The 241,856-nt window shown below is 40.4% G+C and overlaps 4 protein-coding genes, 2 long non-coding RNA genes and 2 pseudogenes across 37 annotated transcripts; 3 read left to right on the top strand and 5 right to left on the bottom strand.

The window, feature by feature from the left end:
- Positions 1-10,672: 10,672 nt before the first annotated feature.
- PUS10 (pseudouridine synthase 10) lies at positions 10,673-98,194 on the bottom strand. 12 transcript variants are annotated; one of them, XM_063695868.1, is made up of 19 exons: positions 97,094-97,295; positions 93,009-93,106; positions 91,643-91,783; positions 88,635-88,889; positions 86,394-86,480; positions 51,389-51,423; positions 47,367-47,478; positions 45,279-45,340; positions 44,911-44,956; positions 42,665-42,729; positions 41,304-41,389; positions 40,236-40,361; positions 34,894-34,950; positions 33,958-34,034; positions 33,809-33,864; positions 32,857-32,974; positions 27,614-27,756; positions 21,876-21,975; positions 10,673-19,286 (listed from the first exon to the last, which is right to left on the bottom strand). In XM_063695868.1, the coding sequence occupies exons 3-19, from the start codon at positions 91,766-91,768 to the stop codon at positions 19,248-19,250; spliced, it is 1,590 nt and encodes a 529-aa protein (XP_063551938.1). In that variant the 5' UTR covers positions 91,769-91,783; positions 93,009-93,106; positions 97,094-97,295; the 3' UTR covers positions 10,673-19,247. The 12 variants fall into 12 exon arrangements, with proteins under 12 accessions (XP_063551938.1, XP_063551937.1, XP_063551940.1 ...); XM_063695867.1 differs by having other exon boundaries at positions 97,015-97,279; XM_063695870.1 differs by lacking the exon at positions 97,094-97,295 and adding an exon at positions 97,006-97,080.
- Positions 13,033-14,109, bottom strand: LOC101124783 (non-POU domain-containing octamer-binding protein-like; annotated as a pseudogene).
- Positions 14,920-15,324, bottom strand: LOC101152707 (small ribosomal subunit protein eS12-like; annotated as a pseudogene).
- Positions 97,370-131,785, top strand: PEX13 (peroxisomal biogenesis factor 13). Of its 4 annotated transcripts, XR_010129973.1 has the most exons (5): positions 97,370-97,707; positions 111,232-111,926; positions 125,516-125,641; positions 128,267-130,027; positions 130,543-131,785. XR_010129973.1 is itself a non-coding variant. In XM_004029283.5 (4 exons), exons 1-4 carry the CDS (start codon positions 97,616-97,618, stop codon positions 128,563-128,565), a joined length of 1,212 nt encoding a protein of 403 aa, XP_004029332.3. In that variant the 5' UTR covers positions 97,370-97,615; the 3' UTR covers positions 128,566-131,785. The 4 variants fall into 4 exon arrangements, 3 of the variants coding, with proteins under 3 accessions (XP_004029332.3, XP_063551942.1, XP_055233937.1); XM_004029283.5 differs by having other exon boundaries at positions 128,267-131,785; XM_063695872.1 differs by having other exon boundaries at positions 97,580-97,730; positions 128,267-131,785.
- A 12,165-nt stretch (positions 131,786-143,950) lies between these two features.
- SANBR (SANT and BTB domain regulator of CSR) lies at positions 143,951-216,776 on the top strand. 9 transcript variants are annotated; one of them, XM_031008270.3, is made up of 22 exons: positions 143,951-144,190; positions 147,016-147,152; positions 148,509-148,667; positions 149,752-149,938; positions 151,582-151,675; positions 155,032-155,270; positions 159,562-159,620; positions 161,258-161,418; positions 166,270-166,356; positions 166,469-166,579; positions 170,553-170,676; positions 175,789-175,941; positions 181,929-182,074; positions 184,621-184,720; positions 186,384-186,416; positions 187,264-187,363; positions 194,150-194,241; positions 195,534-195,562; positions 195,644-195,717; positions 196,205-196,293; positions 199,365-199,456; positions 200,306-202,462. In XM_031008270.3, exons 3-22 carry the CDS (start codon positions 148,518-148,520, stop codon positions 200,340-200,342), a joined length of 2,157 nt encoding a protein of 718 aa, XP_030864130.1. In that variant the 5' UTR covers positions 143,951-144,190; positions 147,016-147,152; positions 148,509-148,517; the 3' UTR covers positions 200,343-202,462. The 9 variants fall into 9 exon arrangements, 7 of the variants coding, with proteins under 7 accessions (XP_030864130.1, XP_063551932.1, XP_030864131.1 ...); XM_031008271.3 differs by lacking the exons at positions 199,365-199,456; positions 200,306-202,462 and adding exons at positions 212,299-212,438; positions 215,635-216,776 and having other exon boundaries at positions 143,991-144,190; XM_063695858.1 differs by lacking the exons at positions 199,365-199,456; positions 200,306-202,462 and adding an exon at positions 212,299-212,492 and having other exon boundaries at positions 143,991-144,190.
- Positions 202,564-238,694, bottom strand: LOC129531610 (uncharacterized). Of its 2 annotated transcripts, XR_008676893.2 has the most exons (3): positions 207,448-207,552; positions 205,510-205,546; positions 202,564-202,879 (listed from the first exon to the last, which is right to left on the bottom strand). It is a non-coding gene; the product is annotated as an uncharacterized lncRNA (long non-coding RNA). The 2 variants fall into 2 exon arrangements; XR_010129972.1 differs by lacking the exons at positions 202,564-202,879; positions 207,448-207,552 and adding an exon at positions 238,616-238,694 and having other exon boundaries at positions 205,198-205,546.
- Positions 219,659-223,195, bottom strand: LOC109025734 (uncharacterized). Its single transcript, XR_002004681.4, has 2 exons — positions 222,920-223,195; positions 219,659-222,094 (listed from the first exon to the last, which is right to left on the bottom strand). It is a non-coding gene; the product is annotated as an uncharacterized lncRNA (long non-coding RNA).
- C12H2orf74 (chromosome 12 C2orf74 homolog) lies at positions 223,225-241,338 on the top strand. 9 transcript variants are annotated; one of them, XM_063695864.1, is made up of 6 exons: positions 223,243-223,344; positions 235,917-236,038; positions 237,135-237,208; positions 239,443-239,556; positions 239,653-239,833; positions 240,956-241,338. In XM_063695864.1, exons 5-6 carry the CDS (start codon positions 239,660-239,662, stop codon positions 241,127-241,129), a joined length of 348 nt encoding a protein of 115 aa, XP_063551934.1. In that variant the 5' UTR covers positions 223,243-223,344; positions 235,917-236,038; positions 237,135-237,208; positions 239,443-239,556; positions 239,653-239,659; the 3' UTR covers positions 241,130-241,338. The 9 variants fall into 9 exon arrangements, with proteins under 9 accessions (XP_018876564.1, XP_004029333.1, XP_004029335.1 ...); XM_019021019.3 differs by lacking the exons at positions 235,917-236,038; positions 237,135-237,208 and adding an exon at positions 234,482-234,631 and having other exon boundaries at positions 223,225-223,344; XM_055377973.2 differs by lacking the exon at positions 235,917-236,038 and having other exon boundaries at positions 223,242-223,344.
- The last annotated feature ends 518 nt before the right edge of the window (positions 241,339-241,856 follow it).

The following is a 241,856-nucleotide window of genomic DNA, read 5'->3' as shown; positions in this document are numbered from 1 at the left end:
TCAAGTATGCACTTGCCTTGGACACTCTGTACTTGGTATTCCCTCTGCCTTGAATGTTGTTCTCCCAGAAAAATGCATAGTTCACTCTTACATCCTTCAGGTGTCACTCCACTGTTACCTGAGCAGGTCGTCCTTGAATATATACATCAGCATTCCCTTTCCCCCCTGCTTTATGTATGTCCATAGCACTCACCACGATCTGACTTTACTAAGTATTTATTCATTTACTGTTTGTTTTCCCATACCGAAATATAAACTTTCTAAGGACAGAAATTTTTTGCTTTATTGTTGAATCTCCAATTTGTAGAAAAATGCCTACCTTATATTAAACATTCAGTAAATGTTTATTGAACATTAAAAGTATTACTAATAGAACTTTGGTTTTTGAAAGAAATAATAACTTTAATTATAAGACGTATATGATTTTTGCAGTTTTACTTAGTGTGACATTGGGTTTATGAGAATCATGTACATTCGAGTCCAGGAATAATAATGGTCATCCAAATTGTTTGAAAGGAAAATAATCCCAGTGGCAAAATGATGGATAATCTTTTTTTTCCTTTTATGAAAAGAGATTTTATTGAAGGTAAAACATTAGAGGTTCATTGAGAATCTCTAAATCCATGTTTTGACATTGTCAAGCTCATTGCAACTTCCAGATTGAGTAACACTTATAACACATTTCCTTTTCAAAGTGCAAGATTTTTAAAAGAGACTTGTCACATATTCATTTGGCTGGTTTCAAATGGTGAGCTGAATGCTGGGTAATCTCTACTAGCTCCTTAATCAGATTTAAAATTCTCAGTGTTTCCTAGTTGTTTCTGCATACTTTATGTGAGTTATTATAGCTGTAACATTACACTTTATTTGCTGTTTGTGTTTCGTGACTTTTGGTAATTCTGGCATTTAGAAACCTTTCACTTTGCTTCAAAACGTAGTTATATTTTGGAGTTTTCATTTGATATATAATTATTTATTTTGCCCTTTTATTTCCCAAAGACATTGTAAGGGTTAATTAGATCATTATATTTTATTATTACAGATTAAAGTTGGGCAGTAATCTTAATTATGATGGAATTATCATTATGCTAAGTAATTAACTTTACCTAGTTTGTTTTACAACTAGAACCTGCCCTAAATGTTGAATATCTTCCTAGCAAGAAACAGTCTATCATTTTACTTACACGATGTCTAACCAAACCATAACTTTACATAAACTAGTCGTTTCGGTCAAATTGAAAAATGTGTGAATGCCATAAAAACAAAAATTCTCAGTTAAATGATACTGGGAAATAGGGAAGACAGCAAAGTGAGACTTGGGCTCAGGATGGTTCAGGAAGAAAAAAAAAAGAATTAAAGACCCCTGAGTACCATTAATATTCCTCAGAAATTATTATTTCAAAAGGAAATATTTCTGTATTATAAATTTTTCATGAGCAGCCATTATGAAATCTCACAAGAATCATAGAATTCAATAAAAAAGGTAGAAAGTAATTTTTTTATTTAAAAATATAAATTAAAATAAATTTTTAAAATCATAAGCACATAAATAGAACTTACCAGGGAGAAAGAAAAACCTGAAGGCACAATTTCTTTTCTGTTCAAAATGTGAACCCAGGATGTCTCCAGATGATGATGGATAGGTGGGGAGATTTTTTTTTTTTAATACAGAATCTCATAGTTTTGGATTAATTAGCACCAATCAGTTTAAACACTGACTGTTAGAATAGCTGCATGGGTTTTTTTCTTTAAACTAATTAAGCGTTGGCTACTTAGTATAAGTAAGTATAAGCCGAATTAAGGTTCTGCTACATCTGTGTTTAGAATATTTTTTTAAAACTAAGTAAGTGTTGGCTAGTTTTGCGGTGTAAGCAGAATTAAGGTTCTGCTACCTCTGTGTTTAGAATATTCCCAATCGATTTTTCATTTTTCAGGTGCTATTTTTTGACCCTATATAGACTTTAATTTAAAATGAATTTGGTAACGTTTCTCCTCTATCTCTACATATATTTATGCTTTTCACCTGCTCTTTTAACACCTGCTTTTAGTTTCTGAGGCACTTTTTCTGAACTCTACTTGTGCACTGGATCCCTCCTCCTTTCTCTGCCAGGCTGTGTTTACTTTATCCTTACATCACCACTTAGTGATTCCTTTCTTTGTATAAACATGGTAAATGTCTTCATTAGCCTAAAAGGAAAGACCAAATAAAACCTTTCCTACCACTTGGATGCGATTGCATCCTGACTTCTGAAATGCCTCCAGCCTCCATTTTCTCCCTTCCCAGTTATTCCTTAGCCCAGCCATCTCTATCTTTAGCTCCTACAATTTTCTTAGGATATTCTGGGAAAGATGAGCGGAGACTGCCCGCCTTGTCAAATCTAGTGTCTTTTTTTCAGTCCTCACACTGCTTGACCTATGTATAACCTCCTATACTTCCCTCTTTGGATACTCCTCTGGGTTTTCTGTGGTAGTCAAGATTCCTCCCTGAGATTTATTTCCCATGAGTCTTGACCCCTCCCCTCAGTTGGTGCTATTTCCCCCTACCCGCCCTCTGATGATCTTATCAGAGCCCACAGGCTACCTGAATGTCCTCATAAACTGGCTCGCTCTCTTCTTTACCTTCCATAATGGCATTACCATTTACCACGCCACCCAAGATACTTACTAGGAACCTCAAAGTATTGTATTCTTTTTCTCCATCACACTCATATTTAATCATCAAGTCCTTTTCAGCTTGTCTCCTCTTGAATATGTCCCTTAATTCCTGCTGCCTTCTTAGTAAAGGCCTTCATTCTTTTTTCCCTAGTAATAATCTTTTCCATATGTTCCAGTTAAAATACCATGTTCTCCCTATTCCTTATTACATAGTTAGCATTCCTTGAAAAAAAACAATTCTCTCAGGCCTCCATACCTTTAACATGTTACCCACTCTGCCTCTGCTCTTCTGGAACTAGAACACTCATCCTTGAAGGCTGGGCTTCTCTATGAAGGTTGGTCCTGCCTCCTTACTTGAGGTGAAGCTTTGTACATGCCTGTATTACGGACATCCTCTTATTTAAGTGTTTGTCTCTTTCGTCATTGGGACTCCAGCACCCAGTATAGTCCCTAGTATACTAGTTGGTGCCGAATAAATAGTAGCTATTATTAGAAAAGGAAGGGTGAAATTGACATGGGAATTACTAAAATGTATATGGAAATGATTTTTAAAGGGAAAGGTAATGATTTTCTGGCAGGAAAAGCAGCAATGACAAGATTACTTAAGTCTTGTGAAATAACACTTCTCTTCCTTGACCTGCTGCTTCCCTTTTTTACCACACACACACGCACACATACCACAGCCCTTTGAGACTGAAAGCAGCTCTATTGAGAATAGTAGTGTCAACTGTATTATGTAGAAATTCTAAAGTTTTTGGGATTATTTCATAGCCCTGACCTTGCTACTTCTCTCCACTTTATGTGGCAGGTTTAATCTCAGGTCTCCCTCATACACTTCTCAGCCTCAGCACGTAACCCTCACACAACACTCCAGTATTGATGCAGTCAATCTTGTATAACATTTTTTGAATGTCCAATGTGCAAAGCACCATGTTGGAAATTATACAGAGGTGAATAAGACAAAAACTCTTGCTCTCAAAGATGTCAGTCTTTTTCTTTGCAAGGATAACACATGTAGAGTAAAATGCATAAAGGGGACTAATTTTAAATGTACAGCTTAATTAATTTTTATGTATGTTAACACCCATGTCACCACCATGTTTAGGACATTTCCAGCACCCCTGAAATTTCCTTCATGCCCCTTCCCAGTCTGTACCTACACCTCTAAATCTATTTTCAATCTTAATGGCCTTTTAAATAACTGGGCTTCTCACAACCATAGTGAACAGAAACAGCTGGGTTGTCAACGTCTAACCTAATACTTCAGGAAAACTCGTGATAGTTTCCATGTTAAGAGAGACATGGAGCAGGGCATTGGGCATGGTGGATGGATCACGCCTGTAATCCCAGCACTTTGGGAGGCCGAGGTAGGGGGATTGCTTGAGCCCAGGAGTTCAAGACTAGCCTGGGTAATATAAGGAAAACCTGTCTCTGCAAAAAAAAAAAAAAAAAAGAGGATACAAACAAACGGAAGAACATTCCATGCTCATGGGTAGGAAGAATCAATATCGTGAAAATGGCCATACTGCCCAAGGTAATTTACAGATTCAATGCCATCCCCATCAAGCTACCAATGCCTTTCTTCACAGAATTGGAAAAAACTACTTTAAAGTTCATATGGAACCAAAAAAGAGCCCGCATCGCCAAGTCAATCCTAAGCCAAAAGAACAAAGCTGGAGGCATCACACTACCTGACTTCAAACTATACTACAAGGCTACAGTAACCAAAACAGCATGGTACTGGTACCAAAACAGAGATATAGATCAATGGAACAGAACAGAGCCCTCAGAAATAACGCCGCATATCTACAACTATCTGATCTTTGACAAACCTGAGAAAAACAAGCAATGGGGAAAGGATTCCCTATTTAATAAATGGTGCTGGGAAAACTGGCTAGCCATATGTAGAAAGCTGAAACTGGATCCCTTCCTTACACCTTATACAAAAATCAATTCAAGATGGATTGAAGACTTAAACGTTAGACCTAAAACCATAAAAACCCTAGAAGAAAACCTAGGCATTACCATTCAGGACATAGGCATGGGCAAGGACTTCATGTCTAAAACACCAAAAGCAATGGCAACAAAAGACAAAATTGACAAATGGGATCTAATTAAACTAAAGAGCTTCTGCACAGCAAAAGAAACTACCATCAGAGTGAACAGGCAACCTACAAAATGGGAGAAAATTTTCGCAACCTACTCATCTGACAAAGGGCTAATATCCAGAATCTACAATGAACTCAAACAAATTTACAAGAAAAAAACAAACAACCCCATCAAAAAGTGGGCGAAGGACATGAACAGACACTTCTCAAAAGAAGACATTTGTGCAGCCAAAAAACACATGAAAAAATGCTCATCATCACTGGCCATCAGAGAAATGCAAATTAAAACCACAATGAGATACCATCTCACACCAGTTAGAATGGCAATCATTAAAAAGTCAGGAAACAACAGGTGCTGGAGAGGATGTGGAGAAATAGGAACACTTTTACACTGTTGGTGGGACTGTAAACTAGTTCAACCATTGTGGAAGTCAGTGTGGTGATTCCTCAGGGATCTAGAACTGGAAATACCATTTGACCCAGCCATCCCATTACTGGGTGTATACCCAAAGGACTATAAATCATGCTGCTATAAAGACACATGCACACGTATGTTTATTGCGGCATTATTCACAATAGCAAAGACTAGGAACCAACCCAAATGTCCAACAATGATAGACTGGATTAAGAAAATGTGGCACATATACACCATGGAATACTATGCAGCCATAAAAAAGGATGAGTTCATGTCCTTTGTAGGGACATGGATGAAATTGGAAACCATCATTCTCAGTAAACTATCGCAAGAACAAAAAACCGAACACCACATATTCTCACTCATAGGTGGGAATTGAACAATGAGAACACATGGACACAGGAAGGGGATATCACACTGGGGACTGTTGTGGGGTTGGGGGAGGGGGGAGGGATAGCATTGGGAGATATACCTAATGCTAGATGACGAGTTAGTGGGTGCAGTGCACCAGCATGGCACATGTATACATATGTAACTAACCTGCACAATGTGCACATGTACCCTAAAACTTAAAGTATAATAAAAATAAAAATAAAAAAAGAAAAAGCCAGGCATGGTGACATGTGCCTGTGGTCCCAGCTATTAGGGAGGCTGAGGTGGGAGGATCCCTTGAGCCCAGGAGGTTGAGTCTGTAGTGAGCAGTGATTACGCCACTGCACTCCAGCCTGGGCAAGACCCTGTCTCAAAAAAAAAAAAAGGCTTAGAATTGGTGATCCAGGCCACCTAATGGCATCAAATAATTTGTTATATCTTTAATTTATTGAAGGATCACCACATGCTTTTAAATAGCATGGAGAAATGGAAAGAATAGGGACTTTTTACTCAGGTAATACCCAGCCTGCTACCTAACAGGTTGTGTTGTACTAAATAAAATGGTACATAAGAAGAAACACTGTAAATTATATAGTGCGAATCAAATATTGTTAATAAACCAATATCTGTATATCCTATGTCCCTGATTAATCTTTAATTTAGATACTCCTTCTAGTTATCTAATACACAGCAGAGTGAGAAAAATCATTATGGATTAGGTTCTTTAGTAAGAAACCTGAGATGGACTTCTCATTAGCATTAACTAGTTATTGCCCAGCTTTGGAGAGCCTTCTTTTGGCCTTGTTTTTCCAGAAACATTTCCTATTGATTAATGAAGGTAAGGCCAATTTTAATGACTTCAATTCTGAAATTTTGTGACTCTTAATTTATTTGTAAAAGTTGATTATGAATTGCGAGTGGTTTGACTTTTCCTAAAAATGAATCTCATAGCTAATGAAGTTGCCACTGAAAGGTTTCTCATCTGTTTTGTTTTCAGACGTTGACTATAAAAGGGGAAAAATTGGAATGCTTTTTGTATCATATGTAACAGAAAATGTAATGCCATTTATCATTTATTATAAGCCCAGAAATAGGTGACTAATCAGAGATAAATGTATGGGTTGTCTGTATCTAGTTTTATGCCTTTTTTTTGCCTAAGACGTAGTCAAATTAGTATTTTAACTAATACATCTTAGCAGAGTTTAGTTAAGCACAAAGTTAACAGTGGGTAAGATTGAATCTTGAAAGTAATCATGTCTGTAATGTTTTTCATGCATGCAAAAAGCACAGACAAAACCACTCATGCCCTATTAATAAACAACATACAGATCAAAGTTTTCAAAAGTAATCACTCTATTCTAAATGTCTGTGGCTTTAGGAAAATACCACCAGCTAGTACTTACCTATTTAAAGATGTAGAATTTATTATCCTCTAATATTCTTATCAGTTGTTTCCACAACTTTAGTTTACTATTGGACTTTCAAAAATTTAAAGAATTACAAGTAAAATTCATTAAACACTTGTGTGTGAATAGTAATACACAGTAATTAGTACAGAATGTTGCTTCTTCAACAAATTGAGTTTTCAGGGAAATCAGCAAGTAAATGAAATATAAATTTTGGTAAAAGTATCAAACATCTTGCCCATTTTTCCTCTTAAACTTTATTATCTAATCAAACATAGTTTTCCATAAGATGTAATAAAATATAGATAAGGTTGGAATATTTGAGGATCCATTTGTGGAACTGAATTTAATGAGACTTCATTGGTGATACACTCAATTTTTACTGGGTAATTAGCTAATAATGTTGGTCACTGTCTCACAGTTCAAGTAGCTTTAAGATGACGTGGCAAGGAAAACACAAAGCTTTTGGGTAACCAGCGTTCTTAAATGTATGGTTTTTGACCAGGTGAACCCTTTAGAAGGATTTCTGTTTTAAAAGTATGTACTTAAAATACCTTTGGCTGTGATGAATGTAGATCCCAGCAGAATACCAAAATCCTATTTTTTTTGACTGAGTATTTGTAGATGCTTAATGACTGAAATGAATTTGGAGGCACTGATGAAAGTGATTTTTTAAAGTTCTCAGGTACTGTTCAATTATTTAATGTTTAGTATCAAGATACAGTTGTTTTTAAAATGCCAAAATGCTGTTTATTATACAGAATATTTTATTACATTTGTAATATCTTTGTATACAGTGATTTTTTTCTTGATAATATAATAAATGGAAAAATTCTAAAACACTTGCTGAAATTTTGTTGCTATTTAACTTTTAAAATATCAGATTTTCTTCATATTTATAGCATCTTCCTAACAGGAAAAGGTAGTTTTAGTTGCTTAGAAACATTAGACATTTTTTATGGAATGCTGTTGCTGAATATGGTTGCATTTGTAACTGTCCTTTGAAATAATTTTGTAGAGTACTGAAGTGCCTTTTTACAAGATTTTTTTCCTTTTTCCTTTTTTGGCTTAACCAACAAAAATCTGTTTTCAGAGTCCTGGAGGCTGAAAGACCAAGATCAGGGGTACTAGGACGGTTTCTGCTGAGGCTCTCCTCCTAGCTTGCAGAGGGCTGCCTTCCCATCATCCTCACATGGTAGAGAGAGAGAAGGATGGAGATCTAGGGTGTCTCTTCTCTTTTTTGAGACAGAGTCTCACTCTGTCATCAAGGCTGGAGTGCAGTGGCACAATCACAACTCACTGCAACTTCTGCCTCCTGGGCTCAAGAGATCCTCCCGCCTCAGCCTCCCAAGTAGCTGGGACTACAGGCGCATGCCACCATGCCTGGCCAATTTTTGTATTTTTTGTAGAGACAGAGTTTCATCATGTTACCCAGGCTGGTCTCAAACTCTTGGGCTCAAGTGATTCACCCGCCTTGGCCTCCCAAAGTGCTGGGATTACAAGCGTGAGTCACCACAGCTGGCCTGGCCTCCTCTTTTCTTAAATCCTTTTTTTTTAATTGACAAAACTGTATATATTAATATTTATCTTGTTCAACATGATGTTTTGAAATATGCATACGTTGTGGAATGGCTAAACTGAGCTAATGAACATGTATTACTTCACTTAGTTATTTTGTAGTAAGAACACTTAAGATCTACTCTTAGCAACTTTGAAGAATATATTTGTTATTAACTATAGTCACCATGTTGTAAGTAGATCTCTTAAACTTATTCCTATCAAGCTGAAATTTTAAATCCTTTGACCAACATCTCCCCAACTCCGCAACCCCTATCCCACTCTCACCTCCGCAGTTCTAGTAACAACCATTCTACCCTACTTCTATGAGTTCAACTATTTTAGATTCCACATATAGGTGAGATCATGCAGTAGTTGTCTTTCTGTGCCTGACTTATTTCACTTAACATAATGTTCTTCAGGTTCATCCACGTTGTTTCAAATGACAGAATTTCCTTTCTTATGGGTGAATAATATTTCATTGTACATATATACCACATTTTCTTCATTTATCTATTGATTGATAGATGCATAGGTTGATGCCATATCTTGGCTATTATGAATAATGCTGCAGAGACCATGGGAGTCAGATATCTCTTCAACATACTGATTTTATTTCCTTGGGATACATATACCTAAATAGTAGGATTGCTGGATCATGTGGTAGTTCTATTTTAAATTTTGTTTTCTGTTTATATTCCCACCAACAGTGTGCCAGAGGTTCTCTTTACTCCGTATCCTTGCCAACACTTGTTGTCTTTCATCTTTTTTGGTAATAGCCATTCTAATAGTTTTGAGGCGGTGCCTCACTGTGGTTTTAAATTTGCATTTTCCTGGTAAGTGATGTTGAGCATTTGTATGTCTTAAACCTGTTGGCCATTTGTATGTCTTCTTTTGAGAAATGTCTACTCAGGTCCTTTCCCCATCTTTTAATCAGGCTGTTTTCTTGGTATTGAGTTGTTGGAGTTCGTTGTATATTTTGGATATTAACCCCTCATTAGATGTATGGCTTATAAATATTTTATTCCATTCCGTAAGTTGTATCTTCGCTCTGTTGATAGTTTCCTTTGCAGTGCAGAAGCTTTTGTTTGATATAGTCCCATTTGATTTGTCTATCTTTTTTTTGTTGTTGTTACCTGTGCTTTTAGGATCATATTCAAATAATTGCCCAGACCAGTGTCATGGAGCTTTTTCCTCTACGTTTTCTTCTAATAGTTTACAGTTTTGGGTCTTAGATTTAGGTCACTGTGAGCTGAGTTTTTAATATGGTGTGAGATAAGGGTCTAACTTCATTCTTCTGCATGTGGATATCCAGTTTTCCCAGCACAATTTATTAAAGGGACTGTCTTTTCCCATTAAGTTTCTTCACACGTTTGTAAAAAATCAGCTGGCTGTAAATATATGGATTTATTCCTGGGCTCTCTTTCCTATTCTTTTGGTTTAAGTGTCTGTTTTTATGCCAGTACAAAAATGTTTTGATTACTATGGCTTTGTAGTAATTTTGAAATCAGGTATTGTGATATCTCTAGCTTTGTTCTTTTTGCTCAAGATTGCTTTGGCTATTCAGGGTCTTTAGTGGTTCCATATGAATTTTAGGATTGTTTTTTCGATTTCTGTGGAAAATATCATTGGAATTTTGATAGGGATTGCACTGAATCTTTAGATCACTTTGGTTAGTATGGACATTTTAGCAATATTAAGTCTTCCAATCTATGAACGTGGGATATCTTTGCATTTATTTGTGACTTTAATTTCTTATATCAATGTTTTACAGTTTTCAGTGTAGAGATCTTTTACCTTCTTGGTTAAATTTATTCCTAAGTATTTTATTTTTTGTAACACTACTGCTTGTTGTATATTGATATGCCTGCAACTTTACTGAATTTGTTTATTAGTTCTAACAGTCTTTTTGGTGGATTATTTCAGCTTTTCTATATATAAAATCATCACTTGCAAACAGGGACAATCTCCTTCCTTTCCAATTTGGATGCCTTTTACTTCTTTCTCTTGCCTAATCGCTCTGGCTAGGACTTCCAGTTCCAGTACTATGTTAAACAGAAATGAAAGTGGAAGTCCTTGGATTATTCCTGATCTTAGAGGAAAAGCTTTCAGTTTTTCACTGTTGAGTATGGTGTTAGCTGTGGGTTTGTCACATATGGCCTTTACTTTTGAAGTACACTCCTTCTACTCCTAATTCATTGAGAGCTTTATCATGAAAGGATGTTAAATTTTGTCAAATGCTTGATCATGTGGTTTTTGTCCTTCATTCTGTTAATGTGGTGTATTATATTTATAGATTGGCATATGTTGAACCATCTGTGAATCCCTGACATAAATCTCACTTGGTCATGGTGATTAATCTTTTCAGTGTGCTGTTGAATTTGTTTATTAGTATTTTGTTGAAAATTTTTGCATCTTGACCAGGCACCGTGGCTCACGCTTGTAATCCCAGCACTTCAGGAGGTCAAGGCCTGAGGATGGTTTGACCCAGGAGTTCGAGACCAGCCTGGGCAACATAATGGGACCCTGCCTATATAAATATATATATATTTTTAATTAGCTGGGCATGATGGTGTGCACCTGAAGTCCCAGGGGTGGAAGGATCACCTGAGTCTGAAAGGTCAAGGTGCAGTGAGCCATGATTGTACCACTGCACTCCATCCTGGGTAACAGAGGGAGACCCTGTCTCAAAAAAAAAAAAAAAAGAAAAAAAGAAAAAAGAATTTTTGCATCTATGGTCATCAGAAATATTGGCCTGTAGCTTTCTTTTTGCTTTTTCTTTTCTTTCTTTTTTTTTTTTTTTCCATATCTGCCACAGTCTAATTGACAAGTTTTCTTCTTTAATAGTGTCTTTGTCTGGCTTTGGTGTCAGGGTAATGCTGGCCTTGTAAAATGAGTTTGGAAGCATTCCTTCCTCTTCAATTTTTTGGAAGCGTTTGAGAAGGGCTGGTATTAGTTTTTCTTCTTTTTTTGAGATGGGGGTCTTGCCCTGTTGCCCAGGCTGGAGTGCAGTGGCACTATCACGGCTCACTGCAGCCTTCACCGCCTGGGCTGAATTAATTCTGCCACCTTAGCCTCCCGAGTAGTTTGGACTGCCGACATGCATCACCACACCCAGCTAATTTTTTATTTTTTGTAGAGACAGGTTATCCCTATGTTGCCCAGGCTGGTCTCGAACTCCTGCACTTAAGCAATCCTCCCACCTAAACCTCCCAAAGTGCTGGGATTACAGATGTGAGCCACTGTGTCTGGCCGTAGTTCTTTAAATGTTCGATAGCATTCAGCAGTGAAGCCGTCTGGTTCTGGTCTTTTCTTTGATGAGGGAATTTTTTTTTTTTTTTTTTTTTTTTGAGACTGAGTCTCGCACTCTCACCAGGCTGGAGTGCAGTGGCGCGATCTCGGCTCACTGCAACCTCTGTCTTCTGGGTTCAAGTGATTCTGTTGCCTCAGCCTCCCGAGTAGCTGGGACTACAGGCACGTGCCACAATGCCCAGCTAATTTTTGTATTTTTAGTAGAGACGGGGTTTCAACATGTTGGCCAGGATGGTTTCGATCTCTTGACCTCGTGATCTGCCTGCCTCGGCCTCCCAATGTGCTGGGATTACTGATGTGATCTCCTTTTTTTTTTCAAGGCTTAACGTGTAATTTAACAAGTTGATGCTGCATTGCTGCTCCATTTCTCAGAAAAACTTTAAATTTGAAGTATCAGCAACAAATCAAACATAGTACATCAATTAAATATGCACAGCATAACTACTACCTAAGATAGGCAAGGCTAAGAGCTACTCTCAGACCTTCAGCATACAGCAACTCTGTTTCCAAGATTGTACTAGACCTATCAAGAAAAGTTGTGAACAGCAACATCATAGACACAAAACGGCCATTCCTGGTTGTCTTTATCCAAGAAAAAGTTTGAGGCAAGTTAACACAAGATTTTTTAAAAAGATATACTGAAATGAAAGTCTCTAAGAGAAAATGTCTTCCTTAGGACGTGAAGGGATAATATATTGGATATAAAAGAACTATACGTACATCGTTTGTGACCTCTGTGGACATTTGCCTGAATTCTCACCTGGGAGTGAATGGAGCAGTGGGGCAAAGGTCATTGGAGGAGGTTGTGTTTTGTGGTGTATATGGCAGTGTCTCTGGGGTTGGGGAGTGTATGGATAAGAAAGCAAATGAAACAGGATGGAGAAAAAAAGAACTATCAAGATTAATGGGTCTCTAACTGGATTCATTTCACTGTGGTTCCCCCAGGTCTTCAACAGTCACATTTGAGACCTCAGTAATGCACCACAGAGAACTGATCAGTTAAACAATATACCACACAGAACCGGTTTGTTAAATACCACTCCTCCCTTGCCCTCTTCCTCCAAAATACTCCCTACAGTAGTATAGGTAGGGTAGACCTAACTATTGGGAGGAATCTCTTAACATTTTTCTAGGGTAGAATTCTGGCTAGTTCAAAAAGGGCCCTTTTAAAGGTTTTGAGAAACTAGACACTGCAGCTTTATTAGTATCAGCAACATGTGTTTGGAGTAAATTCAGCTCCAGGAGTTGCACAATTCAATGCAGGAGGAGTTCCGCCAGTTGCCCCAATTCCTTCCGTTGCAGCAGCTTGGCCAAAGCATTGCGTTGTTGGTGGGGTCAATCTAGCATCATAGGTTCAGGTTCTGGAGGAGCTGGGCTGCCAGCTGGCATAGAAGCAGGGGGCATGGAGCCTCCGTTATGCCTATAGCACCTCCCATAGCCATCTGGCCCATCTGTATCTCCTGCTGTCTCATATCAGAGAAGGTTCCAGTGAATCTTTCCTGCCATTACCAGTGCATTGCTTCCTCCTAGTGCCTGCACTCCTCTCGCATGGGCTCCAGTTGCCGTCGTTTTTGCATCTCTTGGTTGTTCAGCTTTTCCATCCTCCACAGCTCTTCTTGACACCTCATCAAATCCTGCCTCATTAGCATGACCTGGCATTGATGAAGGCGAGCAACCTCCATCTCCATCTCCAGCTTCTCATGAGCCTCCTTGATATTGCAGTCCACTTCATCCTGCTGCTGCTTCTCCATCTCAGTGAGTACCCTCCAGTGCATGGCATACTTATATTCAAAAGCCATGCTGTGCACACTGGGGTGGCTGTTCTCACTCCTTGTGAAATTGCTGGTTCTTTACAACCAGCTTCTCTGGAAGTCCTTCTTTGTCACCTAATTAGCCTATGGGCTACACAGTAACAGAATGAGGAAACGTGGTTAACAGGAAGAAGCCCTCACTGCATCTGTCCTGAGCTTTCTGAGCAACTGGCTGTCCTGAGAACTCAACAATGCCTTTCCCTAAGGGCCTTCCTTGATCATCCACAATGACTACAGCCCTCTCCACCTGGCCAAAGAAAAGTCTTCTTCCAAAAGTTTGTTAGAAGGTTTCAGACTGTAAGGGATGCACTATGGCAGGCAGAGTGCACACAGCTGCATACTGTCCAGACCCACTTTGGCAATCTCCACTAGGGTTCGTGCTTCCAAGTGCATAAAGCCAAAGCCTTCATCCTTATGAAGACCTCACCTGCCTTCCCATATTTCTTTTTTGTTGTTGTTTTTAATTTTTTCATTTTTCCCTTTTGTTAATTTATTTAAACTCTCTGTGAAATTGCCTTCCCATATTTCTCACAGTTTCCTCATTTCCTCCTCAGTGATGTCAGAAGGAACACTGCCCACAAAGAAATATTTGGCCTCGTTTGGTGAAGGGCTTCTTTCCTGGTTTCCTTAAAATGCTTCAGGTCAATAGTCAAGCCTTCATTTTGGCTGCTGGCCTTTTTCCCATTTGCAGGTATTGGCAGCAGCCATGGCTGCTGCTGTTGCTGGTGATGCTAATAATGTTTCCCTAGAGTATGGTTTTGCTCCAAGTTAAAAGTTTTACTGCTTCTCTACCTACTGGCCTCTCCTCAGAGTAATGGTGACCCTTATTTGCTATTGGCCTGTTTACATTTTCTGTTTATGATTCATTCTTGGTAGGTTGTATGCATCTGGAAATCTGTCCACTTCTAGAGTAATCCGATTTGTTGGCATATAATTGTTCCTAATAGTCTCTTTTGATCCTTTGTATTTCTATGGTATCAAAAGATTTTTATTTTCTGCCTTCCTGACTTCTTTCCCGCCTGTCTCCCTCCCTTCCTGAATAATTCAGGACAAAAGCCATTTGCTTGTTCTGTACAAAGTGCAGGAAGATGTTACCACAGGGGGCAGTGGTAGTGGCCTAGTGTAGGGCTGCAGTGTGGAGCCTGAGGAGAATGTCTGAGGGCAGCAGGGAGGGGACTGTGAATTGAGGCAGCAATAGATTGGTTATTTTTGAGGAGGACTGAGCCAAATTTCTTTTTTCTTTCTTTTGTGTGTGTGTGTGTGTGTGCCAAAGATTTACTTGTTCATTTCTTGCATTTGAAGTACTCTTCAATGACATCCTTGGCCTGAGACTCCTTGCCATAGTTCTTAACTACTATACAACTTCAACCAACCACTTTACACGGTTTCCCCTCTCTGTCAGTTTTACAGAGGCCTACCGATTCCCCTAGTTTCTGGTCATCAACCTTAATTAGGTTGATTTGGTGTTCAGCACAAAGGGCCTCCACCAACTTGACATACATAGGCTCATCACAGTTGGATGCAAGCACACACAGCACACAAAGATGGGCTTGGCACTTGTCTGAGGCTTTGGCAGCTTTGCAAATTTCATATGCTAGGCCATCATGGATGAGGGCGGTCTTCAGCACCTCCTGTAAAACAGTATTAATGTCCATTACACCTCCAGCAGCACTGCCTTCCTCGGCCATGGCAGTGGGTTACGAGTGAAGCCGAATCTTGAATGCACCCGAGACTCCGCCTCTATACAACTCAGTGGCCGCAGGGAAAGAGCAGGAGCCAGATTTCTTATAGTCAGAGAAGAGAATTACAAATTTGGAAAGGGTGAAAACTAGAATAAGGTTGGAATTGGAAGTACTGGTATAAACTCCTACAGCTTTCAGTATGTGTAGATACAGAGATGTATAGGTGTGTGTGTATGAGTGGGGTGTGTGTGTGTGTGCATGCACATGCATTCATGTTTGTTCCCTAGCTCTGTTCCATGAGAGGGCTTGGGAACAGCAATGGCACCAAACAATGAGCATACCTACTGCCCAGATCTTGGTTTCTAAATACCATTTTCTGCTAAAAGAGACCAGATCTTAGAGAAAAAGCCCCTTGCAGAGTTAGTGCAGAGGAAATACAAAGATGAGCATGGAATGTCTTTTTGTATTAGAAAGTAAGAACATGCTCCAAGAATGATGGGGACATACCAAAGGACACAGAAGCCAGCTTGAAGGGGCCGCCACTGGCCAAACGAACAAATTACAACTTCTCAAATAAAATAAGCCACAAGTCCACATGATATAAATCAATGAATAAATTGGAGAGAAGGGAAAGCTCTACCTTTTAGGGTAATGCCAACGAACAAATTTCAACTTCTCAAATAAAATAAGCCACAAGTCCACATGATATAAATCAATGAATAAATTGGAGAGAAGGGAAAGCTCTACCTTTTAGGGTAATGCCAACCAACAAATGTAAAAGGAATGATGGAATTAGAAAATCTGTATTTGGCAATCATTGTGGTACTGATTGATTCAGGTGAACATCTTCAATGGATGCTAAAACTAGTGAGTGAAAGTTGGATGATCTCTCTACAAGATACTTACTAACTACAAGGGGAAAAAAGAATAACCATAAAAGTGGAGAAGCCTAGTGATAATACCTAATCAATTGACCAAAGCCCCAACCAGCAACTGGACAAATCAAAACTGTGTGACACCTGATAAGATGCAAGAAGACAATCTCTCTTTTGTGGTGTTCTTGCCAAAAAGGTACAATCTGAATCTAATAAAAAGGAAACATCAGGCAAACCCAAATTGAGGAACAGTCCACAAAATAACTGACCTGAAGTGTTCAAAAATGTTAAAGTAATTAAAGTCAAGAAAGACAAACTTTTAAGAGTGGTGGAGACTAAAGAGACGTAACAAAATGCAATGTGAGCACTTGACTATGAAGGACACTGATGGGACAACTGGCAACTTGAACGGGGTCTGTGGGTTAGATGGTAATATATCAGTGTTAATTTCCTGGTTTTGATCACTGTGTTGTGGTTAAGTAAAAGAATGTCCTTGTTTGTAGAAATTACACACTGAAGCCTTTAAGATCATGAGGCAGCACTGGCTCCATGGTTCAGGGAAAAAGGTTCTTTGTACTTTTCCTTTAACTTTTCCTGTAAGTTTGGAATTATTTCAAAATTTAAAAATTCAAAATAGAATCATAAAAGTAATATTTTTCATAATAAACAAGGGTAGCCTTTGTTAAAAAATCAGAAAAGCTGATATCAAAGTTCATTCTCTTATGTGGACTTAAAAATCAAAGAATAATTAGCTCCAAAAGAAAAGATTTGCCAAGTAAGATGTTTTTCTCTTACAAAATGGAAATTTAACTTCTAAATTTACTTCACATAACTTGCAAATGTAACCGGTTATCTTACTTGGACATTTTTCATTTTACCAACTTTATTTTCTCTTGACTTTTCCAGGTATTCAGAGTTGATGTTTTTCCTAAAATAAACCACAGACTATATTTGGGACAAAGATACTAAGAAGTACAAAGGGCTCTTTCTCTTAAGTGTTATGAAAAAGACTTTGAATTTAAATAAAGCTTACAAAGAAATCATAAAACTAATTTTAAAATGCTTTTATGTAGGCAAAAGGGAAACTATAGTACTCTCACTACTTAATATTTCTAGTTCTGCCTAAAACAAAGACATACATTAATTTTTAACAATCTTTGTCTCAAAATTCTAGGAATATTTGGAAGAAGTATTTAAAGCTAATGCTTACTCTTTGCGTGAAATTTTATATAATCTCAGGAATAGAAATTTAAGAAATAGAAGTCTTCTCATTTCAGTTTGCTAAGCACATTCTTCATTCTTACATATTACAGGTCCACTAGATTCAAAGGTAAGCCAAAAATACCATGCAAAAGACTGCCTCCTAAATTGTTTAAATCTCTTTTGTAGCAAAATTTTCCCAGAAACTGAGGAACATCCACACAGAAATTCTTACCTTTTTATCAAAAGTTTGTTATCCTTTTCTCATTTTCTGGGCCTTTCAATGCATTGGCATTGACAATAGTGAAAAAATTATTTGCTGTTATTTGCATATCAAACACATGGTTTCAACGTGGTATGAAACTATGTTGGTTCCAATGTGGCTGACTCCTTTGTGTCCATTAAAACCATTTTCCTCATATCTAAAGTGAATCTTGGTATCTGTGATTTATGTTTAATATAGAGATGGGAAACGGTGAGTAATCTAATACTAGTCAAGTCACATGTATTCTTAAAAAAAGCTCAAATAGTTGAATTAGGGTGATGGAAATTATACTCAAATCTGAAATTGTAATGAGGCTCCTTTCTGAAACTTAAATGACCCATTCATTTTTTTTAGGTTTAGCTTAATGTTTTTCCTCTTCATAATACCAACTGAGGTTTAACTTAATAACAAATGGTAACTATATAAGATTGTATTAAATAGTCTTGGGCTATTTTTTGGTAAGCTCTTTGATTTGGTAACTACATTCCAAAAGTTAATTATCAGTTACATGAGTTTAAATGGCATCCATAGCTGCCCCTTCACACAAACAGGTGCTGCCCCTTCACACAAACAGGTGCTCAGTAATAGGGCTTATTAGAAAGACCCTAGAAACCAAGAAACTTCAGTTCTAGTCGTCAATATAGAAGTAGCTAACAATTTTGGATAAGTCATTTAACTTCTAGTCTTTGGTTTCCATATTTATAAAATGGAGACAATATCCTATCTACTTTAATAAGGTATTATTAAAATGTTTATAATTGGATAATATATTGAAGCATTCTGAAATAATATTAGTTCGTCTTTGTTTAGCAATCTCAATTTTTCAAATTCTTAACCCTGGGATTGAAGTTATTAAAGGCACTTGTTTCTCCTTATTTAAAAGATTTATGAAAGGCTCCTACCATGGCATGCCTTGGCTCCTACGGTTTTACTTTCCCTCCACAGGAAACCTATATTGACAATTTTAGATTGTCAAAATTCTTTCTTAATGAAAGTATTAATGAGAATTATTTCATTATTCATAGTTTGGTTAAGATTTATGACAAATCACAGCCAAAAGAACGTCATTGGTAATAGCTTGTTTGAGGCTTCCTGGGAAAAATAATGATGTCAGATTTGCATTTGCAATCTTAGACTATTATAGGATATTATGCTGCATAAATCTAGATATAACTTTTATTCAGATAATTTTAAAAAATTAGAACATGATTTTAAAGGTGGCATATCTCTTGTGGAGGGAAATCTTGCTGAAATTACAGCTTCTTAGGTTAACAGAGAATGTGTCCTGTTTGTGCACCTCTCTAAATGAAAGAATTAAGGAGAATTATTTCATTATTCATAGTTTGGTTTGTGAGGGTGAAAGAGGGAATGAGAAAAATCCTAAGACATCCTCGGAACAATTTAACACAAAATATACACATATATAGATCCTGAGATGTTACAACAAATTAACAATTATATAGATCAACATGATCCAAATAGTTTTCAAGACACCGTTATGGTGGGTAAACAGCCATTTTACGGTATGTGCTCCATGGATGTCCACATCATGCCAGGAAAACCATACTCTTTGTCTCCAAATTTGACAGCTAGTCATCCAGAGCAGGTGGCCAGTCAACATCTACAGACTAGAAGGGAGAAAAGAAGTCATTAAAACAGATCTTACTGTTGTGGTAAGCATTTGCTGGTAATGCTGTATAAATTTAATAGTTTTAATATAGTGCAACAGAAGAAACTGCATTTGAAGAAAAGAGCTACTGAATACCATAAATTAACCCTCAAGTCTGTTCTAGGGATTCTTGGGCCTGAGGTCTTCTGAATTAATTGAGTAGCAGTATTTGGCTACTCAGTTGGTTATTAACTGTGCTTTTTGACTGATAAGAGAATACATTTAAATTTTTTAAATGGTATTTATGGGGCCAGGTGTGGTGGCTCACACCTTTAATCCCAGCACTTTGGGAGGCCGATCAATTATATAGATCAACATGATCAAGGTGGGCAGACCACTCAAGGTCAAGAGTTCAAGACCAGCCTGGCCAACATGGCAAAACCCCGTCTCCACTAAAAATGCAAAATTTAGCCAAGCATGGTGGCACACGCCTGTAGTCCTAGCTACTCGGGAAGCTGAGGCAGGAGAACAGCTTGAGCCCAGGAGGCAGAGGTTGCAGTGAGCCGAAATCACGCCACAGCACTCCAGCCTGGGCGGCAGAATGAGACCCTATCTCAGGAAAAAAAAAAAAAAAAAAAAAAGGGTATTTATGGGTAAAAGTAGCAAACAAATTCAAGTGACCACCAATTTTCCCTCAGAAGTCTCAGAAACTTTTATTCTTCTGATCATTTTTATTCTCTCATCTTGCATTTAACAAATATTCAAGTAGTCTATAAGCCTATAGTCTTGTTGTAACACAGCAACAAAATGTGAAATAAATGATTATGAAAGATGACCTGGAACTAGAAAAGGATTAAGGATCTTTGTGCTTCAGTTCTGTAGAATTTCTGTTTCTTTAAAATCCAGTTCATCTATCTCTACTTACCTTTATTTTGTTCTTCTAGGACAAAACCTTGATCTTTGAGTCAGAATGAAATTACAGTAAACAGACTATTTGTCTCCACATAAACACATACCAGGTCTATCAAAGGCTAGGGGATCTACTTTAAGAGAAAGTTAAAAAATAAAAAAATAAAAAAACCCACCGTATCTGTGGCTTTTACTGACATTTGAAGTTTAAAACATAAAATTATTTACTGAAAATTTTTTCATTAATCCATGAGTCACTTCACGTACTGGCTTCAAAAAAAATTTATTAGAAAAGCCTAAATAGCTATGTGTGTGTGTGTCTTTTACAAATCTCAAGAAGATATTTTTGTTCTGTTTCAGAATATAGCCATATACCAAACACCCAACTGTAAATTAATGAGTGTTTTCTCAAGCTGAAAATAAAACATGACTGATGACAATCGTGTGTGTGTGTGTGTGTGTGTGTGTGTGTGTGTGTGTGTGGAGGGGAGGCAAGTTGTAGTGCTTAAAAAGCTCCACAAGTGATTCCAGTGGGCAGTCAGTGTTGAGAAACACTGGCCTGTGAGTCTTTGACACTCCTAACTGTTCTGAGAATTAAGGTAAAAAAAGATTAATGCAAGCCTGGGCAACACGGTGAGACCCCATCTCAACAACAACAACAACAAAAAAAACGCCAGGCATAGTGGCTCATGCCTGTGGTCCCAGCTACTCGGGAGACTGAGGCAGGGGATCGCTTGAGCCCGAGAGGTCAGGGTTGCAGTGACCCGTGATCGCACCACTGCACTCCAGCCTGGGTGACAGTGCAAGACCCTGTCTCAAAACAAAAAAAAAAGATGAGTAGAGATTTTCTTTAACAGAAGGTTTTCTTCCTCCAAATGATAGTTTCACTGAAGAGGCTCCCTGCAACCTTGAGGGCACGATCACTGGCTGTACTGCAGGAGCTAATCTAATCCCAGAGCACTTGAGAGAATTGCTGGTAAGGAAATAATACTCCAGTGATCATTTGATTACCATAGATGTTTTCACATTGGGCAACTATGCCCACCTCTTTCTATAACTTTGATATTATTCCCAAGTACAAATCCCCAAGTCCTAAGATTCTGGGGAGAGGAGCGGGGGGAGGTACTCTATTCCTAGTCAGATTTTCATGAAGAAACACCACTCGTGACTCAACACCTATTGATACTCAAATGAAATATTTATGGAGACTTGCCCGACAGAACCATTCTTACAATTACTTTAGAATTTAACCTTGTTTCAATTCAGACTGTAAGAGCAGAGAACTTGGACCACATCACAGGGGTCCTTATAGAACTGCTTTTATGAAGAACCATTGGCTCACCTCACTTTCTACCCTTGTGAATCCATGTTTCTGAATACGCTGCTTTAGAGTCTTTATAAAACGCAACAGGTATGGAAATGACTATTTCCTTGCTTGGTTTAAGGGTTTAGATTTGATACTACATGTAAAGCACAGTTAATAAATTAGCTATATATTTTCAAGGAACATAAATGAGACCTCGTATTAAAAAAAAAATATCCGAAGACAGTCCCTCCCTTCAATACAATGTTACTGTGAGATTTTCACCATTCTCAAATACCTATGGAGGTGGGTGATACTAAAATGGCTTAATGCCAAAGAGCATAACTTTGGTTGAATTCAATTTGCCAATGTGCATTCCACAACAAAATGGTTTACCTCAACATCCAGCTCAAGAATGTCTGCAGTCACATTCATCAGGGACCCAATGTTTGGCTTGGTTCTCCCAAAGTCTCCATGTACAAACTCTTTAATGTAGCTGGGGTTTGTTTAAGGAAAAAATGAAGACAGCATGCTGTACCAACTATTTGGTAAGATTTGACAGGCAAAAATAATAATAAGAGCAGAAATGTTACAAAAGAAATGTTACTTCTGAGCTTGTGTGTCTTAAAAAATAAGCTTTGGCAATGTGGTCCCTAGTAGCCTGGCAGCCAATATCAGAGCCTGGGAAATGTGTTTACATCAAACTTACCAAAAATCATTACTTTCTTTTTTCTTTATAGCTCATCTCCAAGTGCCAAGGTTTGGATGTGGATTTTAAAAATTAACCATAGCTCAATGCTTTTATTAAAAAACAACTTTGCCACAATTTCTATGTTATTATCTTGTTAGTCCCATTTTTTAATAATGGCAACTGTCACCTGCCAGATGGTAGGTTTCCACAGAGCCACACAGAGAGTGATCTCAATGATGGCATTCCTTGTAACATGACCCAGAGGCAATAGGATGGAAGGAATAATGAGACTATTAGTTTAGTCTTAATGATGGCTCTTCGGAAGGATTACCAAAGACCTACCGTCTAGTTTGCTAACATGGTTAGCAAAAGAACTAAGTTAATTCTCTCTCTCTTTCTTAAAGGGGCAACTTTGTATTTCCCTCAAAATTGTATTTCAAATTTTGAAATCAATAACTAATTCTAGAATTTGTTTTTAAGATTAACATTCCTTACATAGGACTGTACTGCAGCTTTGACAATATTTATCTAAAAGATGTGTTTTTGCCAGAATTTGGTAAAAATGCAGCATTATGTTTTGTTCTACAAACCAGCATTTAGTAGAAAATAATTAATGGAACTTGAATAGAGAAATAAATTTGTTTCCAGATGATGAAAAATCTATATTATAATATGCTGATATTATGTCCTCACTTTCTGAACGTTTTACTCACTCTACCTTTGCCAAATGTTTTGACTAAAGCATAAGACATATAATTTTTTTTTTTTTTTTTTTTTTTTGAGGTAGTGATGGATAGTTAGCCAGTTGTTTATTCTGATCGTTTTCTTTTTTCCTTTTTTTTTTTTTGTGAGGCAGAGTCTCACTCTGTCGCTCAGGTTGGAGTGCAGTAGCGCGACCTTGGCTCACTGCAACCTCCGCCACCCAGGTTCAAGCGATTCTCTCATCTCAGCTTCCTGAGTAGCTGGGATTACAGGTGCGCGCCACACCACACCCAGCTAATTTTTGTATTTTTTTTTTTTTTTTTTTTTTTTTTTTTTTTATTGATCATTCTTGGGTGTTTCTCGCAGAGGGGGATTTGGTAGGGTTACAGGACAATAGTGGAGGGAAGGTCAGCAGATAAGCAAGTGAACAAAGTTCTCTGGTTTCCCTAGGCAGAGGACCCTGCGGCCTTCCACAGTGTTTGTGTCCCTGGGTACTTGAGATTAGGGAGTGGTGATGGCTCTTAACGAGCATGCTGCCTTCAAGCATCTGTTTAACAAAGCACATCTTGCACCGCCCTTAATCCATTCAACCCTGAGTGGATACAGCACATGTTTCAGAGAGCACAGGGTTGGGGGTAGGGTCACAGATCAACAGGATCCCAAGGCAGAAGAATTTTTTCTTAGTACAGAACAAAATGAAAAGTCTCCCATGTCTACCTCTTTCTACACAGACACGGCAACCATCCGATTTCTCAATCTTTTCCCCACCTTTCCCCCCTTTCCATTCCACAAAACCGCCATTGTCATCATGACCCGTTCTCAATGAGCTGTTGGGTACACCTCCAAGCCGGGGTGGTGGCCGGGCAGAGGGGCTCCTCACTTCCCAGTAGGGGCGGCCGGGCAGAGGTGCCCCTCACCTCCCGGACGGGGTGGCTGGCCAGGCAGGGGGCTGACCCCCCCCCACCTCCCTCCTGGTCGGGGCGGCTGGCCGGGCAGAGGGGCTCCTCACTTCCCAGTAGGGGCGGCCGGGCAGAGGCGCCCCTCACCTCCCGGATGGGGCGGCTGGTCAGGCGGGGGGCCGAACCCCCACCTCCCTCCCGGACAGGGCGGCAGGCTGGGCAGTGGGCTGACCCCCCCACCTCCCTCCCGGACGGGGCGGCTGGCCGGGCTGAGGGGCTCCTCACTTCCCAGTAGGGGCGGCCGGGCAGAGGCGCCCCTCACCTCCCGGACGGGGCGGCTTGCTTGGCGGGGGGCTGACCCCCCCACCTCCCTCCCGGACGGGGCGGCTGGCCGGGCGGGGGGGGGCTCCTCACTTCCCAGTAGGGGCGGCCGGGCAGAGGTGCCCCTCACCTCCCGGACGGGGCGGCTGGCCAGGCGGGGGGTTGACCCCCCCACCTCCCTTCCGGACGGGGTGGCTGGCCGGGCGGGGGGCTGACCCCCCCACCTCCCTCCCGGACAGAGCGGCTGGCCGGGCAGAGGGGCTCCTCACTTCCCAGTAGGGGCGGCCGGGCAGAGGCGCCCCTCACCTCTCGGACCGGGTGGCCGGCCAGGCGGGGGGCCGAACCCCCACCTCCCTCCTGGACAGGGCGGCAGGCTGGGCGGTGGGCTAACCCCCCCACCTCCCTTCCGGACGGGGCGGCTCGCCGGGCGGGGGGCTGGCCCCCCCACCTCCCTCCTGGACGGGTTGGCTGGCCGGGCGGGGGGCTGACCCCCCCACCTCCCTCCCGGACGGAGCGGCTGGCCGGGCAGAGGGGCTCCTCACTTCCCATTAGGGGTGGCCGGGCAGAGGCGCCCCTCACCTCCCGGACAGGGTGGCTGGCCGGGCGGGGGGCTGATCCCTCCACCTCCCTCCCGGACGGGGTGGCTGGCCGGGTGGGGGGCTGACCCCCCCACCTCCCTCCCGGACGAGGTGGCTGCCGGGCGGAGACGCTCCTCACTTCCCAGACGGGGTGGCTGCTGGGCGGAGGGGCTCCTCACTTCTCAGACGGGGCGGTTGCCAGGCAGAGGGTCTCCTCACTTCTCAGACGGGGCGGCCGGGCAGAGACGCTCCTCACATCCCGGACTGGGCAGCAGGGCAGAGGTGCTCCTCACATCTCAGACCATGGGCGGCCGGGCAGAGAGGCTCCTCACTTCCCAGATGTGATGGCGGCTGGGAAGAGGCGCTCCTTGTTTCCTAGATGGGATGGCGGCCGGGCAGAGACGCTCCTCACTTTCCAGACTGGGCAGCCAGGCAGAGGGGCTCCTCACATCCCGGACGATGGGCGGCCAGGCGGAGACGCTCCTCACTTCCCAGACGGGGTGGCGGCCGGGCAGAGGCTGCAATCTCGGCACTTTGGGAGGCCAAGGCAGGCGGCTGGGAGGTGGTTGTAGCGGGCCAAGATCACGCCACTGCACTCCAGCCTGGGCACCATTGAGCACTGAGTTAACCAGACTCTGTCTGCAATCCCGGCACCTCGGGAGGCCGAGGCTGGCTGATCACTCGCGGTTAGGAGCTGGAGACCAGCCCAGCCAACACAGCGAAACCCCGTCTCCACCAAAAAAATACGAAAACCAGTCAGGCGGGGCGGTGCGCGCCTGCAATCGCAGGCACTCGGCAGGCTGAGGCAGGAGAATCAGGCAGGGAGGTTGCAGTGAGCTGAGATGGCAGCAGTACCGTCCAGCTTCGGCTCGGCATCAGAGGGAGACCGTGGAAAGAGGGGAGACGGAGAGGGAGAGGGAGAGGGAGAGGGAGAGGGAGAGGGAGAGGGAGAGGGAGAGGTGCATAAGACATATAATTATCTAGTAACTGTGTTTTTTGGTAAACTCACAACTACCCAACAATTGTTATCCATTTTCTCTCATTTTCTTTAAAGAATCCCCTTCTGCATAGCAATGATGAGAAGAGAAAACCAAATAGCCCCAGAATAACCAGTTAAAACGTCCAGAGAGGTTCTTATTCCTAACCAGAGGGACAAGGTTTAAGTCAAATGAGCTAGCTCAGTGCAGTGATCAATGTAAATATATAAGGTATATATAAAGTAAATTTAGTAAGTGAAAAATTAATATACTTCTGTGTATAACCATGTGGCATCTAAAGCTTTAACACATAGTCTTTCTTGGCTAATACCTTAAGTACATGTACGTGGCTTGTCCTAAAAATGTTTTAATAGGATTGAAAATACATCAAATTCTACAAAAGACATTTCTCCTTGGCCCACCAGAACTAAAGGCCAGGATTAGGTAAGAAGACTTTTAAAAATATATACATGATTTGAAATTCCATCCATGATAGGCAAATATGCTCCAAACAACAAAGATACAAAGATCTGTCCACTGGAGTCTAAATTGATCATCCTTTGATCCAAATTACAAAATTTAGAAGATTTTAAGAGTAGATAACCTATATATACTTGGCTTAGCTGAGTAAATCCAGGTCCTGGGGTGGGGCAGGGGAAGAAGTGAATGCAGGCTAGTGGGGAAGGACAGGCAGACTAGTTACAGCAATATAGTAAGAATGGTATTTGGTGATTAAAACTTGCTTTTTTCCCATATATATATATCTAGTGTGTGTGTGTGTAATATATATATACACAAACACACACACATACAATAGTACGTTAGTTCTATACCAGTTAGAAGGTGTTTTGTCACTTCATGCTATTGGATCACAGAATAATATAAAACCAAGAAACAAACAAAAACTAGGAAGACCTTCAAAAAGTAAACTAAAGCTAAGCCTATTGGAGCTCCCTGATATATTTTAATCAGCGACTCAGTTCTGATACAAAAATCATACAAGTCAGGTTAGATTATGAACAAATTATCAGCCTTGGACTATAGATATTTTAACTCTGAATCTCAACCTTTCTGTAACACAGTCAAAGCTCTTTGCAGTCTGAAAATGGTGCTAACTAACTAATGATATGTCATCTGAATCGTTTTGTTTTTGTTTTTTTCACAAGGCACGTAGACAAAGATATTCTCTGTTGTACTAGGTCAGTGGCCAAGTAAAGATCCTGATGTAAAGTAGTGCTATTCCCATCTACTACCTGTGTTTAATCATCTGAGGCAAATACTTGAAATGTTGAAAAGACCCAATTATGGTCATAAATACGTGACTTGCAAAAAATGTCAAGACAGCAAATGAATCCATCAAAAGTATTTTCTGAGTACTATGTGCTCAGCATTGTGTAAGACACTACAATTATAGGAAACATAACTTTAAAGCTGACATTGAACTGACTGCTACCTCAGGGTTTAGAATCATTTTGAAAAACAAATTTAGGCCAGGCGCGTTGGCTCACGCCTGTAATCACAGCACTTCGGAAGGCCGAGGTGGGCGGATCACGAGGTCAGGAGATAGAGACCATCCTGGCTAACACGGTGAAACCCCGTCTTTACTAAAAATACAAAAAATTAGTCAGGCGTGGTGGCAAGCGCCTGTAGTCCCAGCTACTCGGGAGGCTGAGGCAGGAGAATGGCATGAACCCAGGAGGCGGAGCTTGCAGTGAGCCGAGATGGCGCCACCGCACTCCAGCCTGGGCGACAGACCAAGACTCTGCCTCAAAAAAAAAAAAAAAGAAAAAGAAAATTAAGTGGGAAAAAACCACATCCAACAAAGAAACAAACAAAAATATTCTTCTTCAGTATAATCCTTTCCCGAATCCCTCCCAGACCAAGCTGACCCTGTTTTCTAGGGGACCATGAACTTTTCCAACAGGGTTCTGGTTCGATGGCGGCAGTGCAGCAGGTGGAAGGATACGTGCCAGCCTGAGTTTTCAAGTGGAGGCGGAAGTGGTGCTCATCCACATACTGTGTCTCCATGGAGTGAATGACGCGAGCTCGCACAGCCAGGGGCCTTCGGTGAAGGACGCGCAAAGGTGTTTTCTGGTCGATCTTTAAGTCCTAGGGGAGAATATGACACACAGTCCCAGAGTCAGAGCTTTGCCACCCAGTGAATCCTGTCTTAGCCCTTCCCTCACCATCCATAGCTCACCACAGATGTTTCCTTGAGAGAACTAAAATGAATTGTGTCCCCTTAGGTTCAAACTCTGTGGGACTTCTCATAACCCAGTCTATCATTACTCATTTCACACCGCCATGCCCGGCTGATTTTTGTAGTTTTTTGATAGAGATGCGGTTTCACCATATCGGCCAGGCTAATCTCCAACTCCTGACCTCAGGTGATCTGCCCTCCTCAGCCTCCAAAGTGCTGGGATTACAGGTGTGCTCCACCGCGCCCCGTCGAGTTTGCGCGTTTTAGGGAGAACCACATACCTACTGTCAGGGGTGGGTTGTTTTGGTTTTTTTTTTGGTGAAGGAAAAGGGTTATACAAAAGGATATGTCTGGAAAAGTTATGAATACGTCTTGTTTAGGGTGACATTTCAATATAATAATAACAAATCGATGTGCATAATAAACCGGGACCTTTCAATGTTTGTTAGCCCAGCTTGCAACTAATAATACCGCATGTCTTTTTACATTTCAGATTTTTTAGGGACACAGGCTTGTTTTTCTCACAATTCGTTCAAGTTAGAGATTTTCTTTTATGTCACAAGATAAAAATTAAGAAATAGAGGTTAACGCTGTAAAAGGTCAACTAATTCCAAGTTTTAAAAATTGGGCGTAATCAGAAATTCAGATTCATAAGAACTGAATCCTCTGCATTTTCTTGTCGGAACAACTCTTCCTAATTGCCATGGTTCTTGAGTGCCGGAAGGCCTGCTAAGAAAGAAAGGTTTCTGTCTGGTCTCTCCTCTATCAAGTTCTCCACCAAGAAAAAAAGAGCAAGTTCTGACAAAGACCGCATTTGAAAGGGTGTGACTGCTTTTACCAAAGTGGTGAGTCAATGGCTCCTCCTAACTCTGTGGTTTTTATGATTCTTTGATTTTATTATAGAAACACTTTGTCCTGATGAGATAAGCTGTCTCCATAAGATCTGATTTTTCTCTGGTCAAAGAGACAAAAAAAAAAAATACATAAATAAAGGATAAGACTGAACTGTGAAGGAATCTATAAAGACATGGCTTCCACTTTAGAGAAACAGCGGGCCTTTAAATTAACAACTATCTATGGAGTCCTCTCCCCTGCTTCCTTTACCTTTAGAGTTATTCCCAGTACTTTGACCATGAGACAGTTGGTCAATGGAAATACCACGAGCCACATGTCTTTTTTGGTTTGTTTGTTTTTAGTTGACAAAAGGAAACCACTTCATTTATTCTAACATTGCACTCTGCTGCTCCCATACTGCTGAGCTTTCAGAAACACACAAACACACACATACGCTTGTTTTTGTTTTTTTTTTTTAGAAATAAGGTGCTCCTGAAGAGGGGATAAGTAGTAAATTTGAAATGACTTTTTCTCAGAATGGGGAATTTAGTCAGTTTTTATAATTTTTATGCCAACTGGAAAACTAAAAACATTATTTGAAATCAGCTAGTTGCATCAGTCTACTTAGGCTATGGACCATTAAAAAAGACCCTTTCACCACTTAGTCTGTACCTATGAAAATCATCTTTCAGCCCAGGCTGGAGTGCAATGGCGCAATGATGGCTCGCTGTGGCCTCGACCTCCCGGGCTCAAGCAATCCTCCTGCCTTGGCTTCCCAAAGTGTTGGGATTACAGGCGTGAGCCACTGCCCCTGGCCTCAGCATTGTTTCTGAATTATCTCTATGGCTACCCTCAAACTATGAACCTATTTTTTTAATGAGTTTATTTTTCCCATGGCATTCTCAATGACTTGTACGACCCATGTGAAAGGCATAAAGAAATTTAAAAATTCATTTTGCAATCTTAAAGATATCTGTCTATATTATAACTAACATCCAAAGAACCTTACATAGTATGGCCAAAAGCCAAAGGGTCTTAGCTATAGAATCACAGATCTAAGAACTGGAGAGGCCATTGGAGATGATCTAGTCCATCTCCTCATTTTATAAATGACTTTCTTTAAGCAGGTGAATGATTTGTGTGTTTTTACCAAAATATTCACACTATAAACATTATTCTGCACTTTGCTTTTTTTCTTATAAGTGCTCCTATGAGTCATAGATATAGACATACCTGTATCTTTTTTCCCAGCATTTTTAGGTACATATGTACATACTAACATGTAAATTAAATAGGGTCATATGCTGGGTTTTGTTTTTGCTTTTGTGTTGAGACAGAGTCTCACTCTGTCCCCCAGGCTGGAGTGCTGTGGCGCAATCTCAGCTCACTGCAACCTCTGACCTCTGGGTTCAAGCTATTCTCATGCCTCATCCTCCCAAGTAGCTGGGACTACAGGCATGCGCCACCACACCTGGCTAATTTTTTGTATTTTCAGTAGATATGGGGTTTCGCCATGTAGGCCAGGCTGGTCTCAAACTCCTGGCCTCAAGTGATCCACCCACCTCAGCCTCCTAAAGTGCTGGGATTACAGGTGTAAGCCACCATGCCCGGCCTGATTTTGTTTTTTTTAATAGCTGTATAATATCCCAGTTTACTCTACCATTTCCTTATTGAGGGACGCAGATTTTGTTCCCAGTCTTTTTGTTGTTGATTTTGCCACTTAAAGCCCTTAAACACCATGTACATATTCTTATGCACTGGAGTTTTATTTCTACAGGAAGTTCAGTATATTTTAAATTTTTGCAGTCATTACCATGTTGTTTTTGAAAAAGGCTGAAATACTACATTTCTACTGAGAACTCTCCTCCACTCCAACCCACTGATAGGTATTATTAGTCTAAGGGGAATAAAGTGATGTCTTATTGTTACATCAACCTTTTCAAATGATTCTTGGCCACTGTTCTTTTTGCAGCTAACTGGTTCATATCCTTTGTCTATTTTTATTTGTTGTGTTCATATTTTTCATGATAAGTATAAATCCTATTTATAGTATCTTTTTTTTTTTTTTGAGACGGAGTCTGGCTCTGTCTCCCAGGCTGGAGTGCAGTGGCGCAATCTCAGCTCACTGCAAGCTCCGCCTCCCAGGTTCACGCCATTCTCCTGCCTCAGCCTCCCGAGTAGCTGGGATTACAGGCGCCCGCCACCACGCCCGGCTAATTTTTTGTATTTTTAGTAGAGACGGGGTTTCACCATGTTAGCCAGGATGGTCTCGATCTCCTGACCTCGTGATCCGCCCGCCTCGGCCTCCCAAAGTGCTGGGATTACAGGCGTGAGCCACCGCGCCCGGCCCTATTTATAGTATCTTTTGCCATACAATTTGTTTCCTACACAATCCTCTGTATGTGTATACATATACATATATATGCGTTTGTGTGTGCTTAAATCAGCAGTCCCCAACCTTTTTGGCACCAGGGACCAGTTTCTGGGAAGACAATTTTTCCATGAACTGAGGAAAGAGGGGATGGTTTTGGGATGATTCAAGCTCATTACATTTATTGTGCACTTTATTTCTATCATTATTACATTGTAATATATAATGAAATAATTTTACAGCTCACCATAATGTAGATTCAGTGGGAGCCCTGAGCTTGTTTTCCTGCAACTAGAGGGTCCAATCTGGGGATGATGAGAGACCCAGTGACGGATCATCAGGCATTAGATTTTCATAAGGAGCATGCAACCTAGATCCCTCGCACGTGTCATTTCCAAGAGGGTTCGTGTTTTTATAAGAATCTAATGCCACCACTGATGGAACAGAAGACAGAGCTCAGGTGGTAATGTGAGTGATAGGGAGCAGCTGTAAATATAGATGAAGCTTTGCTGTCTCATCTGCTGCTCATTTTCTGCTATGTGGCTAGATTCCTAACAGGTCACCAACAGGGTTGGGAACCCCTGGCTTAAATCAAAACATATCATCCTCTATAGAGTCTATACTTTTATTTTTTTCCTTAGCACTTACCAGAAACCTTTTCCTGTGTCAATAAATATTTATCTACCACATAATTTTCAATGGCTGAATAGTAGTAGTCCATTATACAGATAAGCCATTAAACCAGTTCCTTCTAGTAGGTCATCTAGGTTGTTGCAAAATATTGCCTATTTAAACAATGTGGTAACTATATGCATCTCTGTGCCCATGTATGCTCATTCCTTGCATTTGAAAGTAAACTATTTTTGGCCAGGCATGGTGGCTCATGCCTGTAGTCCCAGCACTTTGGGAGGCTGGGGCAGGCGGATGACAAGGTCAGGAGTTCGAGACCAGCCAGGCCAACATGGCAAAACCCCATCTCTACTAAAAATACAAAAATTAACCAGGTGTGGTGGTGGGCGCCTATAATCTCAGCTACCCAGGAGGCTGAGGCAGGAGAATCGCTTGAACCCAGGAGGCGGAGGTTGCAGTGAGCTGAGATTGTGCCATTGCACTCCAGCCTGGGTGACAAGAGCAAGACTCTGTCTCAAAAAAAAAAAAAAAAGAAAAAGAAAGTAAACTATTTTTATAAGAAGAGGTGGGGGCAGATGGGAAGAAGTATGCACATGAACAGGCACTCTACCATGACATGCTCAGGTATAGGAAAATGTCACATGTGGCAAAATGCATGTGCTTTACATATATTGTCATGTGTTTTATTCATGTACTTAATCTCAGCATCAGTTCTATTAGATAAGTGCTATTTTATATTTATTTTTGACAAATGACCAAAGATAATAATAGCATTGCCAAGTGTTTCCTATGTGCCAGGTACTGTTCTAAGTGCTTTATCTAATTAAACTCATTTAATTATTTTAACTAATTTTATAGATGAAGAAATTGAAGCAGAAAGAGGTTAAGTAACTTGTCCAAAGTCACACAGCTCAGAAATGCAGATCCAGCATTTGCACCCAGGCAAACTGTCTTCAGAGTGGGGCTCTTCCCCACTGGCCACGCTGCCGCTCCAGGGGGTTAGATGAACTGTCCAGTCCTTCAGCTAGTCAGTGGCAGAACCAGGCTTGGAACCCAGGTCTTGTTGACCCCAAAGCCCATGCCCTGTGACTTGCTAGTAATAAATTAGAAGACAATGGGATCTTTGATAGGCAACAGAAAAATGAAATAAAAAGAATAAACACATTTAAACTACCTTTATGTCATTTAGGAATTCAATGTCTTTCTTCTGTATCGCTTTATTTGTCCAAATTAAGGCACTGTAGGTCTTTGTCTTTTCTTCTTCACCTTCTTTCATATGTCCTATTGCCTCTCTAAACAAAAACAATTTTTAAAAGTTTGTCCGAATAAATAAAATACAAAAAAACCTTGCCCTGAATTAGCCTTTCTTTAAAAACACTTCCAATGAGATATAATTTACATATAATTTCCCAGTTTTAACTGTACAATTCAATGATTTTTAGTATGTTTTCAGAGTTGTGCAGCTATTACCACAATCTAGTTTTAGAATACTTTCATCACCCTGAAAAAGAAACTTTGTACCCATTAGTGTCACTTCTCATTATTATTCTCCCCCAGCCCTAGACAACCATTAACTGACTTTGTATCTCTATAGATTTACCTATTCTGAACATTTCATATAATGAAATCATACAGTACGTGGTGCTTGGTGACTGGCTCCTTTCATTTCATAATGTTTTCAAGGCTCACCCAGCTTGCAGCATGTGTCAGTACTTCATTCCTTTTCATTACCAAATAATATTCCATTGTATGGATATATCACATTTTGTTCATTCATAGACACTTGGGTAGTTTTCTACTTCTTTGCTATTGTGAATAATGCTACTATGAATATTCATGTACAAGTCTTTGTGTGTATGTTTGTTTTCATTTCTCTTGCATATATAATATCTAGAAGTGGTTAAGATTTGCATTTCCCCAATGACTAATTATGTTGAGCATTTTTTCATATGTTAATTGGCTATTCCTATATCCTCCTTGGAGAAATGTCTACTTAATCATTTCCCCATTTGTAGTTGTGTTCTTAAGAGTTCTTCATATATTCTGGATGCAATTCCCTTATCAAGATATGTGACCTGCAACTAAAACGTCCCTTTTGAAATCATCTCCAATGAGCCTACTCTTACCTTGTGACAAGCTGCAAGTCACGTACTTGGATTTTGTTAGATGAGTTATTAATTTTCTGTAGTAGCAGAAAAAGAAAAACAATTAGCAAGTCTAGCTCAGTTACAGAATTGCAGAAACATGACGATTTCCATGTCATGAAGTGGTTTACCTGCTGAAGTTCCTTAATTTCTTGTGAAGTGAAATGTACTCTATGAGGATTCACCAGCTCAATTGCAAAGGGCCTTCCTGGCAGCACACACCCCGTCATGAAACAGAAACGTGTTGATGGAGTTAACATTTGGGCTAATGCAAGAGGGTTAGGAGGTGTGAAAAATGGGTTGAGCTCTAGAGGACTGAAAGTTTAGTGACATGACTACATCTGAGGGAGGGAAGAATGTGTGAGAAGAATCAAGTGGCTTTTTGCAGGGCTGCTAAACCCCAGCACAGGCAATATGTGAAAATGACTGCTTCCCCAAAGGCCCATGAACAAGCCTGTGTTAATTACAAAACACAGTTTAAATAACCACTAATTAACTTAGTTACACTAATGTAAAGTTGTCACATGCAGCAATGCCCTGTTGAAATCCATCCTTCTAGCCTGATCCACTAGTGAAATGGAAAAGCTTTGGTTCCATGAGAGGAAGGAACTATAAGCCTCAAACAGTTCAGGATTAAATGTCATCATCTTTCTGGTAATGCAATAGGGTAAAATGAGAGACATGAAGGTTAAGACAGCAGAATCACTTTTTAAATGAAGATGTACATTTTGAAAACTGTACTGGTCCCTCTGAAATGTTATTAAATGAAAAAATTAATAATCAAACTTTCGGGAAAAAAATCAAGCACCTCTTTGTTAATGCACATACAAGTCCCTTATAACCTATAGGTATGCAATCACGATGGCCTCTGAAGAAATGATTCCTGTTAAGGTGTATTTCATATAATTCATAAAGGGGCCTCCATAATCCGCAAAGCTTCCTCCCTTGGAGAAGCTCTGGGCCTTGCTCACTTTGTTTTTCACTGAGTGACTATGCTAAGCCTGCTGTCTAGAAAGGATGATAATCAGAAAGTTAGTTCTAATCAGGTGATGCTGTTGCAGTCTTACCATTTCCTAATGTTCTCACATCTACATCTTCTCTTCCAGAGGATGAAAAATTAAAACCTTTGAAAAGCAGATAAAGAAAAAAAAATTAGAGACATCATAGCTCTAAGATATTCATTCCCAACCTTTGCTAGAAACCCAATTGAAGGTCTTGAACAATCTATAGGAGAATCCCCAGGGAGAGTCATCATCCCACCTTTAATGTCAATCTCTACTAAAAATAGTAATGCTAATAGTAAACACCATTTATTGAGAGCTTATTATATGCCAGGCATTGGACTAAAAATTTTATATATAAAATTTCAATTTTATTTATTTATTTATTTATTTTTAGAAATGAGATCTTACTCTGTCACCCAGGCTGGAGTGCAGCAGCGTGATCATGGCCCACTGCAGCCTCAAACTCCTGGGCCCAATCAATCCTCTTGTCTCAGCCTCCCAAGTAGCTGGGATCACAAGTGCACACCAGCACACCTGGCTAATTTTTAAATTTTTGTAGAGATGAGGTCTTGCTTTGTTGCCCAGACTGGTCTTTAACTCCTGAATTCAAGCTATTCTCCTGCTTTGGCCTACCAAAGCACTGGGATTATAGGTGTGAGCCACTGCACCTAGACCATGTACTATTTAATCCTTATTATAACCTTATAAAGTAGGTATAAAATAAAAGAACACCAAGCTTCAGAAAAGTTAGGTAATGTTCCCAAGGTCACACAAGTAAATGGCAGAGCTAGGTGTTTCTGATGTTAAAATCCAACCTTAACTACCATCCCATGGGGAAGCCAAGGCAGAGTCCTGTTTGGAAGAAGAGCCCACCACCCCTCTGGCCATAAGCGTATGGTGAAAACTCTATAATCTTTCTTTCTTTCCTTAGAACAAAGCAAAAACATTCATTATTTAAGAATTAAACACCATGAAAGGAAAAGGAGGGAAAAAAAGGTTTGACTCTAAAAAGCAAATTCATTATATATGTCATCAAACCAAAGCTGGAACCATGATAAAACCAGTGTATGCTCTACGATAAGTTGATCATCACAGACTAAAAGCTGCAAATATTGGAAGGAGAAAATTTAAAAAAAAAAAAATGCAAGGGGCTTACACAACAACTTTTTTAGATATAGAACTAGGCCAGGCAGGATGTAGGAGTCTGTGAACCACTAAGTCTCAGAAAACTCTCCCTTCTGTGTTTACACTCCAGTGTGAAGTTACTAATAAATCCATAGCAATATCGGTATCTTCTAATCAGAGTCAACAGACTCAACCTGTAGTGCTAACAACAGATGGATGGCCATAGTTCAATGGTGAATTCAAAAAGGGCATCTGGGAAGCTGAAGACGCAGACTCCTTGGGGCTAGGATTTGTCTTACACCTGCCCACCCCTGTCTCCCAGTCAGCCCTGTCAGGAAAACAGGGTGTCCACAGTGACTGAACAAGAACCTGTGACTGGCAGGGGTGAAGGGAATGAACAGGCCTCAAAGAAATAAGTCTACTAGTTACTGAAGGAGCAGAAATCTTAAATTCATAAGTCAGCCATAAAACTTCCCACAAATTCCAGCCCATCAGTAAGAAAGAGGTGTAGAAAGCTAGGCCCTTGAGAAGGCCACAAAAGCATTTGATTCAGACTAAAGGAGAAGGCATATTTACTGATCTTTTAGAAAAATGTTTCAAACAGGCTGGGTGCGGTGGCTCACTCCTGTAATCCCAGCACTTTGGGAGGCTGAGGCGGGTGGATCACGAAGTCAGGAGATCGAGACCATCCTGGCTAACTTGGTGAAACCTGTCTCTACTAAAAATACAAAAAAATTAGCTGGGTGTGGTGGCGTGTGCCTGTAGTCCCAGCTACTTGGGAGGCTGAGGCAGGAGAATGGCGTGAACCTGGGAGGCTGAGCTTGCAGTGAGCCGAGATCACACCACTGCACTCCAGCCTGGGTGACAGAGCGAGACTCCGTCTCAAAAAAAAAAAAAAAAAAAAAAAGAAAAGAGAAAAAGAGAAAAATGTTTCAAACCTGAAAATTAAGGAAACATCCTTGGACTCCAGAGTGAGAGAAACCTGGGGGGTAAACCTGAAAACTTATTAGTGTGCAATTATAAATAGCAGCTGAGAAAAAAGGAAAAGAAGCCACTCCCTTAAGTATTAGAAAATACATGCTTAAAACTTGGTTGAGTTTTTTAAACTCCCATTATGCCTTGTCTCATCCCCCTAAGAAACAGTATCAAGGGCAAGAATGATCAGGAACTATAAGGGGTTCAGCTAATCTGCAGTGGTCCTCGTGTGCTGATGCCTGGAACACAATGCACAAGCCTTGGACAAAGGATGCTGCAAGACCCATGGCACACTTGCCCCCTGGCTGGCTCATAGCATTTATGATGGGTGGAGCTGGCTAGTGGGGGAACATGTAGTACCCCCAGCCCAGGCACTGTGGTGCCCAGAGCAACACTGGGGTAATACACCACTGGGATGGCTACCTGTCACGGCCTGTGTAAACATAACACAGTGCTGTACCTTTATCCCAGATAATCGGCAGAACGTAAAAGCAGCCCTGCAAGGGGTCTCACGGGAGATTAAGACAGTCATGGGCTTTACTTGAGATGGTGGGCATCCCTAGGCTCTAGCCTACGCTGTGCCCTAGTAGACCTAAGTAGCATAGCTGGGATCCTAGTGGTGATCTGTTGCTCTCTGTATTGTTGTTGTGAGTTATGGATTCAGGGCTCTGCCCTATGGCTGTGTGTCCCTGCCCAGAGGACACCCTCAGCCCAGGGGGTGGAGTATAAGGGAAATGGCTGCGTTTTAGTCAGGAGTAGACTGAGGCAGGCTTCCAGCACAGCATGACTCAGTAGGTTTGGTGCACAGGTGCACAACCCCACACATTATGTAACCATGCCACGTGAGGCACATTAGGTGATCACTCACATGAACTTGAGCTTGGCTCGGAGCCACTATTGTCTGTAAAAGGTATAACTACCCTGCTGATGCTGTACATATGTCTCGTGCCTGGGCTTTTGCCCAGGGAGAGAGAATAAAGCCATGTCCAAAACTCCCTAAGATTCCTTAAGTGTTCTTTCAGCTGCCCACCACTCATCCGCCCACTCCTCTCGGTCTTCAGCTTGGGCTGGAACCTGACACTTGGCGTGACAGGTGGCCCCAAAAAGAATCCAAATGAAACTTTTTGTGCTAACGCTTTATTTTCATCCCTTCATAACCTGCATAAGTCTTATGTGATAATCCATTTGTAAATACCAAATTAAGCGGGTAAAAGCTCATGGCAAAGCCCAGGGTCTTTACTGCTAAGATTTTGGAAAATATTAGGGTGCTGGGATACTCTTTTTTCCATTCAGTAAACAATTCTTAAAGACCCTTAAAGAAGGGCCACCTCTGTGATAGGCAACAAATTATAAGAGGGATGTGGTTTGAAGTGTTTCTCTTTCCTCCTTGCAAGTCAGGGAGCTGGAAGGGTCAGCCATGTCTCATCTAGACCATGTGTTTGTCATTATCAAAGCATGCTTATCTTAAGGTCTTTCAGAGAGAAGGATGGATTTCTAGCTGGTCTGTCAAAAAAAGGTTTTCTGGCTGAGTGTGGTGGTTCACGCCTGTAATCTCAGCACTTTGAGAGGCCAAGGCAGATGGATTGCTTGAGCTCGGGAGTTTGAGACTAGCCTTGGCAACATGGCAAAACTCCATCTCCACAAAAAATACAAAAAAATTAGCCAGGCATGGTGGCGCATGCCTGTAGTCCCAGCTACTTGGGAGGCTGAGGCAGGAGGATTGCTTAAGCCCAGGAGCTAAAGGCTGCAGTGAGCCGTGATCACACTACTTACTACACTAGAGCCTGGGAAACAAAGTAAGACTCTGTCTCAAAAAAAAAAAAGGTTTTCTAATTATACTAGGAGCCTCATTCCAAAGAGTAATATCATTCATGCCCTGCAGTTTTTCCTGACGTGTAACACAATTTCCTGCAATTGAAATCACAAGACATTATGCTGCCTTTGACCTGACAGGCCTGTTGAGACAAGGAAAACATAAACCTGATGGAACCTGACTCATCCCATGAACCTGGGCTTTAATACCTAAATTCAAAAACATTACAGCTGCCATTCAGTCTTTGTAAAATGGCTGCTGTTGATTTACTTTCTCTAGGCCTGAACTTTATTCCAGGACACTTTACAGGTTAAGAGAGAAGCCAAACACTTGCCAGTGATTACTCTTGAAGAAGCACTGGATGTGGAAGATGTGTTTTAATTTCCTCATATTCCTCCAAAGAGGCCAAGGCTGAGGTGTACCAAGGTCAGGGCTTAGGTGCATTCATTTAAAGTAGTTTCAGTTGTTTTGAATTTCCCCAGAAGAGAACAGTCATTTTTTAAATTTATTTTTTATTTTTTTAGGCAGAGTCTCACTCTTTCGCCCAGGCTGGAGTGCAGTAGTGCGATCTCAGCTCACTGCAACCTCTGCCTCCTGGGTTCAAGCGATTCGTGCCTCAGCCTTCCAAGTAGCTGGGGCTATAGGTGCGCACCACCATGCCCAGCTAATTTTTGTATTTTTAGTAGACACAGGGTCTCATCATGTTGCCCAGGCTGGTCTTGAATTCCTGGCTGCAAGTGATTCGCCTGCCTCAGCCTCCCAGAGTGCTGGGATTGCAGGTGCGCACCACTGCACCCGGCAGAGCAGTCATCTTGAGAGAGGACAGGCAGATATTCTCGAGTGCCTTGGCTGAAATCCAGCCCAGGCCAGCGGCACCCAGAACATGATGCCATAGGCACAGGAAGCCTATGGCCAATCACTTGATAGTGATTAACAAAATATAGAAATCTTTCCTGCCACCCCCAAGAAATCTATTCATGAATGTCAGTGTATTAAATATATGGCCAAGTGCAGTGGCTCATGCCCGTAATCCCAGCACTTTGGGAAGCCCAGGCAGGAGGATCACTTGAGCCCAGGAGTTCGAGACCAGCCTGGGCAACATAGTGAGACCCCCCAATCTCTAAAAATATGTTAAAAAATAACCGAGCATGGTGGTGCATACCTGTGGTCCCAGCTACTCAGGAGACTGAAATGGGAGGGTTGCTTGAGCCTGGGAGGTTGAGGCTGCACTCCAGCCTGGGTGACAGGCTCTCTCAAAAAAAAAAAAAAGAGAGAGAGAGAATAAAATATGAAGATTAGGTCAGGTGGGGTGGCTCATGCCTAGAATCCCAGGACTTTAGGAGGCCAAGGTGGGCAGATCGTTTGAGCCCAGGAAGTCAAGGCTGCCGTAAGCTGTGATCGTGCTACTGCAATCTAGCCTAGTTGACAAAGCAAGCCCCTATCTCAAAAAAAAAAAAAAAAGAAAGAAAAGTATGAAGATCGTAACACTCACTCTCTGCTTTAAATACTGCCAACAGATGATCTGAAATTAATTCTTCCACTGAAGATTCCAGCTTCCTTTCTCCATCAATTATCCAAGGAGTTTGTGGTAGATTCCTGGAGTATTTATTATATCTCCCTGAGAAAGAAATAATCAGATAGCCTGGATGGAATGGAGTAATTAACATAGTAGGATAAAAAGAGAAGCAACAACTATAAGGGCCAATATCCTAAGTGCTACGATATAAAACAAGGCCTATCCTTTACCTAACTAACAATCCAATTTGGAGACCTGGGACATATACATGTAGATAATTAAATAAAAAGGTTTAAAGTAACAATAAAATAGATGGGTAAATATATGATATGAATGGTACATCAAATGAGTTTGAAAGGAATGCTCAATATATTTAATTTGATTGGCTGACTAAACAAGTTATATAATATTATGAATGTACCAAGGATTAAAAAAAAAAAAAAACACAACCAAACTTGCTTTTACACCTGATGAGTAAAGCTACAGTAAGGCAGGTAGCTTTCATTGCCCTAGGATAGGATGTTATAGTCAAGGCTGAAGAGCAATTTCACTTCAGCTATTACTATAAAACAGTTGTAACTTTCAAACAAAAATTTGTCTGCCAGATTACCTTTTAGGAAAGTCAATGAACAATTTCTTTCCAGTGGAAGCCAAGTGTTTAGTCATTTTGGAGATAATAAGTTATTTTTTCAAGTTTGCTTTTATGTTATAAAATAGCCTCTGTCCTGCTGTTTTTCTCCAAACCAGTTTTGGGTCTCTGCATTTACCTATATTTCTACTTGGCCATCTCTGATGAGAACTATTAAAACCTAGGAAGTGTCATTTCCCTTTGGCATGGCATTTAAAATAACTGATCTCCTAAGTGATCCTTTAGAATGCCCACAAAACCTAAAATAAGTTTGGCTATTGATTCTACTTCTCAAGAGAGTAAACTTATTAGAATCTAATAACAGCAATAAGAATAAAATAGAACAGGAGTCAGCTGAGTTTTTAGAAAGGAGAGTACGTTCACAGTGTATGTATATTCTAGACTAAATATTTTACCAGCCACAAAAACAGCACCATGAGCACATTCAATTTCAAGAACAGCGCATACAGCCTTTGGTGAGTTTGGAGGACAAGGAAACTGCCTGCAAAACAAAATAAATTTTATAGCTATTTTCCAGACATAATATTGAATCACATAACTTAGATGAATCAGCATTGTCTGAGACATACACAGAGCCCAAGTCTCTCTCTAACTTTTAGTTTCGCAACAATACAGGTCTTGCAGGCCTGTGGAGTAACAATTTTAACATATGAGAGTGGCACTAAGTAAATAAGGGCTCTGCTGCTACCTTTCACCTTCGGGAGGACTTATCTTCCGAGGCAAAAACTGCAATTACTTTTGCACCAACCTAATACTTTCCAGTAGCCTCAAGATTTGAGGGAAAAATCCATACATAGGAAGTGGAAGCCCCTTCAGGCTCTTTAACCATTTTGCTGTCCATGGTCATGTGCAGTTTACTGCTGACTCTACCCCCCTTATCACATCATCGTTTGAAATGTATTGAAGGATCTTCTGGAAAGAAAACTTACAGTAATATTTTATTTAATAAAATGAATGTACCAAGAATTAAAATGTAAGGTTTATTGCATTTATTTTATTTTAGCATATTTTAACAAGTGAGGAAACTCATGAGCCTTCCTCTCCCTTTTCTGGAGATGAACGATACTAGGAAATACAGGACTAAGGATGTAATAGGCATAGCACTGGGCTAGAATGTCAGGACATCTGGCTCCAGGTCTACTCTATTACTAGCTTAGGCAAGTCAACTCCCTCTTTGGACACACTACCCTCTTCTAAAAGATCAAGAAGTTAGACTTGATTTGGCTGGGCACGGTGGCTCACACCTGTAATCCCAGCACTTTGGGAGGCCGAGGCGGGTGGATCACCTGAGGTCAGGAGTTCAAGACCAGCCTGGTCAACATGGCAAAACCCTGTCTCTACTAAAAATACAAAAAATTAGCCGGGCAGTGGTGGTGCATGCCTATAATCCCAGCTACTTGGGAGGCTGAGGCAGGAGAATCACTAGAACCCGAGAGGCAGAGGTTGCAGTGAGCCGAGACTGCTCCACTGCACTCCAGCCTGGGCAACAAAAGTGAAACTCCGTCTCAAAAAAATAAATAAATAAATAAGTATTTTTTTTAAAAAAGACGTTAGACTTGATATTAATTTGACAAACATTTACTGAACACCACATATGCCAGGTACTGCACCAGGGGTTGGAGAGATAACAATGACTAAGACACAATCCTGGCCCCTGAAATACATCATCTTGTTTCAGAGATAATCCAGCTTATCTCTAACATTCCCTTTATTCTAAAATTTCACGATGCTTCTTTGTTTCTAAACTTCTACTTACTTAAGGAAATCCTCTTCCTTTATCTTATTCAAGGCTTTCATAACTGCCATTCTAGTGAATACAGACTATATAGGATAAAATGAGAAGAAAAGACATTTTATTATCCAGACAAGAAAACATCAGACGTGAAACACAGAACATGGCTGGAGAAATTGTATCATTTCATTATATCATTTCATATACTTAACATGGAGAAATACTTAAGCATTTCAAGAAAATAAATAAAACTTAAGCATTCATGTCAGTTCTGCAACTGGCATACCTCTGTAACCCTTCTCTTCAATCTGGTCTTTGTCTATAATAACAGGCAGATCTAGCAGAACAGGTCTTCACCACACTGTCCCACTTCTCTCAAATTATGGTATAATTCAAATACAAAACATGATGACACTGTAGGAAGTGTGATTTAATTTTTTTTCCCTTGACTTCAACAGGAATTTAGATTGATTCAGCTACCTTTTCTTTCCTACGTCCCTTCAGAGGCCACAGTATGTAATTTAGGAGTTGGCTGCCAGGGTAAGGGATAAAGCAGAGCCAACCTGCCGGCCCTGGCATCTAGCAACTCGGTCTCACTCACCAGCCACAAAGTAAGCAAATCCACTGTACTGAACAGAAGGGCATCTACAACAAATGTTCCACTTGGATTTTTTAAGATAAGAAAAGCCAAACTGCACAGTAGACACACTAGAACTAATTAGTGCATATATACATGGCTTACCATGATAAATCATAATTAGTTCTTCTGTTAGGAGAAATCACATTTGACTGAAAAGGATTACAGTGTAGGCAGCTCAACAGTATATCACCAAAGGAATAATTTTTTCAAAACCATATTCTAGGGAACACTATGGCATTCTATAAGATACCATAGGGTTACAACTGAAAATTAAGTGCCTGTTTGATAAGATATGAAATCTTAGGCTTGAAAAAAATCTCAAAAAGTCATTCAATTTGCTCCCAGCCATGAGGCAAGAAAACTATACTTCAGACTCTACAACTCCCACTGGCCAATGGTGTGGTGTCTATGATGCTTTAACAAAAATCTCCTTATCCTATTACTTGATGCCTATTATTATATTTCCTTAAGGGTAAATAAAATAAAACTAGGTCTTCAATGTAGATACATCTTACAGGTTATTTGGGCAGAGCTTCCCAACTGGCGTAGCAAAGCAGTGGACTATGGTTGTGCCAAGATGTTGATCTCTTTAGTTCAGAAGGGTTGCTGGGTAGGGCTTCAGACAGTGGAAACCCCAGGCCTGTTGCTACCAATCTGAAGCAACTCCATCCTGTTAAGCTCAGGGTGCTGAACAAACATGGAATGTTTTAGATGTGCCATGATATAAGAAAAGTAGGGAGGTGCTGCTTTCGGCTTGGTCTGCATTTCTAATTATTTCTGCACAGGGCATTATGCAAATGTTACAAACTTCTTTCCCCCAGTTCTAAAAGGCCCAGCAATTAGTCAAAGCAAGAGGCAAAACCAACAGATGTACATTTGACAATGAGCTTATGTTCTTTTTAACAATCACAACAACAAAATGAATGTCAGTAAAACTGTAGGAATGCCTAAGTCTATGTACCAAACCACCTACAAAACTGATGCATGAAAGATGACCAATATCGCACCACATCATTCTATCCTGACATGATACGAGCTAAGAGTGTATGTTAACTAACTTGTCCGTTAACATGAAGATTAGCTAACATTAAGATGATAAAGAAGAGTTTGAATAAAAATGCCCTTTTCGCAAATGTAGCCAGAAAGAGGACATGTTAATTCAGGACTGTCCTAAATAAAACAACTTACTTTGAATTATATATTCTAAACATTGATTTCTGGAAAATGGACATTAGCTGAAAGTTTGGAATGCTACTGATACTTACCATTGATTATACTTACCATTGATTTTCTCAGATGATGTAATTTGAGGGATTAAAATCTAAACGTCGAATTTAATGAGTAATAGTAACATCACTGAAACACTGATTCTAAATTTAACATCGTCAGGGGAACAATCTAGACACTACACAAACATGAGGATGTTTGTGTGCTACAACTTCCTAGCCAGAGGTGAAGGTTGAAAAAGTTGAAAAACAAAAATTAATGTAGCAAATGGAAATATTTAAAAGCTGATTCTTAGTATAATAGAGTTGCCATGTTTCTGATGCATATCCTTTTTGTTGGAAATTTGAATATTCAGCTCAGACAAAACTCACTCAAGAGTTAAGAAGCGGGAACCTTTCCTTACCTGTTTGTTTTTGGCTGGCTTAAAACAATCTGGGCATATCGCAGCTCTAAAATAAAATTCAAGTTAATATAAAAGGTTAATGAGTTTATTTTGGGGTAGATATAATTCAAATATATTTCATACAAAATGGCTGCTAAACTCAGGACATCAGGAGCAGACAAAATGAGTCCCTGTATGAGCTATATCGGTTTGCCCAGGAACTATGTTCAAGGACACATTTTATTTTTTTGAGGGCACATTTTAAACCTACTAAGACATAACAAGTTCTTCTCTTTCTTATTAGGAAGAGAAGCAATACTATTTTCATGAAAACCAAACAGCATTAACAATTTTACACCATTGACATTGTTGTTTACGTGGCAACTTACAGGAAGTGGCAATCCTCAACTGTTTCTGGGTGAGCAAAGACCACACTCACTTCAAACAAGCTCTAAAAATTATAAAGACAGTTTAAAAATGAGCAAAAGGAAACTAACATCTAACAACTTATTAATGGAAATAGAAATTAATTCTCAAAGATTGGCTCAGAAAAGAATGACCAGAAAAACTGGAAATACTACTGCTCTCAAATCAACTTGTTATCAGGGCAGCTATAAAGGAAATAGTTTTGTTTTTTTTTTAACTTCTAAAACTCAGTCATTAGTGATCCTACCAAAAAAGTTTTAAAATAAATGTGTATACTTTTTGGACAAATGTGTAAATTAGGTATAAAGATGAATGAGAATTTACAGAATTGAAAATAAATAATAACAGAGAGAAATGAAGAATTATTCTGCCAATACTATGATTTGAATTATTAGCAAGGCAAAAAACATACTATTCAGATCCCTAAAAACCATATGAAGCTTCTTTTTAAAGTGCTCAAACGTCTTAATGGATTTGAGTTTTAAAACCAGATCTTAATTTTTTGTTTTATTACAAAAATTATACACATAAATTATAAAATGATCAAATACAAGACAGTTTTTCAATCCCAGCCACTGAAGCAGAACCATTAACAATTTGATGTTTCCTTCTAGGCATTTTTGTGAATATAAATGTATATGTATTATTTTTTAAGTCATGCTTTTGGAAAATTGCTTTAATATTATATCATGGAAATCTTTTCAACTCTAGGGACTGTCAGACATTTAAGCTGTAGAAAATTTTTCTGTAACAAAAAAAATGCTATAATGAACATCCTTGTACACCAAAAAAAGCATGATTTTATACTTTTACCTCCATGGAGAATATACAAAATTCCATATGGGGGAGGGGTCAGGGGGAGGAATAGCTAAAAATGCCATACTATGTTGCAATTTTGTCTTTATATTTACTGAGTTCATTGGATAGTTAGTAGACCTATTAGCTACTCTAGAATCACAATAATGAATAGCTTTTTTTTTTTTGCTCCTTATTCTAATCTATACAATAATTAAAATGAAGAACACATTCCTTTTATTCAGAGAAACTTCACTCAACCCACATCTTTTGTTTTCTATTTTCTGTTCTCACTGATACGACATGTAAAATTATTTGTGCTTCAAAACTGAAATTTGAGGTAAAAATATTTTGCATTAATGACTTCTCTAACTTCCAAAATACTTTCATTACCTCATTTCCTCTTCATGCTATCTGTGAAGTGGTTTTATTCTCTACTCTCTCAATACTCGGTTTACAGAACAGAGCATATTCTTACAGAAGGAAATATTACTGCATAATTCAGAATGGTTTTGAAAAACTGTTTAGCTTTAATAGATGGTTTTGTGATTTTATTTGAATAGGGGTGTATCTGATATTCAGGGAATTTCCTTCTAGCAAAATGATGAAGCAATGAGGCCATAATATTAAAATCTAATTTAAGATGACCTTCCTGTTTTCACACCTGGAAGCCTGTTGAGTCTTCCCTGAAAGTCAACCCATTTCAGAGACTGAGTTAAGGTCTGCTCTGGAAAAGGGAAATGTTCTGTTTTCAAAGGCAGTTACTGCCTAAAAGTAAACAGGGGGATTTGAGATACCAACAAGGTAGGATTGAGCCCATACTCATTGTAGTTGAATAGGTTCTGTCCATGCATTTGAAAACAAGATTAGCCACAGATAAACCAAAATTAAATAGTCCAGAGGTGACTCTATATTTGCTTGCAGTTATTTATATGTTGCTTTGCATCAAGTCTGTTCCTCCAATTGAACTATAAATACATTAAAGGCAAAGATTCATTTCTAGCCTTTTAAGGTCAATTAGGGCACCTGGTACCTTCATAAGTATCTTAGATCATAAAGAAGTCTTAGGGGAAAAAAAAAAAGAAATGCTTTGACTTCAATTTAAGACTATCAGAATTTAACATTTTAAAAGCTTAAAAAATCCTTCACTGGATTATTTAAAAAGAAGTTTTTTTGGCTAACCAAAACCCTGCCATATAATTAAGTAAAACTAGTAATATCAGAGAATAAAATTAACAATGCTGTTGACCCAATACCTTTCCATCAATGGGAACACCCAGTTCCTCTGAAAACAGGGGGTGAGTTATCCATTTGTAGGCTTCTTTTAGCTGAACTATATCATCTCTTCCCAGCGACAGACTCTGCTTTCTGAATAACATAAAAATTAATTCACTGACATGAAAAACTTTACTTTTTCTATTAAAGGCAAGAATTTATGCAATTATTTTTAAAATATTGATTGAGTGCCTAGTATGTACCAGGCACTATTCTACACATTAAATAGAAAGCAGAGAACAAAGCAGACAAAAATTCCTCACCTCATGGACCTTATACTCTAGTGGAATCATGGAATTACTTTTTTTAATGGCATATAACACAATTTTTAAAGCTTCAAAGTCAAAAGCACACTATGGGTTTTTCTGAGCTAGAATTGCCAGATTCCAGGATTTATACATCAGAAGACAGAAAGATGGGATAGAGATGATTGTTTACTGCTCACAAACTATAAAACTGTGTATTACAATAATCACATCCACATTTTAATGCTTGCTTTTCCCCTCTTGTTGAAAATGGGGCTTACTTTTGGGAAATCAACAAAGAAGTTGTACTTTTTAAAAAACTTTACTGCTGAAGAAGAAATATTAAATCCTAAAGTATCAATGTTCTGAAATGCTCATCAATGTATTATCAGATAAATAGCTGAATAAAAATTTGACATTCCCCCAAAATATACTCATGAGACAATAAATAGGTTTTGGGAAGTCCCTTTTATAAATTATAGCTTTAGTTTGTAACCTAAAATTGTGATAGAAAGGAACTTGAGATAAAAGAGATGAAAAACATGGCGTGGTATTATTAAAACTCCTCTACTCTGCTGAGAACACTGGGATATTACTAACAAACTAACAAGCCCACGTCATTCAAATAATTAAAACTTCAAACCAGCCTTATGGCGATTTATAGGGCTGCTTTTAATAAAAGAGATGTAAGGGCCAACTTATGCATCATCCCTTTTAATGCCCAATTTTCACTGATAGAAATTACTCCTTATAGGCAACATCCATTGTAATTTAAGACCAAAAGACACTACTAACCACAGGTTAAAAACAAAAATTAATTAAGCTAATGGCTGAATTTAGTTGATCAGAAAAAAAAAAGAATATGCAGATCACTATTCCTCTAAAAATGCAAAATAAGAAATAGTTGATCCAAAAAAAATAAAAAAAAGAAAGAAGTAGTTGATCTACCCATCCTGTATCCAGCTGAGAATATAACTTGTTACAGGGAGAGCTTTCATTTGCTTTGGGATTGTGATTTAACAATGAAATACCCAGATAAACTCTACATCTGACAAATAATCAAATTATTTCTCTACATCCAAGAACTTATTCAAATACTAACTGTGTGAGCTTCATAAACTGTTCCTAATTCTCTGAATATTAGAAAGATTTTAGGTATTTTAAAAGACTATCCTGATATTGTGTCAACAGTTCAACTATTTAATATTTGCACAAAATAGCATCACAGTTGAAAGTAAATAATATATGAAAATACATTTTAAAGAATAAACGTTGAAACAGAAAACACAAGAATGGAAACAATTTTTAAAATTGTTTAGATTCTGGAAAGTCCAAAGGGTTGTTTAAAAAGTGAATCCCAAAAATGAGTTAAAACATTATTTAAGAAAACCAGTGTTTTAAATCCTTTGCAGTCTTTGAAATATATTTAGTGCATTTGAGTCCAGTTTAAAAACTTCAACCATAGGTATTTTTTCCCTCCAGATTATAGAGCCAGAGGAAAAGGTTAACAGACAGCTTGGAAACCTCATCCTTATATATAAAGCAAATATAATACTTAAAATGCCAGATTTCCAATCCTGAAAGTTAAATGCAGCTAATAAGTTTCCTAATACAATTTGGGCTAAATATCTTCACAGAGGTCCCTAGCATATACCTGATTGTCCTTTAGAGGGACTAGTACTCATTAAAGTAAATTCAGTCCCCATTTCATACTTAGTAACTGCACTTCTCTTTCTCTTCTCTGTCAGATAAGTACTTATGAGGGTGTCAGCTGCAATCACTTTTGCTGTAGATACAACACAACAACCATTCTAAAGAAAAGATGAACCAGAATATGCAAGGCAATTAATTTTTTTTGTAAGTTCCCTAAATCAATTCTTTAACAGCAATTCCTCCACAATCTTTTCAACCCAGAATGAACTAGGGACACTGAGGGAAAAAAACCAATGACCTGTGTTTTTTTCTGTTCCATTATCCCTATATCAATCAGAATCTTTTGGAAGAACTAAACTTAGTTTAAAATCCTTTGATAAGAAATAAAAAGCCGGGAGCAGTGGCTCATGCCTGTAATCCCAGCACTTTGGGAGGCCGAGGCATGTGGATCACCTGAGGTCAGGAGTTAAGAGACCAGCGTGGCCAACATGGTGAAACCCTGTGTCTACTAAAAATACAAAAAAATTAACCAGGCATGGTGGTGCATGCCTGTAATCCCAAGCTAGTTGGGAGGCTGAGGCAGGAGAATCACTTGAACCTGGGAGGCAGAGGTTGCAATTAGCCGAGATTGCACCACTGCCTGGGCAACAGGGGTGAAACTACGTTTTAAAAAAAAAAAAAAAACCCCGAAATAAAAACAGTAACTCATTAGCAACATAGATATAAATTGAAAACATTTAGAAAAAAGCATGCTCTGACTATGCTAGCAAATTTCTAAAAACATAGGATCAAGTTTTATTACACCAGAATCTAAACCATTTGAGACTAATTTAATAAAATCTAACGAAACCCCCAAACCTTATGTAGTTATTTCCCTTTGAAAATGCAGATATATAACACAAAACAAACAAAAAAGCCAAATTAATTATTTTTCTATAAGTCACTTAACCAAGTATGAGATTCTAAAACAGAAATTTATGCTTCTTCCTGGATTTTTCTCTCCAGAGTACATAGGTACTGCCAACAGTCATATGGCCCTTTTTTTACTGGTATGTTTTAGTTTCAAATGCCAAAATATTCTGGAGAATTAAAAAAAATTTTTAAATTCAGTTGGGAATCAAATCCTGATTTGAAGGAGGCGATTTAGAGACTTTATCAAACTTACTATGAATATTCATATGTTTTGTTGCAGAAATATTAATATGTTTGATTACGTAGTACCACCCCAGAGCCTGGGGGTGGGGGGGAAGGAAATGATATACATGATCTCTAACATCATATCACATTTTAAAAATCCAAAAATTTTATATTTCAAAACACTTTTGGCCTCCAACTGTTTCAGATAAAGGATTGTGAATCTATGTTTTCTATGTCTTACCTATGTGTAAACTCACTGTTGTTCCACCAGTTATTTACTTTTTATCTTTTATGACATAGTTTTATAGTTTAGTTTCTAAGACCAATATAAAATTTATTTTTAGGCTGCGTGCTGTGGCTCGTGCCTGTAATCCCACCACTTTGGGAGGCCAAGGCGGGTGAATCACCTGAGGTCAGGAGTTCAAGACCAGCCTGGACAACATGGTGAAACCCCATCTCTACTAAAAATTCAAAAATTAGCCAGGCATGGTGGCAGGCTCCTGTAATCCCAGTTACTTGGGAGGCTGAGGCAGGAGAATCGCTTGAACCAGCGAGGTGGAGGTTGCAGTGAGCTGAGATCACACCACTGCACTCCAGCCTGGGTGACAGAGCAAGACTCCACCTCAAAAAAAAAAAATAATAATAATAAATGAAATTTATTTTTAAAAAATAACTGCCCAAACTACATTACATAAGTGCCTAATGCATATAAAACATGTATTTACATTCATATTAAAACACACAAAAAATGAATCTGCTTTAATAAACTACTAATATGCTATGCAAATAAACTAATGAAACAAGATTGATACCCTAAATGTATACAATAAAAATTGGTTCTTTGTGCTAATTTCTCTAGTAGCTAGTGAATGCACTATAAAAATAGAGATTGTAGTAGTAAAAGTGCTTTAAGAACCAGGTAGCTTGTATTTGAATGGTAGTAAAAATTCCCTACCTAAATTACTTACCCCATTTCCTGTTTTACCAGCAACCATGCAGCATGCTGTAGGCAATTTAGTCACACCCAGAAAGAGAAAAGGGGGAAACATGTTCAGTGAAATTAAGTCTCAATATCATTACTGAAGTGCTTAACTATTTGCTAATCAAACTCCCCTTTTTAGGTGACGAGTTAGTATTCAAAAATTTACCAGTGACCTCAGTCTCATTTAAAATCAGAAATGAGGTAAGATTTTATTTTGCAATGCTGGTTTACTGTGGCCTAGGAATTCAGCCGGGGTATCCCCCTCCTCCTTACAGATTTCTATTTCTCATTAATGAGGTATGAGTGTTTCTTTTTCTTTCTTTCTTCTCTTTTTTTTTTTTTTTGAGACGGAGTCTCGCTCTGTCACCCAAGCTGGAGTGTACTGGCAGGATCTCAGCTCACTGCAACCTCTGCTTCCTAGGTTCAAGATATTCTTCTGCCTCAGTCTTCTGAGTAGCTGGTATTACAAGTGCCTGCCACCACACTCGGCTAACTTGTGTTTTTAGTAGAGACGGGTTTTCACCATGTTGGCCAGGCTCGTCTCGAACTCCTGACATCAAGTGATCCGCCCACCTCGGCCTCCCAAAGTGCTGGGATTACAGGCGTGAGCCACCGCGCCCAGCCCGCATTTAATCTGGCCCGGCGCGCTGGCTCACGCCTGTAATCCCAGCACTTTGGGAGGCCGAGGTGGGCGGATCACGACGTCAGGAGATCGAGACCATCCTGGCTAACACGGTGAAACCCCGTCTCTACTGAAAAAAAAAGTACAAAAAAATTAGCCGGGCGTGGAGGCAGGCGCCCGTAGTCCCAGCTACTTGAGAGGCTGAGGCAGGAGAATGGCGTGAACCCGGGAGGCGGAGCTTGCAGTGAGCCGAGATCGCGCCACTGCACTCCAGCCTGGGCGACAGAGCGAGACTCCGTTTCAAGAAAAAAAAAAAGAAAAAAAAGAAATGTATGCTAAATGCTTTGCATAGTAAGTGACTGACACTGAGATTTCTGTTTCCTGTTAGCCTCCCACAGCTTTCACCTTAAAGAAAGGTAACGATATGTCCCCCACAGCACACAGCATTTTGTAAACATGACGGAAACATTGTATAAGTCAATAAAATACCACATGTAGTCTGCTTCTACGTGTCACAAAAAAAGGCCAACGATTATCATTCACATCCACTTCAAGACACGGCTTAATTTATGGATATGCTGTGGTTCATATGTAGGCCTGTCCTTCTAAACTAACAGGACTTCCTTCGGATGACCAGTAGGGTACTCTATGGACTCCTAAAGACTGATGATCACTTGGAAAGATTAGCTGCATTAATTCTTTCAGACGTGAGCCAAGTAGAATAAATTAACCGCTAACTGGGCACAACCTGTTCCCAGTGATGGCAGTGTGGACCGTCCGGAGTAGCCGCTGCCATCAAGCCTGCTGCAACCGGGAGGTGTGGGCGGTGGCGGCAGGAGGGGTTGTGGGAGCAGCAGTGGCGGCGGTGGGACCCCTGTGCTCCACATCCCCGAGGCAGCCAACTGTGCCACCTCTGCTCTCGCATGGCCGGCCAGGACCTGTTCTCAGGCCCAAAGCCTCCGTCCCGGCCTCAACCTCGCTCCCCGTCACCATCTCAGGGGTCCACAAGCACCCGGCCAAAGGCACAGCCGGGACTCGTGGGGCCAGCCCTGACAGTGTCGGGTTAATTTGCACGGGGTTGGCTGGGGCGGCCTCTGCTGCGGGGAAAACGCAAAGAGGCAGGCAGTCCCTGGAGTCTCACCCAACTTGCAGCTGTGGACCTAAGCATCTCTGCACTTTCAGGGACCCGAGAAGGCCCCCCCGTTGTCCCCACAGGCCTGGAGGTGTCTGCTCCCGCTGCCTGACCTCTCCCTGCTCCCAGTGCCTGCACCAATCTCGGAGACGGGTTGGAGCCGAGCCTGCGCACTGTCGCAGCCCAGCCAGGTGTGCGCACACTCATGGCAGTGCTGACACGCCAGCCCCATGCTGCCTCAGCCCCCTGTAGACTTTGGGCACCAACAAGTACGGGAGGGAGGCCAAGGAGGGGCTGAGGGCAGTTTGGTGCTGGCCTGCAGGCGCCCCTTGGCAAGAACAGCCAGGGCGCCATGAACAGCAGCAGGAGGCAGAGAGGTTCCTGGGCAGAAAGCGGCAGGTCCACAGTGAAGCCCCACCTTCAAGCCAGGGAGGGCCTGAAGCCTGGGGGCTGGGCTGCCAGTCCCCGGGACAGCAGTAGGAACTTGTGGTCCTTCTTCCAGGCCCACCCATGGCTGCCCATGGACCAACTGGCACACACTTCTTCCCCTCTGAGGCCCATATAAAGCCCTGGACTCAGCCAGACCCAAAGAGATGAGGGGACAACCAGCAGCAGAGAGGAGCTATCCACCCCAGAGTCTCTCTGCTGAGAGCTGAAGAAACGATAGGACGACCTGCCTGCAGAGAGGAGCTTTCCTCTCTGCTCAGAGCTGAAGAAATGACAGACGACCTGCCTGCAGAGAAGAGCTACCCTCTCTGCTGCGAGTTGAAGAATGACAGGACGACCTGCCTGCACAGAGGAGCTACTCTCTCTGCTGAGAGCTGAACACTTATCGGGACACCCTGGCTATGCAGAGGAGCTACCCTACCCACTGTGGGTCTTCTCTGAACTGTTCTACCACTTGATAAAGCTCCTTTTTTTTTTTTTTTTTTTGGAGATGGAGTCTCGCTCTGTCACCAGGCTGGAGTGCAGTGGTGCGATACCAGCTCACTGCAACCTCCGCCTCCCGAGTTCAAGTGTTTCTCCTGCTTCAGCCTCTCAAGTAGCTGGGACTACAGGCGAGTGCCACCACGCCCATAAAGCTCCTTTTCATCTTGCTCATCCTCCACTTGTTTGCATACCTCATTCTTCCTGGACGCAAGACAAGAACTCAGGACCTCACAAATGGTGGAGCTAAAAGAGCTGTAAAACAAACAGGGCTGAAACACGCCCCTTGCTCACCACGGGGGACGAGAAGGAGAGAAGAGAGAGGAAGAGAAGAGCTGTGGCCGGGAACCCAGACCTAGGAGCTCCCTGAGCCAGGGCTGTGACACCCTCTTTAGGGCTCTGCGGTTTCTAGCGTCTCCAAATTTCCAGGTGCCACCATATTCCCCGGGGTCAGCTGTGGAAGCTGTTTATGGTATTTCTGGTCCAGCCTCAGCTTCACAGGGAGCCATGACTGCGCGTGGAGCTGCCTGCCCCACTGCAGCCAGCGTGCCTGCTGTGTGCGGTGGCTGGACCCCATGCTCACTCACACAACTCTCGCTGCTCCACGCCTGGCTTGCCCTTGGCAGGCATCAGACCCAGGCGTAGCCTGCCAGGCCAAGTGGACAGAACGAGCCTAGCGGGCTAGAGAAAAACTCGGGCAAAGACGCCACTGTCCACAGAGGTTTCCAGCTGGCGAAGCAACACCCCAAGGATCCCGTAACACCAGTGCCTAAATGTCTCACCAGTACCTTCTGATTTGTTAGTTTACTCTGCTAGCTCAACCTAATACATTTATAGTAGTAGTATTACAAGACCCCTTCCTTTTTTCGTTTCATTTATTCGAGCCTTATTTCAAAATGCATGGGCATAGTACCATGGTTTTGTTTGTTTGTTTGTTTTTTTGAGACGGAGCCTCACTCTGTCGCCCAGGCTGGAGTGCTATGGCGTGATCTTGGGTCACTGCAACCTCTACCTCCTGGGTTCAAGCAATCTTCCTGCCTCTGCCTCCCGAGTAGCTGGGACTACAGGTGCACGCCACCACGCCCAGCTAATTTTTGTATTTTTAGTAGAGACAGGGTTTCACCATGTTGGCCAGGATGGTCTCAGTATCTTGACCTCGTGATCCGCCCGCCTTGGCCTCCCAAAGTGCTAGGATTATAGGCATGAGCCACTGCACCCAGACAGTATCATAGTATTATAACACACAAATTACTATGAGTCAGAAAACCTAACTTTAGGTTTTACTTAATTTCTGGGACTCAATTTTCTAATATGTAAAATGAGAGAATTACTAAGATGATTGTAATTTAAACTTTTCTGGATGCCTAAAGAAATCATTTATAGGCACTGTTATTAAACTGTTTTGTAATAGACGACTGAGACCTATGGGACTTAGGGAGCATTCAAAAAAAAAAAAAAAAAAAAGAATAATGGTCTCCTAAAACTGAAACCTTGTAGTTAATTTTGTCCCGCCCTTCCTTCAGCCTCATTCTTTTTCTTTTTTTTTTTTTCTTTTATTTTGAGACAGAGTCTCACTCTGTCACCCAGGCTGGAGTGCTGTAGCACGATCTCGGCTCACTGCACCCTCCTCCTCCCCGTTTCAAACGATTCTCCTGCCTCAGCCTCCTGAGTACCTGGGAGTACAGGCACCCGCCACCACATCCAGCTAATTTTTATATTTTTAGTAGAGACCAGGTTTCATCATGTTGGCCAGGCTGGTCTGAAACTCCTGACCTTAAGTGATCTGCCTACCTCGGCCTCTCAAAGTGCTGGGATTACAGGCATGAGCCACCTCTCCTGGCCCAGCCTCCTTCTTTAAGAGATCAATAAACACATGTCCTTATATATACAAAAATATTAATACTTCCCTTGCAGGACTATTGTGATGATTTAATGTGTTTGTAAAGACCCAAGTCATATTCCTGGCAAATACTGAATAAATGGTAATTAATACTGTTGTTGAACTGAAACCTTATCTGTACTTTACAAATAATAAAATTCAGATTTATACCTTAAAAGATTTACAGGACTTGATCTCATTCCGTCATATTTCCAAACTGCTTTGCTATAGCTAGTTCTGAAACCTCCCTCTTCAATGAAATCTGAGCTATAGAGAGCTATCTGTCTCTTCTTTAAGGAACCTCAGACTCTTCCGTCTTTTCTTAGTGACCTTTGTGTCTCTTCTTTTGAAGCAAACTCTGTTCTCTACAAGTCACTTCCAGGTGATGTCATCAAGTCTGCAATGTATCCCACCATCCTCTAATTATAAAGTAGGGCGGAACTGGAGGTTGCCAAGGGAAACCAGGTAACCATGTGTAACACATGAAATTAAATCAAATGTCTTTAGTATCTGAGACTTGTTAAAGGGTTTTTCCTTCCAAAGCCTCTGCAGGCTCCCTGCTCCAGCATGCCAGCAGATTGGACAGAACTAACCACACAGCAGGGGCTTAAAGGCTGAATCTCAAATAAGTCAGTATTGCTGGATTATTCAATTGTTACCACAAGCTAATAATGCCCTGGACCTGCTTCTGGCAAGGAAAAAGAAGTATATTTCTCCCTTTCAAATCACCAAGATAATTTTGATAAATGTTCTGTCCCTTAGTGAATAGAAAAAAATCTATTCTCTAGAGTAAACAAATAAATTTTTCCTCCCCAACAGAACCAAATGGCATTAAAGTTATCAGGTTTAATCAAATTTGATACCAGAGGCAGTATGTCACCTCTGGAAAATTAAGAAAACACAATTTAATCCTGGACTATGTTTAACTTTATTGGAGAATGTTAGGCAAGTCCTAAATGGGGCAGTTGAATAAGTGCTTGCTAAAGTGCTTGTGTACTCTGCTAACACTAACACACACACCATAGACCAGAAGGTCTATGCCCGGGAATGGTGTTTGAGCTTTCTGAGTTAGAGGTTCATCTAGTACCAAATAATGAGAGTGGGTGACAGTAGGAACAGGGATTGAAGTTGATTCAAGCAGAGGTGATGGAGAAAGGATAGAGACAGAGAGAGGTGTTAAAAATGGTGCGTTGCAAAACTACAATTCAGTAAAGTTGGACACTTTGGGGTATGTTATGTGTGTTCATAAGTGAGGTTAGGCGTTCAGCGATTAAAGATGAAACTGGAAAGTTCAGAAGGTTTTGATTGCCAAGCTAGGTCATGAACCCAAAGAATGAAACCATAACATGAGATGTGATTCATTTATGTATAGGCCAAGACTCACGGCAGCACAAAGAAACATTTGATCTTTGAATCTTCATCAAGTTGCAATATAACCATCATTTTCGTACTATTGTTTTTCTTGTGTGTTAGTTTAAGAGGAAAATATGTCTTGTGCTAAAATATTTCTTTATCATACATGGGAAAGTATAGTGTGAGAAAGTCATATTTTCCAGAAAAATGAGAGAATGTGTCCAGCCCACTTTTCTCATTTTTGTTGTCTATCTGGCTCTTATAGACATCTGAGTCTGTAATTCCTGATGGAGGGAAACAAACACTAGATCAAAAGGCAGGCTCTGCTTCTCTTATGTGATCACTAGCAAGGTGGCTTCTCTCTCTGGGTTTCTCAAACCATAAGAGGAAGGTATTCAATTTATTAAGGGGGTACTGCCTATGTGGTGAGATTGCAATTGAGAATGCAGAGATAAAAAAACAGTCTCTGCCCATGAGCAAACCCATGAACTAAGACAAAATGATAATAAACATTAAGCTATTAATAGTAACAGTAATGAAAATAATTAAAATACAGAGTGGTGGGGGCTGAGACAGAGATACACTTAGGAGGGGCATGTAAAGGATCCTTGGCTCAGTCTTGCAGGAGAAGTGACACCTAATCTGAGCTTCAAAGGATCAGCTACTTACAATTCACAGGGCAGGCCGGCTTGGTGGCTCACGCCTATAATCCCAGCACTTTGGGAGGCTGAGGAGGGTGGATCACCTGAGGCCAGGAGTTCAAGACTACCCTGGCCAACATGGTGAAACCCCATCTCTACTAAAAATACAAAAATTAGCCGGGTGTGGTGGTGCGCACCTGTAATCCCAGCTACTAGGGAGACTGAGGCAGGAGAATCGCTTGAACCTGGGAGGCGGAAGTTGCAGTGAGCTGAGATTGCACCACTGTACTCCAGCCTGGGCAACAGAGTGAGACTCCATCTTAAAAAACAAAACAAAACAAAAAGAATTCACAGAGTGAAAAACGTGGAAAGTATGTTCCAAACAGAGGAAACCCAAAGGTGCAAATGCCAGAGAGCACTGGGAAGGTTCTGGGGACTATGTCAGTGGTCCCTAAAGAACTGAGGATGTGTGGCTGGGAAATGCAAAGGAGGAAGCAGGACTTAGATCACAGAACTACTGGACCCCATACTAAGGGGTTTAGATATTCCCCTTAAGGCAATATGGTCCCACAGAAGGATTTTAAGGAATGAAGTAGCATGATCATATTTGTCTTCAGGAATGCCCACTCTGGTTGCATTGTGAATTAGAAGAAAAAGATGGGAATTAAAGAAAAGGAAGATTTATCATAAACTAAAGCAGTAATTCAAGCAAGAAATAATATATTACAGCAATGCTAGTGATGATAAAGTGTAGGCAACTTTAAGAACTATTGAGAACACATATTGGCAGGACTTGCTGATTGGCAGTGATGTTGAGGTTTCTAAATCACCACCAATGCCCTTCAAACTATATTCTTTTGAATCTTACACATCTCTTGGACTCATTTATAATAACAAAGATAAAATAAATACAGACTGAGAATAATGACAATAGAAAAATGACAATAGTTGTGTGGGCAGCTGGAGGCATTTAGCAGTACCCCCTGCTCCAAACTCTTCTCCCAACACATACACATACACACACACATACACATATGCATACATACCTACAAACATTTATGTAATTTTTTCTTGCACTGTAATAGCCATTTGGAAACTGGGCTCAATAAGGAGGTTAGTGACAAGAGAAATTCTTCTTCCTTCTCTCTATCCAGACCACTGCCTAAGATTTCCTCCTTCTCCTCCTCCCCATCCCCAGCATGCTAGTGCCTTAAACTTCTGCTCCATCAGGGCCTGTGCCTCACCGTGTGTCAGGGTTGTGGCAGCATGCTATAACCTTGAACATCTGCCTCTCCAGGGCCTGCCCCTCACCTTGTGTCTCAGGCGCGGTGGCAAAAAGAGGAAGGTAAGAGAGGAAGGGGGAATATTTTCCTATAACCACTGTTTGATCTACCACTTAGTTGACTCTTGCACCACCACCATCTCCTCATCCCCGCCACCTCCCCATCTCAAGACTTTCTTCTTTTCCCCAAAGCCTTGGATGTCTGACCTGTGATTAAATGAATGTAACAGACTGAATCTGGGTGTCTCCTCTGATAAATAAAACCTATGTTGGCCATGTTAAAAAACCCATCAAAATCCTCTTTTCTTTCCCTATACGGTTGAGAAAAAAGAAAATGAAGTGAGACATAAGAAGAGACCATTTAACTATAGGTTTTCTCTCTACTTTGGCAATAAGAACGTTTAGATAGCATTGAAAAGGGTGAAGATCTTCTTTTTGGACAAGTCAAGAGGGGAAAAGCAAGGACAGATCAGCAAAGATAGAATGAATCTGTGGGGCCAAATTAGGTTTTACAGCTCTATTACTCCAGTTCCTGGAATTGCTATTTTTATGTTGTGAGTTTTAAGGAAATTGTATTGCATCTTCCAACACTGTAGGTGCTGATGTTTGTTTAGAAATGAAGGATTTGATTGGAAATAACAAGAGGAAATTCTGCAAGTGGGGTGGGGTAGGAGTAGAAGCAGGGAGGGGGATCAGAAAAGACACAACAGTTACAATAAATGAAAGGCTCTGGGATAGATAAATGAAGACAGATATGGCTCAGTACTGTTCTTTAGTGTCATATGAAAATGAGAGAGAACACACATAGCAACTGAATTTCAGGTAACTCTAGAGTTAATAACTTCAGTGAAGCAAGGATCTCAAATATCTGTTGGCAGCCGGGTGTGGCTGAGAAGTGCAAATGTACTCCCTCTTTGAATTTGGTTTTAGAGAGCCAGCATCTTCTCTGAAACATTTATAGTGGCCAGGACTTTGTACAGTGAAGCCCCATTCTAAGGATACCTCTGAGCTCCTGCCTTGAGCACAATACAGGTTGCAAGAAATCCAGCACAACCATCAGAGGATAAGGCTGACCTGTGATGGCAGCTTCCCTGGAGGACCACCCATCTCCCACCAACTGTTCCTGCCTGTGGCTACGGAACTCTGTGCCTTTCATCCAAGACTATCATCAGAAATCCACTAGCTCACATACCTAAATCACTTATAGAAACTTGGCCTGTGGACAAAATCAGCCACAAGAAAGAACCAAAACACCAAGTAGGTCAGTGCTTCCATTCAAGTTGCAGTTCTGCTGACAAACACACATGAACACACAATAAATGTGTAAAAACAAAAATGCATGTAAAATGTAATTATACATATAGATGAAGATATATACACATGTACAGTAGACTATTCTATTCAAAGAAGATTTAAAGAATTATAGAAGATGAGTACAGGCACCTTCAAAAGAATTAAATTGTTATATGTAGATCAGTGGTTCTCTAACAGTCTGGTTAAAGGTCCCATTACATTCTTTTTTTTTATGAGACAGAGTCTCACTCTGTTGCCCAGGCTGGAGTGCAATGACACGATCTCGTCTCACTGCAACCTCCGCCTCCTGGGCTCAAGCGATTCTCCTGCCTCAGCCTCCCGAGTAGCTGGGACTACAGGCACGCGCCACCATGCCTGGCTAATTTTTGTATTTTTTTAGTAGAGATGGGGTTTCGCCATGTTGGCCAGGCTCGTCTCAAACTCCTGACCTCAGGTGATCCACCTGCCTTGGCCTCGCAAAGTGCTGGGATTACAGGTGTGAGCCACCACGCCAAGCCTACATTCTTAAGTTTTCGAGAACCTCAAGTAGCTTTTGTTTATGTTGGTTATAGCTATCAATATTTACCATATTAGCAATTAAAACCATAAATTAAATTATTTTTTTTTGAGACTGAGTCTTGCTCTGTCACCCAGGCTGGAGTGCAATGGCAAGATTTCGGCTCACTGCAACTTTTGCCTCCCAGGTTCAAGCGATTCTCCTGCCTCAGCCTCCCAAGTAGCTGGGATTACAGGTGCCCGCCACCACATCTGGCTAATTATTGTATTTTAGTGGAGATGGGGTTTCACCATGTTGGCCAGGCTAGTCTTGAACTCCTGTCCTCAGGTGATCTGCCTGCCTTGGCCTCCCAAAGTGCTGGGATTATTGGCGTGAGCCACCGTGCCTGGCCTAAAAAATATTTATTAATTCATTAAAAATTAATGACAAAGTAATAAATCCATTATGTGTTAACATAAATAACTTTTCTTGAAAAATATATTTTTCAAACAAAATAATTTAGTGAGAAAACTGATGCTGTGGTACATTTTTGCAAATCTCTTTAATATACATCTTAATAGGAGATACCTGGATTTTCATTCTGCCTCTACATTCAATTTGCTGTAATCACATAGCCTCTGGAAAACTCCACTGTATACTCTTAAAAGAATGAGAGTGAAAAAAGCAAATTATTATAAACTATAAAAATACTTTTGACCTCATGAACCCCTTGCAAGGACTTCTAGGGGTTGCTAGACCACACTTTGAAACAAACAATTTTGAAGGAAAGTAAAGTAACAAATTAATTATTTGGTAATTAAATAGCTAATATTTAATTAATCAAAATTTGACTCAAGAAGAGGGAAAAAACAGATTGACCAATAACTTTTCTTTTTCCATCTCAATTAAAAAAATAAAAATAATAAAAAAATAAAGAGGCCTCTAACTTCCTCCTAGTCACAATGCAGGCATTTGGTCCCAGGACTACAGGACTGCCTGACTCCAGCAGGAACTCCGTATACTTACTTCTCTCCTCTCTCCAGAAAATCTGTCTTTATCTTGATCCCTGGATTTATTTATTTATTTTATTTATATATTTATTTATTTTTTGGAGACAGAGTCTTGCTCTGTCACCCAGGCTGGAGTGCAGTGGCACGATCTTGGCTTACTGAAACTTCCACCTCCTGGGTTCATGCAATTCTTGTGTCTCAGCCTCCCGAGTAGCTGGGATTACAGGTGTGCACCACCACACCCAGCTAATTTTTGTATTTTTAGTAGAGGCAGGGTTTTGCAATGTTGGCCAGGCTGGTCTCAAACTCCTGACCTCAAATGATCCATCTGCCTCAGCCTCCCAAAGTGCTGGGATTACAGGCGTGAGCCACCATGCCTGGCCAGATAGAACAATAACTTTTAATAGAAGAAATTGAAAAAGTAATAAAGACCTACCTTTATAACCATCTAATATCATTTTATAAGTGAATTTAACAACATTTCAAGAAACAAAAACAGATAATTTCTTTGTTGTTAAAATTTTCGAAGCATAAGAAAACCTCACAGTTCATTCCAAAAGGTTTACATAATCTAATATAAAATCTAATTGCATGATTTAATACCTAAACCAAATATCTATGTATGTAAATATCCTAAATAAAATATTAAGTCGAATTTTTTTTTTTTGAGACAGGGTCTCTTTCTGACACCCAGGCTGGAGCTCAGTGGCGCAATCATGACTCACTGCAGCCTCTAACTCCTAGGCTCAAGTGATCCTCCACCTCAGCCAGCTGAACTGTATTCCCTTCAATTCAGCATTTCCAATTCTAAGAATTTATCAGACAAAAATATAGTCTCAAGTAGCTGGGACTACAGGCATGCACCACCATACCTAGCTAATTTTTTGTCTTGGTAGAGATGGGGGTCTCACTATGTTGACCATGCTGGTTTCAAAATCTTGGCCTTAAGCAATCCTCCTGCCTTGGTCTCCCAAAGTGCCAGGATTACAGGCATAAGCCACCATACCCAGCCCTTAAGTCTAATTGTTACTATAATCAGAATGAAAAATGCTTATTTCAAGAAAACAACACAAATTCAACACAAGGAAATTATTAGTTTACTTGACTACAAAATAGATAAAAGGAGAAAAATATAATTATTACAAATATCTATTTATTATTTTTAACACAACATACTATACTTGGAATAGAAGCAAATTTCATTAAATAAAGGATAGGCTGGGCGCGGTGGCTTACGCCTGTAATCCCAGCACTTTGGGAGGCTGAGGCAGGTGGATCACCTGAGGTCAGGAGTTTGAGACCAGCCTGACCAACATGGTGAAACCCCTCTCTACTAAAAAATACAAAAAAATTAGCTGAGCGTGGTAGCGCATGTAATCCCAGCTACTCAGGAAGCTGAGGCAGGAGAATCGCTTGAACCAGGGAGGCGGAGGTTGCAGTGAGCCGAGATCGCATCACTGCACTTCAGCCTTGGCAACAAGAGCAAAATTGCATCTCAAAAAAAAAAAAAAAATTAGATAAAGTGTACCTATCAGAATAGAGCTAAAAATATACTTAGTATTAAAATATACACATGATACACCTAAATATACTGTATATATTTTTAAAATAGTAAAAAAGAAATGACAAAACTATCATTATTTGCAAATAAGGTAACTGCATACCTAGATAATAACTGAAAAACCACTAGGATTAATAATAGAGACCTGCAAGTTAGTCAGTTCCAAGACAAACATTAAACACACACACCTACAAACATGCATACATTACTTTCCTAATAGCCAAATAAAAAAAATTATGGGAAAAAGAGATTCCACTCAAATTTCAACTAAAATCAAAAATAAAAAACATTTAAAAACACATAGGAATAAATAAATGTGTGAGGAAAAACTATAATAAAATTGAAAGATCAAAACAAATATTGAAAAAGTACAGATAAATTTGTTCCTAGATGAAAAGTTCCATAAAATTAGAAATTTATGTTTGTTAAATGACCACAAACAAAGGTAAATGACAAATGTCAGGCTGGGTGGGAGAAACAGAATTGATGAAAGATTAATAGTCACTATGTCCAAAGAGCACTTACTAATCAATTTTAAAAAGCCAAATAACCAGAAAATAGAAACCCAGATGGCTAGTAAACATATAAAAAGATGTAAAAGTTCACTTGAAAATCAAATAGTACAAGTGTGAACTAAAACAAGAAAACTTTTGCATATAGGTTAGAAAATACCGAAGAGTATAACTTCAGGTTTGAAAAAGACATGGGGTTGTAATACACTGCTGTAAACTGGTACCACCTTTTAGGAGGGCAATTTGGAAATACCTATCACAATTCTAAATCTGTATTCCCATCAATTCAGCAGTTCCAATTCTAAGAATTTATCAGACCAAAATATAGAAATACTAGACTCCATATACAAGTATGTTCATTGCAAATTCCATTTATAATAATAAAACCTGAAAACTGAAGGTGATCTGAATATTCTTCAACTGGATAAATGAATTAATTTAAGAAATTCTGATTTAACCATCTGTACGGGAAAGCTCATATATGCATATGTGAGCTCTGTAAGTTCTAACACAGTTGAAGGTTGTCAATGGTTGTTGCAAGGTAAAAAGTTTGCAGAACATGTATGTTTCACTAAAGCAAACAAACCCAAACTATGTGCAGTACATGCAGGTATACGTTAATATGTATATAGCAAAAGGTCTTAGAAAGAGATTACCAAAATGTTACTCCAGAAAATGGGAAGTAGAAAAGAGGAAGAGAAAGAGAGAGACTAATGTTAACTTTACATACTTCTGAGTTGTTTGGCACTTTCAGTAAGCATGTGCTGTTTTTATAATTTAAAAAAGAAAAAAATTAAATGTAATACTTGTGAATCCTTTTCAGAAATTTAAAGGTTATTTTAAAAACTCACAACCAATTATCTAAGTTATCTTTTGTATAACAGTAAGTTTGCTAAAATGAATTATATCTCAATTTATTATCAAATCAATTTACTAAAAAGAAATTAAAAGTAATATTAGATCACAAAATTTTAAAGTGTTACATAGTATATTTGCTTGGGTACTATTAGTTTGAGGAATCCTCATTTAAATATTATCTAATAGGTTGAGGTCTATTTTATTTTAAAATGCACTATATTTTTAGGATCCTTGCTGCTTCACTATCACCTCTCAGCAATGAAAAACAGAGGAACAGTACAAAACAGTTTCTATTTTTGGGCTGAGAATAAATTTTTACTTTTGAAAAATTTATAGGTTTTTTGAAATTTATTATTTCTATGAGGACTTTGTGCTAAAGATGAAATTTTTTTTCTCTCTTTTTTTTTTGAAACAGGATCTCACTGTGTTGCTCAAGCTGGAGTGCAGTGGCATGATCTTAGCTCACTACAACCTCTGATTCCTGGGTTCAAGCGATTCTAACACCTCAGCCTCCCGAGTAGCTGGAATTACAGGCATGTGCCACCACAGCCAGCTAATTTTTGTATTTTTAGTAGAGATGGGGTTTCGCCATGTTGGCCAGGTTAGTCTTGAACTCCCGGCCTCAAGCAATCCACCCACCTAGCTTCCTAAAGTTCTGGGACTACAGAGGTGTTAGCCACTGCACCCGGCCTTTTCTCTTTTTTATTCCTCAGTGTCTTATTTGGATGGGGCCGTATCTAATGGGTTTACTCTAGGTTGGGTCTGCAATCCTTCAGAAATATGCTCGTAAGATTAGAACACTTGTTATAGGAGAAACCAGACTTCACCAAAAAAAAAAAAAAAAGTTACTTCTACTTTTGCATCAGGGAAATCAAAGGAAAATGCATTAAAAGTACCTACTAATTCAGAATGTGTGATGTTTTTGAATGGGTTGGGGAGGATTTACCTTTCTTTAGCAAGTACTTCCTTCATTGATAGATCAATAACACAAACCAGATTTTCAGGGACAATGCTTTAAATGTTTTAAAAAAACAGTTTTAAAGTGCTCTCACATACATTTTTAAAGACCATATAATTAACATGCTAATTACAAATTTGGTTTTATCTATTCATTAAAAGATAACTCCAAGGATTCTTTCAAGCTGAAATTTAATGAATGGACTATGTTGACCTAGTTTAAGTTACCACATGCATTTGAATGTAATAAAACTACCTGTTTTAAAATTTTCTATATTTTATTTTCATTTCAAAGAGAACAGTTACCCATTTATTTGAAGGTAAACCTCATTCCCCATAAATGCAACAGCTAAATTTTAGAGGTATTATGATATAGAATGAATGCTTTGTAAACTGTGAAATGCACACAAGCCCCATATATCATAATTTTATTTTTAAAGAAACATCTTCCTAAATTTAGTGAATTTTGCACTTTTCTTAAAATTATATGAATTTTGTGAAAAATAGGTTTGGTTATATGTCAAGCTGTTCATATTTAAGTCTTTCTAAATTTATTAAAGCAATACACCAAAAACTTCAAACAAAATCTTTCCAATATAAACAGTTAACTCTTCAATCTGCTAGTTTAGTGTGCCTGCCATCTCCTTTTCTTTCCAGGGACTTGCCTAAGTAGTATCAGAACAGCATAGGAAGGAGGTCATAAAGAATCCCAAACAAAGCAAGGGATTCGGAAACAGAAAGAACTGGGTTCAAGCTCTCTCTCCTACTTAGCCAGCAAGTGATTTAGAGCAAGTTCTGTGCCCTTTGGGTGCTTCTTTCCCCATCTAGAAGACAGGAAAAATGAGGTTTCTTGTAAAATTGGAAGTTTAAATGAGATAGTTTATGAGAATGTTAATTGTTGTTTTTATAATACAGGTCTTCTGACTCTCTGTTCAGTAATTCGAAAAATAAATTAAGTTGCTTCTTAAAATCCATTAAATTAAAAAGGATCTCCTCAAGCTTTGATCTTTCCAAATTTTCTAGTTTTAGTCTAAAAGTTTAAAGTAGATGATATGATATTTATCAAAATTTGCCATGAATCTGAGAATGGAACAGTATCTGCAGTGGGTTAGTTTCTAGCTATGAATGCTTGTTAACAGGTGTGCAAGACGTAATGAATGACCAAGGCAGATTTAACCACACACCCAGTGACAAAATGCAATAAGACACTGGGGAAAGGAGAAAGGCAGGGGTCCCTGGACCTTAATTCCTGTCCAATTTAAATCCTGCCACTATCTTTATTAGGACGTCTTGATGTAATATTTGCAAGGAAGAGAGGAAGGGAGGGAGGAAGAAAGAGAAGGAGAAAAATATAGAAAGTGAGAGAGAGATAAAAAAAAGGAAGAAGAAAAAAGGAACCACAGATTCCTGAAAATAATTTGGTGACAACCTGTCTAAAGGCAAGGTCTAATGACAAAGCTTTGGTGTGTGGGAAATTTCAAGCAAATTTTTGGAGAATGCCAATGTGATGAGTTATTTATATATCACCACTAATTGTGTACAGTATGATATAAAAATAGAAGCTAAAATAGCTAAACAGGTCAGTGCAGTGGCTCGTGCCGCACTTTGGGAGGCTGAAGCGGGCAGATCACTTGAGGTCAGGAGTTCGAGACAAGCTTGGCCAACATCACGAAACCCCATCTCTACTAAAAACACAAAAATTAGCTGGGCATGCCTGTAATCTCTGCCGCTCATAAGGCTGAGGTAGGAGAAAAGCTTGAGCCCAGGAGGTGGAGGCACACTAAACTGGCAGTGAGCCGAGATCATGCGACTGCACTCCAGCCTGGGCGACACAGAGAGCCTCTGTCTCAAAAAAAAAAAAAAAAAATTAGCCAGGCATGGTGGCACACGCCTGTAGTCCCAGCTATTTGGGAGGCTGAGGCAGGAGAATCTCTTGAACCTGGGAGGAGGAGGGTGCAGTGAGCTGAGATCGTACCACTGCACTCCAGCCTGGGTGAGAGAGCAAGACTCCGTCTAAGATAAATAAATAAATAAATAAATTTAATTAAATAACTAAACAAACTTTAAAAGGCCTAGGCTCATGAGATGTCAAAAATGATTATTAAATACACTATGAGAATAACCAGTAATGAATTTTTTCTACCTTTCTCCTTAGCCAACTACTCCTCCATTACATAGCCTTAAAATCTGCAAACATTCTAAGGGTCACTGTTAGGTGTAAATTCTAATATTAATTGCCAAAAAGAATATAAACTACTATAAATAAAATTTTGACATGTTTTCTCCTCATAGTCCTCCCTGTAATTAGTTTGTAAAATAAAAACTAGATTGGTAGATTTCCATTAGGGTTGCTTTAGTGTAAGAAAGTATTTCTGACCTTACAGATGAAAAAAAAACAAGATAGTACACTTTGGTCTTAGTAATTTGCTTAATGCAGTAAATACAAATAATGTAACTATAATACAAATTAAAATTAGACAAATGCAAAAATTTTATCTTAAAAGTAAACAAATATAACTGGCCTTCTTGGTAAAAAGGGAAGATCAAATTTGAGGATACGGTTTTTGTTTGTTTGTTTTTTGAGATGGAGTCTTGCTCTGTAGCCCAGGCTGGAGTGCAACGGTGCAATCTCGGCTCACTGCAACCTCTGCCTCCTGGGTTCAGGCGATTCTCCTGCCTCAGCCTCCTGAATAGCTGGGATTACAAGTGTGCGCCACCATACCGGGTTAATTTTTTTTTTTTTTTTTTTTAGTAGAGACGGGGTTTTGCCAGGTTGGCCAGGCTGGTCTCAAACTCCTGACCTCAGGTGATCCACCTGCCTTGGCTTCCCAAAGTGCTGGGATTACAGGCATGAGCCCCACCACCTGGCCAGGCATGCGCTTTTGTTAAGCCCCTAAAACAGCAGTACAGAGGTTTGTTAAAACTGCATAAAATCCACTAGAATGGGCACAGTAGGAGTGCAGGGAATAGCAACAATTTGGAAGCTAGAAAGCAGATTGAACAGTGGTAAAGGACTTAGCAGACATCCAAAAAGTTGAATCCTAAATTGGCAGCAGAAGAAATGAATACTCCACAATAAAAACAGGAGTTAAGCAGCACCAAGGAATTCTGGAAATAAGCAGCACCAAGGAATTCTGGAAGTGGTGGTGGAAGGTAAAGAGTAGGAATAAAGAAAATTGACTGTTTGCAAAAGAGGCAGATTCTCAGATCCCCTACCCCACTCCATGCAGCCAGGTGAATGTTCCTCTCTAACCCTAGTAAAAGACCAGAGTTTTATTTCCTGGAGATGGTAAAATGAAGGTCTTTTGATTGAGTCTTTTGAGTCACACTTAAGGGCATTAATACTTCACTGAGTAAACACAGGCAGAAAAATGATGACATACACACATAACCCCAGGCCCCACCCGTTTTTGGACCTTGGCAGATTGCTAGATGGGAGACTGCATCTCTATAAAGAAATGTCACCTGCCCAAGAGCTAAATGAAGACAGATAGCTCAGTATTTGGTAAAGCTCACAGTGAATCTTCCCTCTTTATTCACATATCTAGCTTCCAACTGCTTATTCTTTTTTTTTTTCTGAGACAGAGTTTCACTCTTGTTGCCCAAGTGCAATCTCAGCTCACTGCAACCTCCTCCTCCTGAGCTCAAGCTATTCTCCTGCCTCAGCCTCCCAAGTAGCTGGGACTACAGGCACCCACCACCATGCCCGGCTAATTTTTAAAAATATATTTTTAGTAGAGATGGGCTTTCACCATGTTGGCCAGGCTGGTCTCGAACTCCTGACTTAAAGTGATCCATCCGCCTCGGCCTCCCAAAGTGCTAAGATTACAGGCATGAGCCACCACGCCCAGGCTCAACTGCTTCTTATTCTGTACTCTTCAATATGACCAACTCACCAACGATAAGCAGGCAACTTGACATAGAATGTACCAAAATAAACTGAAAAAAGTAACTTTAAGAAACTAGAGACAAAAAAATTACACAATAGCAACACATATTGATATTCTCAGAAAGATAAAATATTGTATTTAACAAGAATAGGATCCTATTTTTCTAAAACACCCATACACATACTCACACACACGCAAGGGAAAAAAAACCTAGAAAACAGAAAAGGTCTTGGAATTAAAAACATAGTATTACTATTTATGAAAAGCTAAACAAGATTGGAAAACAAAGTTGAGAAAATTTGTTAATAGTGGATCAACCCTCCTGAGGACAACTAGAAAAGCTGGACAACTAAAAAAAAATTGCATGAAGACATCAGAAAATTAACAAGGTAGTGAAGAGTTACAGGGCCAAAATTCAGAAGAAGGAAACCAAAGATGAGCCAGGCGTTTTGAGCAGCTTTTCCCCAAGGGGCATCTGTTGTCAGAAGAGAGAGAGGGAATCCTGATAAGCCCTATGTTTTGGCTGAAACCATGAAGGATGACACCCTAGAAGCAGGGGTAAATGGGGACAAGAACAGTCCTTAAAGGTGCTAAAGATCAACTTCAAATCACTGCAATCCCTGTAGCTGGATTAAGGTAATTGCAATCCCTGTGGCTGGATTAAGGTAATTCAGAATTGCTAATGCCCCTAGCTAGAACTCAGAAGAAAACAAAAATCCTCTCTGGAGGAGAACATTATTTTAGTTTCAAATTATATTTTTCATAATCAATGTCCAAATTTTCTTTTCTTTTCTTTTTTTTTGAGACAGGGTCTTACTCTGTTGTCCAGGCTGGAGTGCAGTGGCATAATCTCAGCTCACTGCAGCCTCCACCTCTGGGTTCAAGCAATCCTCCCACCTCAGCCTCCTGAGTAGCTGGGACTACAGGTGCACACCACCAAGCCCAGATAACTTTCTTCATTTTTTGTTGACATGAGGTCTTGTTATGCTGCCCAGGCTGGTCTTGAACTCCTGGGCTCAAATGATCCTGAGTTGGCCCCCTAAAGTGCTGAAATTACAGGTGTGAACAACCACGCCTGGCCTAACATTTTATTTTTTTGTAGAGACTGAGTCTCCCTATGTTGCCCAGGCTGGTCTCAAACTCCTGGGCTCAGGCAATCCTCCTGCCTCAGTCTCCTAAAATGCTGGGATTACGGGCATGAGTCCCTGCACCTGGCCTGACCTATACTTTAAAAAACAAAAACTAAACTAAAGGATATTCTTCATGCAGAAGAATATAATCCCAGATGACAGCTGAAATAAAGGGTAATACACAAGATGAATATGTAGGTAAATCTGTGAATATTGACCGATTGTATAGAATATTACTTGTATAAAATAATGTCACATGAGATTTAAATATGTGTCAAATTAAAACACACACAATGAAATGTAAATTAAGAGATACAAGGAATCCAAGTATTCCAAGGTCTTTGCATTCTCTGGGAAAGATAAAAGTATTTATTTTTATTTGAGAGAGAGAGTCTCACTCTGTCATCCAGGATGGAGTGCAATGGCTCAATCTTGGCTCACTGCAGCCTCAACTTCCTGGGCTCAAACAATCCTCCTATCTCAGCCTCTTGAATAGCTGGGACTACAGGCATGCACCACCATGTCCAGCTAATTTTTTATTTTTTGTAGAAATGGGAGTACCAATTTAATTAGTACTTTTAAGAGTAAAGGAGAAACTGTAAATGCATAACTTCTAAGATAATGATATGTGTGAGGGGATAGAATTTAAACAGAAAAATAATCCAAAAGAATTCTCATTATCCCTAATTCTGTTTAACAATGTACTAGAGATCTTAGCCAATGCAACAAAGCAAGAAAAAGAAATAAATATTAGGAAAATTGGAGGGGAAAAGTCATTGTGCACAGACTGTATGACCTCCAATTTAACGTGGTAGGGGACACCTCCCTGGGGCCAGACCAATAAAGCAGTAACTGAAATGTCAGTTGCTGCATGCCACCTAAGAAACAAGTTGCAGATTGAACGTTACTCATCAGAAGTACTTTTTTTTTTTTTTTTTTTTTGAGACAGGGTTTCGCTCTGTCACCCAGGCTGGAGTATAGTGGTGCGATCTCAGCCAACTGCAACCTCCACTTCCCGGGTTCAAGTGATTCTCCTGCCTCAGCTTCCAAGTAGCTGGTACTACAGGTGCCTGCCACCACACCCAGCTAATTTTTACATTACATTTTTAGTAGAGATGGGTTTTCGCCATGTTGACCAAGCTGGTCGTGAACTTCTAGCCTCAAGTGATTCCCCTGTCTTAGCCTCCCAAAGTGCTGGGATTATAGGCATAAGCCACTATACGCAGCCAGAAGTACCTTAATACATGTCTACATTTAAAAAAAAAATGTTTTGGAATACAAATTTAGCATTCATGACTAGCTACTGATTTACTCAATAGGGCATGAGTGCACATGCCCACTCCACAACAGGTCATGAATTTCTGTGATGCTTTCAGAATATGAAAGTCTCACTAAAATCACCAACTCACGATTTCTAATATGAATTTCTAGTGATAATACTAAAGGAATATCAGATAATCAATACACATCATAACACCCCAGCCTCACAGAAAATTTAAATCCTGGATTTGAACTAAATTCTAAATAGAAATCACTTCATATTATGCTTCTTAATATAAGACTAAAAGGGCTATTTGTGTTAATACCTTTGCATCTATTTTATTATTTCATTTCCTTTTATATGGCTCATGACCACATTTAAATAAAATTCATTTTATTTTTTCCCCACACAAGTTAGTTCCCCTCACATTATCTTTACTCAGCTACTGGCAATAACATTTTAACAACCAGTTTAGAGAGAAACTTAGATTCCACCAGAAAAAAGAATCAAAGGTTTTGATCATACTCGATACCGCAACATTTACTTACACAAGTAGCTTTCAAATTATAATTTAATGAATACGATATATGGCTCTTTAATTTGCCATGTATATAATTTTTAAACATAAAAAACTAGCCCTCTGCAAGTACGTGCTGAGCACTCTTGCCCTGGCTCTGGAGACTGCCATATATCCAGCTGATCTCTGACGCACTAATTGTGAAACCAAAAGCTACACGCAATAAAAAGGAAGTAGCCCTGTGAAATGGCAATCCAGTGCTCAACTAGGGTTTTTTACATCAGAGTTTTATAAATTATGAAAGTGTCCAGACCAGGCGCAGTGGCTCACACCTGTAATTGGAGGACTTTGGAAGGCTGAGGCAGGCAGACCACAAGGTCAGGAGATTGACACCATCCTGGCCAACATGGTGAAACCCCGTCGCTACTAAGAATACAAAAAAATTAGCCAGGTGTGGCAGCACATGGCTGCAGTCCCCGCTACTTGACAGGCTGAGGCAGGAGAATCACTTGAACCCGTGAGGTGGACGTTGCAGTGAGCCGAGATCATGCCACTGCACTCCAGCCTGGGAGACAGGGTGAGACTCTGTCTCAAAAAAAAAAAGAAAAAAAGAAAGGTCCAAATTGACTGGAAAATATGTATTACATTAAGAAAAACTGGATAACTTTGCATAATAAACATAATGGCAATGAGAAAGATGCTCAGTTTTTTTAAATTCCCAGCTAAACATTTCCACCTGGGGCCTTGAATGGTATCTAGTCTAGAAAACAGATTCCACTAGTATTGATCCTGTATTAATATCAGTGAGGAAAAATATATTCAGTTTTATTTAAAAGGGAAGATTTGTAAAAATAACTTTCAATATTTGGAGCAGTAAAACCTAATTTTAAAAAGGAGGAGCAGCTGTAGCACTGCAATTGATTGACACTTTTTTTTTTTGAGATGGAGTCTTGCTCTGTTGCCCAGTCTGGAGTGCAGTGGCGCGATCTCGGCTCACTGCAAGTTCCGCCTCCCATGTTCACGCCATTCTCCTTTCTCAGCCTCCCGAGTAGCTGGGACTACAGGCACCTGCCACCAAGCCTGGCAAATTTTTTGTATTTTTAGTAGAGATGGGGTTTCACCCTGTTAGCCAGGATGGTCTCGATCTCCTGACCTCGTGATCCACCTGCCTCGGCCTCCCAAAGTGCTGGGATTACAGGCGTGAGCCACCGCGCCCGGCCAGATCGACACTTCGTAACCGACAAACCTGGCCAAAGACTATTTTGCTGGTCCTTCCTTCTGCTTGGAGGGAAGAAAGTAGTAGTACTATTTCTTAAGAAAGAGGTTTCTGACAATGAGTTTGGATGTGTCTGACTTCAAGGTAGCACTTGCCACCTAGCCCCCTCTTCTTGGACATTTGGACATATCCATGACAAAGGATGTGGCTAAAAACTTCATTGGGACTTCCACCTCCAATTAAGGGACTTCACCATCATAATTCATCATCACACATACATGCATCAATCTTCCTCACAGCAAAAAAAAAAGGAAGTCAAAAATAGCTCCTCACAAAAATGACTTGAAATTCCTGAATTTTAAGATAGGTGCTGTAATAAAATATTTGACTCAAAACATCTTTGCACCTATTCCAGTCATCTGATAACAAAACCTGAACATAAATGTGATGAGAAAGTGCTAAAATTGTAATTTAAATTTTATTTCCAGAGTTATCATTTTAGAGAATCACAAAATAAACTGGTGGTTTACCATTACTCTTTTTAAATGATCACACTTGTTAAATAATTATGAGAGTTCTGGTTTCACATTTTTACCAAGAATCCTTTCCCTAACCTTGAAGATACTGGACCATTTGGAGAAAGAAAATACTAAAGTCAAAACCTAGGCTAAGTCCCACTTATAACACAGAAAGACAATAACCCTTTTGAAATCTGACCAAGGCCGGGTGCAGTGGCTCACGCCTATAATCCCAGCATTTTGGGAGGCCGAAGCGGGCGGATCACCTGAGGTCAGGAGTTTGAGACCAGCCTGGCCAACAAGGCAAAACCCTGTCTCTACTAAAAATACAAAAAATCAGCCAGGCAAGGTGACGAGCGTCTGTAGTCCCAGCTACTTGGGAGCCTGAGGCAGGAGAATCACTTGAACCCGGGAGGTGGAAATTGCAGTGAGCCAAGATCGCACCACTGCACTCCAGCCTGGGTGACAGAGTGAAACTCTGTCTCAAAAAAAAAGCGTAAACTTTGGAGTTTAATAGATCAGAGTTCAAATCCTAGCTCTGCTATTTATCAGCAATGTGACCTTCAGCTTCAATTTCATCATCTGTAAAATGGAGATGATAACACCACCTACTTTAAGGGGTTGTGATTATTAAATGAAAGAGCACATGCAACACACTCTGCCATGAAGATATTCAATAACTGTTGGTTGCTCGTTTTCCTAAGAAAGGGGTTTTATCTTGCTGCTCCTAAAAAATAACTACACATTATGGTAGTGTGGCTGTTTTACATATAAATGATTGCTTTATATACATATGCATACATACATGTATATTTGTTATTATTATGAATAATTTTTCAAAAACAATCATATCTTAATAAGCTAGAATTATTAGGTCTAAAACACAGTGGTGGTATCAGAAAAAAGGACAGTTCTACGCAACAAGAAAAACCTAGACCTGAAATAGGCAAGAGTCTGAATTAGAAGTTCCCCTTTTCAGCAACTTAACTAAGCCACACGGTCCTAAAAATTAATGGATGAAAAATAGTTTAATAAAGATCTCTACAGTTAGAAGGTAGCAATGTGCTAATATGTTCAATTTCACAGGGAAATCATTTTAAAGAAAAAGGATGTGTTTCATCTTGTATTCTTTTTTATTCTGTTACATTACCATTTCTTATTGTAAATTTTAAAGAGGCCAAATGTGACAATTCACAAGAATAAGACCATACACATTTTTAAAAGTAACTTCAATCTTTGAGGCTACCTCATGTTCTGAATGCACCTGATCTCCCTCAATTACCTACACTGCTAGATGAGCCACAGCAACTTCTTTTCTTCCTTGCTTCCTCCTCCATTATACTTAGCTGGGTTCAGGCCAAGGAAAAGGCAATGCCATAAAGAGATGCATCTTTAAGCATTTAAATATATGTCTGAATAACCTGCCAACTGCAATCCTGAATCCAATATACATTATAGTATTGTGGTGGTCTTTAGAATTAGGCTTGCTTCTAGTCCTGCTTGACTGTGGCTTCCTCCTCACAGGAATGTGATTTGTTCCTCCTTGCTGCATGCCACAGTGACCTCGGGGACTGGGTGCTTTATCTGTTGGGCTTCTTGTGCCAGCACCCCAATAACGAGTTATTAGATCTCTTCAATATCTGCTTTGACTCTTTGATAGTTGGACTTCTGATTGTACATGCCAACCAGGGCTTGGGTTCTATATAGACCTTGACTAATCACATGTCACTCACTCTTTCTCCCTTGGAACACATCCTAGTAGTGTATCACGTAACAGAGTCCTAAACCTGCACCCATGTCTAGTCTTATGTTCTCCTTAACACAGCAGCTCTGCCTGGATTCATCACTCTGGTGATCTTCTGACCTTTAGTGATGTTCATGAGTGTATGGCTTAATAAGGGGAGTAGTTAAGAAAAGGTAATACCCACGGAGCCAAGGTAGTCAGGTAAATAAAACATATGAAAATACACAAGATGTAGAGATGGTATGGTTTAAAAAAAAAAAACTTAAAAAGCAACAGCAGCATGAAGCAGGGAGGCATATCCAGATTCCAATAAACGGGACGCATGGGCAAATCACATACCCCTACGAGACTCGGAGCCTTGGTTTTCTCCTCTTTAAGTGAGCATGAGTGTGATGACTACTGAAGTGGTCTTAATCTGTGAAGCTGAAAAAAATTGCCCATAGCATATCTTCTTTCCAATCTACAGATACTACCCATTAACTGTCAGAGATTAAAAGGGGATGCCTTATACACAAAGGTTGGAAACTCCTGGACTCTCAATCGGACATTCCCAATAGGTATCAATGGGTTTACACTTGGGTGGTGGCCTGGATAAGACTCTGACAAATCACAACCATATACACATTGATGTTTTTCAATAAGTGGCATAAAAAGCTGGGGAGTCCTGTTCTAGCTGATCACCAAGGTCTCATATAGATATATGATTCCATGATTCTAATAACACAGAATTTCATACACCAATGTTACATTCACAGAAGCAAGTTCTTGGAGTTACCTTTGATAAGATAGAGTGGATTGCTGCATGAACACACTCATTTCCTGTGAATGGTTATAAAAATGGCAGCCTGTGTGCCTAAAACTAGCAAGGTTACTATACACTCGCCAACCCACTCATGAAAAGTCTATTGAAAGATCCTTAAGGGGTAGTCCCTAAAAGAACTAAGACTCAAAAGCATTTAACTTTTAAAAGGACTTAGTGGGGCCAGGCACGGTGGCTCACGCCTGTACTCCCAGCACTTTGAGAGGCCGAGGTGGGTGGATCACGAGGTCAGGAGATCGAGACCATCCTGGCTAACACAGTGAAACCCCGTCTGTACTAAAAATACAAAAAATTAGAAAGGCGGGGTGGCAGGCACCTGTAGTCCCAGCTACTCGGGAGGCTGAGGCAGGAGAATGGCGTGAACCCGGGAGGCGGGGCTTGCAGTGAGCTGAGATCGCATCACTGCACTCCAGCCTGGGTGACAGAGCAAGACTCCATCTCAAAAAAAAAAAAAAAAAAAGGACTTAGTGGAATGCTCTTTTCCCATAAATGGAAGTTTAGCCTAATATTAGCATATGTCTGGGACATTCATTCTATAATAGTTTTGTGTGGCATTATGCTGTAGAAGTTTAGAGGAATCAAACTTGCTTGGCATGGATAAGTGGACCATATAGGAACTGAAGGGAGTTCTAAACTAATCTAACCAAAAATAGGGCTATAAATTCTGAAAACTCCTTAGTAAGCTCAGAAAAGGCTTATTGAACGAAGTGGACCTTGGGTTGGTCTTACATGGTGGGTGAGAGAGAACACACACAGATTTAGGAAGAGTGCCTGTCATACAAAACAAAAATCGAGAAGCCATGCACAAATGGACAAAAAGCAGAAAATACACATGCTAAATCAGAAAGCGGAGTTAATGAACAAAGATGCCAGCTCATGCCTGCACACACAATATATATATAGTTCTCTATACTTAAAGTTGAGAATTTTGACACATTCTATTTATGAGCTAAACATAATTAGAAAAAATATAGTCCTTTAGAAAAAGAACATCAATCAATAACAGAAGGGAAATTACCAATTAAAAAAGATTCTAGGACTAACGGCCTGAGAGTTTAAGAGACCTCTGTAAACACATACAAAATTTTTAGTATGTGCATTTTTAGGACAAAGGAATTCACTGCTTTCTTCAGATTCTGAATGAGATCAATAATCCTAAATTAGTTATGAATACACAGATTTAAGTAAAAATCCAAAGCCATTTGAATACCCATTTTCCAGAATTTAAAAAGACAATTTCAGGCTGGGTGCAGTGGTTCATGCCTGTAATCCTAGCACTTTGGGAGCACAGGGCAGATGCATCACCTGTCAGGAGTTCAAGACCAGCCTGGCCAACATGGTGAAACCCCGTCTCTACTAAAAATACAAAAATTAGCCGGACATGGTGGCATGCACCTGTAGTCCCAGCTACTCAGGGAGGCTGAAGCAGGAGAATCGCTTGAACCTGGGAGGCAGAGGTTGCAGTGAGCCCAGATCACGCCACTGCACTCCAATCTGGGTGACAGAGTGAGACTTCATCTTAAAAAAAAAAAAAGAAGACAATTTCTTAAATAAAAAAATGCTGCTACAGAAATTGTACTGCTGTCTGTGGCCACACCACCCTGAATGTGCCTGATCTCACATGATCTCAAAAGCTAAGCAGGGTCAGGCCTGGTTAGCACTTGGATGGGTAGAAATGGTACTGCTTTTATTCTTAGCTAATTTTCTAGGGTCATGTATAATTTGTAGTACTTACTGCAAAGTATGCAGATATAAAGTATAATAAATGATAGGAAAAAAGTTTTGATTTGACAAAACTCCAACCATATCAAGTTGCAAATTGATAAGCAGGTGTTTCATCCAAAGTAACACTTAAAAGACAATATATACATTTAAAGTCAATGGACTAAGCAAACTGTTTCCCATACACTACCTATGAAAAGAGACCAATAAGCCAAACTGATAGCACAATATTGCCCTCTACTGGACTCAACTAGTAAAGATGAACCTAAAAACTAAAACTGAAAAGCATTTAGCTTTTAAAAGGACTTAATGGAATACTCTTTTCCCATAAATACAAATTTAGCCTAATATTAGCATATGTCTGGGACATTCATTCTATAGTTTTTGTGTGGCATTATGATGTAGAAGTTTAGAGGAATCAATCATGAATATAAAATAACCACTATAGGGCCGGGTGCAGTAGCCTGTAATACTAGCACTTTGGGAGGCCACACCAGGAGGATCACTTGAACCCAGGAGTTCGAGACCAGCCTTGGCAACATAGGGAAACCTCATTGCTACAAAAAAATAAAAAATAAGTTATCTGGGCATAGTGGCATGCACCTGTGGTCCCAGTTACTCAGGAAGGTGAGGCGGGAGGATCACTTGAGCCTAAGAGGTCAAGTGATGCAGTGAGCTGTGATCACATCACTGCACTCCGGCCTGGGTGACAGAGTGAGACCCCATCTCAAATAAATAAACACTATAATAAGTATTTTTCTTAAAATTATATAGAATCTTAGAGTTGAAAAGGCTTAAGATCTCTAGTCTAACCAACTATATAGTGCACACTTTCTTTCTATGTATCTTGGCCAAGTACATTGGCACTCTGTATCTGTGGATCTTGCATCTATGGATTCAATCAACCCTGGATAGAAAACATTTAGGGGGGAAAAAGGATCTGTACTGAACAGGTACAGGCTTTTTCCTGTGATTATTCCCCAAATAATGTAGCATAACAACTATTTACACAGCACCCACATTGTAGTATATAAGTAATCTTGAGATGATTTAAAGTATACAAGAGGATGTGTGTAAGTTATATGCAAATAGTATACCATTTTATATGAGAAACTTAAGCATCTGTGGATTTTGGTATCTGTGAGGGGTTCGGGGGTCCTAGAACCAACCCCCCACAGATATCAAGGGACAATTGTATTTTCCAGCCTTGGCTTAAACACCCTAAAGACATGAAATCTCTGGAAACAATCTATCCTGTTCTGGATAATTCTCAATTCTTAATAGCTCTTGATTCTATCCTTGCAGCAATCTAATTCCTCTTTTATAAGGAAGCCCCTCAAATGTTTAAGGAAAGCAAATTCATCCCACTGAATCATCTATTCTCAAAATTAAATAACCCAAGCTCCTTCAGCAGTGGCTCCTGTGACCAGGTTTCAGATGGCTCCACCATTCTGAATGCACTTAATCCTCTAAATGTGTATTCATTTTCTATTGCTTCTATAACAAATTATCACAAATTTAGTGGTTTAAAACACCAATTTATTATCTTTAGGTCCCAGGTCTGACACAGGTCTCACTGGCTTAAAATCAACGTGCCAGCAGGGCTGTGTTCCCTTCTGGAGGCTGTAAGTAGTAAATCTGTTTCCTTGCCTTTTCTAGCTTCAAAAGAACATCTGCATTCCTTGGCTCATGGCTCCCTTCCTCCATCTTCAGAATAAACGTTACATCTCTCTTACCATTATGTTATAATCACATCTCCCTCTTACCCTGACCTCTGTGGCCAACTTTCTTCCCCTTTGGAAAATTGCAACTGCCTTTATCTGTCTCCAGTCATTTGTAAAATCTGCTATTTTTAACCCATTTTCCTAGTGTTCCATTATTAGAACGCTAAGCTTGTGGGAGATATTTATATCCTACTGCTCTAGGTCATCGCCAAGGTCTGATTTTTCACCAAAAAAATTTGCAATCTCCAGCATAAATGGGTTAAAAGCCCTCAAAAATCAAGAATAGCTGCAAGTTCTTTCTGAAGCTATACTGAAATGTAATGCACCCAGGTCTAAACACCTGAACCCATCTTGAAAAGCTTCACAATGTGGAGCATTCGTTCTCCCTTACCAATGACCAGTCTATGTCTTTTCGGCAGGAAGATCATTTTCCTCGACATAAAGGACAGAAGCAAAACAGGATTTTTCAGAGCCCTGCTTTCTCTATATCATGCATCGGCAGTATACTATCAGTTCCAAATAGCAGATCTATCCATGCTTTTCATCTATTTCTTGCTCTAAACATAACTTTAAGTACACAAATCTTCCTTAGCAATTCTTGAAAGCTTCTATTCATTAGTAGCTTTAGTTTTCTGGTTGCTGTTCTTATAGACATAAGCCATAAGCCACCTCTTCTTTTATTTTTTTAAATGTAGTCTCCCCAGGCTGGAGTGCAGTGGCACAATCTTGGCTCACTGCAGCCTCCCCCTCCCGGGTTCAAATGATTCTCCTGCCTCAGCCTCCCAAATAGCTGGGACTACAGGTGCACACCACCACACCCGTCTAATTTTTGTATTTTTAGTAGAGACGGGATTTTACTATGTTGGCTAGGCTGGTCTCGAACTCCTGACCTCAGGTGATCCACCCACCTCAGCTCCCCAAAGTGCTGGGATTATAGGCATGAGCCAACACCCAGCCAAGCCATCCTCTTTCATTTGCATTAATTTGACTTCACCTTTCCTGTATTTCTTCTGAAACTGATCCCAGGTTGGCAAAAAATTTAACTGCTGAAGTTGGATGACAGGTACACAGGAGTTCATAGGCCAAACTAAAAAGTCAAATAAATATATCTAAATACAAGCCTTTGTGTAAAAACAGAGGCAGAGATAGAAAGAGATCCCTACTTCTTCATTCAGATGTATTTTCCCCCACCCTTTTTTTATTCATTGAGATAGTTTGATTTGAATTAAAATGTGAATTGCACTTTCTCTGATGCTCTCAATCCTTTTAATTTATCTTCCAGCACAGAATCCTATGCCATTTTTCTTTGCCTTTTCTTTGTAGTGTTTGAAATCCACTTATCAAAAGTTTAGGATATATTCTACTTATGCCTCTTCCTCCCATCCTTCAGGAGTACACATTTAAAAGGCTATCAATTTTTCATTTAGGACTAGATTAGTTCCCCCACCATCGTTTAGGAAAATGGTTCTCAAAGTTTTGTCATTGTAATAGCACAAGCATTACCTATGAGCTTGTTAGAAATGCAAATTCATGAGTCTCACCTGACCTACTGTATTAGCATCTCTGGGAATGGGACCTGGGAAACTCTCCAAGTGAGTCTCATGCATGTTAGAGAACCACTACTTTAGGAAAAGAAACAGTTCCAATCTAAAAGTTGTCAGATAACACACTTTTAGTTAAACATGATTTCCATCATGTGCCGAAACACTGGGAGTCCCTCACACTACTGTATTCATTAGCCTTTGTGACTATTTTGTATCTGTAATTAATCAACCCTTCCCTTGGCCAGATATTATACAGTATACTTCTACTACTCTATCTATCCTGTTTTGTTCTGTTTTTTGAGACAGGATCTTACTTTGTTCCAGGCTGGAGTGGGAGCGCAGTGGTGCAATCTCAGCTCACTGCAACCTCCGCCTCCTGGGCTACAGTGATCCTCCCACCTCAGTCTCCCCAGGAGCTGGGACCACAGGTATCACCATGAGATCACTCTCAGGATCTCAAATCTCAGTGCAGGTACATAATTTCTTGCCATATCACACTACTACATCTTTCCTCTTAACAAATCTGAGCCTTATAAGAAGGAATTATCCTTCCATTATTACATTCAAATGATAAGACCAAACCCAGAAAGTCACCATGACAGTCGTAAGGTATTTATTACTCTCTTATAATCTCAAATTTATTATTAAAATGTTGTATGCCATTATAGACTTTGGAGACTCTAAGCATTATGTCCCACAACTTTCCAATTGTTCTCTTGTGAAACCCTGAATACTGCCTTTATTTATTCTACTTACTATGTCTTACTGTAACACTGTTTCACCAGTTAATCTGCTTATGCTTCTCCTCTTTAGCAGTATTAAGTTTAAAGCTGTTCTGATTGATTAGCTAGTTCCTTCTAAGAAAACACATTTAGGAGATATACTCCATCCTGCTTCCATATTCTCCCGAACTCAGTGGAAAATGATTATTATACTAACTGTGAACAAAAATATAGACTTTTCTAAGCTTTTAAATTAATGCTTTTATAATGATGATAAATAAAAACTATTGGGGCCGGGAGCGGTGGCTCACACCTGTAATCCCAGAAGTTTGGGAGGCCAAGGCGGGCGGATCACTTGCGATCAGGAGTTTGAGACCAGCCTGACCAACATGGTGAAACCGCATCTCTACTAAAAATACAAAAATTAGCTGGATGTGGTGGCATATGCCTGTAATCCCAGCTACTCGTGAGGCTGAGGCAGGAAAATTGCTTGAACTCAGGAGGCGGAGGCTGCAGTGAGCAGAGACTGCGCCACTGCACTCCAGCCTGGCTGACAGAACAAGACCCTGTCTCAAAAAAAAAAAAAAAATTGCTGTCATCAGAAAGGGATTGGTAGAACCAGTAATATAGACGCGTTAATGCAAATTTTATTGCTTAATTTTTTTTTTTTTTTTTGAGACAGGGTCTCGCCCTGTCACCCAGGCTAGAGTACAGTGGTGTGATCATGGCTCACTGCAGCTTCAACCCCCCAGGCCCAAGCAATCCTCCCACCTTGGCCTCCAGGGTAGCTGAGACTACAGATACGCATCACCACACCCAGCTAATTTTTTAATTTTTTTGTAGAGACAGAGTCTCACTGTGTTGCCCAGGCTGGTCTTGAACTGACTCAAGAGATCCTCCCACCTCAGCCTCCCAAAGTGCTGGGATTACAGGCATGAGCTACTGCGACTGGCCATTTAATTTTTAAAAAAACTTTACTTGAGGCCACCCTTTGTTTCTTTTGTAAGCAGGAATATAATAAATACTACCATATTGATAAAGTATTGTTTGCTTTAAATAGATCTGTGATAATTACTCCTTAGAAGTGGAAAAAATCAAATCATTCAAATGGACTCAATTATATATTCTGGTGTGAATTACGAGATAATTGACATCAATCAATTTTATGGATAGTATATTGACGTTCATTCTACAAACAGACAAAGAAGTTCTAAGGTAGAGATATTTACAAGGTCTAAGTTGAAAGCCACAATGTAGAACATGGCACTAGAGAAATCACAGAATTTAATTTATATTCAAAATGCAGAATATTCTGAAGATATACGTAACTAGCTTAAACTGAGATGTGTAACAAATAAGTGGTTTAAAAAGCAATTTCTATCCAACCTGGCTTGCACAGCATATCTCAGCTCCAAAGAAGTAATAAAAGACGGCAATAAAAGAAAGTAACATATGGCCAAGCGTGGTGGCTCATGCCTGTAATTCCAGCACTTTGGGAGGCCAAGGTGGGCAGATCATGAGGTCAGAAGATAGATCAAGACCATCCCGGCTAACACGGTGAAACCCCATCTCTACTAAAAACTATAAAAAATTAGCCAGGCATGGTGGCGGGCACCTGTAGTCCCTGCTACTTGAAATGCTGAGGCAGGAGAATGGCATGAACCTGGGAGGCGGAGCTTGCAGTGAGCTGAGATCGTGCCACTGCACTCCAGCCTGGGTGACAGAGACAGACTCCTTCTCAAAAAAAAAAAAGAGAAAGTAACATAATAACAGAAAATCACGAAGTGAACCATAAACATAATTTTCTGAAGAAACCTGGGATGTGAAAAGAGTATACTGCATATAAAACTGTACTTTCTTGAATTTTTATTCTTAGGAAATGAATACGTTAAAATATATTAGTCATTACTACAAATAAAACAATAAAACAGCACACTAAACTATGGAAACATATTAATTCTTCAATAATCAGAACAGTCACATATTTCTGCTAAATAGTTTTCTGGCTAAAATTAGTTATAAAAAGTAGAGTTTAAGCAGAATAATTCTATTTTTAAAAACAGTATCTTCTGGCTGGGCACAGTGGCTCATGCCTGTAATCCCAGCACTTTGGGAGGCCGAGGTGGGCGGATCACCTGAGGTCGGGTGTCGGAGACCAGCCTGACCAACGTGGAAAACCCCCGTCTCTACTCAAAATACAAAAAAAAAAAATTAGCCGGGCGTGGTGACGCATGCCTGTAAGCCCAGCTACTTGGGAGGCTGAGGCAGGAGAATCGCTTGAACCCGGGAGGCAGAGGTTGCAGTGAGCCGAGATGGCGCCATTGTACTCCAGCCTGGGCAACAAGAACGAAACTCCGTCTCAAAACAAACAAACAAACAAACAAACAAACAAATCTTCTGTTTCTAATATGGAATATAAATAGCTTATAAATAGTAACATTAAGCTAATATTGTTAAAATCATCAAATAAGTGATAAAATGGATAATATGAATCTTAATGTAAAAATATAAACGTTGATTCACAGGCTCTGAGGGTTAGGGAAATATATAAACATAAGCTTTGAGAGGAAGGGTTTGGTGGTAAGATATATAACCACATTCAGAAAATATACTTCTTATTCCTATTTGTTTCTCAAAACTTTCACTAAAGTGACAGTCACTCAGCTTTTGGAAGTCTGTTTCTCTCTACCAAAATCGGACCAGAAGATGACACATCAGTGAGAAATGCTTTGATGATTGACTAGAAAATGACTCTTAAGTGTTTATAAGCCCAGTTATATCATCATCATCATCCCCTTTATTTTTCCATTTGCTCAGTTATCTTGTCAGCAACACAGATACTATATAAAATCATTCTACCCTTTTTCATTTCCTGGCTCTTCTGTATCATTCTATCCAGCTTCAACAATCTTCAGCTTATTTGGGGCTAATAAACATGCTCACCCAAAGAAAGTGAGGGTTTATGATGTAATGTTCTGGTGATACTGCAGGCTTCTTAGGGGAAAGACATCTCATAAATATAAACAAATATGCTTAGAACCCATGGTTGTAATTTGAGATTACAGAAGTTTCTCACTATGCTTCATTTAACAGTATTAGCAAAGCTTTATGTTTTCATGTCAGTTTTGACACATGAGAATATTACAGCAGTGACTTTTTTTTTCACTTAACAAAGAAAACAGTTTAAAAAAATGAGGCCATTTCTCTCCCTTTTATCACTGACTGGAAGATATGCCATCTTTTTATATTTTACTCCAGAGGGAAGAAGGCTCATTATAATTGAAATGACCCTATTCTAGGACTATTCTAAAATGCACATATCCACCTCAAAAGATCTCTGGAAACCTAGTCAAATCTCTTTCTCTGACCATCATGCCTCACATGGAGCTAATAATGAATGTCTGCAACTGATTGAGGGACTTTAAAAAAGATGGCAGTCCTAGGACAAACTAACTTGCTTTGTTAGGACACAACTAATTCCTTTTGTCATTCACTCACTCAACAAGTATTTATTAAGCAGCTATAAATTGCTTCAATCATTCAATAAGTAGACAAAATGTAAAAAATTTAATAGAGTAAGGAATATTTCTACATTCCCATTTTTTGAGAAATTCCTAGCATGCACTTCACATATAGTTTTATGCATGCAAATGACCTTACCTCTCTTACAGATAGTTGTGGTGGGAAGGAGACTGAAAACACCAAGCTGGTGAATTCAAACCCAGAGGCCTCAACCTTTTGGCACACCTGAAAAAGCATTACAATTATGTAAATTCCCAGGAATTGCTGAAAATATTACTTACCCTAATCTTAATAACATGAATTTCTGGTCCAGGAGATGACATGGCAAAACTTCCAAACTTTCACATTTGACAGTGGAACACTCACAAATATCTTGAGATTAAATATTGCCTAACTATGACCCTGAAGACTAATACCACAAGGAACCAAAACAGCCAGGAGTAACAGCTTTAGAATAAACTGTTAAGTGTCAAAATAGCTTTCTATTAGGTCACCCCTAACTTTCAAACAAAATAAACCCAAATACAGCACTCTTGACAGAAAAAACAAACAAAAGGCAATCCCACATTCAATCATTTACTTTCTACAAGGCTGTACCCCTAGTCTTTTCAGGACAATAATAAGGACGACTAGAAATGAACTTTTCTGTAACTTAGCTATGTTAAACAGCAAAATGAAAACAAACTGCTATATTTTCCTTCAATTAAATAGCACTTATGACTGAAATACATGAATACACATTTTATTGATTGTCAGATATGTCAATTAAAAAGTAATTTGAGAAGAGTAGGCTTTTGGTTTTTTTTAAAAAAACAGAAAATATTTTAATGATCCAATTGTGTGAAACAAGTTGAAATGAATGGCAGTGTTCCTTTCAATATAAAAATTTTTGGACCTGGGCATGGTGGCGTGCGCCTGTAGTCCCATCTACTTGGGAGGCTAAGGTGTGAGGATCACTTGAGCCCAGAGGTGGAGGATGCAATGAGCCAATATCATGCCACTGCACTCCAGCCTGGGTGACAGAGTGGGACCCTGTCTCAAAAAAGACAAAAACAGAAACCAGAAGGTCGGGCGTGGTGGTTCACGCCTATAATCCCAAAACTTTGGGAGGCCAAGTCAGGCGGATCACCTGAGGTCAGGAGTTCGAGACCAGACTGGCCAACATGGTGAAACCCCGTCTCTACTAAAAATACAAAAATTAGCTGGGCGTGGTGGCACGTGCCTGTAATCCCAGCTATTCAGGAGGCTGAGGCAAGAGAATCATTTGAACCTGGGAGGCAGAGGTTGTAGTGAGCTGAGATCGCACCACTGCATTCCAGCCTGGGTGACAAGAGCCAAATTCTGTCTCAAAAAAAAAAAAAAAAAAACAGAAAAAAAAAAAAAAGAATTTAGCCGGGCACGGTGGCTCACACCTGTAATCCCAGCACTTTGGGCCAAGGCGGGCGGATCACGAGGTCAAGAGATTAAGACCATCCTGGCTAACACGGTGAAACCCCGTCTCTACTGAAAATACAGAAAATTAGCTGGGCATGGTGGCGGGTGCCAGTAGTCCCAGCTACTCCGGAGGCTGAGGTAGGAGAATGGCACGAACCTGGAAGGCAGAGCTTCCAGTGAGCCAAGATTGCGCCACTGTGCTCCGGCCTGGGCAACAGAGCGAGACTCTGTCTCCAAAAAAAAAAGAATTCTTGGCCTTGGCCGGGTACAGTGACTCACACCTCTAATCCCAGTACTTTGGAGGCCAAGGCAGGAGGATGACTTGAGGCCAGGAGTTCAAGACCAGCACAGTAACATAGGGAGATCCTGCCTCTACAAAAAGATTAAAAAATTAGGGCTGGGCACAGTGGCTCATGTCTGTAATCCCAGCACTTTGGGAGGCCAAGGCAGGTGAATCATCTGAGATTGGGAGTTCGAGACCAACCTGAACAACATGGAGAAACCCTGACTCTACTAAAAATACAAAATTAGCCAGGCATGGTGGCACATGCCTGTAATCCCAGCTACTCTGGAGGCTGAGGCAGGACAATTGCTTGAATCTGGGAGGCGGAGGCTGCGATGAGCCGAGATCGCACCATTGCACTACAGCCTGGACAAGAAGAGCAAAACTCCGTCTCAAAAAAAAAGAAAAAAAATTAGGTGGGCATGGTGGTGCATGCCTGTAGTCCTAGCTACTCAGAAGGCTGATGTAGGAGGATTGCTTGAGCCCCAGGAGTTGGAGGCTGCAGTCACCGTGATTGTACCACTGCACTTCAGCCTAGGCAACAGAATGAGACCCAAAAAAGAATTGTCTTGTCTCGAAAAAAGGAAAGAAAAAAGAATTCTTGGTTTTAAGACTGAAAATCTCTACATAATTGCACCTATAATGAAAAACAGGTTATTTACCTTTTTAATGAAATCTTTCTCACAGAATTCTTGAAGAATTCCTAGGCATATATTACATACATTTAAATTTGAGTTCTTGGAAGCAGTGCTTCCAACTTGACTAACAGAGATCCTTCCCTCTCCATTTTGACTTAGATTATCAATACTATCTTCCAGTTCTTGCAGTCGAATTTTCTTGGGAGGTGGGTTCATAACTTCCAAAATTAATTCATCTTTTTCAGTTTCCAGAAATTTCTGTAGTTCATTGAGCAACTCCTGGAAAGTTAATGAAAGAAAAAGTAATGACCCACTGACAATGTCCTTAAGGCTTTCTAGGTAAGATGAAACAAGAAAATATGAGTGAAAATTAGGACATATCACAAATTTTACAATGTTGACATATCAATTCTGAAGCCATCCAGTTATTTTATTAGCCAGCATTGGCTTTTATGGAATTTAAAAGAGAATTACCTATCTCTATTATATATGTGTGAATACTTTTTCAAAAGAGTTCCATATATCAGTGAAGCAAAAGTCATAAATCTGAGGAGAAAGGCTCCAATATAAATTTATTAATTTGTAGTTCTGTTGTGAGAGTCATTCATTGCTAATTTCAGTAAAAACAAACTTTAGTTCTAATGATTAACATATAAAAAGTACAAACTGAATTTCCATCCTTGCTAGGTTATTTAATAACCTCACAATCACTAAAAGCTCACAAGTACAATATTTATTTAATATGAAATCTGATCATTAGGGTAGTCTAATAAGTAAAAATAATTTGGAGAAAATTTACTAAGAAAGGTACACAAATGCTGACAATGCTGAAAGTTAGCATATGATTACAAACCATTTCCATATATTAATTGAAAGCTATGCTCTACTATATTCTACTTTGCCTAATTTGTCTTGTATTAGAATTTAAAAACCTGCATTTCTTTGAAACCATTCTCATATTTCTCTCATTCAGATATTCCTCTCATCTAAATACTCAGAGGATTTTCCTCTGTTTTGTTTAGACATGTTTTATTATGCCATTGTTGAAAAAGTATATTTTTCAAATTCATTCAGATGACAATTTACTGACTCTAAAGGGAAAAAATCTTTCACTCAAACAAATTTAAATCCATTTTATTGAGAAACTAGCTCTCCTGCTTTAACACAGAAATATACATACATACATATACAGGTACATTTTGACTCACACAAATATGTTTGTTGTTACCTAAGATCTATAATATAGATATAGCGCATATACAGATGTGCATGTACATACATAGTTACACGAATAGAACAGATCAAAATTTACGAACATTTCCAAAAAGCTGTCCAAATATTCTTGTATATTTCCTTACATAAAATGAAACAAACAAAAGTTGGTAACACTCAGTCTCTTAATATAATATAAATTTAAAATCTAATAACATATAATAGATAATAGGTTACAGTGTGTCTGAAAAAAATGTGTAAGCAGGGTTACACAAAACCAGTCTTATTACTTTACAGTCATTGTAAAGTAATGTGTATAAATGAATATACACATATTTAAGTCATCATAGCACAAGTACCATTTCTGGTTTTTTGTTTTTGTTTTTTTAATTTTCAGACAGCGTCTCACACTGTCGCCCAGGCTAGAGTGCAGTGGCATGATCTCGGCTCACTGCAACCTCTGCACCCCCCACCCCTGGGTTCAAGCAATTCTCCTGCCTCAGCCTCCCAAGTAGCTGGGATCACAGGCGCCTGCCATGGCGCCCAGCTAATTTTTGTATTTTTAGTAGAGACAGGGTTTCATCATCTTGGCCAGGCTGGTCTTGAACCCCTGACCTCGTGATCCACCCGCCTCGGCCTCCCAAAGTGCTAGGATTACAGGCGTGAGCCACCGCACCCAGCCAATTTCTGGTTTTCAAAGTGTTTCCACGTACTTTGTTAGGTATTGTCCCTTAAAGTCCTGTGAGGTGGGTATTATCATCATTCCCATTTACAGAGGAGTAAACTGAAGCTGGAAAGTGGTGGAACTGGGATTCAAATCCATGTCTTCTAGTTCCAAATCCTAGGTTTTGAATTCAGTCAGACTGTTCATATCCTAGCTTGCTCACTTAATAGCTGTGTAACTTTGGGCAGGTTGCTTAACCTCTCTGTATCTCAGTTTCTTCATCTGAAAATAGAGACAATCATAGTATGTACTTACCTAATCAGTTATTATGAGAATTATATAAGACCTTGACATATAGTAATGATAATTGAATATTGTGTATTATATTGCCAAAATAATAGAAACAACTAATAACATTTTAAAAATAACTGATACTACTAACTCCTGGACAATTTTTTAAATTACAAGAAACTGTGTGTGTATATGCTGTATACATACTGTTTATAATGTATATATTTACATATGTATTACTACTATCTGCCTCTAAAAAGAATATCACTTTTAGAATCAAACATTTCATAAATATGTTACATATCTTATGCAAAAAAGTGTTATATTAAACCTCAAAGCTCTCTGTATATTACCATAAATGTCAAAGATCTCTGTATATTACTTTTGTCATTAATAACAGTAATAATGATGATAAGCATTTATTTCTAGAGGATTCCAAATACCTATTTATAAATACAACTGGTAATATAGAAAATGGGAAAAACAGAAAAAGGCAACCATACCCACAATGCTGCCACATAGTAGGACATGTAAGGAATATTAGCCCCTCCTGGGAGGAAGCAATATTTTGTGATATTCTGTTTAGATATCCTTTAGGAAACATCTATACAAGTGTTAAAACGCACCAGGGAGTTCCTCCACAAAGATCCCATTACACTAAATGTTAGAAAGCTAGATATAATCACTTAAGAAGGAACTTACATTTCTGAGACTATTCCAAAATTATGAATATCACTCATTTTATTATAGTTTTTAATTTAAAAAAGAGTTATGAATAGATACCTGCCCTCAAAAGTACAAGCATTCATTGTAAAATACAGAGAACCTTCTCTTAATTTGAAAAAAAAAAAAAAAAAGAAAATACCTTGTGTGGAAGTTTGTAAGGTGCATGAAAATCCACACCACAGAATCTGAAGATACATCTTGGACAAGTACCAGTATTGAGCAACAACCGGGCCACATGCTTGTTTTCCTCAGTCAGTGGGAACATACTGAATAATTATAACTAGAAAGAAAAGAAGTAAAACTAATGAGCAGCTTCTGCGTTTTACTGTCACAGACAAGTCATCATGTTTAGGGATAAAAACTAGCTTTCATTTGAAAAACACTATTGTGTACTCTCTAACCAAGCCCCTTTCATTACACACATATTATAAAATACAAACTTTAAGGAAGTTTATAAGATGGATCCGGTAAAGGTTTCTAATTGCTAAGGAATTTAGTGTAGCATTTTGGATTATGATAAAATACATCAATATAACTAAGTTGATCAAAAGAAATAAAAATAATCAAGAATGGTTGCTTCTGAGGAGGGTAATGAAAACAGAGGTACAGGGTGAAATTTTGCTTTTTGTTTTGTACCATTCAGTATTGCACAAAGTTAATTCATTAAACTTTTCCTGCAAGAAATTAAAAATGAGTTTGCTGGTAGTGGGGCTCAGAAAGCCATACCCCAAAATGAAGGCCTCAGCAGCAGCCTCAGAAGCAAAAGTTTTTCTCTGACCTTCTGCCCTCCTGTCTCTCTGTCTCATTCTTCCCCAGACTAGCCATAGAAAAACTACAGTCTCTCTTCCTCAAAGTGAGTCATAGAAACCAGAACCCCCTTTCCCCAAAGCCAGCTATAAAATCTAAAAATATTACTCAAATTTGGTCAGGCACAGTGACTCATGCCTGTAATCCCAGCATTTTGGGAGGCCGAGGGTGGATCACCTGGGGTCAGGAGTTTGAGACCAGCCTAGCTAATATGGTGAAACCTTGTCTCTACTAAAAATACAAAAAAAAAAAAGATTTGCCGGGCATGGTGGCAAGCAACTGTAATCCCGGCTACTTGGGAGGCTGAGGCAGGAGAATCACTTGAACCTGGGAGGTGGAGGTTGCAGTGAGCCAAGATCGCGCCATTGCACTCCAGACTGGGCAACAAAGGAGAAACTCCGTCTCAAAAAAAAAAAAAAAAAAAAAAAAAAAAAATATATATATATATATATATATACACACACACACACATATGCCTATTACTCAAATTTTCCCTCCACCTTTCTGAGTAAAAACTGACCATGAAAAACTAGGCAAGGTGCAGTGGCTCACATCTATAGTCTCACCACTTTGTGGTTGTGGGGCCGAAGTAGGAGGTTCGCTTGAGGCCAGGAGTTTGAGATCAGCCTGGGCAACAACCCACAAGACCCTGTCTCTACAAAAAAATTGAAAAATTAGCTGGGCATGGTGGTACACACCTGTATTCCCAGCTACTCAGAAGACCGAGGTGGGAGGATCGCTTGAGCCCAAGAGGTAGAGGTTGTAGTGAATCAAGATCATGCCACGGTACTCCAACCTGGGTGACAGAGCAAGACCTTGTCTTTAAAAAGAAACAGAAAAAAAAAAAAAAAAGACGAAGAAATGATCTAACCTCTCTTGTCTGACTGTAGGTCATAAGACTCCCCATTCCATGGCGGGTCCTGCCCTACACCCAGAAGGAAGGAATGCATGCTCTGAGAGGCCAGGAACCTAGACAGGCTTGCTGGGTTTCCCCACTGAGTTGATTACCCTTTTTGTTCAATCATATTTCTACGTGTCGTCCATACTTTGATGAACCTAAGCATAAAAATGGACAATTTCCCGTTATCATTATGTCTTCATTCTGAAGGCTCCTGTGTATACACATTACATAAACGTGTATGCCTTCTCTCCCATTAATCAATTTGCATCATGTCAGTGATTTTCAGAGAACCTCTAGGTGGCTAAGGGCCTTGGCATTCAGACTAGACAAAAAAATCTGATCAGTCTACCTTATATAATACTGGACTACCCTTAATGATAGCTTAGCGGCCAACTATTTAAAACAAATTGAGGTCGGGTGCAGTGGCTCACATCTGTAATCCCAGCACTTTGGGAGGCTGAGGTGGGCAGATCACTTGAGGTCAGGAGTTCGAGACCAGCCTGACCAACATGGTGAAACCTTGTCTCTACCAAAAATACAAAAATCAGTTGGGTGTGGTGGCTGGCGCCTGCACTCCAGCCTGGGCAACAGAGTGAGATGCTGTCTCAAAAATACAAACAAACAACAACAACAAAGTTGATCAGCAGGTCTAAAGACATCAACTTTACTTTGATTATATGACTAAATGGCAACCACCTGTTAACAAGATAAAAATCTGCCCCTTTCATGAGTAAAACCTCCAACAAAACACCAGGCGCAGTGGCTCACACCTGTAATCCCAGCACTTTGGGAAGCCTAGGCGGGCAGATCACCTGACAACAGGAGTTTGAGACCAGCCTGGCCAACACGGTAAAACCCCATCTCTACTAAAAATACAAAAAACTATTAGCCAGGTGTGTTGGCATGCGCCTATAATCCCAGCCACTCAGGAGGCTGAGACAAGAGAATCACTTGAACCCCAGGAGGCGGAGGTTGCAGTGAGCCGAGATCATGCCACTTCACTCCAGCCTGGGCAATAAGAGCGAAATTCCATCTCAAAGAAACAAGCAAACAAACAAAAAAACCTTCAACAGAAACAAATTAAGTACAAAATATTTGAGAGCAACTGTTTGCTTAAATTGCCAATTTTTGCAATTTAAATAAACTCACAAAAAAATACTATATAGAGAATGAAGGCAAATCTGTCTCCTGTTACCAGGAAGGAGGGGGTACTAAAAATTCAAACCTAATTTGTTCAGCAAAACAAGATCTTCTAATTAGTGAAACAGTTCATATTACCTTAAAATGATCAACTGCCCATATTTTAGAAAATAATTATTGCATGGCAATCTTATGGCATGCTATAACTGTGGTCATACAGATGAACGACAGTGGCATCTTTTAATTTGTGCAGTTTCATAATTCAAATGAACTTGCTTAAAATTTGTGGAAGGGTGAAGCTCCTCCCAACAGCTTAGTATAAAGACGTGATTCTTCTAGTCTGCGTTTTCCAAACCTCTAAAACTTCCTACTTACTTGCAAGTTGCTAAATGTTTGGGGCCACTTACCAAGATTCTTGCACAAAACAATGAGGAAGACAGGCATATAGTTACATAGAACTCTTCACCATAAAAATCAGTTCAGCAGCCAGGACTACTAAAAACAGATTGCTTCTGGCTGAATTCTAATTCAGGGGAATATGTGAGTCAGCAGGGGGAAGAAAATCAGGCTTGTATGGACACACCATACAAGCTGACAAGGTGACAACTTTGAAACACCAGAATTGAGAAACGCATAGTTAGGGTTGCCTAAGTAAATTTGGGCTCCAGGGTATTTTCAAGAAAGAAAACAGAATATGTGGAAAACAGCCTCTAAATAATGAAGATCTGGCCAGGCCCAGTGGCTCACACCTGTAATCCCAGCACTTTGGGAGGCCGAGGCAGGCGTTATCACTTGAGGTCTGGAGTTCAAGACCAGCCTGTCCAACATGGTAAAACTCCATCTCTACTAAAATACGAAAATTAGCCAGGTGTGGAGGTGAGCACCTGTAATCCCTGCTACTCGGGAGGTTGAGGCAGGAGAATCACTTGAACCCAGTAGGTGGAGGTTGCAGTAAGCCTAGCACTTTGGGAGGCTGAGGCAGGAGGATCATGAGGTCAGGAGATCGAGACCATCCTGGCTAACACGATGAAATCCCATCTCTACTAAAAATACAAAAAATTAGCCAGGCGTGGTGGCACACACCTGTAGTCCCAGCTACTCAGGAGCTGAGGCAGGAGAATCGCCTGAACCCAGGAGGCAGAGGTTGCAGAGAGCCAAGATCGTGCCACTGTACTCCAGTCTGGGCAACAGAGCGAGACTCCATCTCAATAAATAAATAAATAAGATCTGTGTGGTCAAGGTCAAGTCATTACTATTTACTAGTGATCTGGATCCCTTTTCCCAGCCCATTTAATCTACTTTGATGCAGAGAAGAGATCGGATGCTGTGAGGGGCTGAATATAAGCATTTACAGTGCATCTCTGACTACATACACAGAGAAACTGTTTCTGTTTCACCTGTTATTCTAAGTTATTTTTTCTCCATTAGTTAAGGTCAAGAATTTTACTTAATTCAGAAGTAACATTTAACTCAAAAAGAGACAGAAATACACCCTCTTCCAATAAATCAATAAGCACTTTAAAAGGACACTTAATGAAGATTTCCCTCGATACTTAAATAGCTATATTAAAATTTATTTTATTTTCCATGGCTAGAAGACAATGTTTATTTTTCCAATAAGTTCACAAGAACAAAGGTATCATGCAAAGTAAATAAATGACACATTACAATCTCCTGGCTCTGAGAAGTTCCCAAACCTGATTGATGAGAATTACAAAACTTCCAGTCCTGAGTAATTTGAAGAGGTCTAAAAATAGACCCCAAAAAAGACCTCTTTTGAATGTGTGTTAATAAACGAGCTATGAATTTACAAACCTCTCAACATCATTTTCACCTACCAACAATCTATCAACTTCTCAAGAATGTTAACATTAAAAGGAGAAAATACGTTACGTCTTAAATTTGGTTTTTTCATCGTGAGGTAATTAAATGCCAGGATTTCATAAGATATTAGAAATCGGTTGTCCATATTAGATTTATTATGTTTGAAAGCAAGCCCTGAGAAAGGCATTCCACGATGTAAGTTTTCCAGTGTTGGTTACCCTCAAGATGTTTGCTTTTCGTTTATGTGTTTGTTTTATAGAAATAACTCTGAACAAGTTGCTACAAAGCCGCCTTTCATGTGTCAGGCTCCCTAGGAGGACTGAATCCCTCCTCCCCAAATCAAGGATAACTAGCCCAGTCTCTGGCTTACTGGAGGAGAGGAAGGACTTTATTTTCACCTCTTGGACGATTACAAAAACCAGTCATCGAAAATGAGAAAAGGGGCAGGGTATAAGAAAAACTAGCGAAATGACCAGACTGAGTCTCATATCCTAAGATCTTTTAAAACTCATTTCCCTACCGAAGGGTGTCATCCGTAACGCGGCGTGGGGCTGGGGGTGTGGATTTACGGAGAAAGAGGTGATCACACTTCACTGGGCTTCTGAAACATTCAGCTCTGGAATCTACTGTGGACTCTTGAAAAGTTCATCCCGAGATCTAACCTCAAGCCTCAGTTTTCGCCAAGCAAGCCCTTCCCCCCTCGGTCAGGTGCAACAAACTTCCCACTCACCCCTCCTTTGCTAACAAAGCCGCTCCAGCAGGAGAGAAACGACCTCTCTCCCGCCACACCTCTTTTGCACCCAGTCTGCACTCCTTCACTTCTTACCTACCCGCCTCACCTTCTCCCCAGACGCCGGAGCCTGAGATTTAACCCCTTCCGGCCCTCGAAGGGAACAGGGAAGACTAAAGACAACGCACCTATTGCGTCTAGCAATTCTGTTCCCCGAGGAAACGTGGGCTTTAGAACAAAAGTACCAGCCCGCTCTCGCTAGGACTAAGTGAGCTTCTCCCTTCTTGTTTGTAGAGGAAATCCGAAAAACTGCCTGGTTTGCCACCTCACCCCACCTCCCCCACGAGCGAAGGAGTGCGTGCGGCTTTACTCCCAGCCAGACTGGTCCACTCCTAGAAAAGCCTCGGTGGGACTCCGACGTCTAGGGAGTTGTAGCCGCTACCAGAAATATCGATGAGCCTTTACCCTGAGGTTTAGAACGGGAGCTCTTTCTGGGGCAAATACAAAGAGCGTGTTTTTTCCTACAAATTAGTGGCATCCTCCCGCTGTATGGATTCAGCTGGCAAAGTAACTCAAGCCTTGTCCTGACTGCAAGTGTGGGCGGGGTGGACGGCTCGGTGTTCTGCCCGTTGTGCCTTACGCTCCAGGTGCTGGTCTACGCGGGCCTGGACAGTCGGGGTAGGAGCGGGAGCCGAGAGAAGGCGGAGGAGATGGCGTCCCAGCCGCCACCTCCCCCCAAACCCTGGGAGACCCGCCGAATTCCGGGAGCCGGACCGGGACCAGGCCCGGGCCCCACTTTCCAGTGAGTGTGGGATTCTTCAAGCTGTGAGTTTGGTGGGCCCGAGCGGGGACTTGGCAGGAGGCGGTTGTAGCGGTTGTTAGTGGAGGTATTCCCTTCCCCCCTTTAACCAATACCCAACCTTGGGGATAGGGGCCGAGGTGGAGCTGGGGCGCTTACCAGTGGGGACTTCAGTGTCTCACAGCTGTTTCTGACCCGGCAGCTCTAATCAGCAACGTTTTTTTCGGGAGCTCCTGGGCGTCTCTCTGGGTCTCTGTGCTTGAAAGAAAGGGGGGCGGCTTCCTACCTACCGCTTCTGTTTTCACTTTGACAGAATGGCTTCTCTATCTTTAAAGCGTAGACTTTGGTCTGTAGCAGTTGAGAGCGGCATTTGTCCAGCCACGGCACCGACAGGGAGCAAAGTCTCTCCTTAAAGGTGTTAACCTCTCGAGAAGTTGCTGAAAGCCCGAAAGGTTTTACGCAACTGGAACTCAAGCCCCGTACACTTTGCATTCTTTTCCAGCATAACTCAGCCAGTGTTTCGGATCGAGATTGGAGAAGCAACTTTAAAGCAGGAGTTCTAGATCTGAGGCCTATGGATGGCCTTTGTGTGCAAAATAGTGTATTTTTCTGAGGCCTGTAGTTTTTTTTGTTTGGTTTTTAATCAGTATCAGTTGGTTTCTAGGACTTTAAAAGGGCTAAAACATGTAGAGTTGGGAGTGTTTCGTGGCCTCGTGTGGCTTTTTTTTGGTAGTGCTGGACATCTTAATTCAGATAGGTGTGATTCAAATGTCAAATCACCTACTATTGTAGGTTTTCCTAAGCGTAAAAACCCCAACATATTGGAATGTATTTCTGCTGTATTCTGAAATCTTTTATTTAAACACTAAAATGCTTTAACACAGTAACGACTTAGTTTAATAAGGATATATACATAACAAGTAATAAGTTTGATTAGGCTGGTAAGCCACGGTGACATTATCTGCTACCTTTTTTTTGAGTGGGTTCTTTTTTCCCCATTTAGGCTGCTTGTTGAATGAGAGAGGTTTTATTTTTTGCATCTGTTAAAGTTCTTTTTATGTAAAATTAACCATTTTCCCACTTTATCGTGAAATATTTTAAACACAGAGACCAGTAGAGAGTAAGATAATACCTATATATTCACTACTCAACTTTAAACAATGTTAACATTTGCCAGACTTATGTCGAATTTTTCAAAATAAAAGACGGTTAAACTCTCCCATTCTTCTTTATAGTGGTGACTATTGTCCTTATTTGGTGTTTCGCATACCCAGTAATGTTTTTATATTTTAGTACTTATGTTTGTGCTATTTATATGCATTTTATATCTAAAACTTAACAATGTAACAATAATATATATTTTATATCTAATTACATGTTACTATGTATATATTATTTTTTGTATCTGTTTTTGTTTTTTCTGTTGCCCAATTTTCTATTGGCTTTATCTTTGCTTACCAATTTGTAAGAGTATTGTTAAGCCAATCCTTTTTTGTTACTACGTTTTGCTAATATTTTTCACTGTGTGGCTTCTCTTCTTTATGTTCAATTTTTTGTACAGATGTTTTTGATTTTAATACAGCCAAAATTGTCATATTTTATTGTTTATGCTTTTTGTCTTGGTTAAGAAATCCTGTCTACCTAGATCAGGACAGTTTTTCTGTATGTTTTCTTTTAAATCTTCTGGTTTTCTCATTTGCATTTAATCCACATGGAACTGACTTTGTATAAAAATCTAATTTTTTTTTTCCATATAGGTAACTAATTGTCGCAGCACCATTTATTGAGTAGTCTATTCTTAGTTTATAATGCCATCTATGTCATATCAAGGTTTCCTAAATATGTAGTTCTGTTTTGGGCACTTTCTGACTTTCTACTAGCACCACACTATCTTAATTACAGAATTTTATAAGTCTTGATATGTAGTATGTCAAGAGTTTCCACACATTGCTGTTCTTTGTAATTGCCCTCGTTACACTTAGTCCTTTATAAAAAGACTTACTGGGATTTTTATTGGAACTGAGCTGACTTTATGGATCAAGTAAGTTTTTATTCCATGAATATTGTATAAGCTACAATTGGTGAGAATTTATCTTTTTGCCTTAAATATCTTATAATTATCCACTTTGGGAGACTGGGCGGGCAGATCACGAGGTCAGGAGATCGAGACCATCCTGGCTAACTCGGTGAAACCCCGTCTCTTCTAAAAATACAAAAAAACATTAGCTGGGTGCGGTGGCGGGCGCCTGTAGTCCCAGCTAATCAGGAGTCTGAGGCAGGAGAATGGCGTGAACCCACGAGGCGGAGCTTGCAGTGAGCCAAGATCACGCCACTGCACTGCAGCCTGGGCAACAGAGGGATACTCCATCTCAAACAACAACAAAAAACTTATAATTACCTCCATGAAATTTTTTTCCATATTTTATTTTTTATTCCTAGATTATTTTTGCTGTAGTAGTTGCAAATGGGCTTTCTTTTTTCCTTTTACATTTTCCAGTTGGTTATTAACTGGTATGGCAGAATGCTATTGATTTTTTTTAATGTAAATATTATGTACAGCATAATCTCAAACTCTTAATTAGTTCTGATGGTTTGGTTGAAATTCTCTTTAGTTCTGTGTAGCCAGTTCTGTCATTTACAGATAAGCTAGCATCCTTGTATTGGTCCTGACTTCCACTGGAGTGCTTCTGAAGTTTTACTGTTAAATGTGAAGTTTGCTTTTTGTTTTTGATAGATATCTTGTCAAAATTCTCTCTCTCTACCTTGCTCAGATTTATTTTATTTTATTTTTATTTCATTTTTATTTTTGTTTGAGATGGAGTCTCACTGTGTCTCCCAGGCTGGAGTGCAGAGACGCAATCTTGGCTCATGGCAACCTCTACCTCCTGGGTTCAAGTGATTCTCCTGCCTCAGTCTCCCGGACAGTTGAGACTACAGGTGCATGCCACTCCGCCCAGCTAATTTTTGTATTTTTAGTAGAGATGGGGTTTCACTATGTTGGCCAGGCTGGTCTTGAACTCCTGACCTCAGGTGATCTGCCCACCTAGGCCTCCCAAAGTGCTGAGATTACAGATGTGAGCCACTACGCCCAGCCCTTACCTTGTTCAGATTTTTATCGTGAAGAAATATTAAATTTTATGAATGGCTTTTCTGCATCTGTTGAGACCATTGTATGTATTTTCGCTTTAGTATGAAAATGTGGGAATAGGAACAGCTCTGGTCTGCAGCTCCCAGCGTGATTGACGCACAGGACGGGTGATTTCTGCATTTCCAACTAAGGTACCTGGTTCATCTCACTGGGACTGGTTGAACACTGGGTGCACCCCATGGAGGGTGAGCCGAATGGAGGCAGGGCATCGCCTCACCCAGGAAGCACAAGGGATTGGGGGATTTCCCTTTCCTAACCAAGGGATGCCATGACAGACTATACCTGGAAAAATGGGACACTTCTGCCCAAATAGTGGGCTTTTTCTACAGTCTTAGCAGCCAGCAGACCAGGAGATTCTCTCCCATGCCTGGCTTGACGGGTCCTATGCCCATGGAGCCTTGCTCAGTGCTAGCACAGCAGTCTGAGATCAACCTGCGAGGCAGTAGCCTGGCAGGAGGAGGGGCATCCACCATTGCTGAGGCTTGAGTAGGTAAACAGAGCACCCAGGAAGCTTGAACTGGGAGGAGCCCACTGCAGCTCAGCAAGGCCTACTGCCTCTATAGACTTCAGCTCTGTGGGCAGGGCATAGCTGAACAAAAGGCAGCAGAAACTTCTGTGGACTTAAACGTCCCTGTCTGATAGCTCTGAAGAGAGCAGTGGTTCTCCCAGCACGGTGTTTGAGCTCTGAGAACGGACAGACGGCCTCCTCAAGTGGGTCCCTGACCCCCGTGTAGCCTGACTGGGAAACACCTCCCAGTAGGGGCTGACAGACACCTCAAACAGGCAGGTGTCCCTCTGGGACAAAGCTTCCAGAGGAAGGATCAGGCAGCAACATTTGCTGTTCTGTAGCCTCTGCTGGTGATACCCAGGCAAACAGGGTCTGCAGTGGACCTCCAGCAAACTCCAACAGACCTGCAGCTGAGGGACGTGACCATTAGAAGGAAAACTAGTAGACAGAAAGGAATAGCTTCAACATCAACAAAAAGGACATCCACACCAAAACCCCATTTGTAGGTTACCAACATCAAAGACCAAAGGTAGATAAAACCACAAAGATGGGGAGAAACCAGAGCAGAAAAGCTGAAAATTCTAAAAATCAGAGCACCTCATCTCCTCCCAAGGATCGCAGCTCCTTGCCAGCAACGGAACAAAGCTGGACAGAGAATGACTTTGACGAGTTGACAGAAGTAGGCTTCAGAAGGTCGGCAATAACAAACTTCTCCGAGCTAAAGGAGCATGTTCTAACCCATCGCAAAGAAGCTAAAAACCTTGAAAAAAGGTTAGATGAATGGCTTACTAGAATAAACAGTGTAGAGAAGACCTTCAATGACCTGATGGAGCTGAAAACCATGGCACAAGAACTTCGTGATGCACGCACAAGCTTCAATAGCTGATTCAATCAAGTGGAAGAAAGGATATCAGTAATTGAAGATCAAATTGATGAAATAAAGTGAGAAGACAAGATTAGAGAAAATGTTGTTTATTGTATCAGCCTTCTATTGTTGAACCATCTTTGCATTTCTCAATGAACTTTGATTAGTCTTGATTTTTTTCTGATATGCAATTCTAAATTCTATTCTAAGCCAGTTGGAGTGGTTCACATTTGTAATCCCAGCATTTTGGAAGGCCAGGGCAGGAGGATTGCTTGAGGCCGGAAGTTCAAGACTAGTCTGAGCAACATAGCAAGACTCTGTCTATAAAAAATTTTAAAATTGGCCAGGTGTAGTGGTGTGTGCCTGTAGTCCTAGCCACTAGGGAGGCTGAGGTGGGAGGATCCCTTTGAGTCCAGGAGTTCAAGGCTGCAGTGAGCTGTCATCATACCACTGCACTCCAGCCTGGGTGACATAGCAAGACCCTGTCTCCAAAAAGAAAAAGAATTCTATTCTAATATTGTGAGACTGTTGCATACATGTTCCTAGGTGAAATTGAATTTTTTTTTCTTTGTACTATTCTGGTTTTGTATCAAAGTTTTATAGCTAGATAGAGTTTTCTGTTGAGTCTAATTTCTTTTTTTTTTTTAGACAGTGTCTCACTCTGGCACCCGGGCTGGAGTGCAGTGGTGCAGTCATGGCTCACTGCAGCTTCTACATCCTGGGATTAAGTGGTCCTCCTGCCTCAGCCTCCTGAGTAGCTGGGACTACAGGTGCATGCCACCATGCCCAACTAATTTTTATATTTTTAGTAGAGATGGAGTTTTGCCTTGTTTCCCAGGCTGGTCTCGAACTCCTGGGCTCAAGCAATCCTCTCACCTCAGCCTCCCAAAATGCTGGGATTACAGGCGTGAGCCATCTCACCTGGCCTAATTCATTTCTTTATAGGCAGACTGCCTTCTCCTTAGTAGCCTTGATATGTTTGGTCCTCTAGCTTTATTATATTGTAACCAGGTAGGAACATACAGACACACACACACACACATATTTTTTTTTTCTTCCTGCTTAGTACCCACAGTATTCAGTCTGAGGATTCATTTCTTTTTTTAATTCAGGAAAATGCTCATCAATTATACCTTTAAATATTATTTTAAGTTTTGTTTGAACACTAGTCTTTACTGTCTCTTCTTCTGTTAAGCATTATATCGGGAATAGTGTCTGCTATAAGTAACAGTATCTGACTCACTGTGATTTGGACTATTAAGACATTTATTGTTTAGTTAGCAAGAAGTCTAGAGATCTGCCTTCTCAACATTGTCATCAAGGGACCTAAGTTTTTCCTGACTTCTTTTTTTTTTTTTTTTTGGTCAGCTCTCTTGACTTTTTGGCCATCTCTGTCTTTTGTTTTGTTTGTTTGTTTGTTTGTTTTGAAATAAGTTTCACTCTGTCACCAGGCTGGAGTGTGGTGACGCAATCACACCTCACTGCAGCTTCCACCTCCCAGGGCTCAAGCAGTCCTCCCACCTCAGCCTCCTGAGTGGCTGGGACCACAGGTAAGTGCCACAACGCCCAGCTAATTTTTGTATTTTTTGTAGAGATGGGTTTTTGCCATGTTGCCAAGGCCGATCTTAAATTCCTGGGCTCAAGTGATCTTCCCACCTAGGTCTCCCAAAGTGCTGGGATTACAGGCATGAGCCACCACTCCCTCACCATCTCTGTCTTATTCTTTGCTCCTTTAAAAAGAATCTTACCACACCCCCCATCTGGTTGCTTTCAATATTTTTTCTCTGTTTTAGTTTTCAGCAATTTGCTTTGTTAGGCCTCAGTGTGGTCTTCTTTGTATTATCCTGGGTGGAATTCACAGGGATACTTGAATCTGACTTTGATGCCTCTTATTAATTCCAGAAAACTTTAAGCCATTATTTCTTTAAATATGGTTTCTATCTATTGTCACTTTACTCCTTTAACTCAACTTGCATATATACCCCATATGTCACTATACTCCCTGTATCTTACTCTCTTTTCTGTATTTATCCTTCTGTTTCTTATGCTTCATTCTGGGTATTTTCTTCCCATCTCTTTCCTAGTTCACTGATATTTTTCTTTCACTGTGTCTAATCTGGTATTAAACCAGTCATTGAGGCCGGGTGCAGTGGCTCATGCCTGTAATCCCAGCACTTTGGGAGGCCGAGGCAGGTGGATCACGAGGTCAGGAGATCGAGACCATCCTGGCTAACATGGTGAAGCCCTGTCTCTACTGAAAATACAAAAAATTAGCTGGGCGTGGTGGTGGGCGCCTGTAGTCCCAGCTACTCAGGAGGCTGAGGCCGGAGAATGGTATGAACCCAGGAGGCTGAGCTTGCAGTGAGCCGAGATCACGCCACTGCAGTCCAGCCTGGGCAACAGAGTGAGACTCCATCTAAAAACAAAAACAACAACAACAAAAAAGCAGTCATTGAGTTCATAATTTCAGGTTTGGTTTGGTTTTGTTTTTAGTTGTAGAATCTTCATTTGGTCCTGCTTTATATTATAGTTCCTATTTTCTTCTGGAAAATCCCAATCTTGCCTTTTTTATTTGAATATATTCAACACAGTTGTTTAAAGTTTCTGCCTAATAAGTCTATAATAACTCTATTATCTAGATCCCCTTTGGAGCTCTTTGTATTATCTGAAATTTCTTTTTTTGTTTGTTTTGTTTTTGAGACAGTCTCACTCTGTTGCCCAGGCTGGAGTGCAGTGGAGTGATCTCGGCTCATTGCAACCTCTGCCACCCAGGTTCAAGCAATTCTCCTGCCTCAGCCTCCCCCGTAGCTGGGATTACAGGCACCTGCCACTGCACCCAGCTAATTTTTTATAGTTTTTAATAGAGACGGGGTTTCACCATCTTGGCCAGGCTGGTCTTGAACTCCTGACCTCATGACCCACCCATAATTTTGTTATGTAAGCCCTATCATTATTATTATAATCATCATCATTATTATTATTAAGACAGAGTCTTGCTCTGTTGCCCAGGCTGGAGTGCAGTGGTACAGTCTCGGCTCACTACAACCCCTGTCACCCAGGTTCGAGTGATTCTTGTGCTTCAGCCACCTGAGTAGCTGGGATTACAGGCATTCGCCACCACACCTGGCTAATTTTTGTATTTTTAGTAGAGACAGGGTTTCGCCATGCTGGACAGGCTGGTCTCGAACTCTTGGATTCAAGTGACCCACCTGCCTCGGCCTCCCAAAGTGCTGGGATTACAGGAGTGAGCCACCATGCCCAGCCATGCGCATTTATTTTTTAATGAGAGCTGCACATTGTATATAGACAGTTTAATGTGATTTGAGGCCTAAGGATATCTTTCTCTAAAGACTTTTCCTTTTGACCAGAATGTTAGGCCACTAACAATCTAGAATCACTTTAATCCAATAAAGGATTGAGCTGATTTAAAACTTGGTTTTCATTCCTGTCAGTCCATTTCCTGTTAACCTTTTCACCCTTTCTACTAGCATATTTCCCTTTTTAAGGTCCCAATCTGAAGTGTGAGGGTTCCCTATGGCCTTCCTCTTTAGGGTTCTGAACTCCAGTTTATGGCTCCTTAGCCCAGGGAATCTGTTAAAATCTTTGCCCAGCTTCTCATCCTGTCAACCATCTCTTCTGGAATTGGCCCTGGTTTCTAGAGAAACGCCTGAAAAGATCTGGCTCTCTGGGTTTTCTTTTCCTCCTTGATTTTGTCTCCAGAATTCTTCGGTGCCTCGTTCTCTAATGCTTTAAACAGAATTCCTTCCTATTTCCTTCCCTTCTAGTTCATTGGGAGGGTTAATCTAATTACCTCGACAACCATTACTTAAAATAGAATTCCCAAGTTCTGTATTTCTACTCTGCTCCTTAGTGTACAGCAGCTAATTTTCTTCTTGACTGGTAGTTGAAAAACGGTTCCAGTGGCTGTGGCCACCTTTTCTTTTTTTTTTTTTTTTTTTTTTTGAGACGGAGTCTCACTCTGTCGCCCAGGCTGGAGTGCAGTGGTGCTATCTCGGCTCACCTCAACCTCAGTCCGCTTCCCAGGTTCAAGCATTTCTCTGCCTCAGCCACCCGAGGAGCTGGCATTACAGGCGCCCACCACCACGCGTGGCTAATTTTTGTATTTTTAGTAGAGACAGTATTTCACCATCTTGGCCAGGCTGGTCTTGAACTCCTGACCTCGTGATCCACCCACCTCAGCCTCCCAAAGTGCTGGGATTGCAGACATGAGCCACCACGCCTGGCCTGTGGCCGCCTTTTCTAAGATTTCTAATGGAATTTTTAAAATATTTAAATGTTTTTATTTAATTTCAATTTTTATTTCACATATATTATTTCATTTCTCTCTCTGATAATTTTTAACATCTAAAATCATTCCTGAGCTGTTATATAAAATTAGTTTTTTTAAATTGGGTTTTATACTTGCTGATTTTGTTGGCTTTGTTTCTTAGTGTTTTTATTTCTTCATGTGTGTGGCATTTTTGAGATGGTCATTTTGAGTAGTAATTTTGGAGTTCTGTTTACTCTCCTTTCCCTCTTCCATGTTCCCCTCTCTCTATCTAATAGGTGTCCTGTTGCCTCTCCCTGTTCCCTCTACCTACCACTTAGGTAAGAATCAGGTGTAAAAACAGTGGGTCAGACTGGGCATGGTGGCTCACACCTGTAATCTTAGCTCTTTGGGAGGCCAAGGCAGGAGGATTGCTTGAGCCCAGGAGCTGGAAACCAGCCTCTCAAGATGTAGCGAGAACCCATTTCTACAAAAAATATCAAAAAAAAAAAAAAAAAAGGCAGGCATGGTGGTGCACGCCTGTAGTCCCAGCTACTTGGGAAGCTGAGGTGGGAGGGATCGCTTGAGCCTAGGAGTTTGAGGTTGCAGTGAGCCATGATTGCACCACTGAACTCCAGCTTGGGTGACAGAGTGAGACTCTGTCTCAAAAAAAAAAAAACCAAAAACACACACACAAACAGCGAGTTAGATTAAGGATATCACAGATCAAGTCGGTCAGTTGTTTCATTTCCTGGGCTGGAGGCCTTATCACAGTCCTCTCCCTCTCTTAGTTCTGTAACTTTCTCAAAATATTAAACTGTCATCAGCAAATTTTATAATCTCTTTGTAGGAGCCAAGGTGGCACATCCTCACTCCCGGCCTCAAGCATTGAACTGGTTCCATTTTAATGGAGCACTTTTCGTTTTTGTTACTTCATTGAAGCCTGCATCTTGGCTGTCACTGCCTGATTACAGAACCAGAATTGAGTAGGCCCGTAGCTTCAGCCCTCCTTACCATTTTACATTTCTGTTTAGTTTCTCTTCCATAAGTCTGTCTTGTGTTAAATCTAGATAATGTCTGTTTGTTTGTCTCTCTGTTTTCTCTATTATTGCTTATACTTTGGAGCAGAACTGTTTCATCAAAGCCTGAATGCACTGCACTATCTGGCCGTTCAGTGGCTCCTTTTAAGTTTTGTTCCATTTTTAAATATCAGATCCAATAAAAGAAAAAAAAATAGAGTTCTAGTAGCTTGTTTATAATATTACGATACAAGTCTAAATTAAAACTTTAGCCTGGATTAGAAAATTACCATTTTGCAGTTCCACATCTAATATTTGTTTCAGGCAAGGATGATGAATGGATGCTAAACTATCAAATGAACAGTTGCTGAGGAATAGAATATTTGTGGTACAAAACTGTCATCCCATAGATTATATACTAATTGCAAAGGGAAAGATACATTTTAATGGAAAGATCTAATAGTCACCTCCTTAACCAACTAATCAAATTTAGCTTCACAAATGCGCCTCCTAAAGTAATACTGTGTGAAGTAAACAATATCACTTATGAATTATTCTTGCCAAAAAATATTGAACCTGATTGCAATCAAACCGTTAAATGCAATCTTAATAGGAGGCGAAATAAGAGTACAAGTTAAACAATACTTGGGGGAAACACAAATCTGGGGGTAGGACATTTCTTTCTTTTTTTTTTTTTTTTTGAAACAGAGTCTCACTGTGTCACCCAGACTGGAGGGCAGTGGCATGATCTCAGCTCACTGCAACATCTGCCTCCGGGGTTCAAGCGATTCTCCTCCCTCAGCCTCCTGAGTAGCTGGGACTACAGGCACCCACCACCACGTCCGGCTAATTTTTGTATTTTTAGTAGAGATGGGGTTTCACCATGTTGGCCAGGCTGGTCTCGAACTCCTAACCTGAGGGGATCCGCCTGCCTCAGCCTCCCAAAGTGCTGGGATTACAGGCATGAGCCACCATGCCTGGGCTGGGGGTAGGACATTTCTAGAAAAAAACTGGGTTGACTCTTTAGAAGGTCAGGGATATTTGAAAAAATGGGATTGTTTTCGTTTAGAAAAGAAAGGAAACAAAACAACCAAATGCAGTGTGTGAGCCTTAATTGAATTTTTGTTCAAAAAAATTTTTTAAAGATATTTTTGACTCATGTAGCACAATAATTTAAAAAGCAGTGATAAAAAGGCTAAGCCAAGTGCAATGGCTCATGCCTGTAATCCCAGCACTTTGAGAGGCAGAAGTGGAAGGATTGCTTGAACCCAGGTATTTGAGACCAGCCTGGGCAACAAAGTGGGATGCTCATCTCTACCAAAAAGTTAGCCGGGAGTGGTGGTCTCACCTACATAGGAAGCTGAGGCAGAAGGATTACTTGAGCCGTGTTTGCACCTCTGCACTCCAACCTCAATGACAGAGGGAGACCCTGTCTCCAAAAAAAAAAAAAAAAAGAGGGCAAACTTAAAAGTGGGCAAAGTATCTGAATACATATTTTTCCAAATAAGATTGTAAAACGACCAATAAGCACATGAAAATATGCTCAACATCATTAGCCGTCAAGAAAATGCAAATTAAAAGTACAGTGAAATACCACCTCACGCCCACTAGGATAGCTATAATGAAAAATATAAGAGCAGATGTGGCCAAGGATGTGGAGAAATTGGAAACCCTCATACATTGGCGAGAATGTAAAATGGTACAGTTGCTTTGGAACACAATCTGGCAGTTCCTCAAAAGGCTAAATGTAGAGTTTCCATATAACCCAGCAAACACGTCCGTACAAAAACTTGTACATAAATGGTCATTGCAGCATTATTTATAATAGCCAAGAAGTAAAAACAGCCCCAATATACATCAACTGATGTGTGAATAAATATAATTTGGCAATAAAAATGAATGAAATACAGTTGGCCTTCCACATCTGATCAACCAACTGTGGATCAAAAATATTCAGAAAATAGGCCAGAAGTGTTGGCTAACACCTGTAATCCTGACATTTTGGGAGGCTGAGGTGGGACGATCACTTGAGGCCAGGAGTTGGAGGCTGTGGTGAGCTATGATCATGCCACAACACTCTAGCCTGGACAATAGAGTGAGACCCTGTCTCTTAAAAAAAGAAAAAAAGTATTCAGAAAAAAAAAATTGCATCTGTACTGAACATGTACAGACTTTATTCTTTGTCATTATTTCCTAAACACTACAGTATAAGTAATTACATACATTTACAGTGTATTAGATACTATAATCTAGAGATGATTTTAAGTATACAGGAGGATGTGCATAGGTTATATGCAAATGCTATACTATTTTATATTAAGGACTTGAGCATTCATGGATTTTGGTATCTGAAGGAGATTTTGAAACCACTCCCCCACAGATAACAAGGGCTGCCTGTGCTGATACATGCTATTAAATGGATAAACCCTGGAAACATTATGCTAAGTGAAAGAAGCCAGTCACAAAATACTACGTATTGTATGAGTCCATTTACCATAGATCCTCATTATTTGTGGATTCTGTATTTTCAAATTGGTCTGCTCACTAAAATTTATTTGTAATCTGAAAATCAATATTCCTGGCACTATCACAGTCATTTGAGGACAAACGTACATCAGGTAAAAATCTGAGTTGTCCCTCAGCTGACAACTGAGGGACAACTGAGAGACAAAAAAGCAACACTCTGGTTTCTTATTTCAGCTCTCATGCTGTAAACAGTTGTCCTTATCAAAGTCTGTTTAGTGCCAGGTTTTTTCACATTTTTTTATGGTGATTTTGCTGTCTAAAATGGCCCCCAAGCATAGTGCTGAAGTGATCTCTAGTGTTCCTAAGCACAGGAAGGCTATAGTGTGCCTTACAGAGAAAATACAGGTGTTAGATAAGCTTCATTCAGACATGGGCTATTGTGCTGTTGGCCATGAGTTGTTAATGAGTTAACAATATACCTGGAATAAAGTGACTTTAAACAGAAACATATAAAATAAGTATATGTATTTATTGGTTGATGAAAGAAGCAGTGATTTGGTACCTGCTGGTTCAGAGTTCACAGCAACTTTACAGGATATAACTATCTTAAATAACAAGAATTAACTATATATGAAATGTCCAGAATAGACAAACCGAGGGACAGAAGGTAGATTCATGGTTGCCAAAGATGGGTGGAGGGGTGGGCAGGAAATGGGGAATAGCTGCTAATGAATTTGGGGTTTCTTTTTTGAGGTGATGAAAATCTTCTGAATTAGACATGGTGATAGTTACACACCTCTGTGAGTGTACTAAAACCTATTAAATTTTAAACTTTAAAGTGATGCCTGAGCACAGTGGCTCACACCTGTAATCCCAGCACTTTAGGAAACCAAGACAGGTGGATCGTTTGAGCCCAGGAGTTTGAGACCAGCCTGGGCAACGTGGTGAAACCCCATCTCTACAAAAAATATAAAAAATTAGCCAGGTGTGGTGGCATGCACCTGTAGTCCCAACTGCTCAGGAGGCTGAGGTGGGAGGATCACTTGAGCCTGGGAGGTTGAGGCTACAGTGAGCGTTTGATTGTGCTACTACACTCCAGCTTGGGCAACAGAGTGAGACCCTGTCTCTAAATCAATTAATCAGTCTTCAGTAGAATTTGTCATAGCACCAGGTATATAGGAGATGTTTAATACTTACTTTGAATTGAATTTATTGTATGCTTAAATAACTGTTTTGAATCTTTTTTGGTTTTAGATCTGCTGATTTGGGTCCTACTTTAATGACAAGACCTGGACAACCAGCACTTACCAGAGTGCCCCCACCTATTCTTCCAAGGCCATCACAGCAGACAGGAAGTAGCAGTGTGAACACTTTTAGACCTGCTTACAGTTCATTTTCTTCTGGATATGGTGCCTATGGAAATTCATTTTATGGAGGCTATAGTCCTTATAGTTATGGATATAATGGGCTGGGCTACAACCGCCTCCGTGTAGATGATCTTCCACCCAGTAGATTTGTTCAGCAAGCTGAAGAAAGCAGCAGGGGTGCATTTCAGTCCATTGAAAGTATTGTGCATGCATTTGCCTCTGTCAGTATGATGATGGATGCTACCTTTTCAGCTGTCTATAACAGTTTCAGGGCTGTATTGGATGTAGCAAATCACTTTTCCCGATTGAAAATACACTTTACAAAAGTGTTTTCAGCTTTTGCATTAGTTAGGACTATACGGTATCTTTATAGACGGCTACAGCGGATGTTAGGTTTAAGAAGAGGCTCTGAGAATGAAGACCTCTGGGCAGAGAGTGAAGGAACTGTGGCATGCCTTGGTGCTGAGGACCGAGCCTCTACCTCAGCAAAATCTTGGCCAATATTCTTGTTCTTTGCTGTTATCCTTGGTGGTCCTTACCTCATTTGGAAACTATTGTCTACTCACAGTGATGAAGTAACAGGTAAGAGAACTGGAAGGGAACAGGTTCAGATACCATATAACAATCTCAAATTTCAAGAATAGATTTGTTAGTTTTCTTTATATTGATTTGTATTTACTGTTTCCAGTTATATTTTCAGTTAAGAGCTTCAAAACTGGCAGAGGAATATATAGCAAAAATAGGTTTGCTGATTAGTTTATTGTTCAGTTTAATAGTGCACATTACCTGTTTACAAGGTACTGAAATTGGTGCTGTGGAGGATACAAAGATACATAGGGCATAATTCTATCTTTCTAAAATTTATTGGAAGGGAGATGGTTTAAGACACATATACAGGTAATTGTAATGAGGCAGAAAGTGTGATAAGAAATATGACAATTGGGGAGAGACATAAGGTTTCTTGAACTTTTTTTAATATGTAAGACACTGTGCTAGGTATTTTGTGTGTTTTATCTCATTTTATTATTTCAACAATCCAAAGAGATAGGAATTATCCTCATTTTGCAAGTGATAAAACTGAGATCCAGAGAACTCACTTACCTAGGGTCACATCTTTAATAAGGCAGAACTATAAACAAAACCAGGACTGGTTGAAGGTTAAGCTATATTCTCTCAACTAGTAGAGAGTATTAGCTCACTTTAGAAAAGAGAAGCTAACATTTTTTACTGTGGTATCCAGGAAGAAATGGCATCTAAGTTAGATTTTTGAAAGCTAGGCAACCTTTCAAAAGTTAGATAAAGAAACAAAAACTATCAAGCTGATAGACCAGCTTGAACAAAAGTATATAGGCAGAAAATATGAGATTTATTTGGTAGTTGACCTATAGTATTGCATTGGATAGTAAGAAATAATGCTGAGAAATTAGGTTGAAAGCTAATAGTAGAAGCTCTTAATTGGCATTATGAGACTTAATCTTTACATAAGGAATGGATGGTTTTTTGGTAGTTTATGTTTGTTTTTGTTTTTAATCAGACTGTGACATACATGTAAACGAAAAAGTCAGTCTGAAGGGTTTAAGATAAATCAGTAGAAGTCAGCACGTTGTAATTAGATGGTAAAGTTCATAAAAGATTTGGGTTGTATTCACCTTTGTATTCCTACTGTCTAACCTGCTTGACACATAGAAGGTACTTAATAGATATTTATTAATTTGGGGGCATCAGTAATGATACTTTTGCGTTAGACTGTTTGAGAGATAATGAAGACCCAAAATAGAGTGTGTGAGAAGCAGGATTCATATAATAGATTCAGTGGATGTAGTTACTGACTAAATGAGGTATATAAAGGCAAAGTAGAAATCAAAATGCCCTAAACCTTTAAATTTGGGTTATTAGAAGGATAATGTTTTATTAACTCAATAAATATTTGTTGGGTGCCAACTACATACCAAAGAATTGTCAGAGCTAGGGATATAGCAATGAATAAAATATATTCTAAAAATCTCTGCCTTTGTGGCAGTCTAATAGGGAGAAACAGTAAATAAATAAGTAAAATATATAGTAAGCCAGAAAGTACTGGTAAGTGCTATAGGGGAAAAAACAAAACCGGGAAGAATATTGGGAGTGTCAGGAGGAGGAACAGGGGTTGCAGTGCTACATATAGTCAGGGAACACCTCCCTGAAGGAGTTAAGGGAATAAGTCCTACAGCTCTTTGAAGGAAGAGTGTTTTCAGTCATAGGGAACAGCAAAAATGTAGAGGTATGTAAGTGGCATATCATGGGAACGGGAAGGAGGCCAGTGTGATTGGAGCAAAGTGTTAGTGGCAGGAGATGAAGGGAGTAGATGGTATAAGTTGTAGACATGTGTAAGAACATTGGCCTTTATTCCAAAATGGGAAGCCACTGGAGATTTGTGAGCAAAGGAGTAATATGACCTGACTTAGGTGTTTTTTTTGTTTTGTTTTTTGTTTTGTTTTTTTCTTCGGGAGACAGAGTCTTGCTCTGTCACCCAGGCTGGAGTGCAGTGGCGCGATCTCAGCTCACTGCAACCTCCACCTCCTGGGTTAAAGCAATTCTCCTGCCTCAGCTTTCTGAGTAGCTGGGACTACAGGTGTAGGCCACCACACCCGGCTAATTTTTTGTATTTTAGTAGAGACGGGGTTTCACCGTGTTGCCCAGGCTGGTCTCAAACTCCTGAGCTCAGGCAGTCTGCCCACCTCAGCCTCCCAAAGTGCTAGGATTACAGGCATGAGCCACCATGCCCAGCCGACTTAGGTTTTAAAAAGAATACCTTTTTGCGGGCAGTCGCTTCCAAGATAGCCAAATAGGAACAGCTCCGGTCTGCAGCTCCCAGCAAGATCGACGCAGAAGGCGGGTGATATCTGCATCTCCAACTGAGGTACCTAGTTCATCTCATTGGGACTGGTTGGACAGTGGGTACAGCCCACAGAGGGTGAGCTGAAGCAGGGCAGGGCATCACTTCACCCAGGAAGCGCAAGGGGTCAGGGGATTTCCCTTTCCTAGCCAAGGGAAGCCATGAGTGACTGTACCTGGAGGAATGGTACACTCCTGCCCAAATACCGTGCTTTTCCTATGGTCCTCGCAACTGGCAGACCAGGAGATTCCCTCCTGTGCCTGGCTCGGCAGGTCCCATGCCCACGGAGCCTTGCTCACTACTAGTGCAGCAGTCTGAGATCAACCAGCAACGCTGCAGCTTGATGGGGCAGGGCCAGCATCTGCCATTGCTGAGGCTTGAGTAGCTCACAGTGTAAACAAAGCAGCCCAGAAGCTCGAACTGGGCGGAGCCCACCGCAGCTCAGCAAGGACTATTGCCTGTCTAGATTCCACCTCTGTGGGCAGGGCATAGCTGAACAAAAGGCAGCAGACAGCTTCTGCAGACTTAAACGTCCCTGTCTGACAGCTCTGAAGAGAGCAGTGGTTCTCTGAGCACAGTGTGCAAGCTCCAAGAATGCAGACTGCTTCCTCAAGCAGGTCCCTGACCCCTGTGTAGCCTGACTGGGAGACACCTCCCAGTAGGGGCCAACAGACACCTTCAACAGGCGGGTGCCCTTCTGGGACAAAGCTTGCAGAGGAAGGATCAGGCAGCAATATTTGCTGTTCTACAGCCTCTGCTGGTGATACCCAGGCAAACAGGGTCTGCAGTGGACCTCCAGCAAACTCCAACAGACCTGCAGCTGAGGGGCCTGACTGTTAGAAGGAAAACTAACAACAGAAAGGAATAGCATCAACATCAACAAAAAGGACATCCACACCAAAACCCCATTTGTAGGTCGCCAACATCAAAGACCAAAGGTAGATAAAACTACAAAGATGGGGAGAAACCAGAGCAGAAAACCTGAAAATTCCAAAAACCAGAGCGCCTCTTCTCCAAAGGATCGCAGCTGCTCGCCAGCAAGGGGACAAAACTGGATGGAGAATGAGTTTGACAAGTTGACAGAAGTAGGCTTCCAAAGGTTGGTAATAACAAACGTCTCCGAACTAAAGGAGCATGTTCTAACCCATCGCAAGGAAGCTAAAAACCTTGAAAAAAGGTTAGATGAATGGCTAACTAGAATAAAGAGTGTACAGAAGACCTTAAATGACCTGATGGAGCTAAAAGCCACAGCACAAGAACTTCATGATGCACACACAAGCTTCAATAGCTGATTCAATGGCCAGGCACGGTGGCACACGCCTGTAATCCCAGCACTTTGTGAGGCCAAGGCGGGCGGATCACCTGAGGTCGAGAGTTCGAGACCAGCCTGACCAACATGGAGAAACCCCATCTCTACTAAAAATACAAAATTAGCCGGGCGTGTTGGCACATGCCTGTAATCCCAGCTACTAGGGAGGCTGAGGCAGGAGAATCGCTTGAACCCAGGAGGCGGAGGTTGCAGGGAGCCAAGATCACACCATTGCACTCTAGCCTGGGCAACAAGAGCGAAACTCCATCTTAAAAAAAAAAAAAAAAAAAAAAAGCCGATTCAATCAAGTGGAAGAAAGGATATCAGTGATTGAAGATCAAATTAATGAAATAAAACAAGAATACAAGATTAGAGAAAAAAGAGTGAAAAGAAATGAACAAAGCCTCCAAGAAATACGGGACTATGTGAAAAGACCAAATCTACGTTTGACTGATGTACCGGAAAGTGATAGGGAGAATGAAACCAGGTTAGAAAACACTCTTCAGGATATTATCCAGGAGAACTTCCCTAACTAGCAAGGCAGGCCAACATTCAAATTCAGGAAATACAGAGAACACCACGAAGATACACCTCGAGAAGAGCAACCCCAAGACACGTAATTGTCAGATTCACCAAGGTTGAAATGAAGGAAAAAATGTTAAGAGCAGCCAGAGAGAAAGGCCGGATTACCCGCAAAGGGAAGCCCATCAGACTAACAGCAGCTCTCACCAGAAACCCTACAAGCCAGAAGACAGTGGGAGCCAATATTCAACATTCTTAAAAGAATTTTCAACCCAGAATCTCACATCCAGCCAAACTAAGCTTCATAAGCGAAGGAGAAATAAATTCCTTTACAGACAAGCAAATGCCGAGAGATTTTTTCACCGCCAGGCCTGCCTTACAAAAGCTCCTGAAGGAAGCACTAAACATGGAAAGGAACAACTGGTACCAGCCACTGCAAAAACATGCCAAATTGTAAAGACCGTCAACACTATGAAGAAACTGCATCAATTAATGGGCAAAATAACCAGTTAACATCATAATGAATGACAGGATCAGATTCACACATAACAATGTTAACCTTAAATGTCAATGGGCTAAATGCCCCAATTAAGAGACACAGACTGGCAAATTGGATAAAGAGTCAAGACCCATGGGTGTGCTGTATTCAGGAGACCCATCTCTTGTTCAAAGACACACATAGGCTCAAAATAAAGGGATGGAGGAAGATCTACCAAGCAAATGGAAAGCAAAAAAAAAAGCAGGAGTTGCAATCCTAGTCTCTGATAAAACAGACTTTAAACAAAGATCAAAAAAGACAAGGCCATTACATAATGGTAAAGGGATCAATTCAACAAGAAGAGCTAACTATCCTAAATATATATGCATCCAATACAGGAGCACCCAGATTCATAAAGTAAGTCCTTAGAGACTTACAAAGAGACTTAGGCTCGCACACAATCATAATGGGAGACTTTAACACCCCACTGTCAATATTAGATCAATGAGACAAAAGGTTAACAAGGATATCCAGGACTTGAACTCACCTCTGGACCAAGTGGACCTAATAGACATCTACAGAACTCTACACCCCAAATCAACAGAGTATACATTCTTCTCAGCACCACATCGCACATATTCTAAAATTGACCACACAATTGGAAGTAAAACACTCCTCAGCAAATGTAAAAGAACAGAAATCACAACAAACTGTCTCTCAGACCACAGTGCAATCAAACTAGAACTTAGGATTAATAAACACTCAAAACCACACAACTACATAGAGACTGAACAACCTGTTACTGAATGACTACTGGGTAAATAACGAAATGAAGGCAGAAATATGTTCTTTCAAACCAAGGAAAACAAAGAACATACCAGAATCTCTGGGACACATTTAAAGCAGTGTGTAAAGGAAAATTTATAGCACTAAATGCCCACAAGAAGCAGGAAAGGTCTAAAATCAACACCCTAACATCACAATGAAAAGAACTAGAGAAGCAAGAGCAAACAAATTCAAAAGCTAGCAGAAGGCAAGAAATAACTAAGATCAGAGCAAAACTGAAGGAGATAGAGACACAAAAAACCCTTCAAAAAATCAGTGAATCCAGGAGCTGGTTTTTTGAAAAGATCAACAAAATAGACTGCTAGCAAGACTAATAAAGAAAAGAGAGAAGAATCAAATAGATGCAATAAAAAATGATAAAAGGGGTATCACCACCCATCCCACAGAAATACAAACTACCATCAGAGAATTCTATAAACACCTCTACATAAGTAAACTAGAAAATCTAGAAGAAATGGATAAATTCCTGGACACATACACCCTCCCAAGACTAAACCAAGAAGAAGTTGAATCTCTGAATAGACCAATAACAGGTTCTGAAATTGAAGCAGTAATTAATAACCGACCAACGAAAAAAAGTCCAGGACCAGACAGATTCACAGCCAAATTCTGCCAGAGGTAGAAAGAGGAGCTGGCACCATTCCTTCTGAAACTATTCCAATTAATAGAAAAAGAGGGAATCCTCTCTAACTCATTTTATGAGGCCAGCATCATCCTGATACCAAAGCCTGGCAGAGAAACACACACACAAAAGAATTGTAGGCCAGTATCCCTGATGAACATCAATGTAAAAATCCTCAATAAAATATTGGCCAACCGAATCCAGCAACACATCAAAAACCTTATCCACCATGATCAAGTTGGCTTCATCCTTGAGATGCAAGGCTGGTTCAACATTCGCAAATCAATAAATGTAATCCATCACATAAACAGAACCAAAGACAAAAACCAAATGATTATCTCAATAGATGTAGAAAAGGCCTTCAACAAAATTCAACAGTCCTTCATGCTAAAAACTCTCAATAAACTAGGTATTGATGGAACGTATCTCAAAATAATAAAAGGTATTTATGATAAATCCACACCTAATATCATACTGAATGGGCAAAAACTGGAAGCATTCCCTTTGAAAACCAGCATAAGACAAGGATGCCCTCTGTCACCACTCCTATTCAACATGGTGTTAGAAGTTCTGGCTAGGGCAGTCAGGCAAGAGAAAGAAAGAAAGGGTATTCAATTAGGAAAAGAGGAACTCAAATTGTCTCCGTTTGCAGATGACATGGTTGTATATTTAGAAAACCCCATTGTGTCAGCCCAAAATCTCCTTAAGCTGATAAGCAACCTCAGCAAAGTGTCAGGATACAAAATCAGTGTGCAAAAATCACAAGCATTCCTATACACCAGTAATAGCCAAATCATGAGTGAACTCCCATTCACAGTTACTACAAAGAGAATAAAATACCTAGGAATCCAACTTACAAGGGATGTGAAGGACCTCTTCAAGGAGAACTACAAACCACTGCTCAATGAAATAAAAAATGACACAAACAAATGGAAGAACATTCCATGCCCATGGATAGGAAGAATCAATATCATGAAAATGGCAGTACTGCCCAAGGTAATTTATAGATGCAATGCTATCCCCATTAAGCTACCACTGACTTTCTTCACAGAATTGGAAAAAACTACTTTAAAGTTCATATGGAACCAAAAAAGAGCCCACATAACCAAGACAATCCTAAGCAAAAAGAACAAAGCTGGAGGCATCACACTACCTGACTTCAAACTATACTACAAGGCTACAGTAACCAAAACAGCATGGTGCTTGTACCAACACAGATATATAGACCAATGGAATAGAACAGAGGCCTCAGAAATAATACCACATCTACAACCATCTGATCTTTGACAAACCTGACAAAAACAAGAAATAGGGAAAGGATTCCCTATTTAATAAATGGTGCTGGAAAAACTGGCTAGCCATATGTAGAAAGCTGAAACTAGATTCCTTCCTTACACCATATACAAAAATTAACTCAAGATGGATTAAAAACTTAAATGTAAGACTTAACACCATAAAAACCCAAGAAGAAAGCCTAAGCAACACTTTCAGGACATAGGCATGGGCAAAGACTTCATGACTAAAACACCAAAAACAATGACAACAAAAGCCGGAATAGACAGATGGGATCTAATTAAACTAAAGAGCTTCTGCACAGCAAAAGAACCTATCATCAGAGTGAACAGGCAACCTACAGAATGGGAGAAAATGTTTGCAATCTACCCATCTGACAAAGGGCTAATGTCTAGAATCTACAAAGAACTTAAACAAATTTACAAGAAAAAAAACAACCCCATCAAAAAGTAGGCAAAAGATAAGAACAGATACTTCTCAAAAGAAGACATTTATGCAGCCAACAAACATATGAAAAAATGCTCATCATCACTGGTCATCAGAGAACTGCAAATCAAAACCACAATGAGATACCCTCTCATGCCAGTTAGAATGATCATTAAAAAGTCAGGAAACAACAGATGCTGGAGAGGATGTGGAGAAATGCTTTTACACTGTTGGTAGGAGTGTAAATTAGTTCAACCATTGTGGAAGACAGTGTGGCGATTCCTCAAGGATCTAGAACTAGAAATACCGTTTGACCCAGTGATCCCTTACTGGGTATATATCCAAAGGATTATAAATCGTGCTACTATAAAGACACATGCACACGTATGTTTATTGTGGCACTGTTCACAATAGCAAAGACTTGGAACCAACCCACATGTCCATCAATGATAGACTGGATTAAGAAAACGTGGCACATATACACCATGAAATACTATGCAGCCATAAAAAAAGATGAGTTCATGTCCTTTGCAGGGACATGGATGAAGCTGGAAACCATCATTCCCAGCAAACTATCACAAGGACAGAAAACCAAACACCGCATGTTCTCACTCATAGGTGGGAGTTGAACAATGAGAACACATGGATACAGGGCAGGGAGCATCACACACTGGGGCCTGTCGGGGTGGACGGGCTTGGAGATGGGTAGCATTAGGAGAAATACCTAATGTAAACGATGAGTTGATGGGTGCAGCAAACCAACATGACACATATATACCTCTGTAACAAACCGGTACATTGTGCACATATACCCTAGAACTTAAAGTATTAAATGTAAATATATATATATGTGTATATATATATACACAGATATATATTAAAGTATATATAGTATATATATAAGTATATATGTATATATATGTGTATATGTATAAAAAAGTATATATGTGTATATATATAAAAAAGGTATATATATATACACCTTTTTACTAAGAATGGTTTTTAGGTAGAGCTAGGGCAGAAGAGACCAATCAGGAGAGTCAAGCAGCCATTACCTTAATTCAAGTGAGAAATGGTGGCTTGGCTCAGCATGGCAGTGACATGGGTCCTGAGATAGAGTCAGATTGGGATTACTCACCCCTGTAATCCCAACACTGGGAGGATGAGGCCTGCAGATCGCTTAAGCCTGGCAAATCGCTTGAGCCCAGAAGTTTAAGGCCAGCCTGTGCAGCATAGGGAAAACCTGTCTCTACAACAGTTACAAAAATTATCCGGGTGTGGTGGTGCATGCCTATAGTCCCAGTTACTTGGGAGGCTGAGATGGGAGGGTGGTTTGAGCCTTGGAGGTTGAGCCTGAAGTGAGCTGAGATTGTACCACTGTACTCCAGTTTGGGTGACACAGCAAGACCCCGTCTCAAAATAAATAAATGGAAGAACTAATACAAGTGAATGATACTACTATCATACGTAGCAAGACAGAAAAGAAGACAGACTAAGATGGAAATCAGGAAGAACAGAAGTAGAACCATATTATTGCTACATTATGGAGGAAGAGTGGAAGGATGATGAATGATGTAAGGTTCTACAATAAGATCAAGAACTGAGAAAAGATTATTAGATCTGGCAACTGGAAGTCATCAAGCTCCAGCAAGTAGTTTTGGTAAAGTGGAGAAGACAGAAACTGTAGCAGAGGATAAAGGGTAAATAAAGTCAGAAGATGTGGAAAAAGAAAAGATTAGCAGTGAATGGAAGGAGGGAGGAAAAGAATGGCCAAATTGAGTGATCAAGTTGTTGTGGGAGATTGTCAGTTTTTTGTTTTGCTTTGTCTTTTCAGAAGTGAGGAGATCTGAGAATGTTTTTAGGCTAAAAGGAGTCAGTAGAGAAGGAGCAGTTATAAATAAGGGAAAGATAGGAGTTAAATGATGAAGAAGCTACTATAGGAAGTAAGAGAGGGTGTGATCTTACGGAACCTAGCAGGTAAAAAGGAAGGACGGTTTTTTATCTGAGTCAAAAGGAGAGGAAACCGGTAATGATACAAAGAGATTTTTGAGGAGAAGCAAAATTGGGGTCCTATTACTTTAGCTCTTAGAGCAGGGGTTGGCAAACCGTGGCCTGTGGGCCAAATCTGGCCTGCTCCTATTTTTGTACAGCTCACAAGCTAAAAATGGTTTTTATACTTTTCAGTTGTTGGAAAATTAAAAGAATGTTTTAAAAATTGAAATAATCTGTGATGTGAAAATTATATAGAATTCAAATTTCATTAATAAAGTTGTATTGGAGCACAGCCACACTTATTTCCATACATATTGTTATGGCTGCTTTTCCACTGTAACAGTGGAATTGAATAGTTTGCACAGAGACTGTATGTGAAATTCCGATGGCTTCACTTTTGCTCTGCCCACTACAAATTTCAGTAACTTAGTTATAACTTGATAGCATGATGAGTAATACATACATTGTTATACTACAGTGGGTTTTTTTTGAAATTATGAATTCATATATGACACACAAGAAAAAAGTGTACTTTGAGTGTCATATTTTCAAGGCACAGTATAGTATGAATTATTTCGTTATTGAATTAGATGGTAAAAAAACTATTTATTATACAGTGACACTATAGCTATGTTAAATGGCTATACTACACATCAACATTACCAGATTGAGCACTCATCACAGAAAATCAACAGTCAAAAAAATTAGAAAATTTAAAATGGAATTCTCATCACAGCAGAATTTCTGCATCAAATAAAAAATAAAATGAGGCTGCAACCAAAATAAGTTCCTGAGAGGTTCATATGTTACCCAAGCAAGGAAACCTGTTTACTCATGGTAATTGCAACAGCCAAAAAAAATATGTCCAGAGAAAGTAAACTTGTTTAAGATTATTAGCTTCTCAGTGAGAACAGTTCCTTGAAGAGTTGATGGCATTTTGAACAACATGGCCAACTTAAAATAAGACAAATGATTTGAATGTTTTTCCTTGGCTCATCATGACCCAATAGATATTAATACTTGCTAAATCTGTTGGCTAAATGTTGTCATCATGGGAGTGAGTTCATTATCTCGAGAGTGAGTTTGTTATACAAGCTAGTTTGGCCCTCTTACTCTCTCGCATGCACTCTCTTGCCATGTGATGCCTCCTGCCATGTTATGACACAACAAGAAGGCCCTTACTAAATGCCCCTTGATCTCGGATTTCCTAGCCCCCAGAACTGTGAGCAAATAAACTTTCATTGTTTACAAATTACCCAGTCTGTAGTATTCTGTTAAAGTAGCATAAAACAAAGACAGGCTGGGTTCGGTGGCTCATGCCTGTAATCCTGGCACTTTGGGAGGCCGAGGCGGGCGGATCATGAGGTCAGGAGATCAAGACCATCCTGGCTAACGTGGTGAAACCCTGTCTCTACTAAAAAAAAAAAAAAAAAAATTTCAAAAAAAAAGACTGTACTGCTTAGTTGTTTATTTGAGAAATCAGTGGTGAATTGGAAATGACTGAAGAATTAGCCTCTATGAATAGTCATGGTTCAACTACAGACAAGAACATTTTCAAAGAAGGTGAAAACACTGATTCTGTACAACCTGAATCTGCTAAGATGTGTTGCACCTGATAATGGTGAAAATTATAGGTGGAGCAGGAAAAGGCCTAGTTGGACAAAAGTTACAAAGCTTTTGAAAATACAGTTTTTTTGTTTATGGTTATTCATTGTATTATCAGCAGCCACATTGCAGAAAATATTTGAATTTATCATGTGTTATTGAACTAGTAGTGTCAAGGTAAAGTTTATTCACTCTTGTGACATAATCATTGTCAGTTTTGTGAATTTTTGTCAGATACAGAAGCTGAAGATCCCGACTTGCCCTACTGCATGGCAATTCAATGGCAGAACAAGGTTTAAGTTTTATTTTATTTTTTTTGAGATTGAGGCCAAGAATGAAATTTTTCTGAACAGAACTCCTTTTCAGCTATTGTTATTAAACCCATTCAGCTTTGGAAATCACCTTTTACTGCAGACTTAGTTAAATTCTGAGTTCTTTTTGGAGACAGGGTCTTGCTTTGTCAGCCAGGCTGGAGTGCAGTAGCATGATCATAGCTCACTGCAACCTCACACTCTTGGGCTCACATGATTCTCCCACCTCAGCTTCCCAAGTAGCTAGTACTAGAAGTACACACCACCACATCTGGCCAATTTATTTATTTATTGTGGAGACGAGATTCCACTGTGTTGCTCAGGCTGGTCTTGAACTCCTGGCCTCAAGCAATCCTGCCTTAGCCTCCCAAAGTGCTGAGTGAGATTACAGGCATGAACCACCATGTCCAGCCCAGACTTAGTTATATTCTTTGTCGTTGTTGTTTTCTTTTTGAGACAGGGCCTCGCTCAGTTGCCCAGGCTGGAGTGCAGTAGTGCAGTCTTGGCTCACTGCAACCTCTGCCTCCCAGGTTCAAGCGATTCAAGCTGAGACTATAGGCGCGTGCCATCACATCTGCCTAATTTTGTTTATTTTTTTGTAGAAACAAGGTTTCCCTATGTTGCCCAGGTTGGTCTTGAACTGCTGGACTCATGCAATTTCCCCTGTCTCAGCCTCTCAGAGTACTGGGATTATAGGCATGCGCCACCATGCCTGGCTAATTTTGTATTTTTAGTAGTAATGGAGTTTCTCCATGTTGGTCAGGCTGGTCTCAAACTCCCGACCTCAGGAGATCCACCCGCCTCGGCCTCCCAAAGTGCTGAGATTACAGGTGTGAACCACCACGCCTGGCCTATATTCTTAAGTAATTCAAACGGAAACCACAAAGCAGAACAGTGCTTATGTGCAAAACTTATGCTGGAGTAAAGTTTTGACAACACCTAATACAGTTTGACTCATAAGTAATGTCACACTGCTTTATATACCTCTCAGACTGTCAGAAGTTAACAAAAGCAGTATCTCCATTCCCACGCAAGTTGGCAGCAGATACATTTTCCAAGCTTAAGCTATTAATACAATGCCAGAGCATTTTTTGGACCTCCATGCAAGCACAAAGGAAATTTCCATATTTCAAAATCCATTTAACTATGCAATTGAGGAACTTCCACTTAATCTTCATTTGGAAGTGATTAATCTGCAATGTAATAACATGGTAAAAGGCAAATATCAAGAGAAGAATTTAACAGAATTATATTCTGGCCTATTACTCTCCCAACTAATAAATATGCTCAATTAAAACCACATACTCATAGACTCATATTAGGATTTGACATTACCTATCTGTATGAAAAGGCATTTTCAAAAATGCAGTACCTCAAATTTTATTACAAATTAGAATTAGCAAGTGAATATTTATAATTGATTTCCAATTAAGTGAAATATCCTTCCCCCAAAATATTTCATTCTTCTAAGTAGCTTCCAAATAGACCTGTATTACCAAAAAGAAACATGGTTATTATATTTTTAATCTTGTCAATAAATTTATGGAAATTTTGTTTCCTCTTTTTATAAAAGTAATTGCCCAATATCCTGTTTTGCCTCTTGGCCTTCATAGTCTAAAATATTAACTATCTGACCCTTTTCAGAAAAAATTTGCCAACCCCTGGCTCACGGTAAGAGAGCGGGAAGTTGGAGCTTAAAGAAAGGAAAAAGTTCATAATAGGTATCTTTAGTGGATCTATTGTTGATTTAACATAGTATTCATTATAGTTTTTACTTGGGAGGGGAGGACTTTTCTCTTTGCAAATTTATGCAGTTTGCAAGCCATAGCCAGTGAAATATCTGCATTTTTCTTTTGTAAATTTTATTAACCTAATTTTAATTTGGCCTATAGACAGCATCAACTGGGCAAGTGGTGAGGATGACCATGTAGTTGCCAGAGCAGAATATGATTTTGCTGCCGTATCTGAAGAAGAAATTTCTTTCCGGGCTGGTGATATGCTGAACTTAGCTCTCAAAGGTAATAAATTATGAATAAGTTGGAATTATCTGTAAATTTTGATATTCATAAATGCAGTATTAAAAACTACAACAAAGGATCTTGTTCATTGTTAGTTAACTTAGAGATAGTTACTAGAACTTCTTTTTCATGTCAATTTAGAGCTTCCAAATCTGGAGGAGTCAGGAAGAAATGCCCCAGCAGAGTTATTCGAATACTATTTAACTGAGATAAGGAAAGGCTTTGTTTATATAGGCTTTTCTAAACTCAAAATACTTGAATTTCAAACTGTTAATCCCCACACAAAAACGTGATGTCAGTAACTAAACATAACAAATCTAATAAAGCAAAGGAATTATGTAACATCATCTAAGCATTGCTGTTAGTCCTTGATTACTGGGACTGGTGTTGCTTCTTTATTACTTCAGTAGTGTTTACCTCAGAAATTTCATCATAAGTATTTTAGGAAATATTGTCATGAAGTATTATAGAACCCCAGCAAGAGATTTATACGCATCTCAGGTTTCTTTTTGGACCAAGTCACTGATACTTTTTAATGACTCTAGGCAAAATGACCTTTTCCTTCACCCTTCCTGAGTAATGATTATCAGGATTTTTATGGATTTTTTTTAATAGGTGTATTTATGGGGATTCAAGTTTATTGCAAAAAGTGATGTTTTGTTGATAAAGGTACTAATAACAATAACATGTTATTTATTGAGTACTTACTATGTACAAGGTACTATATTTTACATATTTCATTTAAGCCTTACAATAATACGGTGAAGTGGTACTATTATTATCCTGTCATTGTTTTACCCTTGAAGAAACTGAGACTCAGAATAAGTAAATTGTCCAGTATCACAAAGCAAAGGTGCAATAGAACTGGACTATGAATCTAGGTTTGTCTAACTTGAGACCTTGTGCTTTTAACAACTCTGGCTGTTTTTTCATGGAAGCATCTATTTATGGAAACTTCACCCTTTTTTTGGTTTTAGTCATTCTATGCAGGGAAGAAATACCTTCAATGTTCAAATCATTACTATGTAAATAATTGAAAATTTTGGATGAGATTACTAAATCTTTGCCTCATCCCTTTTACAAAAAACCTAGACTTAAGCGAGGTGCAGTGTGTGCACCTATAGTCCCACCTACTCAAGGGGCTGAGGCAGAAGGATCACTTGAGGCCAGGAGTTTGAGGCTGTAGTACATTGTAATCACATCTGTGGAACAGCACCACTGCACTCCAGCCTGGGCAACGTAGTGTAACCTTGTCTCAAGAAAAAAAAAAACAAACCTCTAGACTTTTAGGTATTCTATTCTTATTTTTCTTTCTTTTTTTTTTTTTTTTTTGAGACAGAGTCTAGCTCTGTTGCTCAGGCTGGAGTGCAGTGGCACAATCTCGGCTCACTGCAACCTCCGCCTCCCAGGTTCAAGTGATTCTCCTGCCTCAGCCTCCTGAGTTGCTGGGACTACAGGCACATGCCACCACGCCCAGCTAGTTTTTGTATTTTTAGTAGAGACAGGCGTTCACCATGTTGGTCAGGCTGGTCTCGAACTCCTGACCTTGTGATCCGCCCGACTTGGCCTCCCAAGGTGCTGGAATTACAGATGTGTACCACCACGCTGGGCCTATTCATATTTTTCTTATAGGGAAAATAGCAATTTACTTTTTTGGATTTCAAACGAATGATTTTTTAAAGATTTGTTGTTAGAGACAGGAACAACACAGATAATTTTAATTAGAGGTCATGTGGTTTCTTTCAGTTACATAACACTTCAGAAAAATTTTATATTTCATTATTCTTCAATGAATAGTGCCTCTTAACACTAGCTTGCTTCTTGGCTTTCCTCCATTGCTCAAGAAAAGTATGTTTGGGCCTTTGGAACAAAATCGGTCGTAGACATGGTAAATTTGTTTTTTCCTGTTGTTATAGAGCATTAAACATTTAAAAGTCTTATATTGTGCCTAAATTATAATGTTGAACTAAAATTGTAACAGTTAAGCAGATTTTTAAAGATATAGATAAAATAGGAAAATACAATAGAAAATTGAGTACATTAAATAATCTTTCTTTAAGCTTAGAGTATTGCCTTTATCATATGGCTAGAAATAACAGAGGTCTTCAATTTTTTGCCCATCTTGGATTGAAATTAATATTTACTGTCTTCAGGATTGTTTATCACAATCACATGAAACGAATTTTATATTTTTGCCAAAAGTAGGCTAAGAAAGCTGAGTGCATTAAAGGTATATCTTTTCTATACTTATTCCTAACTTACCCAGTTGAGAGGAATAAGATATTCATTTTTTAGACTCCAGTTTAAAATGTGAAAGACATTGATGTTAGTTTTCAGTTTTGAGAGAACTAACTCTCCCTACTCTATAAATGGACCAACTGATAATAAACTTTATGTTCTTCAAGGTGGAAGGAAATATTTAGTAAGTATAAAATAAAAATAGAAGAATGGACCCTAGAACTGTTAAGCCTACTCAGCATTTGATTTTGAATATATATGCATGTACTATTTGTTATCTACTATGTAAGCATAACAGATTTTCCTGAATGTGATATTTTACCATTAATATTCTGTTGGACCTCCAAAGTATATTGTAATTACAAGACTGTCTTTTTTTTCCATCAGAACAACAACCCAAAGTGCGTGGTTGGCTTCTGGCTAGCCTTGATGGCCAAACAACAGGACTTATACCTGCGAATTATGTCAAAATTCTTGGTAAAAGAAAAGGTAGGAAAACGGTGGAATCAAGTAAAGTTTCCAAGCAGCAACAATCTTTTACCAACCCAACACTAACTAAAGGAGCCACGGTTGCTGATTCTTTGGATGAACAGGAAGCTGCCTTTGAATCTGTTTTTGTTGAAACTAATAAGGTTCCAGTTGCACCTGATTCCATTGGGAAAGATGGAGAAAAGCAAGATCTTTGATATCTTTCATGTTTGCCTGCAGTTGAACAATACTTTAGAGTACTTTTTAAAATTATTTCTCACAAAGAAATGAATGTACAATCCAATGAAAACATTTGTTATTGGCTATTCCAGGTGTTTTGCTGCTAGAAATTATTAAAGTTACACACTAGTATGTTGGTCTGGTGACCTGGTTACATTTTATTATACACGTTATTGGACCATAAGGACATTTGTTTCACCTAGATTTTAAGATTATGGAGACTGCTGTCATTTTTATCTTATTTAAATCTCTAGGTTTATTGGAAGAGTAAGATTGATGAACTATAGCATGCACAGTTTGGTACAGTAGGGATCATTAATACTTTTAACAGTTCTACATTAATTGACTTGGAATCCTTAGAAATGGAGTGGTAACATGTCAGTATGAGAACAGGCAAAAGGTAAATTTTTTTTTTTTTACAACCTTAAGTAATCTCAATAATAAAATTTTCTGATCTGTATTATATCCAGTGTTGGGTTTATATTTTCACCCACAAACAACTGACACTGCTATCTTTTACTGTATTTTTAAAAATTTATCTTGAAAAGGTCACCCAGAAGCATTCTGAAGGAAATGGTTCTAGAATGATAGAGTATGTAGCCCTAATAGTTTTCCCTCCTAGCAAAAAGTCTGAAATTTATCTTTCTTACAAACTGTTCCATTTCTTCTAAGGATCCCTTAATTATTTATCTCTTTAAGCCAGGCATGGTGGCTCACGCCTGTAATCCCAGCACTTTGGGAGGCTGAGGCAGGCGGATCACCTGAGGTTGGGAGTTCGAGACCACCCTGACCAACATGGAGAAACCCCATCTTTACGAAAAATACAAAATTAGCTAGGTGTGGTGGCACATGCCTGTAATCCCAGCTACTCGGGAGGCTGAGGCAGGAGAATTGCTTGAACCCCGGGAGGCGGAGGTTACGCTGAGCCCGAGATCTCGCCATTGCACTTCAGCCTGGGCAACAAAAGCGAAACTCCGTCTCAAAAAATAAAATTATTTATTTCTTTAAAATATGACTAGTTTTCATACTGGGTGAATCAGAAGTATATGAAAGGTATACTTTCTTTTCCTACAACAAATACTTGAGTTCTTTTGAGTTTGCACTTAATGATATAATCAGTTATAATAGTAATTTTTAATATTTTCATAGATTGTTTGCTTCTACCTTGTGTAATTTTTTAAATTCCATATTTAGGATGCTCTGTAAATATTGAAAATGTGTCACATTGGATACATTTTTCTTTTAGGTTTAGTTTTTACTACTGAGACTTATTTATAGTCTTAGTGCTCTATTGCCATTTAGAATATGATAATCCTCATGCCTTTAATCTCAGCACTTCGGGAGGCCAAGGCGGGCGGATCACCTGCGGTCAGGAGTTTGAGACCAGCCTGGCCAACACGGTGAAACCCTGTCTCTACTAAAAATATGAAAATTAACTGGGTGCAGTGGCGTGCACCTGTAGTCCCAGCTACTCAGGAGGCTGAGGCAGGAGAATCACTTGAACCCGGGAGGCAGAGGTTGCAGTGAGCTGAGATCATGCCACTGCACTCTAGCCTAGGGGACAGAGCAAGACTCTGTCTCAAAACAAACAAACAAAAAATAATAATACGATAATGCTATTTGACGTGTTTTTTGGTTTATAATGATTTTAAATGCAGTTAACTTTCAGTACACTGAATATTTCCCCAGAAAATTGGAAACTTCATATACTTGCTACGAACATACTACAGAGTAATACTATCAGGAATACAGGTGTATAAGAATACATTTATAGATATTGTTGAAAACTTTGAACTGTTTGATAAAAATTGTGATTTAGTATCTTTTCTTTTTTCTTTTTTTGAAACGGAGTCTCACTCTGTCGCCCAGGCTGGAGTCCAGTGGCGCGATCTCGGCTCACTGCAAGCTCCGCCTCCCGGGTTCACGCCATTCTCCTGCCTCAGCCTCCCGAGTAGCTGGGACTACAGGTGCCCACCACCACGCCCAGCTAATTTTTTTTGTATTTTTAGTAGAGACGGGGTTTCACCGTGTTACCCAGGATGGTCTCCATCTCCTGACCTCGTGATGAGCCTGCTTCGGTCTCCCAAAGTGTTGGGATTACAGGCGTGAGCCACCGCACCTGGCGATTTAGTATTTTTTTCTAATAGACTATGTTCAACAAATAAGTAATTCTCGAATAGTTCAGATTAAAACATACAGGAACCAAGTACATACCCAGCATAGAAGAACTTTACTAAAGGCTTCTTGGAAAGCCCTTTTTTGAAACGACAGTATCGTAAGTAACATATCATTTATAATAGAAATCTTGACCCAGTGCAGAAAAATAAATACTTTATAGTAAAATTTATTTATCTTTGGCCAGTTTTCCAACACCCAGGTATTAGCCTTGAAGTTGAAGAGATAAGGTTTCTTGTATATTATTTTTCATTTGTGTTCTACAATTAAAGGTTCTGCTTTGATTTGTAAGATAATTTATAGAAATTTTGTTCTCAAAACAAATGTTTGATAAAACAGATTATTAAATTTGGGGTTGAGATGTCTAAATTGAATGCTAGAAGTAAAGTAGAAGTGACCACTATTAAGGATGTATAGGGAGAAGAGTACAGCACAAAGTGATAAAATAGTGACACTTTTGTAAGGGTGTTTATTGTTTGGTTAAGTGTGCTAAATTACGGTATGCATTATCTGGTGACTATTTGTGCCTGAAAATTCGTTTTGTATTAAAATTCTGGAGAAGGAATTCAGGACTAGAATAAAGAGAAATTTTGTAACCTTTTTTATCATGACAGTTTTAGAATAATTTTTTTAGCTGAGATTAAATGTTCAAGGCTCCAATATTATTTTTAGGAACTTATTTAAGGAGTGCTACTTTACAGAAATTACTAACACACCAAAACATTATTAATTAAATAAAATATAAGTTTACAATAATAAAACATGTTTCTTTTAATTTTTCTGATTATATTTTATGAGTTCAGAAAGGAAATGGTAAAAGAACTATACATTTTCATGTTTTAACATTTTTTGTACGTACTTGATTCTGTGTGTCATAATTACACATTTACTTGAACACAGCTATCCTTTATCTTGTGCTTTCTTTAATAGAAAAATGAACAGAAACTGAATGCAGTTAAATTTTTATTTTTAGTAGGTTGTGAAGTTACTTTTACTGGAGAAATAAAAATATGTTAAACTTGATTGACTTTTTAAGATAAATTCTTAACGCTTTTGCAGGATTAGAATTAATATGAAGTCTCTCTTTAACATTATTGTATATATTACCTACTGCAAACCTATCTGTTCTGTTTCTTTGTGATTTAAAGAAAAATAGGCCAGGCGTGGTGGCTCACACCTTTAATCCCAGCACTTTGGGAGGCCAAGGCGGGCGGATCACAAGGTCAGGAGTTCGAGACCAGCCTGACCAATATGATGAAACCCCGTCTCTACTAAAAATACAAAAATTAGCCAGGTGTGGCGGTGGGTGCCTGTAGTCCCAGCTACTTGGGAGGCTGAGGCAGGAGAATTGCTTGAACCCGGGAGGCAGAGATTGCAGTGAGCCAGGATCGCGCCACTGCACTCCAGTCTGTGCGACAGAGCGAGACTCCATCTAAAAAGAAAAAAACAAAAAAAAAAGAAAAATTATACATTTATATAGAATTACCTACAGGTGTGTTAAATAAAAACACTTCATACCTAGATTTTGGGGGATCTAGATTCTAGTTTAGACATCACTGCTTACTGTAAGATTTAAGTCCCATTATTTATTTTTCAGTTTCCTAAATTATAACAATAGGCATAGCTGCTACACCTGCCTCACATGAAAGTGCTTTTTTTTAATGTTAATTTTAATTTTTTTTTTGAGACAGGGTTTTGCTCTTGTCACCCAGGCTGGAGTGCAATGGCGAGATCTCGGCTCACTGCAACCCCCAACTCCTGGGTTCAAGCGATTCTCCTGCTTCAGCTTACCTAGTAGCTGGGATTACAGACACCCGCCACCATGCCCAGCTAATTTTTGTATTTTTAGTAGAGTCAGGGTTTCACCACATTGGCCAGGCTGGTCTTGAACTTCTGACCTCAGGTGATCCACCCGCCTCAGCCTCCCCAAGTGCTGGGATTACCGTCATGAACCACCATGCCGGGCCTGAAAATCCTTTTTAAAAAATACAGGGGCCGGGTGCGATGGCTCACGCCTGTAATCCTAGCACTTTGGGAGGCCGAGGCAGGCGGATCACCTGAGATCAGGAGTTCAAGACCAGCCTGGGCAACACGGTGTGATCCTGTCTCTACTAAAAATACAAAAAATTAGCCAGGCATGGTGGCACACACCTCTAGTCCCAGCTACTTGGGAGGCTGAGGCAGGAGAATTGCTTGAACCCGGGAGCCGAGATTGCACCACTGCACTCCAGTGTGGGCAACACAGCGAGACTCTATCTCCAAAAAAAAAAAATTTATATATATGTATATATATATATAGAGAGAGAGGTGGGTGTGGTGGCTCACCCTGTAACCCCAGCACTTTGGGAGGCTGAGGTGGGTGGATCACCTGAGGTCAGAAGTTCAAGACCAGCCTGACCAACATGGTGAAACCCCATCTCTCCTAAAAATACAAAAATTAGCCGGGCATAGTGGCAAGCACCTGTAATCCCAGCTACTCTGGAGGCTGAGGCAGGAGGATCACTTAAACCTGGGAGGCAGAGGTTGCAGTGAGCCAAGATCATGCCATTGAACTCCAGCCTGGGTGACGAGCGAAACTCCATGTCAAAAAATAGAACTATACTTGTGTTCTGTTTTACCTTAAGAGTTTTCATTCATCTCCCTCCTGCAATTTCATACTCTACGCTCCCTATTTAATATTTGTCCTTCCAAGCCATCTCTCATGTTTTGGATATAGTTTCTTGAAAACCATATAATATTTATATGTTTAAATTTTTTACATAAATGATATTGTGGCATAAATTTTATTCTCCTAACTTTCATGAAGTATTAGGTTTTTAAGACCTACCCACGTTACTTATATAATGTGCTTTTTTTTTTTTTTTGAGACAGTGTCTCGTTCTGTCACCCAGGCTGGAGTGCAGTGATGCAATTTCAGCTCATTGCAAGCTCCACCTCCCGGGTTCATGCCATTCTCCCGCCTAAGCCTCCCGAGTAGCTGGGACTACAGGTGCCCACCACCATGCCCGGCTAATTTTTTGTATTTTTAGTAGAGATGGGGTTTCACCGTGTTAGCCAGGATGGCCTCAATCTCCTGACCTCGTGATCCACCTGCCTCGGCCTCCCAAAGTGCTGCAATTACAAGCATGAGCCACCACGCCTGGCCTATAGTGTGCTTTTGACCGGTGCATATTATTCTATTGTATTCATATGCCAAAGCTTATCTTTTCCTCTAGACACAAATACTTATATTTTTCCTAGCTATTTCCACTTCTGCAAGCTTGTACATGTCTTCCTATGAAGGAAGAATGCCCTTTCAGGAAACCTGCCCTTTCATTTCTTTGCTATATATGTCCTAGAGTAGAAAGGCTGGAGTTTGAGGTATATGCATATTTAATTTAAGTCATGCTGGATCGTTCTTAGGAATGGTTATCACAGTTTTCCTTTCCACAAGCAAGACCTGAGGGTTTCATTTTCTCTCATTTTCAGTAGCACTTGATATTTTCTGATTTTTGCTAATCTGATGTGTATAAAATTGTATTTTTTCTTAATCTGCATTATCTGATTACTGATGAAGGTGAGTATTTGCTTTTTAGTCATTCTGATTTTCCATTCTGTGGATGGTCTGTACTTATAATTTGTCTCTTTTCTATTAAGTTTTTCTTCCTTGCTGATTACAGTATAGTATATACAGTGTGTGCATGTGTGTGTATATATATATGTGTGTATATATATGTGTGTGTGTGTGTATATATATATATATTTTTTTAATTTTTTTTATTTATTTTTTTTTTTGACACAAGGTCTGGCTCTGTCGCCCAGACTGGAGTGCAGTGGTGTGATCTCACCTCACTGCAACCTCTACCTCCTGAGCTCAAACCATCCTCCCACCTCAGCCTCCCAAGTTGCTGGGACTAAAGGCGCGTACCACCACACTTGGCTAATTTTTGTGTTTTTTTGTAGAGATGGGGTTTCTCCATGTTGCCTAAGCTGGTCTCGAACTCGTGAGCTCAGGAGATCTGCCTGCCTCTCTGCCCCCAAAGTGGTGGGATTACAGGTGTGAGCCACTGCTCCCAGCCAAGAAATTCTTTATATGTAGATACTATTTTCTTGTCAAGTTCAGATGTTGGAAATAACTTGCCATTTGTTCATTCTTGTCTTTGTTGTTTTTCATATAATAGAAATCCCCCCAATGTTTTATATCTTTTATGTCTTTATTTTGTTTTGTTTTGTTTTTGAGATGGAGTTTCCCTCTTGTTGCCCAGGCTGGAGTGCAGTGGCACAGTCTTGGCTCACTGTAACCTCCACCTCCCGGGTTCAAGTGATTCTCCTGCCTCAGCCTCCTGAGTAGCTGGAACTACAGGCATGTGCCACCACACCCAGCTAATTTTTTTTGTATTTTTAGTAGAGACAGGATTTCGCCATGTTGGCCAGGCTGGTCTCGAACTCCTGACCTCAGGTGATCTGCCCACCTCGGCCTCCCAAAGTGCTGGGATTACAGGTGTGAGCCACCACGCCCAGCCATAGGTCTTGTTCTTCTATCAGTTTTATAGTTTTACCATTTACATTTAGGTCTTAAATTTAATTGGAATTAATTTTTGGATATAGTATGAGGTATGAATTCAACTTTTTCTCCATCTAGTCATTAAAAGGAAAGGGTTAACAAAACCCCTTCTCTTGCTCTGGGGAAAAATGATCTTGGGTTTGCTTTCTTTTTAGCACTGTTTCCTTGGTAACCTACAAAGTTAAGATAAATATGGAAAGTCAACTCTTTACCAGGCAGCCTTTGTTGTTTGTTTTAACTGTAAAAAGACAAAACACAAATGTTGATTTATCTGAGTAAGATATGAAACTGGTAACCAAGCTTGTTCCTAGTTGTAGGGACCTGGAACCTGCCTTGAGGGTTTTTTACAAGATAGTGCTCCCTATCACACATGAGGCTTACCTAAAGAGGATGCCTCCTCTACATGCCAGTTGTTTACTGTGCTATATCTTTCTGCCAACCTAAGTGACCTTGGTGCCAAGTTATATTCTTTTGGGTTTTCCGAGTGAATGTGTGCAGAACATGCCAAGTAGGATTGCAGTCAGTTTTTCTAACACCATCTACTACATAATCCGTATCATCTCATTGCATTACATTCCAAGTTCTATAAGCATGAAACTGGGGCTCTCTGTTTTGTTGGTATGTGTCAGTTTCTTTCCCAGTACAACATTGTCTTTTTTTTTTTTTTTTTTTTTTGAGACAGAATCTCGCTCTGTCTCCCAGGCTGGGGTGCAGTGGTGTGATCTTGGCTTACTGCAACCTCTGCCTCACAGGTTCAAGCGATTCTCCTGCTTCAGCCTCCCAAGTAGCTGGGACTACAGGCGAGCGCCACCATGTCTGGCTAAGTTTTGTATTTTTTTAGTAGAGATGGGGTTTCACCATGTTGGCCAGGCTGGTCTCGAACTCCTGACCTCAAATGATCTTCCCACCTCAGCTTCCCAAAGTGCTGAGATTACAGTTGTGAGCCATTGCGCCTGGCATGTCCTTCCCTCACAGTCCTTATACTTCTCTTTTGTTGATTTGGCCAAGTTGTCAGTCTATATTTAACACTAACTGTGTGGTAGCAGGTTTTTTTTTTTTTTATCTTATTTCTGCTTTAGATTCTAAAGTTGCTCTATTAACTCGTGATATTTGCTGTGAGTTTTATGCTAGTCTTTATCGAAAGCTTTTCTCTTTTTTTTCTCTCTTTTTTTTTTTTTGAGACGAGTCTCTCACTGTCGCTCAGGCTGGAGTGCAGTGGCACAATCTCGGCTCACCACAAACTCCGCCTCCCAGGTTCACGCCATTCTCCTGCCTCAGCCTCCCGAGTAGCTGGGACTACAGGCGCCCGCCACCACATCTGGCTAATTTTTTGTATTTTTTAGTAGAGACAGAGTTTCACGGTGTTAGCCAGGATGGTCTCGATCTCCTAACCTTGTGATCCACCCACCTCGGCCTCTCAAAGTGCTGGGATTACAGCCATGAACCACCGTGCCCGGCCGAAAGCTTTTCTCTTTTATAGCTAATTTAAATCTGCATTAGCGGGGCCAGGTGCAATGGCTCACACATGTAATCCCAGAACTTTGGGAGGCTAAGGCAGGCAGATAATTTCAGCTCAGAAGTTCTAGACCCGCCTGGGCAATGTGGTGAAACCCCATCTCTACAAAAAAATAAAATTAACCAGACATGGTGGCACGTACCTGTGTGGCACATGCCTGTAGTCCCAGCTACTTGGGAGGGTGAGGAGAGGATTACTTGAGCCCAGGAAGTTGAGGATGCAGTGAACCATGATCGCGCCACTGCACTTCAGCCTGGATGACAGAACGAGACCCTGTCTCAAAAAAATAAAATATAAAAGAAATATTCATTTGTCTAGATGGTTTTTAGTTTCTCACCTTTAGTAATATGGTAGATGACATTGATTTTTCTGATATTAAACCTTTGTATTCTTACTTGATATAATTTTTAAGGAAATTATTTTATCAAATATTAAAAAGGGTAACATGCAGAAACCTAGCTGTATACAGAAAAGGCAATATTACCACTATTTGGTAAGGTGTGCTGGGTGACGATAACCTGAAAAGAAGCACTAGGTCATAAGACTGGCTTCAGTTCCTCTGAGAATTTACAAGAGCCTTTTCTGGGGAGATCACTGGGCAAGACCCTGAGCAAATTCTGAGAAACATTGGGTTATCCATAATTAGTGTATTTTGAAAGGTGTACTGGCTACTGGAGCACACCTGTCTAGGATTAACTCCACAGAGGACTTGCTTCTGCCTCTCCTGGCAGTGTGGGAGTACCACCATTCTGGAGTCACTTCAGTCCTCCCTTGAAGGTTGTGTGTAAGGATGGGAAATCATGAACAGCTTTTGCCCACTCTACTTAGTGGCCCAGTGCTCAATGTCCTGACAGCTAGGCCATTATGGGCATCCACCCTCAGGGCACCCAAACCCCCTCTTCTCCCTGCACTTTCCCAGATCACTGGTTTTGATTGATTTGGGGTCCCCTCTCTCCACTTCTATGAGACCAGCAGTGCTTTAATGTGTCCCAGCCAGGATCTTCCTTGTTCACCAAGAAAGTTTCCCATGTAGCCCACCACACCAGAAGTAGAAGTTCCTCCAGATTCCAGACTCTAATAGCCAGTTATTACAAAGGAAATCAATAATACCTAGTGGCTTTGTTTCTTTGGGATGTTTGGTTTTTTAACTATTAAGAATATTTACTTTAGGCTGGGCACGGTGGCTCACGCCTGTAATCCCAGCACTTTGGGAGGCCAAGGTGGGCGGATCACAAGATCACAAGGTCAGGAGATCGAGACCATCCTGGCTAACACAGTGAAACCCCGTCTCTACTAAAAATACAAAAAATTAGCCAGGCATGGTGGCACGCGCCTGTAGTCTCAGCTACTCAGGAGGCTGAGGCAGGAGAATGGCGTGAACCCGGGAGGTGGAGCTTGCAGTGAGCCGAGATTGCGTCACTGCACTCCAGCCTGGGCAAGAGAGCGAGACTCCATCTCAAAAAAAAATAAATAAATAAAATAAGAAAGTTTCTGTTTGTAGCACAGGTACTGAGAGACAAAGGGGAAAAATATTGTTCAACATTAAGCAGTCAGTAGAAGCTTGATAGGCTTGGGGAAAAAAGTCAACAGTCAAGATATTGCGGTGTTAGGTATGGAACTGCCACACACATATTCACATAAGGGATGACACCATGTAGGACTTGTAGTCTCAACACTTGGCATCTGAATTTAGGAGAATATTATAAACAGGGGCCTCTACTTTTGGTAGTAAAAAGCTCCATGCTGGAACATAACTATCGGAGACACTTGAAACATGAACATGGCCTCTAACACATACCCTTTTAATTTCTTACAGACCTTGAAATAGACAAAAAAATGTTTATTGATACTTCTTACTTTTCCACATTTTGTTGTTTTGTACAACCCTATGCCTTGTCATGGAGAAAGAGATGTTTAATTTTATATCTCGTTCTCAGGTAATATTTGGTAGTAGCTGGAGTCTCAAAGGCATTTAAATTTCTTTTTATTGCCTTTTATTCATAAACATTTGACCGTATTTTTTTAGTATGAATGGGGTTCCTTTTTAGTTTCACATTTCACTGTAATTTAAAATGTTTCAAAAATGTATTCTAATGAAGTAAATAATAGAAATCTGGGTAGCATATAATCCTTGAAATTAAGCTGTTGTGTAGAGACTGCTAATTGACTACCAGTATTCACTCCCATAATTTAAAAGTGAAACTCTCGCACATTTTGTTTGGCTACACAGCTGCTCAGAGTCTACATCTTCTTTTTCTTTTTTTTTTGAGATGGAATTTCACTCTTGTTGCCCAGCCTGGAGCGCAATGGCGCGATCTCGGCTCACTGCAACCTCCACCTACCGGGTTCAAGCGATTCTCCCGCCTCAGCTTCCCGAGTAGCTGGGATTACAGGCATGCACCACCACGCCCAGCTAATTTTGTATTTTTAGTAGAGACGGGGTTTCTCCATCTTGGTCAGGCTGGTGTCGAACTCCTGACCTCAGGTGATCTGCCCGCCTCGGCCTCCCAAAGTGCTAGGATTACAGGCATGAACAAGCACGCCCAGCCAGAGTCTGCATTTTCTAGCCACCTCATTTGTAGTTAAGTTCTAGCCAATGGGATGTAAGTGAAAGTGATGCATGTGACTTTGAGATCACGTCCTTAAAAGTACTGGGGCTTGCAACAGGTATATGAAAAAATGCTCAACATCACTAATCATCAGGGAAATGCAAATTAAAGCCACAACGAGACATCATCTCATACCTGTTAAAGTGGCCATAAAAAAGACAAAAGATAAGAGTTGGCGAGGGTATGGAGAAAAGGGAAGTCTTGCACATTGTTGGTGGGAATGTAAATCAGTTCAGCCATCATGGAAAACAGTTATGGAGATTCCTAAAGAAAATAAAAAATAGAACAACCATATCATCCAGCAGTCCCATTACTGGGTATAAATACAAGGGAAATGAAATCAGTAATCAAAGAGATAGCTACATTCTTGTGTTCATTGCAGGATTATTCACAATAGCCAAGATAAGGAATCAATCTAAGTGTCCATCAATTGGTGAATGGATTAAGAAAATGTGATATATATACATAAGAGAATACTATTCAGCCTTCAAAAAAGAAGGAAATCTTGTCATTTTTGGCTACATGAATGAACCTGGAGGATATTATGTTAAGTGAAATAAGCCAGGCACAGAAAGACAAATACCACATGATCTCATATGTGGAATCTAAAAAGTTAAAGTCAGAGAGTAGAATGGCAGCTACCAGGAGATGGGGGGTGGGGGGAATTGGGAGTTATTGGTCACGGCATACAAAATTTTAGGAATAAAGTTCAACACGTCTATTGTAGAACATGGAGACTATAGTTAATAACAATGCAGTGCCTGTAGTCCCAGCTATTAGGAAGGCTGAGGCAGGAGGATCACTTGAGCCCAGGAGTTCCAGGCTGCAGTGACCCCTGGTCACACCACTGCACTCCAGCCTGGCTACAGAGTGAGACCCTGACTCCAAAAACAAACAACAAACAACTTGAAAATTGCTAAGAGAGATTTTAAGTGTTTTCACAAGTATGTGAGGTCATGCATATGTTAATCAACTTGATTTAGCCATTTCACTATACATATTTTGAACAGTATGTTGTACGCCATAAATATATACAATTTTTGTCAATTTTAAAAATAGATTTTTAAAAACTACTGGAGCATGCATTTCCCTTGCCCTGCCTCTCCTTCTGTTGATGTAGGAGTGAGAATTCTGCAGCCATTTCAGACACTGAGAGACAAGTTGTCTGTCAAGTTTGACAAAGCAGCTGTATCGGCTGTGGACCACTCACCTCTGTAATTTGAGAAATAAACTTTTATTGTGTTTAAGCCACTGTGTTTTGGGTCTTTTTATTAAAACAACTTAGACTGTACTGAAACTAATAGAGGAATAGATGAGCTTCTGAACACAAAATGGTTAGACTTGGTGAAAAGGGGGAATTGGATGAAAGCCTTAGGTGAAATTGCCCATTCTGCATAAAGGGCCTCAAGGAGGAACATCTGTACAATGGGGAAGAAAGATTTTTTTCTTGGCCAAAAGTCACTGAACCTAATGAGTTGGCCATTTGGCCTTGGACAAGTCACTTAAACTTTCTCTGTATTTGAGACTTAAATTGGAAAAAATTGAAGAAGTTGGCCTCTCAAGGATCCTTTCTAGCTATCATTTCATAAATGTATGTTGTTCTAGAAAAGGGAATAATGAGAAAGCTTGAGACAGTAAGTATCCAAATTGATCCTGAGATGCTTACTAGTAAATAGGTCAACAACAGGAGTAGAGCAGATGTTATGGAGTGGGTCCAGTACAGTTTTATTATCTTCAATCTCTGTTTACAAACTAGTGTTTGTTGAAACAGGGTCTTGCTCTGTCACTCAGGCTAGATTGCAGTGGCATAATTGCAGCTCATTGCAGCTCACTGCATCCCCAGCCTCCCAGGCTCAAATGATTCTCCTGCTTCAGCCTCCCGAGTAACTGGGACTACAGGCACACGCCACCACACCTGGTTAATTTTTGTATTTTCTGTAGCAACAGGGTTTCACCACGTTGTCCAGGCTAGCAAACTGGTTAACTGACTTAGTGTCTTTTTGTTGAACCTTGCTAAAAGCAAGGAATGGTAGCCAACACAAACTCACATTCTGACCTTTTCTAGATGCTTTCCTCAGAGCTGTATATGGGCTTGATGATCTGCCTTCCAAGTTAATATGGGTGACATTTTTCCCCAATACATTTGGGAACAGTCACTAGCCTTCTGGCCTGCAATATGTTTCCACCTGCTAACCAATGCCATATATATCTTAGATCTTTGTTATGGTAGGTAGCACACCACTTCCAGGGACCAACTTTCTCTTCTAGGGAACACACTAAGCCACTGTAACAAAGAGACTAAAAAATACAGTAGTTAAGATAAACATTTTTCTCTCATGGAACAGAGCAGAGGTACTCTGCTTCAGAAGGTAATTCAGGGCCCAGGTTCCTGCTATATTGTGTTCTACAGTCCCTTACGTGTTATTCTTTGTCGTTTTTGAGACGGAGTCTCGCTCTGTAGCCCAGGCTGGAGTGCAGTGGCACCATCTCGGCTCACTGCAACCTCTGCCTCTCAGGTTCAAGTGATTTTCCCCCATCAGCCTCGGAGTAGCTGGTATTACAGGCACCCGCCACCAAGCCTGACTAATATTTGTATTTTTAGTAGACATGAGGTTTCACCAGTCTGGTCTCGAACTCCTAACCTCAAGTGATCCTCCTGCCTCAGCCTCCCAAAGTTCTGGGATTACAGCGTGAGCTAACTATGCCCAGCCCCTTATGCATTAGTCTTGTTTTCATGGTTGTAAAGTACCACCATCACAACTAAGTACCAGCCTATATGAAAGAAGAAAGAGGGGAAGTAGAGGGCAAGCAGTTTCTGTTTAAGAATTTACCTGGCTGGGGCTGGGTGTGGTGGCTTACACCTGTAATCCCAGCACTTTGGGAGGCTGAGGCGGGCAGATCACCTGAGGTCAGGAGTTCAAGACCAGCCTGGCTAACATGGTGAAACCCCATTTCCACTAAAAACACAAAAATTAGCCAGGTGTGGTGGCACACGCCTGTAATCCCAGCTACTCGGGAGGCTGAGGCAGGAGAATCACTTGAACCAGGGAGGCGGAGGTTGCAGTGAGCCAAGATCGCACCATTGCACTCCAGCCTGGGTGACAAGACCGAAACTCTGTCTCCAAAAAAAAATAATAATAATTTACCTGGCCGGGCATGGTGGCTCACGCCTGTAATCCCAGCACTTTGGGAGGCCGAGGCGGGCAGATCACCTGAGGTCAGGAGTTCAAGACCAACATGGTGAAACCCCATCTCTACTAAAGATACAAAAAATTAGCTGGACGTGGTGGCATGCGCCTGTAATCCCAGTTACTCAGGAGGCTGTGGTAGGAGAATCGCTTGAAGGGAGGTGGAGGTTGCAGTGAGCCCAGACGGTGCCACTGCACTCCAGCCTGGGCAACAGAGCGAGACTCCATCTCAAAAAAATAAAAAAAGAATTTACCTGACTTAACCTAACATCTTATGATACGACACTTGCCTAACTTTATTTTTATTTTTATTTTTGACAGGGTCTCACTCTGTTGCCCAGCTTGGAGTGCAGTGGTGCAAACATAGCTCATTGGGGCCACCACGCCCAGCTAACTTAAAAAAAAAAAACAACTTTTTTTTTTTTTTGTAGAGACAGGGTTTCACTTTGTTGTTCAGGCTGTGCTCAAGCAATCCTCTCGTCTTGGTCTCCCTAAATGCTGGGATTATGGGATTACAGGTGTGAGCCACCGCACCCAGCCACTTTAATGTCTTTGTGGAACAAAAATCGTAAAAGATCTGCAGAAAGTCACAGGATGATACAATTGGTAAAAACTCCTGACATTCTGTACAGTGAACCACTTAATCTCTACTTAATCATCAGATCTCATAGTAATTATTCATTTGGTTAAGGCTTTACTTTTTCTGTTCTTTCTAATCCTAACATTTAATTTTGGTTCTCAGAATAGACCAAGTGGAAATTAGATAGAAATGTTGACATGTAGCAGTTACCCTACAATATTGAGCCGTTTGCATTTTACTAGATGCCCAATAGTAGTGTTCCTCACAACACACACACACACACACACACACACACACACACACACACACACCCTATTAATGTATGAAAACCGAATTTGTAATCCAGAGCTATTTACATTTTTAAAGAGCTACCTCCTGGTAAAGACACTTAAGGTCCTTACCCAAAGACCTTGGTCTAAAAGATACTTTCGGTGTCCCTCATCATGCGATCTTTCCGCTCTACCTAAGCGGTGTACCAAATGATCTGCACCAAGAACAATTTCATCCATTCTTTAATCACGGTTCTTTTATCTCGTGTATATCCCCCTTTCTTCTGGACTCAGGGTTGGTCACCTAAGATCAGGCTCCTAGGATCTGGTTGCTAAGAGACAAGACGCTGGGAGGGTGGGGACGCTGCACTGCGACAAGCCTGGGAGTGTATGCCAGAGGAGGAAGGAGAAGCAGCAGGGAAGGCAAGGCGACAGTCAGCCGCCGCCGCCCCTCCGGCGCCCTCCCGCCCGGCAGGGGCTCGGCGCTCATTGGCTCCGCCGTTGCGGCGCTGGCCCGCGATTGGCCGGGCGGCGTCGGCTCGGCGGCTCCCCCACCCCTCGGCGCTAGTCTCCGCAGCCGCCTGCAAGCGGGCGGGGGCGGGGTGTGAGGGGCAGCGGACGGGGTTGCGGGCTCGGTAGCGGCAGCTTCAGGGCGCGAGCGTGGGCGGTGCCGGCCACTGCAGGTAACAGAGGCGCTGCGAGGGCAGCCGCGGCCCTGTGGAGGTGAGCGAGACGCCGAGGGGGCTCGGGTGCCCACCGCGGGGCGGGAAGTGCGGCATGGGGCGGTACCGCTCACAGCCAGCCGGCTCCCGCCGCGGCTTCCCACCCTCGGCGGCCCGGGTGGGGTCCCACTTGCCCAAACGCCCCCAAAGGCCCCCGTGCACAGCCTCAGCCGGCCGCGCCTCGAGCAGCCAGCCGGCCCGCGTCCCGTCACCCGCCCGGTCCATGTCCCTGCAGACCGTCCCGCCCGCGCACAGCGGCGGGAACCCTAGCTTCTGCGCGCCCGGCCGCGCCCCGGGCCTCTGCCCCGCCTCGCCCCGCTGCCCGGCGCCTTTGTCCGCTCTGCGCCCCTGGAGTTTCTGTGCCTCCACGGGCGGGAGCGGGGCGCGAAGGTCTGGGGGTGACCCGAGGACGCGCCGCGTAGTGAGCCTCCGGGCCCAAGGTTTGACTGGCTTTGACCTCATGCCGGTTCTGGGATGTGATTTTACTTTCTCCTCCAGCTGACTCCGATCTCCTGTGTGTGCAGAAGTCAGGAAGCCTGGGTACAAGGCTTCTTCCCGGTCCGGGATGACTCGGTGTTACCGCCGCCCTCTGTTAGGCCAGAGGCCTTTGACCTGCCTGCCTGCCTGCCCCACGGGGCCCCCTCTCTTCCCGTCTTTCCACTGGCTAAGGGAAAACGTCTCTGTCTCCAAGAGCTTTTTTTTCTATTTGAAATAAGAAAAAAATATATCAGATTCCTGTTGTAGACCTCTATCTGGTGTGGAAGTGACTTAGACTAGTCTTATTAATTAATACATGTGTATTAAATACATAAACCAAGAGAAGGGGGTCGGGGAGGGGAGGGGAAGTATGTTCTTAAAAAATGAGGTCTGTTAAACATATTGGATTTTTATTTTTGGTAAAGTATTTTACCTTAAATATTGTCAAGATTTTGATATTTTATGAATGGGAGTGGATTTCATAGTAATTTGAACTTTGAGCTTTTTCTTGTCACCGTTTTTGATAAAGTTATACTTTCCAGAATGAGGTGCACTATAACAGCTATTTCGAGATAATTTATGTTTTATTAAGGATTATCCATCAATGCTATGCCTTTTATACTTAAATTCAGACTCTGATTTCTTGGACATTCATTTAACTAGAATTAATGCTGGGGAGTCTTCCCTTGCCCAGTACAGTTGTATAAAGAGAAGGTCAACAGAAAAACTTTTTTCTCATTTGGGTGATTTAAAGTACTCTTAAACATGTATAGCATAAATTAGTATCACATTTGAAATACAAGCTTTTAAGTGTTTGACATGGGTAATATTTTTGAACTTTTAAATGAATCTTTTTGGAAGTGAAGAGAAATGAGCTCTCAGGGAAGATCCTTGCCCTGAATTCCATTTTAGAATGTTTTCTACCAAGGCCCAAACAAATTATAATAAAACGCCCTGGCCGGGTGCAGTGGCTCACGCCTGTAATCCCAGCACTTTGGGAGGCCGAGACGGGCGGATCACGAGGTCAGGAGATCGAGACTATCCTGGCCAACATGGTGAAACCATGTCTCTACTAAAAATACAAAAATTAGCTGGGCATGGTGGTGCGTGCCTGTAGTCCCAGCTACTCGGGAGGCTGAGGCAGGAGAATCGCTTGAACCCGGGAGGCGGAGGTTGCAGTGAGCCGAGATCGCGCCACTGCACTCTGGCCTGATGAGAGAGGGAGCGCCACTCCGTCTTAACAGCAACAACAACAACAGCGCACTATGTGCTCTAACATGCTTCCCAAATTGTGTGGTATGAAAAGTGATGCAAGTACTAGGCAAACAAGTAGAGATCAGTGCTTTGTTCTCTAGAGAGAAACCAAGTCTTTCAATGATTCAAAACTAAATTGATTAATCCAGCAGGACATGATCCCCATCCATCTTTGCACATCCCCATCTATACTTAAATGTTTAAATGAGTTGTGAACCTGCAGTTTGGAGTGAGTTCCAAAGGATACATTAAATGTCTCTTAAGGTTTTGTGACCTTCTCATTAATTCAGTAAACATTTTGGTGGTATCTGCCTTGCTGGTCACACTTTTGGGGAATCAAAGATAGAAGGCCCAGCCCATCAAAGAAATCATAATCCAGCGAGTTAAAGAGAGAAATAAACAGAAATTTCTCAGGGCCCTTCCAAGGTTCTTCCAAGACTTTTTTCAAGCCTTCTTTCCCCATGTTTTCATCAAACTCAGCCTGGGACATGCAAAAGGGCATTACTTTTCAGATTCACTCACTTTTTTCATCTGACTTTGAGATGACCAACTCTTTAAAAAACAATGAAGTTCTGTAAAATATGTTTCCAACTGGGCACGAGGCAGTGCTTTACAGTTATTAAACTAATTCTTGGAAATTTTTGTGCCAATAATGGCCAAAGTGGAGAGGAGAAAAATAATAGTAATAAATTATTTATTTTATGAGCACCTTTTGTATGCCAGACATTGTGCAGGTGCTTTATACATAGTATTATTTAATCCTCACCGTAACTCCAAAGGTTAGGTATTGTTTTCCTTACAGTATAGCTGAGACCATTGGAGCCATAGGTTGCACACTGCTAGAAGTGGTAAAGCTGGGTAAGAATCTGTAGCTGACTCTTTCTAGTCATTTTGTTGGTGGCATACTTCATTGGAATGTTACTGTCTCTCCTTTTATCTGTCACATTAATCTTTTTGAATCTGTTTAATCTGAGGATCTCTGGAGTGGTAGTGCTGCTACACACATTATGTAGTCCTCACTCTTTGCCAGGTAGCACTTTCCATATATCCTCAGAAGTATGTAAGCTAGCTACTATTATTATCTTTGTTTTACAGATGAGGAAATTGAGGCACAGAGATTAACTAATCTGAACCAGATAATGCCATAAGTAGTAGAACTGCGATGCAAACTTGGACAGTCTCACTCCAGAGTCTGCACGCTTAACCACTCCACTATTCTGGCCTTCAACAAGGTACATCTTTGGTTGGTAGGAAGCTGTGATTTTAGTGTGCTAAATGTTTTTCTGTTTCTGTTTCCTTTTAATGTTCATTCAAATACATGTAGGATAACTTTATGTTGTCTACCAGCTGATGTCCTCTACCAGTGTCTTATGTAAACAATGACATAGTACTAATTATAATTAACATTTATTGAGAGCGTACCACATTCACGACCCCTGTGCTGTGCTTTAAATATTTCACATAACCCTCAGCACAATCTAAATACTGTTATTTATGCAGCATCTCATTTGTGAGATACTTATATCATCTTCAAAGTGCTTTCACAAAATAATCCCTTTATTTCTTTCCACGCTGCCAGTCAGAGGTATTATCATCACCTACTTTTGTTGCTGCATTTCAGCAAGGTTCGATGACTTGCCTTGGCTAGCAGGTAGTAGAGCCAAAACTCAAATCAGAGATTCAGACTCCTGTGTACGCTGCCTTTTCCATTGTACTGATCTGTCAGTGAATCTCTGCTTTGTACTCTCGTCCTAAAATAGATCATTTTTGTCCATAGGAACAGTTTATATTTGGAGATTGTATTCCCAACCCAGAATCAAGTGTCAGCTGAATCATAGATATAACTAGTCAAAACTTTTGTCATTATTTTCATCTGTAAATTAATGTTCCCACTTTAGATGCAGTGCCTGGCACACAGTGATGGCTCAGTAAATGTTTGAATAAAGTAAGAAGTATCTCGTACACATTGATATAAAAAAGTTCCTCAAATGTTTTATGTTTGAATGCATAGTTTCTTTTCTATTTGATATCATAACCCTCTCCCCACACCTCACAAACAGAAGCTTTCAAAATTACTTAATTGAATCATAACTAACTTCAAAATATATTAGGCTCTGTCCCTACTGACCCTAAACCATTATTTTCAATCTGCTGTCTTAGCCCATCCTATACGTCTTGTGTGGAATGGAAAGAGCATGGATTTGAGAATCATTTTTACTTGGTTTGAATCCTTGCTCTGCCTCTTCTTAGCGCTGTGATCTTGTAAAAATTACTTAACATCTCTGAACCTCATCTTGTAAAATTGGGGACTCTGTCTCTAAAGAAAAAAAGATAAAAAATATTTTAGGCTTTTTATCGTATATTTATTCATCTCTTCATCTTTTTATACATCCATTTATCAATGCATAATATTCAAATCCTTTTTTGTGAAGAGATTTAGGCTATACTATGTTTATTTTAGGTCAGTTTTATTTTTCCTTTACATGGTAGCAGATAATTATTAGGAATGAATTATAACTGATCTGTAATGTTCTGAAAACATTTGGATTTTGGGTTTAAATAAAGCTTTTTGTCTTCCCTATCCCTAGTTCCAAAAGATGAGTCGTGGATATTCAGAAAACAACAATTTCCTGAACAATAATAACCAAATGGTATTGGACATGATCCTTTATCCATTAATTGGAATCCCTCAGACTATCAACTGGGAAACTATAGCAAGGCTCGTGCCTGGATTAACACCAAAAGAGGTAAATAACAGTCCCCTCAGAATATCTCCTGAAAATGTTCAGAAAAGGTCATCAATTTAAAGAAACACCGAGAGAGAAAAATATTTGAGTTTTACATATTCAAATGCATGTATTAACACTGAATAGACATCTATTAATTTGACTAGATGCAAATTACATAAATTTTATATATTATATATAGTATATATATTTTATATATATAATATTTTATATATAAATATATATTTTATATTATATATATATTTGTTGTTGTTTTTGTTTTTTTGAGGCAGGATCTCTCACTCTATCATCCCAGGCTGGAGTGCAGTGGTGCCATCAGGCTCACTGCAGCCTCGACCTTTGAAGCTTAAGTGATCTTCCCACCTCAGCATCTCACAGTCTCTCTCAGAGTCTCACTACGTTGCCCAGGCTGGTCTTGAACTCCTGGCCTCAAGCGATCTTTCTGCCACTTCCTCCCAAAGTGCTGAGATTACAGGCATGATCCACCATACCCAGCCTGGTCTTCCTTGTTTTACAAGAGCATAAATATATATGCCTTTGAGTTAAAGCACATTAAAACTCTGCCCTGAATTTTAAAATATAAAAATAGAAGTTAGAGGCTTTTGCATAGTGAAATGTATACAAATATTCTAGATGTTACTCTGCAGGTTAATATTTGCTTACAAAAAGTAATTGTTGAAAAATATCTTCAAATAGAAGGCAAGAAAATATCTTCTCAATTTTTTATTTAAAAAATTCCCAAACCGCTGGGCACGGTGGCTCACGCCTGTAATCCCAGCACTTTGGGAAGCCGAGGCAGGCAGATCACGAGGTCAGGAGTTCAAGACCAGCCTGACCAATATAGTGAAACCCCGTCTCTAGTAAAAATCCAAAAAATTTGCCGGGCATGGTGGCAGACACCTGTAATCCCAGCCACTCAGGAGGCTGAGGCAGGAGAATTGCTTGAACCCGGGAGGCGGAGGTTGCAGTGAGCCAAGATCACGCCACTGCACTCCTGCCTGGGCGACAATGTGAGACTCCGTCTCAAAAAAAAAAAAAAAAAAAATTCCCAAACCTCTGTTTCTTTCATTTTATATTATGACAGTGTGCAAAAAGGTTTGATGAATTAAAGAGCAGTGGAAGCTCACCTGTTGACAACCAGTATAATTCCCTAATGGCTGCTGGAGAGAGTCCTGTTGAAACTTTAGCCACATATATCAAATCCTCACTTCTTGACATACATGGAGAATTTCAGGAGACTCCAGTTGGACATGATGCAGTTTCCAAAACTGGTAAGGTTTTAAACTAAAATGTAGTACTTGTCCTTATGAAAATTCTGCAGAATATTATATATTCCAATCAACTTTTCTTTCTTTGTTTAAAGGCTAATATAAACATTAATAGAGAAATGTATTCATATTTGTATCTTCCTGAATTTTGTTGTTTTTTCTTTTTGAGACAAGGTCTTGTTCTGTTGCCCAGGCTGGAGTAAAGTGGCACCATCTCAGCTCACTGCAACCTCCATCTCCCAGGCTCAAGAGATCCTCCTGCCTCAGCCTCCCGAGTAGCTGGGACTAGAGACATGCACCACCGTGCTTGGCTAATTTTTGTATTTTTTTGTAGAGGTGAGGTTTTGCTGTGTTGCCCAGGCTGGTCTGGAACTCCTGAGCTCAGGCCATCCGTCTGCCTCAGCTTCCCAAAGTGTTGGGATTACAGACGTGAGCTACTGCGCTGGCCTGAATTTTTAAAATTATGTTTAACTTTGCTATTTTTTTAAAAAAGTTTTAGGGCCAGATGCAGTGGCTCACATCAGTAATCCCAGTACTTTAGGAGGTCAAGGTGGAAGGATCACTTGAGGCCAGGAGTTCAAGACCAACCTGGGCAACATAGCAAGACCCTGTCTCTACAAAAAAATAAAAAATAAAAATTAGCTTGGTGTGATGGTGCACACCTGTGATCCTAGCTACTTGGAAGGCTGAGGTAAGAGGCTTGCTTAAGCCCAGGAGGTCAAGGTTACAGTCAGCTTTGATCAAGCCACTGCACTTCAGCCTAGGTATCTGAGCAAGACACTGTCTGTAAAAAAATTTAAACATTTTAAAAAATAAATTTTTAAATGCTAAAATATAGGTCAAATACAATCACCAAAAAAACCCACTTTACTGTATCAAAATGTTCTACTCTAATCTACTGGCCTAGTTAATTTCATGTATTTTTTTTTAACTACGAATATTCTTTTACTTTATTTTAGAGGGGTTTGCCCTGTGCCCTTTACTTAATATTCCTTTTTCCTGAGAGACTCTTGCTTGTCTCTCATGTTACTTTTTTTTTTTTAACAGCTACTCTTTTTGTTTTTGGAGATGGAGGTTGCGCTGTGTTGCTCAGGCTGGTCTTGAACTCCTGAGCTCAAGCAATCCTCCTGCCGCGGCCTCCTGAGCAGCTGGAACTACACGTACATGCTACTGTGCTGAGCCTACAGCCACTCTTTATTATAGTCAACAAGAGCTTCAACTGACACAGTAGTGGGGTAAAAGATGTTTTCTGCAATTACATTGGAAATAATAACTGGTTTTAGAAATCCTCTGAGTGTAGCGAGTTATTTTAATCTCAGCAGCGGCAGAGTATTGATGTAAAAATTTGCTTCAGAAAGAAAACTATGCTGTTGGCATTTGAACATTTGATCCCTGTTTGTACACACCACATTAGTATTTTTTGAAATCCTTATTCTAACATTAGCAATTTATGATTCATTTTTGTACTGTTTCTTCCATATATCTTTAGAAATACTAAAGGAAAATGCCACCCTGATAAGTACCATCTTTAGCCTTGGAAACCATGCATTTACAGTATTACCATTCAATAAATAAAAACCCATTCTCAGCTAGAAACACTAACCCCCACCTTTTTTTTTTTGTATGTGTTTGTTTCTGTATTTAAGGAAGACATAGTATAGCTTCCACAAGGAATTGTTCTTCAGAAAGTGAAAATTGTACTACTCATAATGGTGGAGAAATGACTGAAGAATCTGAAGGGTAGGCGGCTGGTTGTTTGCTAGATAAGATTAAATATTAATATCAACTTCATAAAATATATGATTGGTGGTTACCATAAGGTAGGAATTTCATATTGCATAATTGCTGAAACTACTGGAATCAGCTTAGTTCATGTGTTGAACTGACCTAAACATGACTTATTCATGTTATTATTTATAAATTGGATTACAGTTTTCTATTTAAAGATTTTTATTTTTATATTTATAAATATTAGAGGTAATATCTCTTAACACAAAACTTTTAAAAGTGAATTTTAATACCCAAGGAAAAAAACTGTATGCCATTAATTCTCCGACTTTACTAAAGAAATTGGATGTGTATTTTAGGACTATTTGAACATAATTACTCATTATAGAAAATTTTAGAATTAAAATGTCTTTCAGTGTATTGCAAGTTTTGATAGTTTTGTATTGTTTTGCCTGTTTTTACAATAAACTGAATATTGTTAAGTGTTCACTTTGATGAGTTTTGAAAAATGGTTGTACCATATAACCATCACCCAAATCAAGACACAGAATATTTTTATTATTTCTGAAAGTTCCTTTGTATACTTACTTTTCATGGATTTTTATGAAAATCTTACTTTTTATAGATTTTCAAGAACAGCTTGCTTTATATATAATTCATATATCATAAAATGAACCTTTGAAAAAGCTCTGGAGGTTGATGATTGTGCTGATTGCACAACAGTGTGAATATACTTAATGCCACTGAACTTAAAAGTGGTTAAAGTGGTAAATTTTACTTTATGTATATTTAACCACAGTTTTAAAAATTCACCCTTTTAAAGTGTGTAGTTCAGTTATTTTTAGTTTATTGACACAGTCTTGGAGGTTTTCTTTTGAGACAAAGTCTCATGCTGTCACCCAAGCTGGAGGGCAGTGGCTCCATCTCGGCTCTCTGCAACTTCTGCCTCCTAGGCTCAGGCAATTCTCATGCCTCAGCCACCTGAGTAACTGGGACTACATGTGTGTGCCACCGTGCCCATTTTTTTATTTTTAGTAGAGATGGACTTTCACCATGGTGGCCGGCCTGGTCTTGAACTCCTGGCCTCAAGTGATCCTCCTGCCTCGGCCTCCCAAAGTGCTGGGATTACAGGTGTGATCCACCACATCTGGCCATATTCACACAGATTTTTAACTGATTGGTTGGTTTGTGTGACACAAAAATTTGCCAAAAATTTTTTACTGAAATAATCTAGTATTTTATACTGTAGTCTAAAAAACTATGGAAACTCTGTTTCATTAGTTCAATTATTACCTGTTTATATTTTGACCATAATTTCTTTGGAAGAGCAATTTTGTGAAAATTTGTTTAAATTCTTTTGACTTTGATAGAGCATTGATTATAATCCTTTTTCTGGTAGCCCAGTTTTATTTAATTCTTTTTTTTTTTTTAGAGACGTGGTCTCACTGTGTTGCCCAGTCTGGTCCTGAACTCCTGGGCTCAAGCAGTCCTCCCACTTCAGACTCCCAAGGTGCTGGGATTACAGTTGTGAGCCACCGTGCCTGGACCTCCAATAATGTACTTTTTTTTGTATCAGGAATGTGTGAATTAAACACACAATTCAATTAAATTCATGTTGTAGGACAGTGTGTCTCTCTCTATTCTCTTCCTTTTGTAATGACATGAAGACAGATGTAGATCACACTGATGTTTCTTTTTGAGGTGATACAATTTTTTGTTGTTGTTTTTGAGACGGAGTCTCACTCTGTTGCCCAGGATGGTGTGCAGTGATGTTATCACGACTCACTGGAGCTTGACCTCCCTGGGTTCAGGTGATCCTCCCACTTGAGCCTCCTGAGTAGCTGGGACCACGGGCATGCACCACCATGCCGGCTAATTTTTAAAATTTTTCTGTAGAGATAGGGTTTCACCAGGTTACCAGGCTGGTCTGAAACTCCTGGGCTCAAGCAATCCTCCTGCCTTGGCCTCCCAAAGTGCTGGGATTGCAGGTGTCAGCCACCTTGCCCAGCCGACATAATTTTCAAAGAAAGTAAATTCAAGGAGATTATAATTTTTGAAGCAGACTCTCTGATGTGTCATTTAAACTTGTGTTTAAATTATGTTTAAATATGGAAATAAGTACATTGTAGTCTTAGGAATGCTTTCAACTACATTTATTAATTTATATTTAATATATTTATATTTTATGTATGTGAATGCCTAGAAGCAAACTTTTTTGCTGTTAAAAGTAACAAAGCCATGCTAGTTTTTCATTTGATTCTTTAGTGAAGAATTATAGCTATTTTTCCTTTTTAAAAAAATCTGAAAATTTTAGTATTTAATGATAATCTCTCTCCCACACCCATAACTGTGTAAAAGTGCTGTTTTATGTTCCCCACAGGAATTAGAGTGTGTTGCTTAATTTTTCTTTGTGAAATGGTATTATTTTTATAAACTTTATTTATTTATTTATTTATTTAGAGATGGAGTCTTGCTCTGTCGCCCAGTCTGGAGTGCAGTGGAGCCATCTCAGCTCACTGCAACCTCCGCCTCCCGAGTTCACACCATTCTCCTGCCTCAGCCTCCTAGGTAGCTGGAACTGCAGGTGCATGCCACCATGGCCAGCTAATTTTTTGTATTTTTAGTAGAGACGGGGTTTCACCGTGTTAGCCAGGATGGTCTCGATCTCCTGACCTCGTGATCCACCCGCCTCGGCCCCCCAAAGTGCTGGGATTACAGGTGTGAGCCACTGTGTGTGGCCATAAACTTTATTTTTAATGTATAACTTGAAAAATAAATTTCAAGGCTGGGCGCGGTGGCTCACGCCTGTAATCTCAGCACTTTGGGAGGCCAAGGCAGGCGGATCACGAGGTGAGAAGATTGAGACCATCCTGGCTAACACGGTGAAACCCCCTCTCTACTAAAAATACAAAAAAAAAAAAAATTAGCTGGGCGCCATGGCAGGTGCCTGTAGTCCCAGCTACTCAGGAGGCTGAGGCAGGAGAATGGCATGAACCCGGGAGGCGGAGCTTGCAGTGAGCCGAGATCACGTCACTGCAGTCTAGCCTGGGTGACAGAGAGAGACTCCGTCTAAAAAAAAAAAAAAACAAAAGAAAGAAAAGGAAATTAGAAATTTCAAACTGTGTAAATTATTTGTCCTGTAGTAACAATATTTTGTTTTATTACATCAGTAATTTGCTAAAATTAGTCATAATCTAAGATACGATCAGGCTAGCAAGACACTTGAAAAATGTCAAGATCCTATAAAACTGATTTGTGGTCAGAATTTTCAAAAACATCTTGTTCTCTTCCCTTCACTAAATGTCAGTATTCTTGGCTCCTTTTCTAAAACTCTAATAATTTCATTTTTGTGTAACATTTTTATGAAGGCCAAACATGGTGATCCATGTGTGTGATGAAGCAAAAAACTTGAAAGAAGATTTTACTTGCCCGCGAGATCTTTTGATATCAGAAATGAAGTACTTTGCTGAATATTTATCTATGGATGCCCAGCGCTGGGAAGAGGTGGACATTTCAGTTCATTGCGACGTTCACATTTTCAACTGGTTGATAAAATATGTTAAAAGGAACACTAAGGAGAATAAAGATTGTGAGATGCCCACTTTAGGTAAAAAACAATCTGTTGCTTAATTTGTAGTGAAATTTGTGTGTCACCTGGTAGTTTCTTCAGGCCAAAAGTGAAATGTGGAAAATTGTTTGGACACCAGTGTTTATGCTCACATTAGTAACAGCCTTTTAGGAAACTGATAACCTCATCATTTTTAGTAAATTATAGTAAATTTATGGCAAATGAACAGATCTCTAGATCAGCAGTTCCCAATGTATGGTGTATGGACCAGTGGGATACTAGGGACCCTTTTAGAGGGTCTACAAGGTCAAAACAGTTTGCCTGATAATACCAAGATGTCACTTGACTTTCTCACTGTGTTGCTCAGATGGTACAAAAGCAATAGTGGGTAAAACTGTTGAAGCTTTAGACAAGATCAAGGCAGGGGCACCAAACTGTACTAGCAGTACATAGTTACATAGTTAATAAGAAAAAAAAAAAAGAAAAGAAAAAAATCTAGTTTCAATTAAGAATGTCCTTGGTAAAGCAGTAAAAATTACTAATTTTATTAAATCTTGACCATTGAATATACATATCTTTACTGTGATGAAATGGAAAGTCCACTCCTACTGCACAGCAACACATGATTCTCCTGAGGAAAAGCACTTGTGCGATTGTTTTCAGTCCTGAGGTAAATTAGCTGCTCTTTTAAAAATTGAAGACCATTTTTACTTGAGAGAACAACTGACAGAGAAATAATGGTAATTCAGACTTAGGTGTTTGGCAGACATTTTCTTGAAAATGAGCTGCTCAGTTAAAGCTGAAAGCATTTGTCACCTGCTGTCAGTGACAAAATTCAAGGTTTCCAGTGAGAATTACAGTTTTGGAAAACTTAACTTGCTTCCATGTGCTTGACAGAAGGCTTCTCAATACCTGACTTTTCTGATGAGATTGGTGGTCATATTAATGAATGTGATTTTTAAATATATTGTACAATGAAGTATTTCAACATTTGGAATATCTGTATAACTCATTGAGCCAACATTTTCCAAATGACCAATGCATTTTATTTTCAAAAAGTCATGCATGAGTGAAAGATTCATGCAAAGTGCAAGATAAATTAGAGAATTTTGTTATTAACGGAGTCAGAAAAGTTCACTGATACAGTTCAGATACATTGCAATTAACCTTTAAGAAACTACCATTTGTCAAGTTTGGTGTAGGCTACCCACAAATTGAATGCAGAAACAGATATGGGAATCCAGTTATCTTCTATTAAGTCAGACATTGAAGAGATTTGCAAAAAATATCAAACAGTGCTACTCTTCACTCTTTTTTTTTTTTTGAGACAGAGTCCGCTCTTGTCACCCAGGCTGGAGTGCAACAGCGCGATCTCAGCTCACTGCAACCTCCGCCTCCCGGGTTCAAGCGGTTCTCCTGCCTCAGCCTCCCGAGTAGCTGGGATTACAGGTGCATGCCACCACGCCCTCCTAATTTTTGTATTTTTAGTAGAGACAGAGTTTTGCCTTGTTTGTCAGGCTGATCTCGAACTCCTGACCTCAGGTGATCTGCCTGCCTCAGCCTCCCGAAGTGCTGAGATAACAGACATGAGCCACGGCGCCTGGCCTAATATTTTTCATTTTAGAAAAGGTAGTTATTTTAGGCAGGGCATGGTGGCTCACACTGGTAGTCCCAGCACTTTGACAGGCTGAGGTGGGTGGATCACTTGAGGCCAGGAGTTGGAGACCAGCCTGGCCAACATGGCAAAACCCCGTCTCTACTGAAAATACAAAACTTAGCTGGGCGTGGTGGCACCCACCTGTAATCCCAGCTACTTGGGAGGGTGAGGCATGAGAATTGCATGAGCCCATGAGGCAGAGGCTGCAGTGAGCCAAAATTGCACCACCACATTCCAGCCTGGGTGACAGAGTAAGACACTTTCTAAAAAAAAAAGAAAAGAAAACATAGTTATTTTAATAAAAATATGTTAACATGTAATAGGTTTTTTGTTCTTTGTAAATGAATTCATATTTTTTGATTTCCTCTATTTTAATTTCTAATGTGATAAATACTGGCAGATACAACCCACATAAAGAAAAACCCTTTAAGATTCTCAGTTTTTAAGATTGTAAAGGGGTCCTGAGATCAAAAGTTCAAGAGCCAGTGTTCTAAATGGTAGCATACTACTAGTATTACTAGTAGAATTACTGTAATAAGAATAATTACTGAGTAATATTTCAATGGGCATATACTTGTATGATCACACTTGTGGTTTAATAGTCTTTCTATGCACTAGAATTGCTATTTACAGCAGTATTAAAATAGAACTCTTATTGGAAAATAAATCTATGCTGACCGTGTAAAAGTTTTTAAAAAAACTTAATAATTTATTGTATTCTTTAGTGATCAAATTAATAGGAGAGGTTTCTAGTGGTCCTTAAATAAAAATTACAAGATTGCTAAATCAAAAATTTCAGCCAGAATCCAGAGATTCCAGACTAACCAGCTATAATATGTATGTGTGAAATAAAAATCAAAACATGTAGAGAGAGAAAAAAATTATTCGATTCATCATATTTATGTGTGTAATAAAGGTAAAAGAAATGCAGCAAGCCTGGCCAACATGGTGAAACCCTGTCACTATTAAAAATTCAAAAAAAATTAGCCTGGTGGCGTGTGCCTGTAGTCCCAGCTACTCAGGAGGCTGAGGCAGGAGAATCTCTTGAACCTAGGAGGCAGAGGTTTCAGTGAGCAGAGATTGCGCCACTGCACTCCAGCCTGGCAACAGAGCGAGACTCCATCTCAATTTTTTAAAAAAAAAGCCCGGCACTGTGGTTTACGCCTGTAATCCTAGCACACTGGGAGGCCGAGGCGGACGGATCACCTGAGGTCAGGAGGCAAGACTAGCCTGGCCAACATGTTGAAACTCCGTCTCTACTAAAAGTACAAAAATAAGCCAGGCATGGTGTCAGGTGCCTGTAGTCCCAGCTACTCGGGAGGCTGAGGCAGGAGAATCGCTTGAAACCGGAAGGCGGAGGTTGCAGTGAGCCAAGATCATGCCACTGCACTCCAGTCTGGGCGAAGGAGTGAAACTTTGTCTCAAAAAAAAAAAAAAAAAAGCAGCAAAGTTAGTCATTCTGTTATCTTTGACCTTAAATCAGTGTTTATAAATGTAAACATTTACCAAAAAAAAGTCTTTATTCTAACCAGGAAAACTACCAAAATGCTTAATTAAATTTCTAATAACCTGCCACTGGTTCCTAACTGGAATGGGGTACATTACCATTTCCTGAGGTGCTTCTTCACCAGCTTTTTCCTCCCTTCACCATTTGTGTTTAAGAGCCTTGACCGGGCGTGGTGGCTCACGCCTGTAATCCCAGCACTTTGGGAGGCCAAGGCGGGCGGATCACGAGGTCAAGAGATGGAGACCATCCTGGCCAACATGGTGAAACCCTGTCTCTACTAAAAATACAAAAATTAGCTGCGTGTGGTGGTGAACGCCTGTAGTCCCAGCTACCCGGGAGGCTAATGCAGGAGACTGTCATGAACCCGGGAGGCAGAGGTTGCAGTAAGCAGAGATTGGGCCACTGCACTCCAGCCTGGCAACAGAGTGAGACTCCATCTCAAAAAAAAAAAAAAAAAAAAAAAAGAGCCTTGAATCTAGAGTTGTTATTTAGAGACAGATTGGGATTACTTATTTTAACCATTGTCTGCTTAGTCATTTATTTAGAATTGTGTTAGTACTGTAATGATGCAAAACAGGGTTTTCTTTCCTTAAACATACCTCATGGGAGATGACAGGTTTGCTAAACTACAGCATCAGGCGGCATCCCCCTTTCTCTCTGTATGCCTGAAAGCTCACTCATTATGCCTTTAGGAAGTAAGTTTAGGACTCTGCAGTAGTAAATTTTTTATCTTTCAGAATCTTTTAAAATTAAATATTTGTTCATAACAAGCATTGAACTCTTTTTAAATTAGCTTTTCTCATAACAAATGCTCTCATTAATCATTTAAAAAGTTTTCCATTACTTGTATATGCAATGAATTATAGTCTCAATTATCTTTTTCCCTGATTTAGTCAAGGAGAAGATTACATATGTGATATCTTTAGCTGGAGTCTTTTTACTTTATATGAATCTAACGCCAGGGTAAATTTATTGTACATTTTCTCCATACCCTAAGTTTTAACATTGAATTTTCTTTATTTTGTGTATCTAACCCATAAGCTATAATAAGATTGTATTAAATTATTCTTATTCCAGTAATGTCCTCTTTTAAGGTGAGAAGGAGCCTGTTCAGAGGAGATTGGGGTACCCATCAAAAGGGTAATCTAATTTTTTTCTTTTTTTAGAGCCAGGAAATGTCATTTCAATTCTTATTTCTTCGGAGTTTTTAAAAATGGATTCACTAGTAAGTATTGACTTAAAAAAAATCAAAGTGCTTCTGTTCACTTATGCTTTCTTTTCCTTCAAGTATCTAGAAAATTCTGAGACTTTATTAAAATTATTGTTAATTGAAAAAACAATTTAAAAAATTGTTAATTCAAGAATATAATTTCTTTTTTTTGAGACAGAGTCTCGCTCTGTCACCCAGGCTGGAGTGCAGTGGCATGATCTCAGCTCACTGCAACCTCTGCTTCCCCAGCTCAAGTGATCCTCCCACCTCAGCCTCCCGAGTAGCTGGGACTACAGGCGCATGCCACTACGCCCAGCTAATTTTTCTATTTTTTATAGAGACGGGGTTTTGCTTTGTTGCCTAGGCTGGTCTCGAACTCCTAATCTCAAGCAATCCACCTGCCTTGGCCTCCCAAAGTGCTGGAATTACAGGTGTGAGCCACCGCACCCAGCCAGAATACTCCTTTTCTATGTTAGCAAATGTGAAGTTGTTTATTTGACTCTTTGGGGTTTGTACTAGTCCCCTGTATTCTTTTATTTTTAAAATTAAATGGAGATGGGGTGGGGTGGTCTTGCTATGTTACCCAGGCTGGTCTCAAACTCCTGGGCTCAAGTGATCCTCCTGCCTTGGCCACCCAAAGTGCTGGGATTATAGGTGTGAGCCACCTATATTCCTGTATTCTTTCTACTCCTTAGCTCTTCCCCATTTAGCCCAGCTGGTATCAGGGAAGGGTTACAGAAAAAAAGCAGAGACTAAATGAGTTTTTGAGTTTTGAAATTTTTGAAACCTTTGAATTTTGAAATCTAAGCCCTAAAGGATAATTTTTATGCCATAAGCATAAATATTTGGAAGAATACATGATTATCCTCTCTTTACTTTTAAAGTAAATAAACATACCTCAGGTTGTAGAGGTATGTTGTAGAGGATGGAAGGAAGAGAGCAAACCCAACACAACTGAGAAAATTCTGAATTGACTGAAATTTTCTGCCACCCAGGGAAAAGGAGCCTTAAAGTTCTAACTAAGTTTAATTATAAGAAGTTACAGACCAGGCGCGGTGGCTCACGCATGTAATCCTAGCACTTGGGAGGCCAAGGCAGGCAGATCACGAGGTCAGGAGTTCAAGACCAGCCTAGCCAACATGGTGAAACTCTGTATCTACTAAAAATACAAAAATTAGCCAGGCATGGTGGCGGGCACCTGTAAGCCCAGCTACTAGGGATGCTGAGGCAGGAGAATCACTTGAACCCAGGAGGCAGAGGTTGCAGTGAGCTGAGATCGTGCCACAGCACTCCAGCCTGGGTGACAGAGCAAGACTCCATCTCAGAAAAAAAAAAGAAGTTTACATGTTCTGTATACTTGAGTTTATAGACTAAGATTTATACCTGCCACAATTTTAAAAGATGCATTATTATTTGAAATATTCTAAAGAAGGTTGAAAATAATTTTTTAGGTATGTATATATGTTGTTACAAATTTGACCTGCTGGATTGCCTTTGGAACAGTACAGATTAAGTCAAATAGGTGGCAAAACCCAGTTAGTGCCTAGCAATATATGGATTAGACTTTTAATGAATTTTATCTTTGAAAGGTATTGCTATGACATTGTCCTTCATGCTGCTATTTTCAACATTTATTTTCTATGATTTTTTAGGTTGAACAGTGTATTCAGTATTGCCACAAAAATATGAATGCCATAGTAGCTACCCCATGCAACATGAACTGTATTAATGCAAATCTTCTCACATGTATAGCTGATCTGTTCACACACAATGAAGTTGATGATTTAAAGGACAAAAAAGATAAATTTAAAAGGTAATTTCAAAAGTTTAATTTTAAACCTAATACTCCTGTTAAAAGAAATATATTTCTATTTCATGTGAGTGAAATATTCTTTCTTTTTTTTTTTTCTTCTTTTTTCTTTGAGAAAGGTTCTACTCTGTTGTTCAGGCTGGAGTGCAGTGGTGCAGTCTTGGCTCACTGCAGCCTCAACCTCCTGAGCTCTGGTGATCCTCCCACCTCAGCCTCCCAAGTAGCTGGGACTACAGGAATGCACCACCATGCCCAGCTAAATTTAAAAAAAAAAAAAATTTTTTTGACCAGGCACAGTGGCTCACGCTTGTAATCCCAGCACTTTGGGAGGCCGAGGTGGGCAGATCATGAGGTCAAGAGATCAAGGCCATCCTGGCTAACATGGTGAAACCCCGTCTCTACTAAAAATACAAAAAATTAGCCGGGCGTGGTGGCGGGCGCCTGTAGTCCCAGCTACTCGGGCGGCTGAGGCAGGAGAATGGCATGAACCTGGGAGGCGGAGCTTGCAGTGAGCCGAGATCGCGCCACCGCACTCCAGCCTGGGTGACAGAGCGGGACTCCGTCTCAAAAAAAAAAAAAACTTTTTGTAGAGACAGGGTCTCACTTTGTTGCCCAGTTTTTGAAATTAATTTTTACTCTCTCTTTTCATTTATAGTTAGCTTATTATTATTATTTTGAGACGGTCTCTCTCTGTCACCCAGGCTGGAGTGCAGTAGCAAGATACCAGCCACAACCTGTACCTTCAGGCTCAAGCGATCCTTCCACCTCAGCCTTCCAAGTAGCTGGAACCACAGGCACACGCCACCATGCGCAGCTGATTTTTGTATTTTTTGTAGAGATGGGGGTTTGCTGTGTTGCCCAGCCTGGTCTTGAACTCCTGGGCTCAAGCAATCCACCCGCCTTGGCCTCCCAAAGTGCTGGGATTACAGGTGTGAGCCACCATGCCTGGCCAAAATACTCTATTTTTAGAATATATTTAGAAATATATTTCTATTTTTTTTTAAATGAAGTAAGTAAAGTGAAGTAAAATTTATCCAGAGCCAATGGCTCAAGATAAAAATTAGTAATTAGTTACTTTGTATAATGGCCATATGAACATATAGTGATAGTGAATTATGTTAAAAATTATGAAGATATTACTCAAGAGGCTGAGGTGGGATGATTGCTTGAGGCCAGGTGGTGAAAGCTGTAGGGCACTACTATTATCCCTATGAATAGCCACTGCACTCCAGCCTGGGCAACATAGTGAGACCCATTTCTAAACAAATAAAAATTATTAAAACAGACCTTAGATAAAGGGAAAAGTGGTATGAAACGAGGTCAGCAGTGGTTATATCATTTAGGGGTTGTTTAGGTCATAGCAAGGAGGATATACTTTAGGTGTGAATGGAAGCAGGGGAGTGACGTGATCTGATTTGTTTTTAAGAGACCATTTTTGGTTGCTATGTGGAGAATAGACATTAGGGATTTAAGAAGCAAGGAGACCTGTTAAGAGGCTGGTGCAGTAGTCTGTTGAGAAATGAAAGGGTTTGCACTAGGATAGAAACAGTAGAGCTGGAAAGAAGTAGATGGACTCAGTTGTTAGATTTGACAGATTTATGAATGTAATGATGTGGGAAGAGAGAGAGGATTCCAGGATAATTATTAGGTTTTCAGTTTGAGTAACTAAGTGGATGGTAGTGCTATTAATGGAGAAAGGAAAGATTGAGAGAGGAAGGAATAGGGTAAGGGAAATCAAGAGATAGCTTTAGTTCTTTTTGAGATTATTTAACATGCTTCTTGGACATTCAAGTGGGATGGCAAGTAGATACCTGGATATATTAGTCTGGAGTTTAGGTCAAAGGTCAGGACTTAAAATAGAAATTTAAGAGTAGATGAGATTTGAAACCATGGAACTGGATGAGACCATACTTTTTTTGTATGTCCTGTTCAATAAATCTTTGCCTCCCTAGAAGTGGTGAAGACATTGTCCTATGTTTTTCTGTTATTCATCTCGAATTAATTTTTTTCTGTGGTATGAGGTAGGGGTCAAGGTTCATTTTTTTTTCCCCCAAATAGATATCTAGTTGACACAATACCATATATTGAAAAGACCATCCTTTCCCCCACTGAATTGCACTGGTACGTTTACTATATGTGAGGTCTGTTTCCGAATTGTCCTTTTTGTTCTGTTGATTTCTTTGTCTATCCTTGTATCAGTAGCACACTGTCACACTGTCTTTTTTTTTTTTTGAGACAGAATTTCACTCTTGTCACCCAGGCTGGAGTGCCATCATGAGATCTCGGCTCTCTGCAACCTCCGCCTCCCAGGTTCAAGAAATTCTCCTGCCTCAGCCTCCCAAGTAGCTGGGATTATAGGCACCCACCACCACACCCAGCCAATTTTTATATTTTTAGTAGAGATGGGGTTTCACCATGCTGGCCAGGCTGGTCTTGAACTCCTGACCTCAGGTGATCCGCCTGCCTCGGCCTCCCAACGTGCTGAGATTACAGACGTGAGCTACCACACCCAGCCAACACACTGTCTTAATTTTGATAGCTTTATAATCATTTTTGGTATCTGGTAATTTAAATTCTCAAGTTTTGCCTATCTTCAAGATTGTATTGTTGTCTATTAAGTTCTTGGCATTTCTATATAAATTTGATAATCAGCTTACCCATTTTCTCTTTCTCACAATCACATAAACCTGCTAGAATTTGGGATTCATGTAATCTGTAGATCAATTTAGGAAGATTTAACCTTTTAATAATAGTGTGTCTTTCAATCCATGAATATGGTATAACCTTCCATTAATTTGAATCCTCCTTAATTTATTTCACCAATGTCTTGTAGTTTTCAAGGTAGAGATATTTTTCCTTTTTATTTATTTTATTTTATTTTTTGAGACGGGGTCTTGCTCAGTCACCCAAGCTGGAGGGTAGTGGTACAGCCATGGCTTACTGCGGCCTCAAACTCCTGGGCTCAAGCATCCTCCCACCTTGATCTCCCAAAGTTTTGGAAATAACAGGTGTGAGCCACCATACCCAACCTCTTTTTTAAATTAAGTTTATTCCTAAAATAAATTAAATAAATAAATTTATTTAATAAATTAAATTGTTGGTGCTATTGTAAATGCTACTGTATTTCATTTTTTAATTGTTAGCAAAATAGTATTGATAAAGGCTACCCAATATTTAGAGATGCAACAGAGGAGAAGTAGCCAGTTAAGAGCCTGAGAAGGAGGAGCCAGTGAAGTAGAAAGAAAGGCAGAAGAAAAAAAGGTTTCCAAAGAAAGATAATGCTTAAGTGACCAAATGTGTGGAATGCTGCCATCACATAGAGTAAGATGGGGACAGAAATGTGACCAAGTGGATTTAGAAAACTTTTTTCCAGATGTTTTACTTTGAATGATTGCTGAAAAAATTAGCAGTAGCTATTAGGGATAGGTAGGCTCAAGAGAACATTTTTTATTTTTTTAGGAAGGGAGATACTAGATTATGTTTATATGCTGATCAGAATGATCCATTAGGAATAAATTAATAATGCAGGGGATTATTCAAGAATTTAATCCTTAAGGGGAACAAGACAGAGGGGAATTATCCAAGAGCTAAATAATTGAAAACAGGAATGGAATTCTAAATCCAGATTTGGCTTTTAATAGCAGAAGACATTACACAAGGAAAGATGGAGACAGGTAGGATATACATTTAGAATTAAAGACATACTTAGAAGACTCAAGTTCAGTTATATTACGCATAATAATTAACGTTTATTGAATGCTTAACGTTATATCTAGTACTCTTTAAAAACATCACTTAACCCTCATAAAACTTTATGAGATTGGACATACTAACCACACTTTATAGTTGAGAAAACAAGGTTCAAAGAGGTTAAGTAAGCGGCTAAAGATCATATACCTAGTTATTCGTAGGCCTCAGTTGTTAAATTCTCAAAATCTTTAATGTTGCATATTCCAGTAACAAAGGGCTAAAAGAGGCCAGGCAAGGTGGCTCATCAAGCCTGCAATCTCAGCACTTCGGGAGGCCAAAGCAGGAGGATTACTTGAAGGCCAAGAGTCTGAGGCCAGCCTGGGCAACATAGCCAGCCCCAATCTCTACAGATTTTTTTTTTTTTAATTAACTGAATGTGGTGGCACACAGTAGTCCTAGCTACTTGGGAAGCTGATGTGGGAGATCACCTGAGCCCAGGAGTTTGAGGCCCAGGAGTCTGAGATGCCACTGCACTCCAGCCTGGGTGATAGAGCAAGACCCTGTCTCTAAAAAAATAAAATAAGGCCGGGTGCAGTGGCTCACGCCTGTAATCCCAGTACTTTGGGAGGCTGAGGTGGGCGGATCATGAGGTCAAGAGATCGAGACCATCCTGGCCAACATGGTGAAACCCCATCTCTACTAAAAATACAAAAAATTTGCTGGGCATGGTCATGCACGCCTGTAGCCCCAGCTACTCAGGATGCTCAGGCAGGATAATCGCTTGAACCCGGAAGGCAGAGGTTGCAGTGAGCAGAGATCGCGCCGTTGAACTCCAGCCTGGGCGACAGAGTGAGACTCTGTCTCAAAAAAAAAAGTAAAAATAAAAAATAAAATTTAAAAATGACTGAAAGATAGCTATTTATCAATCTTATTTTTATGGGAAAATAGATGATTGATCAGTTCTCATCAGAACTGCTTAATTTTATTTACTTAATAATAAACTGTTGTTTATTTACTTAGAACACTAAAAATGTATTACAAACTCCCAAGAGAGCCACTAAGGATTTATTAATCTTATTTTACAAATGCACAGATTGGTTTGTTTATTTTCATCACTATAAAGTAGCGTAGAAAATTAATATTTTGGTCATTTGTTGTTAATAGCAAACTATTTTGTAAGAAGATTGAAAGACTGTTTGATCCTGAGTACTTGAATCCAGATTCTCGGAGTAATGCAGCTACATTGTATAGGTATGCTAACATGTTTTTTTCTTTGGTGTACTTTATAATGCAGCTATATTCTTTAATTTACTACATTTACATTCTTCTTCCTGGATGTTTTTTGTATCTTCTTTGTTTATAGATGCTGTTTGTGTAAGAAACTTTTAACAAAAGAAACAGAAAGAAGAATTCCTTGCATTCCTGGAAAAATCAATGTGGATCGACATGGAAATATTGTCTATATTCACATAAGGTGTCGTGAAGATAAAATACATACATATATTTTTGTATATACATATATAGTTATTGTTGTTGTTTTGGAGTGTTGTTTTGGAGACGGAGTTTTACTCTGTCACCCAGGCTGGCGTGCAATGGTGTGGTCTTGGCTGACTGCAACCTTCCGCCTCCCAGGTTCAAGCGATTCTCCTGCCTCAGCTTCCTGAGAAGCTGGGACTACAGGCCTGTGCCACCACACCCAGCTAGTTTTTGTATTTTTAGTAGAGATGGAGTTTCACTATGTTGGCCAGGCTGGTCTCGAACTCCTGACCTCATGATTTGCCCGCCTTGGCCTCCCAAAGTACTGGGATTACAGTTGTGAGCCACCGCTCCCAGCCCAGATTTTTTTTAAATGTGAATTTCTAGCATATTTATAAAAATGCGACTACTTTTATAAGGAATGGGATAACATCTTTTCTGCATGTTATCCAACTTTCATTTAGAAAAATACTTTCTAAACAAGGTAGTTGTTAGTACATTTTATTTACTGGGTAAATGTCATAATGTTTTAAACATTAAAATGATAAAAATTATTGTATATTAATCTTGAAAGGTATTCCAGTTAGTGCCTTTAAAATGCTCTCTTTTCACTAACAGATTTTAGTTATTTGTACAAATGTTATATTGAATTTTACAAGAGAACCAAATTTACTTTCAGGTAAATTTTGGTGAGGAAAATTGTCTTTAGCATTGGATTTTCTGTCATCTATTTGTTCTTCATACTTCGTCAGTATTTCATTAATATGTAGGCCGGGCGTGGTGGCTCACACCTGTAATCCCAGCACTTTGGGAGGCCAAGTCAGGTGGATCACCTGAGGTCAGGAGTTTGAGACCAGCCTGACCAACATGGTGAGACCCTGTCTCTACTACAAAAAACTAGTCGAGCATGGTGGTGGGCGCCTGTAGTCTCAGCTACTTGGGAGGCTAAAGCAGGGGGACTCACTTGAACCCAGGAGGCAGAGGTTGCAGTGAGCCGAGATAGTGCCACTGCACTCCAGCCTGGTAACAGAGCAAGACTCCATCTGAAAAAAATAAATAAAATAAAAATTAGCTGGGCATGGTGGCGCACACCTGTAACCCAGCTACTTGGGAGGCCAAGGCAGGAGAATCACTTGAACCCGGGAGGTGGAGGTTGCAGTGAGCCGAGATCACACCATTGCACTCCAGCCTGGACAACAAGAGTGAAACTCCGTCTCAAATAAAATAAATAAATACATAATACATATTTCTCTTTATGTTCAAAACAAGTTCTCATTCTGAGTTGAGGGTGGGTGTTGTAACTTGGTATGATGTCTCAGGAGGCAGAAACCTCAAAATGTGTATTCTTTGACATCCTTCATCCAGTATCATTCAGGCTGAAATGCAGTGGTGCGATCATAGCTCACTGCAGCCTTGAACTCCTGGGCTCAAGAGATCTTCTTGCCTGTATTCTCAGCATTTTGGGAGGCTGAGGTGAGAGGATTACTTGAGACCAGGAGTTTGAGACCAGCCTGGGCAACATAGCCAGACCCCATCTCTACAAAAAAATTAAAAATTAGCTAAGCATGGCAATCCTAGCTAGGAGTCTGAGGCAGGAGGATCATTTATTTGATCCCAGGAGTTTGAGGTTGCAGTGAGCTAGGAGCATGCCACTGAACTGCAGTCTGGACAACAGAGCAAAACAAAGTTATAAAAAAGTATATAGATACATAAAAGTTGTTAGTGGTTAAAAAAATAGGATGTTCACTGAAACATTAATTGTGGTGTTACCTTTCAGTGATAGCATTACAGATGATTTTAATTTTCTTTTTGTTGTTCTTTTTTCTATATTACAAATTTATAGCACACACTGTTATGAAAGAAACCCTATGAATGTTAAATTTCATATATAATATATATATACCTATTAGTAGTATGTGAAAAAAGTAATTGATACTAACTTCAACATCCATTTTTGTTGTTTTATTCAAAGTATTTTCCTACATGTCAGCAGTTGATGTATACCTTTTTTTTTTATTTTAGAGACAGTCTTTGTTGCTCAGGCTGGAATGCAGTGGTGCAATCATAGCTCACAGTCTCTCTCTGTTGCTGAGGCTGGAATGCAGTGGTGCGATCATAGCTCACTGCAGCCTTGAACTCCTGGACTTTCAAGCAGTCCTCCCACATCAGCCTCCTGAGCTAGGACCATGGGTGTGCATCACCATGCCTGGCAACCTGGCAATTGTGTATGTGTGTATGGGCACAGGGTGTGTGTGTGTGTGTGTGCACAGGGTTTCACTGTGTTGCCAAGACTGGTCTTCAACTCCTGGCCTCAGGCCTCAAGCGATCTTCCCACTTCAGCCTCTCAAAGCGCTAGGATTACAGGTGTGAGCCGCCATTCCTGGCAGATGTATACATTTAAAAAATTGTTTTAAAATTCCTTTTTTTTTTTTTCGAGTTGGAGTCTCACTCTGTCACCCAGGCTGGAGTGCAATGGCACAATCTTGAATCACTGCAACCTCCACCTCCCGGGTTCAAGCAGTTCTTCTGCCTCAGACTCAGCCTCCCGAGTAAGCCTCTCTGGCCTAAAATTACTTTTAAGACAAATGTGCCTGTGTAATTTGTAATAACATCATGACATTTTATTTTTGAGCTAAGCACAAAACCAGCAAAATTAGAAAAGATTGAAATAAAGACTTAAAAGAATCAGGCCTATAATCCCAGCAGTTTGGGAGGCTGAGTCAGGAGGATTGCTTAAGGGCAGGAGTTTAAGACCAGCCTGGGCAACATAGTGAGGCCCCCTTCTCTACAAAAATTGTTTTATATTAGCCGGGTGTAGGTTTGGCACGGTGGCTCATGGTTGTAATCCTAGCACTCTGGGAGACTGAGGCGGGTGGATCACCTGAGGTCAAGAGTTCGGGAAAAGCCTGGCCAATGTGGTAAAACCCCGTCTCTACTAAAAATACAAAAATTAGCCAGGCATGGTGGCATGCACCTGTAATTCCAGCTACTCGGGAGGCTGAGGCAGGAGAATCGCTTGAACCCAGCAGGGCAGAGGTTGCAGTGAGCCAGGATCACGCCACTTCACTCCAGCCTGGGCAAAAGAGTGATACTCCATCTAAAAAAAAAAAAAAAAAAAATTAGCCAGGTGTGATGACACATACCTGTAATCCCAGGTACTCAGGAGGCTGAGGTGAGAGGATTACTTGAACCAAGGAGTTTGAAGTTGCAATAAGCTATGATGATTGCACCACTGCACTCCAGGCTGGGTAGCAGAGTATGACCCTGTCTCAAAAACAAAACAAAAACAAAAACAAAAAACAAACTTGAGTTGCATATGACCATAGCAAATACGGTTTTGAGGCTTTGCTATTTTTTAACTTTATATTATTTAATCTAAAAATCTATATTACCAAGACCTGATTGTATATTCTGTATCGCTGAATTACTAAAAGATACTTGAAAATAGTGTAAAATACTAATACATTAATGAAATGTTATTAGTGATATAAAGTACTAATACATTAATGATTCTAATGTTTAGAATCACCAGTAACTAATAACAACTTGTCATATAACATATGCAATTAGAATAAAGCTTCCATTTAACATTTGCCTAATTCCCAACTCTTGGCTTGTTCAAACTATATTTAATTTGTGATCCTTTATCTAGCTTTGCAAAATTATTTGGTATTCAAATCATTCATACCTTTTCCTGTTGTCCACCAAATATACAAACCCTGCCTCTACTAAAAATACAAAATTAGCTGGGTGTGGTGGCACACGCCTATAATCCCAGCTACTTGGGAAGCCAAGGCAAGAGAATTGCTTGCATCCTGAAGGTGGTGGTTACAGTGAGCCAAGATCATGCCATTGCACTCCAGCCTGGGCAACAAGAGTAAAACTCCATCTCAAAGAAGATAATAAATAAATAAATAAATAAAACAAATTGTTTATATCACTTGCTTGTAAAATTGAGGCTCTTTCCCCAGAGATAAGACATGGGATGTTCATGAGTATTTGAATAGTCTTTTCGAAGAATTAAAATCTTGGAGAGATGTATACTGGCGATTGTGGGGAACAATCAATTGGCTGACTTGTTCAAGATGTTATCAGGTAAGATTTTTTTTTTTAAATATCCTGCTCTGCAAATATTGAGAGCAAGATTATTTTGATATCTGCTGTTTAATTAATATGTTTAGATGTGTTTGGACAATATCCAACATCTTTTTAAAGAAACTAGTGGCAGCTGGGCATGGTGGCTCGTGCCTGTAATCCCAGCACATTTAGAGACCAAGGCAGGTGGATCGTTTTAGCCCAGGAGTTCAATACCAGCCTGGGTGACATAGTGAGACTCCATCTCTTAAAAAAATGAAACTAGGCCCGGTATGGTGGCTCATACCTCTAATTCCAGCACTTTGGGAGGCCGAGGTGGGCAGATCACGAGGTCAGGAGATCAAGACCATCCTATCTAACATGGTAAAAACCCCATCTCTAGTAAAAATACGAAAAATTACCCGGGTGTGGTGGCACGCGCCTGTAATCCCAGCTATTCGGGAGGCTGAGGCAGGAGAATCACTTGAACCTGGGAGGCAGAGATTGCAGTGAGCTGAGATCGTGCCACTGCACTCCAGCCTGGGTGACAGAGCAAGACTCCATCTCAAAAATAAAATATAAAATAAAATAAAATAAAACAAAACTAGTGGCAAAAGCAGTGGTGCTGTTAAACATTTTTTGCATCTGGCTTCATTTCTCTTGACATTGTTTCTTCTTTCTCTTTTTTTATTTCCATTCCTGAAACAATCAAAGACTTGTTGAATTTTTAGAAAAGTAACAGGTTTTGGCCAGGCTCCGTGGCTCACGCCTGTAATCCCAGCACTTTGGGAGGTTGAGGCAGGTGGGTCACCTGAGGTCAGGAATTCGAGACCAGCCTGACCAACATGGAGAAACCTCATCTCTACTAAAAACACAAAATTAGCCAGGTGTGGTGGCGCATGCCTGTAATCCCAGCTACTCAGTGGGCTGAAGTGGGAGAATCACTTGAACCCACAGAATCGCAGAGGTTGCGATGAGCTGAGATTGCGCCATTGCACTCCAGTCTGGGAAAGGAGGGAAACTCTGCCTCAAAAGAGAGAAAAAAAAAAAAAGTCACTGGTTTTAAGTGATCAAATCCAGTTTTTCAATGAAAACAATTATTAAAAAATCCTTATTGCCTTCACTTGTTTCCAGCCAAACTATTTTCTCTGTTGTTCTATACACTTCTATAGAAATTCAGAAGCACCTTTGCAGATAGGATGTTATTGATATGTGCCTTTGTTGTTACAACAATTTTGTTCCCAAAAAGTTTTTGTTTTTTAATTAATGTTTATAATAAAAGCATAAGAAAGCTTGCTATTTGTAGGAAACTGTAATAAACCCTTTTGTGGAATAAATAGGTTTTTCTAAGTCACAGTCATTCCTAATTAATCTTATGTATAAATGCAGAGTTTTTGACATATAATTTCTTTTGAATCCCTAAAGTTTTCCTCTCCCCAGTAATTTTCCTCTCTCACTCAGTAATGATTTTCAGTAGAGGGAAGGAAGAACAGCTTGTCAAAATCTTCAGATTGGGATTTTAAACTGTTTAAGTTCCCACTCAATGGGTTCTGTGTTCCCACAATTTTAAAAAGGTTTGCTGAAGTATTATATACAGTAAAATGCATCCTTTTTGTGAGCTTCGACAGTGCGTACAATTGTATAACTACCTCCGCAATCAAAGCATGTAACACTTCCATCACCCTAAAAGAAATTTCTTTGTGCCCCTCTTTAGTCAATTAATTCCCCCACCCTAGCCTCTGGTAACCACTGGTCTGTTTTCTCTATATATAGTTTTGCCTTTTCCAGAACGTCATATAAATAGGATCATATAGCATTTAGCCTTTTGAATCTAGCTTCCTTCACTTCGAAAAATGGATGTAAAATCTATCCATGTTGTTTCATAAATTAGTTTGTTCTTTTTTATGGCTAAGTAGTAGTCTGTTGTATGACTATATCACAGTATGTTCAGACATTCAGCAGTTGGAGGATGTTTGTAGTCTAGTGCGGGGCCATTATGAAGAAAGCTGCTATAAACAATACAGGTTTTCCTGCGAACATAGGTTTTTATTTCTCTTGGATGTATTTATTTCTCTTCTTTTTTTTTTTTTTTTTTTTTTGAGATGGAGTTTCACTCTTGTTGCCCAACCTGGAGTGCACTGGCGCCATCTTGGCTCACTGCAACCTCCACCTCCCAGGTTCAAGCGATTCTCCTGTCTCAGCCTCCTGAGTAGCTGGGATTACTGGTGTGCGCCACAACACCCGCCTAATTTTTTGTATTTTTAGTAGAAATGGGGTTTCACCAGGTTAGCCAGGCTGGTCTCAAACTCCTGACCTCAGGTGATCCGCCTGCCTTGGCCTCCCAAAGTGCTGGGATTATAGGCCTGAGCCACTGCTCCCAGCCTCTCTTCTTTCTTATTACCTAGGAGTAGGATTGCTGGTTTGTGTGGTAGTTTAACACTTGCCATGCCTAATAGTTTTCCAAAGTCCCAGAGCCATTTTGCATTTCTACCAGCTACATATGAGAGTTCTAGTTGTCCCCCATCTCAGTAGCAATTGATATAGTCAGGTTTGGGTTTTTTGTTAATCTAATAGGTGTGTAAAGGTCCTCCTCACAATCGGAGTGTCACATAATCAAGGATATCAAGCTTCTAAAATCTGACTTGCTTACCATGTCAGAATGCAGAAACTTTGAGAGATTATTTTCCTCTCCTTTACAGCAAATTGAATATTGATTGATGATATTGACTATTTATTATAGAGCTCATAAACTCATAAAATGGTTTGTATGCAGAATATTTTATGTAAGACAACGTGCACCTTATAGTTTTTATAGGTTCTCAAATTTTTAAAATTAAAAACCATTATATGAACATCACAATTGAAACAACCAAAAATTCTGAATTATAGGCAGCTAAAAATTCTGAATTATAAACTGTTCTTTAATGCATTTATGTTAAAGATCATTGCTTATCAAATAGCAACTTCAGTACATCATAATATAAACAGAAAAAATCAGTGCTTAGATTGTTAATGTTGTGTTTTTATTTGAATTATTTTACTAACTTGTTTTTGTTTTTAACCTGTTCTCGCTCAGAGTCCCTCTCCTCCCTGACAGGACACTATTCAGGGTTTCCCCTTCTTAAAGTCTCCCCCAGTGAGGAACTCTGTCAACAAGGGCCCACTCCTGGTGCAGTACTATAGCTTTTCATCCCACCTCAGAGTCCCCCGCAAAAAGAAACAAGTGATCAGAGTACCAGTCAGGGTACCTCCTAAAAGCCCAGCGATCTCCCCTCCATCCAGTCCAAGGTTTCACTTTTTCACCTTTTCTGGTCCTTTCCCCAACAGCTATTAATGGTATTACCCATTCAGGTCTTTCTTCACCCCAGGCCTTGTGGGACCACCCTTAATCATCCAGTGGTACTGCCCCCGCTTAGTGGTACCGCCACCGCTCACACAGGATCTCCACCCAGAAACAATGACATCTGGGGTCTTTCTCCAGTCCCCTGGCATGGTATTTCTTACAAACTTTCTACCTCCCACTGGCTAATGGAATTGCCCTCCCAATGGCTCCCGCAACCATGACACAAAAACCCAACACCCACTTCCTTCCTTTCTAGATAAAATGGTTTTACCTTCTCAAGATCTCCTGCCTTCAAAGCCCAACATTATCATCACCCACCAATGGTGCCCCTTGCACAGGCCCAAAAGTCTTGTCCCTTCTAGATCTGAGTAAGATATCACCTACTCAAGGATGCTCTCCCTAGCCCACAAGGCTAACAGAATCCAACCTTCAGAGCCCCATAGTATCTCTGAATCCAATAATTTTACCACTCAGAGCCTCAGTTTCCCTTCTCCAAATCAACTCCTGGGACTCAGGGTCCATCCCAACCAACCTTTTGTCAGAACTAGTGGCACAACCTCTGTCTACCCACCAGCCCCCAGCTGCCTAGCCCAGTGGTCTTCCCCATCGCAAGCAGCAGCTGTGTCCACTGAAACTCCTTAGACAGTGCTTGCACCATGTTCTTTTTTTCTTTTTCTTTTTTACTGAGATGGGATCTTGCTACATTGCCCAGGCTGGCCTCGAATTCCTAGGTTTAAGCAGTTCTTCTGCCTCAGCCTCCCTAGTAGCTGGAGTGACAGGTGTGTACCATCGCACCTGGTCCTATTTTACTAACTTATAAACAATTGAAACCTGATGTTTAATTTGACGATTAAACCTTGATAAGCTTTTGTCAAAGTTTTCAAAGCCAATGATTCAAAGTTATGTCATAATTTTTATTAATACTGGTGCTAAATATTTACCTTAAAAATGCATCAAGGGGCCAGGCATGGTGGCTCACGCCTGTAATCCCAGCACTTTGGGAGGCCGAAGTAGGCGGATCACCTGAGGTCAGAAGTTCAAGACCAGCCTGACCAACATGGCAAAACCCTGTCTCTACTAAAAATAGAAAAACTAGCCGGGTGTGGTTGTGCGCACCTGTAATCCCAGCTACTCGGGAGGCTGAGGCAGGAGAATCGCTTGAATCTGGGAGGCGGAGGTAGCAGTGAGGCTAGATGGCACCACTTCACTCCAGCCTGGGCAACAGAGCGAGATTCCGTCTCCAAAAAAAAAAAGCATCAAGGAATAATAACCAAATGAAGCAAAATTTTATTTTTCTTTGGAAAACTTTTGAGGTGATTGGCCAGTTGTAAAATTGAATGTATATCAAGATCAGTTTAATTCATCTGAATTTTGCTTAAGGTGATTTCATTTTTTGCTGTCTAATAGCTTTATTCAAGTAGAATTACACGCCATAAAATTTACTCATTTTATTTTTTTATTTTTATTAAGTTAGGTTGTGTTCAGAATTTGCTCTTTTTAAGTCTGCAATTCACTTTTTTTTGGTAAATTTAGAGTTGTACAGTCATCACCATCATCCAATTTTAGCACATTTCCATCACCTCAAAAAGATCCCTCATGCCCATTTGCTGCTATTCCACATTATAACCTTCCACCCCTGGCAACCACTAATCTACCTTGTGTCTGTATAGATTGGCTTTTTCTGCATATTTCATATAAAAATGGAACATATAATATTTGGTCTTAAGTATTTTTGAAATGTATAATTTTGTTGTGGAAATAGTAGTTGATTTTATCTATGTCTTTATCAGGCCTTTCTCTGTATTGAATTTTCACATTGTCAGTACCACTCAGAAACAGTGGTTTATCCTACTGCAGCAAGTTCATTGAATACTGTTGGCACTGGAATTTATCCCTGCTGTAACCAAAAGGTTCTTCGGTTTGATCCTACTCAGCTTACAAAGGTGAATTTTGAATATTGCCCTTAGTAGCTACAGTTTTTAAAGTATAACAGTAATACATTAATGTATAAAAGACTTCAAACAATACATAAATATAGTAAGAAGCAGTTCCTCTTTATAACACTCCCCCATTTTCCATCTCTTCTTAGAGATAATCACTGTTAATGGTTTCCTTTTAGACCTTCTTTTGTACCTTTCAGGCACAAATTATATATTTTTTTTGTTTTTTGGAGGTTTTTGGTTTTTGTTTTTTTGGGTTTTTTTTTGAGATGGGGTCTCGCTCTGTTGCCCGGGGTGGAGTGCAGTGGTGCCCTCTCGGCTCACTCCAGCCCCTGCCTCCCAGGCTCAAACAATCCTCCCACCTCAGCCTTCTGAGTAGCTGGGACTACAGGCACACGCCATCACACCCGGTAATTTTTTGTATTTTTCTTAGAGACAGGGTTTCGCCATGTTGCCCAGGCTGGTCTCGAACTCATGAGCTGAAGCGATCTGCCTGCTTTGGCCTCCCAGAGTGTCGGGATTACAGGTGTGAGCCACCACACCCAGCCTTATATATGGTTTTTTATATTGGAAACAAGATCATACTAATAATATGCTGTAATTTGCCTTTTTTACTCAACAACATAACTAGGGTATCTTTCTGTGCCATTTTATTTAACTGCTGTATAATATTCCAAGCTATGTATATATCACAATTTAACCATTCTCCTATTAATGAACATGTAGGTGGTTTCTAGACTGATGGTATTACTGTGTTGCAGTGAATATCCTTGCACATATATATTGGTGCAATGTGTGAGTATTGCTGTAGGTTAGATTCTCTGATCACAAACACTTTTGAAAATGTTATGTAATTAAATGTCACGTGTGAATGAAAGGAACCTAAAGCTCTTTATCATCATCCATACAAAAAATATTTATAAAGCACCAAAGATGTGCTATACACTGTGCAAGGCAGAGGATAGCCTGTAAAATTGGATCATTTATGCCTTTATGGAACTTACAGCTGAGGTAGTAATAACAAAAGGGAAAAAAGCACCCAAAGAAATGTTTGAAGACATATACAGGGCCATAAATGTCTGTAATATGCTGGTATGATTTAGCCATAGATGTCAAGGAAATCCTCAAAGGAGTTGGCATTAGGTTGAGATCTGAAGGATTTGTAGGAGTATGTGAGGTGAAGAGGAAAGGAAAGAGCATTCTAGTCAGAACAGCAAGGTCAGAAGGAACATAGTGAGTAAAAGAGACTGAAAGAGCCTGAGGCTGTTGTAGAAAACATGCATAGTTCAAGACAAGGCTGGAGAGGTAGGTAGGTGTCAGTCCATGCAGGAGCAGGACCTCATAAGCCATGTTCAAGTTTTTCTTTTATCTCCATTTGGAAAATATCAGTTGCAGTGTGGAAAATGCACACTTGAGGGGTAGTCAGTGGAATCACCTACAAAAGGAAGTTATCATAGAGAGAGATGTTAGCTTGGACCAGAGCAGTGAAGATGAAGAGAAGTGGATGAATTTAATATTTAAGAGATAAAACTGAAATTACCTGACAGATTGTATTACAGAGGGAGAGGGGGAAGGATGACTCAGTTTCTTGTTGGTGCTACTGGATAGCTGGTGGTGCCATTCACTGAAGAGGAAGCAGCAGACGGAAATCAGATTTCGAGGGAGACTCTTGAGTTCTGTTTTGGACATTTTGAGTTTGAGATGCTTTCTGAGATAACCAGGCAGAGGCCGTTAGATATATGAGTTTGGGAGCTCAGAGAAGTGGCTAGGCTGGAGATAATAACTCATAAGTTTTCTTGCAATAGATGATAGTTAAAGCCAGCAGGTATAGGTGAGTGTATGAAGAGCAGAGGGAAGCTACAGCTATGGCTGGGTGAAGCAGCATGAGCCTGCAAAGGAGAATGGTCAGGGGCAGCCAGAATAAGGGGAGGAAAATTGAGAATGTTGCCATGAAAGTTGAGGGAGTAATATTAAAGAAAGAGTGGACTGTGGTGCCTAATACTGCTAAAAGGTCAAATAAAATAATGAAAGAACTGTGTCCTTTGGCCTTAGTGACAGGGAATTCATAGGTGTGAAGAGCTATTTTGGTGGAGTGCTAGATCCAGAAGCCAGGTTTGTATGGGTTGAGAAGTGAGTGAGAGATTAACATATGGGAACAGTATAAATGACATCTCTTTTGGGAAATTTGAGAAAGGGAGGAGATAGATTAGTAATTTAGGTTATGAATATTTGTTTAGTATTTTGGGGGTTTTTCGTTTGTTTGTTTGTTTGAGAAGGAGTCTCGCTGTTGCCCAGGCTGGAATGCAATGGCATGATCTCAGCTCACTGCAACCTCTGCCTCCCGGGCTCAAGTGATTCTCCTGCGTCAGCTTCCCAAGTAGCTGAGATTACAGGCACGTGCCACCATGCCTGGCTAATTTTTGTATTCTTAGTAGAGATGGAGTCTCACCATATTGGCCAGGCTGGTCTCGAACTCCTGACCTCAAATGACCTGCCCATCTGGGCCTCCCAAAGTGCTGGAATACAGGCGTGAGCCACCGTGCCTGGCCTTGTTTCTGTTTTGATACCAGAGAACGTTTTAAAAGTCAGTGGGAAGGATCCAGTTGAGAAGGAGAGGTTGATGGTATAAGGTGAGAAGGCACGGTAGGGTGGGATCTTAAGCACATTTAGTGGTATTAATTTCGACAAGAGGGAGGACAGCTCCTCTATTATAACAGGAGAGACGAGTAGAATGGTTGTAGATATTAGTAAAATTCTGTTTTTGTCATTTAGATGATAACTTAATTCCAATCCAATGCTTTTTCTGTTCTCTAAAAAGTAGATTAAGCCATCCACTAAGAATAAGGGGGAAGACGGAAGGTTCCAAGGTTTGAGGGGAGTATGGAAGGTTTGAAATAGTATTTTGAAAAACAGGAGAGTGAATTTTCCAGAGAAAATATATACTCCCGGGAAGTTTGAGAGCTCACTGGAGATTGGCAGTCATAAATTCACAATGTAATTCAACATGCCTGTTTATATCACTCTCTCCAGTAACCCTTGTCTGCGTGAGTACAGGCAGGGAGAAGATGGGTAGTTGAGTTTATCTAGAGTTAGGATTTTGCCAGATGGGGATGATGAAATTTAGGGGCAAGGAATTTGGGATATTGGCGGGAATGTTACTGAATGATGGGTCATGGAATTTTAACTGCATTAGTTTTCTTATATTTGCAGTCAGTCACCAACTTTGATTACTTAGAAGTTTTATTGGTGAGGTAATAGATTACTTACATAACATTCATACTTAAAGTTTTAGTTATATATTTTACATACAAAGATACTTAAATTGGGCATGAGACGTTAAGCAAAATTAGATTAGCTTTGCTAGACCCAAGATATTTCGTTAATTCATCATTGCTATTATGTTTGTTTCAGTAACATAATTTTTTAGTCTTTACAGTTCTAACCACATTAATTTCTACATTAATTTGTAACCACAAATTTACATTTGTGGTTCGTTTGTTTCCATTTTAGCTATCACATTTCTACATTGTTTCGAGCAAAATATATTTCTTTGTAGGCATCTTTAAAAGAATATATTGGCTGGGCGCTGCGGCTCACACCTGTAATCCCAGCACTTTGGGAGGTTGAGGCGGGCGGATCACGAGGTCAGGAGATCGAGACCATCCTGGCTAACACGGTGAAAAGCCTTCTCTACTAAAAATACAAAAAATTAGCCGGGCTTGGTGGCGGGCGCCTATAGTTCCAGCTACTCGGGAGGCTGAGGCAGGAGAATGGTGTGAACCTGGGAGGTGGAGCTTACAGTGAGGCGAGATCACTGCACTGCAGCCTGGGCAACAGAGCGAGACTCCGTCTGAAGAAAAAAAAATTGTATATATTAATAGGCCAGGCACAGTGGCTCACGCCTGTAATCCCAGCACTTTGGGAGACTGAGATGGGCGGATCACCTGAGGTCAGGAGTTCAAGACCAGCCTGGCCAACATGGTGAAAACACTGTCTCTACTAAAAATACAAAAGTTAGCTGGGCATGGTGGTGGGCGCCTGTAATCCCAGCTACTCGGGAGGCCAAGGCAGGAGAATCGCTTGAATCCAGGAGGCGGAGGTTGCAGTGAGCCAGGATTGGACCATTGCACTCCAGCCTGGGTGACAGAGCAAGACTCCATCTCAAAAAAACCAAAATAGATATATAATGAATCTTTTGTCGATATATATGTTGCTCATATCCCGACTGGGCATGGTGGCTCACACCTGTAATCCCAGCACTTTGGGAGGCCAAGGCAGTCAGATCATGAGGTCAAGAGATCGAGACCACCCTGACTGACCAACATGGTGAAACCCCGGCTCTACTAAAAATACAAAAATTAGCTGGGCATGGTGGTGTGCACCTGTAGTCCCAGCTACTTGGGAGGCTGAGGCAGGAGAATTGCTTGAACCTGGAAGGCGGAGATTGCAGTGACCCGCTATCGTACCACTGCACTCCGGCCTAGCAACAGAGCAAGACTGTGTCTCAAAAAAAAAAAAAAAAAAAAAAAATTGGAGAAAGATAACCAGCACTTCAGACAAAAAAACAGTTATCCTGTAAACATGAAAAGGACAGCCTCATTTGTAACTGGAGAAATCCCAGCACAAATTAAAGCGAGAATGAATACCAATACACATTTACCACAATGACTAAATTTTTTTTTTTTTTGAGGTGGAGTCTTGCTCTTGCTCTGTTGCCCAGACTGGAGTGTAGTGGCACCATGTTGGCTCACTGCAACCTCCGCCTCCTGGGCTTAAGCAATTCTCATGCCTCAGCCTCCTGAGTAGCTGGATTACAGGTGCGTGCCACCATGCCTGGCTAAATTTTTGTATTTTTATCAGAGACAGGGTTTCACCATGTTGGCCAGGCTGGTCTCGAACTCTTAGCCTCAAGTGATCTGCTTGCCTCGGCCTCCCAAAGTGCTGTGATTACAGGCATGAGCCACCACGCCAAGCCAGAATGACTAAAATTTAAATGTCTGACCAAGTGTTAGCAAGCATGTGGAGTAACAGGAATCCTCATATACTGCTGATGGTAATATAATTTGGTACACATGAGCACTTGTGTACTGAGAAACAGATAAAAGAATGTTCATAGCAATATTATTTTTAGTAGCCCCAAACTAGAAACAAGCCATCAGTGGTAGAAGAGCAAATAAATGGTGTATATTCATGCAGTGAAACACTATACATTAAATAAAATGTTATTATTACATGAAATAACATCGTTGAATCATAAAAACATAATTTTTCTTTTTTTTTTTTTTTTTTTTGAGACAGGGTTTCACTCTATCGCCCAAGCTGGAGTGCAGTGGCCTGATCATGGCTAAAGGCAATCTCGACCTCCCTGAGCTGAAGTGATCCTCCCACCTCAGCTTCCTGAGGTAGCTGGGACTGGAGGCATGCACCAGCACACCCAGCTAATTTTTTTCTACTTTTTTAGAGACAGGGTTTTGCCATGTCGCCCAGGCTGATCTCAAACTCCTGGGCTCAAGCAATCCACACACCTCGGCCTCCCAAAGTGCTGGGATTATAGGCTTGAGCCACCTCACCCAGTAGAAACATAATGTCAAACAAAACAAGTGAGACTAAACTATAGTGTTTAAGAATGCATCCTTAAGTGGCAGAGGGATAAAGAAAAGCAAGGAAGTAATTACCACAAGCCAGGGTAGAGGTTACCTGTTGGGAGGAGGGAAACCGTTATGATCAGAATTGGGCCTGTGGGCACTCCTGGAGTGCTCGTAATGTTCTAATTCTTAATGTGGATTGTGATTATATGGGTATTCTTGGGTATTTGTTAAGCCATACAGTTATGATTGAATCTCTTTTCTGTATGAGGAATGTTTTTCTTGAGAAAAAGTTGTAAAATATGTATATGACAATATGACTTGGCAAAGAAAAGAAAAACAGTGATCTTTAAAGGAGTGTTCTATAACAAACTAACCTCTAATTTATTGTCTCTTATGTGACAGGGCTGTAAAGTGAGGGACCACATGGTTACACTTCGTGATCAAGGTGAAGGCGGAGATTTGCCGTCCTGTCCCACTGCTAGAATGTTGGACGATTTGCACAAGTACAGAGATGTCATTGTTGTGCCTTTTTCAAAAGATACAGTTAGGTGAGGGGTGGAAAAACCCAACACTGTATTATAGCTTTATTCAGTGGTTCCCATTTCAGAATCCCTTATCCCCAAATCAGCAACGTCAGTCCTCAAGTAGTTTTCATTATTTCAGAAAACTTAACTGAAAGTATATGTTAGCTTACAGTAAGAGCAGACAGATATTTATATGATAGACAGAACACTTAAAAATACTGGAGGTGGCTGGGTGCAGTGGCTCACACCTGTAATCCCAGCACTTTGGGAGGCCAAGGCGGGCAGGTCACGAGGTCAGGAGATCGAGAGCATCCTGGCTAACACAGTGAAACCCCATCTCTACTAAAAATACAAAAAATTAGCCAGGCGTGGTGGTGGGCGCCTGTAGTCCCAGCTACTTGGGAGGCTGAGGCAGGAGAATGGCGTGAACCCAGGAGGTGGAGCTGGCAGTGAGCCGAGATCGTGCCACTGCACTCCAGCCTGGGTGACAGAGCAAAAAAAAAAAAGAAAAGAGCCCTTGGTGATTAAAAAGGTTAAGACCTTAAATCCAATGTGTGGTGGTGACGAATGAGGGTTCCCAAGTTGCTTGAGGCCCTCTCAACCAATTGATCAACCAGTTGATTGTATCAATCAATGCATGATTGATACAACTAGAAAAAAATATTGATGGTTGAGTTCGTCTCTCCATGAGTATGAACTTCTCAAATTCAGTAATTTCTGAAGTCGCGTTCATCATTTTGCAATGGCAGCAGGTTGTAAGGTTAGAGGCTGGAGGACTCTTTAGAAGAGGCTGTTCTTAGCCAGGCACATGGCTGATGCCTTTAATCCCAGCACTTTGGGAGGCCGAGGCAGGCGGATCACTTGAGGTCAGGAGTTTGAGACCAGTCTGGCCAACATGGTGAAACCCCATGATCATTGATCAACCAATTGATTGTATCAATCAATGCATGATTGATCCAACTAGAAAAAAATGTTGATGGTTGAGTTCATCTCTCCATGAGTTTGAGCTCCTCGAATTCGGTAATTTCTGAAGTCACTTTCATCATTTTGCAGTGGCAGCAGGTTGTAAGGTTAGAGGCTGGAGGACACTTTAAAAGAGGCTGTTCTTAGCCAGGCGTGGTGGCTCACACCTTTAATCCCAGCACTTTGAGAGGCCGAGGCAGTCCAATCACTTGAGGTCAGGAGTTTGAGACCAGCCTGGCCAACATGGTGAAACCCCATCTGTACTAACCAGGCATGGTGGCAGGTGCTTGTAATCCTAGCTATTTGAGAGGCTGAGGCAGGAGAAGTGCTTGAACCTGGGAGGCAGAGGCTACAGTGAGCTGAGATTGTGCCACTGCATTCCAGCCTGGGCGACAGAGGGAGACTCCGTCTCAAAAAAAAAAAAAGCATTTCAGTTGGAGTTTCGCTCTTGTTGCCCAGGCTGGAGTGCGGTGGCACGATCTTGGCTCACTGCAAACTCTGCCTCCAGGGTTCACGCCATTCTCCTGCCTCAGCCTCCCAAGTAGCTGGAATTACAGCCACCCGCCACCACACCCAGCTAATTTTTGTATTTTTAGTAGAGACAGGGTTTCACCACGTTGGCTAGGTCGTTCTCAAACTCGTGACCTCGTGAGCCACCCGCCTCTGCCTCCCGAAGTGCTGGGATTACAGGCGTGAGCCACTGCGCCTGGCTGCCCCCACCCCCTTTTTTTTTTTTTTTGAGATGGAGTCTCGCTCTGTCACCAGGCTGGAGTGCAGTGGTGCGATCTCAGCTCACTGCAACCTCTGCCTCCCGGGTTCAAGCAGTTGCCCTGCCTCAGCCTTTCAAGTAGCTAGGATTACAGGCATGTGCCACCATGCCTGGCTAATTTTTTGTATTTTAGTAGAGACAGGGTTTCGCCATGTTGGCCAATATGGTCTCAATCTCCTGACCTCGTGATCCGCCCGCCTCGGCCTCGCAAAGTGCTGGGATTAGAGGCGTGACCCACTGTGCCCAGCCAAGGCTGTTCTTAAAGCAGTACCAATTATAGCAGCCCATTCCACCACCTCATAGGTATGATGCGTCAAGTACAATGGTGCTTGCTGAATGGGGTGTCTTTTGCTAGAGGAATCACTGGACGAATTAAGAAATGTCATCATTGGCTGGGCGCGGTGGCTCACACCTATAATCCCAGCATTTTGGGAGCCAAGGCGGGTGGATCACCTGAGGTCAAGAATTCAGGACCAGCCTGGCCAACACGGTGAAACCCCATTTCTACAAAAATACAAAAATTAGCCAGGCATGATGGTGGGTGCCTGTAATCCCAGCTACTCGGGAGGCTGAGGCAGGAGAATCGCTTGTACCCAGGAGGCAGAGGTTGCAGTGAGCCAAGATCATGCCATTGCCCTCCAGCCTGGGTGACAGAGCGAGACTCCATCTCAAAAAAAAAAAAAAAAAAAAGGAAATGTCATTGTTGACGCGATATCCTTATACTCAGGAACTGTATTTCTGAAAAGCGATTTTTGAAACATTTGTAATAAAAAGATATTGACATTTAAATGTTTAAGAAAGTAAACTCTTCTCCATAAAAATGTCTTTTTCTTTCAAGTGATGTTGGGGTTGGCCTCTGTGATGAAAAGGGTATAGAATGTGATGTTTTACTGGAGCCAAATACACCATGGGGTCCCAAAACTGGGGAGCTCAATGCTGTGAGTAGTTTTTTTTCACTTATTCTTTATTTACATAAATAATTAATGACATTTAATCTTTGACAGGAACCTGATCAGTTTAAGTTGAAACTGAACTGACTACCTAATCATAAGAAGGTATTATGCCTAGTAATAGGACTCTAAGGGTAATAGGACACATTTCTTGCCCTCAAAGAATTAATAATGAATACATTTAAATTTGGGGAAAAAAACAACATGGAGCCAGCCATGGTGACTCACACCTGTAATCCCAGCACTTTGGGAGGTTGAGGCAGGAAGATGGCTTGAGCCCAGGAGTTTGAGACCAGCCTGGGCAATATAGTGAGACCTCATCTCTACAAAAAAGGTTTAAAACTTAGCCAAGCGTGGTGCCTTGTGCCTGTAGTCCAAGTTTTGCTGGGAGGCTGAGGTGGGAAGATTGCTTAAGCCCAGGAGGCAGAGGTTGCAGTGAGCCGAGATCACGCTACTGCACTCCACCCTGGGTGACAGAGGGAGACTCTGTCTCAAAAAAAAAAAAGAAAAACCCAAAACATAACATGGTCTTTAAGGTTTTTATTATGGACAAATGATTTGAGGAATGAAGATAGCATGAATGGATATTTTGTTTCCTTCTGCTTCTGTAAACTTTTTTTTGGCATAAAATTATCCTTTTATTGTAATTAGGAATATATTTAGATTCTTCAAAAGTTCCAGCCTGGAGTCTGGGTGACAGAGTGAGACCCTGTCTCAAAAAACAAACACACAAAAGTTTCAAAACTGAAATATTTTTAAAGTGACCAGAAAACTTGATTCCTTTGACTCCTTTTTATTCCTTTGCCTTTGTTACTAAGGACCAGGGAATATATTTGCCTATGAATGTTCTGTCTTTGTGTTGGTTAAGATAGCTTTTACTTGAGAAAGTGAAATATTCCCTGTGAAGTGCTTTATAAACTTCAGACAGCTATACAAATATTCAGTCATGCCGGGCATGGTGGTTCATGCTTGTAATCCCCTCACTTTGGGAGGCTGAGATCAGGAGTCCAAGACCAGCCTGGTCAAGATGGCGAAACCCTGTCTTTACTAAAAATACAAAATTTAGCTGGGCGCAGTGGCACGTGCCTGTAATCCCAGCTACTCGGGAGGCTAAAGCAGGAGAATCGCTTAAACCCAGAAGGCGGAGGTTGCAGTGAGTGGAGATCGTGTCACTGCACTCCAGCCTGGGTGACAGAGTAAGACTCTGTCTCAAAAAAAAAAAAAAAAAAAAAAATTCACACATTAACATTTATTTATTAATTATATGTCAAACAACAAACTAGATTTATTGAATGTCCATATGTAGTCTGCTTCCTTAATTTATATTAAAATATAAACACTAAAAAGTGATTGAAATAGTTCTAAAAATAACTAAAATTATTTTAGTAATTTTCTTGTACGTGATTTACTTGTCCTTTGGAAATAATACTGGGAAAGTGTCTTTCTTTTAGAAAACATCCACATCCTCCTCTAGCAGAGGATATAAAAGACTGTAATATATCACTTTCAGCCTGAGTTTTAAATTATGTTTCAGCCTGGAAGGGAACTATATTTGTAACTTTTTTCAACTCTTCTACAATATCTATATCAAAATAAGGAGCTGCAATCTAGGTAAATGCAGATTTATTAATCTCTTATTCCTGTCTTATAGTTCTTGTCATTGAAAAACTGGACTCTACAACTGGTAAGTGAGCAATTACAGTTAGCATTCATGGATCTCTTTCTTCCTAAATTAAAGTTTAGTTTAATAGAATCTTATCAGTATCTTATTTTACAAATTTTAGTTAAATGTACATCTTCCTTTTCAGATTCTCCTATTTTGCACTTAAGTAAAAATGCCATTAAATTATTTAAGACAGACTCATATTCCATATCTGGCTGCATAATCCATAGATCTAGTTAAACGATTTTTTAAAGTCACTCTTACGTCATATTTAGGACATTGAACAAAGCAACAAACTTGTTAAGTTCCAGTTATTTGATTGTTTGAGTGATGGGTTGACTTTTTTTTTTTTACCTGTTTGCCAGTACTATGCTGTCTGCCATCAATATTCACAAGAATGGAATAGGAATTTGGATTAGTGATAACAGACAGTAGGGCACAGAGATGCAGGAAAGTAATGCAGATATGGTTAAATAATCCAGGACCACATTCACCCAGAGAATGTGCATATGTGCTTGTTTATAAGACTACTTTAATATTGGTGGTTACTATGTTGTAATTTAATCTTAATATCAAGGAATATACATTTACTTGAGTGATAGAGGTACAATTCAACAAATACTGAGTACTTATGTGCCTACTACTGTTCTAGGTTCTGTGAAGGAATTAAAAAATATATGAAGTAATGTAAGCCTGCTCCGAATATAAAAATTCTTATGTCTATTTCCTGGATATTGTGCTAGCCAGAGGTTATTTTATCAGCTCTTGATTGACTGATTCATTCAAAAGAAATTTAGGTAAATATGTTTGAAAGAATTCAATAAAAAATCATAATATTACATTTATAATAGATTTTTTTTTAACTTAGAAACAACAGTCACTGTTTTCAGAAGAAGAAGAATATACCACTGGATCTGAGGTCACTGAAGATGAAGTTGGAGATGAAGAAGAAGTATCCAAGAAACAAAGTATTGGTTTATAAGTTAAAATCAAATCTCCCTGTTTATGAAGGGGTTACATTCTGAAGCCTTTAATGCAAGGGATGGGGAATTGGTTTTATATAGAGAGTAGGTTGCAACATACAAAAAAAATTGAAAGGAGACACCATCAAGATTTCCTAGCCCGGGCATGAACACAAAATACTCAAAGCTATAAAGAAAGGGCAGTACACTGAGAAAGAACTCTCCAGGTTTTCACTTCAGGTGCAACTAAATGTGTGACTCATTTCAGATGAAATGTGATCTGAGACGTGTACCTGAGATGCTTTGGAGTGATACTCAAATTACATAAATTACTATGTAAAATCATCATAAATGTATGATTTTTTTTTAGTGGAAAGCATGTTTTTTGTGGTTTTTTTTTTTTTTTTTTGAGGCAGAGTCTCACTCTGTCACAGTGGCACAGTCTTGGCTCACTGCAACCTCTACTTCCTGGGTTCAAGCAATTCTCCTGCCTCAGTCTCCTGAGTAGCTCGGACTACTCAGCTAATTTTTCTGTATTTTTAATAGAGACGGGGTTTCACAATGTTGGTCAGGCTGGTCTTGAACTCCTGACCTCAGGTGATCCACCTGCCTTGGCCTCCCAAAGTGCTGGGATTACAGGCGTGAGCCACTGTGCCCGGCCAAAAGCATGACTATTGTACAACTATAAAATTAACTTGTGTCAAAATTTCTGAACTCATTAGTTCTGAGAAACAGCAAGGAAAATTGGTTCAAAGAGACTTTGAAGACTCAAGTATTTATAGGCAATTATGAATCTGTTTTGTCACAGTAATTTACCTCTTTTAGGATTTCATATGAATAGAATCATGAGTAATCTTTTGTCTCTGGCTTCTTTCTCTTAGTATAAGGTTTTTGAGATTCATTCATATTGTTTATTCCTTTTTATTGCAGAGTGGTATTCCATTATACTACATTTGAAAAAAGAATGTTGGTCTGTGCGCAGTGGCTCATACCTGTAATCCCAGCACTTTGGGAAGCCGCGGCGGGCAGATCACCTGAGGTCAGGAGTTCGAGAGCAGCCTGGCCAACATGGTGAAACCCTGTCGCTTCTAAAAATACAAAAATTAGGCCGGGCACGATGGCTCATGCCTGTAATCTCAGCACTTTAGGAGGCCGAGGCAGGCGGATCACCTGAGGTCAGGAGTTCAAGAGCAGCCTGGCCAACATGGTGAAAACTGGTCTCTACAAAAATACAAAAATTAGCCGGGCATAATGACAGGTTCCTGTAATCCCAGCTATTTGGGAGGCTGAGGTGGGAGAACTGCTTGAACCCGCAAGGCGGAGGTTGCAGTGAGCCAAGATTGTGCCATTGCACTCCAGCCTGGGCGACACAGCGAGACTCTGTCTCAAAAAAAAAATACAAAACTTAGCTGGGCATGGTGGCAGGTGCGTGTAATCACAGCTACTCAGGAGGCTGAGGCGGGAGAATCACTTGAACCCAGGAAGGGGAGGTTGCAGTGAGCCGAGACCATCCCATTGCACTCCAGCCTGGGCAATCAGAGTGAAACTCCATCTAAAAAAAAAAAAGTTAAAAGAAGATTGTAAGTTAGATACAAAATTGATCAGTGTCATACAACTTAGTGAACCCGTAACTCTTAGGTTATCTTTTTAGAAATAATTTGCATTTTTATTAGACACAAAAACCTGAAAGTTAACATGTAACTTTCAGATGCCATCAGTAAATGGTAGTCAGACATGGGACATTCTCTTAGAGAATTAAATGATTCTTGAGTAGGCATGTTAAACAACCCTCCAGTGACATTGAAAAAACATGCTGCGGCCAGGCGCAGTGGCTCACACCTGTAATCCCAGCACTTTGGGAGGCCGAGGCGGGCGGATCCCGAGGTCAGAAGATCGAGACCATCCTGGCTAACACAGTGAAACCCCTTCTCTACTAAAAATACAAAAAATTAGCTGGGCGTGGTGGCAGGCACCTGTAGTCCCAGCTACTCGGGAGGCTGAGGCAGGAAAATGGTGTGAACCTGGGAGGCGGAGCTTGCGTGAGCCGAGATTGTGCCACTGCACTCCAGCCTGGGCGACAGAGCGAGACTCTGTCTCAAAAAAAAGAAAAGAAAAAACATGCTGCCTTCCCTTTTTCTTCTCTCCAAGTTTTACATAATTTTTCTTAACATCTCAAATCCTCCAATGAAAAAGCTGGTTCTTTAGCAATTTTGTGTCCATTTTAATTAGTAAAGGAGAAAATTCTACAATGTTTCTTTTCAACAGTTTGATTGAGGTATAAGTTATATGTTACAAAATTCACCCATTTTAAGTGTACATGTAGATGAGTTTTGGCACACAGGTGTGTAACCACCACCAAAATCAAAATCTAGAACATCATTTCAAAAAGTTCCTTCGTACCCCTTTGTACTCAGTTCCCTTTCTCCAGTTCTGCTCTCAGGCAACCATGAATCTGTTTTGTCAAAACAATTTACCTTTCTTAGGGTTTCATATGAATGGAATCATGAGTAGTTTTTTGTTCCTGGCTTCTTTGACTTAGTATGAGGTTTTTGAGATTCATCCATATTATTGCATGTGTCAGTAGTTTATTCCTTTTTATTGCAGAGTAGTAGTCCATTGTATGGTTATACCATACTTTGTTTATCCATTCCCAATTTCATGGTCATATGGGTGCTTTCCTCTTGTTGGCTGTTGTGAATAATGCTGCTGTGAACATTTGCATACAAGTCTGTGTGGACATGTGTTTTCATTTTTCTTGAGTAGATACTTAGGAGTAAAATTACTAGATCATATGGTAAGTGTATGTTTCACTTTATAAGAAACTGCCAAATTGTTTTGCAAAGTGGCCGTTTTGCATCTCTACAAGCAGTGGAGCATTCCCACCACTGTGCATTCCCACCAGTAGTGTAGGAGAGTTCCAGTTGCTGCACATGCACATCAATACTTGGTATTATTGGTCTTTTTAATTTTAGCCATTCTAGTGGGTAGATAGTGTTAAGCAACTTTTCATGTTTTTACTGACCATTTATATATCTTTTTTATGAAGTGTTTGTTTAAATCTTTGGCCCATTTTTATTGGATCATTTGCCTTATTATTGAATTGTAAGATTTCTTTGTATATACTTTAGATCTAAGTCTTTTTTGTCAGTCATATGTTTCTCAATATTTCCCCTAGTCCATGCCTTGCCTTTTAATTTTCTTTTTTTTTTTTTCTTTTTTTTTTTTGAGATAGAGTCTTGTTCTGTCATCCAGGCTGGAGTGTAGAGGTGCGATCTCTCACTGCAACCTCTGCCTCCTGGGTTCCAGCGATTCTTCTGCCTCAGCCTCCCGAGTAGCTGGGATTACAGGTGTGCACCACCACACTGGGCTACTTTTTGTATTTTTAGTAGAGATGGGGTTTTGCCATGTTGGCCGAGCTGGTCTCGAACTCCTGACCTCAGGTGATCCGCCTGCCTCGGCCTCCCAACTGCTGGGATTACAGGCATGAGCCACCGCACCAGGCCTAATTTTCTTAATGATGTATTTTGAAGAGCTAAAGTTTTAAATTTTGTGAATTCTAATTTTTAGTTTTTCCTTTTTATGTTCCATTATTTAATAGCTAAGAAGTATTTGCCTACCTCAAAGTCACAAAGATTTACTGCTGTGTTTTCTTCTAGAAGTTGTATGATTTTAGCTTTTTATTTAAGATTATGATCCCATTCAGGTTAATTTTTGTTTATTGTATGAGTTAAGGGTCAAGCTTCCTTTTTTTCCATAGGCATAGCCAGTTGTTCCAGCACCGTTTATTGAAGAGACTATTCTTTTCTAACATATTGGATTACCTTGGCATGTTAAAAATCGGTTGACCATTTACATGTGGCCCCATTTCCAAACTCTGTTTTCTTCCATTGATTCTTATGTCTTTCTTTACATCAGCATATCAATACCACACTGTTAGTTTTTGTAGATTTTAGTGAGTCTTGAAACCTGGAGGTGTGAGTCCTCCAAAATTATTCTTTAATTTTAAATTATTTTGGCCTTTCAAGGTACTTTGCATTTTCTACAAATTTTAGAGTCTGTGTGGATATTTCTACAAATATCTTTTTGGGACTTTTGTTGGGATTGTGTTGAACCCATATACCAATTTGGGGTGAATTCCTTTTTTTTCCAATGGTAGTTCTTCCCATCCATGAACATGGAATATCTCTCCATTTATATAGGACTTCTTTAATGTCTCTCAACAATGTTTTGTAGTTTCAGTGTACAGGTGTTGAACATCTTTTGTTAAATTTATTCCTCTGTATTTTTATGCTATTATAAATGGAGTTGTTTTTCCAGTTGCTCATTGCTGGTAATACTAATGATGGTCAAAATACAATTGATGTTTGTATATTGACTTGTGTCCTATGACCTTGCTAAATTCAGTTATTTGCTTTTCATTTATTAGATTTCATTCCAATCTGTATACCTTTTATTTATATGTCTTGCCTTTTGTGCTGGTTAGGACCTGATATTGAATAGAAGTGGTGAAAACAGACAGACATCCTTACCTTGTCTGATGGGGAAAACATCCAGTCTTTAACCGTTAAGTATGTAATGTCAGTTGTCAGCTTCCCATAAATGTCCTTTCTCAGTTGAGAAAGTTCCTTTCTGTTTCTATTTTGCTGAGTTTTTATAGCGAATAGGTGTTGCATTTTATCATATGCTTTTTCTCTGTCTATTGAGAAGATCATATAGATGTTCTCCTTTATTGTATCAATTAGGTACATTGATTGATTTTTCACATGTTATACCAGTATTCTGGTGTAAACTCCACTTGGTCATTTGTTACTCTTTTTATACATCACTGCAGGAGTCTGATCCGCAGATCCTGACCCAACGACAGATGAATAACTTACACTGACACAGATATTATGCTTGTCTGTCCGGCTGAGAGTCTGGGCCGCTTACAGACTCCCAGGAGAGTGCTGTAAAGAGTTGCAGCCGCGACCCAGACTTGCTGGCCTTCCCAGCATTTATTCAGCACACATTAAACGACAAAAGTCTCAAGTAAATGCCACTAGAATGTAATTACCATTGCCGACCCACTTAGTAGAGAGCAATCATGCACCCACAGATTGTCAACGGTTAGTCTTAGAACCACATGAGTAAACAAGCTATTTAGATAGACTCCTCTACATTCCTATGTTAATTACCCTTGCTATAGCTCAAAGAGGATTAGGCTGCCTTCAGCCATAACTCTATCCTGAGGCTTCTGCAAAAACCTTCTGGCCTTCTAAGAAAGTTTATTTTACAGTTTTTCCCACCATCCTGACTGAACTCCTACATCTCACTGCATTGGACTTGCATATATATATGTGTGTATCTATGTATATATACATACATGCACGTATATGCACATGTGTATATACATACATGCACGTATATACACATGTGTATATACATACATGCATGTGTGTACACATATGTGTATATACATACATGCATGTATATACACACACACATATATTTTTGAGACAGGGGCTCTCTGTTGCCCAGGCTTGAATGCAGTGTCGTGATCACAGCTCACTGCAGCCTCGACCTCCCAAGGCTCAAGCAGTTCTCCCACCCAAGCCTCCTGAGTAGCTGGGACCACAGGTGTGCACCACCATGCCCAGCTAATCTTTAAGATTTTTTGTAGAGACAAGGTCTCCTTATATTGCCCAGGATCTTCTTGAACTCCTAGCCACAAGCAATCCTCCTACCTCGGCCTCCCAAAGTGGTAAGATTACAGGTGTGAGCCACCATGCCTGGGCTTACTTGCTAATATTTTGTTAAGGATTTTTTGTTTCTGTTCATGAGAGATATTTGTAGTTTTCTTTTTATGTATTTTTCAAGTTTTGATATCAGAGTCATGATGACATTAGAAAATGAGTGACATCACCCCTCTTTTCTGAAAGAGTTTGTGTAGGATTTGTATTGTTTCTCCCTTAAAAGAATAATAAAATTCAGTGAAGCCATATGGGCCTGGAGCTTTTGTTATAGGAAGGCTTTAAATTATGAATTCACTTTCATTAGTTAATAGATGCTATTCAAGTTTTCTATTGCCTCTTCAATTTGTTTTGATAATTTCTGTCTTTCAAGGAATTTTATCCAGTTTGTCAGATTTATTGGCATAAAGTCACTCATTGTATATTCTTTTTTTTTTTTTTTTTTTTGAGACAGAGTCTCGCTCTATTACCAGGCTGAAATGGCACAATCTTGGCTCACTGTAACCTCTACCTCCTGGGTTCAAGTGATTCTTGTGCCTCAGTCTCCCGAGTAGCTGGGATTACAGGCATGCACCACCATACTTGGCTAATTTTTGTACTTTTAGTATAAATGTAAATGTGCCTAATTATAAAGCCCTAAAATATACAAAGCAAAAACAGACAAATCTGTAAGGAAAAATACACAGATTACCACTTATAGCTAGAGATTTCAATACTTCTTTCTTACAGCTACTTGGGAGGCCGAGGCACGAGAATCGCTTAAACCCGTGAAGCAGAGATTGCAGTGAGCCGAGATCATGCCACTGCACTCCAGCATGGAGCATGGGTGACAGAACAAGACTCTGTCTCAAAAAAAAAAAAAAAAAAAAGAAAGAAAAAGAAAATGAACCCCTGTAAAGCAATTTCAGCTTTGCTTCATGGTATATTTGCTTTTTATCCGGAGGTTAATTTGTTAGTTTCCTTAAAACAGTGTTTTTCTTAATGGTCTTATTGTTTAGAAGTAACAAGTGGACTGGAAAAGTATATGGGGCCTGAGCTTATAACATTGTCTTCTCATTATCAGGGAAAAAGGAGAAGCCAAAGAAGTTCACTAGACAACCAAAAAAGCAGGTATCTTCACCCTGTGCCCAGAGGAAAGAAAAGGCATTGGAGAAGGTAACTCTGAATTATCTGTTGTTAAAGTTCATATGGAAAAATAAGCATGTGAGTATAGCCAGAAAAAAATAAAAAGTTAAGAGTAATGAAGACACATGGAATGCTAGCAATGTAAAAATGAAGAAGTTTTTTATAGACTGAGATTAAAGATCTCTAAGATATATTGATAAATGAGAAAAGGAAGGTGCAGAAACATATAGTGGTATAGTATGCTACCATTTGTGTAAAGTAGATGGGGGAAATATATAAATAACTTCCTTGTATATGCATAAAATGTTTCTGGAAGGCTACATAAGAACTTGATAAAATTTGTTGCCTCTCAGGAAGGGAACTGAACGTGTAAGGGACAGAAGTGAGAGTCTTTTCATTTTATGTGCCATTATACCTTTTGAATTTTAAACCAATATTACTTATTCAAAAAATTAAAAAGTCTTTTAAATTAAAAATAAATTATATTTTATGATATTTTAAAATAATTCTTATTTCTCCATGCCTTTGAAGGAAGGGGTAAAAAAGCCAGGTAGGAATAAGAGAATAGTAATAACCACCATTGGCTAAAAGAAAAACTGTGAATTTCAAAAATGTGTGATAGGTTGAGTCTTGGGTTAAGATCCACAGAGTTACATTGGACACATTGTACATTCATCTTTGTGTTAAGTAGCACAGGCATATGAGTGGGTTAATTCTAAAAAAAAATTGTATCAGCTGGCTGGGCATGATCACTCATGCCTGTAATCCTAGCACTTTGGGAGGTCAAAGTGGGTGGATTGCTTGAGCCCAAGAGTTTGAGACCAGCCTGGGCAACATGGCAAAACCCCATTTCTACTAAAAAAAATACAAAAATTAGCCAGGCATGGTGGCACACACCCGTAGTCCCAGCTACTCAGGAGGCTGAGGTGCGAGGATCACTTGAGACCAGGAAGTCGAGGCTGCAGTGAGCTATAATCATGCCACTGCACTCCAGCCTGGGCAACAGAATGAGACCCTGTCTTCAAAAAAAAAAAAAATTGCATAAGCTGGGATTCCAAGGTTAACAAATGAAGCTGGATTCAAATTCTAGGTCTGTATCTTTTTGGAGAAGTTTCTTAACTTCTCTGAACCTGTTTTATTATGAAGATATTAACAGTGCCTGTCTCATGTGGTTGGTGCAGGGTTTAAATGAAATAGCACTTGTAATGCTCTTGGTACAGTGTCTTCACACTCAGTAAGAGTGAACTCTTTTTATTACTAACTATAGCACTAATCAGTAAACATGTTCTAATTGGGCCTTAATGTTGTCTACTTTTTTTTAGTCAGCTTCTAGAGATGTGTCTCCTTTCGTGTGAGTATTGCTCCTTAATCCAATCGGATATCCACTCTTAAAGAAGCATCAATGCTGATTTTTGTCCAATTTTTTCAATAGTGTGAGTATGCAGAAGAATAAGTGGGATGCCACAAGATCCTTGAGATTCAACCAGGATGCACAAAGAGAAGACGGTAAATTTTATTATTCGGGTAATGTACAAATTGGATGTAAATAGCAATGATTGGTGTGTGTTTCATTTTATACAGTATGCTGAATAGCTCTAGAGTTTCTAGCTAAAGTAAGACCCCAAATTTGCATATTCCCTTAGGCAACAACCAGAGTTTCATTACTAGACAACTCCACTGAATAATGTATTATTTTATGCATCTGTGGTTTTGAGATCATTCACATTGACCTTTGCCCATTATTTTCACCATAAAGATGACTGAATATGTTTTAGGCTGTTTTATGGTAATCTAAAAAGCAGCACAATTATCCACAGATGAGTCATCTGCCACTTGCTAACTTAAATTCTTCAGAGATATATAGATGTATGTGTCTGTAAAATAGTATCAAAGGATATTTTCATAAACCCTAGGTGATTACAGTCTTTTTGAGAAATAAAAAGTTATATATCATCCTTATGAAAAGTAAAGTTTAGTGTTTTTTTCCCTTCAGATCAACGGCGAATGACTGAAATTACAGGGCACCTAATAAAAATGAGATTGGGGGATCTGGACCGAGTCAAGTCAAAGGAAGCAAAAGAAGTAAGAATTGTGTACTAGTGTATTGTACTTGTGTAAAATATGCCTTCCTACTTTTATTTTCAGCTTAGGATTATAAAGATGTCTTAGGCAGAATTTTAAAAGAGTAATTTATGTGTTTGTTTGTTTGTTTGTTTTTTTCTTTGAGATAGAGTTTCGCTCTTGTTGCCCAGGCTGGAATGCAGTGGTGCAATCTTGGCCCACCGCAACCTTCGCCTCATGGGTTCAAGCAATTCTCCTCCCTCAGCCTCCCAAATAGCTGGGTTACAGGCATGCACCACCATGCGCAGCTGATTTTTTTGTATTTAGTAGAGATGGGGTTTCAACATGTTGGTCAGGCTGGTCTCGAACTCATGACCTCAGGTGATCCACCCACTTTGGCCTCCCAAAGTGCTGGGATTACAGGCGTGAGCCACCACACCTGGCCAAATATATGTGGGGGTTTTTTGTTGTTTTTTTTTTTTTTTTTTTTTTTTTTTGAGATGGAGTCTCACTCACTGAGACTTGCAGTGGCGCCATCTCGGCTCACTGCAACCTCCACCTCCCAGGTTCAAGTGATTCTCCTGCCTCAGCCTCCCAAGTAGCTGGGACTACTGGCGTGCACCACCATGCCCGGCTAATTTTTTCATTTTTAGTAGAGACGGGGTTTCACCATGTTGGCCAGGCTGGTCTTGAGCTTTTGACCTCGTGATCTGCCCGCCTCAGCCTCCAAAGTACTGGGATTATAGGCGTGAGCCACAATGCCTGGCCACATTTATGTATTTTTTTATATTCTGTACCAGTTAGCCTGTTTATTCACGTAAAAGTTTTCCACCATGTCTTATTATCCATGGTCCATAGGTCATCTATAACATATATAATAAAGTACATCATTGCTGAAAATGTGTCGTCACACCAAGAGTAGGTTAACTGTGCGTTGTTGACCAAATGCTAACTATCCAGCGGGCGACTGTCTGAAAGTACCAATTTTCATCAACTCTGCATGTAGTGCTTAGATGTCATCTCTAAAATAAGATGTCATCTTGCTGAAAATGGTGACAAGAAACACCTATATTCTTGCTAGAATTACATTTTAGTCATGACATTATGTATTATCATTAGTATTGGTATTATGTAAGTACCATACTCTTGCCCTAATTCTTTTATTTAAAAATTTACTTCCCTATAAAACTTCTAAAAGGAAACACAGGAGAAAATATTTGTGACCTTAGGAAAATATTTCTTAGCCTACAACACCAAAAGCATGATCCATAAATGAAAAATTGGACTTCATCAGCATTTAAAATTTCTACTTTTCAAAAGACACTATTTAGACAATGAAAAGACAAGCCATAAACTATGAGAAAATATGTGTAAAACACCTGATACGGAATGTGTATCCAGAATCTATAAAGAACTCTCAAAACTCAATAATAAAATTTAAAAACCTAATAAAAATAAATGGGCAAAAGAGTAAACAGACACCATGAAAAAAAGGATTTCCATGCCAGATAAGCATATATCATTAGATGTGCTAAGATACAACATCATTAGTCCTTAGGGAAATGTAAATTAAAACCTAAATGAGGCCGGATACAGTGGCTCACACCTGTAATCCCAGCACTTTGGGAGGCCAAGGTGGAAGGATCACTTGAACCCAGGAGTTTGAGACCAGCCTGGGCGACATGATGAAACCCTATCTCTACAAAAAAAGTAACAAAAATTAGCCGGGTATGGTGGTGGATGCCTGTAGTCCCAGCTACTTGCGAGACTGAAGGAGGAGGATCGCTTGAGCCTGGGAGGCAGAAGTTGCAATGAGCCAAGAGCACGCCACTACACTCCTGCCTGGGCAACAGAACGAGACCCTGTCTCCAAAGGGAAAAACCCATACCAAGTGCTGATGAGGATGTGGAGCAACTGGAACTCTCATATATAGCTAGTAGAAATGCAAAAAGGAATGGTCACTTTGGAAAAGAGTTTGGCAATTTCTTATAGACATTCCCTCACCATACAGATCAATTCACACATTTTTATAATAGCTTTATTCATAATTGCTAAAAACTAGAAATACTATAAATGATGTCCTTTACCTGGTAAATGGGAAAACAAACTGCATATAAAAAGAACATTGGACCAGGTGCAGTGGCTCACACCTGTAATCCCAGCACTTTGGGAGGCCAAGGTGGGCGGATCACAAAGTCAAGAGATCAAGACCATCTGGCCAACATGGTGAAACCCCGTCTCCACTAAAAATACAAAAATTAGCTGGGCGTGGTGGTGCAGGCCTGTAATCCCATCTACTCAGGAGGCTGAGGCAGGAGAATCACTTGAACCCGGAAGGTGGAGGTTGCAGTGAGCCAAGATCGTGCCACTGCACTCTAGCCTGGGCAACACAGAGTGAGACTCCATCTCAAAAAGAACATTGAGCCCAGGAATTCAAGACCAGCCTGGGCAACATAGGGAGATTCTGTTTCTACAAAAAATAAGAAATTAATTGGGCATGGTGGTGCACACCTGTGAGGTCTCAGCTCCTCTGGAGGCTGAGGTAGGAGGATCACCCAGGAGGTCAGGGCTGCAGTAAGCCTTGATCGCACCACTGCACTCCAGCCTGGCTGACAGAGTGAGATGCTGTCTCCAAAAAAAAGGAACAAACTTCTGATGTATGCATCAATATGGATGAATCTCCTATATGTGAAAGAAGCTAGATTCAAATGGCTACATGTTATATGATTCTACTTATATAATGTTCTGGAAAATGCAAAACTATAGGGATAGAAAACAGACAAATAGTTGCCAGAAATTGGTAGTGGTAGGTAGATCGACTTGACAGGGGAACAAGGGAATTTTCTTGGGGGCGATAGGACTATTTTCTGTGTCTTCATTGTGACAGTAGTTATAAAATTGTATGCATTTGTCAAACCCCACACCTGTACACTAAAATGGTACATTTTTCTTTATGTAAATTAAACCTCAAAAAGACTGGATTTAAAAAATCAAAATAAAATTACTTCTAAATTAAAAAGTAATCCCATTTTAATAAAGCAGAGCTTCTATTGATTCTGTGAAGATAACAGTATTGCTTCTTTATTCTGCAGTTTGCGGGAGGTATTTATTCCAGGCTGGAAGCACAAATCAAGGCCTCAGTGCCAGTTAGTGCACGCCAAAGCAGCTCAGAGAAAAACACAAGGTAAATCAGCATAAACTAAACCAGAGTGTCAGTGGCTTTGAAGTGAATTTTTTTTTTGAGATAAATCATATGAACACTAGAAACATATCATTTGAGTTTGGTTTTATGTTTTGTTTCAATGATTATATTATCAAGGCACTAATTAGAAACAGATTTTAACTTAAAAGATAAAATCTAATGAAAATATAGCTTTGTGGATTTTTTAAAGTTTTCTGCTTGTTGGACTAGCTTCATTCTGAGCCAACTCCTGATAAAAATGTAAGCTATAGTGCTACTGGCAGTAGCAGAATTTTTGTACTGTTTGTAGATCACATATTAATACTTTATATAAATCACTGTAATCTTTACCACTCCTTGCTTTATATTTTATTTCTCTTAATAAAATCTAACTGGTGGGTCTTATGTCATTTTACATCACAAATTTTCTGTTAGAGATTAACAGTTACTGAGATTTGAACATTAATATTACAGATTCTAATTCCTTATTTATAATTCTGAAATCCAGAAAGTTCAAAAAGCTAAAAGTGTTTTCATACATTTGTAGCAATTCAAACTTGCACTGAGCTGCTGTGATACCATTTATATTTTTTATTCATCCCACTTATATTTGATTATGGGGCACTGCTCCAGATCCATTATATACAATGTACATAATGTATTATCTCTGAGAAGTAACAAATCTGAATTCCAAAAATACATCTCCTTTTAAGAGTTTTAGAAAATGGATTACGGAGCTGCAAGAAGATTTATTAAACCTCGATGTTGCCAAGCCAACATAATCTAAAGGAGCACCAACTTCCTATTGTTTTAGAAGCAATTCTGACCTCCTTTTCTGTTTAAAAAATCTAGGTCTAAAAGTCGTTTTGGTCAAGGGCGTCCTGCATAAAGTACCTTAAAATATAAGTAGAAAGAGAGAAGGCACTCTTCTGGACATCTGAAATTGCTCACTTCTTGAAGATCTTCAGAACAATGACTTCCAACTGTTTTATGTTATTATTATTTTAATCCACATAAATCATAATTCTAAAAGAAATACATAGTTAGGTTTTATGAAAATCTAATTGTAAATATGAAACTTTTTAAATCTGATTTTCTTCTAATATGATTCTAGGCTATGTAGAAAGCAATTATTTACAAATTTGCATAGTCGAGACTTCCAGTGTTTTCCTTTATTTATTTGAAAAAGAAGAGGCCTAAACTGTCAGGTAGCCAAGTTTTTTTAAGACCTTAAAAGTTAGGGGAACACAACTGGTAGTGTTACCATGCATGGCACTGATTGTAGTATGTCTTTGGAGCTGTAAATCTTGAGATAGCATTGAGAACTGCAGGTTGTGTGACGAAATTCCCAATGATGCTAATTTTAAGTCTGCATGAATATTAAGGAGTGACAGGTCTCAAGACTGCATTAAATGAAGTTTCAGGGTAAGGTATTTCAGTACTGTGTTGGGCAGAAGGGTTAATTTTTTTCAGCATTATATCGTGGAAAGTACAATGTTAATCCAACTTTTTTTTTCTTTCAGTTTTTAATGCTTATCTATTGATCATCTGAGCTGGAATTACTGATTATTACTCTGTCCTCTGTGAAACTAGTGGCATTCTGAATTTGGTAAAATAACCATTGATAGTTTTAGGATAGTAAATCATTTCTGTTATATGAGACACCCACTGTACAGTTCTCAGGGCTCTAAAACCCAACCATATTTCTATAACCATTCAAATAACTCCTTAAAACAGTTATACTTGCTAGTTCGGTCTAAAATTTTCCAAATACATTAGATAGGTGAAAATGTGCATATATTCAAGAAAAATCAAAATAAAATTCTATTTTATAAATCATGTTTAAATTTTTCTAACCAGGCAGAAAGAGTGCTCAGGGAAAATTTGTTCCAAACTATAACCATATAATAAATTATGTGTTTGTAAATTATATGTAGGTCTCTGAAAAACTTTAAGATGCACTGTTTCTATTTTTTTAAGTCTTAATTTGCCTTATAACTGACATTTCTTCAAATTATTCAGAGAACAGACTTTAATAATGTGTGACAAAAGAGCAATTTCCATTGAAATATTGAAGTGTTACACTCAGTTTACACGTACAGAAATCATTCTTTTTAGTGAGTCTTTTAGTTGATAAATGAAGCTAGATGTTATTTGATAACTGGCTTTGCCAAGGTTTTTGAACTGCTGTTTAGAAATGTTGTTCCCATTTATATTTGTTACAATTGTTTGATACTGTGGAAATAGACTTTTATTTTCGAAAGAAAATGTCTTGTAGTACATATTATATGTAAGTACTCTGTTAAATACCAGAGTTTTTTTTGTAGTTTACTGTGTTTTCTGATTAAAGGATTTGGATTTGTACATGTAAACAGTGCTGTAATGGTCACGACTAGATAAGGAAAAAATATATATGCTCTTTTGATTTTTAACTGATGGTAAAAAGGCAAACTGCTTCTCCCCTGGGAGGACTGTACCACTGAATTGATTTTTACAAACCAGAGTTTATCAGAATTTGATTCTCTTCAGAATGCTTTTGGCCAGGTGCAGTGGCTCATGCCAGTATTCCCAGCACTTTGGGAGGCCGAGGCGGGCAGATCACCTGAGGTCAGGAGTTTGAGACCAGCCTGGCCAACGTGGTGAAACCCTATCTCTACTAAAAATACAAAAAGATTAGCCGGGCATGGTGGTGCACACCTGTAGTCCCAGCTACTCGGGAGGCTGAGGCACAAGAATTGTTTGAACCCGGGTGGCAGAGGTTGCAGTGAGCTGAGATCATGCCACTGCACTCCTAGCCTGGGCGACAGAGCAAGACTCCATCTCAATTTAAAACAAAAAAAGAATGTGTTTTTAATTTTGTTAATGTTTGTCTGTTATACATAGCACTGGTACTGCAAACATTTTACTTAAACTCTTAATAGCATTTCTTTTGCCAGATACTTTAATATTTCACCTTACATTAATCCTGGATTCATATTTCTTTAATTGAAATAAATGTTAATGACAAAAGTTGTTTGGAAACTCTCTTTATCTGAATTATTCCATCTTCTCAGAAAAAAAGTCTGGAGTAGCTCTAGATTCCACGGGTTTTCATGGAAAATTATCTCTGCTACAAGGTGAAATTTTTGAGTTTTAGATTATTTTAGGCCAGGCACAGTGGCTTACGTCTGCAATCCCAGCACTTTTGGAGGCCAAGGCAGGAGGATTGCTTGAGCCCAGGAGTTCAAGATCAGCCTGGGCAACATAGTGAGACCTCGTCTCTACAAAAAAAAAAATTAAAAAAATTAACCTGGCATGGTGGCACGCACCTGTGGTCCCAGCTATTAGGGAGGCTGAGGTGGAAGAATTGCTTGAGCCTGAGAGTGCAAGGCTTCAGTGAGCCCTGATTGTGCCACTGCACTCCAGCCTGTGCAGCAGAACAAGACCCTGTCAAAAAAAAAAAAAAGATTATTTTAAATGAGGTTATGCTGGTAAAGATTTACTAAACATTTAAGGGTTAACATATTTCAGAAAAGATGATCTGATAACAATGCTGATTGTACACAATTGCATTTATTTGTTACTTTCCTTCTTCACAATACTCAGCCAGGTGCCGTGAGATGTGCTTATTGCTTTGGAAGCTGAGGCTGAAGCTCTGTCAAGCTTGTCTACTGAAGACACGTTATGATATAAAAACAAACCAAAAAAATGTATTTTGTCTTTAATTCCTGGAATTAATTCTGTAGCCAACCTTCAGCTATTCACTGAGCAACTATGTCACACCTCTCAGTACTGGGATAGCTAGCCAGTTTAATTCTAATAGGCTAACTCTCTTTCTCCTATTTAAAGCTGATCTATTGGGGAAGACGGTACAAGAATAATATTATTCCACCCTTATAAGATTTTGGGGCAATTAAATAAGTTAATAGATCTAAAACAACTAGCACAGTACTTTCTGGCCTATAGTAAGCCCTCTATAAATGTTTGCTATTATTGTTGCATTGTTATGTTAACATGTGGAAGGTAGCCTAAATTCTTTGAGAGTTTCATATCCCTTTTCCTGTAACTTGAGTTAAGACTGTGTATGTGTGTGCGTATATGTATTTAGTGCAAGAAAGGAGGCACCTAATACTTTTCGTGGTTTCTATGGCATCATTTGAAACTTAAAAGCAAATCATATCAAATGTCTTATTTAGGCAAAATAAGTGGCATTTGTAGAAAGAGCTAGGTAAAGAATACTGTTTCCTGATACGTGGTAGGGAACTATGTGGTAGGGAGCTATGCTGTTTTCAAAGAGGCTTCAACTGAAGGACAGTAAGTGAAGGCCATAGCAAAGTCTAACAGCAGCTCTCTTTCTAAGATGTATCTTTCCTTGAGAAAATGTAGCCAGTTTGCTTCTTACTATTTGTTCATGAACACAGCCAATTCTTACCAAACTGAAGGTGATGGTCCTAGTAGTTGCTATTTGTTGAATGCTTTGGTTATGCTAAAGATCATGCTCCTGATATATTCCTTATCTCCTTTAGCCTCACAACGCCCACCCCCGCCGCCAAATTGGGCATTATCCTCATTTTACAGGTGGAAGAGAACATTCAGCGAGGCATAGTAAACTACATACTGGGGTTGGAATCTGGGTCTATCAATACATTCCAACACCTTCTTGAAATAGTTTTCCCTTGGGTTGCCTGAAATTTTTCTCTTAGAGGCCTCCTGCCTCACTGGCAGCTTCTTCAGACTGAAAGCAGGCAACTCGAGTGCACTTTCGGTAGTTTCAGGCTTGTTTACTCAACTGCTTAACATTTGTACTTGGAGTACCAGTAGGTATCTCCAACTTAATTAACATAATCAAAACAGAACTTGTGATATCCCTTCCCATTCCTGCCCCCAAACTCCCTGCTTATTCAAACCCATTCTTTTCCAATTCAGTAAATGGCATTATTGCCTACCGAAGTGCACAAGGCAAATATCTAGAAAGTATTCCTTATTCTTCTCTTTTCTTCACACCTGACATTCAATTTATCAGCAAGTCCCATACGTACTCCACATCCATTTGCTTCTGTCTCCACTATCACCACCCCCAGTTATTAACATCTTTTGCATAAAGTACTACAAATGCCTCATAAGTAATTCCCCAGCTTCCATTTCAACTTCTGTATAACTTGTGCTCAAAGCGACGTTCGTGATTTTTCAATGTAGTTCAGATCACATCACTCCCCTGCTTAACACTAATAGTATCCCATCAAACCTAGAATAAAATCCAACCTTCAGGCCGGACGCGGTGGCTCACGCCTATAATCCCAGCACTTTGGGAGGCCAAGGTGGCCAGATCACGAGGTCAGGAGTTTGAGACCAGCCTGACCAACATGGCAAAACCCCATCTCTATTAAAAAATAGAAAAATTAGCTGGACGTGGTGGCGGGTGCTTGCAATCCCAGCTACTTGGGAGGCTGCAGCAGGAGAATCACTTGAACCCGGAAGGTGGAGGTTGCTGTGACCTAAGATCGTGCCACTGTCTCAAAAAAAAAAAAAAAATTCCAACCTACACTAGTCCTACATGGCCTATCCCCTGGCTGCCTCTCAGACTTCATTTTCCATCTTATTTACTACGTTGGAATGTAGTAAGTCATTCCCACTTTTCTGTTCCTTGACATTAGCCATTCCTGCTGTCTAGAAGGCTGTTATAATTCAGGTTTTAATTTAGATCTTACTTCCTTACAGGAGGTATTTCCTATGTGCTTAGTATAAAATATTCATCCAAGTCACTCTCATCACATCCTCATAGTTTATTTCTGTGCATAACTGACATTATTACTCTGATACTTTCCTTCCCTTATTTGTTGGTTTGCAATCTGTATCCCGTGATAAAATGTGAACGCCAGAGCAGAGACCTGGTCTTCTTGACTACTGCTGTGTCCCCAGTGCCTAGAACAGTGACTGGAGCAGCTGACACTAAAAACCTTTCCTCTGGAGTTCATATTTTTGGCTGGTATCTCCAATATCTGGACTGTCCCCAGCCCAGCATCATTTTAATCTGCACCTGTTGGAGTTTCAGCAGATAGAGGCCTTGTCACAAATACCTTGTCATGGGTTCTCAAGATCAGTTTGTCTGTCACCCTATGGAAAGATACACTAGATTAGTTTGATGTAGACATGAGTCCAGGTGAATTCTGCTGAAATCTGGGTAGCTTCAAGTTCTGAGCAGAATAGAAAGTTAAATAAGCTGACCTGATGGCCATCCTTTTATCTCAACAGTATATTAAACATGAACACTTGGATAAGTAACAACTGCAGCGTTTTATGGGGAAGATGCTATGGAATTATGAGCATCTCATAAGCTCACCAAAGTGATTAGGTAACTGTTTTCCATCCTTATATTTTTCCCACCTTTTCCCCACTTTTTTCTTTGTCTAAAAATAACATTATAAACAGAAAAAAAGAATGAAGAAAAATGAACAGAGACTCAGAAAAATATGAGACATCATTAAGCTTGCTAACATACATCTAATGGAAGTTCCAAAAGGAGAGGAGAGAGAGAAAGGCAGAGAAAAAAACTGTTTAAAGAAATAGGGGCTGAAGACTTTCCAAATCTGATGAAAAACTTTACACATCCAAGAAGCTCGACAAACTCTAAGAGGTTAAATGCAAAGAAATCCACAAACACACATTATAGTAAAAAATGTGCAAGGACAAGGAGAAAAGCTTGAAGAAGCAAGAGAAAAATCCTTACTTATGGCCCAGCACAGTGGCTCACGCCTGTAATCCCAGCACTTTGGGAGGCTGAGGTGGGCGGATCATGAGGTCAGGAGATTGAGACCATCCTGGCTAACACGGTGAAACCCTGTCTCTACTAAAAATACAAAAAATTAGCCGGGCATGGTGGCATGCACCTGTAGTCCCAGCTACTTGGGAGGTTGAGGCAGGAGAATCGCTTGAACCCGGGAGGCGGAGGTTGCAGTGAGCCGAGATCACACCACTGCACCCCAGCCTGGGGTGCAGCGAGACTCTGTCTCAAAAAAAGAATCTTTACTTACAAGAGAACCCCAGTAAGATCAACAGCTGACTTCTCATCAGACACAGTGGAGAACAGAAGGCAGTGGATAACAGCCCAGGCACAGTGGCTCATGCCTATAATCCAGGCACTTTGCGAGGCCAGGGAGGGAGGATTGCTTGAGGCTAAGAGTTCAAGACCAGCCTCGCCAACATAGGGAGACCTCATCTCTACAAATAATTTTTTTTTTGGAGATGGAGTTTTGCTCTTCTTGCCCAGGCTGGAGTGCAGTGGCGCGATCTCAGCTCACTGCAACCTCCACCTCCCAGGTTCAAGCGATTCTCCTGCCTCAGCCTCCCAAGTAGCTGGGATTACAGGCACCTGCCACTATGCCCAGCTAATTTTTTGTATTTTTAGTAGAGATGGGGTTTCGCCATGTTGGTCAGGCTCATCTCGAACTCCTGACCTCAGGTGATCCGTCTGCCTCGGCCCCCCAGAGTGCTGAGATTACTAACGTGAGCCACCGTGCCTGGCCTTACAAATAAATTTTTTAAATAGCCAGACATAGTGGCACACACCTGTAATTCCAGCTACTTGGGAGGCTTAGGTGGGAGGATCACTTGAGCCCAGGAGTTGGAGGCTGCAGTGAGCTATAATCACGCCACTGCACTCCAGTGTGGGAGACAGAGGGAGATCCTGTTCCAAAATGAAGGAGGAGAAGGCAGTGGGATAACATTCAAAGTGCTCAAAGAAAAATCTGTCAACCAAGAATCCTACATTCAGCAAAAATTGTCTTTCAAATATGAAGGCAAAATGAAGAGATTCCCAGATAAACAAAAATTGAGATAATTCATTGCTAGCAGACCCACCTTACAAAAAATACTAAAAGAAAGTTATTGAGGCATCCGGGCATGGTGGCTCACACCTATAATCCCAGCACTTTGGAGTTTGAGACCAGCCTGGCCAACGTGGTGAAACCCCATCTCTACTAAAAATACAAAAATTATCCAGGTGTGGTGGCAGGCACCTGTAATCCCAGCTACTCGGGAGGTTGAGGCAAGAGAATCACTTGAACCTGGGAGGCAGAGGTTGCCGTGAGCCGAGATCATGACACTGCACTCCAACGTGGGCAACAACAGCGAAACTCCATCTCAAAAAAAAAAAAAGAAAAAAAGTTATTGAGGCTGAAACAAATGACTGTAGACAGTAATACACACACAAAGCATTAGTAAAGACGACATGCATATTTCTTTTCTTAACTAACTTTAAAAAGCAATTGAATATGTATATAATTTTATTGTTGGGACTATACCAAAGAAATGTAATATATTTGCCAATAACAGAACAAAGGAGGTGGATGGGAGCAAAGCTATATTGGACTAAGGAAATGACTCCCAGTGGTAATACAGGAACAAATGAAGAGAACCAGAAATGAGAAATAAATTTGATGCAATAAAAGCTATAAATATGTATTTATAGGCTAATGCAATAAAAGCTATAAATATATATTTATAGGCTAATGCAATAAAAGCTATAAATATATATTTATAGGCTAGTGCAATAAAAGCTATAAATATATATTTATAGGCTAATGCAATAAAAGCTATAAATATATTTTTTCTCCATTTTCTTCCCTCAGCTTTTTAAAAAGGTATAAAAGTAAAGTTATAACAATGTATTACTGGGTTTGTAACATATGTATGTATAACAATACCACAAGAGGAAACAGGGAATGGAGCTATATAGGAATAATATTTCTGTATCTCTTTGGAATTTATTATAAATGTGAAGCAGATTCTGATGTTAAGATGTATATATGGTAATATATATAATTTTTGCTTTCTCCATGCCTCCTTTCTTTTCTGTTTCTTTATTCCTCTTTTACTTTCTTTTGCATTAAGTAAATATTTTCTGATGTAACATTAATTTTTAAATGATTTTTTACTATATATTTTTAAATTATTTCCTCAGTTGTTGCTCCAGGCAACAACTGGGATTACAGTTTATAAAGGTGTACTGTGAACAATTGTGTGCCAATAAATTGGATAACTTAGATTAAATGAGCAAATTATTAGAAGGACACAAACTACTGAAACTGACTCAGAAAGAGAAAATATGAATAGCTCTATAACAACTAAAGACATTTAACTAACTGTCCAACACTACCTACAAAGAAAAGCCCAGACATCACTAGACAAAGGTATCACAAGAAAAAGAAAACTACAGACCAGTATCTCTTATGAATATAGATGCAAAAATCCTCAACATACGCTAGCACAATCCAGCAACATACAAAAATAATTATACTCTATGACCAAGGGAGATTTATTCCAGGAATGGAAAGTTGACTTAATATCTGAAAATTAATGTAATACACTGTATCAATATAATTTTTTTTTTAAGTTTCACAATCAGCTGGGCGTGGTGGCTCACGCCTGTAATCCCAGCACTTTGGGAGGCCGAGGCGGGCAGATCATGAGGTCAGGAGTTCGACACCAGCCTGGACAACATGGTGAAACCCTGTCTCTACTAAAAATACAAAAATTAAGAGTGGTGGCATATGCTTGGAATCCCAGCTACTCAGGAGAATTGCCTGAACTTGGGAAGTGGAGGTTGCAGTGAGCCGAGATCACACCACTGCACTCCAGTCTGGGTGACAGAGCGAGACTCTGTCTCAAAAAAAAAAAAAAAAAAAAAAGTCTCACAATCATCTCAATAGATGCATAAAAAGCAATCGACAAGCCCAATATTCTTTCATGGTAAAAAACATTAACAACATAGAAGGGAACTTCCCCAACTTGATAAAGGACATCTACAAAAACCCCACAGCTAACATTACACTTAATGGTGAAGAAATGGATACTTTCCCACTAAGATCAGGAACAAGACAAGCCCATTCTCAACATTTCTATTCAACATTGTACTGGAGGATCTAGCCAAAGCAGTTGGGCCCAAAAAATGACATAAAATGCATCTAAATTGGAAAAGAAGTAAAACTGTATCTATTTAGAGATGACTTGATCCTGTATGCAGGAAATTCTATGAAATCACTAAAAAAAATTAGAACAGATAATTGAGTTCAGCAATACTTCAGGATATAGGATCAATATGAAAAAATCAACTTATTTCTATATAGTAGCAATGAAAAATCTAAAATTGAAATTAAGAAAACAACTTTTAACATCAAAAAATTAAAAGCTTAACGATAAATTTAACAAAAGAAACAAAACATTCTGAAAACATTCAAATAAAATATTGTTGAAAGAAATTAAACATCTAAATAAATGGAAAGACATTCTATGTTCATGGATCATAAGACTTAATGTTATTAAGATGGGAGTATTCCTCAACTTAATCTACAGATTCACCACAGTCTCTAGCAGAGAGACTTGTGAGAGACTCTCTTCCTTGTAGAAATTAACAAGCTAATTCTAAAATTTATGTGAAAACTCAAGGGATTCAGAATAGCCAAAACAATTTTGGAAAACAACAAAGTTAGAAGATTTACACTTTCCCATTTCCAATCTTTCTACAAAGCTACAATAGTCAAGACAGTGCAGTACTGGTATAAGGATAGACATACAGATCAATGGAACAGGATTGGGAGTCCAGAAATAAACCCACATTTCTATGGTCAACTGATTTTCATCAAGGGTGAAAAAGAATAGTCTTTTCTACAAATGGCACTAGGATAGCTAGACAGGCTAATGCAAAATAATCAAGTTGGATCCTTACATCACACCATATGTAAAAATTGACGCAAAATGGATCAAAGACCTAAATGTAAGAGTCAAAACTGTAAAACTCTTATAAGAAAGCATAGGGGTAAATCTTCGTGACCTTGGATTTGGCAAGGATTCTTAGATAAGACAATAAAAGCACAAGCAACAAGCAAACAAATAAATAAATTGGACACCAAAATTAAAAACTTCTTTTATGCTTCAAAGAACATCAAGAAAGTGAAAAGATAGCTTACAGAATGTGAGAAAATGTTTACAAAGTATGTATCTGATAAGGAAACGTGTATCCAGAATGTATAAAGAATGCCTACAACTCAACATTTAAAAGAAAAATAACCCAATTTTTAAAATGGTGAAAGACTTGAATAGACATTTTTCCAAAGAAGATATACAAATGGTCAGTAAGCGCATGAAAAGTTGCTCAACATCATTGGCCATCAGGGAAATGCAAATCAAAACCACAGTGAGATATCACTTTAACGCTCAGTAGAATGGCTATAAGCAAAAAGCTACATAACAACAAATGTTGCCAAGGATGTGGAGAACTTGGAACCCTCTACACTGCTGATGGGAATGTAAAATAATGCAGCCACTTTGAAAAGCCACCTGTCAGTTCTTCAAAAAGTTAAACATATAGAGTTACCATATGACCCAGATATATAACCAAAAGAATTGAAAACAGGTACTCAAACCAATACTTGTACACAAATGTTCATAGCAACACTACTCACAATAGCCAAAATGTGGAAACAACCCAAATGTCTATTGACTGATAAATGGAGAAAGAAAATGTCGTATGTCTATACAGTGGAATATTAATCAGTCACAAAAAGGATGAACCTTGTAAATATTTTGCTAAGTGAAAGAAGCCAGACACAAAAGATCACACGCTGCATGACTCTATTTATATAAAATATCCAGAATGGGTAAATCCATAGCAACAGAAAGCAAATTATGAATTGTTAGGGACTGGCCAGGTGCAGTGGCTCATGCCTGTAATCCCAGCACTTTGGGAGGCCAAGGTGGGTGGATCACTTGAGGTCTGGAGTTCAAGACCAGCCTGGTCAACATGACGAAACCCAGTCTCTACTAAAAGTACAAAAATTAGCCGGGCATGGTGGTGCATTCCTGTAATCCCAGCTACTTGGGAGGCTGAGGCACGAGAATCACTTGAACCTAGGAGGTGGAGGTTGCAGTGAGCTGAGAACACATTACTGCACTGCACTCCAGCCTGGGCAACAGAGCAAGACTCTGTCTCAAAAAAAAAAATTGTTCGGGACTGGATTGAAGAAAATGTGACTGCATAATGGATGTGTGCATAATGGATGTGTGGTTTTTGTTTGGGGTAATGAAAATGTTTTGGAGCTTGATGAAGGTGGTGGTTGCACAACATAGTGAATGCACTAAATGTCATTAAATTGTACACTTTTGTTAATTTTCTTCTGTGAATTTCACTTTCAATAAAAAATGAATGCTGGTCATGGTGGCTCATGCCTGTAATCCCAGCACTTTGGGAGGCCAAGGAAGGAGGATTGCTTGAGCCCAGGAGTTCGAGACCAGCCTGGGCAACATACCGAGACCCTGTCTCTACAAAAAAAATTAATAAAAATTTTAAGAAGGAATGAAGTAGATATGTGCTACAACATGGATAAACCTTGAAAACATGCTATGTGAAAGAAGACAATCACAAAAAGTCACATATGATTCCATTTTTATAAAATGTCCAGAATGGTCAAATATATAGAGACAGACAAGATTAGTGGTTGCTTAGGGAAGGAGAGAGAAGAATGATGTGGGCACCTGGGATGATAGCTAAAGGTTACAGAGTTTCTCTTTGAGGTGATGAAAATGTTCAAAACTGATTGTGGTAATGGTTGCATAAGTCTGAGAGTATACTTAAAACCACTGGATTGTACCATTTAAATGGGTGAATTGTATGATATGTGGATTATATTGCAAGAAAACTGTTTCAAAAAGGCCAATATTGCATCAAATTGCATTTGGGTAATAGAAATATAACCCACAATCTCACCAATTTATCCTAACAGCTACATCATTTTGTTTAATCTCTTCTTGTGTTTTCCTTGGTGTGTATATCCATCATGCATAGGGTAGTGTTATTATCTGCTTTTTTACAGACAGACAAACTGAGACCCAGAGACGGCACTGTGTCTAAGAGCAACAGAAAAAGTGGTTTGAGCAGTGTGCTCTTAATGACAGTGTTGCTGTGTTAAACGAATTAATACATGAAAGGACTTGGAATACTGCTTGACATATTGTAAGTGCTCAAAAATGTTAGCTATTATTAGTAGACCACATGAAAGACTTTTAGAAATAACTGTATTGTGCTTATTCCCATTTTTGGCTTGGCTCACGTTATTCCCCAACCTAGATGGTTGCCTTTTGTTTGCTGCCTATTGAAATTGTTCCCTTGTTCAAGGCCCTGCTCAAATCTCACCTCTTTCATGAAGCTGCTGACCTCTTCTTTCTGTGTGGTATTGTGCTCACAACATTGGCACACTTTAGCAGTCTCATGTTCTCATTGTTTTGTTGTTATTGGTCTTGATTCTGTGACCAGCTCTTCTGCTCTATTAGAAATATTTTGTTGGCCAGACGCGGTGGCTCACGCCTGTAGTCCCAGCATTTTGGGAGGACAAGGTGGGCGGATCACAACGTCGGGATTGAGACCATCCTGGCCAACATGGTGAAACCCCCGTCTCTCCTAAAAATACAAAAATTAGCTGGTGGTGTGGTGGTGCGTGCCTGTAGTCCCAGCTACTTGGGAGGCTGAGGCAGGAGAATTGGTTGAACCTGGGAGGTGGAGGTTGCAGTGAGCCGAGATCGCGCCACTGCACTCCAGCCTGGCAACAGAGCGAGACTCAAAAATAAATATTTTTTTGGCTGGGAGCGGTGGCTCACACCTGTAATCCCAGCACTTTGGGAGGCCGAGAAGGTGGGCAGATCACCTGAGGTCAGGAGTTCGAGACCAGCCTGGCCAACATGGTGAAACTCCGTCTCTACTAAAAATACAAAAATTAGCTAGGTGTGGTGGCACGCGCTTGTAATCCCAGCTACTCAGGAAGCTGAAGCACGAAAATCCTTGAACTTGGGAAGGCGGAGGTTGCAGACTTTAGTTCATTTTTGAATGGCAGATATAACTGTTGGTTGTTTTAATCACGGCACTTTTATGTGTTTAATATATTTGCCCAAATTTAAAAAAATTAAGAGAAAGAAGTGTAGGCAATTGTCAGAATTAGTATAGATCACGAACAAGTACTTGAAGGGATCTCTCAAGTGTATTCATTTTTAGCCATAATTAGTCATATAATACCATAAGTATATGTAGTTATATACCAAGGGAAGAAAGCTGACTCTTCCCAGTAAGTGATGGAACTGAGTACTTTTAAATGACATCTAGTTTTGTCCAATGAATAAGAGTTAATGCCTCTCTGACAGTGGCTCTGGATTTGGGCCTAATGACAGCATTTTTTAGAGGTAACCAGGTGACTCTGTTGTGCAGACAGTTTGAAAACTATACTGTTATGTGACATGATAATCGTTAAAAGACCAACACTGTAAGCCACAGCTAGAAATGTGTTCAGGAGCATAAAAAAAATCAGGAAAGCATAGATTCTTTATACCAGAGCACTATCATTAGGTGGTGCTAAAAGTGCAGGAAAACCACATTAAGCTCTAAGTTTGGCCTGCCTCAGCCCACGTGTATATCATTTGTAGAAGGAAACAGAATACTTGGAAATAGCTGATAAGAGAAATTAAAGCTAAAATACATAGGGAATTATAGAAAGCAAATATGAAAAGGGAAAGAAAGCAGAAAAAGAACAAAGAAAACCACTTACAAGATGAAGTTTAAATCTGATGCTCTTCAGTGCCAGAATTGCCTGTTTTCAGAGTCATGCTTTTGTATATTAATAACACAGGTTCTCTAAGCATTTAGAAGTCTCTTATAGTTCTGAAAATTGAGAAAGGAAAAAAGTTTAAAGAGTCTAAAAAAATCAAGGTTGGGCGCATTGCCTCAGGCCTGTAATCCCAGCACTTTGGGAGGCCGAGGCGGGCGGATCACCTGAGGTCAGGAGTTCGAGACCAGCCTGGCCAACATGGTGAAACCCCGTCTCTACCAAAACTACAAAAATTAGCTGGGCATGGTGGCACATGCCTGTAGTCCCAGCTACTCGGGAGACTATGGCAGGAGAATCACTTGAACCTGGAAGGTGGAGGTTGCAGTGAGCCAAGATCGCACCACTGTACTCCAGCCTGGGCAACAGAGCGAGACTCGTCTGAAAAAAAAAAAAAAGAAAAAAGAATCTAAACAAATCAATATAAGTGATGGCAGCCAAGCGCAGTGGCTCACACCTGTAATCCTAGCAGTTTGGGAGGCCGAGGTGGGTGGACCACGAGGTCAGGAGTTCAAGACCAGCCTAACATGGTGAAACCCTGTCTCTACTAAAAATACAAAAATTAGCTGGGCATGGTGGCATGTGCCTGTAATCCCAGCTACTCAGGAGTCTGAGGCAGGAGAATCACTTGAACCCGGGAGGCAGAGGTTGCAGTGAGCCGAGATGGCACCACTGCACTCCAGCCTGGGAGACAGAGCGAGACTATGTCTCAAAAAAAAAAAAAAAAAAAAAAAGTGATGGCAAGCAAACTGATGCAAACTCTTAAAGACTACTGAGGCTAGGCTGGGCGTGGGGGCTCATGCCTGTAATCCCAGCACTTTAGGAGGCCGAGATGGGTGGATCACGAGGTCAGGAGTTCAAGACCAGCCTGGCCAAGATGGTGAAACCCTGCACCTACTAAAAATAAAAAAAAATTAGCCGGGCGTGATGGCAGGTGCCTGTAATCCCAGCTACTTGGGAGGCTGAGGCAGAGAATTGCTTGAACTCGGGAGGCGAAGGTTGCAGTGAGCCGAGATCACGCCACTGCACTCCAGCCTGTGCGACAGAATGAGACTGTCTCAAAAACAACAACAACAACAACAACAATAACAATAATAATAATAATAATAATGAGGCTCACACCTGTAATCCCAGCACTTTGGGAGACCAAGGTAGGAAGATCGCTTGAGAATGTGAGACAAGCCTAGGAAAACATAGTGAGACTCCATTTCTACAAAAAAAAAAATTAGCGGGGCATGGTGGTGTATGCCTGTAGTCCCAGCTACTCAGGAGGCTGAGGTGGGAGGCTCACTTAAGCCCAAGAGGTCAAGGCTGTAGTGAGTGATAATCATGCCACTGTACTCCAGTCTCCAGTCTGGGCAACAGAACGAGACCCTGTCTAAATAATAATAATAATAATAATAATGAAATGTTTCTCCTTTTAGTAAATATTTTTAAGTTGGCAAAACGACATCTCCTAAATATGTAAATTAAGGTATGGAGTACATAGCCTGCTAAACTCTGCACACTGTCTTTACTGTAGTTATCTGAAGAACTACCACCCTTTTTCTTCCTATCCAGGTGAGGCAGAGACACAAAGATATGGAAGAACATTGGACATATTTACATCGATATATTAATTAAGGTGATTTCAGAGTTGGAGCAGGAGAGGAAGCCTTATAGATATTTTTTCTTTTTCTTTTTGCTTGCTTGTATCTTCTTTTTAATTATTATTCAGTATTTCAAGTAGACAGAAAAGTACAGAGGATAATACAACAAATATCCAGGTACCCACCACCCAGCATTTTTACATAGTAGCATTTGATGTTTTGAAATAAGACATAAAACATTCCAAATACCCTATCACCGAGGATCCTGCATCCTCTTCTTTTCCCAGAAGTGAACATTTCTCTGAATTTGATGCTTATTATGCCCATGCATGTTGTTATACTTTTACTACATATTTTATGTAGCTACAGCATAATATGCTATGTATACTTTATATAGTGACCTCATACTATACATATCCTCATGCAATTTTTTAGACTGAGAATTATATATTTTGATTCAGATAGCTTAAATTTATTTTAGCTACTCAGTAGTAATGTATTCTATTAACCTACTAATATATATTTCTTGTCTGTGGACATTGAGGTTATTTTCAGTTTTTTCTTTAATGTTGTAGCAAAAACTTTCGCTCATTTTTCTTGTGCCTGCATGGGTATACACATTGTGAACTTGACTAAACATTTGCAAAAAGTTTTCTCTGGTGTTGTACCAGCTTAGGCTCACAAGCAGCATATGAAAGTCCCAGTTGTTCTGTTTCCTCACCAACAATCGGGGTTATATCAGTCAGAATAACTAAATTATGCTACAGTAACACAATCACAAAAATCTCAGTGTCTTAATTCAACGGTCTATTTCTTCTTCATGAAGTTTTGTTATCATAGTCACTCAGGGACCAGGGCTGATGGAGCTTCCATCCTGACACCTGCTTCAATGAAGTAGGGGAAAAAACTGACTAAAGGGCTCAAAATTTGGCTCTTCCCAATTTCTGCACACAAGTGACGATATCAATTCTGCTCACAATTAGTTGGCTCACACTTGTTTTAACAAGTCTTGTGACCACATCTAACTTCAAAGAGTTCCCACTCCGACCTTTAGGATCTGAATGTCTGTGAATGATGACTGCAGGTACTGATAAACTATACTTTTTCTAGTGCAGTGAGTATGAAATAGTCTCTTTATTTTTATTTATATGTCCTGATTATTAATGAGGTTGAACATACATTCATTAAGTTTGTTGGTCACTTATGTTTTCTCTTTTGAAAATTACCTGCTTACATCCTTTGCCCATTGTCTTAGTCCATTTATGCTGCTATAACAGAATACCCCAGAGTGGGTAACTTATAAAGAACAGAAATATATTTCTCACAGCTCTGGAGGCTGGGAAGTCTAAGCTCAAGTAACTGGCATTTGGTCTGGTGAGGGCCTTCCTGCTGTGTCCTCACAGGGCAAAAGATGGAAAGGCAAGCTAGGTAAATGCTGCATGGAGCCCTTTTCCTTCTTTCCTTCTTTCCTTCCTTCCTTCCTTTTTCTTTCTCTTTCTCTCCCTCCTTCCTTCCTTCTCTCCTTCCTTCCTTCCTTCATTCCTTCCTTCCTCCTTCCCTCCCTCCTCCCTCCTTTCCTTCTCTTTTTCTTTTTTCTTTCTCTTTTTCTCTCTTTTTCTTTCTTTTCTTCTTTCCTCTCTTTCTTTCCCTTTCCTTTCCCTTCCTTTCCCTTTCCTTTTCTTTCGTTTTTGACAGAGTCGTACTCTGTCGCCCAGGCTGGAGTGCAGTGATGTGATCATGGCTCACTGCAGCCTTGATCTTATCTGGCTCAGGTGATCCTCCCACCTCAGCCTCCCAAATAGTTGGGACTACAGGTGCACACCACCACATTCAGCTGATTATTTTTTTCTATTTTTTATTTTTTATTTTTTTGTAGAGACAAGGTTTTGCAATGTTGTCCAGGCTGGTCTCAAACTCCTGGGCTCAAGTGATCAGCTCACCTCAGCCACTCAAAGTATTGGGATTACAGGTGTGAGCCACCACAGCTAGCCCTTTTGCCCTTTTTTTTTTTGAGATGGAGTCTCGCTCTGTCACCCAGGCTGGAGTGCAGTGGTGCGATCTTGGATCACTGCAAGCTCCGCCTCCTGGGTTCACGCCATTCTCCTACCTCCTGAGTAGCTGGGACTACAGGCACCCGCCACCACGCCCAGCTAATATTTTGTATTTTTAGTAGAGATGGGGTTTCACCGTGTTAGCCAGGATGGTCTCGATCTCCTGACCTCGTGATCCACCCGCCTCGACCTCCCAAAGTGCTAGGATTACAGGTGTGAGCCACCGCGCCCAGCCAAATGCTCATATATTATTTATCTTTTGGCCCAGTAATGCAACTTCTAGGAATTTACTATGAAGATACAACTTGACAAATATGAAACAATACAAGCATAAGACTACTCATTGTAGAGTTATTTATACACAATAGCAATAATGTGGAAACAACTCAAATGTCCATCAGCAAGAGACTGGGTTGAATAATAGGACATCAGCACTCTGGAGTATTTCACAGCTATTAAAAAAACAAGGACAGGCTTTGCACAGTGGCTCACTCCTGTCATGCCAGCACTTTGGGAGGCTGAGGTGGGAGGAAAGCTTGAGCCCAGGAGTTCAAGACCAGCCTGGGCAACATAGTGAGATGTCATCTCTACAAAAAATAAAATTACCTGGGTATGGTGGCACATCCTGTGGTCCCAGCTACTTGGGAGGCTGAGGTGGGAGGACTGCTTGAGCCCAGGAGGTTGAGGCTGTAGTGAGGTGAGATCATGCCACTCAACCTGGGTGACAGAACAAGACCCTCAAAAAAAAAAAAAAAAACAGAGCAAGGACAATGATGATTTCTGTGAATTGATATGGAAAGAAAGAACTATATAGAGCAAGATAATTTTGTTCAAGAAATAGAAACAAGAATCTAATAGATTCTCTTTAACAGTACAGTACATTTACTATTTCAGTTAACAGTATGTCCACATTAGTCCAAAAACAAATATATGTATTTATTTTTGCAAAAAGAAACAGAGATGTAGCTGGGCATGATGGCTCACGCCTGTAATCCCAGCATTTTGGGAGGCCGAGGTGGGCGAATCACGAGGTCAGGAGTTCAAGACCAGCCTGGCCAACATGGTGAAACCCCGTCTCTACTAACAATACAAAAAATTAGCTGGGCATAGTGGTGGGTGACTGTAATCCCAGCTACTCAGGAAGTTGAGGCAGGAGAATTGCTTGAACCTGGGAGGCGGAGGTTGCAGTAAGCTGAGATTGCTCCACTGCACTCCAGCCCAGGCGACAGAGTGAGACTGCATCTAAAAAAAAAAAAAAAAAATAGAAACAGAGATGTACCAAAAATAATGAACTAGGTTATCTCTGGGGGACAGAGGAAGGAATAGGTGGAAGGGATAGAGCTGAGGAAGCTAGACTTTTCTAAGCATAACTTTTTACATAGTTTTGACTTAAAAAAATTTTAACTTTGAAATTATAGATTAAAACCAGGTGTGGTGGCTCATGCCTGTAATCCCAGCACCTTCGGAGGCCGAGGTAGGCAGATAGCTTAACTCAGGAGTTCAAGACCAGCCTAGGCAACATGGCAAAATCCCATCTCTACAAAAAATACAAAAATTAGCCAGGCATGGTGTTGTATGCCTGTAGTCTCAGCTACTTAGGGGGCTGAGGCAGAAGGATCCCTTGAAACAGAGAGGTCAAGGCTGCAATGAGCAGAGATCGTACCACTGCACTCCAGGCTGGGCAACAGAGTGAGACCCTGTCTGAAAACAAAAACAAAAAAATGTGACTTGCAAAATAATGCATTGGAGTTACTGCTCTCTTAATACAAATGCTTTGAATTGTGTCTCTGCTCGTCACCCCTGGCCTTTTTTACACCCTGGGGCAATGTGCCATTGTTAGACAAGGAGGAGATGTATACCTTCCTTTTGGAAAAAGGATGACTGTAAAAGCAGAAATAAGAAAAGAGAAGCTGTGCCCACAACATTAACATACTTTTAGGCAAGTCAATTTTAGGAAAGAGTTTATATGAAACTGAAGATCTGGGAATTGATCCCTTAAGAACAAAGTCTGAGTACCCTTTGAAGGCCACTGGTATACCCGTGCCTTTTTGCCTACTCCTTTTTATTCTTACAACCTACTCCAATTGCACCTCTGTCTCTACAACTCAATTGAACATTCTTTACAAAGGCCATCAATGACATGCACATTGCTAAACATACACAAAAAATCATGAGCAAGTAGTTACAAGCTTTAGGACAGATATAAAAAGAAATTCTAATGCAGAAATTTTATCCAAAGTTTCATCCATTTTATAATCAATATTAGTAAAAAAGACCAAGACACATGGGCTGCGTGCGGTGGCTCACGCCTGTAATTCCAGCACTTTGGGAGGCCAAGGTGGGTGGATCACCTGAGGTCAGGAGTTTGAGACCAGCCTGGCCCACAGGGTGAGACCCCATCTCTACTTAAAATACAAAAATTAGCAGGGCGTGGTGGTGCACACCTGTTGTCCCAGCTACTTGGGAGGCTGAGACAGGAGAATCTCTTGAACCTGGGAGGCGAAGGTTGCAGCGAGCCAAGATCACACCACTGCACTCCAGCCTGGGTGACAGACTGAGACTCTCTCAAAAACAAAAACAAAAAGACATGGAGTACATTAGTTTAGGGACAGGTCTCCTGATCTAGCCAGCTCCAAGCAGGAGTGAGATAGTTGTGCAGGGGTGCATTTAAGCAAACCTGGCTGGTCCATTTTCTGAACTAGCCAGTCCACTAGAATTTTGATGAAGCATCTCATCAGGTATGGGCATGTTGACTAAGTGTCAACTCTGTAAAATGTTTGAAGAGATTCTGAGCCAAATATGAGTGATTATGACCCGTGACACAGCCCTCAGGAGGTCCTGAGAACATGTGCCCAAGGTGGTCGGGGCACAGCTTGGTTTTATACATTTTAGGGAGGCATGAGACATCAATGAAATATGTTTAAGAAATAACATTGGTTTGGTTCAGAAAGATGGAGCAACTCAAAGCAGGGACTTCCAGGCTATAGGTAAATGTAAACATTTTCTTTTTTTTTTTTTTCTGTGACGGAGTCTCACTTTGTTGCCCAAGCTGGAGTGCAGTGGCACGATCTCTGCTTACTGCAACCTCCGCCCGCCGGGTTCAAGCAATTCTCCTTCCTCAGCTTCCCAAGTAGCTGGGACTACAGGTGCATGCCACTACGCCCGGCTAATTTTTTGTCTTTTAGTAGAGATGGGGTTTCACCATGTTGCCCAGGCTGGTCTCGAACTCCTGAGGTCAGGCAATCTGCCCGCCTTGGCCTTCCAAAGTGCTGGGATTAGAGGCATGAGACACTGTGCCCAGCCAATTTAAACATTTTCTAATTGACAAATGGTTGAGTTCACAATTGTCTGAAGACCTGGGATCAACAGGAAGCACATGTTCAGGTTAAGATAAAAGATGATTATAATACTTCAAAAGGTTCTTTTGAAGTCTTATAATGGCTACCCTTAGAGATGATAGATGACAAATGTTTCCTATTCAGACCTTTAAAACAATGCTAGACTCTCAATCTCTTCAGGATTGGGAGGGCCTGGAAGAAAAAGATCTAGCTGTGTTAATAGAGATTCTTTACAGATGCATATTTTCCCCCACAAAGCACAGCTTTGCAGGACCATTTCAAAATATGGCAAAGAAACATGTTTTGGGGTAAAATATTTTGACTTTCTTCTTTGTCACATGTCATGCCAGAGTCAGACTGGAAAGCAAGTCACCATATATAGGGTTAAATAAAACTCATCTGATGAGAATTTATGGTTTGTAGGGCATGACTCCCCAGGCCCCTTAGATAGGAATTTGGGCCAGATTAAAAAAAAAAAAATCAAAGCTTAGTCCTGAGGCAGCTTCTGAAATGGTGGGAAAAAATGTGAGTTTTGAGGAAACATTTGGTTCAGCCATTGTTCTTAAGAGATACTGACATTTCAACGTACTATAAAGGGGGAAATTTAAAGTATTAAAGTATTAATGAGTTGGTAGGACCTGCTTTTCTTTTTTTTTTTTTTTAAATTCACTGGCCCCGAAAGAAACTTCTCTGTCAGGCCACAATATAACCAGATACCAGACACACGAGATGTTTTGGAGGGAGGGTGGTGGAGCCAAGATTGCAGCTCCTTATTGAGGAAAACAGTCCTCAGAGATCCAGAGTCATTTCTCCCGTGTTCAGCTTGAAAACCTTGGGCAACTTCTGGAGATTTCAACGTCTCACAAAGTGCGGAAACGTGACTGGCGCAGCATCCTTTCCGGAATTGGTGATGTCCTTCCTGTAAGGGTTGATTTTCCATCTCATCAACCAAATCGGGAAAGCCGGAGCATCCTTTTCTCCAAGAATGACAGGTGATTTATCTCAGGCTTTTCTGTAACGGCGCCTTTCTCTCCAATGCAGTCTATGGAATATATATAGAGAGAGAGAGCGTGAGAGAGAGAGAGACGGAGTCTCGCTCTGTCGCCCAGGCTGGAGTGCAGTGACGCGATCTTGGCTCACTGCAGGCTCCGCCTCCCGGGTTCACGCCATTCTCCTGCCTCAGCCTCTCCAGTAGCTGAGACTACAGGTGCCCGCCACCACGCCCAGCTAATTTTTTTGTATTTTTAGTAGAGATGGGGTTTCACCGTGTTAGCCAGGATGGTCTCGATCTCCTGACCTCGTGATCCGCCCGTCTCGGCCTCCCACAGTGCTGGGATTACAGGCATGAGCCGCGTCCGGCCTGGAATATTTTAAAATATGCAGATTATTAACCCCTGACACTTTTTAAAGTCTTTTGTAACCAACTTCCTCCTCAATATAAAATATTAATGTAATTTGGCCGGGTGCGGTGGCTCACGCCTGTAATTCTAGCACTTTGGGAGGCCGAGGCGGGTGGACTGCCTGAGCTCAGGAGTTTGAGACCAGCCTGGGAAACACGGTGAAACTCCGTTTCTACTAAAATACAAAAAATTAGCCGGGTGTGGTGGCGCGCGCCTGTAATCCCAGCTACTCAGGAGGCTGAGGCAGGAGAATTGCTGGAATCCGGGAGGCGGAGGTGCAGTGAGCCGAGATCGCGCCACTGCACTGCAGCCTGGGGGACAGGGCGAGAATCCGACTCTTTAAAAAAAGAGAAAAAAATTAATGTAATTTAATTTTTTATTTGTTTCCGCCCCCGCCGTCCCGCCCCTAGCATTAATTTTTAAAACTCGCTTTAGACACCGTTTGGAGGGGGCCAGGTGCTGAATACCTGCTGATGTAATGCAGTGATTTTTTGTTTGAGGGCCACAGGAAGACCCCTTGTAGCTGTTGTACTGGCATTCCCTCTTCATAGCAGGGATGGTGCCTCTGGACATTTTCCGACAGCAGGGATCGTTGGGTGAGCTTAGCAGCGCCAGCCCGGGTTAGCGGAAGCAGCCTTCAGGTCTCCTAGGAGAGCAGGTTTATGAGCATGCGCAGTGGATTTTCCGTTAGGGAAGCCGATGGGGGCGCGGCTCCTTGGAGCATGCGCACACAAACTTTCCGCTAGGAATCAAGCGAGCATGCGCACACAGATGTTAGGGTTCGGGCGAGCTATTTGGAGCCTGCGCAGTCAGATCCGAGGACATGTTGACGTCGTCCGAGAGTCTTAAAATCCTGCTCTGGCCGGATTCCAGACTCGTGGGGGAAAGGCTGGTATGTTCGTTTTATAACAGGAGTTTTAGCGTCATCTTTTGTCCTTGGATAAGTTTTTCCAAATATAAATATATTAAATATTCATTTAAAATATCTAAGAATTAACAGGCAGCAGTGCCTTAGACAAATGGGCGAAGTACTGGGGTACCAAGTTCACAGAAAAATAGTAGTTAAAAATAGACTTTAAATATATGAAAAGATGCTTAGCTGCATGTTTTTGTGTTTTTTATTTATTTATTTTTTTGAGATGGAGTCCTGTGTTGCCCAAGCTGGAGTGCAGTAATGCAATCTCGGCTCACTGCAACCTCCGCTGCCCGGGTTCAAGTGATTCTCCCACCTCAGCCTCCCGAGTAGCTGGAATTATAGGCAGGTGCCACCACGCCAGGCTAATTTTTATATTTTTAGTAGAGATGGGGTTCACCATGTTGGCCAGGCTGGTCTCGAACTCCTGACCTCAGGTTATCGGCCTGCCTCAGACTCCCAAAGTGCTGGGATTACAGGCGTGAGCCACCGCGCCTGGCCTGTTTTGTATTTTATTTTTTCTGAGACAGGTGGCACGATCACAGCTCACTACAGCCTCCACTTCCCAAGCCCAAGCAATCCTCCCACCTCAGTTTCACCAAGTGCTAGGATTACAGGCCAGCTTCAGTTTTAATAAAAATGCAAATCATCATGATTGGTAAACATTGAAAGGTTTGGTAATATACTCAATATAGGAGGGTGTCAGGGAAACAGGTGCAGTGTTACAGTGCTAGTAGGAGCAGAATGCAGCAATCCTTAGTGGTTATCAAAACCATACTGAATAATATTTGCATTTTGATCCAACAATCCCACTTTGGGGAATTTTGCCTCCAAATACACTTGCATACATATAAAGTAATATGTGTATGAGGTTATTGATTGTAATAGCAAAAGGTTGTAAACTACGTGAGTATGCATCAGAAGACTGATATTATAAACTACAGTACATACACACAATGGAGCATTATGCAGCTATGAAAAAGAGTGAGGAATCAGTTCCCAACATACTAATGTGGAACCATCTCTAGCATATCTTACTAAGCGAAAAAAGCCCAGGTGCCAAACAGTGTATAAATTATGCTTTTTGTGTAGAAAAGGATAAATGAGAGTCATATGATCCTTATTTCCACATAAATTCTGGCAATATACTCAAGAAACTAATAATCATGGTTTCTTATGAGATGGAGGGTAGGACTGAGATAGGGTGAGAGACTTCTCAATGTATTCCTCATTATAATATATTGACTTATCTGAATGCTGTTCATTAAAAACAAAAATAACACTACAGTAACTTTTTTTAAAAAAGCTAGAAACATATCATATTAAAAAAGGGGCCAGGTGCGGTGGCTCATGCTTGTAATCCCAGCATTTTGGGAGGCCGAGACGGGCAGATCACGAGGTCAGGAGATGGAGACCGTCGTGGCCAATGTGGTGAAACCCCGTCTCTACTAAAAATACAAAAATTAGACTGGCGTGGTGGCGCATGCCTGTGGTCCCAGCTGCTCAGGAGGCTGAGGCAGGAGAATTGAATCGCTTGAACCAGGGAGTCGGAGGTTGCAGTGAGCCGAGATGGCGCCACTGCACTCCAGCCTGGCGACAGAGCAAGACTTCGTCTCAAAAAAAAACAAAAAACAAAAAAACTGGAGGCTGAGTGTGTGGCTCACACCTCTAATCCCACCACTTTGGAAGACTGAGACAGGAGGATTGCTTGAGCACAGGAGTTTTGAGACCAACCTGGGCAGCATGGTGAAAACCCACAACTACAAAAAGAACATCAACAACAAAAAACCCCCAAATTAGATGGGAGTGGTGGTGGGCGCCTGTAGTCCCAACTACCCGGGAGGCTGAGGTGGGGGCATCGGTTGAGCCCAGGAGACAGAGGTTACAGTGAGCTGAGATCCTGCCACTGCACTCCAGCCTAGGTGACAGAGGAAGACTCTCAAAAAAAGAGAAAGAAAGAAAAAAAAAGGTGAAATTATGGGAGATTTTTCCTTTCCTTTTTTTTTTTTTTTTTTTTTTTGACAAGGTTTTCTCGTTGCCGAGACTGCGCAATGGCGCCATCACAACTCACTGCCCAGGCTCAAGCGATCTGCGGGCCTCGGCCTCCCAAAGTGTTGGGATTACAGGGGTGAGCCACTTTTCCCAGACAAGAATATTATTTTACATGTTTTTACACACAAAAGAGTTTTCTTGGAATAACAAGAGTTCATCCAAAGTGTTTACCAATTTACATTTCCATCTGCAGTATCGAAAACCTTCCCCTTGCTGCATGTCCTCACCAGTTCTTAGAATTGACAGACTACTTTTTTTTGTCAATCTTGTGGTATAAAATATTACCTGATTTTGTTTTCACTTTGCATTTCTGTGATAATTAGCGAGGTGAGCCTCTTATATTTATTGCCCATTCGTGCTTTGTCCTTTGAGAAGTACCTTTTTTCTATTTTGCCTTTCCCTTTTTTATAGGCGTTTTAAAAATATTCTATACGTTGATCCTTTAAAGATTATTTGTGTGGCAAATATTTTCTACCAGTCTGTGGGTTGCCTTTTTGTTTGTTTTTTGTTTGTTTTGAGACTGAATCTTGCTCTGTCACCCAGGCTGGAGTGCAGTGGTGTGATCTTGGCTTACTGCAACCTCCGCCTCCTGGGTTGGAGCAATTCTCCTGCCTCACCCTCCCGAGTAGCTGGGACTACAGGCACATGCCACCACGCCCGGCTAATTTTTTGTATTTTTAGTAGAGATGGGGTTTTGCCATGTTGCCCAGGCTGGTCTCAAACTCCTGACCTCAGCTGATGCTTCTGCCTTGGCTTCACAAAATGCTGGGATTACAGTGTGGGTTGCCTTTTAACATAATTTCTGTTTTGTTTTTAACTTTGGAAAGGAATATATATGGAATATATATATTTAAATATATGTATTATATATAATATATAAAAACGTATATGTATTATATATATATAATATATAAAAATATATATGTATATATTTTTTAGATGGAGTTTCACTCTTGTTGCCCAAGCTGGAGTGCAATGGTGCCATCTCGGCTTACTGCAACCTCCGCCCCCTGGCTTCAAGCAATTCTCCTGCCTCAGCCTCCTGAGTAGCTGGGATTACAGGTGCCTGCCACCACGTCCAGCAAATTTTTATATTTTTAGTAGAGATGGGGTTTCACCATGTTGGCCAGGCTGGTCTCGAAATCCTGACCTCAGGTGATCTACCTGCCTCAGCCTCCCAAAATGCTGGGATAACAGGCATCAGCCATGCACCTGGCCTGGAAAGGAATATTTTAATAAAATTATTTTTATTGTTTTACTTGTTTTGGAAATAGAGGATAGTTTTTTAACTAATTTTAAAATCTGACACTAATGTTTATTACTCATTTGGATATCCTCTTGCGTGAAATGCCTGTTCAAGACTTTTACCCATTTTCTATTGTCTTATTGATTTACAAGAGTTCTTTATATATTCTGAGTACATGTCCTTTTTATATGAATAGTGTTTAGCTTGTCTTTTTTTTTTTTTCTGAGACGGAGCCTCGCCTTGTCACCCAGGCTGGAGTGCAATGGCACAATCTCGGCTCACTGCAACCTCTGTCTTCCAGGTTTAAGCGATTCTCCTGCCTCAGCCTCCTGAGTATCTGGGATTACAGGTGCACACCACACCCTGCTAAGTTTTGTGTTTTCAGTAGAGACGGGGATGTTGATAATAGGGAGGCTATGCCTGTGTCGGGGCAGGAGGTCTATGGGAAAACTCTGTATCTTCTGCTATATTTTGCTACGAACCTAAAACTACTCTAGAGAAATAAGGTCTTCAAAACAAACAAGAAGTCCTACACAATCTGTCTAACCTCCTGGTACAAACATGAGCGCAGATGAGCTTCAAGGGCAAGGTGAAATTCACAAACATTGCTTCAGATATGAAGCCTAACCACGGAGACCAAAAAATATCTCCCCTCTGACTTCACACATGGCTTGTGTATCTGTATTCAACAAGAATAACGTTTTTGTGGGGGATTAGAGTCGGGAGAGTGAGTGTGGTTTTCTCCAGAGTGGGAGTTAATCAGTATGTAGGAGGAAGGGTGTTTCAGGGCCATAGATGTGTCCTGCTATAGCTTCATAGTCCTGGATGCTGTAATAAGGCCTCCTGCAGACCTTCGTTCTATTCCACAGCTGCCCGGGGCGTTTATAAAAGTGCAACGTCAAGGTTTATTCCAGATCTAAAGTCAGAAAAACTTTTGGCCCTTCTGTGTATCTCAGCACTTGCAAGGCTGTCCTGGTCCAAGGTAGAGAGTGTGCAACTGAAAATAGGGACCCTGTGGACTTTCTGGGCCAAGTTCCCCATCTAGATGTTGGGCGCCTTTTTTTTTTTTTTTTTTTTTTTTTTTGAGACAGTTTCGCTCTGTTGCCCAGGCTGGAATGCAGTGGCACAATCTTGGCTCACTGCAACCTCCGCCTCCCAGGTTCAAGCAGTTCTCCTGCCTCAGCCTCACAAGTAGCTGGGATTACAGGCATGCACCACCACGCCTGACTAATTTTGTATTTTTTTAGTAAAGATGGGGTTCTCCATGTTGGTCAGGCTGGTCTCGAACTCCTGACCTCAGGCGATCCGCCCGCCTTGGCCTCCCAAAGTGCTGGGATTACAGGCATGAGCCACCGCACGTAGGTGATACCAGGTTTCTTGATGGGGGAGCCCAAAAGAGGCATCTCAAAGGTAATTTTCATGAAGGCAGATTTGAGTCAACAGAGGAAGTGGCTTAGTCTACTTCTTGTCCCTGTTTGGAGATGGCCTTTCCCAGGACTAGGTAGGTGTTATGGTCATGTTGCATAATACTGGGTCTGCAAAGATCGCAGAGTGGTTGATGGAAGAATACTATAGCAAGTCATGGATATTCTCTGTAGGGCCAGGTGCTGAGGGTTGGTGAAGTTGTCCTTTGGGGTTAGATCTCAGTTCTCCCTTAGGCCAAGAGTCAGTAAACTAAAACTCAGCCACATTCCTCTGATCCAAGTTCTGTGCCCCAGGGATCTAGGACTCCTGGGATGGAGGTGCACCTGACCTTACGTTTTCTTTTAGATTCTAGTGAGGTCTTGGCTATCCAGGATTGCTCCTAACACTAAGAGCACCTCCAGCAAGAATATAGCTGGCATTACTGTATAAACTCCCCTTCATGGGAAGCCTAGCTCTTGAAGGTACCTTCTTGATCTTTATAATAAGAGGAGTGAGAGCCACAGTGAGTCCTGCACTAACAGGATCATCCTGTGATGTTGAGAGGGAAAATGGGCCTCCTGGACAGAAACACTGAGACACCTTGGGGCCTGCTGTAAGATCCACATGGGTCCCCCTCCACATGTTCCTTTATACCCACATATAGTCAGTCAGATGCAGCTACAAGAGGAGACGTGAGAGGCTCAGGAAAACAAAGCTGACTGTCGTCACAGGCCCTAGAAACAGGAGGCCCTGCACACCACATAGGGCCAGTAGGAAAGCCCCACAGCATGGAGCAGGAGGTAGAGGGGGCAAGAACTACAGGAGAGAATAGCTCATCACTTTTGTTGGAGTTTATGAGGAAAAGGCAAGGGAGGGCAAGCTAAACATCTCAAGATTGGCTACTTTGAATAGTTTCAGGGCTCTACTTGGCCTGGGGATGCTGGAGGCAGAGGAATGTTGTCTCCTGGGGTGTGCTGGCCAGATGGAGGAGACTTGGCTCTGGATTGGTTAGTTTCATATCAAAGGGATGCCACAGGCTGCACCCTTTGCTTTCACTAAGAATTGGCTGGTCCCAGGAGGGGCAGCCTCAGCTAGAAAGGTTTTTAAGATGTCAAAACAGGCTGGGTGCAGTGGCTTACGCCTGTAATCCCAGCACTTTGGGAGGCCGAGGCGGGAGGATCACAAGGTCAGAAGTTCAAGACCAGCCTGGCCAAGATGGTGAAACCCCGTCTCTACTAAAAATACAATAATTAGCCGGGTGTGATGGCAGGTGCCTGTAATCCCAGCTACTTGGGAGGCTGAGGCAGGAGAATCGCTTGAACCCGGGAGATGGAGGTTGCAGTGAGGTGAGATTGCGCCATTGCACTCCAGCCTGGGCAACAAGAGTAAATCTCCATCTCACCAAAAAAAAAAAAAAAAAAAAGCCAGGCACGGTGGCTCACGCCTGTAATCCCAGTACTTTGGGAGGCCGAGGCGGGCGGATCACCTGAGGTCAGGAGTTCGAGACCAGCCTCAACATGGAGAAACCCCGTCTCTATTAAAAATACAAAATTAGCCGGGCGTTGTAGTGCATGCCTGTAATCCCAGCTACTCGGGAGGCTGAGGCAGGAGAATTGCTTGAACCTGGGAGGCAGAGGTTGGGGTGAGCTGAGATGGTGCCATTGCACTCCTGGGCAACAAGAGCAAAACTCCATCTCCAGCCTGGGCAACAAGAGCAAAACTCCGTCTCCAAAAAAAAAAAACATTACCAAGCATCATTATAAATGAAGGGAAAATAGAAGTGAGGACAGAGAGGAGGAAGACAATTTAAAATGTTTCAGTAAATCAATAGTAGAAGGATAAAGATGTGAAATTTATTTATTTATTTTTTGAGACGGAGTCTCGCTCAGTCACCCAGTCTGGAGTGCAGTGGCGCGATCTCAGCTCACTGCAAGCTCCTCCTCCCGGCTTCGTGCCATTCTCCTGCCTCAGCCTCCTGAGTAGCTGGGACTACAGGCGCCCACCACTAAGCCTGGCTAATTTTTTTTGTATTTTTAGTAGAGACTGGGTTTCACCATGTTAGCCAGGATGGTCTCAATCTCCTGACCTCGTGATTCACCCACCTTGGCCTCCCAAAGTGCTGGGATTACAGGTGTGAGCCACCGCGCCTGGCCAAAGATGTGAAATTTAAAATGTATAAACTGGGTGCGGTGGCTCACGCCTGTAATCCCAGCACTTTGGGAGGCCGAGGTGGGCAGATCACCTGAGGTCAGGAGTTCAAGACCAGCCAGGCCAACATGGTGAAACCCCGTCTCCACTAAAAATATAAAAATTAGCTGGGCATGGTGGTGCACACCTGTAATCCCAGCTACTCAGGAGGCTGAGGCAGGAGAATCTCTTGAACCTGGGAGGCAGAGGTTGCAGTGAGCTGAGATCGTGCCACTACATTCCAGCCTGGGTGACAGAGCAACACTCCGTCTCAAAAAAGAAAGAAAAAAAGAAAATATATGTCTTCCTTTACTTCAGATAAAATTTAGTATTTGGCTAGGCGCGGTGGCTCACGCCTGTAATCCCAGCACTTTAAGAGGCCGAGGTGGGTGGATCACTTGAGGTCAGGAGTTCAAGACCATCCTGGCTAACATGGTGAAATCCCGTCTCTACTAATAATACAAAAATTAGCTTGGCGTGGTGGCGGATGCCTGTAATCCACTCGGGAGGCTGAGGCAGGAGAATCGCTTGAACCTGGGAGGTGGAGGTTGCAGTGAGCCAAGATCATGCCATTGCACTCCAGCCTGGGCGATAAGAGCGAAATTCTGTCTCAAAAAAACAAAAAAAATTTAGAATTCAAAAGTTCAAATTCCAATAGTGGATCATCCTACAGTATACTTGATCAGTGCTTTACAAAGCTGTCAAGGTCATCAAAAACAAGGAAAGTTTGAGAAATTGTCACAGCCAAGAGGAGCCTAAGGAGACATGATTTAATTGTAATATAGTGTCCTGAATGGGGTCCTGGACCCAAAAAAGACATTAGGTAAAAACTAAGAGAATCTGAATCAACCATGGGCTTTAGTTAATAATAATTTATCAGTATTGGTTCATAAATCATAACAAATAGATCACACTGATTTAAGATATTAATAATAGGGGAAACTGGGTGTGAGGTATATGAGAACCCTCTGTACTGTCTTCTCAGCTTTCCTGTAAATCCAAAAACATCCTAAAAAATTGTTTTAAGTCTGCTTTTGCCCAATAGTTACCAAAATCTTTACAGAGAGGAAAACATCTCCTTGAGCACTAGGTTACCAATCATGGGCCATGAACATTTTTACTGTGTGCTTAAAAAGAAACAGAAAAGGCTGGGCTAGATGGCTCATGCCTGTGATCCCAGTACTTTGGGAGGCCAAGGTAGGCAGATCGCTTGAGGTCAGGAGTTCGAGACCAGTCTGACCAACATGGTGAAACCCCATCTCTACTAAAAAAAAAAAAAAAAAAAAAAAATTAGCTGGGTGTGGTGGTGCACACCTGTAATCCCAGCTACTTGGGAGGCTAAGGCAGGAGAATTGCTTGAACCTGGGAGGCAGAGGTTGCAGTGAGCTGAGATCACACCACTGCACTCCAGCCTGTGCAACACATTGAGACTCTGTCTCAAAAAAAGAAAAAAGAAACAGAAAAGTTTAAAGTGTTTGACTAATCATATTTAAGCAAGTTCCCAATAAAAATAAGTTGCTCAAATGACAAATTTGTGACTCAGGGGTTTCTTTTAATTCAACAAAGAGAAATAAAGACTCCTGTGATTAAGAAAGACTTTGACATCCACAAGAGAAACTAATTTCTAGGCTTGAGAAAATTGCTTTGAGTCAGAAAATATGCTTTATTTCCCATTAATTGTTTATGAAATGTTTCTACTATTTTAACAATTTCTGTCTCATCACCAATGAATTTTTTTTTCTCTTTTGATTTTTTTAATCCTCACCTCCACATCCACCCAAAAAGCCAGAATAGTTGTTGGGCTCTTCAAATGAATGCAATTTATTATATTATCTCCCTTTTGCAAGCTAATGAGATGGATTATAAAGAAATCAAGGTTTTTTGTTTGTTTGTTTGTTTTTGAGACGGAGTCTGGCTCTGTCCCCTAGGCTGGAGTGCAGTGGCGCGATCTCGGCTCACTGCAAGCTCCGCCTCCTGCGTTCACGCCATTCTCCTGACTCAGCCTCCCGAGTAGCTGGGACTATAGGCACCCACCACCACGCCCGGCTGATTTTTTGTATTTTTAGTAGAGATGGGGTTTCACCGTGTTAGCCAGGATGGTCTCAATCTCCTGACCACGTTATCCACCCGCCTCGGCCTCCCAAAATGCTGGGATTACAGGCGTGAGCCACTGTGCCCGGCCCCAGAAATCAAGGTGTTTTTTTAAACAGTTTTTAGACCTAAAGCAGAACATTGCTTTTTTCTTAAAGGTTAAGAGGAGACAGAATCTCAAGAATTAGAAGTAAGGCTGGGTGTGGTGGTTCATGCCTGTAATCCCAGCACTTTAGGAGGCCAAGTGGAAGGACTGCTTGAGCCCAGGAGTTTGAGACCAGCCAGGGCAACATAACCAGACCGTGTCTCTACAAAAAAATTTAAAAAGTAGCCAGGCATGGTGGCATGTGCCTGTAGTTGCAGCTACTCGGGAGGCTGAGGTGGGAGGATCACTTGACCCTGGAAGGTTAAGGCTGCAGTGAGCTATGATTGCACTACTGCACTCTAGTCCAGGCAACAGAGCAAGACCCAGTGTCAAGAAATTAAGTAAAAACATATTGAAGAAAAGGGAATGAATAGAAGTTAAAATAATCAGGTGGGTTCTGTGGCTCATGCCTATAATCCTGGCACTTTGGGAGGCTGAGGCAGGCGGATCACTTGAGCCCAGGAGTTCAAGACCACCCTGGGCAACATGGCAAAACTCTGTCTCTTTTAAAAAAGAAAACAAAAATCAAAACATAAGCTATTTGGAGCCAAAAAAAACAATGAAACAAAATGGATGAGATTTAGAATAAAAGATAAAGAGCTAGAGGCCAATAAACTTTGAAAATAAAACATTAATATTTTAATATCAGAGTTGTAGTCACATGTATATGTACAAATATGTCCATCAATGCTATTAATAAAAGCAGTAAGTTGTCCAACAATAAGAAAATAATTGGCCGGGCGTGGTGGCTCATGCCTGTAATCCTAGCACTTTCAGAGGCCAAGGTGGGCAGATCGCTTGAGTTCAGGGGTTTGAGACCAGCATGGGCAACATGGTGAGACCTCGTCTCTATAAAAAAATACAAAAAGTTAGTAGGCATGGTGGCGTGCACCTGTAATTCTAACTACTTGGGGAGCTAAGGCAGGAGGATTGCTTGAGCCCAGGAGGTGGAGGCTGCAGTGAACCAAGATCATGCCACTACAACCTGGGTGACAAAGTGAGACCCTGTCTCAAAAACAACCACCACAACAAAAAGATTCTAGGTATTTAGTCTCCATTTCTCTGTTTTTTTGCAGACCAATGACAATTTAGGGACTACACCAGTCTATAGATAACACTTAGAGTAGCACCAGTTGGCCAGATCCCTCAAATATTTGATTGATTGATTGACTGATCGATTGATTTGAGATGAAGTCTCACTCTCGCCCAGGCTGGAGTGCAGTGGCACGATCTCGGCTCACTGCAACCTTCCCTCCACCTCCTGGGTTCAAGCGAGTCTCCTGCCTCAGCCTCCCGAGTAGCTGGGTTTACAGGCCCACGCCACCACGCCTGGCTAATTTTTGTATTTTTAGTAGAGACAGGGTTTTACCATGTTGGCCAGGCTGGTCTCGAACTCCTGGACTCAAGTGATCCACCTGCCTAAGCCTCCCAAAGTGCTGGGATTAACAGGTGTGAGCCACTGTGCCTGGCCTGGAGGGAACCTATTTAATGCTCAAGAAGTCAGATCAGGAAATGGCAGATGGGTGCTATGCCTCTTGTATCAAGGCTCAGAAAAGGAGGCAGTGTGATGCTCGTTGCAACGCTGTGTTGGTCAGGAATCTTGGGGTGCAACATCCATGAACCCCAATTAAACCAGCTTAAGCCAAAAAGGAAAGGCATGGACTCACACAGCTGAAAGTCCAGCTTCCTGTCCACACTGTAAGTCAAGCCTTCAGGCATAGCTAGATCAAGCAGAGCCCTTTTTAATCTGTCTTTCTCCATACTCTCAGCCCTGCTTTCTTCCATGCTGGAAGTTCCTGCAAATATCTTAACACTGAGGTTAATTAAGCTGATTTAGATCACATGTTGACCCTTGAACTGTGGACTATCCTGATCAGCCAGGCCTGAGTCCTGTGTCCACTGCCCCTAGTTTCCAAATTCAGGCAGCTGTGATGGAGTCCTTTGAGTGTCCTCACTCATCCTGTAATTCCTGGATCATGTTTTTGTCACAGGATTTCAACAGATCACATGGATCAAGGCCTTAGGGAGGTGGTTGGGGATTCACATATGCCCTGGACCATCTGGAGCCCAAGTTGCTGCAGATCTGTCATCACGAGTGCACACCCTCTGGCCACCATAGCAAAGAAGTCTGCAGGCAGGAGGTAGGCAGTAGGGCAGGACTGCTTATTCTGTATGGAAGAGGCAATATCTGACCCCAACATGGCAGATGCCAGGAGCACAACAAAAGCCCCCCTTGCTCCAAAGAGAACCCCTGCTCCCCCATCTTCTGGGTAGTGCCTGAAATTCTACCCAGACTGTCTTACTTTAACCTTAGGCCCACATTAAGGTCCAGATACCCGTGAGAGTTACTATCAGGCATTCTTGTTGTGAAGAGTTAGAAAACAGGGTTTGTTAACAAGAGGGAATAAAAATCAGTGTAGTGTAGGAGGTGAGAAATTACAAAGACTATGAAAGACCTTGGGGGTAGGAGGTGAGAAATTACAAAGACTATGAAAGACCCTGTCACTTCCCAGCATGCCTGGGACTGGAGCTGGATAGGGCAAGGGGTTGGGATATACGTAAGTGACAAGGTGTTTTCTATATCAAGTGAGAACTCAGAAAAAGCACGATTGGAAGTGTCACTGAAACACCAGGGGTTCTGTCTAGGTCTTGCTGCTGGCTGCTCAGAAAGCCAATCACTGAGACAATGAGTATTGCCAGGGAAGAAGGCTTAGGCTTTAATCTGGTGGTGCAGCTGAGGTGAACAGGAGATGAAGGCTCAAATCTGTCTCCCCAGTCGATTAAGATTGAGGGATTTACATAGTGGGGAAGGCGGAAAATCAGGAAGTAGGGAGGGGTAAGGAAGCAGTCAGGATGGGGAGTCTGGTGTCTCATTGTCTGGAGGTAGTGATCTGATGGGTTTCAGTTCCTTGCCTGGGGGTCAGTTTCCTGAGGAAGAAACTCGATGAGATAGTTTCAAGTTTTAAGACCAGGGGAGAGTCCATTTCTGTGTTTATTCAGCAAACTATACATATTAGTTTTATGGGACAATTGGGCTGATTTCAAAAGGAAGCCCAATGGATGGTGATTGCATAATGGAAGAGAATCCAAGAACCAAGTTCTTTTTTTTTTTTTTTTTTCTTTTTTGAGACGGGGTCTCACTCTGTCGCCAGGCTGGAGTGCAGTGGTGCAATCTCAGCTCACTGCAACCTCCACCTCCTGGGTTCAAGCAGTTCTCCTGCCTCAGCCTCCCAGGCTGGGACTACAGACGCGTGCCACCACACCCGGCTAATTTTTTGTATTTTTAGTAGAGATGGGGTTTCACCATGTTAGCCAGGATGGCCTCAATCTCCTGACCTTGTGATCCTCCTGCCTTGGCCTCCCAAAGTGCTGAGATTACAGGCGTGAGCCACCACACCCAGCTTTTTTTTTTTTTCTTTTTTCAAGATGGAGTCTCGCTCTGTTGCCTAGGCTGGAGTGCAGTGGCACGATCTCAGCTCACTGCAACCTCTGCCTTCCCAGTTCAAGCAATTCTCCTGCCTCAGCCTCCCAGGTAGCTGGGATTACAGGTACGCACCACCACGCTGGCTAATTTTTGTATTTTTAGTTGAGACGGGGTTTCGCCATGATGGCCAGGCTGGTCTCAAACTCCTGACCTCAAATGATGCGCCCACCTTGGCCTCCCAAAGTGCTGGGATTACAGGCGTGAGCCGCCACACCAGGCCAAGAACTAAGTCTTAAAAGGATTGAGAGGTGGGACAGGTAAAGGGCTGAGGTAGGGGTAGAACATTCACAGTGGGGAAACAAATTGAACAAAGGGTGGAGATTGAAATAAAATCTGTATGTGCTGGTGGTTTTGGTTTTGCAATGCCTGCTGTATACCTGGCCACTTTACAGACAAATTCCCTTTTCTTTGTTCCATAAATAATTTTTAAAATTGTGATAAAATATACATAACATAAAATTTACCATTTTAACCATTTTTAAGTGTGCAGTTCAGTGGTATTAAGTATGTTCACATTATTGTGCTACCATCACCACTGTCTGCCTCCAGAACTTTTTCATAATTCTAAATTGAAACTCTACAGCCATTAAACACTGATTTCCCATTTCTTCCTCCCTGCAGTACCTGCTAACCATGATTCTGCTTTCTGTGTCTATGAATTTGACTATTTCAGGTACCTCATATAAGTGGAATCATACATGTGACCTATTGTGTCTGGCTTACTTTACTTAGCATAATGCCTTCAAAATTCTTCCAAGTTGTAACATGTATCAGAATGTCATTCCTTTTTTTTTTTTTTTTTGAGATGAAGTCCTGCTCTTGTTCTCCAGGCTGGAGAGTGCTATGGTGCAATTTTGGCTGACTGCGACCTCCGCCTCCCGGGTTCAAGCAATTCTCCTGCCTTGGCCCCCCAAGTAGCTGGGATTACAGGCACCTGCCCCCATGCCTGGCTAATTTTTGTATTTTTAGTAGAGATGGGGTTTCACCATGTTGGCCAGGCTGGTCTAGAACTCCCCTCAGGTGATCCACCCGCCTCAGCCTCCCAAAGTGCTGGGATTAAATAGGCATGAGCCACTGCGCCCAGCCCAGAATTTCATTCCTTTTAAAGCTGAATAGTATTCCACTGAGTGTATATACCACTTTTTTTTTTTTTTTTTCAGATGGTGTCCTACTCTGTCACCCAGGCTGGAGTGCAATGGCACGATCTTGGCTCACTGTAACCTCTGCCTCCCAGGTTCAAGCGATTTTCCTGCCTCAGCCTCCCAAGTAGCTAGGATTACAGGTGTCTGCCACCATGCCCAGCTAGTTTTTGTATTTTTAGTAGAGACCAGGCTGGTCTTGAACTCCTGACCTCAGGTGATCCACCCGCCTCGGCCTCCCAAAGTGCTGGCATTACAGGCATGAGCCACCACGCCCAGCCACCACATTTTATCTATCCATCCTTCGATGGACATTTTGGGTTTTTCCACCTTTTGGCTATTTTGAGTAATTCTGCCATGAGCAAGGGTGTACAAATATCTGTTTGAATCCCTGCTTGCAATTCTTTGTGTATACACCCAGAAATGGAATTACTGCATCATATAGTAATTCTTTACTTAATTTTCTGAGGAACTGCTATACTGTTTTCTACAGTGACTGTACCATTTTACATTCCCACCAACAGTGCACAAGGTTCCAATTTCTCCATATCCTCACCAATACTTTTTTTTCTTTCTAAAATAATAACCCCCCTATTGGGTATGAGGTGGTAACACATTGTGGTTTTGATTTGCACTTCCCTGATGATTAGTGATGTTGATCATTTTTTTCATGTGCTTATTGATCATTTGTATATCTTCTTTGGAGAAATGTCTTGAAATCCTTTGCCTGTTTCAAAATTGGGTTTGTTGTTGTTGAGTTGTAGGAGTTCTTTATATATTCTGGATATCAGTCCATTAACAGATTATGTGATTTACAAATATTTTCTCACCATTGAATATGATGATAGTTGTAGGATTCTCACATATGGCTTTTATTATGTTGAGGTAGTTCTATTTCTCATTTGTTGAGTGGTTTTAGCATGAAAGTGTGTTAAATTTTGTCAAGTGCTTTTTCTGCATCAGTAGAGATGATAATATGTTTATTTTTAACCTTCATTCTGTTAATGTGATGTTTTACATTGGTTGATTTTTGTGTACTAAACCATCTCTGCATTCCAGGAATAAGTCCCACTTGGTCATGGTGTGTAATCCTTTTAATATGTTGCTGAATTTGGTATCCTAGTACTTTGTTGAAGACTTGTGCATCAATATTTATAAAGGATATTGGTCTATAGCTTTCTTTTTTTGTAGTGGCTTTGGTATCAGGGTAATGCCAGCTCCATAGAATGACTAGTAAGTGTTCCCTCTTCAATTTTTGAAAGGTTTGAGAAAGATTGGTGTTAGTTCTTTGTTAAATGTTTGGTAGAATTCCACAGTGAAGCCTTGCGCTCAGGGCTATAGAGAGGGATTTCATAAGAAGGAAGTAGACCAATTGTTCATGGTCTGTGAAAGAAGCAATAAAAGAAACAGGCTCAGATTAGGAAAGGAAAGGTGGTGTTTGGAGAGTAGGGAGAAAATCCTTGCTCAAAGAATGGTCAAGACAGTTTCAAATGGCCTCTAACCTGGACCTCTCAGAAGAGGGGGATGAACAGGCAACAGCCTCGTGGTTCTCCAGCCTCCAGGTGATGGACTGGGTTGGACTGGCTCTCTGGTCTCTCTAACTCAAGGGCTCCATGATTCTATGATGTCACTGACGAGAGAAGAATGGGGAGCTGGGCTCAGCTCCAGCTGTTCCGATTCCTCTCTCCTCTGGGTCCTGATAGTTTTTGGGGTGAGGGATGTGAGCTGCGTGATCACACGTGTCCCAGCTCAGTCTCCCCTCTGGCCACCTCAGCCCCCACCACAGTTATGGAGAGAAATTAGCCAGTGTGAGTCAACTCTGCAACAAGCAGAGCATCTTTCATGAAGCTGAACTGACCAAAAGAACAACAAAGAAAACAGCTTTTTATTCCTCTGTTTCTAGAAAACTTAAAGAACAAGAGAACTGCATTCAAATTGAGCTGGAAAAGAATATTTGGACAGTCTGTGATTGTGAGAGTGGATGAGTCTTCTAGCTAAACCTATGAGCTTTGAAACCACAGCAATCACTTTCTTCATTATCCTTCTAATTTGCCTCATTTGCATCCTCCTTTTATTGGTGGTTTTTTTATATAAATGGTATAAATCCATGCTGATAATTGGGATCAGATTTCAAGTCACATTAGCAAATGTATATAGAAATAATGTAAAACAATTTAAAACAGAAAAAGTAATGATACCATAATTATCTACTTTTCCATTTCAGCATTTTAGAAATGCTGATATCCTGTTTAAAAGTGAAGTTTCTATACCACACCTTAAAATCAGGGCCATTCTTCCTTTTCTGAATTTGTGGCTTGTTTGTTTTCAGTTTCCAAGGCAGGAAAGGTAAAGAGACAAAGAAAGTGCCTTGTACAGATGCAAACGGAGGTGTAGACTGTGCAGCTGCCAAAGTGGTGACAAGCAATCCAGAGGACCATGAAAGGCGAGTGTGGTGCAGGATGTGGCAGAGGCCATTTTGTGTTTGATAGTGGGGATGAGGATGCATGAATGTTTAAAACTCTACCGATTAATTTTCTAGGATCTTAATGCAAGTCATGAACTTGAATGTGCCGATGAGGCCTGGCATTCTTGTCCAGAGACAGAGTAAGGAAGTGTTGGCCACACCCTTAGAAAACAGAAGGGACATGGAGGCAGACGAGGAGAACCAAATAAATGAGAAGCAAGAGCCTGAGAATGCTGGAGAAACTGGTCAAGAAGAGGTGATGTGTTTTTCTACTCTCAAAGAGCAGTTTAGAATTTGTTTGATTGAAAAGAAGGTACATTCCTCAGCTAGGTATAATAATAGGAGATGGAGGGCCGGGTGGGTGGCTCACGCCTGTAATCCCAGCACTTTGGGAGGCCAAGGAGGGCGGATCACGAGGGCACATCGAGACCAGCCTGGCCAACATGGTGAAACCCCGTCTCTACTAAAAATACAAAAATTAGCCGGGCGTGGTGGCACCCGCCTGTAATCCCAGCTACTTGGGAGGCTGAGGCAGGAGAATCACTTGAACCCGGGAGTCAGAGGTTGCAGTGAGCCAAGATTGCCACTGCACTCCAGCCTGGTGACAGAGCGAGACTCCATCTCAAAAAAAAAAAAATAAATAAATAATAATAATAATAATAGGAGATGGAGTTGCATATAACTTAGGTTTGTAAGTAGAATGAGTCCAATGCCCACAGTCATTTAAGCCATTCTGGTTGCTTATCAGTTCGTGTTACTAAACCATTACATATGCCAAGTCTAGAAACTTGCTTAGTCTTCATTCTTACATTTATGTTTTTCTTAATAATTCCCCTTCAGTTTGTTTTTCTCAAAATCCTAGAATCTTAGAGCTGTTAAGAGACTATCTAGGGATCCAGCCCTCTCCTGTTTCCAATGAGAAAACTAGATGAATTGTTTACCTCTCCACTGTGGCCAAGCTCAGGCCCAGACCGCAGCCCCCTGTGCTAGCTCCAGGGTCCTACAACAGCACACAACACAGCTGGGTCCTTCTTGAGCTCTGTGTCTGTGATTCCCTGACAGGAACAACTCACATACCCTCCCACCCCATGGCCATGCCCGGTTGACGACAGAATGATGGTCCTGGTGGCTCTTGGGTTTGACCACTTCATGGAGAGAATTACATGTCACCAAATGTTATTTGAATATGTCAATGTGTGCTTTTATAACCATAAAAATGTGAAAATGTGATCATGATGGATTATTGCTACTTTCCTATATCATTTAGAAATGCTTTTTCTGTTTCTCGTTAACAGTGTACATATAACCTGTAATTTTAAAAGCAGGGCTTGTCATAAATTGATTATTTGTTTATATTGTTTGTCCCATTCTCTTGCAGGATGATGGTTTGCAGAAAATACACATATCTGTCACTAGAACTCCTTCAGTTGTTGAAAGCCAAAAAAGACCTTTAAAAGGAGTGACATTTTCTAGGGAGGTAATTGTTGTGGATCTTGGGAATGAATACCCTACACCTCGAAGCTATACTCAAGAACATAAAGAGAGGAAATGAAGCTCAAAAAAGGGTAAGAGTGAAAGAAAATGTAACGTTTGACTAACATTGAAAGACTGAGGGTACAAAATAATGTTGAAACAACAAAACAATGGGGAATTAAGCAAATAAAGATATTATTTTACCTTTGTGCAGAAAGGAGTGGGCCACGTGCAAAATTCTGTAAGTAAAATACTTAGAGCTTGAATATAATTTTTTAAAAATTCAAATCTGAGTTCAAGAAATTGATTGTATTGCCCTTAAAACTGTCTACTCAAACACTGTTCTGGCATGTGAATAAAGTGATTTTTGTTTGTACAAATACCTATTAGGTACATCATATTCAAGGGGGATTTTTTGAAATAATACATGTTCTGCATGCTCTGATCATAGGCATTCATGACCAAATAACACTACAGCTGTCATCACAGAAGCTTCCATAACTGTCGTCTTCTACTACATAATCCCCATTGAACTCAGTCCTGAAACCTTTCTTGTACTGACCACTGCTTTTTAAAAATTGGTACAGGCTGGGCACGGTGGCTCACGCCCGTAATCCCAGCACTTTGGGAGGCTGAGGTGGGTGGATCACCTGAAGTCAGGAGTTTGAGACCAGCCTGGCCAACGTGGTGAAACCCCGTCTCTACTGAAAATACAAAAATTAGTCCGGCGTGGTGGCATGCCTCTGTAATCCCAGCTACTCGGGAGGCTGAGGTGGGAGAATTGCTTGAACCAGGGAGGCAGAGGC

Source organism: Gorilla gorilla, chromosome 12, assembly GCF_029281585.2.
Source record: "Gorilla gorilla gorilla isolate KB3781 chromosome 12, NHGRI_mGorGor1-v2.1_pri, whole genome shotgun sequence".
In the NCBI taxonomy this organism is placed as follows: Eukaryota; Metazoa; Chordata; class Mammalia; order Primates; family Hominidae; genus Gorilla; species Gorilla gorilla.
This window is presented reverse-complemented; position numbering and strand designations above follow the sequence as displayed.

Coding starts and splice junctions, on each gene's coding strand:
- PEX13 (XM_004029283.5), top strand. CDS start 97,616: ATGGCGTCCCAGCCGCCACCTCCCCCCAAACCCTGGGAGACCCGCCGA. Junction 97,708..111,231: donor GGCCCGGGCCCCACTTTCCA/GTGAGTGTGGGA, acceptor TTTTGGTTTTAG/ATCTGCTGATTTGGGTCCTA. Junction 111,927..125,515: donor TCACAGTGATGAAGTAACAG/GTAAGAGAACTG, acceptor TTTGGCCTATAG/ACAGCATCAACTGGGCAAGT.
- SANBR (XM_031008270.3), top strand. CDS start 148,518: ATGAGTCGTGGATATTCAGAAAACAACAATTTCCTGAACAATAATAAC. Junction 155,271..159,561: donor TTGTGAGATGCCCACTTTAG/GTAAAAAACAAT, acceptor TTCTTTTTTTAG/AGCCAGGAAATGTCATTTCA. Junction 170,677..175,788: donor CTTGTTCAAGATGTTATCAG/GTAAGATTTTTT, acceptor TGTCTTTATCAG/GCCTTTCTCTGTATTGAATT.
- PUS10 (XM_055377955.2), bottom strand. CDS start 91,768: ATGTTCCCACTGACTGAGGAAAACAAGCATGTGGCCCGGTTGTTGCTC. Junction 86,481..88,634: donor AGAAAGATTTCATTAAAAAG/GTAAATAACCTG, acceptor ATGCTTTTTCAG/GTGTGCCAAAAGGTTGAGGC. Junction 34,951..40,235: donor GGCAGTATTTAAAGCAGAGA/GTGAGTGTTACG, acceptor TGCTTTTCAAAG/GTTTTAATTTTTCATCCTCT.
- C12H2orf74 (XM_019021019.3), top strand. CDS start 234,498: ATGGATCAAGGCCTTAGGGAGGTGGTTGGGGATTCACATATGCCCTGG. Junction 234,632..239,442: donor AAGAAGTCTGCAGGCAGGAG/GTAGGCAGTAGG, acceptor GTTTGTTTTCAG/TTTCCAAGGCAGGAAAGGTA. Junction 239,557..239,652: donor AATCCAGAGGACCATGAAAG/GCGAGTGTGGTG, acceptor TTAATTTTCTAG/GATCTTAATGCAAGTCATGA.